At 37.4% G+C, this 238,337-nt stretch overlaps 5 protein-coding genes and 1 pseudogene across 18 annotated transcripts; 2 read left to right on the top strand and 4 right to left on the bottom strand.

The window, feature by feature from the left end:
- Positions 1-29,771: 29,771 nt before the first annotated feature.
- On the bottom strand, positions 29,772-59,504 carry LOC121318159 (nuclear respiratory factor 1). Of its 5 annotated transcripts, XM_041254548.1 has the most exons (13): positions 59,409-59,504; positions 53,395-53,665; positions 52,368-52,482; positions 52,147-52,273; positions 51,525-51,665; positions 46,705-46,863; positions 45,938-46,144; positions 45,099-45,209; positions 43,177-43,245; positions 41,610-41,767; positions 35,400-35,524; positions 31,652-31,719; positions 30,580-30,661 (listed from the first exon to the last, which is right to left on the bottom strand). In XM_041254548.1, exons 2-12 carry the CDS (start codon positions 53,615-53,617, stop codon positions 31,661-31,663), a joined length of 1,494 nt encoding a protein of 497 aa, XP_041110482.1. In that variant the 5' UTR covers positions 53,618-53,665; positions 59,409-59,504; the 3' UTR covers positions 30,580-30,661; positions 31,652-31,660. The 5 variants fall into 5 exon arrangements, with proteins under 5 accessions (XP_041110478.1, XP_041110479.1, XP_041110480.1 ...); XM_041254544.1 differs by lacking the exon at positions 31,652-31,719 and having other exon boundaries at positions 29,772-30,661; XM_041254545.1 differs by lacking the exon at positions 31,652-31,719 and having other exon boundaries at positions 29,772-30,661; positions 45,099-45,200.
- A 6,712-nt stretch (positions 59,505-66,216) lies between these two features.
- On the bottom strand, positions 66,217-89,998 carry LOC121318158 (striatin-interacting proteins 2-like). The gene is made up of 21 exons (XM_041254543.1): positions 89,878-89,998; positions 86,850-86,919; positions 85,439-85,513; positions 81,674-81,808; positions 81,398-81,518; positions 80,385-80,453; positions 79,267-79,373; positions 77,503-77,630; positions 76,878-77,057; positions 75,528-75,760; positions 73,099-73,164; positions 72,054-72,117; positions 71,273-71,344; positions 70,782-70,856; positions 70,361-70,458; positions 69,790-69,916; positions 69,236-69,336; positions 68,653-68,719; positions 68,277-68,381; positions 67,918-68,122; positions 66,217-67,757 (listed from the first exon to the last, which is right to left on the bottom strand). The coding sequence occupies exons 1-21, from the start codon at positions 89,983-89,985 to the stop codon at positions 67,507-67,509; spliced, it is 2,457 nt and encodes an 818-aa protein (XP_041110477.1). The 5' UTR covers positions 89,986-89,998; the 3' UTR covers positions 66,217-67,506.
- Positions 89,999-94,851: 4,853 nt separating this feature from the next.
- Positions 94,852-135,720, bottom strand: LOC121318156 (putative adenosylhomocysteinase 3). 6 transcript variants are annotated; one of them, XM_041254536.1, is made up of 17 exons: positions 135,344-135,720; positions 108,085-108,196; positions 106,008-106,151; positions 104,453-104,574; positions 103,585-103,687; positions 103,113-103,207; positions 102,816-102,922; positions 102,500-102,616; positions 102,001-102,064; positions 101,455-101,543; positions 100,953-101,023; positions 99,160-99,254; positions 98,876-98,974; positions 98,347-98,415; positions 98,049-98,127; positions 97,416-97,536; positions 94,852-96,805 (listed from the first exon to the last, which is right to left on the bottom strand). In XM_041254536.1, the coding sequence occupies exons 1-17, from the start codon at positions 135,677-135,679 to the stop codon at positions 96,799-96,801; spliced, it is 1,830 nt and encodes a 609-aa protein (XP_041110470.1). In that variant the 5' UTR covers positions 135,680-135,720; the 3' UTR covers positions 94,852-96,798. The 6 variants fall into 6 exon arrangements, with proteins under 6 accessions (XP_041110470.1, XP_041110472.1, XP_041110475.1 ...); XM_041254538.1 differs by having other exon boundaries at positions 104,453-104,553; XM_041254541.1 differs by lacking the exon at positions 135,344-135,720 and adding an exon at positions 116,715-116,812.
- Positions 135,721-139,459: 3,739 nt separating this feature from the next.
- On the bottom strand, positions 139,460-147,196 carry LOC121317928 (annotated as a pseudogene).
- Positions 147,197-149,588: 2,392 nt separating this feature from the next.
- LOC121319047 (carboxypeptidase A1-like) lies at positions 149,589-155,975 on the top strand. Its single transcript, XM_041256270.1, has 11 exons — positions 149,589-149,653; positions 150,243-150,324; positions 150,879-151,013; positions 151,403-151,501; positions 152,006-152,107; positions 152,396-152,497; positions 153,716-153,826; positions 154,193-154,280; positions 154,627-154,826; positions 155,102-155,186; positions 155,574-155,975. Exons 1-11 carry the CDS (start codon positions 149,589-149,591, stop codon positions 155,759-155,761), a joined length of 1,257 nt encoding a protein of 418 aa, XP_041112204.1. The 3' UTR covers positions 155,762-155,975.
- Positions 155,976-159,413: 3,438 nt separating this feature from the next.
- Positions 159,414-214,704, top strand: LOC121318155 (transcription factor EC-like). Of its 5 annotated transcripts, none has more exons than XM_041254531.1 (9): positions 159,414-159,502; positions 174,927-175,074; positions 202,613-202,855; positions 203,386-203,487; positions 206,473-206,593; positions 208,156-208,212; positions 211,441-211,516; positions 212,157-212,304; positions 213,659-214,704. In XM_041254531.1, the coding sequence occupies exons 2-9, from the start codon at positions 174,958-174,960 to the stop codon at positions 214,055-214,057; spliced, it is 1,263 nt and encodes a 420-aa protein (XP_041110465.1). In that variant the 5' UTR covers positions 159,414-159,502; positions 174,927-174,957; the 3' UTR covers positions 214,058-214,704. The 5 variants fall into 5 exon arrangements, with proteins under 5 accessions (XP_041110465.1, XP_041110467.1, XP_041110466.1 ...); XM_041254533.1 differs by having other exon boundaries at positions 206,473-206,518; positions 213,659-214,703; XM_041254532.1 differs by lacking the exons at positions 159,414-159,502; positions 174,927-175,074 and adding an exon at positions 196,820-197,098 and having other exon boundaries at positions 213,659-214,701.
- The last annotated feature ends 23,633 nt before the right edge of the window (positions 214,705-238,337 follow it).

Here is a 238,337-nt window from a genome sequence, read left to right as displayed (position 1 = left end):
ACAATAAATGCTAGTACCATAAACTGAGCCCAATATGTCCAGTAGACTGAACATATTAATTGGTTGTCAATACTGCTATAGTAGTAATATTATCAATGTATGAGATGAATATAGGATTTCTAAAGAAAGTTTATACTTTCAACAACCACACACCTAAAAACCGGCAACCCCAACGGCATCAAATCAAACAATTCCTGAAATGTAACACTCAGGGATGTTTTATCTTTGGGATGTAGCCTAATTACCATTTACACGAATGAGATTCAGACCATCTTTTACTGAAATAAAATAATTGTTTGGAACCGCACAAACAGCTGTGTTTGAAAACAACAGAAGGACGCATTTGTCCAGATATTTAGTTACGTAAAAGCAAACAGAAGTATACTGGTCCTTTATCTGTATCGTGGGTAGGCCAGGTTGCATTAGCTTAACATCTACATAGTCTCAAGAACGTAAAAAAGACTAATACCAATTGCCGGTAAATCTCTTGAATCTGGATCATTCTGGATTGCAGAGGGTATCACAACACGCTTTTCGAAAAGGATGTGGTCAGAACCCCAACATTACGCCGATACAGAATGCCTGCATTAGAGGTTATCGTCTCTTTAAATAACTGAAATTCAATAAAAGGTACAGATATGATTGTGTTTTCTAAACGTTTTCTTTTGTTTACTTTTTGTGTTTGGTGTAGGGCCTACTTTGGTATGACATAATGACAATGTGTATATTTTATTTATATGTTGGCTAGTTGTTTTTTAAACACAAATTTTAAAGTGCACTGGTGTATAAGCAACTCCGAAGCTGCTGTGTGTTTTTATTTATTTATTTATTTATGTTTGTACCACGTTAAAATAACACAACCTCTACCCGGTGACCGCTTTAGAGAAGCCAAAAACAACCCTTTTGTGCACAACCTGGAATTTTTGTTTCAATACCCGTGTGAATTTCTGTTTTATAGCCTACCAAAAGTAAGTAATAATAATAATAATAATAATAATAATAATAATAATAATAATAATAATAAACGCTAAAAATAGAGTAATTTTGTACTTTGGACAACACATATTGAAAAGAAAGCAGACATATGGAAATGAGTACACTTGTCAGATTAAAACAACTCAGGAGCCGGCCAGAGCCGATTGCCTACGCAGCACCACTGAACTGATGTGCTCAGTGCAGACCTATACACGTGTCCTTTTTTTAAATGACTGTTTTTCAAGGGCTTTTTAGCTCAATTGCTTTTCTCTGTTACTTGCCTGCTTGTTGTCAATCGCCTGCAGGGTGTGTGAAGAAAGGCAGTAATTATCTGTTCAGCTCAGATGCCTGTTTTGCTGTGGAATTCAAAATATAGTAGCCTACTGCCTGGTTTGCATTGACTAAAATACTGTTCATTAATAGCAATCACCCATTTCTGTTCAATATTCAACCTACATTACTGTACATGCACAGCACAGTGTATTAACAAACAAGTCATAAGAAAGTTGTAAATATGCACATCGCTGTGTTCTATATGTCTGTTGGAACATTTAAATTCTTAAGAGCAATTTATTTTAAGCCTTTTTATGTTCTTTTATTTCACAAAGGTATGTGGCGGTCAGTTGTATATGATTAAGCAGATTTGACTGTATGCAAAATAAATTGTGTTTCCCACCAGAACCCAAAATACCCAAAGCATGGTGCTCCCTACATATAAGGATCAACAGCTGTGTGAAAAGAGGAAACGATACCATGTTGTATCTCCAGCCCCTGGGGCAAAATCCCTCTCTTTACTCACAGCTGGTCTTACCGCGGAGATCGAAGGGTCCAATTTCAAGATGCTGGAAAAGACTAGGCTTCTGATTCAGGGAACCTTGGTCATGGGCTGGCTTTTTTTTTTTTTTTCTTAAGCATTTTTAAATATATATTTAACATTTTATAGAAATACATTACAGAATATGCACAAGCATGGATTCATCAAACAAAGGTATAACAGATCATGCAGTTAGAAAACTATACAATAAATAGATTACTCTACTTATATACTGCAGAAAGGGGTGGTTCTAAGGTCACTGGCCTCTTTGTACTGCTACTATGGAAAAACAAACATGCAAGAATGACTTGGATCTTAGCTAAGTTGTATGTATTACTGCATTCTGCAGTTTTTAAGCTGACACTGATAATTGCAGTCCTCACTTATAGGCAGTTAATTAAATTCTATGACCGGTAGCGATAGTGCTTAGCTTGTTGCTCATCTCGTGGTGGGGCTCCACTTCCAAAGTTCCATTGTTCTACAGTAAAGGGGTTTTTCCACAACACAAAGTGACCTAGCTACTTAATATGCAAGGCTATCAATTACATGGCAGGATGGGTTCAATTATCCCTGGGTCAGGCTACTTCAAATACAATACAAATCTACAGAAGAAAAAATTAAATGTCCAGTAAGTACATTTTTAAGGTATTTAAAGAATTGATTGTTTAAAGGTATGACTAATGCACTGAAGAGCAGCATTGTATATACAGTTATTAGTGTATTGGCTGCATGCCTTAATTAACTTGTTTCTGTAACCTCTGTTGATTTGGCTGTAGGCGCATTAGATCAGCCTAAAATCTCACAAAAGAACTGCCTTGATTGAACAGAAAAACAGGACTCGGACCTCTCCTCACTGTCTGATTGGACATTGATATCGTGTTTCTGTTTGCAGGTTCTGCTTTAGCCAGTCTTGCTACTGGCAACTGAAATTTCCTGTATGCATTTGAAGCAATGCCCAGGAGAACCACACTACCAAACAACAGGATCTTACGTCAGTGTCCTGGACGAGGCAGTGGCTTGTAACAGTGCAGGCAACAACGTTAAATCCTACATGGCCCGTCGATTTGGAAAACCAAATTATCAATTTTTTTTTAAAATAGATTTCAAAGGTTCATCTTAGTGCCATTTGACAGTTAAATGGAAGTGCAAGGAAAAAGATTATGACCCCCCCCCCCCCCCCCCCCCCCCACTCCACACACAACACACACACAATATTTTGAGTGGATCGATAGCCATTGTGTGCTACTTTGTTTTGCACTGCAATGTAAAGGAAGGCTTTCTAGAATTGGTTTTGAGATGAAATGGTGTGTTGATGGATTGTCTCTCTGCTTAAAATCCATCATAAGTGCAACCTCCTAATCCCTCTGCATCAATATTGCATCATCATCAGTATCTGATAGCAGCAGAAACACTGGGCTGCAATTAAATCCCCATGAAAGATACTGATATCTCTTTTCCATAAGCCTGGTGTGGGTGTAACATTGTAAGTGACAGCATCCCTAAACTGAGCAAATGGCGACCTTAATTTAATACAATATAATGTTTTACACAATATAATATTTAATACAATATAATGTTTAAGGTGCATGGCTTTTAACATGCAAACGATGCTGTTTCTACAGACTGACATATCTGGCTGCTTTTACAATTAACATCAAATCAAAATGGTTAAATAAAATTGAAACGTCTATGACAAGGAATATATAACACAGAATTGTGAAATTCGGTTAAAAGAATTATCATAATGCATTTTATATAGAATTTGATCCTTTAGTTAATTAATCCTATTTCCAGTATCTATTTAGTCGTGGGTATGCCTACTGATTTCCTGTATAGATTATAAATACCTTTTCATATGTATATACTTTACACTGTTTATTTTGGTAGTTCTTGGTTTAACAATTCATAAGTCAATTAGTGTAACCCTACTCCACTCAAATTTGGTTTCGAGTATATTTCAATAATACGTGGTGTATTACGTCGTCTCCCACCAAACATTACACGAAGAAAAAGAAAAAAAAATCGACATATGCATTTAGGCTAATAAAATATATAATAGGTAGTTATATGAATTTCCAAACGGGTTGAAATGTTTTTTAATGCAATTTGTATTTGTATTTATTATTGTGTATGTATGTATGTATTTACGTTAAACATGTTATGTACACGTTTAGTGTTTAAATACTGTTCAATATAATAACATGAGATCAAACAGTTGGGTGGTCTTAAGCTTCGAAATTCTTTGAAAACGTCCATTCCAGAGTAACAAGAATATTAATTTATGATACACTTGACCTTGATATGCATTTTCTCAGAACGCTAAATTTCAATCAACTGAAAGGATAACAATTCCTCCCATTGTTTATTTAGATAATAAACAGAAACACCCATGTGGTGCAACATGGTTAAAAACCTGTTTAATACATTTTATAATGAAGAAAGAAGTAGCCCATTGACTGCATACTTTTTCAATTGTTTTAGCGTCTTGATATGGCCTTGATATTGTTGATATGCACCAACATTTGGGCACCATTGTCTCATGATGTTAAATACTTAATATGTTATATACAAATGATACACACGGTTTAATTCGTTTTTTTCGGTAAATAGTATTTGTTAAAAAAAATCATACCATGTTGTTTATATTGTATCATTCATTTAGTCTTTTCTGCTCAACGTATTTATACAAAACTGATTTTATAACAGACTCATGTTAACAAATCTGTTCGCTGCTTTCTAAATTAAGAAAGGTTTTCTTTTCATCGACTGCAAGGGTTAATTATTTCTGCCATTCTCATTACGTTTCATGCACTCATCCGTCCTTGCTTTGTCTTGTGATGACTACAGCAGGTTTCCAGCGCGTGCTCTGGACAGAACGTTCTCCTGCTGTGACTACAGCGATTTTAAAGCATTTTCTACGATTCTCTCTCACTGGTCAGAATTTTCTTTATTGTGACATTTATTGTTTCCCACTTCCACTCGTTGTCTGAAAAATTGCTTCAGTCTGTAATTCATGCTCTATTAAGATACATGTCTTTAAGCTGATGACTTGATACATGAGATGGTAACTAAGATACTCAGACACAGTTATTCATAAATATGTACATATATTTACCTATTGTGTTGGATGTGTGTTGGTTACACTACAAATGGGCAGATGGAAGGTGTCTAAATCAATGAGTCAGTAGAGAATTTGAATTTGCAACTACGGTCTATGATAAACTTGAACATGGATAGATAATAGCGATGACAGTCATTTTTTCTCAGAAATTCAACTGACAAATGTCGGGGTTAATTGATAAATTATCAGGAATACACTTATAGTACCTTGTGAACTATACGCTATTACTAACAAAACTGACAAACAACAACAACAACAACAATAATAATAATAATAAATAATAATAATAATAATAATAATAATAATAATAAAAATTATTAATATAATATGGTATGAAGCATACTTTAATAGGTATTGTTGATTATCTCAAATCCAATTATAAGTAAGCCTTTTTTATAAAACACTTGTGCTGCGTATAGCTTTTGTCCCAACTCAAAAGGAATTTGGTTGAGCTTTTGTCCTTTAGACTACACAATTTCAACCTAAACTAGACCTTTTTTGTTGTTGTTGTTGTTGTTGTTGTTTGTTTGTTTTCAGTGAATTCAGTGAAATAGTAATTCAGCTCAACATTCAGGGTGCATTTTACGTTTTAAATATACATACAGTTTACACCATGCTATTTGAGCACAATCGTTGAAAGAGAGCAGTATAAAGCAGGCTCCTGCTCACATTTTTTAACGATATTATATCATACTTGTATAACGTATTTTGGAAAATAGCCATAGTTTCCGCACACATCTCCAATATCCCATAAGACCATTGCACTGTATGTTGCTCAGCTTGCAAAACGGTTTTCTTTAATTTTATCATACACAAATGTTCATGTGTTTCTAAACGTACCAGGTGCCCTATTAAAAACATAACATAATGCGGTCTTATAATATGCATACTTTTTAACTGATAACTGATTAAACGAAAATACATTAACGTATATGCATTTTTATTTTCATCATATTTTATAAAGCCTACATTAAAGCTGTGTTTTTTTTTTTTTTTTTTAAAAAAAAAAAAAAAAAAAAAAAAAAAAAAAAAAAAAACCACTAGTGCTGGTAACAAAGCAGGAATAAACTGATCAGAATAGCATGAACATTAGTAATCATTGTGAAATATGGATTATATCAACCAAATTCTTATAATTGAATAATGCCATTTGTTTAAGGTATTTGTTTTAGCTGCCTCTGACAATTATTGCAGCAAAGCATGTGACCTAGCCTGTTGCAAAATTCAACTGCATATCTGTACTGGCAGTACACTTTAATGTATAAGATCAATGAAAATGTATAGCAGAATGTTATTAACCGAATTCATTGCTTTCTATAAAATAACCCTACGAAACAAGTATGAGTGTCTTATTATTAATGCAAAGGATTCTACCACGTTTATTCTTCATAGCGAAGGTATCGTTTAACGACCAAACAAAAGAGATATCGTGCCACAGGTGTGCTTGTGTTACACCACAAGCTTTTCCTGACAGACGCGGGAGGCTGAAAGCGTCATTCGGACCTGGTCTGGATGGGCCGAATTTAATGAAAAAATTAAATATTCATAAGGTTTGCTCAAATCCTCGCGTCTGGCCTCATTGGCAGCTAATGTTTCAACTTCTCCAAAAGTTAATCAGCTATGAACTTCAAGGAGATAATAAAGGGGAGGGCTGAAGGCTTGTTCGAGTTGATCTCTATACTGATCAAATTTTAAAACGCACAGTGGAAACAATCAACCGTCCTGGCTGGATTTCATTTCCGATATCTCACTTGAAAAGGTGAAACTGGATCACTTCTGGAATGGAGGAGGGGGTCTCTGTCTCCTTTCTTTCGCAAAGGTGTCTGTCTAATTATCAACAGCAGGTAAATGGACACATGGAAACCAACCGAGAGGAGTATGGGTAGTTTTTACCTGTATATATTGGAAATGAAAGACCCCTAAAACACTACAGCGCGCTCTGATCTGGGTGCGTGCCAACTGTGTGCTTTTTGGTGAAGGTGCTTACCTGCAGTCTTCCTGTGGCGTTGGTTCGGTTCATCAAGGACAACGCGGAAGGTGTTCTGAGTGACGTCTACATCCACGAGCTTTCCATGGACCGCCGCAGCCTCCGTCATCAGGTAGCATAAGAGGATTAATGACGCTAAATCTATTGTCCAGTGAAAAGTGTAATAGGCTGCCTATAACTGCAGTGTTATATTGTAAAGACATTGATTAAGCCCCTAAAAAGAAAGGATTGTTATTGTATTTGAGAAGTTTTTTTTTTTTCCCTAACGAATACATTTAAGTAAGTTTTTGTGTTTGTTGTATAGCAAAACATGTAAAATCTAATGTAGGGCATATATAAAATATAACTGAATTTTGTCATGTAGGTTTTTCATGTTTTTATAATTGATATGAAATACCTTGCCACAATAGCCTGTCCCATAAAACTAAATAAAGGAAAAGGAATGATCCTATTTTATATCTGCATGTATTTAAGGCATTTGGCCTATACAAAAAAGAGAGAGACTGTAAAAACTAATTACATTCACGAGGAAACCTACATCAAAAGGAAGCCATGAAAGAGGATGAGAGATAGTTCCAACTTGTACCAAGCCCAGAAGTGGCAGATTGTCGGGTAGACAGCACAAGAAATAGTATTGTGGAGGGTGTTCTTTATAGACCATCTGGATAAGGTTATCTGATCCTACTAGATTGTTCAGCTCAGGAACTAAATTTACTCTGCAGGAAATCCAGGCGAAGGGCAGGCCTTTACAGCATTCATGGTGAGGACACACACGCATTCTATTAAACGTCATCGTTTAGTGACTGCATTTCAAATAACACACAAATGCATAATTGTAATTTGTTTAAATAAAACAAAATTTTTTTAAAAAATTGTCTGCCGATACACAATTGCAAGATAGTGCTTTTGAAAGTGAAAGATAGTGAAACGAAATGAAGAAAACAGGGGTGCTGTCTGTTGTCTCTTACTATGACGTATACTTGCCGGGAAATCCAGCTATTAATTTACAATTCTAAATTAGATTAAATTAATTATAGAAAAAATTTCAGTAGTGTAATATATAATAATTATCTATAATAATAATAGAATAATTAATAATCAACATCATCGTCATAAAACTTTGGTACCGGGTCCGGTGTGTTTCAGAGATATATACTCTGAAACAACACACCAGACCCAGTACCAAAGTTTGACGACTACAGCTATAATAATAATAATAATAATAATAATAATAATAATAATAATAATAATAATAATAATAAATAATAATAATAATAATAGAGACCTGTTTAGTAATTGACATGGTCTATTCAAAATATTTGGGACGGTGATTACTTGTATTTCAGTCGTCTTTTTAATATCCCACCAAAAAAAGTTCGTCTTCAAATTGGGTTTAGGAAAGAAAGACCACGCTTTAAATGCCGCATTTAAACGTCAATAGATCCACTGAGGGGCCAGCCGCTGCAGTGAGCAGACTGTGGGCTGGGTTTTCTGTGGGGCAGACAGGGGCTCTTTGTCTTATACCGTTTCAGGTACACCTGTCTGTGGTGCCTTGGCAGAACACAACAGGCAGGAAGGGTTTTTTTTTCAGGGCCTCAAGCTTAGAGGGAATGACACACAGTGCTGCTCAAAGTAAAGCTGAAAACATGTTTCAATTGAAGGTGATGATTTAACCCGTAGCAATGCTCCTAGCCTTGAACTCGCTCTGCTATCAATTCAGGTCCCTGGCAAATGTGTTCCAAACCTTTTTTTTTTTATGTTGGTAAAAAGACAAATTAGTGAATAAAAACATGGCTGACCCAATTACAACATCATATCAATGCCTAGTTAGATGACTATTCATGTTTGTGAAATTAAAAGAACAATCGTTCTAAAAACCATTAAAATAATTAGTCTGGAACTTGAATCATACTGATTTGCCGTGCTTGAATGAGAGATTAGGATACTTGAAAATGCTTCAAATTGTCCACGGTTTTTGTACCCCTAAGCAAATGCAAAATGAAGTACTGTGATTATTAGAGTAGAAGATTGTGAGCTTTTATCATTACATCAAATCAACCAAATACAGATCCTCTGCACTTCACAAATGGAACATACTTGCATTTGATATATGTTAAATCTACTACACAATTGAGTGAGCAGAAATATCTGTATTATTACGTTTTTTTGTTAAATTACTTGAATGATAGTAGTTTTGAATAAATATAAACACATTTTAAGCATATTAATATAAATATTTAAATATAAATATGCATAGCTAGGTAGATATATAGATGCCTCGAGATTTGCACGAGGCAATAAAGGGTGGACCAAAAGTTGCAACATGAAATCAATTTAACTGCAGAATAGCCAATCTGCTATTGCTATCTGCTTATTACCATTCAATCGGATTTATGCCTGGAGCAAGTGTTGTGTGGCCCAGCCTCTCGTCCAGCTCCACTTTAAAAGTCTGTGACATTGCAAAATGCGGGAGAGGCAGGAGGGATTGGATTATTCTTTCTCCACTGGGGTAAGATGCTTACAAACTAATTATTTTTCCATTGGCAAATCCCCGACAGAGCTGCTAATTGGGGGGGCAGGCGGGAAGAGAGAGCGCGAGAGAGAGATGGAGACTTGTCCACCCGCAACAGGAGGAGGCTCTTCCACAGAGACGCAACAGTCGTGACTCGGTTTAATTCATTCTGCAGGTAAAACGCAAAGAGCGAGTCAGAGAGGCAAAGAGAGAAAAAGCCAGTGAGCTGAAATTGTCATTTGATACCCAGGAAGTTAGCAAACCCCGATCATATTATATGGGTTCCTTTGTTCCGTTGATGGTTTTCCCTGCATGTAACTTCAAGATTCAGTCTGAGTTTTTGATTTGTAGAAAATAAGAAAAGCGGACACCCATGTAAATGTTTTGATGCAATTGTAAATTGTTTTGTTTCGGAATATTGCTACCTACTTTTTTATTCGGCGAGTTTACCTGTCTGCTCAGAAACACGTGATTGGGAGAAAAGGTAGAGGCACGCGGAACTGGAGGCCGGAGTCTCTTCTTCAAATAATTGTGGGGAGCCAAACATATACAGCACTGTTTTGTCCAGTAGGCACTTGATTTTGTTAGTATTCGCGACATACGAATCGGTCATCCTTTTAGAAGGATATAATTTATTTTCGTTTAACTAAATCATTGAACTGTTATGGCGTTGGAGCTGCAGATCCCTCCAGGCAAAAGGTACGTCTTTAATACAAAAGTAGTTTATATATTGGAAGCTATTTTGTATTGCTTTATAAGTTCTCCGATAACGGTGGAACAAATGTGAATACAATTCGATAAAAAAAAGTTTTCTTTTCAACTATAATCCTATAATACATGCATACTTTTCATAGTTTAAAATTGTAACGGCAACCACGTTTTACGAATCAATTTATGCTACCAAACACATATGTTTTGTTTCTTTACTGTTTAATTTTGTTACATATTAGATTGTAAATGAACATCGTCAATAGGCTGTCATCAAATTGTTCTCGATTTAGCATTTACAGCAGGTAAAATAATTTCGGTGACACCATTATAGCTGCAACACAATGTAACTTTTGCCACTGAAAGAAAAGGTAGTTCATGGACTATTATAGCCTAAACAACCGAACAACCTTAAAACCTGGCAAATATATAATAAAACAATACATATTCAAATTAGGAACTTGTGCCCTTTTAATACAAATCAGAGTTGCGCACTGAACTATTTTACTTTTGGAATACATTTCACAAACAAATGAGCGTGAAGTATACAAAGCGTCTACCCTTTTGTGAAATTGCAAATTTTGTGCATTGTTCTGTAGTGACGGTTTGTGGAATGTTGCTCTTTTGATAATCTCTGAAATTAAAATAACAGTTGGCATACGTCATTGTCTTCTGTTACGCCTCTGCTTTGACAGTACAGATTAAAGCAATAGAGGGTCACTGGCTGTGCTTCTATGTATCGCGTATTCCACAGTAAATCCGTATCGGGTTGCTTGCATTTTAAAGGGAATATCTGAATGAAAACGCAGTTGCATATAAAACAAACTGTAAAAAAAAAAAAAAAAAAGTATCTTTCCGAATGAAAGATTACACAACTATAATGTTCAGCAACATTTTCTAACCATATACAATGATAGACTATAGTTCTCTCAATATGTAAATAAAATAAAGTTGGACTATATTTTTTCGTACCAACGTTGCCATTTTTTGGCACTTAACAAAATATCATGGTAGGGTTTTTTTTTTTTTTTTTTTTTTTTTTTTATAAACAGAAATCTTATGAGGTTCATTGCAATTTTGTATGGAATTGTATTTTGTTAAATGAAAAATGATGCACATATACTTTAAATAGTAATAAAATATTAAACATAAAAACCAGTAAAAGAACAGCCTATGAATGTGTTATTTATTTTTTGGTCCTGTGAAATTCTGTGTAGTAACATAAGAACCCTTCCTTGCCGTCACTTGAACTCTGCGCAATGCCCTTTTCTGTGGGCCCAAATGGCAGCCTGTCCCATCCAAATCTCTCCTAAAATAACTAATCTGGAGGGCTGCAGGTTTTGTAATCGCAGTCTAATATGATTAACTGCAGGGACATTGCAACTGTCATTGAGGGGAGAGACACGTGACCAGAATTAACCCTTCGGTTACTGCTACGCGCGAGACCCCAGAAAAGTCGGATTTTAATGACCTGTTATGTGAGGAGGATTCGGGAAGTACAATAGCACTGTATAGATTTTGTAATAAAACCCCAAATTCAACAACACCAATTAACTTTATAGGTCTTCTGTACATTGCAGGTATACGGACATCATTATACACTGAAATATTTAGTTATTGGCATTAGCAAATAAAACTACTGAAACTTAAACGTCGCTGACGGATTTACTAACAGAATAAAGAGATCATTGTTCTTTTGTATTTCGTTTTTTAGTTTCAAGTATTTTGATGTGGTGAGGATACACTCAAAAGTTCATTTTGGATTTATTGCACGTTAAAGATCCATCTCACCGGTTGTTTGAATTTTTTTTTCCAAAATAGCATCTGATGAACAGTATAGCTCAATCTTTGAAATAATTGGCCTATTTAAAATAAGGACAATTCAAAATAACTATACTTCAACACGTAACCGCTTTGTATGTCGGGTTACCAACAAGCATGCTATTCAAAGGAAATTCCTGTGAAGTTTGATTATAATTATACGCATACTCTTTTTATTATTTAACGCATCTCGGCATTTGCAATTTTGGCACTACGCGTTAATATAGCAGGAATATTTGTCTGGAGATTCATGTCTGCCTGTGAAGTGATGTTCCGCTAGAGAACAGCGTTTTCTAAGTGCCGAGTATGAGGTGATCTGTCAAATTTTGTTCAAACATGCAGAAATGAAATCTGATACTTTTGAACTTTTTTATGCATTCAAAATCAGATGGCGGCGTTTAGCAGATCGTATTATTGGTTGTGCGTTTTATTTAAATGTGAACTCAGATCAAAAACATTTAAAGCACATACAATGTAGTTTAATTGTATTTCATTTCTATATGTTTGTGGTTCAGATTTGTAAATTATCTGTAACCTGTCTGTACAGGCAGATGCGACGCATAGGTCAGCCCCCCCCCCCCCCCCCAGGTTTTACACTTTACAGTACATACTGACTCGCAACATGACGGTACACTGAGTGAGACGAAGTGTGACCTGACAGCGGTAGGGGAAAGGAAAAAATAATAAAGTTGCTATTTGTTTTAGTCTAAACGGCAGAAAACTGCTGACGGCAGAACCGTCTGAAGACAACAAGCTAGCAGCTAACACCAGCAGTCCTGCGCCATTCAAACGGTAATTAAATTAGTCAGGATTTGTGGGATTAAATAAAATGATTTGCTTTGATTTGATCACAGTGTTAGTTAACAAATGAACAACCATAAGTACGAATGAAATTACACCGTGTAATAATTTTTATTTATTTATTTTATTTTTGTTCCTGGGTGGTAAGTGTTATTTCCTAATTGCTTATGCCTCAAGTATAGAAAATGGCTATTATTCCCCACAAACTTTGCTTTTGTGACCAGGACAGTGATATTTCAAAATATCACTATTTCCAATGGGAAAACGGGCAAATGTGTATCCTTTCTTTGACATAAAGTGAGAAAAAAACAACATATGAATCCAAATTAACATGTATTTATACTAAAGTAATACAAAAATTACTACAAAAGATTTAGAAGTGAGTAGTTTTTCGAGATTTACGATTATACTGTATTCACAGGTTTCGCTTCTTTATTGTGTTGTTTTTTTTTTTTTTTTTTTTTTTTTGGGGGGGGGGGGTGCTGTGCCCCACCAGCTTTAAGCCACGAGTCACCTCTGTGTAAAGAATGTTAAGTATCATTTTAGAAAGTGTGTATGTATGTGTGTGTGTGTGTGTGTGTGTGTGTGTGTGTATGTATATATATATATATATATATATATATATATATATATATATATATATATATATATATAATATATAATATATATATAGATCTATATATAATATCTATATTATATATATATATTTTATATATAAAATATATTTTAACCCTGGTAAATTGCTCTGATGCTCATTAGAAGCATTATTTCTAACAATTTTACATGCTAAACATAATACAAAGATAGATACAAAGTGATGATAGTCTTTTCCAAACGATTGCCTTTAATCTAGGATATTAGTTTTAAGCACTGAATGTTACTATCCTAATGACCTATTTATGAATGTCTGAAGGTTCGCTCTTGAGTTATAAAGGAGCGAGGGGTGACAGCCACTATAGTTTTTAGTTGATGGATTTTTGTCCCCTATATACCCAACTGCCTCAGCAGCTTTTTAGAGGTATTGATTTCTTCAGGAAATGGGAAGATGAGTGCAGCTCTGGGAGCCATTCGGGCGTCTAAAAAATCACTTAGAACATCATTTCAGAGTTCAAATCCATATTGTGCGACTCGGAGAGAAGGAGATTATAGTGCATTGTGTCTGCCGGGTTGCGGGAGGGGCTGACTGTGAAATACGGCTTTGCTGTGACTTTGGCGAGGCAGCAGCTTTAGACATAAGAAACAAACCTGAAAGGTAACGGAAAATCCCGGCTATAGTTAATTTTCCGAAATGGTACGATAACTCGTTATGTCCTAGTAGAAAATGCTCTTTAATGTTTGCTCTCTGCTGTAGCAGCCTATAAAAAATGACAATACATGCCCAATTACAACGCCTTGCTTCAAGAGATTTTAAAACGTCATTACCCTGGAGTTATGAAAGTGTTCCTCCTGCATCAAGAAATAAACAATTGGGCAAGTGGACTATCTGCTGCTAATGACACCATTGCACTGTATTGAGTAAAATCCACACGAGAGCGGGAAAGGGTAAATGGCACGAACTTAAGTGTCGAAACCCAACTATCACTCACGTGACGGTTAATTAGTTCACATTTTTGCAGAATGTTCAGATTTGGGCTACTGTTGTGCTTTTTTTTTCTTTTTTTTTTTTTTTTTTTTAAATAAAGAAATTACAGTTACAAACCAGCATTAACAGAATTGGCTTTCTAAAACATAGCACAGATTGACAGAATAAAGGCTTTTATTAGATGGATCTAGTACTTGGAAACTGACAGCTGACTCCGTAGACTGAGAGATAATTATCCTCGATTCTGATGGGGAATGTACACCCAGGCATTCAAAGCCTCTGGGTAGGCGCTGGCAGGGGTGAGAGGTAGTCCTCAGTAAGTGGCTCCTGAAGAAATTCAGACTTTGTTTATGATCCATTTCACGAATTTAAAATAAATCTTTAGGTACGCAGGGCAATCAAAACCAGAGGCAGTTCTTTGAAAACTATTAAATATGTATTACTGTTATGCAGTAAATGAATGGCTAATTGAGTTGTTTGGTTTTCCATCAGTTTTAGAGTTTACAGGCCATTGTCCTGCGTTCCCTCTTTTCAATGCTTTTACGACACCTTAACTGTTTTTAAACAGGTTTAGATTCAAAATTGTTAATTTGTTTTGTTGGGACTGTAACGCACCAGATTCTCCACCCCTCCTTATTTTACACAATTAACTAGTCCGAGTCTGTGAACCCGACACGCCTTATTGCTGGCACACGGGCCATCGATGAAGTTGATGGCACAATAGTGTATTTGATTAGAAATGAAAATGCGGTTTTGTTTTAGGAAGCTACCTGCAAAACAAACAACAACAGAGTGCAGCAACTCGATGTTAACAGTGAAAAACTGACAGTGAGGATTTTTATACTTTTTATATATAAAGTATAAGGGCTAATCTTATACGCAGATGATTTTGGGGAAACGTAATGCAGCTTGTTATTTACCTAAAACGCTATGAACTGAATATGTTACAGTTGAAAACAAAATTGAAATAAATCTTTTGGTGAAATGTAGCTTATCGTTTTGCGAAGGTAATCTCTGAAACTACAGTCATTTTGACCTGATGCACAACTTGTTTCCAGCTTGTATTATCTGGCTAGCTACAACGCATATGAAACCTATACATAGATAGTGGTAATAAGCTGTTTAATAAAGAACTGTGTAAAGCTAGAGACAGAGTAGATGTATTTATTTATATTCGGCTATATTGACTACTTAGAAATCTTCTGTAGATGCAAGTAATGAAGACGTTGGTAGCAAAGTGAATTTAAGCATTGTTTTGCTGCACAATTTAAAACAGTCTGCGCCATTTGTAAGTATTATACCGATTTTTAGCAATAAAACTGTAAGTCGACCGGTTTCACACGTTATCCCAGGTTACACTGCGAGGACTCAAGGGAGTACAGTACTGTGCTTTTTCTGTGAAAAGGCATGAGAAATGAATGTAATATAGTTGTCGTTTAGGCAACAAGTGGGTTGGAGGGGGGTGGGTGTTGAAAGAGGTGAAATTACTGAGATTAACATTAGGTACATTTAGAACATTTTTTTCGTCGCTGCCGTTTCAATACTCGCCATTTGTGTTTAGATGAATTGGTCGTGACGTCAAGCCTTATTTTCCTAAATTAACACACGCCCCCCTCCCTCCGTCCCTCCCCACAGTAGAGATGTAGAGATCGGCGGCTATGAACAATCCATATAGTAGGCTCTGTGTGACTGTTGGATCTGGAACTGTTTGGGTTGTTTGAGACTCTCTCCAGAGTGTCCTGGGGGTTGCTGGCCGCTCATGGGTATAGTATACTTGTTGGCTGGTTCTCTTTGCAAATGTGTTGGCATTCACAGACCTTGTAAACCATTGGCACGCCTGTTTTTTGTATTTTGTAGCATCTTTTTCACTTTCTTGCATATCCAAACTGTTAATATATGAATGTATAGTCAGTAAATAGGTGTGTATTAGCCAATAATTATGTATTTTTTGTTTTGTAAAGTATTTAAGCACAAAACCATTTTTTTTTTTTTTTTGTATTGAAGCTGTCCAAGGTCCTAGTTTTTCTAAATGCTATTCAGTGCATTAGATAACTTGTGTTGTGGGTCTCATTCATCCTGATATTAAGTGAAAGGTGCACTTTCTAAACGTTTTCTTTTTCTGTTTTACCTCTGAGTGGCTAGCTGGGGTGATACTGACTCCTGTTCTGTGTATGGCACTGGTAGAATTCACTGTGAAAACAAACTATCAGTGAATTACCATAGGGCCATAAACAGAGCAGAGAAATAACCACATGGGCAACACCAGTTCATATTTTTTTTTTTTTTTTTTTTTACTGATCTCGCTCTCTGTTCACATTTTGTATACAGCATATCTTTACTTGTACATCTTTCTTCTTTGCCCATTTTGGCACTAGCACATTTTTGCTTTTGTATATATGCGTTGAGCAATTATGTGTAGTGCCAATATAGGAAAAGACAGACAAGCAACAAACCCATTCTTTTATGCACACTACTCCAATATTTGCTTGCGTGCTGCCTCCCCATTGTATCTAAAGGGATGTTCCATGAGGTTGCAGTTTTGGTGTTGTCAGACACAATCTGAGCTAATAGTGTTCTCCTGCTGACTTCGTGGTTAGTGGTGGGCAGTAATTATGTGCATGTACAGTTTGGTTTGTAGCTTGTTCAGAATACTGCAGTCCTTACAAACTACAATATGGCTTAATTGGGTTGGCTGAAACTGATTTGTAAGGCCAATAAGATTCCTTTTTTTTTTCCAGAGGATGGTTGACTGCTTGAAGTGCCAAAGCTATGAATAGGGGTGCTTTTCATGTAAACCCCACTGGCATTGCCAGTCTGTGCATGTCTTGTAGATCATGAGCTGTTCTGCTGGCCTGGTGAGTGCACCATTCATGATTTGGCAACTTCATTGGTCCAAATCTAGTGAAAATCAATTTCCAAGATATCTAAGTAAAAGCCCTTACTTTGATTATTAAGAATGAATACATTTGCTGTCAATCTTCTGCAGGGTTTAATTTTTTTTTTTTTAAGAATGCATAAGATATGATGAATTGTAGAAATTACTGAGGTTTGCACCAGTGACATAACTTGCCACTTCCAAATGATAAAGACTTGCCACTCTATCCATTTGCAGATATTAGAACCAAATGTTCACTGCATTAGGTTTGAAAGAAAAAATGGTATTTGAATGTGTCAGATGGTGTACTGCTATAAATGGTATCATGCACCAGAATTGCCAAAGACAAGCACATTTCATCCCAGCCCTATTTCTGTTGTGTCCTCATGCATATTTAATTGATAACAACATTCTTGCTGTACATTTATAAATTATGATGAGAAAATGAGATCAGTTTGATACACTCTGAGGTCATTTTCTATTGTTGATCACCTGCCAGTAAAAAAGGGAGCTGCAGATTTGGGAATTGAGATTTTAGTGGATATTTGACCCTTTAAACAAGCTGACTTGAGGTTTTATTGCACTGCGCTGCTTGTGAATGGTTTCAATCACTGAACTGACTGATCTTGAATGATGGATTAAGTGGATAATTCTTCATATGTATTTTGCTGAACATTAACAGCTTGAATGCCTCTTGCTAGCACTACATAATGGGAGAGCTTCTGAGTGTAGAAACAGCTGTTTGGTAATGTCTTTTTGTTTTGTGAATATGGGTAGCAGTATACTCGGCATGCATTCAGTAGTTGGATGAAGAATAATGAAAGCAGTTTTATTTGGAAAGGAAACTTGACGTATGGAGTGACAATAAAAACTATATGCCTAAGTGTTTTAGCTATGGTGGCACCACTTGAATGGAGAATGTGGTAAAGTTTATAGACGTCAGTTTGATTAGCTATGGAGGTGACCCCCCCCACACCAGACAAGCCTAACAATAGTAAATATCATAATTCAAGATGGAGCAAATAATAAAATCCACTTAAACCAACACCATAAACTGAACCCAGACTCCAATTTAATTAGCAGTATTTCTCAGAGTTTGATGTTTACAGATTACCTAATAATACAATTATAATATTGCTGCAAAAATGTACTATTATAAAGGTATGTTACATTATTTTTATTTTTTTAACGTGCATAGCCTTTTTTTCCCCTGAAGGATTGAATGGAGGACAGTGCCCCTGGCTTTCTTGCAGTATTTGGCAATGGTAGAACTCACACTGGTGAGGTTACAGGATCCGGTGGTTCTAGACTTGCCAACTACTTCCTGAGAGCTATACACCCTGCAGTCCTGCACGCATTGCCCTTTCCATGTACGAGGAACCTGCCGCTGCGCTCTCCAGGCGTGACCTTGAGAATGTGTGCTTTCATCAGAAGTTCTTCTGAATTTAACCAGATGTGCACTGATGGAGAAATCAGTGATTTGATAGTGAATCCTTCTGAACAAAAAAGGAAAGCATCAGAGTTCATTTGAAGACTTTCCCTGTCAGTGACTTATGGGTTGTGCAGAAAGGGATGATAATCCAATGTCCCCTGCACATCTGTGGTCACAGGTGTTAAACATACTGATGGAGGATCCACTGGTCGCCGTGACGATGAGCTGCTGTATCAGTTTGTGTCTTACTGAGTTTAGGACTGTATTTCAAAGGGATACAGATAAGCATGTCTACCAGTGTAGTGTCTTTTCTCAGGCAGCCTATATCTGTCTGGCATACTGCTGTTTTGTATTTGTCCAGTATTTAGTGTGATATTTTGAAATGAATACCTCTAAAAGCCCTAAATATATGCACTGTGATAGTCTTCAAAATTGTCAAAAGAATGTGGAGTTGTTTTTATTATCAATATGTTTGCTAAGGAAATGTGTTCCACCTTGGCTTTTAATCAGCCAAAACCTTGAAGTGCTTGTCGGAGACTGATATCACTTTCAATGAAATGCTATAACCAAAGGGACATCACTGTACCATTACTAGCTTGACATCAATGGCCTGCATACTGTTGTAGCTGCTATATGTGATGCTAAGGTCATGCATTTCAGTCAGTGTGTTTGATTAAGTTATTATGCAACTCAAATGAACATTTATTTATGTTTAGTTATTTGTGTATTTAAGCACTACTCCAGTTTTCTTCTACAGGTTAAACCATTACAAGCACTTCCTGAGATTGGGTTCCAATTCAATTTGACTTCATTTAAATACATACAGATTTATTTGATAATAAATCTATGGTGGTGGATCTGTCTTTCTTTGTGATGCTCTTTTGTAATTCAAAGAAAAGGTTAAACGCTGCCCCTCCCCCAAATAAAATAATTAATAGAAATGACACAAGAGCAGCGAAAATGGAGCCGGTTCTAGTAATGTTTAAAATAACCTACTGGATTTCATATTCAAAAACGTATCCACTTCTCTCCTTCAATTTTTATTTTCAGATGTGGATATAGAGCAAGCAAAATTGTGAAAAGTTTATGAATAACTTTGTAAATTTTATTTAGTCTGTGTGGATAACATGCTTCACATGGCTAAAGATGTTAACTTGAAACTCACTTTTTTTTATTATGAATTTCAAGTAGATTCTTGTAAGCATAGATTTTCACTGTATCTGAAATTTATTTAAAGCTCAGTTACTTCCATTAAATATAGTTAAATTGTAATATCTCAAATTCTTTATATGCTGAATTCAATACATAAAAAATAAAACTTCACAAATTGCACAAGCATATTTTGTGTTCTTATGACTATATCTATTTTAAACAGGGATAGATTTGATGTTTCCTTTTTAAAATGGCATTAAACACCTCTCCACCTGCTGTATAAAGTACCTGCAGCTGAAATGACTTTCAATTGCTTTTTGGAGTGCTCGTCAGTCACTCTCCTTGGCCTCAACTCCTAATGCATGGAGGTCATTAGTGGAGGAAGATCAAATTATGAATTATTAATCAAGCATATTGGCATAACTGTATAAAAGCAGAGAGTTTAGTTTCAGGGAAGCGCTTTTTGAAGAAGCTGCAGACCTCACGCTATAGGACTACCATACACCACATTTATTGGGTCGTACAGAAAAGGGGCACAACTGGAATGAATATAACAGATTATACTATTGTAGTCTGGATTTTTTACAATATATTCTGTAGACATCACTTGATCAAAAGACCCAAATGTGAGATCAGATGCCTATTGTGCAAAATCTGATGTCTACCCTACAAAGCCCTTCATTGAAATAGTTTTATGATAAGCACACAATCAAATTACCTCACTACTAACAGATAAAACAAATAGACAATCTTTACAGCTAATGCCTTTCAGTATACATAAGGGATCTACAGTTATTGATCAGTTGTGTAATGTTTTTTACTTTACATACAGATCCCTTAAAAACTACATATGTTCCATTTGTTTAATTGGAACATATGATAAAGAACACAGAGGACATGAGAACTATGTTAATGAACTAGTGTTCTTATAGTGAGAAACGTATGTGTGTGTGTGTTTTACAGTTACCTGCTTGACCTCCTGTTAGCCAGCACAATTGTAGAGTAGTTAGTTGGTGAGTGGAGTTGGAATGGTTCATTTAACTGATCAAGTGAAGTTCATACTTAAAAACCTGGAGGTTGTGAGTCTGAGTGGAACTGGTCCTGCTGGTTTTACGGAACTCTCCTCACACAAGCGAAACACTGGAATCATTAGAGACTAGGAGGAGGTCTGAAAGCATCTGCTACAGCACTCAGGGGACTGGTTTAACATCACTTGATACCAGTGGAACAATGACCTGCTCTGCATGGAACAGTCAGGAAATTGTAAAGACTATATACAGAAGTGCTTTTTGTAGGCTTGTTTCATGAGTTGAATGGAGCTGGTTGTAGGTTTTTTTTTTCTATGGTGCTAGAATTCCTGGCTTGGAGAAGCTGGAGTCAAATGTCTTGAGAACCCCTCCCCCTTCCCCCAGAGGCACCCCAAGCAAAGTAAGAAAGAAGAAAGAAAAGTCCAGGGGATTTCAGATTTCAGTAAACACCACCTAGAATAATTATGGAGTTATTCCAAGAACTAGCTGAATTGTTGTCATGGTAACAAGCCCACATTTCAGTTATAACTTTAACACGAGATCCTGTTCAACAAAGCACCAGAAAAATGATTATATGGCGTGTATTATATTGTTGTCTATTTGGATCAAATGGATAAATATATACTTTACAGTAAGCAGTGCACTCAGTTGTAAATGCCGTTAACATTGCAATGCTTGTATCATTACATTTTTGCAATATTTCCTTAAGGAGAACAGGGGGGTTTGATGAATAGTAAACCCTGCACAGAAGTCACAAGTGATCCCACTTTCCAGACATCCTTTGCTATAAATCTATAACTGACATTTCAGTATTTCTACTTCAGTTTGGAATATGCAGATATTTGAAACACAATGTACAATGAAATAAAACTTAAAAAGTTGCTGATGCTTCCTGGTACTTTTTCACTCCATTGGTCTAGCTGTAATCAGAACATATCCCCTTCAGCAAATACCAGGACACTGGTATTCGTAGTTTATCTACAATCACATCGAAGAGAAAATATTGCATATCATGAAAAAAGTATTTGTCCCCTGTCTGTTTTTCTGTATTTTTGCACATTTTTCACATTTAATTTGGTCAGATCTTTTTGTGGGTTGTTGTAGTATATAGAGGAAGTCTGAGATAAAAAATGACACCAAAGTTTGGTGGTTCTTTCATTTGCATGGTGTGCAAGGTAATCAAACATGCAATCTTGAGGTATGAAAAAATTATCGCCCCCCTAGTTAACTCAACCCAATTAAAGGGATAATTAGGGTCAGCTGTTTGATTACTTTGGTTAACAATCAGGCCTGATTTGGGTCAGCCCTGCCCAATATAAATCTGACTAACTTTGGCCCTTCCCATCAGCGTGAAGTTGTCAGCACACAGGTTCTAGAGGCACATCATGCCACGATCAAAAAAAATTCCTGAAGACCTCTGGAAAAAAGTTGTTGATGCCTATCAGTCTGGAAAGGGTTACAGAGCCATTTCTAAGGCTCTTGGGCTCCACCAAACCACAGTCAGAGCCATATTGTCCGAATTGAGAAAGTTTGGGACAGTAGTGAATCTTCCCAGGAGTAGCCGTCCTGCCAAAATCTCTCTAAGACCAAGGTGTACGATCATCCAGGAAGTCACAAAGAACCCTAGAACAACATCCAGGGATCTGCAGGCCTCTCTCGCCTCGGCGAAGGTCAATGTTCATGACTCCACCATCAGAAAGACACTGGGCAAAAATGGGATTCATGGCAGAGTAACAAGGCAGAAACCACTGCTCCCTAAGAAAAACATGAATGCTCGTTTCAAGTTTGCCAAAAAGCACCTGGATGATCCTCAAGAGTTCTGGAACAATGTTCTATGGACGTGAGTCAAAAGTGGACATTTTTGGCCAACATGTGCCTGTTATGTCTGGTGAAAACCAAACACTGCATTCCACAGTAAGAACCTCATACCAGCAGTCAAGCATGGTGGTGCTAGTGTTATGATTTGGGGATGCTTTGCTGCATCAGGACCTGGATGACTTGCCATCATTGAAGGAAACGTGAATTCTGCTCTGTGTCAGAGAATTCTACAGTAGAATGTCAGGCCATCCGTCCGTGAGCTGAAGCTGAAGCACAGCTGGGTCATGCCGCAAGACAATGATCCGAAACACACAAGCAAAAAAATCTACATCAGAATGTTTGAAGAACAAGTCAAAGTCCAGACCTAAACCCCATTGAGATGTTGTGGCAGGTCCTGAAACGAGCAGTTTATGCTCGAAAACCCACAAATGTCATTGAGTTGAAGCAGTTCTGCATGTAGTGGTGGGCCACAATTCCTCCACAGCGCTGTGAGAGACTGATCAATAACTACAGGAAGCATTTGTTTGCAGTTATTGCTGCTAAAGGTGGTGTAACCAGTTATTGAGTCTAAGGGGGCGATTAGTTTTTCACATGGGGGTATTGGGTGTTGCATAACTTTCATTAATAAATAAATGAAATAAGTATAAACATTTTGTGTTATTTGTTCACTCAGGGTCCCTTTTATCTAATATTAGATTTTGGTTGAAGATCTAATAACATTCAGTGTCAAAAAAATATGCAAAAAATGCAGAAAATCAGACGGGGCAAATACTTTTTCACGGTATACAGGTGTGAAAAAATGCTATAAAGTAAGAATGCTTTTAAAAATAGACATGTTAATAGATTATATTTGTCAATTAACTAAATGCAAGAGTGAACAGAAGAAAAATCTACATCAAATCCATATTTGGTGTGACCACCCTTTGCTTTCAGAGCAGCATAAATTCTTCTAGGTAAACTTACACAAAGTCAGGGATTTTGTAGGCATATAGTCAGGTGTATGATTAAACAATTATACCAAACAGGCGCTAATGATCATCATTCAATATGTAGGTTGAAACACAATCATTAACTGAAACAGAAACAGCTGTGTAGGAGGAATACAACTGGATGAGGAACAGCTAAACTAACAAGGTGAGGTTGCTGAAGACAGTTTACTGTCAAAAGTCATACACCATGGCAAGACTGAGCACAGCAATAAGACACAAAGTAGTTATACTGCATCAGCAAGGTCTCTCCCAGGCAGAAATTTCAAGACAGACAGGGGTTTCCAGATGTGCTGTCCAAGCTCTTTTGAAGAAGCACAAAGAAACGGGCAACGTTGAGGACCGTAGACGCAGTGGTCGGCCACGGAAACTTACTGCAGCAGATAAAAGACACATCATGCTTACTTCCCTTCGCAATCGTAAGATGTCCAGCAATGCCATCACCTCAGAATTGGCAGAGAACAGTGGGACCCTGGTACACCCATCTACTGTCTGGAGAAGTCTGGTCAGAAGTGGCCTACACGGAAGACTTGCGGCCAAAAAGCCATACCTCCAATGTGGAAACATAGCCAATCGACTCAACTATGCACGAAAACACAGGAACTGAGGTGCAGAAAAATGGCAGCAGGTGCTCTGGACTAATGAGTCAAAATTTGAAATATTTGGCTGTAGCAGAAGGCAGTTTGTTCGCCGAAGGGCTGGAGAGCGGTACACGAATGAGTGTCTGCAGGCAACAGTGAAGCATGGTGAGGTTCCTTGCAAGTTTGGGGCTGCATTTCAGCAAATGGAGTTGGGGATTTGGTCAGATTTAATGGTCTCCTCAATGCTGAGAAGTACAGGCAGATACTTATCCATCATGCAATACCATCAGGGAGGCATCTGATTGGCCCCAAATTTATTCTGCAGCATGACAACAACCCCAAACATACAGCGAAAGTCATTAAGAACTATCTTCAGCGTAAAGAAGAACAAGGAGTCCTGGAAGTGATGGTATGGCCCCCACAGAGCCCTGATCTCAACATCATCGAGTCTGTCTGGGATTACATGAAGAGAGAGAAGCAACTGAGGCTGCCTAAATCCACAGAAGAACTGTGGTTAGTTCTCCAAGATGTTTGGGCCAACCTACCTGCCGAGTTCCTTCAAAAACTGTGTGCAAGTGTACCTAGAAGAACTGATGCTGTTTTGAAGGCAAAGGGTGGTCACACCAAATATTGATTTGATGTAGATTTTTCTTCTGTTCACTCACTTTGCATTTTGTTAATTGATAAATATAATCTATTAACATGTCTATTTTTGAAAGCATTCTTACTTTACAGCATAAAGTTGTGGACACCTGCCTACAACTTTTTTGCACATACTGTATTATATATATAATATATATTAATATATATATATAATATATATATATATATATATGTGTCATGACACGTTTTCATACTGGAAAAATTATAATGTACATAAAAAAAGGGTATAGATAATTTATATATATATATATATATATATATATATATATTATATATATATATATATATATATATATATATATATGTGTGTGTGTGTGTGTGTGTGTTTCAACTGTAAACCAGTTAAGAAAAACTTAACAGTTTAAACACTGGTATCCAGTATATAAATCCATGTATTGGTTCACCACATTTGAAATACATTATGATAAATAAATGATGGGGGGCCTTATGTGTTTAAGGTACTCTTGTTTGTTTAGGTCTCTGATTTCATATTGAGGCAGCAATTAGGATTAAACAGTATACTCCAATGAGCAGGACATAGGCCACAGCATGGAGGGACAGGCTCTCGTATTAAGAAATGATTAGCAGAGATTAAAGCCCTGCTCCTGGGTCTTCTGGGTTTGTGTCAAGAAGAAGAGCTCCCATGCTGGTGATGAGTGTTGCTGCAGATCAACACACCCTGCGCTACCAGAGGATCAACATTAGCCCCCCTTTTTATAACTGATTGATGTGTTACCATCAAAAACAGCACTGCTGAGTTCCATCTTTCAATGCAGTGTAAAAACTAAAATGGGCACTGTTTGTGGATTGGACTGGATAATACAGCAGTTGTACTGTTCATGGCTAAAATGTATGCAGTCTAATTGTCTGCAAATCATTGGAAAAGAGGCAGTATTTACAGAGTGCATTAAGATTATGTTGGGATCATTTAAAAAACCTTCCACATTTCCATGGCTCTTCACATAGTGCAGATTCCTAAAGTCTAATGCTTGAAGCTATGGCATTAGCTAATGGAGTGCTTGCAGTATATTATTCAGTGATCTGTCCCCGTTGTCAGTATAATACATTGTTTGCTAACATTGATTAAAAAACAAGAAAAAAACAAAATGAACAGAAGCAATTTTGAAAAAGCTATGAAATTGATGTCTTGTCCCCAACCCCAGGCCTGCCCGCAGATTACAAAGTGTCCACTTTATTAAAAATGTTTACGTACTGGTACTAATTGTTTTTTCTAACTTCTTAGTAAATAATTTATTTATTAATATATTCACATTTAGACAATTTAGGTTAAGTTTACTGGTCTTGTAAATTTGAAATATATTTTCCTGTTATATAGTTTATGCAAACAAAGTGGTCGACTTCAGGAAACCAGTAATGCAGCTAACCATAATTTGCTTCAGTTTTAAAGAAAAAACTGATTTGAATATGTCAGGACGCAAAATAGAAACAAACACAGTACAAAAAAGGTCATCCTGGGAATTTCAGAAACTGTTGATGTAATAAAGCTGCAGACAACACATGCAAATTGCACTGGCTAGTCTTTTTAATTCTACAGATTTTTAAAGCAATGATTTAAACTAATGTAAGGGCTGCCTTGTACCCCAGATCTCTTTTAAAATGACACTGCTTGGCTGGAAACAAGGTCATTTGAAGTTCACCCTGAAGAATACAATACATCAGGTTACTTTGCCAATTCAAGTGACGTCAGAAAGCTGACTGCAATGTCCAGAAACTTTATTGGATATGATTAATGTATTGCCGAGAACAGGAGATTATATATATATATATATATATATATATATATATATAAAAACATTGAGTGAAATAGGTTACATCACTTGATTTTCACGGTGTGGTATCCGAAGCATAATCAACAAGTACAGAGAAACATCATCTGTAATTGACAAACCCAGGACTGGAAGACACAAAAAGCTGCCTAACAAGGATGAGCAATACATGAAGATAATATCCTTAAGGAACAGAAAGAAGACAAACATTGACCTTTTTGGGTCTTCCAGTCCTGGGTTTGTCAATTACAGATGATGTTTCTCTACTTGTTGATTAGATACCACACCTTGAAAATCAAGTGATGCAAGCTATTTCACTCAATGTTTTTCCTTCTTTATGCAAGTCAAGGTTGTTATAATAGTAGAAAACACTAGTGGAGGCTTTGAGTAAATTCTTGATGCTCATAATGCAGAGTAGAAAAATGCAAAATGTCTAAGACTGTTTCACAGCAGTGTGTGTATATGTATATATGTCCCGTCTCCTTTGTTGCACTCAGAATACCCACTGTCCTGGGCTATGTTCCATTCATTGATCATCACAGATTAGGCTCTGATCTGCAGAGTGAATTATCTCACATTAAATCGTTGATTTGTTCTGGTTTGGCACACAGGGGTACACCGGAGAAGTATCCAGCAAGTATTATAACAGCTTTGGATGTACAAGGCGGCAGACTGAAAGGAAAGTAAGCACAGCCAATTTGGAGGAATGCAAATTGTATTTATGGTATCTACCACACATGTTGATGCTAAACACCTTTGATGTATCAAAGTATATAACACCTTTAAAAGTATGTATTGATAGTTTGACCTGACTTCTAATATTATGTTACTGCTATAACAGTGTAATAAAAATAGGAATAAAAACAAGTGGCTTTTGTTTTTAACCAACAAAGTAAATGAGGCATGCACATTGGATTATAAAAATATATATTTGCGAGCTTAAATCCTAGGTTTAGAAACTGGGACAGGATCTGAGCTTATGATGCAACACAGCCCCCTCCCTCACAGCAGGCTGTAGAGAAGGAAAGGGGGGGGGGGGGGGGGGGGTGATGAAATGAATTCAGGTCAGACAGGCTTCATGCGGGAGTAAGGCAGAGGCGGAGAATACACACAGCTGCCGTGCTGCTAAGCATGGAGACACACTGGCTGCCAGAGGAAGCCTCTCCCAGAAGACACTGTGCAGTTATCATTAACAAAGCTGGAGTACGCATTTTCTGGTTGTCTTTAACGTCTCCGTGCAGACTGCACCAACTCTCATTTGTAGTTTTTTTTTTTGTTTGTTTTAATACCAAGTACTAATTTATTTGAAGACTATTTATTATGTGTGAAGTCTTAAAATTATAGACTTGAATATCTGACACACTTTAACTCGAATACTCTTCCTCCTTGTTATTTCATGACATAAAACAATTTTAATCAAGGTAGGCTAGCCATAACTTATCCAAAATCATAAGGAATCACTGTATAGTAATTTATCCAAATTCACAATTTATAAAATCACCATGTACATGTACAGTACATACACAATACCATAATTCATGAATTCAGACATTTAGACAATGTTCACTACATTATATCTGGGACACTAATTAAACTGTATTTGAACACAATTATGTGTACACGCACACTTTTTTTTAAAAAACTGCTACCACAGGTCATTATACAAAGGAGGGGGTTACAGGAGGTATATCCTGTTACACATTTACAACGACAAGGATATTAGGCAAGGCTTATAAAGGCATGCTGAAATGTTAAATGGGCCATCTATTTTATACAAAGGTAGGCGAAATAAAATCTTCAGGCAGGAAGCTACATTGCAGTGAGACACACCTTCTCAGCAATGCCTTGGCTTTGAAACAAACTACTGCACCATGTAAAGCCATACATTGAAGGAAGAATTACTAGTCACAATGAGCAAGACAGCTGGTCTGACTTTGACAGAGGACTACAGCAGGCGCTGTACAGTCTGTCCAAGACTGCATAGATTGCTGGTGTTTCATGAGGAACTACAGCGACAATGTGATAAGACATGAAAAAATTGACATTTCACATACATCTTTGTCACCCTTTTAGCAATGAAGACAAGGAATTTCAGTACTATATTTATGTCCCCAATACTGGCCGGTGGTGACAAGGCATATATAAGGAAATACGTCTTTTAAAATAAAGAAGGCAATAAACCAAGATTCCCACAATTCATTTAAGCAATTTATTGTCAAATGTGTTCCTGGTGGTCTATTACATATTCTGCATGCTTTGCATCTGTGCTGTTTCAATGACTGTGTTTAAGTGTTTCAAAACAGCTTTATTTACTGTAAATACAGGAAACTTAACTCAAACTTATGCCATCAGTTATAAAAATAATAATAGTTTCCTATTGGCAAAACCTGTTATATATGTAAATACGTTTCCACAGACAGAGAAATGTATACAACAAATTTTATATATATTATATATATATATATATATATATATATATATATATATATATATATATATATATATATATATATATAAAATACTACTTTTTTTTTAACTTATCACTTAAAAAATTACATATACACAGTGTGTAGAGGGATGACTATGGCAGTCTGATGCAAAAGGTTCTGCATTTATAAAAACAAAACTTACAAAATAAAAATGCAAATGAGCAAATCCTATAAAATGTTGGTACTAGCTGTACAAAAATAAAAGACCATTACTCTTTGTCTGACTGACCTACCACAACATAAAACCAGTAGACAAATACTGAAATCAAATGACAAATGTAATGCAGTCTTTTTCAATACTTCATTATTTAAACTTTTTTATTTTATTTGGCAGCTTCTGTAATTCCTGCAGATATGGAACATTATTAGTCACAATAGAGAGCTTTCCAGGAATATAAAACAGCAGCAAGTGTGCCAACAAAGGATTAGGGAAATGACTCACTATTATTACTGCAGTGAAAGCCGATTCTAATAAATGTGCCATCCCTGAGCAAGGTGTTCAAAGACAGGTGATTGCACTCAAGTTTAAATGTTTCCTTGGGTCTCAAGGCTCATCATCACAGAGAGAAGAAAGGAGCTGAAAATTCTGCATTAACTGTTATTGAGTCATGTTGAATTTGCACGGTGTAAAATAATTAATAAACCTGTCTTGATCCTCGACGACAGTTCATTTTTAGTTCTTGTGATAGGTTAACCTTTTGATAACCCTTGTTCATTTGAAAATCGAAATAGCCACCAGAACTGTTTTAATATTAAAAAATTCTAAACAAATAAATAAGCCTTGGGCACTCTGAACTATTTTTAAAAAGAAAATCAAGCTGTTAATGTTACAAAACAGTAAGCAAGAAAGGACTCAAAGATGTACCCAAGCTGTCTGTTACTAGTTCTGTAATATAAAGTTTTATTTTTCTTTCACAAAACAGATGCAAATTGCTCTGTCGTAAAAATGTTTAAATCTAAAATCTGGCCCTTAAGTATTTCTTTTTTATAACAATTTGTTTAGCTTGGCTCCTGTTTAGTTGCCTCCATGTTTGCCCATACATAATTTTTTTTTTTGGTTAACTTTTTTGTTGTTTTGAACAAGTAGGAAATGCATACATGAAGTAATAAATATGTAACCTCCTCCACACAAACTGCCAACATTCAGCCACCAAAAACAATAAAAAACAAAACATTATTTACACAGCGAACAATATGCAATGACAATTGTGTGACCCTGCACATGGTTATTTTTTTTTAAACTTTATAAAACCCTGCAACAGGATCCCTTTAGTCCAACACCTCTGTATCCTCTATGACTGCACCACTTCACACTGGAGCTCCTAGCAAGGGAGAAAGGAAGTTACACTGCTCTGCACCAACAAGATGTCACTGTTCCAAGGTCACAACCTCCACTGCCTGTCCATCCAGAGTCATGCTGTTGTCCATCCTGGTGGTGACAGGCGCCATGGCAACCTGAACCGGCCTGTTTCCTTGGGCTAGGCTGGTGACCACAGTCTGGTACATGCTCACAGGTATCTGGACAAGACCTGAAAAGACATACGAAATAAATACATCTACAAAAGGTGTCCAACACCTCTTAAAAGCTTTTCATATCCTATCACCCACTATCCTGGGTGGTGGAACAAAGTCTTGCTGATCTTTCAATCAGAAACCCTCAGGACCCCCCCGCCCCCGGTCAACAAATAAAAAGAGGCTACTCCACAATGTTAAAATATATAACCTGAAATTAACATACCTGGACCCCTTCACACAAGAACAAGATGGATGTAAAAATCTAAGTAACATACATACATAACGCCACCCTACAGCGTCCTTTGGAAGTTTCATCACAACTGGATAAGCAGTTCTATAGTTACATGTAAAACGATAAAGTGTGACATATATGCATGGACATCGTCACTATATCTTCATTGCCAGGGACAGGAATCCCTGATGCAGGGAATAATTAACCATTTATTCATGGCAACCCCCAGCCACATTAAGAGGACTATCTTCTGGTGAACCAATTTGGTTTTCTCACACACAGTACTAAGGATATATACCATAATAAATAAATCCAAACAAATTGTATAAAGAATAGTATATTTATTCCACACTATCTCCTTTGGTCCGGATCGCTGTGTGCAGACAAAACCCACTGCTGGAACGGAATATTCTTTATTATTTGTCACTGCTAATTAGGGAAAGACATAGGTTGAAAATATATAAAAATAAAACATTTGATCAATATCCCTCCCCTAACAGTTCTCATCCCCACTACAAATCCCTCTTTGCTGATGCAGACTGTTAATCTCCTCCTCTTAGATCATTGATTAAATTGCAGATACAAGGGTGTCTCATCTGCACCTGGCCTGACAAATCCTATGATTAGGCTAATCTTTTTTGAATGTCATTAATTAATTTTATTGTATTACTATAATACTAGACATTTCAATGCAGTAATAAGCATCAATATACTAATTATTGTTATTATTATTGTTGATATTATTATTATTAACTATGTAACAGTATAATACCTCTCCCCATTATGTTTCAGTCTGTGGCTGCAGCAACAGGATTTCTCCAGATCCAATTAACCTCAAACCTACTAGAAAAAAAAGGGATGTATCTGAGCAATACAGCCCCTGCACCACAGAGATAACACCGACACAAACAAAGGAGACAGCTGCTTTTGCACCCAGCGCTCAAAGAATATCACAGATATTTGCAGAGCTTTTTGAGATGTTATAGTAATAAATATTACTTGGATCGCATTATTGAGGAGTTTGGTGATAAAACGAGTGATCCAGAGAGGATTTATCAGTATGCACGATTATAAAGATGTATGTGAAAAATACAGCGAACAAGGGGTGGGGCTTGACTGGAGATGCAGTACTGATGTCCTTTTGCCATGCAGTGCCTTTTAAACCTGTTTTACTCTGAAAAATCATTTTAAACAGCGCATGTAAAATAAACAGCATGTGAAAATAAATTTCCTAAAATAAAATCCTTACGCGCCTGACAAGCACTGAATAAATGGACTGCTAAGGGTTAATCCTTTCCTTTATTTAATGTTTTACAGTATGTTGTCAGCACACACTAGCTTACTGTACCAGCCTCCTAGGTTTTTAACTATTACTAGATGTTTAGCTTTAATAAACAACTCTCTCTCTCTCTTACTAAACAAGGACACTTGCCATGAACCATCCTCAAAAAATTTTATGAGCTACAGAGTTTTAATTTGATGAATAGAAATATTAATTAACAAGAACACGTGCAGGATAAAAGAAAGTATTTCAGGAATTTAACAGATAATGCATGCATTATTATGCAAAACAAAAAAAAGGTTGACAGGACAAATGGGTAGAAAGTTACAGGACACATATATATGGAGAGGCAGCTGCCACATGAAGCAATAACTTCTGTAATGACTTTGTAGTTTACTGGTTGTCCCGACTGGTGCAGTTTGTCTGATTGAGCCAGCAGCTTCCAGCCCAGCTGTTTACTGCTTGTGGATTACTGCAGTCACATGAGCTTCTTTAGAGCAACACAAGCTGTCGCAGGCTAAGGTTAGGTCACTGGAAGATTTTAGCAAAGAGAAAGATACAATTGCCCTCTGCAGCAGACCAAGGCCAGGGGTTATTGGAGGGGGAGGGGGAGGGAGGAAGTAACCGGTAATGTTACAATTTGCACAGATCTTCATGCTCTCCGTTTATCGAAGTGATTAAATAAATAAAGTATTTTTTACAATAAATCTAGTTGTGGTTTATGGCCAGTTCCATGTGAACATAAGTGCATCACAGACCCATCTTCAGAAATTGCATATTTTCTAGCAGTCTGGATGGTCTTCTAGGGCAGAACTGACAATGCTGCGTGAACCAGATATCACATTTGTTGAAAAATCTATCCATAACATTTATCCAGAGCCAGAAGACACTGCAATATACCTAGATTACAGCTGGTATAGGAATATCTGTATAGACATATTTTTTTGGTGGGTTGGGTAAGCAAACTACTGCACATATTGCACTAATGATACAAGGGGTCCTGATGTCCACTTCTTTAAATGTAATTTTAATGCCCGCTAATCAGCTTTAATTTTTAAATATAACCTCTGTTCCTGTTCATTCCCCTAATTCAGCACACGTGACGTGCAGACGGCCACTATAGTATCAGCAGTGACAGCTGGTAGGGTGATTAGTCTATAGACTGATATTGGAGTGGATCAATGCTGTTTAGGTTGGTTCCTGGGGAGGGTTACAAACCTCACAGGGACGATCGTAGGGGGGAATCGGCAGTATATATAAGAGAAGGACATTTAATGGGGTGTTCTAGTTCTATGGCTCTATTACAGCTAAAGATTCCAAGTCAATTTCAGTTTCAGGTGCTGTACAGTATACATTGTCCTCTGTTTCTCCATTCTTTCACTTTTGTTTGTGAGATATCAGACATTTTATAAAAATGGTTCCGAATTATCCAGCGATCTGAATAGATAATGCACATTCATTCACTGGATAGTCAGCACATTTCTATTTATCTAGCCATATTATAAGTGGACCTAGCTATCCGTGTTAGCAAAAAGCAATTAGGTGGCTAAGAATGTTCTTTATTTATGGTATTGCTGAACATTCTATGAATTCAGCCAAAATTCTAAAGTATAAAAGGAGCGTAATGTTCATCCATTCAATGCAAAAGCAGGACATGTACCTTTTTGTTGCACCATTCTGCATAGTTAAAAGAAATTATTGCAGCTCCAGTTCAATATTTTGTTTTAATAAACACAAAATGATAATCAAAATAAGATATGCTAGTAATACACACATCCCTCGCTATGGATATAATAACATATAACTGGTGGAAGTAACAAAAAACAAAAGTAGGTCACAGACTGACCAACAGCCAAAGCACGTCAACAGCATCTTATTGTGTTTATGCACAGTTTCATCAAAACTGAGCAAGTTGTTCTAAAGAGAAAGTTTTTAATAGCTCAGACAATGACTCAGGTGTCACTACCGAGAATGCGAATGGACACAGTTTGTTACAGCAACTATATTATTTCTGGCACTCTGTGTTTTAGGGTTGAGACAAAACTTTACATATGTGTCTGAATTTGAAACACCACAAACACACACAAAAAAAGTTTATGAAGATAAACCACTGTACATGTCATGGTCTGAAATAATAAAGAATCCACAAAAATCCTTGCTTTTCTATGATTTTAAAAAACAACAAATCTGTTGTTTTGTATTGCATGTAAATTTGAGAAGAGTCATCATTTCTTTAAAACCCTGCACAAATTATGTCTAAAATTAAGTCAAACTAGGTTACAGGAGCCGTGCACAAATCTGAAGGATGAAACTCCTCTGCGGATTACATTACTTTGACAAGCTGACTAAATTGGAATGCAAAGCTACATGACAAATTACTGGTAATTCTGTAGCGCATGTGCATTGCACAGATCCCTCCCATGATCCTCAGGTGTACCAATAATAGTAGACTATAACAAAATAATACACAGAGATTCTAAACTTAGAAACCATTAGCTACTGCTCTAGCAGAGCATATAGCAGAGGAGGAAAACCCTCATAAATTAGACTGTTGCCATCTGCTGTTGGCAGCAATGTCATACTGTAGCTCCACCCTCTGGTAACCCTAGTAGTAAAGAGGTATGTTTGTATGCAGGTTAAACTGATTGCATGAATTTCCATGGGCACTGTTGTCTTCTTTGTAAGCACCCATAACATGGGTAGGCTCAAACAGCATAGGACCCTGGGAGCTCCTTGTGTAGTGACTGGGTGTGGACTCATGAAGGCTGTAAAATGTCTGATTTCAATGCAGTGTGACAGTAGTTTATTGAACCACAGAAGACAGTATCCCTTAACACACACAAGGAAAAATATTTATACACAATTACTTAAGCTACCAATGCTCCCCTTCTTTGCAATATTCTCTCAAGGAGGATATACAGTAATAGGGATGAAGAGTTAGGTCTGTGATGACCCTTTGCACTGCAGCTCACAACACGTTATTAATCTTTTATTCCTAACATCTTTTTTTTATTCATGTCGGTTTCTTCCTGTTTGATGCCCTTTCCCATCTCTACCATCCTAAAGTGTGCTTACAGTGGAGTGACTGCAACACAAACACTGCTGGGTCAGGACGGGACCAATTGTAAGTCAAACTGTGGAACATCTAACAAGACCACTTTAGATTAAGTTTTTTCTTACAATCTATATCAGCTGTGTAAATTCAAAAACAAAAAAAAATATAAACATCAAAGTGTACCGTTAGCGTCAGGGACGCCTGTAAGCGCTCCAACAGCAGCTGCAGTCTCTCCTGCAAGCACAATCTGCCCCCCTCCATGTAGGGTTGCTTCAGCCAGTGTAGCTACTGCATGGGCGGCTGCTTCGCTGAAAAAAGAAAAGCACACATAAACACTTCTGGAGTTTTGGAAGCAGAGAAATTGGCCAGAAAATACAGTTTGACAAATAAACAAACTGAGCTAAATGTGTTTGAGAACCATACTTGGAAACCTGGCTGGACACCAATCATTGCACAAGGATGTTTACGTATACACCAAGCAAAGGCAGGTGAAACAGCACAGCTAATCAAGCAAAACAAAGTGCAGTCCAAAGCCTCATGACCAGGAGGAGAAAGACAAGTGGAGAAACTACTTAATCTTAAAGCATCTGAAAAAGGAACTCAAAAGTAACTTGAAAGAGGAACATTGAAACTAAACACACTAAAGTAAACGGGTATAATAAAAAGTAAAATGAGTGGCATTGACACACACACACACACAAAAAAAACAAAACAGGAGCTATCACCCTGGCACCATTAGCCCCTCGCTAGAACACACTACCCTAGTCACCTATTTCCAGGATTAAAAATGATTCAGTGCTGAAACGTATTTTTTAGCTTTATTTGTGTTCAGCAGCAGTGTATTTTTAAACACGGGAAGTTATTGCAAATTGGCAGCTGTGAACTGGAAAATGGATGCCCTCGCAGTGCGTCAAAAGCCATGACGCCCGTGTCAGGTGCTGCGAGGCCGCCTCCCATGTCAGTGCAGATTTGTTATTGGAGAAATCAGGCCTGGCATGCTTGTGGTGGACAGAGGCTTGTGCATTCCAAGGCCGATTCACACGTTTTTTTTATCCCTTTAAGCTTAGAGCTGGCAGAGAACAAATAGATCCCACCTAGACTGGGTCTGGGAATTACAAAAATGATACACAAGAGGCAGACTAACACCCTACAGCAGTGCAGTCTCACAAAACATTCAGCACCTTGTCCCTCCCCATCACAACATTTTCCTCCACCTTCATTTTTTTTTCAGCTGAAGACATAGAAGAAACCTGCATAAGATAACCTCAGTCGATTATTATTATTTATTTATTAACAGAGGCCATTATCCAGGGCGACTTACAGTTGTTATAAATCACATTGCAAAATATTACTTTAGAGATGACAGCAGTTATAAAGTACAGTACAATCAGTAGAAAATAATTAGGCCTACCATTAAGAGTGAATTCGACCAAGAGCAATTAATAGTAAAGATATTTTTAAGAGCAAATTCCATTAACAGCACGTAATAAGTACAATAAATGGTTAAGAACGATTTCAAGTAAGAGCAAATACAACAAGCGTGGTCTTACTTTAAAAGTAAAATCAACTACAAGATACAGAAAATAGTTATAACTAAGAGCAGTAGTAAAATAGGGCAAAATATAAGGTAGTTCAGTGCAAGTACAAGAAGATGCAAGTACTGGTACAATCAGGTGCCACCTGGTCCAGTATAGCAGATGAAAGTCAAAGACACAAACACCCATCACTGTCCTACACAACTACCTCAGTGGGGCAGTAATACTGTCTGCAAGGATGCCAGCACTCCACAGTACAGTAGTATCCTCCACTGTCAGTGACACCACTATGATAGTGACCGCATACATATATACAGTACCTGGATTTCTTGAATTAGCAGTCCACAAAGAATATGGTTTCTAAGACTACTCCAAAATGATGTATTAGGCCACTCAAATACCTGGGGGCTTCAACATGCTATTCAATAAAACTGTACACTATATTCAAAATTAAAAGCACAGCTCTTGAAAGAAAATGGTCCACTGAAGCATGTTATATTAGTTTCAGAGAAATCCACTAAATTCGTGACTCACCCATTTTAATGACATACCGATTATTTAGTAATGCCACCTAGTGGGAAGGAAGAATAATACCAACACAATCTGTTATTGTAACTTATTTTATATAGAAGCACAAGAAGCGTTTTATTGATAATATATTTTTTATGTATTAATGTATGTCTTCACTACATTACAGTATTTTTTAAATTTTTTTATTTAGTCTTCGCCAATGTTTTTTTAGCCCAGTTTTCTCCCCAATTTGGAATTCCCAATTATTATTTGTATCCCGGTTCACTGCTGCAACCCCCTGGCAACTCTGGAAACGGAGGTTGGAACACGCGTCCTCTGAAACAAGATCCTGCCAATGTGTCATTTTTCACACTGTGGATCTACAGCGAGGCCACCAGACCTATAGTGCCGGAAGACAACAGATCTGATGGTTCTACTGCATAACCACAGGCGACCCATCGGCCACAGGGGTCGCTGGTGCGCTTGAACCATGGATTCCCCTGCCGACCCAAGTCCTCCCTACCCAGGCGGCGCTCAGCCAACTGTGCGCCGCCCACTAGGTACCCCCAGTCACAGTCGGTAGTGACATAGCCTGGATTCGAACCTGCCATCTCCAGGCTATAGGGCAGTATTTCTGAATTTGGAACACCAATTTGACCAACGGCTTAGCAAGAGGTGTATCCTTATACATGTTTGGCGGGAAGTAATAAAGAAAAAATAAATAAAAAGTATGTATTAAACATCTCCTTACAGCACTACATACTACTATTACCACTTTAGAAATTTCAGTTAGCTTAGTCTCAAAACCAAGGGCATTTCCAGGGTAATGTGGCCATAGAATATAATAACCCTGCAGTTTATCCTTACGCTTATGTTATCCCTCATGGGACTGGCTGAAGTTAATATATGATACACACAGCAACTTGTTGCCTTTGACCAGTGGTCATCATAATATTATGTGTGGGTCACATGTGGCCCAAGCCAAAGGTGCTGTCTCCAAGTAAACTGTACACTTTAACCAATCTGCAAACCTGAAGCATTTGTGACCTACATGACTGCTGAAGGACATGCCTGAATCATTTTCAATATTTGGAGAATATAAAATATAATTATAGTATTAAAGCCACCTGTAACACTCCTTTTTTGAGAGGCCTACTGGCTGAAACTTTTCAAACACTCTTTGTAAAGCTTGTTTAAACTGTGCAGCCATTCCAGCCCTTTGAATCATTTACATTTGGGACCAAAGAGACTTATTTTTTAATGTCAGCAAGGATATGCTTTTTTTCAAAGAGTCGGAATGCAGCTGAAGACACAGGAGAAGCATGAGTAAGATAATCTTAGCAGCTGAAGGGCTAAGTCAAACAAATAAAACTCAAAACATTGTTGTCCTTCAAAACTACACTAGTGGTGCAGTGATACTGTCTACATGGGCTTGTTTTGATGGCCTATTATTCAGTCGCACAAAGCAGTCTGTTTAGAAAACAGTAAACTTACTAATACCTCTCAAAGCCAAGCTATTACTGTGGTTTTGTTTACGGAGTGATTGGTCTGTGCTAAGCTCACTTCAAAGCTGCCAGGAGTTTATTCCTTATTAACAATCCGTTCTTTTTGTCCTGCTGGTGGGTGTGGCAGGAGGAGTGCCAAACAGACTTTATACAGCAAGGCGTTTTCAGCTGTGATGAACTCACTCATTCAAATTGTAAATACACATGAATGAACCCCTCTCACATGGCCTTAAGGGCAAATCAGAACTGCAGCTTAGTAACTCTTATTTTCTTATTTTACTGAATGGCCTTTTTCGTAGCATGTGAGATAGAAAGCAACCTAAAAAGAAATCACTGTCTTTCAAATCAATAATTACAACTCTCTGCAACTGCAAACAATCTTCAGTGGTAGCAACATAAACAGCGTTGCTGGCAGATGGTGTTAGTACCTATTGGTGATATGAAAGAAAAAAGAAAGAAAAAAACAGCTCTTACTTACACTCCCTTTTGAACTTTTGAGTTTGGAGCCTACAGATTTTTCCAGCCTGTGTCTCACAGCACTGTATAAAATGGAGCACAGAGAACCAAAATGCTATGGCACAACAAGGTTAGGTATGGCACAGGTGGGGCTGATGCAGTTAGTCAAACTAGGAATCGGGGAGAGGAAACATAAAATAAAATTACAAAATCGGCTATGCTCTTCATAATGGAAATAGCAGTTTTACAAAAAGGTAAAGTAATGATACAGGAGAAGCACATCGTTCTCTGCTTGGTACTTCTCTCAGATGCTTGTTTATTCAGGCAGCAGATAGGAACTTTAAAAAAATTTACTCCAGAGCACACAATTACTTTTTATTCCCTCTCTGCCCTCACAACCCATCAGCAAACACCTGCTATTTACATGGAAAGGTCCAAACACCTGCTTGTCAATTGTGCTCTAACAATATGATCACCAGGCTTCTATAAAACTTGTTCTGTCCTGTCCTGTCGGTAAATGCTTCTGCAAATATTGATACAAAACCTAAATATTAGTCTATCCTTTACTGTGATAACAGGTGAGCATTACACACAAGTGCAGTGCACTTTCAATCCCTACTAAGGCATCTATGGAGGCAGCTCAGCAGAAGGATTTTGCCTCCGACAGGACAATGATCCACGCACATGCACATCCTGACATCCATCCACACAGAAGATGACTGCTGGATGAAGACATCTGGACTAAAATGAACTCATATGTACTTGCAAATTACAGTGACCTGAATAGTTGGGGGGGTTTAATATTGAATATAACACTGTACTGAGGTGGCCTTCAAGTGAGGTTTCACTGTATATACCAAGGGTGGCCAATCCTGGTCCTGGAGAGCTGCAGGGTCTTCTGGTTTTCGTTCCACTCAAGTTCTCAATTACTTAATTGAAACAATTATTTTCTTAATTGAACCAATTGTTTTCTTAATTGGTCAACACTAATATGTATAAATTTATTAAAGCTGTAGTCCATTTGTCATATTCTTCACTAAGTCTAAAAAAACAAGCATGAACAGATTCAAGTACAATCTATATAACAAATAGAGCTGCGTTGTCTTTTTTTTAATAACCCTTCTGACCACACATCATGCCGACTGATAAAAACAGCTAGCCAGCTGTTTTCGAAGTTAGTAACAAGCTCTCCAGGGGAAGAACGCATGTGGTGCAATCAGTGTTTACAGCAATAGGACTGTGCTGGGACTAAGCGTGTACTGTGCTGGAAAATGTGCTGACCCCATCCCCAAGCACTGTTGCATCAATCACGAAAAGCATTAATCCCATACCTGTGCTGTCTGTGGAGGATGCTGTTACCTCCATGCAATGCAGGTTCTTGGAAGGAAGTGCTAACTTGTGGATCTTGTGACAGTAAGTCATTTAGGTTCATTCACTATCCTCTCTGTTTCTTCAATTTAATTTGAAAATAAAAAACTGTTTTTATACTTTTTTTATTGAAAATGTTTATCAATGTCTAAATGACTTTATACAACAATCCCTATTTTGAATCAAGCGTAAAGACAGACTTCAGAAGGGAAATAAAAAGGAAAAAAAAATCCTCAGAACAGTTATAGGGTTGTTTGCGTGTTTTTCATTTTACAAAAAGGTAGAGATGGATTTGAAATTAATTTTAAAAAGAGATTTATTTTTCTGTCACAGAAACAACATTTTTGTTTTACATAACTAGACAGTCTAAATGCGAGCAGCCAATGTTGCAAAATTAGGTATTGTTTCTGTAATATTTTTCTGTTATATACTGCTATGCTTGTCTGTGTTAAATGCTTAAATTCAATGTTAAGGCAAGCTTGTGGAACATTACTATTAAGGACAGATTCCTTATCTGGATATGATATATGGAAGTCGCCAGTGTCTTTACTCTTCTGTTGCAAACTTTTGTAGTAATATGTCTTATTAGCAGGTGTGTGTGTGTGTGTGTGTGTGTGTGTGTGTGTGTGTGTGTCTAATGCATGAATTATGAGCATGTTTATTAGGACCAAGAGGATACCAAAGCTATAATGAACATAAATCACAAAAAGTTTTTTTAAGAATGAGAAATTGTTTAAGAATGATGTAACCACCGGTTCGGTATAAAAAGGCTTGTTTATGTATCCTTTGCTAGACCAGAGCAATGGATGCTGCACACTCTGTTGTCTCTGGAATTCAATAGTTTAGTAAAGTATTAGAACTTAACTGACTAATTGATGTATTGAGAAAATCATTTTGGGTTAATCCAGAAAATAAGACACCAGTGAGCCAATAACGCCAGCATCTCAGAAGCAGCTTGAGAGAACTGTTTTGATTAAAAAGTATGGCAATTCCCCTGAGAATGCCCTGCTCTTGCGTACCTGTTGAGCGCCATGGTTACTGTTGCTCCCTGCTGCATCTCCTGGGAAGCTGCCACTGCTGCCTCTGCTAATGATGCTACAGCTTGTGTGGCCTCAGAGGCCTGGGTCGTCTGAATTGTCATCTCCCCTCCTTGGAGCGTTGCCCAGTTCTGTTCCACCTGCGCAACAGAGAAGTAGAACACACCATTTACCTACATGCTTGCTTGAAGTGCAGCATCTGAACCCTGCACCCGCCCACCTCACAGGTATGGCTCACAACTCCTAAAGTTCATCAGTTTCCAGACAGCGGTTCCCAAGATATTAAGATTGCAAAGCAGCTAGGTTAGATCATAGGTCAGTTTTCCCTGAAGTGTTTCTATAACTCTACCAATAGGAAGTCTGTGGCTTTGAAAGTACAGGGGTGGATTTACAAAACTTTATGGGGAATGCCTAACTGCTCTAATAGCAAGGGAAATAAAAAATAAAAAAAACAAGCCAACGTCATAGAAGCAAAGTGTTTGCAGCTTTCAAAGGCAAGCACACATACTTTGAGGAAATGTTTGCAGATTAGTAGGATATGGAAGAGGTACCCCAACCACCTTAAAGCCCAGCCCTGGAATTAACTGCAAGGGCCATCTTTGTGAACTACATTCTAGTGCAAACAGAACGGAGAGTTGATTCTTAAAATGTCTAAAATCAGCATTGGGTTCAACTTGAAAGTTTTGCATCACCATAGAGATTGAATACGTTTTGCTTCATGAAGTTGAATGAAACCTGCTGAATAATGTTACGTTAACACATTGAATTACATACTGCTTTGTAGTTTTCCATATACTTTATGAAAAACTAAAAGTTTGACATTTTTAAATCTAACAGGAAATACTATATTGCAATTATGGTTTCCCGTAGACTTTTGCTGTTTCTTTGATTTCATGATGTTAAATTAAAGATCTAAATTATGTTTTTTTTATTTATTTATTTTTAAATGAATGTCTCCATCCTAAAATTCTATGTGATGCAATACTTTTGACCATAGCTGTACACTGTAATTGCAAATGGAGTTGGTAGTGTTGATATAACCTTGCGATGAAGCGTAACATAGCATTCCTTTTAAAGAACACCAGCCTCCAGAATGGCACACATTGAAACTCATTAATTTGTGGAATGAATGAATGAAACGGGTCAGCTCTAGGGACTTTATTATTTACAGGATCTTCCTACAAGTCAACTAAAAGAAAAACAATCCCAAAAGAAGCTTTCGGAGAGAAGACTTTTATTGCTCTACCACCATTAGGGTTTCGGACCATGACATGTTTGTCAAAATGTTTTTTTTTTTCATACAATAATGTCCTGATAATCTGATCAACCACATATACAATAATAAAAGTACATTCCTTCTAAACAGCAGGAGGCACGAATATTTAAAAATCAACCCATAACGGAGCAATAAAAGGCTTTTTTTTCATGAAAAGGGTCATGAACTTCGCTCCTCCTCTGGTCATCCTTTTGGGTACTATTTTTTTCTTCCAAAAAAAACAACATATAAACATTTATAACTAACTGTACAGCTTCATAAAAGTTTAACTACCTGACTTAAAGGGGATCTTTCAGTTGGAACCCCAAAGTAGCACGTCAAAGGCCGACCTTTCTGAAAAATCTGAAAAAAAAGCCTGACTGTAAAGGTGCAGTTTGCAGAGTATATTTTACCATGACCTACAACAGCCAAACAGTGGTAGTTTCATGAATGATCTCAAACAATTCTGCAAACTGTAGGCTTTACCGTAAAGCAAACTCAACAGATGAGCAGGGAAATATTTTGTGTGAATTCAGAACACAGAAATAAACATACTGTAAAATGTTATTTTTTAATTAAAGTTCTTGTGTTATGCAAAAAGTTACATTTTTGCCTCCATGATTATGTGTTGCGCCAATATTGTGTAAGTAACATAATATCCACTACAGGTTCTGACTATATTCAATGCCTCTGAACACTGATACAGCAAAGGATTATAGACTAGTGTTAAACAGCAAAGCCTCCAACTAACTTTCAATGCATTTTCAAACAAAAATCGAGAAAACACAAATCATATTTATTTTGTATAATAACTGCTTTGAAAACAAATTCTCCAAGTTAAAGATCTATAATAAATCTAATTTTCACCATTCTTCCACTGTTTAATACGTACTAGATCACAATCATGAAGACCAGAGTAAACATATAGTATAGTCCTAATCCAAATTACTTTTACATTCAGTAAAATAAATAATGTATATATATATATTTTTTTTTGTCCCTTCCCTTAGTGCTGGTGCAGTGAGATTTGACATTCACTTCACAATGTATGCTTAAGAAGTAGAGATTTTATAAAGCTTAATGCTGAACATGTATACAAATAGCAGCCAAAAAAATGAACCTCCCTCAATTTAAAATAGGTGACCAATTGCTAAAGACTTAAATGTAATAACTGCAAGTCCCTTTATTTTCACTTTTGACCATTTAAGCTACCAGTACAGTATAGACTCACTTCCTGTTCAGCAGGTATTGTGTTCTTAATACCCTTACAGGAAGTGAAACCCTGCCAATGTATTTCTATCGCTCGCTATCGGGCAGTATAATACAATTGTCTATAAAGAAGTGCAAGAATGTGGGGAGCAGACAGCGGTTAGGTGTAACGTGAACCCTTTCCTTCAGTTGTACTGCACTAACTGAAACAGATAACATTCTCAGTAGGAAGGGGCAGACAGGACCGCGGCTCTGCAGCCTTCCACACATGACTAATGTTCCTCAAACCCTTTCCGTACCTTTCGAGGAACCAGCCAACAAAAGGACTACTTGACATTGACTGCATTGGCACTTTGCTTGATGTGACAATCTTGCGAGAAGCTCCCTCAACTAGTAAGTTGCTGTAATGCGCTGTGTATAAGCATCTGTCACAATTCGTAACAGATGAATAGTAAGGTCTCTTGTCTGACCATCAGAAACTATTTATTTGATTTACATCATGCCTTAATCATACAATCGATTTCAACCCATCCAAGAAGAACTGAGCCAGGATCACACAACACAATCATTTATAGGAATATGGCGAGAATTCCTGTAAAATATTTTATATCTCTTTGCCAAGTCTTTCAGCCTTGCCTCTAATGGTTTTGAAAAGGGGTAATAACAAAGGCTTCTAAAAAAAAAAAAAAAAAAAAAATTTTCTTACCTCTCATTAGCTTACCAACATCCCCACAAGTCCCTTAAGGATCTGTTTTTTTTTCCAAAATTTTATTTTCACTTTGACTTAAATCAAGCCAATTTCTCCTGCCACAACAAAAAGTTCACATCTTTTTTACACACTAGTGTTCTATGTTGCACACAGCAATCTATGTGGGGTTCTCTAGCCTGTAGCACAGGCAGTGGTAGGGCAAGTTGGCTTCACTTCAAAGTGAAAATAAAAAGATCAACAGCAAAACAAAAGAGAGTTGTGGGAACATTATTTTTTGAAGACGTTTTTTTAGCATTACCTCTCCGTCAGTTACCGTGGAGTAGTTGACCTGTGCCACTGTCACTGTTCCTGGCAGCTCTGAGGCGTCTGCAAGAGTCGCTACTGTTGCTCCCGTACCGACCTGTGAATACAGTAAGGGGAACAAGGAAAGACTCAAATAAAACCTTTCCACTCATTAACAGCGATTCATAGTGTTTATGCTGGGACATTCTCAAAGAACTTCAGATTGAATTCCAATTATTTTTGCGGCAAAGAAATATCTAATTTAAAAGATACACCATAGACACTTACAAAGTGATAGGGGTTTGTTTATTATTACCTAATGGGATCAATTCTGCTTTCATATTGCTGGAATGTTTGCAGTTTCCGAACAGCCTATCCTCTATGTTAAAGTGGCCTTTAATACAAGTTAGACTATATAATTTACAGATTTAGCCATTCCTGCTATAGAGTAGATACAAAAAAAACCAAGGATGATCAACAACAATATATTAGGTGATGATGCAAGCAGCAAAAACAGGAAGCTGTGATGATAATTACTGGATTCTGCCGAGTCAATGCTTCGGTTTGAACAATCGCCCAACCCCAACTTTTAGCTGAAAGTCACATTTTCACCATTCATTTTAACGTTGACTCAGCAGAACCCGGTATATGAAATTCAGGTCCAAGGGCCCAATTCAATTAAACTTTAGGCAGGACGCATTCAAGTAAAACACAAATTCATGCAGTGCATATGGATCAAATTCATTATTATTCATCAGATAAACTATATTGATACACATATGCTACGAAGGTCTTGCCACCAATTTGTGTTCAATCTCAGGTCACTGCAGCTCCCTATCAATTGCAGGGACTCACTTGTATGAGAGACACAGTGCCGTCGGGGTTACTGATGGTCTGCACCACAGTCTGTGAGGGAACGAGGTGGGCAATGCTGTGCGTGGCTGCAGTCGCTATATGCTGCTGCTGCGGCTGCTGATCATCGAATGCGTAGAGCAGGTCCTCCCGGCCGTGCTGTTTGTAACAGTTCTTTACAATGGTCCTCAGAGCCTGTGTCCAAGAAACCTACAAACACACCATAACCTAAAACTTAAAACTGCAACAATAGCTAATCTAATTATATTAAAAATAATTGAGGGTGGACAGTTGAACTGTGAATCTTTGAATACTTTGTTCTATTTCACCGAAAGATGGATTCAGTAAAATTAAAAGTGGAAGGGGCTATTGTGCATACATGTCCTGTTTGCTCTAAATACATTTAAGAAATGTGCAAACAAAGAACTAAAAATGAATTTATCTCTCTATCTATCTATCTATCTATAGCAATATCACTACCCCCTTTTATTGTGTTGAAGATCTTTTGGTGCTTGTGTTTCATACTTCAGTTTGGAATATGCAGAAATTTCAAATACAGTGTTACAGATGAAAAGTTGCTTCTGCTTTCTGGAACCAATTATTTGTCTGCTGTAGTTCCATTTTTTGAAAATATTACTTAACACTCCTTTAAAAATGCAATGGGTTGAAACCAATCCATCAAACATACCAAATGGCTTTCCTCTGGTACATTTCATTATAGTTCAATAGACACCCAAAGGAGCAAACTTACTGTCCAGTCAGTGCCTCACCCTCTGTTTCTGTTCCTCTGTGCGCACATCACTGCGCACGTTAGCCCACGGGATGTCGTCCGGCCACCAGACAGGCTTACAGCTCTCCTTACCCCAGCCCGGTTTGCCTCTGCCTGTCGAATACTTTAGCATCTCTGGGATGAATGCTCGCAACTGGGCCTGAAGCAACAATCAAAAAGCATACAGGTAATGAAAAGCCTAAAAATACAGGTAGATTTCCAGAGATCTAAACACATTTCAGGAAGAGCAAAATGGTTCATGGAAAATGTAAGAATGCTAAGCTAAATGGACATCCCAAATTGCAATTTAGCAGAATAGCCATGCATTGTTCCAAGAGGAGTAAAGGATATATAGGTAAAGTATTCAAACTATATGTATGTAACTTTTGAATACTGGAATCAATAAATGGAAACTTACTAACAGATCAATTGGTATTGTGCAGACATCAAATTATTTTCTTTACAGTCACTTCTAAAGTTTGTTTTACTACAATGCTCCAAATCTAGACGAAATAGATAAATATCACATTTAGGCTATACAATATTGCATATAAAAGTATATATGCATGGATAACCAATGTGTGAAAATATATATATAATGTGTGTGTGTGTGTGTATAACAAGAGTGATTAATGTAAACCTGATGAAGGCACGTTAGGTGTTGAAACACTTTGTTTGTTTGTTATACCACCATGTTTTTAATAAATAAAGACTTTTTTTAATGAATATAAAATCAGCAGGAGTTACATATTGAATCTTTTTGAAGAAAAAAAAATGTTGAGAGTGCGACTATGAATGTCCCTACGGAAACTTTTTTGGTAAACCATTAAAACTGAATGTTTGGCTATGAGTTTTGTACTTTTGTATTGCCGTAAGGATTCTACCTTCACAAACTATAGATCTATTTGTATATATTAAAATAGATATGTATACATCTATACATCTTATCCATGTTAGTATTCATAATATGTTACTTTACACTTGCACACTAACAATGTTTACTGGAACATTTCAATAAAAACAATTTGAAACAAAAAAACTAAACCAAAGGCTGTTTAAATAAACCTCCTTAAAGACATAGGCCAGTGTGGCAGGAAATGGTGTTGAGGTTACTCAGACCAGAAGAAAGCACAACAAAAACAGAGGTACGGTGCAGTGGCGCGTGTGCCGCTTATTAAAAAAAAAACTAATAAAATATTCAAACAAAAATAAACACTTGTTCACAGAGCAAAATAAAAGGTTTGAAATGAAACAAAACTCGAACACAAAAATAAACGCTAAGGTCAGGCTAAGCAGCTGCCTTCACTGATCCTTATATTCTTTTTAACTATCTCTCTCGACTCTCGCTCTCCCGTTCTCCACTTCTGAACACCCACCCCGAGTGCAGAGAGCTGCAGGTATTTATACAGGTGACCATCTCCCAATTAGCAACGAATTAGTCACTTAACTAATTCAGGAGATGGCCACCTTCTGCACAAGTTTTATAATGTGGATGGGGCTTCCCATCCACGCTGCAAAACAATAACAAAACTAAAGTACAGCTCCGTCGTCATTTATAATAAATACATTTTTAAAACAATAACACAAAAATGCACGGCTGTGCCGTCATACAAAATAATAAACAAACAAAACACACGGCGGTTTGCCGTCATCTATAACTACAAATATAAATCAATAAAAAAATACAAATAACACAGGGGCGGAGGGGGAGACCCCGTTGTAAAATAAACACTGTACAGGGCTGCTCGCCCTGTTACACACAGTTAGAGTTGAGAACATCTTCACACTTCAGAACACTGGACATCCAGAAGGTGGTATTTACGTAAATGACAGAAGATTAGCAAATATTTATCTCAGCAGATTAGCTGTCAGGGTGCTTTATTTCAGGGTCCGATATCATGGGAAAATCCGCAGCCCATCTGTCCCAGACTAAACTTCTGAAACATCAGCACCTTTTAAATTCTCCTCAACCAAGTGCTATCCCAATCTGTTTAAGAGAAACCAATGAACTCCTAGCTACCACTATAGATATATTTTAGTCACCTATTATACAAAGCAGCGATTATATAAATCTTGGAATTCAGATAGATCCTTATAGACCCAATAGAATCAATGCACAGATAATTTAATACCTTGTGCTAACAAAACAATTCCAGTAAATGTTACCTAATCCTAATATGTATCGCTTCATAGATCTTACATTTTACTACATGAAAGATGCACACATTATGTGAATTGCATGCTTTTTAATAATATTTTTCATAGCATTTCTTAAACAAATTGGCAATTCATAAAGTTTCATTTTTTAGACAACTCTACTTTAGTATATAAAAAAGTATATTTCTCAAAAAAAATAAAACTTTATAAAAAACCAAACATTATACATTTTCTTCACTAACAGCTTCAAATATATTACCACTAAAACATCGAATTCGCCATTACCATGATATCTGCATATTTCATACGAGAAAAATGTGACATTATGACAATAAATATTTGGTAAGACTTACAACTACAGCCTATGGTAGTTTCATGAATATCATGAATTTTATTCATAAAAATAAATCTCCAAACAGCGTTCGGGAATAGGACCCTAAACTAATTTCTTGGGTAAATATTTACATAAATTCAAAATATTTATAGAAAATCTCACTTAATTCTGTGATGTAAATGGTAAAATGTTATTTGAACTCCCCACTACAGATTATTAATTATTATTTTACACAGCATGTAAACACAAACAGCAGACTTACACCTGACTGCATAGCTATCCTCCGGTATTGCATCATATACAGATTTTGGGCTGCAGTCTCAAGGTTAAATGACTACAATGGGAACTGACTGCTGCATCCTCAAAGGTTACATAATAGGCTGTTAGGGTGGAGGTTTGTTTAAATCAAACAGAGCTTGCTTTCTGGAAATGCTGTCGTTTACTGTCAGTAGCAATGGGGTTAAGCTCCACGTCCGTTATTAGTGTCTCTGATAACTCACTGGCCTGATCAGGATTATATTGCACACTGAGGCTCTGCAGAGTCTGCTGCGTGACAACACATGCTATATTTGGAATCGGTGAAACAAATCGCCTGCCATTAGCTCACTGTTCGCTTGCAAACCCCTGCTACCAACTGACCTACAGGCTCATTTATCAAGCAGACACAACTAAATGTCGGCAGCAGGCTTCCTTTTATAGAGGAATATCAGGGGTTGATAAAGATCTGAAATCATGAGAGATTCTTGTTTCAAAAACTGAGAAACGTTGAAAGAATTTGAAACATTTAAATTTCTTTGAAAGCTCTCTGGATCTAAGTGTGCCCACTTTCAAGAACCTGATGATTTAACAGAAATGATTAAAGGCTGCTTTGTGCAGAGTTTCACACTGAAGTGGTGGAGTGGAAAAAATGTCTATATACTTTTGCTCTTGCTCTTGCTCACTGGTGTTCCTTGGTGAATATAAGGGACAAATAAAACCTGAAAGTCATCCCAGGAGAAATGAATCTAAAGTGTTATTTGAAATTCTGGGGGGAATAAAAAACCACACAGTGCTGAGCTGTAATCCACCCCCCCCCACCCCCCATTTTACAAAAACACTCAAAATCAGAATGAAATTTTGAATGAATGAAAGTTTCTATGTTTTTATGTAAGCATGTAGGTATGTACAGTATGAATGTATGCATGTTTCTTTCTATGAAACCCACTATCATTTATGGGAGCACATTTGTATTGATTTGCTGTGCTAGGCAAACACCCGTGAAGCTGCTAACAGTATGTACTTACTTTAGCTCTAAAATTACACTGTTATTCAACAAACCACTTTATATTTAAATGACTAAACAACCGCCAAAAAACAGTCAGGAAGCACATCAAGCTAAATGACGAGTTTATTATCTTGTTCTACAATCCTGCCTTCCTTCTCAATCTGCGCCTCTCTTTACCAGATGGCCCAATTATAGTAGTTAAGAGTTAAGAGGTGCAGGGTTGCTGGAGGCACTTGAGAGAGTCCCTCACTAATCCGCCAGGGAGCCAATCAACAATGACAGCTCTAATACAGTGGGGCCTCGCTAATTAGCAGAACAAGGAGGCATGCGCTTCACCTGGCATGCTAGTGACAAGCCTGCACTCCCCATGTTTGTTAAGCACCAGCTACTTTAGGACGAAGGTGAATGTTGTGCTTTGCCGCACCTGGCAACACCTCAGACCTCCATAACTACCTGACAAGGTGTGTGGGACCGTGCGACTCCTGGGATGCAACTGGCACAGGACAATTAAATGGAAGACAGTAATTTGTGTTTCTTTGCTAAGAGAAAAACAACTTGTACCTGAACGCCTTGACACCTGCTTGCTGGCCCGACAATTGAGATTTTATGCCCGCTTTACCTGCCCTTGTGGCCAGTGTTTTTTATCCTATGTGTTCGTTGGCTCATAAGATCACTGCGCTATTCAAAGTGATCCCACACAACACCGTGACCTAAAAAGCACCAGCTGATATTCTTTCAATAAAGAACCCTTAAAGCATAATGGTGTTTAAAATATTTTTAAAAAGATACTAGCATTCTTTAACATATTTTTTATAAAATTATATAACATTATTTTTATAAATTTGTAAATTTATAAAGAATTTTATGAAGCCTTAATAATACTAAAATGGGCTGCTTGTTAATTTTAACAAACAAACATTTTAAAATAAACTTCATTTTGGCATCACTATAGATTTTACGATGTTTTAAGTTATGGATGAATAGTCTAATGTTCATCTATGATGTCTTGTGATTTTATGTTTTCTGCGTATGTCTGTGCACCTATATTTGCAATGAGTGATTTCACCTGCGTCATCTTATCGACGGACACCGGGATCCCATCAATGGTGAGGGGCGGCAGCTCTGAGCTGATTTCTGAGGGCGGAGGAGCATGTTCTGCCAGTGCCGTCTCCAGGTCTTCCAGAATCATGCTCTTGTACTTCCTGACCTGTGGGACAACATAATGCTCAGGTAAAATGGGCAATGGGATGGCTTGCTGGTGTCAGAGCACACTGCAAACAAGGCAGCTGCACACCCTAACCACCCCCACCTCCTGCTGCTGGGGCAATCACCTTCAAAAATGACTTCATGAACAAGCTCATGAAACTTAAAGAAAAAGGGAAGCATATTTATGAAAGAATGATGCCACAGCTGGAACTCAGAAACAACTTGTCACTATTAATCAGCCAAATTATGGAAAATGTATAAAATGCAATTAAAATAAACCAGGCCCATATTGTACTTTAGTATCTGGAAAATGTATGGTGAACACCACAATGACTTTACATCGTCTAAGATTAAGAAGAAAAAAAAAACATTTAAAAAAAGAAAAAAAAAGTTATTGCAAACCATCTTTGTTGTCAGGGCATTGCTTTTCAGATGATTTCATATCGTTGGCTATAAATATAAGAACCCTGTTTGAAACTTACCACATTCTCCAGTGGAGCTGCCCCGAACACTTTAAAAAGTGCATTGGGCTTGGAGGGAGAGATACACAGAACTATAGCCTGCTGACCCACTCTAGTCGTGTATTCGTCTAAAGTTGCTCTCAGCTTCCTAGAAAAACAAACACACTGCATTCAGTTTTTTTTGTTGTCTCAATCCACAACAACCCACTTAGGGGCTGCTGCAAACAATCAAACATTCTCACCTCAGCAATCGAGTCTGCTGCCTCTTGCGGATTGAGGGGTTTGACTCAAAGATGTGCGGTCGCTTCCGTTTCTTCCCGGTTGCCACAGCAGCAGCTGCTGCCATTCCCACTGGACCTAAAATCAAAGCCAGAAGAAAGGACATGGTGGTCAGTGTTTTCTCAAGTGGCAGCGATAAAGCAACAGACCACCCAAAAGTAAAGACCATCCACACTGTCACAATTAATAAGTCTGAATTCAGAAGACAAAACAAAACATTAAGCAGAAAACTGTCTTGAATCGTATATGCTATCACTTCTAAAGAGTGTGTACCAGGCTGAGGTAGGATTTGAAAGCAAGGTCTTTTAGATCTTCAGACCGCTCCAAAACTTTAAACCAATAGATAAGACTCCTACTCATTGAAGCATAAAATGCTTCCAAATGTAAATAAATGTGTGCTAAACTAATTTTTCTGTATTTTTGTTAATTATCTGCAAAAGCATGACATTTTATCTAATGTGATCAAAGGCGATGTTTAATTGTACACTTTGTGGTCCTATATCACCCTCTGCTGGGCAAACTGACAGCTACACAATTTAGTACCACACTGATGTAACAGACTCCAATGAAATGTCTTTCCTCAGTATATAGTAGATTAGTAACTACAGCTTTTGAAGAGTTGCTACTGTTTATTAGGTTTAACTGTAATACATGAACACTGTCTTTCAACCCGATGTGTATGTGGAAATTTAAAGAAACTTTAAAGGCATTTCCACATATGCCTGAAGAAGACTTGACATCTTGAAAGGTGTTTGTATATTACAGCTAATCTAACAAAACAGTATCAACTCTCTCATCACTATAACCTTGATTAACACAGCAGACTATCTTTTAAGGCTGTTCAGTAGTAGACCTAATATACAGCAGAATAGATTGTTGAACTCGGGAGATTGATTTTAACTGGCTTCAGCTATTTATTTTACAATGTCAGCCATTTCCCTTTAATTTATATGACAGTATGACCCAGTTCATGTTCCAGACCTACAGTACCTGCAGCAGCCAGGTGAGCGGTGACCTCATCGGTGCCTGTGGAGGTCAGAATGTCCGAGTCATCGTAAGAGGTGTCCTCAGGTGAGGAGGGAGAGTCCTCGTCTGCGCTCAGCATGTTGTGCTCTGTGTAGGTGGCCACGTGGACCTGTTGCACCTGCTGGGCCACCGCATGGGCCTCGATGGTGGCCATATGCTCAACCTGACCCACTCCGTGATCTTCCATTGGGGGATGCTAATTTAGATCACGCTGCGCACAACAGCAAAGGTAAGCCTTTAAAAAATGAAAACGTGGAAACGTCTCATTGAGTAAAGCACATAGCACCAGTCTTGAAATCATTACTGCTTTATTTTAAAATAAAATAAAAACATTTACCTTTACTTGTTAGAAATATGTCAAAGTTTTAATTACCATTCATGTATCTGCTAAAATTTCAACACCTATTACTATTTTAAAATGCCTTTAACTCATTAAAAGGTATAAGGGACATGTGTCCCACAAATAAAATGATGCTAACTTTCATATTTTTAACAATGAGGTGCATGAAACAGGGTTTAAAATGTACTGTATTGCATCAGTCTCCTTTTGATACTTGAGTCACTGTCAAATGTATTTTAAGAAACTGTTTCAACAATTCCTTGTGTACCTTAAGGTTTTCTTAGATTTCCTTGTACCTGTACATACATTAAACAAAAATATAAACGCAACATGCAACAATTTCAAAGAATTTACTGAGTTACAGTTCATATAAGGAAATCAGTCAATTGAAATAAATTCATTAGGCCCTAACCTATGGATGTCACATGACTGGGAATACAGATATGCATCTGTCGGTCACAGATACCTTAAAAAAAAGGTAGGAAAACCAGTCAGTATATGGTGTGGCCACCATTTGCCTCATGCAGCACGACACATCTCCTTCGTATAGAGTTGATCAGGCTGTTGATTGTGGCCTGTGGAATGTTGTCCCACTCCTCCAATGGCTGTGCGAAGTTGCTGAATATTGGCGGGAACTGGAACAGGCTGTCGTACACGTCGATCCAGAGCATCCCAAACATGCTCAATGGGTGACATGTCTGGCAAGTATGCAGACCAGGGAAGAACTGCGACATTTTCAGCTTCCAGGAATTGTGTACAGATCCTTGTGACATGGGGCCGTGCATTATCATGCTGAAACTTGTGATGGCGGCGGATGAATGGCACGACAATGGGCCTCAGGATCTCATCACGGTATCTCTGTGCATTCAAATTGCCATCAATAAAATGCAATTGTGTTCATTGTCTGTAGCTTATGCCTACCTATACCACAACCCCACCACCACCATGGGGTACTCTGTTCACAACGTTTACATCAGCAAACCGCTCACCCACACGACACCATACACACTGTCTGCCATCTGCCCGGTACAGTTGAAACCGGGATTCATCCGTGAAACGCACACTTCTCCAGCTTGCCAGTGGCCATCGAAGGTGAGCATTTGCCCACTGAAGTCGGTTACGACGGCGAACTGCAGTCAGGTCAAGACCCTGGTGAGGACGACAAGAACGCAGATGAGCTTCCCTGAGACGGTTTCTGACAGTTTGTGAAGAAATTCTTCGGTTGTGCAAACCCACAGTTTCATCAGCTGTCCGAGTGGCTGGTCTCAGACGATCCCGCAGGTGAAGAAGCCGGGTGTGGAGGTCCTGGGCTGGCGTGGTTACACGTGGTCTGTGGTTGTGAGGCCAGTTGGACGTACTGCCAAATTCTCTAAAACGACTTTGGAGGCGGCTTATTGTAGAAATATGAATATTCAATTCTCTGGCAACAGCTCTGGTGGACATTCCTGCAGTCAGCATGCCAGTTGTATGCTCCCTCAAAACTTGAGACATCTGTGGCATTTTGTTGTGTGACAAAACTGCACATTTTACAGTAGCCTTTTATTGTCCCCAGCACAAGGTGCACCTGTGTAATGATCATGCTGTTTAATCAGCTTCTTGATATGCCACACCTGTCAGGTGGATGGATTATATTGGCAAAGGAGAAATGCTCACTAACAGGGATGTAAACAAATTTGTGCGCAAAATTTGAGAGAAATAAGCTTTTTGTGCGTATGGAAAATTTCTGGGATCTTTTATTTCAGTTCATGAGACATGGGACCAACATTTTACATGTTGCGTTTATATTTTTGTTCAGTGTAAATTAAGTTGCAGCAGAAAAGATTGTCACTTACCCCAAAAAATAAGAGAGGCATCACAGTGAGATTTTTATCACCATCTGCTTTTTAAGATTTTTGATATATGCCAATATTTCAAAGACAATGTTATACTCTGTCAAATTGCTGCCATTTCCTAGTCTGAAAACACTTGAAAAAACTGTGCTGTAGCTCAGTTTAACCCTAATGGCAATCAGGCCCTGTAACCCACACCACATGAAGTTTGGATACCAGGAATAAACTACCAATCCAGAGCATTGTAAATTGTACTCCGATTCTGGCAGAAAGTGGCCAGTGACACAGACATGTCACATAAGACTGCTCTGCCGTGTCAGTTTAACTCACTGTCTGTCATTGTGTGTGTGTGAGCGTGGATTATCCATTAGTACAGATAAATAAACACTGGTGCAACAGATGCTTTCACACAAAAGCATTTTTTTTGTCAGACATAAGGAAATGCTACTGTGTAGTTAAGAAACTTGGACAAGTCCTGTTTTTATTTTAAAATGTTTTTCTGTATTAATGACAATTATTGTGAGGTTTTAACATTCTGGTATTTACTTTCTGTCAACTCTCTTTTTAAGGGACCAACAAAAACCACTGCTTACTACGTTCTGTCTTGTTCATTCAGAATTTTACATGCAAAGCAAGGACTTTTGAACTTTATGAACTGTTGGCAGGTCGCCCTGTGCCTTTTGAGTAAAATACCTCCAAATCTCAATCAAAAGATCTGTCTTGAAACAGACGTGTATAACATCAAGTTAACCAAGCACTTTATATAAACTTACATATATGCTTACATTTCAACTGTCTAAAATAAAATGTTGGCTGTGTTTGAAGGTTCTTTCACTAGCCAGGAGGTGGCATTCACGCAGTGGTTTATGTTAACAGAAACCGTTTGACAATGTGTGAATACTGTAAATCAAACAATAAATGTCACCGACATGTAAAAATTGGATCTTTGGATTTGTAGAATGCATATTACGTAAATAAAAGTTGTTGTATTAAAATCCACTACCAAATCATTATATGTAGCAACTATATATGGCAACGCTGCCGTGTATGGAGCAGGTTACAGTATCCAAAGCACTGGGGGGGGGGGGGTAACTATAGTGGTTGCAGTGCGTCAGTAAAAAGTAAGACAAGTGCTATGGTAGAATATGTTTGAAACAAATAAAATACACGCTAACACTAATCATTTTAATTTCGAAAAAACTGAACTCCGTCCTCCCTTCCCTCTCCAGCCCGTGTTATCCAGAGTCAAACCTTACATTTTTTCATTCTCCATCTCGACAGCAAAGTGTTGTATAGCGAAAGCTGTATTGAAAGAAATGTCTCGAAACCCTTCTGCTGTTGTTAACTGCCCAGATGACCAAAAGAACTAGTTGAATGCAAACTGTGCAAACGGCTGTTTATGTATCATGGAGGCACAACCTATCTCTGCGGCCACTTGACATGCGTAGGTTCATAATATTAATATTTTTAGAAGGCTGGGACACTGTTAAAACATGGTGTTATGAGGAAATTTGTGTAATCCTAATTTTAATGAGACATGATTGTACAATTAAACCTTGTGTGCTGATTAACAACCAATTAATATACTACAAAGTACTAAACAATGCTGAAAACACCTATGCCTAGATTTTATTCCAATTTGCACTTTTTTTTTTAAAGCTTGTATCAAATTGTTAGTACTAGCTCTCTGAGAATTTAGGGGAGGGCATGGAAAGTTAATTTTAGTTACTAAAAAAAGTATGAAAATAAAAATTGTTTAAATGGTCTCATCGTACAACAAAAATTATTTTATTTATGTACTTATTTTTTTTCCACGATTGTTGGCTTTAAGGAGATGTTATAATATTAAACTACATTACTTTTTCACAAATCTCTTAGGATTCAATTCTCTCCAAATTTACCTTAAAAAACTACTTTTTTGCTTATTGGAAAATCAGCAGAGGCTAGTCATAATTAAACCCAGCTAACAGAAACTAGGTCAGATTTCCAAGATGTATAAAAAAGAAATTGCAACTGCAGTAGCTGGTTGTGCTCTGTGCAGCAATGTGGGGTGTACAGCTCACACTGTATTACCATAATTGATCAAATACTAAACACATCCTATTTGGGGGAAATTCAAACATGATGTGTTCCACCGTAGCAGTACCTAAATTATGCAGGGTATTCTACTACCAACAGAGTAGATAGAAACTAAGGAACTTTGCGATATGCATTACCGAAAAGGTTTTACATTAGAGCTGTTAGCTGCAGATCAGTAAAATCAACAAAAATGGGTGGCAAATTAGCCAAATTTGCAAATTAGGAAACAAAACACTTTATAAAATGTATGTTTAAGCTCTAGCATATTTCAGACTGAGCACGATCCACTTGCCAAAATATATGCTACAAAATAATGTATTATAAATTTTTGCTTTATCAAAGATAAAGCTCTTTAAAAGTCAATGTGTTGCCGCCCCCTTGTGTCAATGAAGATGAACTACAATTATACCTGTTTATATGGCCTAACACTGTACTTACTGTACTGCACAAACCAACAAAGAACAAGGTCTGATGCTCATACCACCACAGGTCATGTGGAATGCTGTTTTTATCACTGAAATGTCATATTTTTGAAAGTTAAATAAAAGGCCTCTTGTAATTTATATACATATACAGACTGGATGTCTCTGCATTTAGTTCACAAAGCATTAGACAGTACTATAGGTATGCCTTGTTAACAATTTTGTAACAAACATGTCTGGTTATTAAAATATATTATATAAAGAATATATCATTACATTAATAATTAATATTATTTGACTCTAAATTAGAATTGTTTGCTTCATCAACCTGTTTACCAACAACAAATCTGTCAGATATTATATCTGAGATTTGTTATTACTCAGGTAGCAAAAACACATTTTAAGTAGGATTGCATTTTAGTCTAACAAAATGTTTTTTTGTTTGTTTGTTTTTTTACATAGAGAACATTTTGCTGGAAACTTCCTATATAGCTGATATTTTCAACACTATATGGTACCTTAGTAGCGCGCTGATATGGGATGTATGGAGTACCAAAACAAGCAAATGGACATCACCGTATTAACACTATACTAAAACACACATACAGTACTGTCGTGGTTTCTGAAAAAATCAAAATGATCAGGACTTCGGAGCGGAGGCTAACACACTTCTTTGAGAGAAAACAAGGTTTGCAAAGTTAAATAGACCCGACTCATATTATGATGACACCGCACTGTTTCTGATTTTTAGTATAATGTGCACGTCACTGTCACGTACTTAGTACAGTATATATATATATATATCATCAGTTCCCGCTTTATTGAAACGGCTCGCACACCCAAAGGAGGTATTACTTACGCCTTTAATGCATTGCCATATTGCTATGTTAGTCTTACCCGTAAACACATGACTATAAATAAATGCATACTTTCTGTTTTTGTTTAAAGTGGTTAAATTACTACCCAATATGCAACCCAGCTGTGCCGCCTATCCTCCACTCCAGCCCGAGTCACTTTAGAACCCGAAGCTGAACAAGTACCAAATCAAATCAAATCAAATCAAACCAGCAGCCCGGGGCCTAGTGCGGCCTATTGCAGCACCGGGTTTGTATTTTTATTTTAATCCCGGCTAATTGGCGGTTTAACCCGATCTATTATCGAAATGGGAGAATACTATTTTTTTCGAACCACTCATTCTCGGTTCGCACCAAGATTATTCCTGTCCCCTATCACCCCGCCGCTGCCGGGTTTGTTGGTGCGGCTGCGCCGGGGCTGAAATCGCTGGAGATTGCGCGGTAGGGCACTAACCTCAGAGCGGCTGCGCTACAGCGGGCCTGCGCCGTACAGTCTGGAACAGAGAATCCAAGCAATAATGGCGGGCAAAGAGCAAGCGAGCTCGACACAAACCAAGCGCAGCCATGGCGTCAAGGACAACCACGAAAACGTCACTGCGTAATGCGTGACAGTTACAATCGCCATTTTGGTAAGGGCGTATGAAATTCTGAGGTAGTATTTATTCACGTAAGAACAAATCCTCCGTTGTATTTTTTTTAAACTGCTTCCAGGCTCTCTTTGTAATTTTTTTTATTAGCATCTTATCATTTGTATACGCTGTGAGGCTTGGTGGCCAAGAGGTTAGAGAAATGGCTGGGGTACCAGGAGGTTCCCAGTACAAGCACTGCCTCACTGTGTCTGTCCACTTAACCTCCTTGTGCCCCATGGTTAAGGTGAGATGTAAAAACCGAGGTCCTATTGTAAGTGACTCTGCAGAAGCATAGTTCACCCCTTAGTCTATGTAAGTCGGTTTGAATAAAAACGATTTCTAAATGATTAATTCATTTAATAATAATAGCTTTTTCTTCATGATGACATGACAATTTTGGCCACACACAAACCACATTTGTTTTACAGTACTGACATCTGATTACTGACATCACTAGGAGCCTCTTATATGAATTACTAGCAGATGGTACCTGGTGATTCAAAACTACTGCACACTGATGGTCCCTGCCAAAATAATTGCATTTCCTAGCAGATTTGATATCAAGGCAAACATACCCAAGACATTTTACAGCTAGTCTGACACACCCCAGTTAGCAATAGGTTAACAGAATGTAACCTTGGGTAAGGTAGTTCAATCTCAATGCTAAATCTAGAGTTTGATTTAAAAAAAAAAAAAGTTCACATCTAGGGCAGTTTTTTTTTTTTTTTTTTTAATCAAACCATAACACAAACTTGCATGTCATCTGCATATTTATAATTGCTTTATGAGAAAGAATAATTATCAAAAGTGTAAACATAATTGCAGTGCATTGTTAAAAAAAAACAAAGGCTAGTTTAATGTTAACACACCAGCAGATGGTGAAGGAGTGCAGGGCATTTATGTTTGGTGTTCCAAGCTGGACAATTAACTGATATCTGATTTTATTTAAAATTTCTAGTGTGATTACAGTTATATAGTGCTATGCATATAAAAACACATGCTTATGTTAGATGAGTATCAGTTTTGAATTGTAAAATTATTGATGCATATGAGGGGTCTACAGAATGTGCTTATCTAAATTGTGACATGTGCAGCCACTTTGTAACTTTATGTTTAAAATGTTTGTGTTTTTCCCCAGTGGTGTTTTATTTCTACCCTGACTAGCGTCACTAAATACAATTTAAAAAAGATTAACTAGTCCCCCACGTTATCTTAACATTTAAATAAAAGAAATATCTAAAGCCTAAATAATATACACCTCAGGGTAATATAATGCACATTCTAATATAATAAAATGATAGCCACCTTTTTCTACAAAGGAATCTCTATTATCAATAAAATGAGTTTCAGTTGAAGACTAAAAATATATATCCAATTAAACAATTTGGACCCATTAAATGGCATACAATGTTTACAAATGATTTCTACAAACAGCCACAAATGTAAAACTTACTGCACTAGTATTACGTTGTCTTTAAAGAATATTATTAAATTTTTTTAAATGACTCTCACATTTAAAAATGGACACAAAGTAAACTGACCTTCAAAGGATCGAAACTGCATTTGAATTATTGAAGTTGTGGTTAAATGATATTACCAGGGTCGGGGTATATTCGATTTATTTTTCAATTCCAGTTCCTTATTAAAATTAATTCTAACTCCAAGTCCCTCCTTTGAATTGCAATTGATTAAAAATGAGTGGGAATTTGAATTGGGCACAGATGTGAAAAAGGAATTGAAATGGACTCAATGATACTAGAATATACAATCCACATGTTTCAGGTTATATTATACCATTCAAATGCAATGGATTTCCTTGGTAAAGAAATACATTTTCTGACTTGATATAAATACTTTACTCTAGATGCTTTGATTCCTAGCTGCTTGAATCACAGGAACATCACAAAATAATATGTGACTTAGTGACACATTTCTTGTAATATGCAAAGGCGGCTGAAGTATATAGTATATAGGCTAGTTCCAACTCCATCTCTCAACAGCTGCCTCTGGAACTTCCAGTTGCTTATGATCATGTGATTCGCCTATGCGTTCAAGCAGTTCTGCAACAGATAATGAGTAGCTATTGTACCAGTACCACAGAAATGTATGCCATCTCTTGCAGTTACAGGGGAAAAAAAATGATAGACGCTATTTTCAGACAGTTGTGTACAGTTCGAATACCTGATCTTTACTCTTCTATATGTTGGGCACTTTGTGATTATTTAGCAATTTTATTAGCATTAGCCTTTCTTTTCCTTCTTATTCGGTGAACCAGACCACCTAAACCCCTGAAATGCCAAGCAGTAAGCAGCATCGTGGGAGATGTAATACAGATTCTCCATGGCAACATGACCAAGGATATCCACCTGGCTTTGGAGATTTGCCACTCAAAGAGCACTTTTTGGATGGCGTTTTCCTTTTGCCTGGATTGGTGCTGTGAGATTTTTTTTTTTCCTCTTTTGGGAGGCTGAAATGACAGATACAGCTATTTATTTTCAAATTCTTCTGTCTCTGTTCACAAGCCAAAACATGTTCATGCCTCAAACACATTACTTGTATCTTTGTATACCAATAGTGTTAAAACAAATTAAAGAAGCAAGTTGTGAAACACATGCATATCTTGTGTACTTAAAAATAAAGATAGGGCATGTTCAAATTACATTTTTTTTTAACAGCATACAGTTCAAAATAGAAACATTAAGGGTTTCATAATTCTATTCCATAATTCGGTGCAGACATTCTTATCAAAAGTAAAATGTCCTTCCCATTAAACACTATTGAGTAAACATATGTTTGATGCAGCTCAAGACAGATGATTTTCTAAGTATGTTAAGTATGGCTTTATATTAACTCTTAAGTTCATTGTATTGTTAAAGCTTTAATATGCAGTACCATTGGAAATGTGTCCTGTTTCTGTTCATAAAACTAAACTGGTTGTTTTTAAGTCGTAAGGAGAGCAATCCAGCATTGGTTAAGTTGTTGAAGGCAGATTTGCTTCAGTTCACCACATACAATTGTAATGATAAAAGTTCCCTCAGATTGAGATTAATGTTTTTTAAGGGACTGCAAAGTTTGCTATCATTTCTCTTTTCATTATGCATTATATATTTGTTTTTTAAGTTTTTTTTTTTTAGCTTGTTTAATTTATTTATTTATTTAGTTTTTTTTCCAGTTATCATTTTTTTTTCCAAAATGCATATTTTAAATACACTTTACAGCTCTGGCCAAAAGTTTTTGCATCACTCTATAGTATTAATTAATTTTGCTTCGTAATGTTAAGTTAAAATATTTAATTACATACCGCTTTGTAGTTTTTAATTTTTTTTTTTTTTTTTTTTTTTTTTTTTTTTTTTTTTAACTACTTAATGAAAAACTGACAAAAATTGAAACATTTGACATTTTGAAATCTAACATGAAATACTGTACTACTTACGGCTTCCGATAGACTTTTGCGATATCATTGTGTAGTTTCTTTGATTACATGGTGTTAAATAAAATATCTGAATTGTATTCACATAGCGGTATAGGCTACATGTCAGTAAGTAACCATGTCCTTTCCTACACAATATAAATCTGATTAACTTTGGCCCTTACCATCAGAGTGAAGTTGACAACCAGATTTTCTCCTGTATCTTAAATTTACATTTTTTAAATTTAAATTTACATTTTTTGCAAAAGCTATTCTCTTTGCTAACATTTCGTGTTCTAAAATGACCATTTACTGCAGTGCAGTTCCTTTCTGTATTTGTCATACTTTGTGGCAGGCATGCATTCAGGTTACCATGTGATTCCTGTCCTAATGAACAAGTTCAGGCTTTTCCACTTGCATTGCAATGCATTCTGGTATATTTTACATCTTTTGGGTACTGTTCATAGCAGGACTACACTCCCCAGAATGTTTTGGTGTGTGAGTTGAAGAGCCTAAACTACCCCAAAACTGTTCTAGTGTATATTAAGTCATATGGTAACCCTATCTGTGAAGACCTGTCTTCAAGTTCTTCCCCACACAGTCTCCCTTATTCTGATAGCTCACTGTTGATAGGTATGCAAACCTGATTCAGCTTGTATTGCCAAACCTCCCCTGAAACCAACTGATAAGCACCCCTAATATTTATAATGTTCAACATAAATAGGGAATGGCAAATCTACGTACACACTTGAACATATTAGCCTGAGGCTAACCATATAAAAGGTGCAAATAGAACAATGGCTTGAACTCTACCAAAGAAGTTACCCCCTGAACCATGTAAAACCACATGGAAGTTGATATTCTTCAACTGAATAGAATTCTCCCTTGTGTTAAATGGGTTTGTGGCAAAGTGCCCCGCCTCTGGGCTATTTATTTGTGTTGTATGTTACGTGTAGTGTGTTAATGTTGGTGTATAGTCATTGGTACACGGGATATAAACAGGTCTGTGTAACACAAGTGTTTAAAATGTATATTTGTATTTAGGCACAAGGATTGCACAACACTTCACGTGCAGGTAAAATGTAATAATATGTGAGCACAGGGAATTGCACTTTTATTCATTCACGTGCAGTTGTACTGAGACTCCAATTGAATGACTGATTAGCAATTAAGTCTCGGTACAGCTGAATAAAAGCAGCATGTTTTTACTCACTCGGGGTTGTGCGTCTGGTGAGTGGAGAACGGGATTGGAGACGGAGGTAATAATCATAATAATAGTTAAAATATCAGCTCACCATTTTTGTCTGTGTAGTCCCTTTTGTTTTTCTTTTTAATTTGGCGTAAGGGCCGGTCTTGAGCTCCTTGGGCAACAAACTTTGAAGACCAATTACCCTGGTATAATGGAGTTAACGCGAAGACCAAGCTGTGTGGAGAAAAATAGTCGACAACTCTCTTTATACAACCAATGATTAAATTTTTTAAATAAGGAAAATATACTTTTGGACATCTTAAAATAACATGCACATACAATGTTGCAATACGTTATGTGGAAATATTTATTTAACTGATGACTCTCTAAAACGACTGCTGTGGACTTATAATATATATATATATATATATATATATATAAAACCATATTAAATTTAAACCATAGAGATGCATCTGTGTATGTATATTATGCTTTACATAGGAACTCAGAACTACACGATGCCAACCCATGAAACCAATGAGACCAAACTGGGTTGCATGTTGTGTCACGTTACACAAAGCCTCATGTGTCTGAAGGCATGCATTTTCTCCCCTGTTAAAGTTATATTGGCAATAACATATGCTTTATATTTCACACTAGTTAGTGCAATTGTTTTATTAGATAACAATAGCAGCTTTGTTTGTAGTTCAGGGTTTTACTTTTACCTTTAAAATAAACACAAGAGATTCCAGAGAACAATACATCCTTTAGTTATTTTTTGCCAACTTTATTAATTTATATTATATATTTTTTTGGTTTGTTTTATTACACATTTGACATTAAGTTATACATGTTTGCGAGCTATCTGTTAAAACAAATAAAAAAAGAAACACTGATAAATACAAAGTTATATAAATATGATACAGTAATTCCAAGTTACATAATTATATTAACACAGTAAGAAAACATGCTTCCCACAGTGTTTATCATCACATTAAATAAAAGGTACAATAAGGACTTCAATCAAGTCAAACAATGTTCATACATCTTTGAAACATTTGTATTAACACATTTGAGATTTAAAACAGAAAAATGTTTTAAAACACCCTGAACGTTTTGATAATGAAATGTGGCACTGTAAACACAAACAATATATCGCAAAGAATCTTTCTAAACAGAAATTATTCACTAAGAAACATACGTGGTGATACCCGCCATATATTTAAAAGAATATACAGAGATTTGTTGTAAGACTAGGTCTGTGTTTTGTAATAATGTTTTGTTAGCTACTGTTGGTGACTTGATCTGGTGTGCAGACCAGTTATTTAAAACATTTTTTGCTTAATACAGTGAGTTTGATGAGAATACTTCAAAACACAGTACAACTTCTCTATATTACATTATGCCATTTATCGTAGAAATTATAAAAAGCAGAACAACCTTAAATGAAAGTTCAGCATTTCTTTGACCACACACCTCTAAAAGAAAAAATAATTGTACACTGCACCAGCACACAATAGCTTCAGCAGAATAGTAAAACACTATTGGTAAAAAAAACTTAGACTTGAGGTCAAACCTGAATATTCAGACACACCAAAATTTAAATATATAGTATTTTGGTTGTTGTATTCAAGCTTGTTTAATTAACATATAAACCAATTTACTTTATTTATAAAAACACACACATAGAACATTTAAAATAGTAGAAAGGTTTGGCAGTATTTCATTAAGAGCTTGTGCATACAGTGTTAGCAATATCTTCACTATCCTCATGCAAATTATGTGATTTGGGAAAGGTTTGCATCAAGACAAAATACTACATCATGTGGTAAGGAGTTCCTGTCAAGGCATTTCACTATTTTTTTTTTTTTTTAGTATGTGCTAATCCCTGAAATCTGCTAGCAAAATAAACCATGCACTATGCAAAATAATCTGGAATACTATATTGCTTATAATGATGCTTCTCTGAAAAAAAACAGCTTGCTTTTCATAAGGATAATTTATATACTTTGCTAACAGTTGGGGGGGGGGGGGGGGGGGGGGGCACCAGTTTGTGAATCCCTGCTTGGATAAACAGTTATCAGATAATATCACCAAGACCTGTTACATGTTCAAGAGATTGCTCTCAAGATTACAGCTTGTTTATAGGCACAACCACCAGCCCTCCCAAGTGTCCACACACACACTTATTTTATTTACCGAAACTGCCATGAAAGTGTGGCTAGCAGTGGTTAAAATGGAGCACAGAGCTCTTACTTTGAGTCCAGACAGTAAGGATATGTAATACCTTACAGCCTGATATACCGAACCCAGGCACTTAATGCAGGTTCCTCATGGTAACTGAACCCTGTTGTCACTCAGTGCACCACCAATGCAAATACTGCAGCTATCAAAGGCTGATTGTGATGGCCTATCATCATTTCTGATGCTTTCTTGTGTAATGAAATAGCCTTCAGTTTTGCTAATGAGTAAGCAGTTTGATACTGGCACCAAATACAATTAAGGAAACTGCAACACTGATACTGGGAATTGAAATGAAAGACGATGTAACCACCCTTTTTTTAGACCTGTTACAGCTCTGAAACCCAGCAAGTCCCTTCCAAGGACTACAAAAGATAATTTTGTGTACCTCACATACAAACTAAAGGGAGTTCAGACTCTGTGGTCAACAAATCAGCTTTGACCTGCCAGAAGTGAAGTGAAATGATCATTGAATCACGTAATATCAATATGAAACTCTATTTAAGTGCAGTGGCGCATGTCCAACTTTGTGCCATGAAACCATTTTAAAGTCCACTCAACACCTTATTAATTATTGCAAATCTTCTTCACAGTCTTGCTGAAAAGCAGTGAGTTGTTCATTTGTCAGGTATTTACTGTGGAAACAACATCTGTTACTGCACCAACACAAATAATGATTCTCTTCTATCTGGAGAAAGCTCTCCAAAATATTCCCTTATTAATTCAATAAAGGAGCCACAGAACTCGGAGTGATTGTTAACATCATCAAAAGAGTAAGAAAAATACTTTAACTCAATATGACATGAACACTTATGGTTTCAGTTATACTAGTTCAAAACAGACCTGTTTCAAGGAACAATGGTAATATTTTTTAATATACTATAAAACTGTGTGTCAAAGGCACACCAAGGCAGACTAATTTAAAGTGAGACATGCCACTATCATGGGCTGGATTTACCCTCTTTGGGGTCCTTAAATTAGCCAAACCAGTAGCTGCTTTGGGTACCAGTTTTGTAAATTGTATAGTTCTCACAAAAAACAAAGGCATACAAAAGTTGAACTTTGGAATAAAGATCCTCCATGCTTATTCTGTATGCAGGAGCTCTTCCCATTGGATTGGCTGTGAGAAAACTTCCCTCTCCAACCACATTTCATAGCTGAAATGGAAGTCCTCCGGGAGCTCCATTCTCTGTCCCAGCACACTCTGCAAACAGTTATCGACCGGGGTGAAGTCTGTGTTCTGGTTCTTGTCGTATCTGCGGCTGTTGAACTTTTCAATGCTCTCTCTCAGCGCACACTCCTCAGCTTGGAAATCCCAGGGACGGGCATCAATATCTGCAAACAGCCAGACAGGAATATTTTAACTGGAAAAATAATTAAATTAAAAGATAACAAAAAAAAAAGACATTTGAAGCTACTACCAAAGCATTGAAACCTTGCATATTTGTAACCTATTCAAACTGTGACCGCCTTTTACCTAGAAATGCTGTCTTACCATTTCCATATGCCCAGTCATCATTGAGGCGATGGCGTACTTTCTGATAGATGGCAGACATGGTTTTCGTGTTGCTCTTTCTCCACTGACGCCCAAGGTATTTGGTCTGGATTTTCAACAGTTTCAAAACATACAGCTGCATCATCGCCTGCTTTACCTTCAGGGAACGTTTCAGGATTGGAGCGGATTTAAATACCACCAGCATCTGTGATTAAAATTAAAATAAAACCAAGGACAGAGCATTTCAGAGACTTGGTTTCCCTTGCAATCCTCCTTTGTTTTACAAGAGGGCTGTCACTTCATGCCTCCTTCCTTTGTGGTAGTCCTGCTCCACAGTGTGATATTTCTTGCACTCTTACCATTGTCCTTGAATGTTTCCATTTAGTTAGCTTGTTTAGAATCCGCAGCAGGTTGATGCAAGAGAAGAGGTTCCGCCAGCAGAACTGGTTGTTGGCTCCAGCTTCCTACCAACATAAGGAGAGATTCAGCTTCACAGTAACAGCAGTGCCTTGCGTGAAACACTAAACAGATTTATTGTTGTGCTTTATATATCATTCATATTTCATAAAAATATTGAAACTACAAAACCTGTATGGTGTGTTTTTCTTTTGTCAATTCCATACAATTTTAACAATTCAAAAAAAAAAAAAAAAAAGAATATATTGTACCATATATATATGGTTTCTGGTTTCAAGAAAACTGAAATGTAATACCTGGAGTGGTTAAGTTTCTTACCAGGCTTTCAGCAGTTAACTCAGGCAGCTCATGAACGACACAATGTGGGAAATCCAGAACACAGACACTAGAAAAAGGGTCAAATCAAATGGGGTGGAAATGTACGTCACATAACTCTTCCTGCAAAGAAGATAAGGCTGGTGTACGGTCTACATGTGGATACCATCTAGTACCTTACAGTAACAACTGCACAAGCAAAACGGTTCCCAAAGACACTTTCTAATGCATGTCCTTAACAGTACCCATCACAACTGGATGCTCAGCTCATACAAGCTTATCTACAATCACCCCAGGCACGATGGCCACTTTAACAGCAGAAACTACAACAATTCTAATTACTGCCACATGTCTGTAGAAATGACATCTCTGAGTACATTTAATAAGAAAAGAAAACAAATACACATACGGGTATAGTATGCACCAGACTGAAATATGCATGATGAGTGTGTGACTACTACACTCTTATATGTGTTCTGCTTTTCAACTACTTTGCATATTGATTTCTCTGTAGAAATCTAGATTAATGCTGATATTACTGATACTGCACTCCAAGCTATTTTAGTGCTTTGCAGTTTCACAATACCTGTTTTTGGCACTGATGTAAGACATGATGTTCTGGTTGAAAAACTTCAGTATTAAAGGTATACAGTTGGCAAACACCAAGTGCTGGGAGACATATTCAAACTGTAACAAATAAAGAAAAACAGGAACACGCTAATGAAAAGTGCAAACGTTTAAGTATCTTGCTAATAAAAATATACCACTACGACATTATGAAACAAGGTCCCCTTGAATTGTATTAAATAACGTCAGCGTCATGCCTTTTCAGTTTTCTTTTGGTTAGATAGAAGTGCCTCATCAGGCCATTTGCTAAGGGACCAGTATTGCTTCAGTAAATACAGATATTCTTTATTTTTGCCATAAAACACCCACTGGCTTTTCTTTATTGTTATCACCAATAATATGGTAATATTACAAAATACAAATTCATTTTTTGTATTCCCTTTTAATCAAATGTTTGCACTGGTCTTTGAAATTTGGCCCCATACTTTCCCATGGTGCATTGTATTTTTCCAGTACAGGATGAAAGCCAGTGAAGCAGCAATAGAGATACATAGCCAGGGCCTGGGTTCTCACCTGGTAGATATGGTTGAGTTTAAAGTGCTTTAGCAGCAGCAGGAGGAGCCCAGATATGGCCTTGACAATAATTTCCTTATGCCTGTTCACATCAATTCCCAGCTTCATGCTTTGCAGGACGGTGATGCTAGTTCCCATAGAGAAAATGACACAGTGCTCAATTGGAAAACATGATTGCCTTGACAATACATCATCTCAACAACCTTCAAATTATATATATATATATATATATATATATATATATATATATATATATATATATATATATACACAATTACATATACATATATACAAACATGGCAATTTATTTGCGAGAACTATACCAAGAGTAAGAAAACTAGCCTAGAGGAATGGTAAGCAGAGTAATCCTCCGAGACAAATTAAGAGATTCTCCCTGCAGCTGTATCACTGGAACTGATTACATAGCAATGCACTTGTATGTTGTCAGAATATGTACAATTTCATACTGGTAATTGTATTGAAAGAAATACATAAACCTAAGATTATGTTTAGAATTAATTTATATTTGAGATTTAAATGTTGTTCCCTTAAAGCAGTGCCAAACCCTTACGGCATTTCTTCAGGTAACACATCAGCCAGGATGTTGATAGAGTCTGTCTTGGCCTTTGAGGTAGGGGCTGCAGCAAGCAGAAGTTTCAACAGGGCAATCTGCAGAAATAGAAACAATGTTTTGAATATTCACACAGGCATAATAAAAGTTCACATCACGCCTCTATCTGGAGACATGGCACACTTTGCATAATGACCTACTAATCTTTGTTTTCTTTAAATTAAATCACACAGACACTAAACTCTCATCACAACTTGTTTAACTGAGCTTTACAAAAATTATATGGTGCAGATTATATTTTTAAATCACAATTGCTTTATTTCACAAACCCCAATAAGCAGTAACACTACTTCAGGTAGCATTAGGTTGTCCAAAGATGGGAGTCTGTCCCAGGCATTATCCACACTCCCATTGCACTCACCACATACTGAGACAGGTTGGATAACATTCCCTGGTAAAGAATTTCAATTGGGCTCTCTTCTACCTCTTCTTCTCCCTGTCAAATCAACATCATTGTTTACATCTATGAATCTAAGTTCTCTCCAGTACACTGGCACAGCACAGACTGCAGTAACCCAAAGCTCTTTCTAGCCTATTGCAGTATGTGGCATGGGGGTTGAGGGCATAACGGAATAATTCTAGAGCTAGTAGGCTGGTGCCATGAGAAGAGAGTCTTCTCTGCTGCTAGTGTCCTATTTTGTTGACAAGGAAAAAAAAAATGTTTTGTGGCCCTATACTATACATCTGTTATCGTTGATATATTACAAGAGTAAAACAATCTTCTGATCCCACAATGAAGAGGTTCACAATGAAGTGAAATCTCCATTCTCTAATTATTCACTCCAGACAACAGTAAATGCCAAAAACAGGAATAGATTTTAAACTTTACCCCCCATTACTGCTCATACTGACCAAGGTCATTGGACACTGCTGTAATTCATCCTCTTTCTTGATCTGGACCTCTGCAATGGAGATGTACTTGTGCTGGTAACAAGAAAAACATGAAGATTGGCTTATGTTAACATTGAGTAATCATCATTAAATCCTCTCGTTTTTCTGTTTCCTGTAAACCAGCATTACTATTCTGAGGATTAGGGCAATGGAAACCCGTTTTCAATTTCTTTACTTTAAAATTGAAACATGTTTTTTCAGAAACCTAATAAAAAGTTTCTAAACTAGAAAACTCGAGCAGATCATTAAGGGGTTTGGAAGCACTCTTAATTTGCTGTTTATTCTTATTAGAGGTGTAAAATAACTTTTAAAAAGCAGCTCAACACCAACTGACACCACATTTCTGATATTTCAGTTCCAGTATCACGACTAAAACCAAAGCAGAAAACCCGATTTTAAAAAGAACCGACGACCATAATGCAACAACAATAGTGAAGTAGCATATCCAGTATTGGTCTACAGTTCACGATCACATGTGATCCAACAGTCTTGTGCAGCTAAAGGAGTTCTTTACAGGACTGTTAAGACATTACAGAAGCACTTTGAACTTCAGCACAGCTGCTGCCAGCAAATAAACTGTACAGTTCATCATTATCATCACAGTGCAATAATGTGGACCATCACATAACCACTGCCACCAGGTCTGGAAATTCAGTGAGTCCAATGTGTTCCTGTTTGTTCAATGCCAAGTCATATTGCTTTTAGCATGGAACACATTTTAGTTCAGAGTTCTCTCACATACCTGTTTGAGCGTTTTCACACTTTCATGGATGGGTCTCGGCAACCCCACCAGGGTGTCAATATCACTGCAGGAAAAAAAACACACCCTTGTATACTCAAAACCTACTTACACATAGGTAACTGACAGTGGAAACACCACAAAGAAGGGCAGTCTCTTCACAGGCAGTCTAATCATGCATGCAGCATTAAAGTACAAGGGAATAAAAGCTTGTGTGTAACTTGCAGTAAGTGAGCAAAGACCAGACCACTATTCTTTTCTGTAAAAAAATATTGTTTGGATCAAGCGTAGAATGAATTTACTCATAGTAGATTAAAGGTAGGCTAGGCAGCAGCCTGTCCAGTGGTGGGAAAGCATGATCCTGTTCAAAGGAAACACAGGTACCAGGGTTTAGTGTCTTGTCTCAGTGCTGCAGCTACAGAGCAGACAGCCACCAGCCGCAGTGTGATCCACTGGAGCATGCTAATGTGCTGGTGCTCAGTGTGCACCAAGCAGGGGAAGTACCGACAGGCAACTTGGCAGCAAAACTTCCAAGCATGTACACGCAAGCAATGGGCTGCATTTTTGGAAAACAAAGGACATTCTCAAACAGCAGTAGATCTATGGAGAAATATGGGACGCTGCAGTATTGCACAGTACAGGGAAGCTATCAACGGACCCTGAAAGGTAGAATAAAAAAGAATGGATTTTTCTCTTTCCCACGTGTCAATCGTTTTATTTCACATTAACTAGATGCTTTTTATTTTGTATTACTACTCAGGGGCAATGCTTTAACTCAATACATACATATTCAATGGATCTCATTAACTGCACCTACAAACTCAACTAGCCCATCACAATGCAACTGCCAGCATGGAAGCTGAGAAAGTGTTGTGGATGGTGACAACAAACTGATGAAATGGCTACCGATCACAGACATAAACACTGTGACTTTATTGTGACTATTCAAAACACACCCAATGTAACTCTCAATTGCAATGGTACAATTAATCTATATAGAAAACACATTTCCTCTGGTGAAAAATAAATGCAATCCTGCAAAACTTACTTTCCCAGGGTGAAGCCAATGAATTTGTTTCTGCTTGTTTCCAAAAAGTGTTCAATATCCTTTTCTCTGTTTTAAAAAAGAGCACATATTAACAGCAGCAACCCTCATTCATATATTCATATATATTAGCTCAAACAGCCAGCTGCCCAACATTTCGATATGTTGTACATATCTTTCTCAAGGGAGCCTGTGTTTGAATCAAAACACTGGAGGTATTTTATAGGTGTTTGACGGCATGACAACTACTTCTTATCGTTTATATTCAAATTCATGATTTATTCTTACATGATGTAATGATGTTCTATATGTGACATCACTTTTACTTATATCTTTAAATCTATATTAATTCTAATTAACATTATTTTATATAAACTTATATTTATATTATCATGTAATGCTGGCTCTGAGGATATGGTCTCCCCAGCGCATCAGCATGCACAACTTTTGAATTAATTTTGTTTATTTAATTATTTTTAACTTTTATATATTTATTGGAATTAATTAGTTCATTCTTTTCTGTTGAGTCCCGCTGGCATAATTGTGTTCAGTCTATTTATCCATTTACTTTCTTTTATTCTTATATATATATATATATATATATATATATATATATATATATATATATATATATATATATATATATATATATATACATACACACACACACACACACACACACACACACACACACACACACACACACGTATATAATATATATATATATTATCATAGACGTCGAGAACAGTATATGAGAATGTTTGTAACAGTGATGATTCTTGTGTACATGAATATGAAATATTTTCTATATATTTGTTTCTTCACATCAGTGGTTGAATATGAAACAGACACATAAATCATGTTCCACAAAAATACCGTTGTAACTTACACAGGTTATTCAGCTATTTTTATATTACAGAGGAAACATACCAGTGGCTATATAAAATACAGTGTATCAAAATATACTAGTTATGTTTACAGTAAGATCATTTCGTAGCAAAAGTGACATATTGCCCTGCAAGGAAATCACATCTGGTTTAGTGTCTGGCAGCCTTAAGTACCTTCTAATTGATTCACTGACAGTATTTATAATGTTTCTAATTGCAACTACTCCAAGACAGTGTTAATGTCAGGAGCTGCTTCTGCCTGCCATCAGTATTTCCCCTGAGCTAGATCAGACTCTATAGAAGCAAGAGCCTGTGTATTATTTGAAGCTACTTGGTCTTTAATAAAATACAATTCTACTAGCACCATGTATAGCAGTACAATCATTAGCATCTATATGATAAAAGCAACACACAGTTTAGATGGTTTCAATAAGAGGAGTTATTTTAGTCCCAAACATATCTCGTTCAATTAATAAATCGGTATTTTTACAGTTATAATGACTTTCCTAGCAGTCAAAAAAAATAATTAAATGGATTAGCACAGGCAATGTTTTTTAGGTTCAACTTTCTGGCATTTTATACAAAGCTTGGGTTAAATAATTTTGCATATTGTGCAGTGACTCAAGGAAGAACCAGAATTTTTGCATGACTCCCCCTGGGGGGGGGGGGGGGGGGTTATTTATTTATATATATATATATATATATTACACACATACATACATATACACACACACACACACACACACACACACACACACACACTGCAGATAAGTCAAATGAAGTTAGCTCATTTTCATGCAAAATATATTAGAGCTTTGAGCATCTCTTTTGCACAATTTTTCTGTCTATGTATCTGTATATTTTTTTATAAACTGAAATATTAAACACAGTCAAGAGGCTGTACATTATAAAGGCTAGTTTTGTGTTTGTTTGCTTCACAGCCATATTGTTTGTGGTCAATAAAGCAAATATAAATAATTGTTTTTGTTTTCATTATAAGACCAAGTTTTTGGACAGTAGTTCAAAGTAACATTACAATTGAAACATAATGCTGTAGTTAATGCACACCCCATCAGTTAACATGACAGTATTTACAGTAATGCAGTTAATGTTTCAAAAGTCTGTTTTACCCCAACACTAATGAAGTTATTGCCAGAAGGTATTGGAGTGTGAGATGCAACATTGCGTTTCTGTGTCCTGCCTTTGAATACAGGGATTGTGTAGCCTTCAACCAGTGGGGAGCAAAATTCTATTGACCTGTATTGGAAGTATTGTATTGAAACACCCATGCTCTTTGAAAAAGGTCAATGGGATCTTTAATGTCCACAGAGTAGACAGGACCTTGGTTTAACGTCTCATTGAAAGAACTGGGTCAATGATTGGCCCAGAGAGAAGATTGATCCTTACCAATGCTGCCTTCTGCAGTATATGATTTACCATGGAGGTTCCCCATCCATTTACTCACCAGGCTAAACCAAGCTTCGCTTTTTTGACAATATCTTTCTCCATGGTGGTACAGCCTGGCTGCTGTTCTTCAACTCTTACCTGACTTTGGTTGCCCAAGGCAGCCCTCTGGGCAAGGACACTCTCTCTGAGGGAGGTCTGAGGGGAGGGGGAGGGGGAGGGGGCTGGATGATGACGTCTCTGTCCAGATGACCCACCTCACCCTCAATCCCGCTGTCTGCATCGTCGTTGTCCTCCTCATCATCCCGCGCTTCGTCGTTCTTGAATGGGTCGCGCTCATTATAGCTGTCCAGGCTGTCCTGTTTCACCAAGGGCTGCAATGTGGACATCATTAAACACCCTCTTAAATCCCAGTGGTGACAATGTATCTAATTATATGCACAACAGGATGACCTGTAAACCTCTTGTGCTCTTCTGTGTTAGGCTTATGAAAAAGATGCATAATGATTTAGACCCCAGTAAAAGGAAACTGGGCCAAGCAGACACATTTTTCACACTGCCCTCTAAAAACCACCCAGTTGAAAATAAAACAAAAAAAAAAACGGTTTGTCGACGGTGGAACTGTGATCATTTTAACAATCTCATCCCTAAATCTGCGCCTTTTAACAAAACTTAGAATGATCATCCCTAAGTTGGCGTATAAAACATTACCTTTCAATAAACATGTGAAAAGCAGCACTGGCAGCCAGTCAGATGCAAGCTTTAAAAGACTAATTAAACATGTAAAGGCGCTTTGGACATGTATTCTATACACGAAAACAAATACTGAGGATAATAAAAAAAAATAAAATCACAGAAAAACCTGTATTTAAGGTAATTTAAAGCAATCTGCTCTTTCCAGCCTGAATCCCAGAACCAACTGTTCTTTTATCAGTACAAGTCATTGCATCTTGAATAAGCAGCGGCCTGTCACAAGCTTCCACAAGTATGCATTCCTTTTTCTGACAGGCATAAGGCAAGACTGCATTGTTTCCAGTGTCTTTGTTACATTGAGGATATGCCTAATGTTTTGTATGCTCCTCTCAAGAAGGGCTCTCATTAAAACTGCTGTCGCTTGTGGTGTAATGTTCCTTGTTTAACTCCTGTTAAGCCAGACCTACAGTTATTACAGTGCAGAATTCCTGTTGAAAAGCTTGGAAGCCACACTCCACGATCAAAAATCCTTCAATTATTTTATAATACATATTCTTTTAGCTTTTAAGTTGAGTCCAAAGAAAAGTATTTGAGTCCATTTCTGATTTCTTAAAAAAAAAAAAAAAACACGTTTCTCTTAGGCCCAGTAAACATGCATTTAGCATAAAGTAAATTCTGCACTAACAAAAGGGAGATACTTATTAACAACCCGAGGAACAGTTTTACCCAAAACAAATGTGGAATAACTTGAAGAAAGCAGTCGACATTGACTCAGAATCCAGGGCACGGCTCTCTCACCCTGCGGCTGCTGCGCCCCCGTCTTTGCTGCTCGAAGAGCTCCATGGCGGAGGCCGGAGGGGAGGCTGCCCTCATGCTCCGCACTACCTTGATACTGTTCTCAGGGAGGGGAGGCAGGCACAGCGCCTCCCGGGTCTTTACCTTCTTGGCTTGCAGGTCCTCAAAGCCACCGAGAGTAAACTGAAAAAATACACAAACCACTTCAAAGCTTACACTGCCCAGTGGCTCTATGATATTGGGTCAGTTGTTGCTTTTGTTTGAGTGGTTTAGGATTTTACTTTGCTTGGCTGCATTAGACAGGAGTTCTCTCACCCCCCACCCCGCGCAACAGACATACATTTTCAAACTGCCTACCTAATAAGATACTGCGGCCTAACATGCATTTGAAAAGGACCAAGTCCATGGAGCCATTAATGCAATCCGTATTTTTATAATAGAGAGGAGACAGATGGTTAGGTTCCTCCATATATCCCTTTTTAGTTAAATAACAGTGATGTCTAGTGATCAGGCATCAACCAATATGTACCAATATGTATCAACCCATAGACACAGAGAAAGCACTGTTGGGATTGTGTTATATCAGACTGCTGGAAAATGTGAATTTTTATCAGTAAGAGTTTCTCACCAGCAATGTCTTCCAGAGGAGGAGAAGGACCTTCTTAATGGGGAAGTGAGGAGAGTTCATGCTGCAGAACTTGGTAACCATTGTAAAGAGAAGCAGAGCAAAAGGTTCTCCATTGTACACCTGGGTACCTGGGAGGGTGGAAAGAAGTTTTATTGGACCTAGCAGTACAGACCGAGAAATGTGTCACACAAGCATGGCAAAGCATTTTCAACACCATGGTTATCAATGTTATACTGCAAAATGACCATTTTATAAGGGAAGCCATTGTCTTTTAAAGTACATAGCACCACGGTAAGTGTAGTCATTTTAATTTTGAACTTGGCAAAGTTTAGGTCAAACAAATCTGTCGATGACATATGTCCCATTCCAAGGCTATACATTTATAGGTTTTCAGTAACATTAAAAAATATCACCACGGGCAGATATCTCCCCCAAGATTATGATGCACTCAATAATAAAGAAGGCCGTTATCAAGCTTGAGCAAATTGTGATAAGCTGTTCTCTAGGACACTGTTATTCAACCTTCTGCAAACAGGGACTGGCTCAGTGTTCTTGTTATACAAGAGATCCTGCTGGACCACTTTATAACAAGAACCACGGCAAAACAACCCTTATGGGGCTTTTTTTACTTTTTTTTTTTATCCCAGTACAAAATAAGCAGAAAAAAAACAAATGCTCTTTTTGAAAACCAAAAAATCCCAAGGACGCTTTCATGGACTGGTTATTGAGAAAGACTGCTCTAGGATATAGGCAAAACGATTTTAACATATGTGATAATTATGCAAATGCTACTCACATAGACTTGAAAGTCCCTGACAATTATATGAAAAGTATCTGTGGTGTTATTAATCATGATCCAGGCATATTTCCTTCTTGTTTTAAACAAGACAATTCATCTATTTCACTCTACCTGCTCACATGATCACTATTGTGTTGCCTGTGCGTGTTTTTAATCCAACACCATCTTCACTTTAAATATTTTCACTTTTTTGCATTTTAGCTATACCAACCATGTTAAGATTATAAATATAATTTTTTTGCACATGATTTTATTGTGCAACCACGAGTTATAAAACTATTCCAATTATGGGATATTTAATTATGTAGGTACAAATACATAAACACTTCCCTGTTGCTGTCTTTTGCTGCAGCTGGGCATATAAGAAACAGCCTTGATGACAACTGATAACTGTTATGACTGTTGGTTTTTCAGAAGAAGGAGCTTGTGAATGAATTTGAGAACACTCTGCAGGGCACCGAAGACCGGTTTCAATAGCTGTGTGCTGTCAATCAAATATTTGTCTTTGTCAGTCTCACAGTCTAAACCCCTTACAGAGGATATCAGATGGCTTCGAAAAGTTTTGATGGTTACAAGTCCGATCACAGTATAAACTACTGTGATCAGGCACAAATAGCAGAGCTTGTGTTTAACTTTTCTTTGAGGTAAACGTGTAATGTGATGTTTTTAGGTCTGAACAAAGCCTGCTAAGCCTTCTGCCACAAATTTGACCTTTACTTCTTGCAATTACAATAATCATCATATTCATAATCAATGGGCCATGCAGAGTGCCACCATCTTGAGACATATTGAAATTATTGTGATGAAATGCTAAGGAAGGGCAGCGTCCGGTCAGAGCGCAGTATGTAATCTGGGGCTAGGTGGAAAGTTCCAGCAAGTGTTAGAGAAATCTCACCCATCTATACATTGTTACTACTGCGTATTGCAGCGCGCGCACACACACACGCACACAGGCACGCACTCACTCAGTTCTGTTCTGAAGGTCTCTCTGACAGACTGCCACTCTGTCTTCTCATCTTCAGTCTCCAGGCGAATGGTTTCCACCATGAGGTACATGCTGCTCAAGAGGACTCTGCAATGTAAAAATCAGACATCAGTACTAGGTATTCAGAGAAACAGCAGCTCTATCTCACCATCAGTGTGTAAGAGAGGAAACATTTTGAACTCATGTCTCTAGGTCCTGGGCCTGTATTGCAATAACAAATATGTGAACGCTTTCCACACTGTATTTCTACATTTAAAAAATGAGCCCTGTTCATTTGTGGCTGTGTGTGTGTGTGTGTGTTTTTTTTTTTTAAATGGACAGTATTTAGAAATGCAATTAGAACCACAAATTCCAGTACTTAAAAGACAACTTTACACTCACATTAGTAAATGGTTTAGAAATACATAAATTAAAAGTACAGAAGCATGGGTGAAAGATTTTTTTTTTTTTTTTTTTTAAATGAGTTGGACGTAAAGTAAAACAAAAAGTTCCCAGAGAATGACATTCCACCCCCAACACCCCCACTCAGTCCCAAAAAAACCCCAGCTTGGTCCTTCTTTCCTTAATAAAGAGAGGCATACTGACAATGTGATCTTCACAATGTAATGAATCTCGCTATGAAAGTGCTAGCTGGAAAGCATTGGTATTCTTTGTTTTTAAGTGGCATTCTGTACAGTCAAGCTAGACAGTAGCCTTCTATATTACTAAAGCGTTCACATTTGTTGCCAGTTTACCTGCTAAACTCTGTTGAAGAAGAGTCTGAGGTTTTGTCAATAATTGCCTGCTAAAAGCATATAACAAAAGCAGCCAATTCAATTCACTTTTAGTTGAGAAAAAAGGGGGGGGGTTTGAAGAAAATTCATGGGATAAACAAAGTTGGATGTTTTTTTTTTTAAATTATCAATGATGATGGCCCCCCCAGCCAATATCGACAAGTTGGTGTGTGGGATCTGAACTACAGTCACATGGCTCACCCAGAACTCAAAGCGGCAGTACTTTTACAAGATGAGCCAACGGGAACCCTCTGGAAATTGTCAATACAAAAGAGATGGGTCCCTCACCTGAGCGGGTTCACCACCGTGCAGGTGCAATCCTTACCTGAGCTCTGTGCTGTCTGCTAGAGAAATAGCTGGCTTCCTCACTGCACTGCTGCAAGCCTGGTTATTACTGAAAAAACAATAATAAATAGCAGATTAGCACTACTCATTGGCACTATGTAAAAATATATTGTGTGCATTTGATGATGCCCAGAAACATCTTGTGATGTGTCATTGCTGCCTAGTAATGCTGCTGGGAAGACATGCAATTAAATCTCTTTCTTCCACATCTTTTAATTACTCAGTAGAGACAGATAGATTGAGATGCAATTTCACAGCTGAAACCAAAGTAGCACTTACAACCTTCTCATTAAAAACCTGCAGGGACCACCAAAATACTTGTTATCCAGGCTCTTTCTCAACACTATGGAAGTGCTTCAAATCAGCCCAAGCAGTGCCTAATGCACCATGCTGTAATTACAAAGTTTTTAATAATACCACACTATATGTCACTTTTGGGTGCAATAATCATTCTGGCCAATTAAAGTGATACTGCTGGAAAACTGCTGTGGCTCACTACCAAGGTAAAGGTTCTGAAACTTGAACGTGTTCTCAGTGGCACCATGTAGAACAGAAACCTGGCCTTAAGACCAAGCCCTTAAACTTTAAAGATCCAGCTGCTTACAGCAGCATGTAAAATACTGGAAATTCCTTCATATATGTAGTCCTTTTTTCAGTGCTTTTCAGTAAAATCACAAATTGAAGCGATAAATTCGAACAGCAAAGTTCCAAATTGTGTATTATACAGTGCATCACACAACTGGTTGCTTTTTGAGGAGTTATCTATTTTTTCTTTTAAGGCACCTAAACAAGAGCTTTTAAAAAATATGCAAAAGCACAATATAAATACTAGAAGTACTAAGCGAGTGCAACTTTACTACTGAAAATCTATACGGCAGTCTAAATGGTAAACATTTTACAGTAGAAACTTTATTGAGTTAAACATACAATAGATTTACAGCTGCGTTATATAAATGCATGAAAAAAGGCATGAATAAACAAACAGCCACCTACTCTATTTCCATGCTGAGCAGCTCTAAGAGGGCAGTGAAGATCCCCATTTCATAGAGAAGGAAGGTGTTCTGACGAGACCAATAGAGCACGTCCAGTTCACAATCGCACTCACCAAACACACCTGGGGGCACAGCGCACAATTCATGCTAGAGGTTCAAATATATTTGGCTTGCTTGTTGCCTGCATGTTTCGTGCAGAGAAGCTGTGGCATTGCAGTATGTGCTGGCTTTGTGACTCAACGCCAAAGGGAGCGAGTGGCGTTCTCAGCCGTTATACCTTGTACTAGATAGAGAATGGCCCTTGACACCTTCAGCCTTTTATCTCTATTAGTAACCTCCAGTGCATCCAGCAGCCTCATCACGTACGCCTTCTGATCTGGAATGTCCAGTTCTATCCATCTCTTGTCTTTTACTGTGAGAAGACAAAAGAAACAATTAGAGACAATCAAATTAACAACTTGTGTTGCAGCACAATCTCAACTGTAAAGCAATGCGCCTGTTTTAATTACTGGAACAGCAGGGGATCTAAATATTGCCACCTTCAGATCATTTCAAAATCTAATACAGCATGCTATAGTACATTTACAGTAAACCAGTAACTGTATTGTATGCTTTTCATGTTGAGAAGCTGACTCAAATATTTTATATTAAGACCTCAGATTGCTCCCTAGGTGCTATTTCTATCCTTGCCTATTAAATTAGACTGCTCTGTTGATTAGTGTAGTAATGAAGGAGGATTTTATCTGAAGTAGTATCCTTACACAATGGCAGATCAGGTCACCTGACCAATCTCCAGAGGTTCCCAGCAAATGTGTGCTGTGGACTAGCCAGCACATTACCCTTTAAATACACAATAAACACAGTACAGCTGTAGACAAAGATGATATTGATTCGGGGCCCCAACTGTTTCTAAAGTGTGTAGATTATGTGTTGGTGATTCTTACATCCGCAATATTTCCCATCATTCCAGTTCCAGTTCCTTTCCCCAGTTATAATTGGTTCATGTGCTGTACAATGGATTTGTTTGGTTGTTTAAACTGTGCGTCTTAATTTTCTCAGCACAAGAAAAATATACGGACCAACAAAGTGTGTTTAGATAGTTTAGATAAAACTGGATACTTATTTTTTATGTAGTAAACTGAAGTTGCTGCCTCCCATTTTGGACAGAAGAACGTAAAGAGCTGTATATACACTGCCATAATGTAACAGACTTGGTGCATGAATTGCAAATCACTTATTTGTATTAATATATTTGTGGCATCTAAAAAGTACATTGTGCAGTATAATTTTATCTTAACACAGTGATTGTGTAGTCTAGTATTGCCTTTCCCATTGCAGTTTCAAGAGCATATACAGGAACCATAACAACTTTGTTTTTATTATAGTTTATCTTGCAAGAGCCCTGCCTATATCCAGCACCTGACTCAGAGAGGTCCGAGAGAGCACAGGAGGGGAAGGAGATCAGAGAGTTTCCTTTCCCTTACGGCCCTTTGACTGGAAACTATCCTCAAAGCTTTTGACAAGTAGAATATATGTTATTGCCCTTCATTCTGAAACCACACCAGAACCACAAAGTCCAGTTTTAAACAACAACCTGGTATGCGAATGAACGCAGACATCTAAATATATTGCTGTTTATGATATCATAGTCTATTTCAGTCATCACATTGTAGCTCAAGAAAGACAAGTTTTGCTGAATCACAAACTGGTTCAGCAATACATGCATTTAATTTAAAAAGTATTAAAAAAAAATAAGCAGGGCAATTATGCAATGTTTTTGTTCCGTTTTTAAGGTGATATTTTTAACTACTTTCACATATTTATACTAATCAATCCATGTTTGTTGTTGGTTTCCCCTTTTCTAAGCATATTATTGTAGAACATGTTCATAAAAAATAAACTCCAAACTGTCTGAGCCTAACTTTTTCATTTTTCCTCAACAAAGTCATTCAAGAACATATTAAAAATGCCAATTGCACACATAGGAATCATTTTGGCTTATAAATATACCAACTTATCAGGATAACCATATTGTGTCTTTAAGAGAAAACTGCATCATGGCACAGAAACTTTAAAAACAGGCTTAATTTAATCCTGGTAAGAAGCACAGCTGCAAAGCAAGCCCTCGCTGGGAGGAACAACGAGGGGATACAATCTTTGCTACAGATGACTCTAGGTTGGAGGTGAGCTTGCCAAGTCCCTTGGTAAGAACAAACAGCACTGTGGCAAGTGCCCTGAAAGCCAAACCCCACTGGGGAAATGAAAACTGGAGCACACTGAAGTAACACATCCTCTTGATGGAATAAGACAGCTGCAAAGAAAATGATTCACACAAGCAGGAACTGCTTTAAAAGAACAGACCTCATCATAGACATGCCTGCAGTGGCATGAGGGCTGTATACAGTGCTTGTATTGCAATACACTGAAAACTACCATTACTTCAATATAATATCCCCGTTGCCAAGGATATGCATCCGTAACGTAAAGAGGTATGTACTGTTTGTATCGCGATACAAGACCAAAAGCACAACAGAGCTCATTGTAGTTCACTAAGTGGTTCTTGAATGAAGAATCCAAGTGTGTTTTATAGTTGACATAAATACATACTCTCCCTAACTCATTTAATGAAGTGATCATGTGATCTTACTATGCATCATACATACTGTATCGCGACTTGCATATCGTAATATGTATTGTATCGTGATATTAGTGTATTGTTACATCCCTAGTTTTGTGGTATACTTATATACAGCAAGTTGGTCAATGTAAGCTGCTTTTACACCGATACAAAAATTATGTCCTGTACTAACTAAATGTTATTGTATATTTATTTACTTTTAAATATTTGTCCAGGACATCCTTCATCCTGTTGGCACAGACTCAGGGTCATAACAGACACAAAGATGATATTGTGGCAAGGGGCATGGCGAGAGAACCTGGCTGTTGATGCCACTGATGGAGCATTCAGACTGTTCTCCAGTCCTTTAACTGCAACACTGCCAATGGATTTACAACACTCACCAAAATAGCTTCAAACAGAGACGTTTTCCTATTCATTTTGATTAGCTGATAGGACTAAAGTCTCTGATTGAGACAGGACTAAAGCAGTTGAAACTGAAAAGCCTGGTAAGCGATTAAAAGTACATTACAATAGGCAAATGGCTGGCTGTCGCTGGAAAAGATGTGTAGGAGGAAAACTATTGAACCTGCCCCTGACCACACTCTCCTCAGTCTTACAGCACACTCCAGTACCACTGACCTACATCACACAAGCACTTAAACACCAAATTTGATTAAAAAGGAAAGATTTAAGGCTTGGTCACACAAGCAATTTTTGTTGACAGCAACAACTGTCACCCATGTGTTGCCTTGTGTGATCGGCCTCGTTCACATGCGGTCAACAACAGGGCAACGTTCTGGCAATGTGTTGCCCAGAGTCGAACTAAAGGAAGCCACTCTTCAAAAGCTGGCTGACGAATTTGGGGAGCCTTTCTCTGGTAAGGATCACATTTCAATTTAATATACCTTTGTTTTCTGATTTTAATCATAGACAGCATTTATAATATTCAAGTTATACTATGTATTTTTTTATACATTTATCATTTTACAAGGTCCTGTTTTACTTTTATTACCCTGCTCCAGTTTCAATAAGATAATCGCTGTTAAACATGCAGAACTGTACTGTTCAAATGTACAGGTAAGCTGTACTCTCCTAAAGGGCAGCATTAGTGTGCTCTTAGTATAGATCACAGTTTGTTTGTTTTACTTATTGACCACCTGGGCTAGTCTTTACTTAGCTGTAGTTAGGAGATGTATTCGCAGATTGAGTGGGCAATGACTCTAAACAAGCTAACCTGTGCAACACTGGAATTACAGTTGAGAGAGCAGAACAAGCCCAGGTCTGTGTGAAGGGCAGGGGGTTTTGCAGATCTGTTAGAACAGATAAAACAAACTCCACTATTACCAGTGCTAAACAATAAACGTCACCTCTGTATGTATAAAAGACAACTGAATACAGTTAGATTTTTTAATTCGTAGCTACCTTGCGTCCTGAAATCTTCTTCAAAACAATCTCTGTTTAAGGCAAATTCAGGTTCTTCGGTGTAGCTGTAAAGTTCTGGAAAGAGTAGAGAAAAACAAGGCTATACAAAGGAGTATAAATCACTAAATGACCTACTTCTACATATGCATTAAATACTGGATCAATATTGTAAAATCACATGCTGCTTGCATTCAATATTTCATTCTGAACTTGGAGATAAAGTACCTTTATCAATACTGACATGAAAACCCAGGACCAGCATTACCTGTGACAGTTGTTTGCAAGAGTGTGAAGGCGGCTTGTATAGTCTCTCATTAGTTTTATTTTAAGTGGCAGGTTACTGTCAGAAGTGCTCAAGTTCCCTCAAAACCCCTTTTTTTGTTCCTTTGAGTGCCTCTTTATGGAAATTATTCACAATGTTGTTGCATTGCTACTGTAGCAAGAGCAGAAGTTTACATTAAGTATAGACTATTGGACACAGGGCATGTCTTGCACATATTTAGCAGCAACCTCACATGAGACAAATACACTGGGCCAATGCTGCATGAGCTGCTCATGAGAGAGGACAGTCACCACCCCTGTGACCCCGAAGTAATAGTCACCACCCCTGTGACCCTGAAGTAATCTGACCACATATTAAGACGGATCAGCATGAAGAAACCCTCTGGGAAATCAGCATCTTTCTTGGTTATTGCAACACACTCACCCTCTACATAGGATACTCAGTTTAATTTGTAGGCGTCAAATAATAAAATACAGGCCGGACATAATATATTATGGTGTCAGGGACAGCCACAAATAACAAGTTCAATGGAATACTTGCATCATAGACCCAAGCAATAGGTTTAATTCACTAACTGCAACAGTTGGTATTTCTTTGTATTTAACAGCCTAATTACATATTGTTTAAGTAATTTTATGACTGATGACCAATTGTGAGCCAGCTGTGGGGCCACTAAAAGTGATTGAGGACCACATTTGGCCCCTGGGCCTTCTGTTGAGTACCAGGGCTCTAAATATAAGTAGCCACTAAAAAGTTGTTGTTTTTTTCATCTCAAAGACATTACATAGATTAGTCTTTGGTAAAGGTCTTTTGGGAAAGCTGCTTATACTGGTCAATGTTATAACTGTTTTAATTTTCCATATAATTAGTTTAGTATTCTGACTAAATCAAGCTTCAAGGTCTGTTAATTAGCATTTTTTTTCAAAAGTCCTTTCAAAACTAAATCACATGGAATTAAATCTTGGATAAAAATAGCCTTTGGATTTGTGTAATTGGCATGAAATGCCTGAGCAGAACAGTGTTCGCTGAAAACACAGAGCACTCACACAGAGGACACAGAAAGGCTCCTTGCTTATGCCCATCAGGAATAAGCAAACCAAATAAAGCCTGGCATCTGTCTTGTCTCACCTGAAAGCTCTGCAGTGATGCTGTCAGTGTCTCCATATTCAAACTCCAGGCTTGGGGAGTCCACAGAACCCTAAAACACACAGGTTTAGTCAGTTCACATAAACAGTGTTAATATTCGCTTTTTATTTACCTTTCTATTAGCTAACATGGGATTGCACTCAAAGTTCCCCTGTGGCATCACAAAGCTCTCCCAGGGCATCAGGTACACCAAATTGTAACCATTAATCTGCTGCCCTTGCCCTTAAGATATCAAATACTCTAGATGCAAATGTGGCATTTGTTACATTCCCTACAGAGAGATACAAAGTGAAAACAAACAGCTACAATATATTAGTTTAAGATTTCATATCCATACCAACTCTCTAAATAGGTTTTCTTGATTTATAAACAAGCATGTCAGTAATATACACTCCTAACTACAGCTGTAAATGTAATGCAGTTCAACAGTATGTGACAGGATAGTATAGAATATGAATTAGAAATTCATTGCTTAGTCACAATTTGATAAGCGATTCTCCAAATATAGGTAAAACTGTAAGTGTGATGTTCGGATGGATGGGTGAACGGACAAACAGACACACCCCTATATCCCATGTATCTGATATTCTCAGTGACATACTGAAGCAGGTACAACTGCCACCACTATCTCCCCAGTGGTGGAGATTAATGGAGGTCTTGTTTGATCAGCAACGTTTAGAAGTGTGTTACAGTCACCCCATTCACTCTGAGTACGTCAAGTTGGCACAAAATTGTCCAGTGATTTGACAAAAATACTAGATGGTGTTGGAGAAAACACAATCATAATCACAAGCTTTGGCCATAAATCATCTTAGGGCCATGGAAGGACAAAAGAACAACCCCCCTCACAAAAAAAACAGAAATGACACTAATAACTCAGTTCAGTTATTTGGAAAGAAAATCAGACCAGAATGATTTTTAGAGACAGTGTATAAATAGCCTAAGTAACATACTTCCTGATTCATAAAAAAATAAATATCAATGACCTACATCAATCATGTGAAAAAAACATAAGTGTGTTATATTGCTTTATGGACTTCAGAATGGGACTTTTAGGGTTGTTGCTAATGAAATAATCCCATCAATTGAATTTATCATGCAGATTACTATGTCGATCTCTTACAGTTGAAAACAAAAACTGACATCCTATGGTCATTTTGCCTGGGCAGTGTCTGTCAGTTGAATGCATGCCATTCATTAAGGTAAGCTGCAATTACATTCTCCGGGTGCAGTTGTACTTTTTCTTTGGCTGTTGCAGCCTTGCACTCTGCGCTGGAGTGTCATCAAAGTTAATATACTGTACCAATATGAAAGCTTATTTTACAGGATGTCAAAGTCCCAAAACTGGCATGAAACCCTACTAAAACTGTCATGGTATTCAATCCACATTTGCAGTTTCTGAGAACATCAGGACATTTTAGCTGTGCCAACATGACAGACATCAGTGAAGATATTTGTAAGGACTGCCATGGCTCTGTATTCCACATGCAAAGGAATCCAAGGCTTACTGGTGACAGGAAACATTTTCACCAAATTGTGCTATAAGCAGGAGATATGTAGGCTCAAGAAAGCGATTTGCTGAAGTGAAAAAAATACTAATTACAATCTATCAGCCAATGATTCCCCACATTTCTGTGTAAAGGACAGATACACAAGCACCAAGCAGGTATGACATTTGGCCTTATTAATGAATCAATATATACCGCACAGAACAACATGAATGACTTGGTTTACACAGGGGTGTTTAAATGTTACCCGTGTTGACAGTAATAAGAGTTTTAAACAATGCATAGAGAATATTATAGAGGGTACTGTGGGCAACAAAGCGATATCCACTGAGGTCACAGGGCTACTCACAAGTGGCTTGGCCAACTTACATTCCACATTTAAATAAGAATAATACAACAGTATTGTTACTATCAATGTGACATCATTTCTGTCTGATACAAACTATGGGATACAAAGACATTTCAGATGGCTGAATCACACATCAGGGTCTAATATATTATATACATTATAGAATTTATATTTAATCATCACCTAACTGAATCCATAATTATTAAAATTCATCATCTAGTTGTCCTAACTGACTGGGAGCTGAAAAGCATACCCATGGGTGTTTACTAGTTCTTGTCATGTTTATTCTTCTGCCCCAGAAAAGTAATACCAGAGGGACAAAGTGTTCCAATTTTGACTAATTTATGCTCCACCAGAATAGGAAATGAATCTTTCAAATGTTTCCTTTTCAACAGTGCTTAAAAAAAATAAATAAATAAATAAATAAAAATTATTTCCACTCCAATAGGACGTCTCTACATTTTATCTGTCATACTTTACAGTGTAGACCGTCGTATTTAACTTCACTGTTGTGCTGCTCGTACACGAACACCAAATACATCACTGCTAAAGAAAAAGAGAAAAGTGGATTTGAACTAAATTAAGTTTAATTTAGGAATGTCAAGCCCTGTACTAACCATATGGGCCAAATAGCCTAAGCAGTAAAATAAAAGCGATTACACTCGTCTTGTGAAGATCGGTATTGGACGTATATAATATACAGTACTTATGTATAAACTTTGACGGCAGCAAAAATCAAGATGCTGGGTCTTTGAAAAGGTTTTCTGTCCTCTCTCCATGAATATGCAGAAGGAAATGACATAGTTCGTAACACATTGTAAGTCTTTTACACTTTGCATCAATATTATTAACAGCTGTTTGCGGATGGGCACATCATTAGTTTCAAATAGTCACTGGCTCTCAATTTAGTATTAACAATATACTTAGCTACTAACGACAAATCAGCTCAAGATACACAGCCGTCACATCACATTTGACGCTTCCACACGTCTCCTATATGTATTTTTAGCTGTAGTTCGAACTGTCATATATCGGCTCAGGTTAGGTATGCTTTGGAAAGAGCCAGGATAAACGAAACTCAGCGGCACCAAACCCACTGCACAGCTTTACAACACGCCGAAATAAAATCGAACGCAGAACAAATTCCTCTCACCTCGGATTCTTTCCGCTGGTTCTTGAAGAATTCTTTGACTTTAGGCAGGACTTTGTGTTTACTGCTGTTATTGTTATTGTTCGACCCTTCCATTTGGGCAGCTTGCATGTGCCCGACCTGTCACTGCTATGCATTAGGATACTTGAAACAGTCACATTGAAGCCAGCTGGGGACTTCAGTCTAGAAACACCTCCTTGTTGGCGGGATTGGTGGGACCAAGACTAATGTGGGACAGGGCTTGCAAAAGACGCGGTTGCAACTGGTCGCTTGCATTATCAATTAGGTCTAATAAAGTACTGGCGGCATTGTCTGGAGGCTTGGCTTGGGTTTCTTCTATGCACATCCCTTCAGGCAGCAGCAGTTGTGAATTGTGATAGACGTCTATAATGAAATAAGAAATAGTCTGCTTGTGTGTACCAATCCCTCTGTAGTCATCATTTGTGGATGGAGAAGCTACAGTGCACTAAATAATCTCGGTGCTGGGGGTCTATCACAAGTGGAAACAAATGCCATTAAAGCAGTCTTCTTGTAGAATATTTTATTAAACTTTTGATTGCATTTAAAGATCTCACAAGAATGTGATCCCACGAGAATGTTTCATTTCACACTAAACTGGAACCCCTTGCTGCTAAATGACTACATCCTTAGAATCTCTAGCCTGCTGAGAAGTAGAAAGCACTTACTAGCCAGTAAATGTGTGAGACTTTCATGCATTAGGTCTCCCCAGTGGGGCACCTATTGGCCATGGTAAAATGTTATGCAGGACAGTAGCAGTTTACTGAATTACTACATTACTCATAACTGGAAGACTGAACACTCAACATACTCTGTTTTCAAGTTTACACAAAGAACATGGTGTGACTTATATTGTGGTTTATTAATGAAGGTTAGCCAGTCCTTTCTATTTTTGGACTCTCTGGGTTTTCGTTTACTTATTCTACTGTAACTAAGAGTCCCGAGGCAGTCCTTTGTTGTTTGCACTGTAAACCATGACTTCCCGTACCATTGTTCAAAGATGACATACAGATGCATTGTAGCTGATATTCTACTGCAGCAGTTTCTTCTCTTCAGCTGCTGTGTGGACTATAATGGTCTCAAGGCTAACCACGCTCAAACACACACTAAACCTTTGATTTGTGGTATTGGTGCCAAACATGTCATTTCTGAATCTGTTTATGCATTGCAATGTTTGAAAATGCTTCTTTTTACCTCTAGATCTGGTCTTAACCAACACACTGCTGCTAGCCACAGCTGAGCATGCTAACTCAATAGTGCTGGATTTGCAATATGACTCAATTGATTCAATTAATTATACATTTTTGCAGTACAATATAAGAAACTTTACAAATGACAGACGTCCTAAGTGTGTCTCTGTCCTCTCACCCCCATTTACCAGTGAATTATACAATTCCAACATAACATACAACAAAAAAAAAAAAAAAAAAACAACATACCACAGAACAACAACAAACAAACAAACAAAACAAATATTTCAACAATTCAACAACATAAAATACAATATATACATTAATAAAGTTGATTAGAAAAAAACATGCATCCAAATTAAAGCTAAAAACTGTTATACTCTTACATGTATAAATAAACCCCACTAGGAATAAAACTGAATACAAATATTAATATTAATAGTAATACTACTACTACTACTACTACTACTAATAATAATAATAATAATAATAATAACTGACTCAAGCTGATTCCAAATAGGGTAGGAGACACAGAGCAGCCTGATATTTTATTCTGACACTGGAACAACTGAAAGACATAACAAATGAAGTGCTTTGTGCCTGTGTTATTCTTGCAGTCCATATTGGAGAGAGAGTTATGGTTTCATGCACGGCTGATATGTCATGTTGTCTTGAAGTGTAAGTTGCCTTCAGGGAGATAAGCATCCGATCTCTGTGTGACCTATACTCACAAATACATTCAGCCCTCACTTATGGCCATTGTCTGGAACATCTGGAAAGAACACTGGAGTCTACATGAAAAACATTAGACAAAACATGAATCCAAGGGATAGATAGGTACCCATTGTAAAAACACAATGCTCGTGCTCTCCGATGAGAAGCATTCTGTGCACTACCTTCAGAATTAATTATTGATTGGTATAACTGGAAGGACTTAAAGTGCATTGCTTTACATTGCTGATCTTTTTTTCTAAAGCACTTTACATGATAACATGACTAAAGCCTTAATATTACATACAAGCAATCCCGTATCACTTAACTCAGTAACATATTGTGAGGTATTTCCTCTGCTGTTGCAGCCCTTTTAATTTATGAGATGAACTGTTATCGCTTTAGTCAGGAGTTACAGTATATATGGATATCAATAATAATAAGCGACACTCACCTATCAGTTCTGTACAGTGGGATCCCATTTGCACCAAGTTTAGCTGCTTGGTGGCACTCAATCACAAAGACCGGAAGTGACCTGCTCAAGGCCACTCAGGGAATCTGTTATCTGAGCTGCAATTTAAACTCCAGATCAAGATCTGCTTGTTCTTAACTGTTAAACTAAGCAGCCTCCTGAAATTCAAATGCAATCTTAAGGGAGCTGGGAAACATCTATTCCGTGCAGTGCGTCGCAGAGGTCAGGTGAATGGAAGGGTCGTGGCGATTAATGGAAGCTCTTACAAGCCCACATTATTCCTGCATAATGGATGGGCTACTGGGGTCACTGCAACTGCAGTCAGGGAATTCAGAGCAATACATGGTACAGTGTTATTGGAAGATTTTTCTATCCCTTACTCTATTTAATGGATTTCAAAAATCACAACACATGCACTGGGTGAATTTGCTGCATTGCACTTGTTATCAACACAAAATATCCTATAAACACACCTATTTGGGGACTCCTCGTTCATGGGGTAACAAGAGTGTTTGATGAAAGTTCGTAACCTCTATTTCTCTCACCATATATACAGTACAGTATACTATATATGTATTATAGTATTTCTGCTGTAGTATTTTCACCAGAGTTCTGCTCACCTGTGATGATCATAAATGCATTTGCCTGAAGATTATTCTTTTATAATTGTATCAAACTCAAATACTGTAGTGCCAGAGGCTACAGTATTTTTTCCCCATTGCTACGTTATACTGTCAACACTCTAATACACAAGAGTTCTTTTAATATTATTGTCAGCTTAGTTCCAGAAAAGTGTAAAATACTGAATCAATGGGGAAAGAATATACATTGAAGATTTAGACACAAACGTGACCCCTGTGGAAATCTAACATTTCTTCCCGTTATTTAAGTTTTCAGGTAACGTCCATCCTTTGGATGAGACATAAAACTGAGGACCTATTGTAAATGACTCTGCAGCAGTTGTCAATCCATAGTTCACTCTCCATCTCTAAGTTCATTTGGATAAAAAATGTCTGCTAAATGACTAATTAATAATAATTAATAATATCAAGAAGTAAACCCTAAGAGGTAGATTTGCATTACCATTAGTTATTTCTTTGTGTCGGTTTACTCCATAAACACTCATACATTTAATAGAAGGGCCAAATGAACAAAGCATGTTTGTTTTTTGTTTGTTTGTTTTTTTCAATATTCGCCTGGCTGCTGTTTTCTGTACTGTTCAGTAAAAGTTTATAGAAAACAGTGGTATTTTTAGTGGTAATGGAATGTAAATACATTATAATCGCTTAGGCTTTCGAATATTTCCCATAGGCATTTTTCTACTATCAGTGTGAATCACAAACATCCAGAATAAGTTCATTTTTTAGAATTTACATGTGTCACTAATAATGGGAACCACTTGATTGCTTTCCTGTCATTCTTTAGATAAACAGACATGTTTAATTGTATAAGCGTGTTCATTGTTATTTAACTTTATTGCTTAGATATCTATATTGTGACTGGGGAAAAGCATTTCATTTTAGTCACATGTATTATTTTTTTTATTATTATTGAAAAGTAGCATCCTTGGTCAGGATCTTGTCAAGTATGTTATTTATACAATAAATGTTAATAACAAATCTTCCATCCTGCACACCTTTTTACAAAGATATCGATAGGTCTATTACACTGATGGCTGTATTTTGGGGAACCATGGAAAAGCTGTTTTCAGTACATTGGGTTTTCTTGTAGTGTGGCAATGCCTCTGCTGCTTCTTGAGTTCACCGCTTCGAATTTTACTCTTGTGGTCCCTTTGGAGAAAAGGTTCTAGGAATGTTGATCATTTGATACTGAAATATGAAATACGCATACTACCCTCTAAGTCAGGGGTCTGCAACCCCGGTCGCAGAGACCCTCAGATCCTCAGGTTTCGTAGGCGTCTATGTCATCAATGGCTAAAGATCTGGCACACCTGGTAATCTTGCCTAATTAAGCCAATAATTGGTATATTAAGAAACTGAGCGCTCGGTTGAAACAGAAACCAGAAGACCCTGTAGCTTTCCAGAACCAGGGTGGAGACCCCTGCTCTAAGTAATGGAGCAATTACCAATACTTGTTGGAGGGCAGTACTAGAATCACTGTGCTCTGTAAAGCCACCAACAACCTCAAGGTTTTTTTAGAAACTAGTGATAAATATAAAAACAGTACAAGTGTAGTACTGTGCAGTATACAAAAACAAGATAACATGAATAGCACAGTAATAAAAGCATAACTCATACATACATTTACAACACACCATGTGAAAAAATTACATTAATACAGTACATGCTCTAATTATTAGATTCCTGTTAACAAGAACATGGTCAGTGGTAATTTGCAAACATTCAGTCCTAATGTTGTCCTGCTATTTGACACAGCTCTGTAATAATGTATTTTTTCCCCCTATGACATGTTGTTTAAAAAACACACTGTATTTTGTTATATACTGCAACAGTCTGTACAGCAAGAAGCAAACAAAACAAACATGCAAGCCAAAGAAGAGAATGCTAATATTATGTCATCTTTGGATCTATCTTTATATATCTGCCTTCAGAGAAATACAAAGAGTTTTTTTTTTTTTTTTTTTACAATTTATTATGGTTAAAGATTACAGGTTCATTATTGCTCATCTACTACAATCACTTGAAATATTTAAAACATCATTTCAGAAAAATTAAAATGTCAAATTTATTTGTTTTTTGTAGTACAGATTTATAATGATAAATACATCAGATTTTTTTTTTCTTTAAAGTTCTTAAATCTTAACAATATGCTGGTGTTGCCCTCTCTGCTTAATGTTACATAAATGATTACCGGTCACATGCAGATTGTGATCCTGAGACAATTTCAGTAAAAAAACATAGGTGTGGAGTGAACAACGTAACCTAAAATAAGTTAAGAAAATGCTGATTTATTTTTACTTGCAAACAAATAATCTTTATCCACTTCATAAGGATGGGTTAAAATTAGCACAAGTAAATTAACTAATTATTATCATTTGTTTGATTATCATTAAATCCGAGCATTGTGAACCTAAAGACAACGTTAAAGTATCCAGGAAGGAGTTCAAAGACTCTTCCTGTTACACTAATACTGATAATAAACGTCTTCTTTGTAAAGCTTTAAAATCCATCGCTTTAGCAACAAGACTGTGTATTGATGCATATAAATTAATTTACATTAGTTTAAAACTTTATAAGTACTATATAAATACTTTAAAAGGTTGAGTGGGTCAGTACCTATACTAATGTTGTTTGTAGTAGACTAAGTTTTATATAGGACAGTACACACTTATATAATTTAATGGGAAGGTCTTTGTCCCATTCACAATGGATTTTATTGGAAACGATGATACATGTCAATGACAGGTCACACTAATTGGTGCAGTTCTTGTTTTGTCTTGGCTTGAAGGCCAGCCTCTGGTGTAAATGCAACACATAAATACTGTGTAGTGTAAATGATGTTCAATAGTAGCAGTTAGTGATGGGTTATGTCAAATGCAAATTAAGTTGCTCATCCGAGCTAGTAATTAAAAAATTACTAAAAACTAATGCTTAAGGAAGCTGCGATTCACATACAAACTACAGCTCCCTTAACTATCCACCCCCCCCCCAAAAAAAAGATACTGCATATGATTTAAGAAAAAGGTAAGATGATCACATTGAAGAAATCAAGGAAAACACTTGAGAACAATTTCCATTTAAAACACTACTCTTTAGAGAAGATAGCCACCCCTCTCTTTCGCTCTCTCTCTCTCTATAGCAAGAGCGAGATTGAGAGCGTGAGAGTTGTATCATGTTGGTTGAACACTGATGTATTAAAAATATATTTTATATTAATCTGGATATATTTTAAATGACACAGAGGACCATAGAAAGCAACAGTGAACTTTAAAAATGTAGTGCTGTCAGTAGGATACCTTTCACATTTAGTGTTGGTCTCACAGAGGGAAGGGACAACAGACAAAGAATGAATAATATCATTAGCCAATTTACTTGTGCAAACTTCTCTTAAATATATTGGAACAGAACAAAATGAGCTTTAAAACAAATCAAATCTGAATCTATTGATCTGTGGTTCAGACAGTAAGAATGCAGACCCCACCCCCTTCAAACAGAAAATAAAGATAAGACTGAAACTTGTGCATCATAAAATGTAAAAAATAATCACCTCACACTTTTTTGTTTGTTTCCAATATCTCTCTTTAGGGTTACAATAACACTTCTAATGGATTACTTACAACTGATAAGATACATAAGAGAAAATTAATCCATGTAACCTCCTCAAGCCACTCTAGGAGTGACCCAGCAGCCAGGGCTACCTGCAGGTTAGGTTACAATATTCCAGTTTAAATAAATAAAGCTCAATGTGCTGTGTGTGTCTGCTTCGCTGTCAAGTCCAGCTTTTTAAAATCACGAGCTTCTTAAATCCTGTACAGTTGCTTTGAAAGACTTCTTTTCTTGTTCTAGTCTCTACTGTTCTTCTGGTCTGTTTTTTTTTTATTTTTACAGAAGGCTAATACCTTAAATAAAAAGAAGAAAAAAAAAAAAAAAACACATGTTAAAAATGAAGCCACTGTGCAATCCTTGCTGTGCACAGATACAATAAAGTGACTATAAAATCATTGGTTATCCAATAAAACAGTATTTAATACTAAAATTGACAATACTATATTAACTACATTCAAGCTTGGAGCAGTGAAGTGCAGCTGCTCAGAAAAAACAAGTCACCAGGGACTTGGCACAGCTTCTGTATGAACCTTTAACCACACACCAGCAGGGTTCTCAGTGTGTACTGTACGTTGTAGACTGGGCTGTTCTTGTTTGTGAAGCTCTATGAAAGGTTTCTTAGAAAGCATTGCTAAATGAATTCAATCGTATCATACTGGATTTAGGATACAACTGATAAAACCCATGTGCTGCTGTACTGGCAGCTGAAGGCTGTCTATATTATCCTACAAGTACAACAAACACAAATCTGTATTGACATTATTACTGTTGAAGTCAAAACAATGGTAAATTCTTGACCACCGCAAGGTCATTGAAAAAAATATATATGAATGCGATTGTAAAACAATTGTTTGTATAGATATTACAGCGCAGGCCTGTTCTGATCAGCAAATGTATTCTTACCTATAGTAATTTGGCTTAAAGGGTCCGTTTTTATTTAAGCCCAGGTACTTTGCTTGCTCATCTGTCAGTTCAGTTAGATGTGCGTCGAATGTTGGAAGATGAAGGCTCGCCACGTACTCATCTATAGAAAAAACATTTTCAGATACCCTTTCCCTCACCACCGTTGACTAAAAGTCTCCCTTCAGTTTATTAATAATTTACTAGACACGCCAATGCGGGCATGCAGCTGCCTGCTTGTCTGTATAGGTCCAGCCAAAAATATCTGTGAGTGTGTATATCCGAGTGTGTGTGACTGTTGGATTGCATGTGCTACAGGAATTGCTTCTCATTATATTAAAAAAAAAAAAAAAGGTGAAAACAAAGAACAAAAACAAACAAAAATAACTACTTCCATTTACCTCTGTGTATTGTAAAAAGCAGATTCCACATAAATACTCTGCTGTGGGGGGATTGGACCCTGAGGGTTGTGCAATAATAATATACCCTATTGTCTACTTTGTTTGACTAACGTACCTCTCATTACAAAGTATTCCTATACAAAATAAATTAACTTCTACTTTCTGTTTAAATAAAAATGTCAAAACAGTCAAACACTACTATATTATTAAAGCAGGTCTCAAGGCACTTTCTTACCCATTTTCTTTGGCAGCAAGTAGACATCCTGCTTGTAACGGCCCTCTGGAGCATTGTAAAGCTCTATTAAAGCCAGTGCCTGGGGAATAAAGAGATCTTGAGAAAAAAGCAGCGACACAGACCTGCGTTCTGGGGCTGCATGGTAGCACCACCACCAAGCTCAGGTGCTGAAACAGTGGCCAATGTCTACACCTCAGTCACCTTAGCTTGACGGTCATATTCTACACTTCTGGGGAACATTATGATGTGCAGGATTAATAATGTGTGCATTTTTGTATCCAGGTTGAAAAGTCCATACCTGGGTGGTTGCAGTGATGGAGAGCACAAAGGTAGGAACTGTAGAGCAGCTCAGATTCAGAAGACGACCCTGCAAACAGACATAGAGGTTGACTGCTCATGCTATTCAATAAAGATATAGGCAAACTAGTAAATGCAAGTCTTGTGTACAGTACAGAATATTTGCCAAATTTTTTAATTTCATAGAGAATGAGTTTACGTTTTTTACGTTACGTTACGTTTTTAAACAAGGTCTAGAGAGCAGCCCTCAAAGCTTGACTAGGATGACCCTACTCTCTGGTCACTTCAATAGACACCTTTTTGTTTTAGCAGTTTCTACTGGAGAAGCCAGCTGTCTTCAATACCATTATAACCTGTAACTAAATGAAACCTGTTCTTACATATTAGCCTTTTACCGTCCCATATCTGTAATGCCAATTCCTGTGGATTTACTTTTTAATAGCAACACTGTTTATATCTGACACAAGCGTTTTCCCCCCCATCCTTCTCGTCAGGATGTTCTGCACATTCAGCTAAATGCAAGCAATTACCTCGGCCAGCAGCACTATTCTCTTGCCGTCAGGCCAGATCACATGGTCCACCTGTGACCTCACACGTTCCCAGGTCAGCTCAGGAGTGCGCAGACTGGCCTGAAAACAGAGTGAAGATGAATAAGCCAGAGCACACCACACACACACCAGGTTTAACTGTGTTCAACATTAAATTCAGAATTAAACACTGTTACTCCTACCCAGGTGTGAAAATAATCTTTATATAACCTTAAAACCTAGGACAGACAAAATCGATTTTCAAGCAGCCAGCTGCCAGTGCTTACCACGTCAATTTCAGTGTTGGAATGTCCCATGTTGCAGACAATGCAACCATTCTTCATACGGTCTAAGTATTCCCTTACCACAACGTTTTTATTGCCTAAATAAAAAATAAATAAATAAAAAAAAATGTAATTAGTTAATTACCGCCGGTGCTATGTTCGGGTACCTCCAACTGATAAGAAATGGCTAACTTCATCATTACAATCAACTCTTCTCAGTTTGTCATTTTGTTTCCTTCTAGGTTAAGTCCGGTGAGGTTATACAAGGGCTGTTAAATAAAACTGTTCAGTGAAGCACAAAATGCAAGGGGTGAATGTTATATTGTACAATTGCAGTACAAAATACTGTTTGGACTGTATTTGGAGGCAGAGGAAACATCATTTCAAATCAGAATTTACAGATTAATCAATTCTAAAAGAAATCATACATATTATGCTGTAAAGAACAGTCTTTCTCCTAGTCTGATTGGGTACCTGGTTTATTTTAATACAGTAAAGGTTTAAATTGTAAACTAACACAACAAATCCAAAGTGGCATAATATTTCTCAATTTCCTGTTGTACTGCTTTTCAAATTTTTCAAAAAGGTTTAAAATCACTTACTGTATTACATTTCAGAAACTGACTTAAGTAAACAAAGTGCTCTGTAATATATCAGCCTTCAGCGCTCCTCCTCGACGAAGTAACAAGGATTTCTTATTGGCCCAGTGTTGATGGCCTGAAGTGTAATGCTGGCTCCAGGGATCATTCTATTTGCACAGTTCGTGGCGCAGCAGCATACACAACGTGCGCGGCGATGCTGGCTCCAAGGATTAACCAATGTGCAGCATTCCTTGCGTCTCTGCAGGGCAACCATCTGGAATGGGCTGGGTGGGGCTCTTCCTGTCTTTGGGGTTTCACTGGAATGGGCTGGGTGGAGCTCTTCCTGGCTTTGGGGTTTCACTGGAATGGGCCGGGTGGGGCTCTTCCTGGCTTTGGGGTTTCGTCAACAAGCTCACAACACCTCGGGAAGGCTCGACGGTGATGCTGGCGTCCCAACACCACTCCCCTCCCCCACCCAACCCAACCCAGCTCAGTTTACTTACCTTAGCCCTCCATTCCTGTTCATTGATGTTAATTTTCTCCATCACTTTTTGAGGTCCCCAATCAGCCTCTTTCCTCCTCAACCAGAGCCAGTTGTTACTTCACTATAGGCTACAACACCTGTCCACTAAATCCAGTATCTCTGAGGAGCCGGGTCATGGACAGCACAACGAATCCCTGACAACCCACCTCTACTAGATAAACTCAGAATATTGACATTCAATTTCATTTTTAATGAAATCTATTTAAATAAATGTGTTTCATGATCTAGGGCTTGCTGTCAATCTGCTTTGTTGTACAGTACTCTTTGGGGGTGAACAGCTGGGGAACCCTCAGTTAAAAATAGGCTTTTTCAATCAACCATGCTAACTGACTATTTCTCTGTTCATCTCCAATGCTGTTCTGTGATTAAACTGTTCTGTTAACTAATTAAGGATCAACTGTGATAAGCAAATCTGTGTAGATTACTTCAGCAGAAGCTGTATTAAAGTACAATTTAACTATGCATTTTACATTGGTTTCATTTCCCTACCAAACATGGCAGGAAAACCTCCCAAACAAAAACAACTGATTCTTTCTTAATCATGTATCCTTACTCTATTTGACTGGGCTACTTCAGTGATTCACAGTATACCGTAACATCACTTTCACATACTTTAATCCAGAAATATTTGAAATGTGTGGCGCTCTATTGATAACTTATATTCACTTTACCTGTACAAGTGATAACTATGTCCACCTGTCTGATGACTTCATTCAGCTTCACCAGTCTGAAACCATCCATGCTGAAAGAAAACAAATCAAGGAATGGAACACAAAAATGAGGAAAGAGCTTTCTTTATATATAAAAAAAGACAAAGCTACCTTTTAGTATATTTATTTCTATGTATGTAGGCTGTGAAAGGAATGTAGGTCGATTTCAAAGCCAATATAAAAATACTGAGAATGCCCACGCATTTGCCCATCATATCTCTCTGGACTGCTTGTTCCCACATCATTAAGACCAACATAGAGAAGGATCCTTCAGCTATCCGGAGACACTAGTGTGCAATTAGTTATCCTGCAGCACAGAAAGACAACTAGTCTTGGATATTAACTCAAAACCTCTTGTAATGCGGTTTCATTCTTGGAAAAGCCTCAAACATACACCTGTGATCTTGCCTGTTCCCTCTGGGATTATTTCCTGGCTTGTTTGCTATTGCAATAAAATACCTACCAGGCTTGCAGTGCACAGATGGGGTCTATCTCAGTGACGTACACAATGGAGCCCATGGCTTTCAGGGCAGCACTGCAACCCTTTCCAACCTGCAGGGACATGAAAAGACCACAAGGAAACTGTAAAGCATAAAGCATCTACCCTAATGCATCAAATTTCTTTCTTCAAATCTGAATGCCAATGGCAGGGCAGATTCTAACGGGTTCCTTTTACAAAATGCACAAGCTAAAGTGTCCATGCCTTATTATACACTGCCATCTAGAGACCAAAAGCAAGATGCGCTACCTTTTTCCAGTTAGTGCAAAGTGACCTTAACAAATAGCCAACCATGACGATTATTGCTTATTTTATCAAGTGGTATTATCAAAATTTGTAACCAGTACGCTCTTTTCCACAGTAATCTCAAAATATACAAAAGCTAAAAACAGTCAAGGCCAACAGACAGAAAAGGGATCAAAAGCTGGTTGTTCAATCCCAGCCATAATCAGTGGACCATGTTGCTAGCTTATGTATGTGTTGAGTTCTTTAAAACCGCAATGTAGTTACCTCTCCATATCCACACACTACCACCTGCTTTCCTCCAAACATCACATCTGTCGTTCTTTTAAGACTGGGAAAACAAAACAGAGACATTACTGTGTTTGGAAATGTTGATTTTCTTTGTGGGGTCTGACCAATTCCCTCATCCATAGCAACACCTCACGTCAACTTCCTGCAAACAGATTCATGCTTGAAAATCCATCAAGTTGACGTAAAAAGTATCAAACTTAAAAAAAAAACAAAAAGAAAATGAACTTCAAGTGCAGACCAAAAAAAAAAAACAAAAAAAAAAAAACACTTTGGCATTCTGAACAGTTAACCTACCCGCTGTGCATGATTAATGATGTAGACTTAACCTTGAAATGTAGCCAAGAAACATTATGCTCGCCATCCAAGTCAACACTACCTCTCAGCTCAGTGAGAAACACACACATGCTGACCGCAGTATGCCTGTTCCTATCAAAGCCAGCTCTGAAACGTTTGATGCTCAGAGTAGTGTACCTACCCATCCAGGATGGACTCCCTACAGCAGTAAAGATTATCAAACTTTTGTTTGGTTACAGAGTCATTCACGTTCATGGCTGGAACACACAGCTTCCCAGCTTTAGACAACTGGTACAACCTAAAGAGAAAATACAAATAAACACCACAAAAAAATAAGCATTTTCATGAATGCATATAAAAACTGTGACATAAGTACTTAAACACAACTTATAAAAGCAGCAGGGTGTATTATTACAAATGTATTTGAGAAACACTATCCAATGAAAAGAGCTGGCTCCACAGCAAAGGCACTGCTGTTTGAGTTTGCTCTGACCCACCTGTGCACTCCAGTGACACTCTCCTCCACAATGCCCTTGATTTTCTTAAACATGTTGGGGTACTTCTTATAGATCCAGTGAGTGAGGTCACCTCCATCATCCAGAATCTGAACATTGAGGGGATAAAAAATGAAACGCGTTTCCTCTGACACTAACAATAGAAAGCATTACAGTGCAGCTACAATAACACTCACAACAAAAGCTTCCCCACCAAAAGGCAACAACAAAACAAGTAAATATCAGAATTACTGTCCTGGGGGTGCTTGGGTAAAAACAGCATCCTCCGAAGGCACATACCATGTTGGGCTGCCACCCCTCCACATTGACACAGCGGTCGATACACCACCAGAAGTCGTCTTCTGATTCACCTTTCCACGCAAACACAGCAAATCCTACCATACAGAAATTGCAAAGTGGGTGATGACCAACAGGAACGTAGCACAACAGATGAGACATGATGCGGTACCCAGAGGCAGTGTTGCACCCTGGTGTCGTGTTCATTTTACACCATGAGAATATTCCTCATGGCCCCCGCATAACCGGTAAAAACAGAAACAGCTTTGTACGCAGGTTCTCACAGCTAAAACAAACTAAATACAAAATCGCCATGGGTAAAAAAAAATAAACTAATAAGAATAAGTGTTCAGGCCAGAGTTCATATTCAACCTTAGCCCTAACTAATGCGTCAGCTTCAGGACCATTGCCACCACTCTCAGTTCTAGCCTGACGAGAGTCGGTGGACAGCAAGTGAAAGCAAAGGGAAACTTACCACCTTCAGCAAGGGCAGCTGCAACTTCATTCTGTGTGGAGTAAATGTTACAGGCAGCCCATCTGCATTGAGCACCCAGGGCAGCCAGTGTCTCCATCAGGACCTGCAGGGAGGGAAGGAAGGCGCGCACACACACAATATGTCATTGGATATAGAACACTGAACGCTTTTTGAGAGTTAATGTGAATCAAATCACCAGGACCCAGTTTTACCAATGGGATCCACTCCAGAATAAAGAATTAGTGAATTGGCCAAAAGCCTTTAAATTGTTCCAGGGAAAACACTGCCGCCTGCTGGACAAAAAAATAATACACAAGTAGTACATTTGGTTATATTAAGCCCCATTCACAAAGCTTAACACCACAGGTATTCTGAGACGGTTTACTCAAAGCCTGGGCAAAATCATGACATTTGATTATACTTACAGCTTAAATACATCAGAAGTTAAAGCTTTCTGAATAATGTCCCTCTTGGGGTAGACAACACCACAGTAAACTGTCCCATGCTAATGTTATAGCGTGCACATTCCCCTTCTGGGAAGGGCTGTAACAAATACTACACACATCCTTATTTCAGTTCCTTTTTAGCTCTGAGGCAAGCGATACATTCAGTACAGTGGGACATTTAGTGCATTTGTGTTTATTTCTGCTGTAGCTGCTCTAGGCTTTACACCAATATGCTCATTAACTGGTCCCTTAATACAATTTCACTAGATGAAGAAAAAAGAAATTCAATATGACGAGAGTGGACTAATGGGTAACAAATGTAATTTAGATTCTGTAATTTATATTCTTTTTAACTGGAAAAATCAGGCTTGTACTTGTAAAAACAGACAAAGCTGGTTAATAAGGGGATCTATTGTACTTACAGCGGTCTGTGCAGTAATGTGAGTGCAGCCCACGATCTTTGCTCCAGCCAGTGGCTTCTCTCCCTGAGCTCGCTTCCTCAAAGCCATCAGGGCAGGCATCTCTGCACAGGCAGGACGGGCAGCTGTTAATCAACAAGGCCTCAGCACTGGGGTCTCACCGCAGCCCCAATACAGGCTTGATACAGAAACGACCAGGCAACAGCCACCACCCCCACCACCACCTATACAGTTTCTGTATCATCCTGCATCCTTTACCATGCACTTTAAATGGATGCACTGACACGTATTACACAACTGTTACATAACCGTGCACATATGGGAAAGTGGACACTAGGATTGGCTGCCAACACTGTAGAATGGCTCAAGTCATCAATAATGATCTTGAATTTCACAATATCCATTTTTGATTACCATTGTTGTTTCTACACTGTACTGCCAGCCAGTACGTTTCATAAACCTGAAGCACAGTGGACTTTGTGATATGAAACAGGTCAGCAGGGCTGGCCACTATCAATATTCTGACACTGGGGCCAGCATGCAGTATAATGAGCTGGGGGTTAAAAGGTGAAGACAGTTTTGTTAGTTCATGACTTTGGGTGGGGGGAATCCTAATGAAGGAATCTGGTTTGACTTCCAGCTTGGGCTCATACCAGACAGTCAGGCTCTCTTTACAGGACTCCTTTCCTCTTGGGTAAGTGTTCTAGCCAGCCTGTATACTGGATATGTACAGTATGCTGTTCATTTCTGATTTAATATTGATATTTTCTTCAGTGTTCAGACTGGTGTGATCTCCAAGGGGATCTCTATTACATCCCTGCAATCAGCCCTCTCCTTAGACACAATAAACCTGCTACAGGAAACAAGGGAACTAACTTAATATGTTACAGTTTAAAATAAATTTGATGGTTTAAAAAAAAAAAAAAAATCCAATAAAGAAAAGTAGAACCAGGAAAAAACAAATCCTTAATTTAAAAGCTTGAATACTGCAAAATAGTATTTTCAGTAATCTTACAAAAAATTTTTTTTTACCATTTGATTTACAATTACATTATGGCAATGCTTTTTAGTATTGCACAATACTAATAAAAACAAATATCTAAACATAATTAGACATCTAATTATGCACTTTGGTATATTGTAATTTCCAATAAATAAGGGTAAAGAACCATTAACAGGAGATACTGGGGGAGAATGCTTTTATAAACATACAAATCCCTTCAGGAACTGCATTTAAGTCACTGGGAGAAGTTTACAGTGAAGGAGGATTTCACAATAAACATCCTTTTTTTAAACAATTTAAACTATATTTAAAACCAGCATCTCAGAATTTGACATATTTCTGCAAGCCCAGTATACTTTTTTTTTTTAAATTATATTAAGGTTTTTATCATACTGATCAACTACAATCTGTTATTTTTACTGTGCAGATAAAACTTTTCTAAAAGATTAAATATGTACATGGCTTTTTTTTTTTTTTTTTTTTTTACTGCATGCCTGAACAGACTTGAGTAAATGTGTAGTTAGGGTGTGGCAGTTCTCAGCCCTCTCCTTGTACCTTGCTCAGCGATCTCGATCTCCCTCCGCCCGAAGTCTGCCTGCTTGATGTTTTTGATGCAGAAGTCACTATTTCCCTTGGAGTTCTTCTGCTGCTTGTCTCTCGGAGAGGTCTCATCATCCGAGCTGTCTGTGTAGGAGGCAGCTGAAACGGGAAAACACCACCAAATCACATGCCAACTTCCAGCTTTAGAAATTATTCACAATGTTATCTCTGTTTTTCCTATAAATCGGTTGGTTCAATATTTGCTTTACATTCATGGCATAAAAAAGGGTTTGTTAATATTTAGGAACCGAAGTGGTTTGTCAGGTTACAGTTTGGTGTTTTCTCCCCCATTCTTGCAGTGATTTAGAACAGATTCCCTTGCTCCATGTTGGTTGAGTGCACTCTGACCAAGTCATCAGGGCCAGCATCTCAGCATAAGCAGCTGATAAAATCAACAAGGCCTCAGCACTGGGGTCCCACTGCAGCCCCAACACAGTTCTGATACAGAAACGACCAGGCAACAGCCAAACCCCCCCCCCCCACCCCCCACAAAAAATACCACAAAAAACATGCATAACTTAATAGTTTTTCCACCAAAAGCTATTCACTCAATAGGATCCTGACCTTATTAAAAGCAATCTGCTTTTGGTCATTCGGTTTAGTCAAGTGTGAAGACATAATACAGCCAATAAAGGCTTATAAAAGCAGGAGCTCATTACATACCTTGTTGCCTCCCTTATTCTGATCTAAAACAGTTTAATGCTGAAAGTGTAAAACCACAGAAAAGGTAAACCACACAGCGGTTAAGATTTTTTGAGCACCAGCGTCTTTGAAAAAGCAGATTAAAACCTGAGAAACTAATGAAAAACTGAACTTCAATGAAATTCTAAATCAACCTATTGCAGCTTTGTGTTACAGAACACCCTGCAGTGTTTCCAAGAAAGAACACTGCAGAGTAAAGGTTGAGAACCATATTAACTAGCTGAATTAAGACCCCTGATGTGTGATTAACTGAAAAATACACAGTATTGCTATTATTTTAACAGTGCAGGGGGCTCTGGAACACTGGAAGGTAGTTTAATTCAATAAGCTTTACATTTTTTTATTTTTACTTTTTATTATTTAAAAGTTCAAACCAAAACTGTTTAAGGAACATTTTAAAATTAAGGCACTGGTATTAAGGTTTCTAGGTCGAATATTTTTATGGCTGAATCCAGATATTAGAGTTAGACATCTGAAAAATAGCAGGTTGGTTGTGAGACAAACAAAAAATTTACAAACACCCCTTACTTAAATCCATGTGTCTTATAAAACTTGAAATTTTAGTTTCTTTGGCCAATAAAATGTGACATGCATTAATATGCATTAATTATTTAAAGCTGCTAATATTTACTATTTATTAAAGTAAGCTGCCTGCACACTGATTAGTGTTAAGCTCTCCACAATGGCTCATTGGAAATTCATAACTATACTGTTAACTATGCTGCTTTATTAAAAATCTGACGATTACCCGCTTAACTGCTAAGAAACTTTCAGTTGAACGTTTGTGCATGTCGTCTGTATATGAAAATCTTACAAATAAACTGAAGGTAAGAGCTTCTCATGCAGAGAGTTCTCATTTCTAAAGACCTTAGAGTAAATAGCTTTCATTTATTTTTAAATGTTCCTTCAGAAAATTAAACAAATATATAAAATTCCAAGCGTCAAGCACTTTAATTCATGTTGATTTCCGAAATGACATATGTCCACTCTGTTCTAAACATAGAACTTAGGAGTAGGAAGACTGGGCCTACACTAAAGTAGTAAGTGTTTCTGCTGTATATATATAATAGTCATCTAAAATCAACCACTTCCATATTTCGAAAGAAATAAAACCAAGATGCAATAATAAAGCCTTAAATGCCACAGGATATGGTTAACATTGAATATGTCTTTGTCATCCAGAGGTTCTAAAGTCCTTCAGTTCTAAAGGGCTCCTTTGTCATTTGACCTACCGTAGATGTCAGTTATCATATTTGTGATACAGGTAATCCAGCTGGATAGAGTATGCCCAGCCCAAGCCCCTGCAGGAGGAGCAGCTGAAGGGTCCTACCTGAGCTGTAGCTGTCTGTGGAGGACTGGGAGATGGAGCGGGACAGGGAGCGACGGCCAATCTTGGTGGTGCGCTTGTTAAACTCCTGCTTCTGGTCAGCAAACTGGATTTGCTGTGGAGAGCAAAAGAAAACAAAGTTCTGTTTAGTTTATACACTGAGGCAAGCAATTGGTTGTTACCCAACTTCCTTTCTAACCTTTTGGTTACCGAAGTACCAAAGAGGGCTTACAAGTTGTTAACGGCCAAATGATTGTAATCTAATTTAGTAACACGTAAAACTTGTCAAATACTCCAAAAACACACCTGGAAAGTATAAAAAGTGATTATGTACTACATCTGTTCAAGGACAAACAACAGGATTCAAATACTTTACTGTATTACAAAGATTGGCAATTTATACCTATCCCAATACATGGGACATAATTAATATAAATTCCCAAATGGATTTTAGAAATGCACCACCTTCACACAGTGACACATGCAGGGAGTCATGGTACACCCATGCAACTTGGGCAGCCAGTACCAAAAGCTAGTGCAGATTCAAGACAACAACACGAAATGCCTGGACATCACAATGGTAACACCATACAAGCAGCCAGCAAAATGTAAATTCTATCAGTGTGACTTGGTCTCAGGTAAGGGTGCAGGTAGCTGTCAAACCTATACTTGTTTTTGCACATATAAATCTATACAGAACATATGCCATTTAAAAAGACACAACCAAGTTGCATGCAACTGCATAGCTGTTCTGCAGCCACACTGCTTCACCTCTGCTTGCTGAATCAGTTCAATATCTATGTGAGAATAAGGAAGACGAATGTTTGAAGAGCTAACTGAAGTAACCTGACACTACCTATTTTCATTTGGCACGACTTGATCAACAGCTAACGTTTCTGTTTCCAGACCTGTACTGCTACCATACTGGGCTCTGCACATGAGTGACGCAAGCTGCTGGTCTCCGTTTACAAAGGAAGACAAAAGAAGCAGCTCTGAGGAGGCTCATTAGAGGATGCCTGTTATGTCTGGAAACAGAAACCTAACAATTAACCAAACACCAGCCAGAAAATCTGGGAACACATATTTGACTCTTTGTGTCCTCCTGTCCAGAACAAGAGACTAACTGGGGCATAAAGCCAGCAGGTTCACTGAACGTCAAGGCCTAATTGGCAAGTGTTCAAATTAACTTTTACTGACTTAGTAAACAGATCTATTTCAGCAGGTGTTCGAATCGTTTTCACCATTTGCTGACCATTTAATTCCTCCTCACCCTCACCATTAAATTTCCAGCACATTATGACTATGAATTATAATTCCCTGAACAAGTAAAACACTCAATGGGATGTGAATATCTCATTTGAATAGGTGTAGAGACTTGCACATGGCTAGTGATATTTAAATACGGTACACTATCACCTACAAAAGTTAATGTGAGGTTACAGGAAAACCTATTCGTGACAATTACTAATTACATGGAGCAAACATGCAAATGAAGCTGGCAATTACAAATTTCACCTTCTAGCATTTGCTCATGGTGCTCCAGATCGGCCTGTTTGCTAATGCAGAACAGGTTTACTGTGACTAATTTGTGACATATTAAATGGGCAATTCAAACATTGGTGAAAAGGTGTGGGTGAAGACAGAAGCTTTGTAACAAAAAAAGTACATATTTATTGGAGGATACCTATTATAAGTCTTATCATCTGGATACATAACTATCGCAAGACCACAATATGCCTACAAGGAGTTTCCAGAGAGCAATTTGCTAAATCTTCCAGTCAAGTCTAGGATTTCCTCCTCTCCTGAAGGAAACGGGGTGTAAATCTATGTATCTACATAAAGTGAGAAACAGATACAGAAGGGCACTGTCTAGAATCCATGTACAAAATGTTTTAGCATTTCTCCTGCACTCAGCAAAATTATAATAGTGTTCAGAGGATTAGCATTACATTTAGGAAAATACATCAGGCACTTTGATCCAAAATGCAACTTGCACAATTCTAAAGTAATTACATCTCAAAAGAGCGCTGTGTTTTGTTACAAAATGACCAGCACTTATTTAATCAGCTGCTAGAGAGTGATACACAGCAGGGAAGTGAAACAGCTTCTAAAACAGGTTTTAATGTAGAGGAGTGTTTAGTACTGGGAATATGGTTCTGTGGTACAGGAAAGGGAGTGTGGAACAGAATTAAAAAAGAATACATCTTTGTCTCCTAACCTCTTCACAACCTTTAGCAAGTCACCATTCTACTGCAGAGGTACTCAACTCTGCCCTTGAGATCTAGTCCAGGTTTTTACTCCAGGAATGTTCTTGTGTAGTTAACTGAAGCTGATGAGAGGCAATTAACAAATTTAGGACCTGCTTGAAATAAAGATCAGAACTGGAATGCATCTTGAGGGACAGAGCCGAGTACTACTGTCTAGTGCCAAAGTTGAGAATTCATAACAAACACATTGTACAAAAAGGTTGAGACTGTGCAACCCAATTTAAAAAAACAAAACAAAACAAAAAAAACACCACTGGCTCTTTGTGACTACGTGGGGTCTTGCTTTGATCTTGTTGGAAAGTTTTAATCCTGTGATATTCATAGTCAATCCAGTTAAATGGAGGTTTAACAGAGAGGGAACGCAATGCTTCTGTCAGTTTCTTTCAGGAGTCTGCATCAGAAAACACTGATGCCAACAATTGGAACCCCTTCAAAATGTGTACGCTGCAGTTTAGAAGCCTTTCTTACACTATCTTTTTTAAAATGTTTTTTTTTTTTTTTTTTTTTTTTTTTTTTTTTTACAGACAGTACCTCTTTGAACCGACTGTGATTTGACAGGACCTTTTCTGAAACTGAAGATACAACACAGACAAGTTATGACAACTGCTTCAAGCGCTTCCAAAACCCTGTCCGATACCTATTGCACTAATCACTGTACACCAATAATTTAATAGTGCAGACATGTTAGTATAAGATTTTAACAGAAGTATATAATAGAAATGCCACCTGTACCATGGCACAGAAGGAGCAGCAACCTGGCAGTGAAAGAGTTAACAGGGTGTGAAAGCCTATTGCCTGTCCAGCCAGTCACATTACACAGGATTACAGAAAACTAATTTTGTGCAAAAAGGTCTTAACTTCGAAACCATTATTCAAACTATGATTGGAAATGTATTTTTAAAAAACATGACAAAGTAAAACAAATGCAGTGCTCCATCATTGTTTTGATAATGCACGGTTAAACTATGTGAACAGAAAATAGTACTACACTGTAGAAATGTCACCGTTTTATTTCTTGTATTCTTATTTCTCACTGTATTTCACTGACAGATTTATGGAGAAATTTTGTACTGCCAAGTTAAGGTGGTATTTTATATTACTGCAGATGTCACTGTTAAATGGCTTAAATATAGTACATAAGCAACACCGCATAACCATATAAACAAACTATGACATTGACATACACTAGACCCCCCCGCCATGGCTGTAAAATTAGAGCCATAAGTAACACGTATAAACTAGATCACTATGACTTACTGTGCCCACTGCAAGAACAAGTACATTTGTCACGTGGAAGGATACCTCCATCTACTTGCGGATTCTGACACACTCAATAACTATGTACCAAATGGTCTTAGCAAGTTTAATCACAACTGGACAACCGCTTCTCTAGACAGCCCTATATTTATAACATACGGACAGAGGGCAGTCTCCACAAATAAGCTCTGCACTTCTCTCCAATTAAACTATTTATATTAAGAATTGCATTTACTAATAAATACAACAAATGTCAGACCAATTCCCAATGTATAAGAGTTTATACTACTGTAGTCGTTAACTGTTGCCAATGACTGCTCGATCAGCTGTTCATGCTCTACTTGTCAGCTATAAAAACTGCCAAAACACTTAACATTCTAATAAAATGCCACTTTTAAACAAAGAATGATGGTACGTGGAACATATATTACCTCGTCATTTTAAGGTGTTTATTTACTGCTGTACCAGTACCCGTTAGCATAGTTAACAATGGATAGTTGGTTGTGAATACAAAAATTATGTTATACTACATTTACGTCGAAGTACAACCAGAACTGAAGAGTCACAGCCAACCTAGGCTACAAACTGCAATTTGCTTAGGTCTGCTCTCTTGCCGCAACAATGCTATGTGGCTTTTTGTTTGCCCAACATCAGTTCTACATTTACATTGTTTATAAAATCTCTACACTGTGGAGTCTACAGCTTACTCTGCTGGGACATTGGCATGTCTGCAGATATCCCAGAAGTGAGGAGGCCCAATGCAGGTTTAAAATGACAGCCACCAAAATGTCTTAAATTGTCCGGTGGTACTGTAGCAGTGACAAGGACTTCGATCCAAACTGTGAAACTCACCACCCATTGAGGTAACTGAAAGGCAGCACTGGTTCTGCTGCAGGCCCAGTCCTCAAATGCTGCCTCCATTGCTGCTCCTTCCTCTCTTTCAAGAGACGACTGTGCGCCGAGCCCTTCTTTACACAAACTCCCCACTTTAACAAGTCCCATTCTGTCACCCCCACTTCCCAGCCCTTTCTCCTCATTACAATCCCTGTTCATAAAGTCTCCACTCTCACACACTGTAATCCCATTAAGTCAGCCATTAAAACCATAGCTGACAAGTCTTAAGAGGATTGCCATGGCTGAAGGACCTCAGCAAACAGCATTAAACATAAAAAAACACATTTATTAGACGGGAATGGCTAGACCTCAGCTTCACCCATGGGGGAACCCAGCAATGGCTTTCAGCTAATGGAAGAACGCTCTGCAGCTCTTGTTGTACTATACATTTTTATGATGCTCTCACAATGCACCTTATATTGGGGCACTCACAGAAAGGACTGGAGACTAAAAGCAGTAATATTTAATAATGGTTCTGCACTCTATTCCTAGCAGTTAAACACATAATCCCACACCAATACCCAATTAACATTCCTTAACAAAAGCCTAGGTCAGGCATACATACAATCTGGTCATTGCATTTCACTAGGGTGAAGGATAGTGGGTTTGAAGTGTCAATGTTCTATCCAGTGCAAAAGTACATCAAATTCAATACAAGCGTAGTCAAACCCAGAAAGTTATGAGTTTGTAAGGGGTTTAACACACAATCTAACTATCTTAAGCTCACCTTTAAAAGGTACCCTTGCACATGACAAAAACAGCATAATACAATTTGTTTTTACTGCTCTTATTTTAGTTTACAGTTTAACTGTTTTATATTTGTGTGCAAGAGTTACTGTACTACAGGAAATTAAGAGTTCAGGAGACAATACAAAATGTTATCTCAATACTTGGTGTTGCAGTACTGTATCGGTACAACCAGACCCAGTAGTGGCTTTGTTAACCATTTGTACAGTACAACAATGATCAACTCTCAAGCATTGCTAAATATAATACTGTACATACATACAGTACATTACAAAAATACAGCACCACTATTTTCAGTGCAATTATTTTTTTGACAAGGATTTGTTTCCTTTCTTACAGGCAACTGACTATACTCCAGAGACACTTTTTGGTCACAGTTACAGTCATTGCAAAGGCATCCAAAGTATGTTCTGTGCTTTTCATTGTTAAGTTACCTCCCTAAAGCATATTAAGAAAATAATAGTTATTTTAAAAGAATAAAATGCAGTTTAACAAAAGATGAAAGACTGAAAGGACCAAAGGCAATATTTGTATTCAGGAGGAGCAGACTTCATACTCGGGTAGAAATAATTGTAGTGTCCTGTTGAAAAAGAATAAACAAATGTACTTTAACTGCATTAACGGCATGTTTACCCACTGCTCCCAGCTCAACTTGTAAATGTGGAAAACAACTTGTGTGTGGTGACATGGCATCACAGCACCCGTGGTATGCGAAATCGGCTGGACACTTTCCAAAGAAAAGCATTACCAAGGAGTGACAAAATGAATTGAATGAAAAGATTTGCACTAAACTCAGATAGATTTCACATTTGCAACAGCTGTTTGTAGCAGAGTGAGTTGCTTCAGATTCTCAGTCATACACTGTAATAAGGTTCACTATGTCAATTATACAGTAATTACCAGGTTAAATAAAATATAAATCATACATTTACACTGTACATTGCAATGAAGCAAATCAGTGGAAGCCGTCCTCTTAAATTCCAGCAAGAGATACCAAAGCTTTGGACACTATATGCCCGTTAGGCGCCATGTTGTTGCACCTCTTCTGTCTTTGCACATTCAAATTAACACCATAGCTGTAAGTATTTCTCAGGAGACATGCCAGACAGGCAAGTCATTCTGTGATTCACAACTTTAGGACACTAGAGGGCAGTGCAATGTAAACTTTAACTGTGGACACATTCAGGTTATAAAACAAATAAACAGTTTTCTTACACATACTAAAAAACATTTTGGGAGGGAGAAAGGTTTTAACAAACACCAAGCACCATTTAGTCCCCCCCCCCCCCCCCCTGTACAGTATGTCAAACTATCTTGTATTATTATTTGTAGCCCCCCAACCACTTCTTGAATCCTGCATGTGGGAGTCAAAGTTGTCCTGAAGATTACACTCTGCAATAATTACCATCTACATGACTAATAGGTCTTATCTTCTAAACTTTGGAGTCCTAATAGTAGAGCTTGTTACTTTAAGGAGATACAGCTTCAAACTCAATCCATCGCTCCGGGTTAATGAACTGGAATCAATACGATCAGGAGATAAGGGAGGCCTATTGCTGCCAGGCACAAAACTAAAATACACCAACTGTGTGATGCCATGCTAAGGAATTACTTGAGAATGAATTTAATTAAGACAGTAATAGAGAAGAGTCTTATCCTAGCATAGCATACTACTGTAACTTGCAGTCTCTCATCTCACTCACAAAACCTAAGCATTTGAAAGGTAATGTACTCTTCATGGCACAGCACACTTTAGAATACCTAGCCCTTTACACAACAAATATCAAAAGTACCAGTGAACCATGCAGTAGATGTGACAGAAGTTAGAGATGGTGTGAATATGCTTGGTTCAGAGAAGACAGAAATTGATGCATACTGTAATTAACAGAACACATTTAACAAGGAGAGAATATTAAAGTGGATCCAGTGTTGCATTACACTTGAAACAGCATTTAGTTTTTAAGTACTCTTATTCTTAATCAGGTGCAGTAGCACAAACATTCTCCCTGTTGCCTTGGTAAAAGAAAATCTGAACAATACAACAGTGCCGCAGAAGTGATGCATGTGTTCTGAAAGACCTTTTATATATAAAAAAAAAAAATGGTATAAAAGGAATAATGTGCGCAGAATAGAATTAGGGTAACTGAATATCACACTTGGCCTTTGCCAAATCTCTTCCCATAAGCAACAAAGACAGTACTCTTTTTCGAATTACTGTTTGTGGGCTGAAAGTAGGCTATAGTGAATACTACTGTACGTTTCCATGGCCTTGCTAATTCAGAGGCACCATCTCATCATGTGACCCAAGTGTGGAATAATTTATACTCTCTTAAAAAGGGGAGCAGGGGAGGAGAAGGAAACCACTTCTTCAAATCAAAACCAGGAGGATGAGCCACAGACTCTTCAGTTTAAAATTATGCAGCGCTTGCCTGCTTCATGGTTTTAAAATATGAATCCTACCCTGTTACACAGGACATGATAAAGGGGGTAGAGACAGAAAGCATTGAAAAGATCATACATACATATATACATACATATATATATATATATATATATATATATATATATATATATATATATATATATATATATATATATATATATATATATATATATATATATACACACACACACACACACACACACACACACATACATATATATACACACACACACACACACACATACATATACACCTTCACATACACACTAAAATAACTTCGGTTTTTAACAATTGAAAAGATTATGCATGCGTCCGCATCAGATGTGTTTTCTTTAATATTGCCATATAATCTAAACACAACATACTCTGAAATAAAATTTGTAGATTTAATTTTGCCATTCTTTTGAAATGATTATGCATAACATAAAAGGTATATGCTGTGTTCTTATCACTTTTTTGTGCAAAAAAAATGCAGAGACTCACCAGTGAAGCAGCTCAACTAATTTTACACGGGGTATATCCAACGCAAAAGTACAGGCCTAAAGTGTGTATCCTAGCAACGTGCCGACATTGTTTATCTACTATGATAGTACTAAAAGAAGCACACTCAAGGTTTTAATGCAAACCGGCAACAGGAGACTTCAAACTACGTTCTAATTTGATGGAGTGATTCACCAATATGTAATCGAATCTCGAGGAAATTTAAGCACAGATGATCAATAAAAATTGATGCATCGATCAATTGTTGTGCTACTAGTTATCGCGTATGGTTGTTATCTGCTGCAATTAAAAAACAAAACAAAAAAACAAAACAAAAAACACAATCTACATTTTCAACAGTGAAATGCCAACAATGGAAAACATTCTACTTTTTGCAAGCAAATTATTCTATGTGAAGCCAGTTTAAATTGATATTAGGGGTTACTCTAGTAAAACCAATTTTGTACCACCTGGTGTTAAAACAAAACCACACACAGCATTTACGTACCGAGACAAATACATTGAAACAGACTGCTCAAACATACCTTGATCTGTACAGTCTCCACGGCATCTGTTTTCCTATGTTTGATCGGGCTCGCTAAGCTAAAGACCTTCTTCATGGTGTCCTGACAAGGAACTGGCAAAACACAAGCAATGCTGACGTGTTTGTGAACTGTACGGGATCCCCCTGTATTATACTGAACAACATCTAGAACAGTATAAATAGAACTGCCAATAAAAGAAATGAAACACAAGGAGAATAAATTAGCTTTAGTAGGGACTAGCAAATTACTGGTTCCCAATATCAAAGAATGAGGCGTTTAAGAAAGTTTGCTGTAATACTATTCTTCTTCTTTGTAGTTCCCTGAGAAATTAGATGCGATACTAAGATAAAAAAAGGGGATCAGATAAAGGTCAGGTTCTCTCAGTTTTTTCATTTTTCCGGTACTCATATTCAGGCTATCTGGGTTGAGAAATCATCAAGACACACCCTTAGCTGTGTTTTTTTTTTTTTTTTTTTTAACTTTATAGATGTGAACAAAGTACAGAATAAAATATGTATTCATATACACAGTTCAACTATTTTCCTTAATAGATATATCCTTAACAGAGCTATGCTTTTAACTGTATAAACTTGTCTATAAACATTTAATATTTCATTATATGATAGGTGTACTTATATAAGCTGATAATCATAAGTGACTTGCATTCAAAAATTAAATTTAAAAGAAAATGTAACTCTTGTCAATTTCAATGAAATGGTCACCCAAAGCAATGGGATTTCAGTCTGAAGCCCAAGTCAGTTAAAAGTCTGAAATGCATATAACACTGTGTTGGAATACTGGCCTAAGTATAAAAGTGTCTTTATTAGATGTTCTCTGAGTTAACTAGCATGTTACCTAATTAACCTTTTGTCACCAATTATTGTTAACAGGTGAGGGTCCATGATTACTATAAATATAAGTAGCATAGGCACAAGTTTGTCATTCCTGAATGTAAGGGAGCAGAAAATGGCAAAATACGCTCAGTTAAGCAAAGAAAAAAGTAATTACTTTAAGAAATGAAGGTCAATCTTTAAGACAAATCGCAAGAACTTTGCAAGTGTCTGTAACTGCTGTGGCCAAGACCATCAAACGATTTGAAGAAACTGGCACTCATGAGGACCGAACAAGGGTGCCAAGGGTGACCTCAGAATCAGAGAACAAGTTCATTCGAGTCACAAGTCTGTGAAACCAGCGATTAACTGCCCAAAGAAACCATTGTTAAGAGTGCAGAATAAGAGGAAGAGACTTGCCTGGGCCAAAAAACACAGAAACTGGACATCTGAGGAGTGGAAGTTGGTCTTATGGACCGATGAGTCAAAATTTGAAATATCTGGGTCCAACCGCCGAGTATTTGTAATATGCAGAGAGGGTGAGCGCATGAGTTCTGCATGTGTGGTTCCCACTGTCAAGCATGGAGGAGGCAGTGTCATGGTCTGGGGTTGCTTTGCTGGTGACAGAGTTGGTGATCTTTACCAAGTCCATGGCAAGCTCAACCAGCATGGCTATCATAGCATACTTCAGAGGCATGCCATTCCATCAGGATTATGGCTAGTTGGGCAGTCCTTCATTCTTCAGCAAGATAATGACCCGAAACACACCTCAAGGTTGTGCAAGAACTATCTGGCGAAGAAGGAAAGTGAAAGACAACTCAATCAAATGACCTGGCCTGCTCAGTCTCCAGACCTCAATCCCATAGAACTTGTATGGGACGAACTGGACAGAAGAGTCAAAGCAAAGGTACCCACAAGTGCCCTACATCTCTGCGAATTGTTGCAGAAGAGCTGGGAAGGCATGTCGGGTGATTTCCTACTGAAACTTGTTAACCGAATGCCTCGTGTTTGTGAGGCTGTTATTAAGGCAAAGGGTGGCTATTTTGAGGAATCCAAGATTTAAAAAACTTGGAAAAAACTTGCCAAAGAGCCCTGTTCTAACTAAGGCAGCTCTATCTGTCCAGGGTATACGAGAAACACATGCAAGCAGTTTTACAGCAAGTACAGCATAAACCAGTCTGCGTTGTTGCAGATGAAAACCACAGATGGGAGAGAAGTGTCATGAACATTGTATTTTATGAAAATTGTATATTTTTGTAATAATATCCCTTGTTTGACTACTCTGTATATTGTAATGCCAGCAATAAACTTTTTTTCAAAACACCTTTATTTATTGACTGACCTACAGTACATTGTTACTAGTGGACTGCTTTAAGAAAGATTTTTCCAGGAAACTACAGTATCTCAGGGACTTGAAACAAATTCAACAATTTTTTTTTATGTAAAAGTGTTATTCGTGTTCAAATTACGTTGTTAATTCTTTATAAAATTAGTAAAAAATGAAAAAACGGAATTGGTCATTTTTGAAAAATGGAATTTGTCATTCCCAGAATGGAAAATCAGGAGCACTAATTATTCCTGACACACACTTGTTGTTTGAACAAAACTAGGCACTGTCAAGACAGTTAAAATAAACACTAAAAATGTTCAAGAAATATAATCCCCAAAATGTTGCTGCTGCTGTCCCTTCCTCTTCAGGAAATGATAATCCTGAGAAGAAACAGACAAATAAAAGGTGTTCCTAGTGGAAGTAGAATTATACCTACGGCCGAATTGAGGAAACAGTACCTCAAATATGTTTTGTAAAGATTTGATGGTAGTATATATTTGAACCACAAGTAGTGTCGCATTCAATTTAGCCAAAGGTGAGAGGGATATATTTAACCTACACCAATTTCAAAAAGAATGTTCCTGAAATAGGACAGAGGAAGGGCATATTTAGATTCCCTAGAAGGCCTTTGTCTGAGCTTATATTGGTAAGCACTTAAAGGAGGCGTACTGAAATGTGAATCCGGTCACTGCGTCACAGTTTACTTTTGTCGCTCTCCTTGATGTGGTACAATAAATTTGGTTTAACCTTTTAGTGAATCAAATTAGAACTGTTACTATTAGGGCTGCTATGTTTAAATCGAAAATCGCTTTTTCGATTGATTCAATTCCTCATTACATACATCGAAATAAATGCTGGATAATCGATTAAATAGTTACATTTTTGTAACGTGCACAGTTAATAACATTATTTAAGTTTATCAATGAAACTGCATCGAATGCTCTGCCTTGCTATTTACAGTATTTTTGCCAAAGACAATCAATGTTCGTGCTCTTCTTTTCCTGCTGGAGTTAACAAGCATCCGATTTGCTGGTCCCATTCATGCTACCAGCGAATCAGTTTTGAAAATGCTTTGTAAGTACACGCCCTCTGTGTACTCTGTTTAAACAAAAAGCGTGCCATGGATTCAGAGCAGGACGACAGGCTTGTGTTCCTGGCAAACAGCCTATAAATAAACAGAGCACATTGAAGAAAACTGACTGAATATAGTTTGCGCTTCTTTGGGGTTTCAAAATGAACTGTTAAACCTGGGAATAATACGGTTTACGTTTTTACTGTTATGGTGTATTTTTCAAACCGGGCTACATGCTCCGTCTGGGTTTCCCGATTGGTGACCACATCTAGGTCGACGCAAGTAAAAATCAGTGCATTGTGCAAAGCTATATTACAGGTAATTACCCCTCACATTCCATTGCTGTTCACAAGCTTTTACTAAACAGCAATGATATTCATTTCTGTGGGTGGTACAATCATTGATATTTTTGTGAACGATTTTATATATACATTACACACACACAGAGTCTATATTGATTCATACACCAGCACACGTATGAATGATGTGCTGGCAGTCTTAAACAAGTACATTTTTCAAAGCCTTCGGGAAAAATAGTTGAGCCACAAGGGAAAACGTTTTGCTTGTGGAGACGTGGCGAGCGGCTAGTGGGAACGCAGCATAACAAGCTGGGCCAAATAAATAAATCGTTGCGACGAAGAACAGTAATGTGTACTCCAAAACAGTTTTAAGATATGCAATCTTTTTTTCAAGGTCTTTAGAAAAAAAAAAAAAAGTCAAAAGTTCTACAATTTTACAATAATCCTTTTGTATGATTTCAGTTTCCCATAGACAGATTTTATCACAGTAAAGATTTTACAGATTTTATTACTGGTCACAGTAAAGGTTATTAGAATATTTAAAATGTGAGATAATGCACGTTATTAGTATAGCTTTTATTAGTAATCAATAAGTAGCCTATATTATCTTAACTACAAATACAATACAACCCACATGCAGAAACTACTACTGTGCAGAAGGCTACGATTGAAAAACAAAAACGACAGTTGTGAATTAAAAAAAAAGTTTAGAAAATCTAATATTTGTTACTTTTGAAAGAATAAAAACACCACTAATTCTATCCACATAATCGCAGGCCACTGATGTTTTGAAAGGTAAAAACAGGTTTCTCAGTCAGACAGAAATGATAACACTATGGCAAAAATCTAGTTTCCCCTCCGTGGAATCGTCCATGCGTTGTTAGGCAGTACGTCATCCTATGACGCAGATACTGAGTCTACCTACTGACAACCGTAGATACACAGCATTATATATGCTGACAACTATTTCCACAAAGCTTAAGCATGCATGACTTGTCCTGGCTCGCCTGCAGGGGGTTGCGAGGATCTCAGTCTCTCCCCCCCCCCCTCCTCCTCCCAGCACCATACGGTGCAAAATTCCTGGTGAGAACCCTGTAATCGATTGCTATTTGGAGGTTTAGCCAACAGCCCTAGTTACTGTACACACTGATTTAATAGATGCCTGTGAACAACATAGACAGAGAAAGAAATCTGAGAAGGTACACACTGTGTAACAGTGAATAATGACTGTGTGAAAATGCCAAGCAGAGGCTCAAATCCCAAAGAAGCTGTCCAGGAAGCTTACTGATTAACACAAAGCGAGGAACTGAACAGCCTGTTTCAGCAATAAAACAACAACGACCCACACGATAAAAATGCAACATGCATTTGGCCAAGGATAAGTACTAAACCTCTGTATAAAAGGTTATTTAAAGGAATCTATGTCTGATGCCAATGTCTGCTCTTTAAAACAGGCTGAAATTCCATTCACAAATAGACTACCAATTTAAAACCTACATTCCAGTGTTATGAATGTGGGCTTTTCAATTTAGCAGTAGTCTACACAATTTGATAAAGAAAACTATGCCTTTTTGTTTTAGCAGTTTTTAATAGACAAGAGTGAAAACTAAAAAAAATAGACCACAACAGATACATTTAGCCTTGGACATTTTAGGATGATTTCAAATGTAGTGCCTTATGGTATTCAACTGTGATAAAACATGTACAATACGCCCCTCCACCCACATGAACTGTACATTCTGCAATGCTTTGCAGGGGTGAATCATGTAAATGTGACTGTATAGTTGGCTATATTCCAACTATAAAAAAGCAAAAGTTCAGACTTTTAGTGCTTGATCACCAAGTCTAGTGTATAAAATGGAAAACGTAATCTCAAATTATCTGACTACTTAACTAATTGCTTTATAGCTCAAGGTAGTCAAACATTCTCAGATAAAGTGTTCTTTTTCTTCTTAGTAAAGGCAGAGGAATTATGTTTTCTTATGAAACTAGAGCTGTTGAAAGCTAATATTTAATTTGGGAAAGTCAACCTGCCTGACATTTCAGATTTCTCCAAATGCTACTCAGCTTCTGCAATGAGGAGACAGATGGACCTCTTCCAAGAAACAGGTTTAAGCTGGGTCATTCCAAGATGGTGGCACAACAGCTGCATAGCACATGATAACTTACATTTTGCTCATATATAGCCTACTCTGCAAGAGGGGGTTGACTCTCTGTTAAACCCCCTGAAATATCTGAACTATTTGACAGACTTAGATATGTGTAAATGCCACTCCACACATTTTCTTTTATACAGCACATTGGCATGCAACAAGACTTGTGCAATCAAACACAGGGACATAAATAAGAGTGATATTGTACACATGGGTGAAAATGGCCAAATAATCATTTTGACAGAAACCTCTGGGGCAAAAACCAATCTTTTCACCTAGGCCTAGCCAGAAGCTCTGGGGTTGTACAAGCTCTCAGATGCATTCAGAGCCATTTTGGACCACTTTCACAAGCAAATTTAAACTTGACTTTGTAGAAAAAGAAATTCAGAAATGACTTCACATACAACTTGTCATTTTACCAGATGGATCAACTTGATAAATGCAGTGCTTACTCCAGGATGACCTTTACTGTTAATATGTAAAGTAACATCATTAGAAAATTAAACAAATAGTACATTTGTCAATGGGGAAGAAAAAAAAAAAAAAAAAAAAAAAAAAAAACCTGCTGAAAAAAAAATAAAACAAACTACCTTTCACAGTGCAGTGGGACAATGTCCCCCCTTCCTGACTTGTCAGGGATTTGTTCTGATTACTTTAAGCCTACTTTATTATACAGCATATAGGCAACAAGCTCAGGCGTCCAGCCAGTCTACAGTGGAATAGCCTGGACCGAACCGGCAACGTTTAGGTTATAGGGCGCATCCTGCACTCCACGCAGAATGCCTTTACCGGATGCGCCACTCTGGAGCGTTTTAGGCTTTTCTGAGCTCATTGTTTTGTCTGGCAGATTGAATTGAGGGGGTCGCTGAAGCACAATAAGATAAAATAAGCCCAGTTGATTTTAAATCTCAATTTCTAGGAGTGCAAAGTCTAATGCAGCACTCCCTATGGGCCCTAAGCCAAGATCGGCAACTCTGCACAACCATGATTTAAACCAGTGAGCTTCTGATCGTTGGACTCGCCCTGCACTCACAAGTTAGTGACTTTACTAGAGGTGCCGCTGGGGACACCTCTGATGAATTGAAATGGTGTAATAAACATAAAAACAGGGAAGCAACCAACTGGGTGAATGCCTCCAAGAGAAAGTTGAGACCTTTTTCTAATTTTACCCCCTCCTATCTTTTACTGTATAGTAGAAATCTTGTAAAGAGATTCACTTCTAGTCCCCATTTACCCCAATCACAGTTGTACATGTTACCAGAGACACTGATATGAGCAGATGTGGTAAATCCTGATCCCTTTAACCAGGGATTCCTAAGCATGTAAGCACTTGCATCTCGAGAGATTAACAATGAAAATGCTGTGCAGGTGTTTCTAAAAGATCAAATTTAATGGCTGCAAAACAGCAAACTCAATGAAAAAGAGGTCAGAATCATAAGATTTCATACTAGCTACAGCTGTCAGGATGTACAGTTGTTGGTGGTGTTTTTAGCTCAGTATGAACCCTGTATCCTGCAAACAGCTAATATTTATAATGAAAAACACTACCTGGCAGGGGATTTCTTAATGGCTTGGTTACTACTGGATGTGGCTCTTAGGGAATAACAGTTGTACACTCAAATGTCATGTTTTTCCAGATACTTGCAAGTACGATTTTAAAGTCGTAAAACTCATTTCATCCACATCAAACATCCTCTGCTGGGATTGGAATTCAAGGCTCTGGAGTGCACGTTTGTACCCTTTACGGCAAGGGAAGGCAATTTCTGTTCCAACTGTACCCAAAATTTACTTAGTTCGATAAATTAAGTGCTTTCTTAGCTTAATTGGTCAGTTGGAACAAACACCAAGAGGGGCACCAGCCCCCCCAGAACCGGAATTGCCCACCACTGCTTTACGGCACACACAAGTGTAAAGGCACAGATGTTTTTCCATCACTGTACTGTTAGTGAATGTTTTCTACTATAAAGCAGTAATACAACAAACTCATGAGAAAGAATGATCCCAGTGGAGTGCTGTATGAAGTGTGATACCAATGTTTGACAATAAGAGCAGTCTCTTTATTCTTGGGTGCATGGCTGGGGGCAATTCTCCGTTTTCAATTACATTTCCTTGTCAAAATCAATAAACCAATTCCAATTCCCTTTTAATCAATTCCAACACATCATTGATCAAATACACAATTAGCAATACTCTATGGAAATTATGTTCTCACAGTGGCAACAAATTACTTAAATTGGAGTCAATGTTAATCAATTAAATTGGCTTCAAATGAAAGCAGCTGAACAATCACATCAATTATTATGTCCCTAAAACATCAATATATTTTAAAATGGAATTGAAATTGAACAGAAATTGACCCCAACCCTTACTGAATGTATTAAAAAAGCACAATTTTTAATACAAGTTGAAAAATGTTTTTACTAGATACCAGCTAAATAAAAGGATTGCAGATTTCTAAATTATTGGTGATTTGTTATTTGGCAGAAGGGTATCAGCTCAAGCTTTTTTCTGCTTTGTAAACAGATGCCTGTAGTTTGAGAGCCTAAAGGCCACTGCTCACCAGATCGGTTTCTTTATCTAACATGTTTATTTAATATTCGTCCTCCAGAATGAATACATATACATATACATTATATATATATATATATATATATATATATATATACACACACACACACACTGGAACAGGTTAGTGATAAGGCGGTACACTAACACTAGTATTCTCAGGATGAGGCGGAACACAAACGGCACGGTCTCTTAACTATGGCTCCCAACTACAGCGTTATGGGAGCACTGTATTACTGTTACACATATCTTGTGTCTTGATCAATATCACTGTATCTGGGTTAGACCTTTTAGAAAATGCAGGAACCACACAGAGTCTGTTAGAAATGTACAAGAATGCATTTCACAGAAGAAAGGACACCGGGGGAGAGGGTCTTTAAAGAACTGCACGTCCGAGCCCTCAAATCTGTTTTAAATGTATTAATTGCATTTAGGTATTCCTTCCTTCTTTAAAAGTGCGCTATCATTTTATATGTAAAGTAAAGGAAAACATGAGCAAAGCATTACAGCACAAGTTACTATATATATATAAAAAAAAAAAATAAAAAAAAAAAAATTAGGAAATGTTCCTAAAAACACATACAACTCCAATACAAGCTAATACTGTTCGGAGAGGCTCTTCTCAGCACTAGTCAGCTTCAAACATGCCTCCAACCACTCCTGGTAGACCACGTGTAGCTTGCAATACTTAAGAGTGGGACTCGTGTTACTGCAGGCACTTAGAAAACAAGCGTGGGGTAAACACATACTGCACTGATAATGAAAACGGGTGAATTATTCATGATTGACTATTCGTAACTCTGGAGTGCTTTTGGTTACACAACAGTGCTTTGTAATAGGATATATCATGTTAAGGCAGCGTCACTACTCACAGATAAATCATGACGAGTCATTACACCACTAGCAATCCACTCATACAGACAACCATCTATAAACAAATGCATGTACTGTACATGCACACACTCTCAATCAGCTCTGCCACATAGGGACTGGGATTTTAAAGAGAGGAAAAATATGTAATGCTTCTGTAGAGTAACCCTTGCTTACAGAATTCCAATATGTTTGCTAGTTTGACATAATAGCCAATAGTGTATGTTGTGTACCAACAAATCCCTAAGACGTCAGGCTTTTGTCTCATCTTTACCACCACCCCATCATAGCCTGAAGTAGCGTGCAGTGTGGCAACAACATCATTATCAGCCAGGGCGCCCAGGGACTGCATTAGCGGTTACTATAGATTTCCTTGATGGTGTTAATTCAACAGCATTGCTGCCAGCAGATATGTCACAGACAAGCTGCTTTAACAACAGGAGAGGTTAATTTAAAACTGCACCTACCGTACTGTGCCAAATTCACACTGGGACTTTAGTTGAATGTGGGAACTGAGAATTGTGCTCCATTACTGCAACAGATATTTGTTAGAAACAAGTCAACATGTTTTCACATTACAGTAAAGACAACAAGAAGCCAAGAAAAAAAAAAGACCACAAGTAGAGAGGTAATAAGGAGGTTATCAAAGGCATGGTACAGCACAGTCATGCAGCACAATCTTTAGTTTGGATGGCTGCAAGATAAATTTGCTTGTGCTTTCGATATCCACTAGCTCTTTATGAAAATCCATGCTGACCGCCCAGTGTTATTGTTAGGGACCAGTGGAGTGTAGAATGGCTGAGGGTAACCCTAACAGCCAGTTACTGCAGACAGGGCAGAAAAATGATCGTTAAATCCCTATAGAGATACAGTAACCCCCTGACCAGCATTATTAAAACCTGAGTCTGGACATGAAGGGCCTCTTCTCAGCACCAAACAGCACTAACACAGTAGCAGGGGTTTAATGAGTGAACACAATAAAAAGCCACTGTACTGTTAAAACACAACTAGTTCAATTTGGTGAAAAATTACATCCTGCAAACAGTAGACTTTGTACTGAGACACAGCACTGTAAAAGGTTAGTGCGCATTATTAAGACCCATTATCAGGATGGCTGTATATTCGTACCTCTTGCCCAACATGTACTGTAGATATGCAAAGGAAACTGTTTGTAATGAATGGAGGGATAATCTTAAAGATGTGTTCTCCCCCACTAGTTATGAAGAAAAGCAACACATACAATAGTGCATGCGCTTATATATATTTGGGGGTTAATAGCCTCAGGATTTGCCAGGTTCTGTTCCGTTTTCTACTCTCCATGATTATTTGGAGAGACAATTACTTAACCATGGAGCAATGCACACAATGACATTAAAAGATCTACTAAAACAGTGCCAGCTGTTCAAATGCTTTAGCTTACATATTTAGGAATCACCACATATATAGTGTCTGGGTAATCCCCTAGAAAGTGCTATAATGCTGAATAATCACATAAAATGTCTGCAACTCAGACAGTTGAAGCTTGTCAGGGACGCAGGGATTGGTTCATAAAAGGGCACGTCAGCAGGCTCTGTGTCTGTAGCACATACTGTGCGCCAATGATTCTTTGTTGGGGAGAATGCTGGTTGCTGCAGGTTTCATTTTTTTCTCAAACACTTTGCTCCTTTAAAATCAAACAAAATAATACAGGCACAAGTTAAGATATAGCTACAGTATATCAACGCTATCACAAATGTTTGTTCAAACATTGACTGTTGAAGTCTAAGGTTGAAAACTGACATGAATCTGAAAAAAGCGATAAGCTGTGTGGGGAATTGCTGCGCTGAGAGAAACACATTATAACTGGGCATTCTAACTGAGCACAGAAGCAGGGGTAACATAATTCTTTCCAAACCGCAACATGAAGACATATATGGCAAATCAGGTGAGAAATTACTTTCTAAGCAACCACTATAATTTACAGCAAACACCTTCAGACGGAGACCTTGGTTCCATGGTCTCCCATGATGCCAAGCTGTAGTTTGCTGTTTTTACTTGATATACTGTACCACAACTTTTAAACAAATCCTCTCCTTGTGTCTTCAAGTGCCTAAAATGACCTGACATGTAGCAAGTACTGTAGCTTGCAAATCTGCAGGCTTGTTTGTTGGCAGTCAAGAAAATGCAGGCCCCCAAAATATTATTTGCTGCTGTGCTGTGTCAATCCCCTGTCTTAGTTGTGGGGGGGGGGGATAAGAACCTGGCAAATCAGGCGAAACTTACAAAAACAGGCAAAACTGGTTGCAGAAAGGAACAAAAAAGTATTACACAGTGTCAAGAACAAAAGGTTCAAGCACATTAAACCTCTTGAGGCACAACCTCAAGGGAAACAAAGAAAAACAAGGACAGCGTTGTTTAAAAAAGAAGTTCAGATTATAAATTTGCTATAGTATAACAGAAGAGAGAGAAAAAAAGGTGTTCCATTCAATGAACAGCATCATTAAATGTCTGGTTGTTTAAGAGGTATGGGTAGGAATGGAGCACTGCTGTTTTGTGGTTGAAACTTTAACCATGCATGATCTCTGGAAGACACTCTCAAAAGTGGAAAAAATTTAAAACGGTAAACACCACATTAAAAAGTACATGTTTCACATGTATACTACTGAGCAAAAATATACTGTTTTACTAAAACCCAACCTCACAGCACTGAAACCCCCCCCCTTTCCTCCCTGCTGACAAGCCGTTTCGGTTTTACATCACCTTTGAGACCACAGCTCTGCTGCAGCTTCATTGTTTTTAAAACAAAACGTTTATATTCTATCTTGTACTCAGTCTCTCGGATAACTATTGTAGCTACTGAATTGCATCCGGTCACAGTGCCCTGCTGTTCACACAATTAATAAGAAGTTGTAAGAGTATTTTTTTTTCTTCATTTCCTGTTCTCCATGCTGAACTGTGTGTGTAGCATTTCAAAACTGTACCTTCACTTAACCTGCTGTACTGGACCACTCTTTTCAAATGTACCCTGGTAGCCAGAAATTAACAATGCGCTCATACGTTACTTTAAACATTAACAACTTATGAAATCCCACACAGGAATTATTTTTATCGTTGTTTTAAAAACAATAAACACATAAATAAATAAATAAAAATAATAAAACACCATGTCCCTTTTCCCATGTATAGTGCTCAACTGTTCTCTACGTTAATATAAAAAAGAGCTACAAGAGAGCTGATCCTTTAATAACCTGCTGCTTGCCCGTCAGTAAAAGTCACCTGCTCCTTGCAAGTCCATATCTATTTTCCCTCAAGGGCACTGAACAAAAAGATTCCCTGTTGTAGACCTGAATGCAATAAAGCAGTGCAGAAAAAATAGTAACTTATTAAATCTCATAGTGACTGACACAGCAAATTCCAAGAAATTAAGTATACAAAGCGGGTTAATCAGCTCTCAGGATTTTAAGCTAAAGCTCAGATTGTGTCTGGGTGGAAAAAAAATCCACAGTGGAAAACTGGCAATAAACCTAGAGAAATGCCTGAAGCATTCAACTTGTATGCGAGCCTGCACATCTCATTAACCACACACATTTCAGAAAGATGAAGCTTTATTTTTTTTTTACGTGGCACAGTAAACATGTGCTGTTCTTTTACAAATAGATAGAGATCTTTCTATACTACTGCCAGTGCTGTTAACCTCAGTGTGCCATCACGCACTTGCAACCCCTTGATCTCTAAAGTTTCAGGGCACCCTTCCATGTTGCAAAGGGGTCTTAGACTTTTGTCTTGTCGTAATTTGACTGGGCTATAAATCAAGCAAAACAAATGGAGTATAATTCACTAAAAAAGCATTAAAATGTGCCAATATCAAGTTGCACAAGTGTCTCATGTAGATCCACAGTAAAAATTGGAATGGAACTCAATGGAAGCATGTTTTTGGTAGGGTGTGTTATTTATGAATTAGGTCTGATTTGTCACACCTCAGTGGGGTCCGAGTCTATACCAGACAGGTTAGTTTAGGAATATGTGACTTATTAATCTTGAGTTAAGACATCATCAGCAAGTCAATAATGATAGCGGCGAGCCACCAGTGCATTTACTGGTTAGCCCAGAGAACCGGATCATTCCTGGAGGCATAATCTAAGGAATTTTAAATAAAATGGTTCGTCAACATGATATAAATATGTGAAAAAGAGCTGCATCCATGTTATGTCAAGGTGAAAAAAAAAAAAAAATTATTCTCAAAGTGCTTCTCTGTATCATTAACATGGCCAACACATTTAGCAATCAGGATTTACATAACCCTGCCAATATGAAGTCGCAACCTGAAATGGCGTCTGAGATAAGAGGCACTGGTGCTGTAGTGGCAGAATCCACGTAAAGTAACTACGTCCTGTGAGAACCCAGTGCATCAACAGGCCTGTCACTCACTGGCTTTGAGAGACAACAGGGCAAGTGCTTCTTCCTGACCTGCCTAATACATTATTAAGCAATTATCTGTTCATCTGGGTTGAAGTTACTTTAATCTTCCTTTGATCTAATTAAAGCCCAACATCATAGATGAGATGCAGGGATTCAGACCCCCATCACTCCCCCTACTTGTATGGCAGATGCTTCTAAATAGGATATTGGACCATAGCAGTATCTAACTTTCTAACATAGTTCAGGTCTTTCAGTGAAAATGTACTTAAATTATTGAGCTAATATTTTTTGTGACAGCTTTTGTGATGTAACTAATTTTAAACAGACCATAATAAAACCTGCTATTGCTTCCTCATACCTGAAGTACCCCCCCCCCCCCCCCCTTTTTTTTTTTTTTTTTTTTTTTTTAAAATCGACAGTGTTGTATTTCATAGCAGACCTTTTGGAAAAAAAAAAAAAACACCAAAAAAACAGTGGGGCAGTGCTAATGTTTCAACATTCTACCTGCATACAATTTCAGTTTTAAACCATGTTTTTTTACGAACGTCAGGATTTTGGTCTCTGTCACGCAGCACCTTATTCGCATAACTCCACCACAATTAAAAAAAGATTAAACAATAGTGATGACTCAGAACTCTGGTCACCCGATCAGTCCCAATTTATTCCCATAATTCTTACAAGCTCTGTGCATTTTCTAGCGCCACAACCACTGAAATAATTATGTGTGGAAATATTTCTGAACATGTACTTTCTAGCAGATAATTCAGCACTTGTTTGTAGCCAATGGCAAGAGGTGAGTCACCCTGCCTTGAGACAGAAATAACTTCATATTATGAAAAACGCGATTGTCTTAAACCCAGATGAAAATGTACTGTTATTAGACAGTGATGCTGAAAAGATGCAGTGAGAGAAACTACGCCAGTTCCAGCAGATGTTTTTGGTACCGTGACCCAAAACAACCTACTGTATACAGTACTACTTCAGACAGGACCAGCTAGCTACATAAAGCCTACTGGCTCCTTCACCGTTTGAAAATACTATCCTTAGCCAATTCAATATTATTCACGGACGTTAGGAAGGCTGAGGTCAGAACGGCTGTAAACATTGCACAGTGCTACCTTTTAAATGTGCAAATCAATGGCACTTCTAACACTCTGTAACTACAGTTAATGTTTAAACACTTGTAAGTAACGAATAAAACACGAACTAGCCTCTGCCACAGTTCAATCCTGTTGCATGAAAGCCAGCGTAAAGGTATTATATAACATACTTCCCTTGGGACATTTACTATTTAAATAATCACACTTGCTAAGACTGAAGACAGTCACATCCTGCAGATAAGCACCCAAGCGTACTACATGCATCAGCTGAACCAGAAAATGTGGTAAATGTAGTAGAGATGCATCTCTTGAGCACTCACATTGAAATGCGGATTTGAAAACACAACATAAATAAAAGTACATCCCTCTCTTGCCTTACGCCAAGGTCTCAATCCACAGCAGCAGGAACTACTTACTAATCTTGTTTCCAGGAGTTTACATTCTATTAGCATCCATATGGCATAGGAAGGTCAGGATCACTGAAGCATCCAAAGCTAGTACCTGCTGTCTGCTCATTCAACAAGCTGATTAAATGTGACTTTAGTTTGCTGGGGGAGAGTCAGAGATTAAACATAGGGAAGGAACACAATACAGTGTGTGTGCATTCATATATATATAGCTCAAAGAGCCAGCTGCCCAACATTTCGATATGTTGTACATATCTTTCTCAAGGGAGCCTGTGTTTGAATCAGAACATTAGATATATAGAGTTTTAGTTTCCAATTCCTATTGACAGCTTTGGAATTGGAAGTTAAAAGGTGACCACTGAATATGTATAGTTGCAGATAGAAAGGTAAAGAAAGTATACAGTAAACAAACCCTGTGATTTTTGTTCTTTCTACATATTTTTGTTTTGTTGAACTGTTGCTTGCAAGATATATATATCCTTTGAAGGGTCCCTTTTTTTAAATAACCAAGCTTTAATAGCATGATTCATAAACAAATATGGTATCAATAATGCACTGTACATTAAAAATGTAACTCCTTCCTTCCTCCCTCCACCAACATTCCATTTCAATTCAAGTTGAAGGGAAATATACATTTCCTTAATGTAAAATATTATTCTTTACCTTTCTGATGTTAATGGTTTTGGCAGCACAAAGACTGGTGTAGTGCTATTTTCAGATACATGGATAAAAAGTGGTACGCAGCGAACCGCGCTTGCTCGCGCATGCCTAAACAACTTCCGCTTAGAAAACAAGGAAGTGCCCATTGAAATCCGGTACGTTGCTGTTTTTGGTCTTTATCATATATAACTGAATTCATCATATTAAGAAAATACTTTGCAAATATTTATCATATGCAATACACAGGGTCTTACACATTGTTGTTTATTTATTTTTTACTTCTGCAACTTTGTGGTGGACTTTTCATTTTGTCTTGTTCGTCTTTAATTGTTTTTTTCCTAAAGAAATGAATTGTCCGTTTCCAGTTAAGTTAATGGTAAATGTACCTTTGTTTGATAATAGGAAAACACACCACATCGTAATTGATTGCACCCGTACCAAAATCTCACAGCAGGGTTCTCGCCAGCGCTGTTGAGCGTAACGGGCAACTACGTGTGTTTTCAGTTTGTGTAACGGCCAAAAAATAATAATAATCCTGTGAATCACTGTTCGAGTTGGTTGTATTTCCATTGCATTTGTACTGAAAGCCAGCTTGCCGCTTTCCTGGAATCAACGACTTAAATACTTTTTGCCTTTCTGTCTTTCAGCCGTGTCCCGCTTGCGTGGTAGGCCACTCTCTATCTGTCTGTGGTATGTGAGCGACTGCCTGTGCTGTCACCCGCAAATGATTGTCTATACTTCCTGAGAGTACACGTGTTCTCCTGTAGGCCTTGCCGTACCCCAGCTGTTGAATGTTCTTTCACCTGTGACTACTGACAGTAAAATATTGCACTGATTCTGACATTAAAACTCAAATCATAGTGAGAATAATCCTTTTTAAAATAATGTGTTTATTATTTTATTAAATTATTCCTCCTTTGAATCCACTTTGTTACTATTTCCAAAATATATTTCAATACATTTTAAAGAGACAGAAAACAATTGGGGGGGTACGGGGACTTAGCTGTGATCTTAAAGTTACGTGTTTCTGGCCTGCGGTCTGTGAAAATGTTCTTTCGTGGCCAGAGGATATGTTTGAAACCATGACTGCTTCACCTCCCTGTGACTAGTAGCACAGTCATATTTCAGTTGTGTGCATAGGTGACTGGTGTTCCTTGGGTTGCATCTTTTGGTACGTGATTCTGGTAATTGGTCTGTACAATTTGTTTTATATAAATATTTTTTGTTCTTGTTTGGATCACGTTTTTTTTTGTTTGTTTTTTTACAAGCAGCGGTGTCCGACGATTGTTTTTAATAGAGCCTCTGCCCTCCCGTTTGGGGCATGCATATGTTACGTGATCAAGATAAAGAGCTTTCATTTGGAAAAATGAAATCAAACTAAATGGTATGTGTTGACTCATCTACCAGCACACATTGAATGTGCTGGCAGTCTTACACAAGTACATTTTTCAAAGCCTTCGCCACCGTGGCGAACTTCGGGAAAAATAGTTGAGCCACAAGGGAAAACGTTTTGCTTGTGGCGAGCGGCTAGCGGCAACCTAGGAACTCGCATGCAGAAACTACCACTCACTATGCAGTAGGCTACAACTGAAAAAAAAAAAAAAAGTTTAGAAAACTTAATATTTGTGCTATTTTTGAAAGAAATAAAAACAGCACTAATTAGATCCGCATAATTGCAGGCCATTTTAATGTTTTGAAAGGTAAAAACAGGTTTCTCAGTCAGACACTGGCAAAAATCTAGTTTCCCCTCAGTGGAATGACAAACATGCTAGGGAGTAAGTATGTCAGCCTATGATTCAGACTCCGCATCTATAGACTTTCAACCAGAATTTCATATATGCTGACAACTACTTCCACAAAGCCTAAGCATGCATGACTTGTCCTGGCTCGCCTGCAGGGGGTTGTGGGGATCTCCGTTTCTTTCCCCACCCAGCCCCATTTAATTAAATTTGATACAAACAAATACAATTCTAGAGAGAAAAGGGCAACGCCTTGGCAACATTAGCATGTGTGTGAGAATAGTGGTTAATTTTTTGAGTGCAGGATGTCAGTAAATGTCTTCTTATGAACTAACTACATAATTTAACAAGAGTCATACATTGAACATAAGCCTTGGGAAGCGGGCATGTTTTAAGCAACATGTTGAACTATACCACTGACGTGAGAAAATGTGCGGATTGAGATTCATCGTTAGCTTTAATGCAACAGGTTATGGATTAAACTGTGGCAGAGGCCAGTCAATTTGCCTTACTGGTTGATAATCATTTATTTATATTTTGTTGGTTGCACTATATTCAAACCAGCCTTTTGTCAAAATGTCAATAAAGCCACTTTGTTTATCCCAAACGTGGACAAATTAAGATGTATTTTCACACCTACTTATTTTCAAGGTGCATCTGTAATGCCCCTGTCATCACGTGTTGAGATTAATTGTGTATTCAGAAACTATTTCAGAACTTTAGAAGAGTTCTAAACTCAGGACTCACTTCACCTGTATCGATTTCTTAATTCTGGAAATGGAGAGGTCGCGTTTCTTAACACTTAGCACCACAGTGTATAAAGAAGAGCTAGAATAAATTTACAGCGCCACAACAGCGCAGTGCGGTCAAAACGCGGTGAATACCTCATCGCTACATCTTTGCACGCATCGCCATCTCCTTATTTCTGAGATTCCAATTCTTACTTTAACGAGTTTCACTGTAATCTATATTGATATATAACGCAGTTAATAGCCTATCGCTACTAAATGTGATGTTGCAAGATTCAGGTTAGTGTAGCCAAGTACTATCTTTTTTATTTTTATTATTATTATTATTATTATTATTTTATTGATTAGCTACTGTAATACAAGCAGCGTCACACAATACACAACATAGCATGCATGTAGCCATAGCCCTCCCCACCCCCAAAATCAATGACACTTAATAGTATCTCCAATCCCTAACCTTTTTCACAGTCTTCGGGGCCTCAGTAACTGTCCCATCGGGATTGATGAACGCCTCTCCGCCGTTGTGCTGTTGTTCAGTCCGCTTCAACACAGATGCCTGAGGCATCTTCATGAGGTTCAGACTCGGGTTTGGAAGGGTAGGATCTTCGGGTGCTGCAGCCACCTTAACTGCAGCCGAAACAGCAGGACTGGTGGAAGGGACAGCGGGCTGACTTTTAATCGCCGACTTTTCTTCCTGCTTTTGTGGCACTGGCATCGCAGCAGGCAGACTTTTGCTATTAATATCTTTTAGCTCGACCTCGGCCATTTTCGCAGCCACAACCTGGACGGACATCTCTGCAATTTCAGTCCTCTTTTCAACACACACAATATACATACAGCGGATATGAGTCGTGGAGGGAAGTTGAGCAGTAGGTTATAGGAACTGTAGTCCATTATTGACGACCTATGTACGAAAAAAAAGGTTTCATTAATCGCTCCGTTAATCTTGCTATCGTATTTATTTATTTATTAGATTACACGTTATCTTAAAAAGGTTCAAATATTTAACGGTGATATTGGCACTAGAGAATGGTCTTATCGGAATTGTACAGAAAACTACATATCCCTGGTAATTGTGCACATTCCACTGAATGGTTTCTCCTCCCCCCAAGGATTTCTGGGAGATGAAGTCTTAATGTCATACAACCCACTACGCATTTTGACGTAAAACAAAGGGAGGGCCGTTAGTTGATCTTGAACCAGATTCAAGTAGAATGGCATTACAAGCAATTCATATATTTAGGTACGGTAAATGTATTTTTTAATTTTATTTTCGAACGTGACAATAGGTCTTATTTAAAAAGCAGTGACCATTGTAGTAACACCTGTTTTTTTTTTTTTTTTTTTTTGGCTAAAAAAAACTTAGGCTAATTTAGTAGCGCCTACATGCACCTTAGTTGTTTCTTTTAACGCAATTAGTTAGATTTTATCTTCTCAAAAAGTAATGTAAACTTAGCAGTGGTAAAATTGCTTTGTGAATATGACCAAATTCATTTTCTCATTTGAAAATGTCTTAATCAACATGTCATGACTGGATTGCTGAACCAATTAAAAGAAGCCTATATCAGCAGTCAACTAATCATAAGGTGGCCATATCGCTCTGTGTTCAGCGGAATAGTTCAGGCATTTCAACTCACAACTCAATGCATTCTGATCCGTTTTTCCTGTCTCAGGTACCATTCTTTCCTTTAAGAGAAGCAGGACTATGCTTCACAGAATGCATTGGGTGGTGAGTTGAAAAAACCTCAACATGGAGCCATATGGTCACCTTAAATCATCAGCCAGTAAATAACTAATTTGTATTCTCTTCCATACAATTCAATGACAGAGGCACTGTTAGGTTACTGTTCTAGGATGTTATTCAGCAGACAACATATGAATGACATTAACAACCTTCCCTCATTTAATACATCTTGGCTACCAGTACTGAGTCAAAAATACTGTTCATTGAATGATTGGGACTTATTTTCAGCTTTTCTGTTGCTATTCCATTAATCCTAACCAAATCTCCAACTGAACTGGTTAAAGAGCATATATTGTTAATAAAGGGACATCCACTCACATATAACTGCTGTACATGGTCATGGTAGACTGTGAATGCACCATTGACCTTGTTTAAGGAGTTTGCTCAATACAAGAGATGAGAAAAATATATTGTTTGGATTTATCTGGATTATGGAGAAACAATTAAGAAAAATACATTTGTTCATCTTTGTGTAAAGGTTTTTGACTCATGAGCATGGATTTAGTGGCAGACACAGGTGTGACAGAAACAGAAAGCAATTGAATAACTGAAGTAGGCAAATAATACCCAGGGATCCAGAGGAAGCTGAAGGGTTTTAGCACAACAAAACAGTGTATTCTTAAACGTTTCGACAAAGAACTAAGGCAGCATTCTATTACTGTGCCTCAGTCGTTGAGTGAAGATTACTAACTGAGATACAGGAGGAATTTATGGATACACTGACTTTGTCAAAACATCCATTTACAGACCTAGTTTATTTTAGTATAACATAATATTTTATGCACTGCACTCCAGTACACTCAAATGAAGGGCACAGAGCCACAGCTCACCAGATGAAAAACAGTGTCATATTACTTCTCTCTCTCTCTCTCTGTCAAGGGTGAGACTGAATTAAAGTAGTTTTCCCCTTGCTCAATAAAATTGCATGGAACATTTGTTAAAATTATTCAGTGAGCTGTATTGTACATCTTTGAGCTTCTTTAAGCACTGGAAAAAAAAAAAAAAAAAAAAAAAAAACACCTTTAAATTTAGAATTATACCACTAGACCACTCAAAGTAAACATATGTTGGCCTTTTAAACCAAAGCTCACTTGCCAAATGCTAGCAATATCTAATGTCAGGACTTCTTGTATATTTAGCAAGTAGTAAAAATGTCAGTGACGACCACGTGGACAAACACTACAGAAGAATATATTAGTTGGTAAGAAGTGTTTTTCTGTAGTACATCGACACCCAGTGGCAGTACTCAGTAAAGGTACATTAACTGAGCTGAATAAGGCTGACAGTACATACACCACCACATTCCACAGCATAAACTTGTACACAAGTACCTGGAATTCTTATTTGCACTAAGCCCATAGGTCTTGGGTGATGAAAAAACTGTGAAAAGGCACCACATGGATGTTCACTCATGTTTAATGAACAAACATCTAGTTTGCAATTTTATCATTACAAGACACAATACTGTTTAAACTTTTTTTTTTTAAAGAAATTCCCAAGAATAGAAAAAAATAGGTTTGATGCAGGTATGTTTATTTCAGTTTCAATTTTGTTAAAAAAGAAAGCAAAGTTCACACAGAGATTAAAACAACTTCATGACAGTATCTGAAATTATTTCAAATGAACTGAACCAGAAACCTCCACAAACAGAAGAGGACCCGAGCAAAGCAGTAAACAGGTTTTGAAGCATTCCCCATCCCCACCAGACACTGAACTTTGATTTCCAAAGGTTTACTTTTTTTTTTGCAATATATTTGATACTAACCCAGCAAACAAACCCATCCCATGTATTGTAGTTGGTGTGATCAGACTTGTATGTTTTATGTTGAAGCAGATAAAACTTCAAAAGAAAACAAACTGCAACCAACAGCTCAAGTTCAATAATACTTGAGTTTGTTAAAGTACCATGTTTCCATGAAGAAAACAAAAAATAAAAAAACTGATTGTTCTGTAGAAAAGTCTGCTTCCGTCAGTGATAAATGTATGAAGCTTTCCTTAAAATACTAAGGAAAAATAAAACAGACGTTTGTTAAAAATAAGTATTTACATCACCCACTTTTAAATGTTCTTAACTCAGATCCGACTGACAGTTTTGACCTGTGGTTATCTTCAAATCAAGTTTAGTTACATTTCTCTTCATTCCTTAAAGGAAAATGGGTGTACTTGAACTATACAATAAATATGCTAAATACCAGTAGTGTGTAAAAGTTACATTCATATATACAAATACTGAACTACCGAAAAGCAATAATTCATCGAAATCTTGGCTCAAAGTGACATTTAAAATGTCAAGAAAACCTTTCATTTATGTCTTTACATGTGGAAGTAACCTATCTTAGAGCAATTAACCAATAACACTCAACACTTTCTTTCTGAAAGGAAAAATATAACATTGCAAATACTTACAAGCGCCTGAAGCAAGTTGTTTATTTCTTGTTTGCAAAATGTATTGTGCGTTTTTCCTTTGTGAAAAATGTGATTAGGTGTAAATAGCTTTGTGAATCTAGCCCAGTCAGTAGGATGTAGCATATTATACATTGGTAAAAATCCTGTTATACAGCAATAATATTGTACTATGGTCCTACCATTAACTTCAGACCTAGTTAGTACTTTCCAAATGTATGCTTGAGGTCAGTTTTTAAATTCATCAGAAAATCTTGAAAATCTCCAGTGTTCTTTAACTTAAAACTGACCACAGATATGATTTCTACTTATCAGCATTCTTTATGCTTTATGATCTCAAGAACAAACTCATATGATGAATCCAGACTATAATCCACCTATTATAGGCAAGTAATAACACAAACTCAGGATCAGCAGCACAGAGTACTAGTCACCAAATATCCACAGGATGTTTACACCAGATAGGCCAAGATTTGCACTTCTGTAAAAAGGAAGAAAAAAATCCATAAGAAACCTGACAAATATATATATACAATAGAGTACAAAAATGAGGTAAATATTAATTTCAGTATTTGCAGATTGTTAACAGATCGACCAACACTTTACTGTATAGGTAAGCAGCCTTTTGGTTGTCCTGGGAAGTGTGTTATTGTACATTAGATGTCTTTACCAGTGTTATTTTAAAATATGCTTATACTTTAGTTGCTTGTAAGGGTGACGTATGGACAGCATGTGCATCCATCCCCAATTCCAAAACAAATTCATGCTAAAGAATATGGTAAAGTTATTACAATTAGATGTGTGGTTCACTAGACACAAATAAAAACGTAACACTGGCATCCTGTTTTATCCTTACAGCAGCAAGTACAAGTTATTCCATGAATAAGAGCAGCAGAAGGGATCAAATGGGTTGTTTATGGCTATCCTTATAGGGAAAGGGAAATAACCACAGAATGGCCTGTGCTGCAGATATACATCCAAAATAAAACTGTAATGTTAAACTTAACTAATTGAGTCAGATATTGCCCATCATTATAACCATTACAAGTTACACTGAAGTTGTATTTCCATGCTTACCCTAACATTCCAGATTCCTTGGTCTTTATAACAAACAAGAACATAAGGACTGTATGGAACAGATTGTTTCTACCCTCTAAAATAAATTAGATAGAACTAGTAGTGTCTTTTGAATAGGTGCTTAAGGGTCCTTTGTCTCCACCTCTTTGGCCTCCTTTTGCAGTTAACAATTGCAATGCTGCCACAATTGTTCATTTTAATTAAGCTTGCTACACACAGGGACTTTATAAATCGAGAATGGAAAATCAGGAGCCCGAACATATGTCTCTTGTATCTTAAAAGGTTAACAAACCAGGAAATATAGAAGTTCAACCATGAAGATGGAGGCATGTAGATAAGTTACTGCTATACAATTAATTCACTAACACCACAAAGTTATAGGACAAAACTCTACTAAAAATGTATTGGTTGCTGTGTAACTAAGTGAAAAGCATTTACCTTTGGAAGATTGTAGATGTGTCCCTGATAGATGAGTTGGTAGTGTGGAGGGTTAATACTACTTTGATGAATGCAAAACGGGTTCTCATTTGACATATCTAAAAATAAATACAAATAAACACACACAATTAGTACTATGACAGACCTTGTGTTTCAGTCATATTTAACTTCTTTCTTCACATTATTTACCTGGTTTGTCAGGCGTTTGTATGAAATGCTGGGATGCAAATGTTTTTCCATCAAGGTATTTGGGATGAGGAGGAAGTCTCGAGTCGAGATAAGTACACAACACCTGCATAATTATCTGAAACACAAAATCAGAGATACCCTATTTCTGACTTGGTGCTAACTAGTTATCTGGATATCTATAAAAAGCCAATTAAAATACATTCATATACTGTACATTCAGTGCAGTTGGTTCCAGGATATCATAACCAAACAGGAACAGTTCAAAAAAATGCAGCCCTCACTCAGGTGAATTGCTTTAACATGTCAGTAGTATTCACCAAGACTTACTGCAGTATCTGTAGGCAGGTCAGTGTCCCATTTCCTTGCCTTCAAATGACCGCCTCCATTCCATCGAAAAGAGCTCATACACCCACCATGCGCCAAGTCTGGAAGGGAAGGGAAAGAACAAATAAACATAGGACTCCGCATGCATTGTAAACTGTGTCGGCCTACTGTATTGCCAGTTTGGGCCAAAATCTTACTAACCATTTGTTAGCGGCAAAGGGTGCAAAGGCACCCCATCTGGTTTATGAACATATCTCACAACTCTCTAAAGATTACAGGATATCCTGATACCAACAACATCCTTGTCTAACCCGGGAAACAGAAGTAATCCCTCTTTAACCCTTTGCTGTCCATTTATTCAGCGCCTGTCAGGCTCATCAGGTACAATTTATTTTCACTCGCATTGTTTATTTTACATGCACTGTTTAAATATTTTTTCAGAGTAAAACAGGTTTAAAAGGCACTGCATGGCAAAATGACATCAGTACTGCATCTCCAGCCAAGCCCCACCCCTTGTTTGCTGTATTTTTCACATACCTCTATTGACGTGCATACTGATAAATCCTTTCCTGATCACTCGTTTTATCACCAAACCCCTCATTAATGCGATCCAAGTCATTATTTTATTACTATAACATCTCAATTAGCTCTGTAAATGTCCGTGATATTCTTTGAGTGTTTTTTCTTTGTTTGTGTTGGTGTTATCTCTGTGGTGCAGGGGCTATGTTTATTGCTCAGATATGTCCCTGTTTAATTTATTTTTTTGACTTCGTCCCCTTTTTTCGGCTTCATTCGGCTCCTATCAGTCTCACTGTGCCATTAAAAGGTTTTCTCAGCCTTCTCCAGAGAAAAACGACTAGAGACCTGTGCTTTATATTTTTTAGATGATGTCGGACAAGGTCCGACATCGGACTGTAAAGGGAAAATTGTAATGTCGGACCTGGTCCGACATAGGACCGCAAAGAGTTAAAGTGTACCGAGTCATTTTGAGGTGCATTTGCACCCCTTTCCACCTTCCAAGAGTTCCAAAAAACATTTACTTACTGGCAGAATAGACTGCAGGGGAGCGGACGGAGATGTTGAAACAGGATATTGCTTCTAAAATTATTGATTTATCCCTAAATATCTGTTTAGCTAATAGTCATTTTAATTAAGCTGTACATTTGTTTTCAGCACTGTATTAGATAACTGCATTCTTTACAGTATCCTGTTTATTACCTGATACAGTACAGAAAATATGATCCCCCCACCGTCTTCAGGGAACAAAAGGCATGTCTTTTATACTGTATAGGCTACCGTGCGCAGCTCCTGTTTACTTGCAAAATACGAGGTCCGAGGTTTGCAGGGGAGGTGGGAGAGATTTGGTAAAGATGTACCACTTCTAAAATTATTGACCTACAGATTCATTTTTTTAGCCCCATGTAATCAATTTCTATGTGCGTATAATGCATACGTTTCCAGAACTGTGTTTAAATACAGCATTTACACTACCCTGCTTATTAACTCCTATAGTACATTATTGAACAACTGCTGTGCGAGTTGCAAAACAGACATGTTTCATTTATTAGGCTACCACTAATGTGCATCCTCTCCTGACTTATAGAATTGATGCCTGATAAGAGCACTATCTGAATTGTTATTTTTTTAATCTTGTTAAGTATGCAAATTCCCTGTGCACTTTTTTTTTACACAACCACTGAAGCTGTTTATGCACAAAGCGACTTTATACTGAAACACAAGTATGTGTTTCCAACTACCATATTATATTAAACTACAAAAAATCTACATTTTTTAAAAAAAGCTTAGCTCTTCACATAGTTTATTCAATACAGAGCATTTCAAATAACAATATAAACCTGTTTTGTGTTGTTCTTTTATTTGAATTATAAACATGGGGTGCATTTGCACCCCTTCCCACTGTCCGTGTGAGCTCAGTTATTGATGCTGACGAAGGGTTAACTTGAATATCTAAGGGACCAAAAGATTAAACTTGGACAGCACATTGCTCGACAGTAAAACTTTCACATGTCGGTGTGTGTTTTTCTAGGACAATCAAGGTCAAACAAGCACAGGTGTGACATTGTTTGAAAGGGCTTCAAAATATACTAAATAAACAAAAAACAAAACAATGTCCAAGGATGAATTTATGGCTAAAAACTCAGACATCAAGGGCCTTTTTCTGTGGCCGACATGTTCACCCCCCACCACCCATATTTATTTCCCACTGAAGGTAGAAACCCCTTACCTTTGATTCGTTCCACCAGATATCCCTGATTAGATGTGATGTCTAGATACTGTACAATAGCATTCAATGTTGGAATCAAGGATGCTTTGACAAGGGCTGCTTGTTTAAGACTGCTGATACTGGCCTCTACAAAGATGAATGCAGACGATTAAACAAGTATAGACAAGTTGCAAAATAGTTTAATGAAATAAAACATGCAGTCAGTATATTTCAATCACCTCCTCAATTGATCATACCCCTAGAGACAACTTAGCAAATGCAAAGCCCAATACAGTAGTCTGTATAAGGAATTATTTTACTACCCTGCTAGTTCTCAACAAGCTCTGTATTGCGAGGGAAACAAGGATCAATTACACTTTAACAAGCTGAGAACTGAAAACCCAATTACACCAAGCTAGTCATTACCTCCAGTCTGCAGTTCAGGGCACCCCATTCTCCGCAGCAGAGTATTCACAGAATCAATCTCTTTCACCAGAGGAACAAGAATAGTCTCATTAATCCACTGCAAAAGAAAACAGTACACTAAAGATCAATAACAATCTTATACCCTTTATGTTCTGATGATGTGCTTTTTTTATATTCAGTGTTGTATAGGGATGTTCCTATTTTTGTTAGAATTATTATCGGAGATGCCAACTTCTAAAAGGAGAAACTATAAGCACATGCGAAACACGGCAGAATTAATTAATTAATTTTTTAAGGCCAGTGGCTGCTAGCACCTAGAAATTAAGGTGGAACACAGCGTGAATACTGTGCAAGCCAATGACCTAATTTTGCTAATAGTAAACACACTGCATTTAGAAATTAAAAAAAACAAAAAACTTCAACACTTTTTTTTTGTGGAATTCTATTTATTCTGGATGTAAATATTAGTAATGAAGTGTTTTAGGGTCTCTTAAGTGCTATCAAACCCGAGCTGAAATATTCAACCTCTCAACTTTATAAAAGATCTCTTTCAGGTGTTCATTCATTCAATGTCAGGACACCACAACACAGCCCTGAGCTGCTCGCAGGAAGCTCCTAAATAGAGATCCCCCCTCCCAAGCCCTATTGGCTCACACACACAAGGGCTCATTTACATACACACTGACCAATCGCTCAGACCCTCGGTCTCGCGCAAGCAGCTAACCGGCGGAATCGAACACAAATCACAATGCAGCAAACACAGACCCCATCTACATACAGCTGCATTTCTCACGTGACACATGCAACAGTTTACAAAGGACCCCTAAACTGGTTACCAAGCAACCCGCTCAGAGCTTTTAGTATGTCAGTATTAAGAACAATTAATTAATTACAAAAATTAACAGAAAAACATGCCCTTGGTACTGAAATTATATTTCATAAACATTCAGTAATAATAAAAACCATAGTATTATACCCCTTCGCTGTAGTAGAACCTCCAAAATAATAGCTGCTATGGCCTAATCGCAGCAGTTGGTATCTCTGAATTATGTTACCTACATTTCTGAGCCTGGCAGTCCAGGAATCAATGCGATCCAGCAGCTGACGATTCACTGTAACCCTGGCCCAGACCTTTAAAATAATTTTAAAAAAACAAAAACATTTATATGCAAAGGTTTTTTTACAATAGTCCAAGTATAAACAAAATGTAATTATTTAAAAGTTTTAATTCATGAATTAGCTAAATCTGATCTGCTAAGGAAACTGTGAAGTTTCTCCTGATATTAACGCTGGAGTCAAATAACCTGGAAAGCCAACAATATTAATTGGATATTGCATCACACACTATTCTCTTTTTATTAATAAATATTTGCTTTGCAACAAATCATCATTTACATGCCCAAGTAGCCTGGTTGAGATTGATTGTATTGCACTGCAAGGAAATGTTTTTAGTTTAGTCATGTCCCCCAAAACCCCCTCCTTTTTTTGTTTTCTTCTCCACATCTCTCAAAACCTACCTCTTCAGCAGCATGTTTGGACCCAAGGTCAGTCTCACCTTTGCTGCCTGCAGGCTAGCTGGTACTGAAACTTCCTCAGGGTCTGAGCATAGTCTCCCACAGAGCGATTGTAATTCCAGAATGTTGGACTGTTTGAAGGGGAAACCGCCTCTGGACTTCCTGAAGATTAAAAAAAAAAGTTTTTAACATGCAGTGATGCAAACAGGCAATCGTGTTTTCAGCACTGCATTAAAGTATAGTGTTGATTTAATATTACATATTCAATTTACAAATCTATGAATTATAGCATTCAAAATTAAAGAGCACTTCCTAAACCTTTTTTGCAATTGAGGAATGTTTTTAAACAAAACGTTATGAAATAAAAATATTTTCTGACTGAGCTGGCTGCGATATCTTTTCTCTTCTTCAGAATGTAACAACATCTCCATTGATTTGAGGTCTGCCATGTAATCCTCTTTCCCACGAGGAGAGTTGAACACAGTGGGCGAAGTACGACAGCGAGACCGAAGATTACAGCTTTCTGCTGGTCCAATACTGCTGGGATATGGAGGAGAACCTGGAGGTGGGCTATAGCTCACCACCTAGAAGGAAAGGACAGCTATATGGTTATAAGTGCATTTTTTATTTTAGAAGTGGATTTTTTTTTTATAGAAGTATAAAAGGCCCCAAAATGTAGTCTGAAGAAAATCAAAACCCTCCTGAGCAACACAGCAGTCTTCCTGTGCAAAATACTAACATACATCATAATCCTGTTAACTGTGATTGTTCCCAACAGTCTAGGTCTCTAATCAGGCACACTTCTTTAGCGAGCTCTACTTCAAAGTATGATCCATCCAATAATACAATTATTTAGGGTTTAGCACTTTACAGAGAGAATTTTAATACCATAGTTATTCTACCTAAAGCTACGTCTCATGACATGTACCTTGCTAAAGCTGTTGCTTGCTGAAAAGGCCACAGACAAGGAGTATGTGCCACTGCCTGTGGGGGAAGGGCTTTGCAAAGGAGGGCTGTATCCTGCTATACAACCTGGGGCGAACTTGGGACTTGCGCTGGGTGGCCGGGAAGGCCTTGACTCAGCACGCTCTGGCCTTGAACGGGGGAGGACTGTGTAGGAGGTGGTTTCTCTTGGTTTTATGGCTTCTGAAGAGGAGATACCTGTATGCCTATGGGAAAATTAAACCAAAAATAAATACAAGCATAAATACTTCCACACAATTACAACTTTACTAAAATGTATTCAAAATTGAATTAGAGATATTTCCAATCTAGTTTCAATGTGATAACACCCAGAGAGACCAAGTAGTCTGTGCTGTTCAGAACTCACAACAAAGCTGGAATTCACTGTGTATTTGAAGTATCTCCAGGAATCAAACGAGGCATTAAGGCTGTACAAAGAGGCAAGGGCAAGCTCTGTTGAATTGAAATATAATAATAATAATAATAATAAATAATAATAATAATAACCAAGGAAAGTAATTCTTCTGGTACACAGTTGTTTAAATATAAATATAAAATAACACAATAAAAATGCAGCTTACCAATATACCAAAGAGGCCAGTAGGAGATGTTACTGTATTTGCTCAACATTTTTCCAGTCCTGTAAAGAAAGAAAACATGTTTTGTTTGGAATGGGAGTTTAACACTTCATTGTAAATGATTAAGGAGATTCCACAAGCACTTTCCATATCATAGGGCTTTTTTTTATGTAGTCAAAAAGCTATGACCTGTTTCAAACAGCAACACTTGCATTGTACATTGATCTACATACAGCTATACCTCAAAAAAAACTATGTATTATGTATTAATTTATGGGAAATTAACTTACATTTCAGTGTAAATCATTCCCACCAGGGAGACATTGAGAACACCCCAGGCCAAGACCACCTTCCTTGCTTGCTCCTCCCTTCTCATTCTTATTGTCCTGTCAATTATGTCTGGTCCTGACCCATCTTTTACCGGTGTCATCTCTGGTGAAAACGGTACAATACATTGCTAAGATATGCGCAGTTATAAACACAGAAGCTTAACCTGTACTTAACCTTTACCAACAGAGGAGAGAGAAGTGGTTCTATTGTAAAGTCATCTGGGAATACACAACTTGTCAGGGCTCAGAAATGCACGAATACGTTGTTTGGTATATTAAATCTAAAGATTGAAAGATTTTCTTAGTTACAATACACACAACTTGTAGAGAGATATAAAGTAGAAAAGAGAAAAGCCCATGCAGATTATTAAACATAACATTTTGTTTGTTTGTTTGCAATTACAAAAACAAAAACAACGTACTACAGAAAAGTACAAATCAGTACAAATTTCCTGCAGGTAAAAGCTCAGATCTACAAAAATATCCGCAATGCCCATACACATTTTTGTACAATAACTTGAGTGTCCGAACATAATATAATTGTATAACAGAATAACAGTTGTGAAAATAGCAGGTAAAATTATTTTACTTAAAAAGGTACTAATTGAAAATTATACTGTTAGGAATGTGGTGATGAGAATGGTACCTTTACTAATATTCAACGTGTTAAGAACATTTATATAAATTACTAAATGCAAATACTAACTGTGGATTTGTTTAAAATGCTAAATAAACCACACATAGCATTTAATATTTAAACAGCATACTTATCCCACTCTCTTCCCAGTTTCGATCAAGGACATGAATTGTTTTAAAAGCAGAGAGAAGCTGATGTTTTCATGTGAGCTTTTGACTTCAGAGAAATGAATTCTTCTGATAAAGAGAGTTATTGCAGGTGATTATTACTGTATGGATGGTGGCCGCTTTAACACGACAGATCATGATTCTTTATGAAAGCCAGCTGTCACATTGCGAGTTGGAGGCGAAACAAACCTTTTGAACAAAGATAACAGTAACATTTAAAAACAAAATGTAGTAATCTTGTGATTACCGATATAAAATCACAGAAAACCCACATTACACGTTTAAATTAATTGTTTGTTATTGAAAAAAGAGCAATGGATTGCAGGAACATTCTCATAAACGTGCCTGCAGCAGGAAGATGCAGTCTGCGCGCGCGCACACACACACACACACACACACACACACACACACACACACACACACACACACACACACACACACACACACACACACACAGAGGCAACGTCTGAATTACCTTCACCCAGCACACACACTGATAAAACGTTCAGTGACAAGACCTACATCCCCCTTTAAAAGACTTATAACCAATGTTTCCAATTCATAGTGTATATCTGCTTCACAACAGCATGGCTTGTGAATTAGGGGAGGAAGCTTCTGTTAATTTAAACTGAAACTGAAATTGTTATCTAACATAAAAAGAAAAGATTTATAGGTCACAGTATATTCACAGAAATACTCAATACTCAACTTATAATACAATAGCATACATCATGTTAACAAATTTCATATACAGCTATGGAAAAAATTAAGAGACCACTGCAAAATTATCAGTTTCTCTGGTTTTACTATTTATGGGTAAAATGAACATTTTTGTTTTATTCTATAAACTACTGACAACATTTCTCCCAAATTCCAAATAAAAATATTGTCATTTAGAGCATTTATTTGCAGAAAATGACAACTGGTCAAAATAACAAAAAAGATGCAGTGTTGTCAGACCTCGAATAATGCAAAGAAAATAAGTTCAGATTCATTTTTAAACAACACAATACTAATGTTTTAACTTAGGAAGAGTTCAGAAATCAATATTTGGTGGAATAACCCTGATTTTCAAGCACAGCTTTCATGCGTCTTGGCATGCTCTCCACCAGTCTTTCACACTGATGTTGGGTAACTTTATGCCACTCCTGGCGCAAAAATTCAAGCAGCTCGACTTTGTTTGATGGCTAGTGACCATCCATCTTCCTCTTGAACACATTCCAGAGGTTTTCAATGGGGTTCAGGTCTGGAGATTGGGCTGGCCATGACAGGGTCTTGATCTGGGGGTCCTCCATCCACACCTTGATTGACCTGGCTGTGTGGCATGGAGCATTGTCCTGCTGGAAAAAACAATCCTCAGAGTTGGGGAACATTGTCAGAGCAGAAGGAAGCAAGTTTTCTTCCAGGACAACCTTGTACTTTTTTTAAGAAAGGACAAATAGATATATATTTCCAGGTTGTGTTAACAAAGTTCAGATAACTTTAAACAAGCGCACCTTTAAAATTGGGGTTCCAAAACCTTGTCTAAAAATGGATTAAAGAGTAACAGAATGGAAAAACTCACGCGATTATATTGCAAAACCATCTTGGGAATTCCACACATGTTGTGTGGGCTCTGAGTATATAAGTCCAGTGTCATCCCATAATATTGTACTTCCTGGGAGCCTGCTGCCTCTGCATCTGTGCATCATGAAGGGGCTTGTGTTTCTAAGTGTCTTCCTTGTGGCAGTCTATAGCCAGAAACTGTTCATTGGGTAAGTATATGATTTACATTGAACATTGGGGGGGGGGGGGGGGGGGGGGTTATTAACAACAAATACAACTGTTAAACAAAAGTTGCTCAACACAGGCACACAAAACAATGAAAAGGACTATGAGCACAAGCCTATGCACTCAAATGATCTGAGGAGTCTGCTTTGATAGTTTTGATATCCATAAATCTTAGTTTCTTATAACGACATGGGAAGGTTTTTTTTTTTTTCACTTAAAAAACAACATTATTTAACTCAGGATTTATGAATATTCAGTAGGCTGTGCAGCATTTTAGTTTTTTTTTTTAAACTTATTTAGATTAACAAAATAAATACATGTTTTGAAAAATATTTGTATAAAACTTTTGTGACATTTATTATAAAGTGTATTAGAATGTACAGTATACTGACATTAACAGATCAGTTACATATTTTAAATATTAATCTTTATTTTAACCCATATTCTAAATGCACCACATCTGGAATAAAACATAATTGTAGTTATAATAAGAGAGTGATCTAAACAGATCCAAAGTGGTTTGTTTTTAATAGGTACATATGATTGTATATAAATCACGCCTCTATTATTCAGAGACCAAGTACTCAGGATCAAAGCAGAAAATGATGAACAGATTAGCATTCTGCAATCCTTGGAAACACAAGAACATCTGCAGGTAGGGATACGCTCTCTTGTGTGTGTGTGTGACAGATTGCTACTATTGCATAACTACCAGGGTCTGGGAAAACAAATGGTAACATCCTTATTTTTAAAGGAAATCTAACATCACACAATGGCATGTGCTCAAATCACGCTATGAAGCAATGAACGTAAACAGAAATAGATGTTATCAAAACAATGGGTGTTCAAGCATCTCTTTCAATATGGTGTCTGAATTCTATTGTGCAATTAACAGGTTTCTTTGTATTTTATTTACAAATCCTGTTTGACTCAAAATGTATTGATTACACCTTAAAGGGGAGTAGAATTTCAATACCGGGCTCACTTAAGAAATGTTTAGCTAATGTGCTGATTACATTTTATTTGAAGTCTTTTTTTGTTATTTATGAAATTCTTCTGCTAAAGAAACCAAGCCTAGAACAGTCTAATTAATACATTTTCTCATATTTGTGTGTGTGTGTGTGTGTGTGTGTGTGTTGTGTGTGTGTGTGTGTTCTGCACAACCCAGAGGTGTGGATGTTAAAATTGTCTTTCACTGTCTCCTGTTAGCTGGATTTCTGGCTTCACCCTGCAAACCCAGAGTTTCCAGTAGATATTCGGATTCCTTTTTCCAATGTGCAAGCTGTCAAAGTCTTGTTGGAGTCCAACAATATCCAATATTCTGTCTTGATTGATGATGTGCAGGTAAAACAACTCTAGGTTATTATCCTCCATAGTGGTAATCTATATGTATAACAGGGCAAAGGCTGGGTGCCAACAGGCACAAACGAGCATCTTAACACTATACAAAAAAGCTGAGCTCCTGTGGCGGTGTGGTGATGGAACTTTTAACACCATCGCACCAGCAGGAGTCAGGACTCGTAACTGTAGTGTAACACGCAACACTGATTTTAAATTGCTCTCTGCATTTTGTTCAAGGGCCCCTTTCAGATTACCTGTCCAGACTTACAGGTGTCTACATCGTAGATTTACTAAAAGTAAAAAAAACAAAACAAAACAAAACAGTATTTAGGGTATTTTCTAAATGTGCACAAAAGTTTTCTTTTAATCCAGACTATGACATGTGTTTTCAGGCGGTATTAGATGAAGAGCAACATGAGCTGGAAGTTAACCAAAAAAGGGAACGCCTCACAAAGAGCTTTAACTTTGGAGCCTATCACAAGCTGGAGACGGTATGTTTGAAAAGCTTACTGCAGTTACTTTGTTTCGCAAGTTCCCTGTTGTATTCCTCTTCCATGGGTTAACTTTAATGATCTAAACAGTGGAGGATCTAAATTCTGTTGCCCACACATGTAAAAACCAGTTTTTTTGCAGGCCTTTATTGTACGTAGTAATGTTAATCAATGGGTCAATAGCCTGAGGAAGAACTCGATTCGAACAGTTAAAGAGATCCATAAAATAGACGCCACATTATTGCTATATTTATAAGTTCAGTTTCTTATAATCTCAATAAGGTGCAAAAAACAAAACCAAATCAAGAACAAAAAATTATATATGTTTCCTATATTTTAAAACTATTATTTATTATTTATTTTCATAATTATGCCCAACATTTCAGTAAGTATTTGGGAGTTCTGACCTGTTTGTACAAATTAAACCAATCCACTTACTGGTACACCTTAATAACCCGGAAAAATTGAGGATCTCAAGTAACCGGAGCACTGTCTTTATCACAGATCTATGGATGGATGGATACCCTTGTCACTCAATATCCTAACCTTGTCTCCAAAATCAATATTGGATCAACATATGAAGGTCGCCCTATGTATGTTCTTAAGGTATGAAAATGTGCTGACTTGCAAGAACATGCTATTCTCATCTTTTTTTTTGATACATAATTTAAAACTGAGCTGCCTAAATGCCAAAAAATGTAATCCTCCAACAAGGAGAGTACTTTTGTTTTGCTACAGGTTACTCTCCAACATTTCAAAATATAGATAATGCTGCTTAACAATGTTTACTCAAAAATGTATATAGAAGTTAATATTGAAATTAAGGACATGTTTTTTTATCTAATCCCAAGCTGACATGATGTGGCCATCATTATTATTTTTTATTTTTTTTAGTTTAGCACTGGAGGAAATAAACGCCCAGGCATTTGGATTGATACTGGTATTCACTCACGTGAATGGGTGACTCAGGCTACTGGAGTCTGGACAGCAAATAAGGTAAACAAACATTTACAGTTAGTTCAATTTCATTATAGTATTCCTGGTAAAAAGTAATGTAGTGTACTGTTTCTACTAATATTCTTGTACCTGCCAAAAACAGCTCCAGATCATTTTGCACTGCCCAGTGTCTTTCTGTGGGACCCAGAAGAAATATTTAACATTCAAGGGTTTCAGTAAACCAAGATGAGACAGGAAGTACTATGGAGTTCTAAATGGAAAGGGACTCCGGCAGACATAACACTTACTAGGGCCAGACAAAGAATATTATTTCCCTGAGTCTGGAATTCATTGTTTTGCTGCTTGGCAACATCATAGGAAGAGTGCAAAGAAGAGTGACTAGAATTATTCCTAGTTGAAAAGGCATGTCATATGCAGACAGGCTTAAATAATTTAATTTATTCAATTTTGAACAAAGAAGACTACAAGGCGATTTGATTCAAGCATTCAGAATTCTAAAAGGTATTGACAGTGTCGACCCAAGGGACTGTTTTGACCTGAAAAAAGAAACAAGTACCAGTGGTCACACGTGGAGATTAGATAAAGGGGCATTCAGAACAGAAAAGAGGTGTATGGTTAGGGTTAGGGTTAGGTTTTTTTATACAGAATTGTGAAGGTCTGGAACCAACTCCCCTGTAATGATGTGGAAGCTGACACCCTGGGATCCTTCAAGAAGCTGCTTGATGAGATTCTGGGATCAATAAGCTACTAACAACCAAACGAGCAAGATGGGCTGAATGGCCTCCTCTCGTTTGTAAACTTTATGTTCTTATAATTGGAAGAAGTCAGGTGAACCAGTGACTGATTTTCCGCCAAGTAATCTCATGATGGTGTATGCCCCAGTCGATTTAAATATTATTTTTATTTTGGACAGCATCTTTAACATTGCAAAGTGTTCAAAACAAACACTGTCAAATATACTGACATTGGCCAGATGTGAGGATGCTGCTGCAAATAAAAATGTCCCAGTGTTTGATGGTAGTCCTTCCACTGCAAGGTTTTGGATATGAATCCCATGCAAGGAACAATTAAGAAGAAAATAGGAACTTTATATATATATATATATATATATATATATATATATATATATATTTTTTTTTTAAGTCTTTCTCTCCCAATATTTGCATGGAGAAAATGACATGTTCAGCTGAAATAACCCCTGCCATTCTTTTAGTGACCAGTATTACACATCAATTAACAGTCTTTTTTTTAATTTAGATAGCTACTGACTATGGGAGGGATTCCTCCATCACAACTCTTCTGAATAGCATGGATGTTTTCTTACTGATTTTGGCCAACCCAGATGGTTATGCATTCACTCACTCCAATGTAAGTACAACAGGTGCAGTAAAGTCTGTTCTCCTAAACATAATAACGTTATTACTTTGATGGCTGTTCCTCTTGAAACATAATTCATCTGTGCACTCTTGGATACAGAAGTTGCTAACCAAGCACTTACTGGCAGCCTACTATCAGAGTCTGTTGAATCTGAGGACCTGATGAAACTGTAATTAGGACAGGCAGCTTTTATAACATACATGCACAGATCCCACTATCATAACAGATGAATCAATCGTATGGGGAGCAGTAAACAGTTACACATTGCAGCTGTCCTGTGTTCTACCTGTTATATTGGCATGTGTAGTTCAATTCCATTTGAAAGGTTTACAAAACAGAATCCTATTCCCATTGCAGAACCGTATGTGGCGTAAAACACGTTCCAAGACTTCCGGAAGCTGCATTGGAGTCGATCCAAACAGAAACTGGAATGCTGGTTTTTCTGGTATTTTATTTCTGGATTAAAAAAAAAAAAAAAAAGTATCAACTGTGCAAATTTACTGGGGTAAACTTTCATTAGGGGAAACAGTTCAAATGCGGGTAGGACTTCTACAATGTTTCTACTAGCAGCTGCGTGGCATGCAGGTGTGCGAGGTGGTTCAAGCTTTTTTCATACCACATGCTGTTAAGCTTCCACACTGGTCAGCATTAGCACCGCTGTATTGCTGACCCATGACAGTGCCCATTCATTCTTTCAATAATGTGTTCTGTGGATCTAAGAACTGGTCCCAGACACCACGTCATCTTGTGTATCCTCTACTCACCGTTCTTCATCTAATTCTTGTGTAAAGGTCCTGGAGCCAGTAACAACCCCTGCTCTGATTCCTACCATGGCCCCTATGCTCAGTCTGAAGTTGAGGTGAACAACATTGTGACTTTCATCCAGCAGCATGGCCAGATCAAGTCTTTCATCAGTGTCCACAGCTACTCTCAACTCCTCATGGTCCCCTATGGATACACATGCGACAAACCTGCTGACTACCAAGAACTGGTACATTCTTTAAACGTTTTTCTATTCAGCAGAGGCATATCTGTCTTGTGCAAATTCCTTCAGTGCCATATTTAGTAATAGGTATGAAAAGAAAGAAATCTATATTAATGATTTAGAATTAACTTATTTTCAGCTAGGAACAGCTAAATTACTGGTCTGAGCAATTCCTTGATAGTTTCATACTGTTCAAATTGTCTTGTTAAGATTTAACAATTGTACACGTAGTTCTCCAAATGATAAAGCTAACTACCTCCATCTTTTTTTTTTTTTTTTAGGAGAACGTTGGAAAATCAGCAGCAAGTGCCTTGAAATCTCTGTATGGAACCAGCTACCAGGTTGGAAACATCTGTGACGTTATCTGTAAGTTTAAAAGTACCAGAAAGGGAGAGCCAGAGGCATCCTACAGATTCATTTAACCAAGTGAACCCAAAGAAGTATCAGACTATCCACTTATTGAGAATACATGGAATCTGTACAGATCACAGGAGTGATCAGCCCCAAGTAAAGCTGTGAGATTTCTCTAGTTAGTTGAGAAACCCAAACACAGGCCACCATGTAAGACTCAGTATAACTTGTTAGCGCTAATTCTAAACTTTCCACTCTGTGTTAGTGTCTGTGGTTCAGATATCGTGTATTTTTGCAGGTGATGCTGGAAGCATGACTTCCAGTTTCCCCACACTATTTCTTCATGATATTTTTTTGGAAACCTTACCTAATGAAGTTGCATTTCGTTGCTTTGTTTTACAGATCCAGCGAGTGGAGGCAGCATTGACTGGTCTTACGACTATGGCATCAAGTACTCGTTTGCTTTTGAGCTGCGTGACACGGGCCGATACGGTTTCATCCTGCCAGCCAATCAAATCATTCCTACAGCTCAGGAAACCTGGCTCGGCCTTATGCATATCATGCAATATGTACAGGCTCACCCATATTAAGAACTCCGATTCAGGCATGAAAACTAAACTTTTCCATTACCTTCAAACTGTATACTAAAGCAATGTGTCTTTTCTGTTGGGGTGATATTGTAATTTACACAAGATTTAGAATTTGGTGGGCCCCAGAGTTATAGTACAAATGAATTAAATAAAAATGAACAAATAAGTCATTGAGGTTGGTCTCGTGTTGGTTCACATATTTTCCACAATGACTTGTGATGATCCTTTTGTTAGTAAATGTTGTAGAATTATAGTTCTAGCGCTTTTGAATTCTTAATAAAACTTTTCCCTTGCTTATATCTTGAAGCTGCTTGATGAGATTCTGGGAACCATAAGCTACTGACAACCAAACGACTTTGATTTACTTAAAATGTGTTTCACTAAAGCTCTAGCAGACATTTTATAGAGTACGCCCTACACAGGTTTAGTCATTTTTGTGGTTTTAACTTAAATTTTTTAGTAAGCCAAACCACAATGAACACCAATTCTGTATGGTACAACACTCCATGGTGTAATACAGTAGTGGTATGTTCTACTATACGATAACTCATGTCACTAAAAGCTAGACATTAAATTGTAAGTCCATTGCCCTTTGTATTGATGAACCTCTGTCACAAGGCTGGCTGAATGGTGACGTCATACTCGGAACAGTAACACGCAGCCAGAACAGACAGTGACGTGAAGTTTGGTGAAGCTGAGCGCTTGGTTGCGCTCAGCATTTAATAAACAATATAAAAGATTTAAACAAAAAAAAAAAAAAAAAAACACAGCACACCAAACCAGGACATGGCACTTGCGGCCAAAATAAATTGGCAAACAAAACTTACTAACAGACAAAACAAGTGGACGAACATTAAACAAATAAATGCCGTGCTGGAGGGCACTTAACAATTGTTCTTTCTTACCTTTTTTATTTTAACTCTCCTCTCCACAGTCGTTCTCCACTCACGAACACACAACCCCGAGTGAGTGAAAACATGTTGCTTTTATGCAGCTGTACTGAGACTCGATTGCTAATCAATCATTCAGTTGGAGTCTCGGTACAACTGCACGTGAATTAATCTAGTTCAATTTTTCGTGCTCACATACATTTTATCTGCACGTGAAGTGCTGTGCAATCCTCGTGCCTAAATACAAATATACATTTTAAATCACTCATGTTACACAGACCCATTTATATCCCATGTAGCAATGAATATACATATACCAACATTAACACACTACATACAACATAAAACACAAATAAATAGCCCAGGGGCGGGGCACTTTGCCAAAACCTCATTTTAGATATATGGATTTTAATAAACCTTTAAATAAATGTTTTCAGTTTTAACCTAAAAAAAATAACAATACTAGTTTATATAACCATTTTGAAGGAGAAAAAGCTGAGCATTTGTTTAAAAAATATATACCCATAACGTTACTTTTGGTTCTGTATTTCTCTTTGCATTGTTTTGTCATTAGAAATTCCAGCAATTGATAATGTACTGTAAACATGACATACTCTGGATATTTTGAGCTAGCTATATAAATATATATTATATTTAAAAAGAGAGCAGGGTTACAGTAAAGTACTGATGTATGACATCAAGGGCAATAGCATTTTTTTTTAATTGACTACTAGTGTGACTATTCACTGGTTTTGTGGGTAAAAACAATTTGTGGTCATCTGATGCTATTTTAGTCAATTGTGTTTTGAATTGCAATCTAGGGGTTTGAACAATATGTTATATTTTATTGGTACGTAGCAGGGCATATGCTGCTTTAAGGTTCAGTTTGAATGAAGATGCCTATTATATCAAAGTTAGCAATCAACTGGGAATCAACAGAATACCAAGAGATTTGTCTGCTGACAAACAGATTTTTTAACAAGGTGATGATTCATAACAACAGAAATATATTTATATACTTTCTCATTTTTGTGCCGGTAGATTTACAGGAGACTGCAGCTTTAAAACCCTTGACTTTTTCTCCAACCACTTTGTCCCCAATGTTTCAGTCTTCCTCTACCTGAAATATATTTAATGTAGCTCTTCTAACATAACTAGTGATGAAAACTGTTTTCAGAGCATTAAATACCTCTATTACAAATACTGTATCCACAAAAAATGACTACATAAGTCAATAACATATTGAGTTACAATACTTTAAGAAACTAAATAAGACTATTGCCTTCATCAAGAATTAGACAAACTGTATTTACTTGACGACTCTTTATTTTTTGCCTTATTATAACTGATTTATTTCATGTTTCTTTCATGTTTCTCTAACAATACACTATTACAGTCATATGTATAGTGCTGTCAGATGATTTGATGACTCATCAAAACCAATGTTTTTATTGTAAAACCACGAATGCTAACTTGCCAGTCTCTCTGTGTATTGATTCCAAACTAATCCTTTGTTTCCATATTTATTTTTTATATCGGTAAATTGTACAATATAAAATGTAATGAAATGTTTGTTGTTTTAGAAACAACAAACAGCTACTACTAAAAATAAAACAAGTTGCTTAGAATTGTATTCAAGTCTTAATTTACATATACAAAAGAACACATGCTGCTTGTTAAGTTGACATTCTGAATCCTTACAGTAGGGTGGGCAATGCTGAACTGATACTATTTAATAGTGCATTTTAATCCAGTGGCATTTTAATAGAAAAACCAAACTCATAGCTACTCAGCAAGGAAATCCCCATTTCCAATAGCAGTGCTGGCGGGGATGACTGTGTGCTGTGTGGAGGTATGGTGTCAAGCCTTCAAAGAAATTTCCTTCTGGAAACAACAAAATATACAAACACACCGGCTGTTCAAAATTGAAATGAAACAAGTGTAATAAAGTTAACCTTTGAATGGGCTGTTGTGCCTTGTCTCTGACATCAGCATGGGTAAGCTGTCGATGTATCTCTATACGTTTGTATTACCCTAATAGCAATCAATTGAATGAATTCAGACATAACTGGTACTAGTGTAACACCACCATCTGCTCCATTATGGAAATTTCCTACTAGGAGAAGTTTTAAAAAAAAGCTTCCTTATATAAATTCTATATAAAAAGTATAATGTCCCTTTGTTTTGCTTCCTTCCAAATGCTCACTGAAGAGGCAATAAACTCCATGCGCTTGTATTATTAGACGCCCCTCTTGGTAAATCACAAATAATGATAATATACTATATTAATATTCCTGTCATCTCAGTCTATCTAATCACATCTAGAATGAATTAAGTGGTGAGTTCAAGTTCAAGAAAATGTATTTAACGATCACTATGGAATGCTGGGTCTCAAGGTAGCATTGTCTGTATTAAGAAGCATTTCTTCATGTAAAGCAAATTTCGATTTTGACATCAGTATGCCTAATTGTAATCATAAAACCATCTGAAACAAACATACAATTACCGAATAACAAAAAAAAAAAAAAAGAAACATAGAAAGGCTCCAACATTAAGAATTCCTCAAGTATTAACACAATTTGAAATATGTGCAAGCAGTTCTCAAGCTCTGTTCTCATTACCAGAGTTTGATGATGTAATGACTTCCTGTTTGCACCCAGAACCTTAAGTACTAAAAAAAAACAGATTGGAACCAATAAGAGAAAACAAGTTTTGCTTTATGTATAAATTTACATCAGCCCTTTCACTTCAAAATGCTGACATCCAAGTGCAGAGGGGCATACCGCTATGTAGACTACCTAGAAGTTTCACAATGTGTGTCTTCCCTCAGCCCTAAGACACGTGATTTGAGGTAACCCTATTACTTATTAATTACATTGTAGGAATACTTATTGTTACCGTACTGTGTCTATCTATCTATCTATTTTTTATTATTATTATAAAATAACAAAATTAAAGAGTTAACACGTTATATTTAATAATATGATTTCCAGTTCGACTACAAAAGTAGCTTATGTTTTTCTTTGGGTCTTTGGTTCCAGTCCATGTTGAACTTCACAATTAATGTCATCACCTGGTTCTTTAAATTTAAATATATATTATATAACGACCACATTCTTGTTTTACTAACAAAATTGATAGTATGAAGAGATCATACTTCTCTAAATTGCAAAATCATAATCACTATTTATTTATTTTGGGGGGGGGGGGGGGGGTGTGGGGGGGTGTGGGGGGGGGGGGGGGGTGGGGGTGGTGGGGGGGGGGGGTGTATTAGTCGCATTTATTTAGGGTGGGGGGGGGGGGGGGGGGGGGGGGGGGGGGGGGGGGGGGATTTGTTTAGCAATTACAATAACACAATTCGGGACATTTAAGCCCTGTAACAATTGCATTGTTAATACAATTCACACCTGTACCAATGTCACAGGCTGTCCTATATATTGTGCTCTTTATAATAGAAAGCACACTGTTTTATATAAATGCAATTCTGCATACTATAAAGGGGCTGTATTATATATGTTTTAAGGTGCATGGTTTACTTGGTGTGTAGTATACTACAGTAAAGAAGAACTTGTCTTCACTGCACTGATACACAACAAGCTGAACAGGATAGAGAATCCTAATGAACTTACAGCAAGGCCACTGGACTGAACAAAAAAGCTGCCACAATATTTTCATGTTTTTTTATAATAATAATATTTCTTATAGTTCTTAAAATTTATGGACACGTTAATAAATATTTTGCATTAGTTACTGTATTATAAATGTTATAACAAAATTAACTTCTCTATCATTCTTTTATGGTCTTTTCCATGTATTGCTAGATTTGCTTTGTAATACAGTCATAATACAAAGGGACCAAGTTTATAACATGCTCAGTCAAGCATGTTATAAACTGGGTGTCAATTACGGGAACACAGGAATAAAGTTTTGAACATTAAAAATTCATATTACCAAAACCAAATAGCCAAGTCTATATATCTATATACCCACAAATGTGTACTTATATATTGATCTATATCATATATATATATATATAATATATATATATAATATTAAAAATATGTACAAAAAACCATACCACCACAAGCATTTTAACTGTTAGCAAAGCTTTCACATATTGGTTATTATAACTCATTATTTAAATCCTTACATTTCAAAGTCTTTGATATATATTTCTTTTGGTATGTTGCATGGTTTACTGATAGAGTTGCATAGCAAGTAATTGATAAGCACCAAAGTTTATATTTAAAACTCTATTAAAACAGATTGATGTCATTATATTTTTTTACATTAATTGATAGCTCATTTGAAGATTTTAAGTTACAGATAAAATACGTAAAATAGATTACATTGTTTAAATATCCAAATGCTGTACCATTTTTAAAAATAGTTAACTCAAAACAAGATTTTACCCTATCTGTGGGGTTTTTCAGGTGGATGTTTTTGTTGTGCTGTGAAAACTTTTAAAAACCACAGGATGACAAAGCAGGAATACCCCCGCAAAGCTTTTGTTTAGATCAGCTTCCTCTTTTTTTTAATATCACAGTATTTCTTGGTATTATTATTTTGCATTGTAATAACCACATATCCAGAGGTGGTATATAGCATTAAACATTTTACATGCTGTCACATAAACACATTTTAAACACCTCCAATCTGTCATATCATAGGTAGAATATTGTACTGTGCAAGCCATTACCAGGCTAATACATGCTTCATTTGGCAACATTTTCAGGCTTTTAAAGATGGTTTGTGATGGGGTGTCAAGAGACACGTGACCGCATGACTCACGCTCACATTACTTTTCCTCAACAACAAGGGGTGGTTATGGTCTCCCTTGTAGAACAGTTGTAACTTTGTTGTTCACATGCTTGCAGCTGGGCAAGGTTGGGGGGGGGGGGGGGGGGGGGGGGTGATGTGATCACATTTTTTACATCTGGTAAGGATCCTGACAGCCACATTCTGAACTAGCTGCAATCAATTTATAGTGTGTGCTGGGAGACCACCATATAGAGAGTTGCAGTAGTCGAGTCGAGAGGAGACAAATGCATAACAGAGTATCTCTGCATCTGGGAGGGAAAGTGTGGCAGAGCAAAGCTCTGCTTTTTAAATTGGCAGGGATGGGGTTTATTTCCCCTACCTGCCTGGGTTTATTATGTTCAGGTGGCTGGGGTTGATTAGTTGATTAGGTTGACTAACGATCAGTCAGCGCCCAGCCACCTGACATAAAAAGAGGCCTCTGCTTCTCATTTAGGAGAGGGAGCTGAGGAAGCAGGTTGTTTTTTTTTTGGTTGTTTGGAAAGTTTGAATCCATCCCTTTTGTAAGTTTTGCTTTTTGTCTTTCTTTGTGTTTAAATTGCTTTGTTTTGGCCCTTGTGCCCTTTCATTTTTGTGTTTATTTATAATAAAATAGTTATTTTTTTGAACTGCAGTCTGTCTCTGGGCCTCTTTCCACTCGCCAGCCTGCCACATTTGGTGTCAGAGTGGGATAGCGCCACCTAGAGGATCAGAGCAGTATTTTTATTTATTTTTTTGGGAATTTTTGGGATCTTTTTTTTTTTAACATGGGAATGAAGAGCAGACAGTGACAAAGGCAGGACAAGCAGCAGCTGAAGAAATGTAAGCTGCTGCAGCCACCGTCGGAGGACCCGGCCAGCCTCTTCCCCTGGTGTTCCTGGTGCGGGAAGAAGGACCATTGTTGGCGGTCCTGCCCAGATGTGCCACCGGCAAACTGGTGTGGCTGGTGTGAGGAGGACGGCCACAACTGGGCAGGATGCCCCTACAACCAGGCCCAGGAGGAGGTACAGTGTTCACCCCGGGCATTAGGGGCCACCCCACTACCTCCAGCACCACCACCTTCACCACCGTCCCAGGAGATCTGGTTGATGCACCCTGAGGCAGACCTCGTCCACGATCTCCCCATAGTTATCAACACACTGTGGCATTGAGATGGGGAGAGGTGGGAACAATGGAAGGAACAACACCACCTGGCGTCCTTCCCAGAGGTTGCCCTCATGGTGGTTAATTACCTGGCGGTAGACATGGGAGATGCCCCGGTCACTCCAATAAAGAGGGGTGAGCCGTCGCTCCCAGAGTCAGAGAGGGGTGAGGAGCTGCCGTCGCTCCCAGAGCCAGAGAGTATGGAGGAGCTGCCTTCCCCAGAGCCAGAGAGGGGTGAGGAGCTGCCGTCGCTCCCAGAGCCAGAGAGGGGTGAGGAGCTGCTGTCGCTCCCAGAGCCAGAGAGGGGTGAGGAGCTGCCGTCGCTCCCAGAGCCAGAGAGGGGTGAGGAGCTGCCGTCGCTCCCAGAGCCAGAGAGGGGTGAGGAGCTGCCGTCGCTCCCAGAGCCAGAGAGTATGGAGGAGCTGCCGTCGCTCCCAGAGCCAGAGAGGGGTGAGGAGCTGCCGTCGCTCCCAGAGCCAGAGAGGGGTGAGGAGCTGCCGTCGCTCCCAGAGCCAGAGAGGGGTGAGGAGCTGCCGTCGCTCCCAGAGCCCGAGAGGGAGGAGCCGCCGCCGCTCCCAGAGCCAGAGAGGGGGGAGGAGCCGCCACCGCTCTCAGAGCCCAGAGGGGAGGAGCTATGGCCCAAGGATGCCTGCCTTGCACTGTCCAGGGATGCCACGCCCGCTCCGCTCAGGGATGGCACATTTGGATTGCCTGGGGTTGCCTGCTGCTTCGCATCGCCTGGGGTTGCCTGCTGCTCCGCATCACTTGGGACTGCTGGTGTCTCCTTTTTGTTTTCTAGGGTTGCTGAGGGTCCGCCGCCGTCGCCGGCTCCGCCACCAGAGGGAGCCGGGCCGCCGTCGCTGTACTACCGGGGACCCCTCAACCAAAGAAGACTTGGAGGCTCCGACATCAACCCCGCCCACCACCACCCACCATAACAGCCCACCCAAGGGACATAATTGGACTCTTGGGGGGAGGGGGGTGGGGAGGGTGGGGGGAAGGGGGGAGTTGGCCGATTGCGGCCGGTGTATGTTGTACATGGGGGGAGGTGTGTGGCAGAGAAAAGCTCTGCCCTTTAAATTGGCAGGGATGGGGTTAATTTTCCCTACCTGCCTAGGTTTATTATGTTCAGGTGGCTGGGGTTGATTCGTTGATTAGGTTGATTAACAATCAATAAGCGCCCAGTCACCTGACATAAAAGGAGGCCTCTGCTTCTCATTTGGGAGAGGGAGCTGAGGAAGCAGGTTGGTGTTTTTGGTTGTTTGGAAAGTTTGAATTCAGTGAAGGCATTGCCCAGCCTGGAAATTGTTATTTTTGTAAGTTTTGCTTTTTGTCTTTCTTTGTGTTTAAATTGCTTTGTTTTGGCCCTTGTGTCCTTTCATTTTTGTGTTTATTTATAATAAAATAGTTATTTTTTTGAACTGCAGTCTGTCTCTGGGCCTCTTTCCACTCGCCAGCCTGCCACAGAAAGGTAGGGACGGACTTTGGAGATGTTTGGAAGATGGTAGAAGGAAGATTTGACCACGGAGGAGATGTGGGCATCAAAGGACAGGTTGCTGTTGAGAAGTACACCAAGGCTTTGTACTGTGGGGGAAGGCATTATCAGACAGTTTCCGAGGTTCAAGGCAGCTATATTGAGATTCCTAAGTTGAGTTTTAGATCCTAGTAGAAGGAGTTCAGGTTTGCTAGTGTTCAGCTGAAGAAAATTGGCAGACATCCAGGCCTCGATGTCTTGAATGGAAGCTGAGAGCCGGACCATGGCAGAGGGGCTACCAGGGTCAAGTTTTAAGTAGAGCTGGGTGTCGTCAGCAAAGGAGTGAAACATGAGGCTGTGTTGGTGGATGAGGTGACCCAAGGGAAGCATATTGAAGAGAAAGGGCCCAAGAACAGATCCTTGGGACACCACTGGGTGACTGGATTTGCAGCGCCACTGCATCCAGCATAGAAAACAGACTGCATTCGTCCAGATAGTTAAGAGGACATCCAGGAGAGACAGGTTCCAGATATTCTAGTATACTTCTGATAAGTGTTACACAGATCTGCAGAAAGACAAATACAAGGAACCTACTGTGACTGACAGGATAACAAGGCAGTAAAATGCACTTTTTCAAAGCTGTTTATTAGATAATAGTTGATTTGGATATGTGGAAGTATGTGTCAGCTGCCCTGATATATATATATATATATGTGTGTGTGTGTGAAGACTCCACCATGACTGTGCATAAAAAATATATTGGGTATTTTCATCAATTTTTGGCAGGGAATAAACCAGGAATATACAAAAGATTTGTTTAAATAAATATATTTAAGTCGTAATATAGATGAATTTGTCTCCTACAATAAAATACACTATTTTTTTTTTTTTTTGAAAAACCATAATTTTCAGGAAAACATAGAGGAAATAAAAATAATTCAGTTTTCATTGGGATATGTAGATATATTTAGCATTAATTATTTCAGTTTGTATTCAATGATTAGCGAGTTAATGCTGCCCCGTAGTGGATGTAGCTTCCAACTTGAAAATCTTTAATTCTATTGATTTTTTTTTGTCAGTACTGTACTAACCAGTTGTAGTAAAAATAAGCTTAGTTTGACAATAATTGTAACACGGCTGACACTGCCAAGCCCGTTCCTTTTTAGCACTAGTGTGCATCTTTTGATTGAGTTTATGAAGTTAAGATACACTGTTTCAGTACTGTTTTGTTTATCACTATAAGAAACTATGTCCTAGCATATACACAAAACAATAGAACCATTGCCCAAGTAACAAATTATTAATATCAATTCTGTATTTTGTATTTTCCATGTTGATATATTGCCCACCAGAAAAATCTAGTGTGCAGAATGTCATGGTGTTAGAGGGACATCTGGTGTTTACATTTGAAATGGCAAGCAGTACACATCTTAGAAACAGGAACACAGAGATATGGAAAAGTTTCAGTTTGCCATTATTATCTCTAAATGTCCAGTTTGTTAAAGGCTAGGTGTATAGCGCATGCATTTTTACATTTTATTTTCTAAAACAAATGAACATGCAAAAAGAAAGCATATGGACAAATAAATAAATAACCAATGTTTAGTCAGAAGAAACACAGACCCTGCTTGATCTAACCAGTAGTTTTACTGCGTCAAACAATAAATATGCATGCATCAAAATACCTATTACATTCTTGCTCAGCACTTTTAAGATGTGTGAACAGTAATTCTAAAGGAATTGGGTATTGGCAGACTCTGTGAAGCTTGTGAAACAGAATATAAGAACATAAGAAAGTTTACAAATGAGGGAGGAGGCCATTTGGCCAATCTTGCTCATTTGGTTGTTAGCAGCTTATTGATCCTAGAATCTCATCAAGCACCATATTGAAGGATCCCAGGATGTCAGCTTCAACAACATTACAGGGGAGTTGGTTCCAGACCCTCACAATTTTCTGTGTAAAAAAGTACCTCCTATTTTCTGAATGCCCCTTTATCTAATCGCCATTTGTGACCCCTGGTCCTTGGTTCTTTTTTCAGGTCGAAATATCTTTTAAAATTTTGAATGCTTGAATCAGATCGCTGCGTAGTCTTCTTTGTTCAAGACTGAATAGATTAAATTATTTTAGCCTGTCTGCATATGACATGCCTTTTAAAGCAGGAATAATTCTGTTTGCATGCATTCTTTCTAGACCAGCAATATCATTTTTGTAGCGAGGTGACCAGAGCTGAACACAATATTCTAGATGCGGTTTTACTAATGCATTATAAAGTTTTAACATTACTTCCATTGATTTAAATTCAACACTTTACCATATATCCAAGCATTTTGTTGGCCTTTTTTTTATAGCTTCCCCACATTGTCTAGATGAAGACATTTCTGAGTCAATATAAACTCAAAGAACTTTTTCATAGATTCCTTCTTCAATTTCAGTTTCTCCCATATGGTATTTATAATGCACATTTTTATTGCCTGCATGCAGTACCTTACACTTTTCTATATTAAATGTCATTTATTTTTGTGATGTATGCAAATTTAACAAGTTTGTTACTATACCAGATCTAAGTTAATCATTAATGTAGATTAGGAAGAGCAGATGACCTAATACTAATCCCTGTGGTTCCATTTTGAGGTTTCTCCTCTAATCAATACTTTCTGTTTTCATCATGTTAACCACTCCCTAATCCATGTGCATGCATTTCCTTGATTCCCTACTGTGTTCAGTTTGAGAATGAATGACTCTGGCTCGGTTCCTACTGCCCTTAATCTTGCCTGAGTTACGCCGGTACTCATAAAACCCTCCCTCGACCCTGCTGACATATCTAATTTCTATCCCATCTCCAATCTCCCTTTTCTCTCAAAAACTCTCTAGTTATGTCAGCTAATGAAACATCTAATGGATAACAATCTGCTTGAATCTATAGTCCTGTTTCTGGCCGCATCACAGCACTGAAACTGCTCCGCTCTGGATTGTGAATGAGCTCCTGCTCAATGCTGATGCTGGTGCTCCCACTGTACTTGTACACTTGAAACTGACTGTGTGGAGGGATCATGTACATGTTGTCATTTTATTGGGAGCTAAATGCTCTTTAAAGTCACTATCAGGTTGAACCAGCTTGTTCAAGTAAAACAAAAGCATTTTTGTCCCCCTGCAATATACAGTGGCTTGCAAAAGTATTGACCCCCCTTGGCATTTTTCCTATTTTGTTGCCTTACAACCTGGAATTAAAATGGATTTTTATTTGGATTTCATGTAATGGATATACACAAAATAGTCCAAATTGGTGAAATGAAATGAAAAAAATAACTTGTTTAAAAAAATTCTAAAAAAGAAATAACGGAAAAGTGGTGCGTGCATGTGTATTCACCCAATTTGCTATTAAGCCTCTAAATAAGATCTGGTGCAACCAATTACCTTCAGAAGTCACATAATTAGTTAAATAAAGTCCACCTGTGTGCAATCTAAGTATCACATGATCTGTCACATGATCTCAGTATATATACACCTGTTCTGAAAGGCCCCAGAGTCTGCAACACCACTAAGCAAGGGGCACCACCAAGCAAGCGGCACCATGAAGACCAAGGAGCTCTCCAAACAGGTCAGGGACAAAGTTGTGGAGAAGTACAGAACAGGGTTGGGTTATAAAAAAATATCCGAAACTTTGAACATCCCATGGAGCACCATTAAAGCCATTATTAAAAAAAGGAAAGAATATGGCACCACAACAAACCTGGCAAGAGAGGGCCGTCCACCAAAACTCACAGACCAGGTAAGGAGGGCATTAATCAGAGAGGCAACAAAGAGACCAAAGACAACCCTGAAGGAGCTGCAAAGCTCCACAGCAGAGATTGGAGTATCTGTCCATAGGACCACTTTAAGCCGTACACTCCACAGAGCTGGGCTTTACGGAAGAGTGGCCAGAAAAAAGCCATTGCTTAAAGAAAAAAATAAGCAAACACGTTTGGTGTTCGCCAAAAGGCATGTGGGAGACTCCCCAAACATATGGAAGAAGGTACTCTGGTCAGATGAGACTAAAATTGAGCTTTTTAGCCATCAAGAAAAACGCTATGTCTGGCGCAAACCCAACACCTCTCATCACCCCGAGAACACCATCCCCACAGTGAAGCATGGTGGTGGCAGCATCATGCTGTGGGGATGTTTTTCATCGGCAGGGACTGGGAAACTGGTCAGAATTGAAGGAATGATGGATGGCGCTAAATACAGGGAAATTCTTGAGGGAAACCTGTTTTAGTCTTCCAGAGATTTGATACTGGGACGGAGGTTCACCTTCCAGCAGGACAATGTCCCTAAGCATATTGCTAAAGCAACACTTGAGTGGTTTAAGGGGAAACATTTAAATGTCTTGGAATGGCCTAGTTAAAGCCCAGACCTCAATCCAATTGAGAATCTGTGGTATGACTTAAAGATTGCTGTACACCAGCAGAACCCATCCAACTTGAAGTTGCTGGAGCAGTTTTGCCTTGAAGAATGGGCAAAAATCCCAGTGGCTAGATGTGCCAAGTTTATAGATACATACCCCAAGAGACTTGCAGCTGTAATTGCTGCAAAAGGTGGCTCTACAAAGTATTGACTTTGGGGGGGTAAATAGTTATGCACGCTCAAGTTTTCTGTTTTTTTGTCTTATTTCTTGTTTGTTTCACAATAAAAAATATTTTGCATCTTCAAAGTGGTAGGCATGTTGTGTAAATCAAATGATACAAACCCCACCAAAAAAATCTATTTTAATTCCAGGTTGTAAGGCAACAAAATAGAAAAAATGCCAAGGGGGGTCAATACTTTTGCAAGCCACTGTACATAACATTAGAATAGGATGATTCTTAAAAACATTTTTTTATGAGAGTAAGTATTATTGTGATGGCAACTGAAAGGAACTGGGCTGAGACCACCAAACATTATTCCACTTATGTTCCCAATCTGATGTGGACTGCAATTGGATGAGGACCCACCAGAGAGAGGATCTATCCTACTATCAATCTTTTGAGCTACCCAGCCTCTCCAAAGTATGTTGTTTCAGTTGAATGACTGATTTTTAATTGCAAATGACAAAACATATTTAAAAGGGAAAGGAAAAACAGATGCCATTTAAACTTTTGCCAGTATATGGAGTTTATAACTGATTTATAGCTTGTCTCCGGATTCTATCCTTTCTATCTCAGTCATGCTATTATCGCTGCTCACTGATTCAGGTCTTTAGCTGTGAAAGGTTTTGCTGAAGAGCTTGACTGCTAGCTTTGCAGGAGGCACAGAGGACAAAGAGATAGTGGTGAAAAGAACAAATAAATAGATGCTTTTAGTTGAAAGGCAAGTAACAAAGCCTGACAAGCCGCTGAAAGACATCTGTGGGTTGAAAGAGGAAAATATTGTTTGGTCTTTTCAGCAGTGTATGATCAAAACAAGAGCTCCAAATGAGTTCATGGCTGCTGGAGCTACATGGCACCATGCAGAGAGCTGTCTCTGGGAATGTTTTAATGAGAACAGGTCACCAGACGGGAACACTTCTTTCAAAAGTTCCTCAAGAACAACGCAAACTTCCTGTTCCTAAAGTGGAAAAAAAGAAGAAAACTGTCCTCTCAGTTGAAGTGCAACTTCTGAAACATGTTCCAGGGGAGAATAATGCTCATTGTGTTGTCCTCTTAGAACTCTGTTCACAGATACCCAGTGCCTGTGAAGTTGAAAAACCAAATAAAAGCGACTGAATTTCTTCCATGATTCAAGAGTCCTTATAACGTACAGTTTTTCAAGGAACGTTAGCTAGGATGCTTTGAGGGATTGTAACTGGTTGACTTTCAACAACATCTCGAGATAAAAAATGTCTCAAGACATAGTTGCTATATATATATATATATATATATATATATATATATATATATATATATATATATATATATATATGTGTGTGTATGTGAAGACTCCACCATGACTGTGCATAAAAAATATACTGGGTATTTTCATCAATTTTTGGCAGGGAATAAACCAGGAATATACACAAGATTTGTTTAAATAAATATATTTAAGTCGTAATATAGATGAATTTGTCTCCTACAATAAAATACACTATTTTTTTTTTTTTTGAAAAACCATAATTTTCATGAAAACATAGCGGAAATAAAAATAATTCAGTTTTCATTGGGATATGTAGATATATTTAGCATTAATTATTTCAGTTTGTATTCAATGATTAGCGAGTTAATGTTGCCTGGTAGTGGATGTAGCTTCCAACTTGAAAATCTTTAATTCTATTGATTTTTTTTTGTCAGTACTGTACTAACCAGTTGTAGTAAAAATAAGCTTAATTTGACAACAGTTGTAACATGACGTTCCACATTGGCAGGAAAGTCATTCTAAAGAAGATAGTTAATAGGAGCTAGTACCAGCAACACATTATTTTTTAGGTTGTAGGCTTTCTCAAATCTCCTTTTAACATTTTTGCTTGTTCTGTTCCATGCATTATTTTTATTTTTGACTGGGAATTTTGCTTCATAGTGTTCCTGTGGACCACTTTTTAAAATTTTTAAACATTTTTGTAATTTTTTTTATCATAGTTGGTTTCAAATATATTGAAGTTTTTCTTTTCTTCAGCTACTCAGACTTTGTGAGGTCATTTGTTTTATGCCTGAAGATCAAACAGCTTTAGAAAATGCTTTAATAGTTTTTACTATTCAGAATCGTTATATACATTATCTTACTCTTTTTAATGCACATTTCTCATTTTTGTGTTAAGTCTCAATTAAACACATATTTAATCTTAGTGTAAGGACTATACATTTCTAGAATCAATTATTACAGGTAGAAGAATTGGTTATTCTTCTAAATAAACGTTATATGAATGGCGACGATCCACAATATGGTGTGAAGCCTGTGTTTATACTGTGGATCATGGGCCTGTACAGTCATGCCTACCCTTGCACCTCCATCCACAGACACACCATACACTCCAAACACAATCATTCCATAAATCACTTATACATATCATTTGCTATATGTAAGTATAAATGCATATATATATATACTATATATATATATATATATATAGATATATATATATATATATATATATATATATATGCAAAGAAACACATATTATAGCAAGCATGTGTTTTTCTTTTACAAACTTGATTTCTGATAGTATACAAAGGTTAAATAATGTTTGCATGTGCTTGCTTGCAGGTAGGCTAACATAACGGAGTGACATTGTCCCCACTTCAACACCTTCTTTCTTGTCATTAACCAATCAGCTGTTTCTCCAATAGACTAACGTGCTTTGCATCCATTTCACCCAGAAGACACTGCCGAGGTGGAATGACCAAGGAAGTGAAACAGTAACAGACTTCCTCAAAGTAAGGACAGCAAACTGAGAATTGTCTATAAACTAGTGTAGCAACAGATATGTTTTTAAAAGATAAATGTTTTCTTTCAAATTTGCTCATTGTAGGCCTGTGTCCTGTAGACAGTGGAAATGCACAACAGGTTACGGTGTAGTATTTTGTTAGCCACTTTAAGATAACAGTACACAATGGAAATGTTTTGGTTCCTTTCACAACCAAAATAAGTCTAAAGCATCTTCTGCTGCATTTTTTGCTCAGACAGTGGAAACTGGTGCATAGAGCTTTATTTGTTTAGAAAATCTACCAGTGGCTTGTAGGGCAATTAAGCAGAAACTGCAGTCTGCACCCAGCACACTATTAAACAATGCTTCCACTGCAGAGAGAAAGGAATTAAAGAGACAGAGTACACAAGGCTTGCCAATTACCTTGCATCTAAGGTTGAACTCACAGTTGCTGCCCAGTATCTGTGCTGCCCCACAACCTTGTTAAGAGACTGTTCGTGTATTTGGTCTGTTTGTTTTTCAAAGTAATGTTTTTACAAAGCCGAAATCTCCCTTTTTGTTCTACTTATAATGCTGAATACTGATGAGCCATGACAATTGATATTTCAAGCAAATCCATATAGACTGAAAGAGTAGGCTGAAGTTAACAGTTCCCACAAAGACTAGCCATGTTTGTTGATTATCCTGTGGAAAAGTCTAATCCATTTTTCTATGGCTTGATGGTCTGTGTCTTAATAGCAGATTTAGACAGACAATAAGCAGGGCCTGGGAGTTTGGCCTAATCTGCTAAGTTTTATGTCTCCCTCTGTATTGTCATTCTCATATTCAACCCCCACCCCCTATCCTCTTGTCTAAGAAGGGCCATGTATATCATTCATTAAACTCAGAAAAGACCTATCTGTGATAGCCAATTAGCTACAGGAAGTGCCTTTCCAAACCAATGTGACATCAGCCTTTGTCATTTATACACAGCTGCACGTCCAAAGTGAAGTTTACGACACGGAAGGGAGGATATGTATAGGATTCCCATTTTAGGATTACTAACCTGTTTTTCATTTAACTGACTTTTCTGGGGGTCTACAATAATGGCTAGCGGGACTCCTGAAAACATACCTAAAAATGAAGCAAGCACACCACTGCCGCAGTGGAATAACTGTGATGTGGAAACACTGAAACACATGTATTAGTGAGTACGCTTCCGAATTCTATTGAACAAGCATTTCAGAACTTTGTATCAACATTTATGACTTCAATAGATATTAATGCTTGCCAGTAACTGATGTTGGACTGGTGATATTCAATAACAATATGATGAACGCTCTTATTTTGTATTTTTATTTTTCTATCCCTATGATATCCACAGCAACGTACTGTTGTAAAATTATAAATCAAATGTATACTGAAAAATATTGTAGCTTGAATGACCAATGTATTGTAACCATTTTCTATAATCAAATTGTTTCAGTATATTATTCATACTTTCAATTTTAACTATGAATGACGTTTTAATTAATTAACAGAATAATCAAACCACTCTTGTCTAAGTATGGCAAATGCATAGTTCAGCACAAAATGGACACAACGGGTTTTTGAAATGTAAAAAAAAAGCAAAAAAAACATGCGCATCAAACATTGCTGTTTTTTTAATGCCCAATCTGAACATCACCTAATTTCTGCAACCCGCTTTCCGAACATTCGTTCCCACAGTAAAGCAATTCGCTTTTTTTCACCCGATGAACTAAAGCAATGGAAGTGACTGAAGCACGGACGTAAAGGCTTAGCCTGGGATATCTAGGCCTGACCACAGGGGTCATTAAATTATGATCAGTTGAACTTGGAAAAGACCATTGCAGCCCAGCTCCCCAGCAGAGTGTCCCTGCAGACCCCTCTCCAGCTCCTCAACAGTGTCTCTGCAGACCCTTCTCCAGCTCCTCAACAGAGTATCCCTGCAGACCCCTCTCCAGCTCCCCAACAGAGTGTCTCTGCAGACCCCTCTCCAGCTCCTCAACAGTGTCGCTGCAGACCCTTCTCCAGCTCCTCAACAGAGTGTCCCTGCAGACCCTTCTCCAGCTCCCCAACAGAGTGTCCCTGCAGACCCCTCTCCAGCTCCTCAACAGAGTGTCCCTGCAGACCCCTCTCCAGCTCCTCAACAGAGTGTCCCTGCAGACCCCTCTCCAGCTCCTCAACAGAGTGTCCCTGCAGACCCCTCTCCAGCTCCTCAACAGATTGTCCCTGCAGATCCTTCTCCAGCTCCCCGTAGCGGTGCCTTTACTGGATGAACCACTGGGAACCCTGCTGTTTTTTTTCTGCTGTTTTTCTTTTGCCTTTTTTATAATTGTATTTTGCGTCCTGTTAAGTTAATGATTGATTATTTACAATTTAATGTGATACAAACATGTAGTTGTCATCAAGTGCTTTCTTTAAATAACTTTAAGATGTCAAAGTAGTGTTTATTATGAAATTTCAGCTACTGTTCTTACTCTTCAATACCGTATTGAAGACCACTCATAGAGGGTTTAGGTTTCTGTTTATACATTGGTGGTTGATTTTCTTTTCTAGACTGCACATTATACTGGTATTATACTTCCTTAAGCAGCTGTAAGCTGGTTTGACTGTATACTGTACACAGGACATGTTGTGTCTTAATTGTAAAGTGCCTTGGGATATTTGGTATGAAAGGCGCTATATAAATAACATTTTGTTGTTGTTGTTGTTGTTGTTGTTGTTGTAATTGGTTTTAGGTGTTGGTGTTTTTGCCTGTTTAAAGGTGCACAGTAGGACCCTGTAACCGTGGATTCATTTGGAGATTTCCAAAATATGGAGTAGGAAGCCGCATGTTGCTTTCAAAAATCATTACTAAGGAAATGATTACACTAGCATCCCAAATGGTTCTACTTTAATAACTAATACAATGTTCTTTTAAAAGTCTGAGTCATGGAAACCTAGTTGCTGTCTTGCAATCACCTCCAAATTAATCTTTATTGCCTTAACACATGGAAATGCAATATTTAAGGCATGCAGCTTTCACTCCACTGGGGGGGTGGGGGGCTTTAACCTAAACATCATCTTTGAAGCTGTATACATTGAAAAGTGTGTCTTCTGAAGTCTGAACACACACACTAAGAACTTATACCAAACTACTTAAGACGAAATACCTATTGTCTACTAATATCAGTATCAGAAACTATTTAAAGTTTAGCAAAGCCCTTTCTTAATACCATGCTGTTCATAGAATGAGCACTGCATATACAGTGGGTTCAGACTTTGAAGAAAATGGCTGCAACTCAAGTCTTTTTTTAAATTGTATTTTTAAAAAGGTGGTGCAGAAGTTTCACACACTCTGTACCTAAGACCCACTGCAAGTGAACCATTATGCCTGAAAACAAACAACACCTGTCAGTTTAACAATTATGTTTAAGACGCTGTACGAACATTTAAAACTAATTACATTAACCCCCACAGAGTGGAAATCTCATATATTTAATTTTTATTCTGTTTTTGGCTGATTTCAGTTCAACGGACAGTGGACCGACAGGAAAGGCGATGTTCCCCTCACGACCAGGGCTCACACCTCAGCTGCCCTGCCTGCCACACCCCTTCACCAGCTCCTTCCACGAGGAACCACAGACTGCCAGACACATGCCAAACAATACCCACAGGGTAAAGGAACCATAAACTTTCTCCTTTGTATTAACAGTTTTCAAAGTGCAATATGTTGTGTCTGGTTACTCCACTTCAAAACAAATGGTCCTGTTCACAAAACTTTAACTACCCTGTGACATTCATGGAACTTATACACTGTAGAGAAAGCCTTTATAATTAACTTTGAAACTTTGACTTGAAATTTATATATATAAAGGAAATTCAATATGCTTTATATAGCAGGTTTATATGTTTTGACTGATTCTACCTCCAGAATCTAATAGAATGTTCCAGAACACAAATGACCCACACAACACTAATTCAGATTACTGGGGACAATTCTATCAAACATATATATTTTTTTTGTTACTAAATAGGGGATGATTCAAACCCGTTCCTCATAAAATTATTACCCAGGCGATGTAACAACAACGCCCTGTCCTCCTATAGGGTCTGATGGAGCTCAATTAGGTTAATTTTAGGAGCTTTGTGATGTATATCACAGGATTCTGCCTAGATGCTGTAATCTTTGCATCTATCAGTATAAACCGATCTTTAGTCACAGTGGTCTGGACAGCTTTCAATAAACAGAGCATCAAGGCTTCTAATTAACCCACTGGCCTGTCAATCCTCTAAGGAGGCACACTTTAAAGTGCAGAAGAGCCTGTGAAAAGCTTTAAATAGATTTGCTCATTTAACAAGTGCGCAAATTATTCAAGATCAAGAATCCTGGTTTCAGATCGATTTTTCATACTTGCTGCTTTGTTGACTAACATTTATTAATTGTAATGTAGCTGTCTCTCTAAAAAAAACTGTCAAGTCAAAAGTGATAAAGATACAGATTATATTCTATAACACCAAAATAACTTTCAGGGATGCCTTTGATGTTGGGGGAAAAAAAAAGTGTGAAGAAATTTGTTTATCCATTTCACAAGAGTCCATAAATAATGCTGATGCTATATATCTATTCTTGGCTAATGAGACTAAAAACAGAAGAACACATATTGGCAGCTGCCAGTTGATTTATTTTACAAAGGTTGTTAAACAGTTTGCATTCATCATACAGAATACATTCCACACATTAACAAACGTAACAACCCGGGGATAATGTATGTTAATTTGTGATGAATGACTTTAATGGGAGCAAAACAAACTGTCATCTGGATGCTTTGCAATTTGAATTGTTTGTATCCACACAACACCAGAAGCCAAGCTGTAAATACCTTCAACTAACTAAGCTTATCTACGAGGTATGGGTTATATGTATTGCAAGTGTTTCCACATTAGCTGTGGCTAAATTAATTGTCGATAGCTTGGACGGTAATTGTTTTATTGACATTAATTATTGATTGATCAAAGATGTCTTAATACTGGCAGACGCCGTTTATTTTCTATACATTTAAACATTATTTAAATTGACGGTTATCCATAGTAAAAATGTGTGCCGACTCAGTTAGAGTGAGGGTTATCAAACTGTAATCCCCGCCTCAAAGCAACTGAAACAGCATCATTTCAGATCTTGTTTCCGCTATTTTTTTTTTTTTTTTTTTTTTTTAATAGAGCACCCAAGGTAGGGCGAGCCATCGGGCATGCGTTACATTTTGTTCTGAAAACGCAATTGTTCTGGATTTCTACATGGTCAAACAACTTCTTATAGAAAAATAGATCAAAGTGCATCTTTACTATGGACAACCAGCAGTGGCTAAGACTATCCTTTTTTCTGTGATCTGGTAATCAGATCCATCCTTAACCCTGATGTGTGATTATGGAACACATGGTGATGCATTAAAAGGCGCTATGCTTTGTGCCTTTTAATGCATCTGCGCTATGCTTTGGACTGATACTTCTTCTATGCTTTTAAAGAAAAGAGGTCTTGGGCTTCTCTTTTGAACTCACTGGATTTAGGAGATATACATTTCATTGCTTTTAAACTGCAGTGTAACCAGACTCTACGGCTCTGTTATTCACCCCAATGACATGTTCATTCATAAAGGAACTATTTTATACCTTGCTTTGGTTCATCACAAAGTAAAAGTGGAGCTTTCTTTGTGACATATGGTTTAAACCTGGAAAGCTGCTATGTTTCCGATATGATGTAACCACTTTCACAGGTTTTACTTGGATTAAGAGAGCTCCTCTTTTAAGGATCAAGTATTTAGAACAGATTTCGTGTTTTTTTCTATCCTAAAAAAGAAAACTCCAAACTAAGGATTTAAGCGACACATTTTTGGCAATAATGTTCTTAATTCTTAGTATTAACCACCCTCATTGAAAAGCCCTGTTTCATGAAGTTACTTTCAGAAACGCCATTCTTTTTTTTTCTCTGTCAAAAACAAAGAACAAACTGTAATAACCCGAACAGCTTTAAACTTAAATTGGGATATTTGCTTTGAAGTCCTCCAGAACGACCAATCATATTTAGTTTAGACTAGAGAGCCAAAACCATAACAAAAATACAAAATTCTATATGGAGATTTTTTTTTTATATTATGCGTGAGCCCCCCTAAAAAGTGTTTGTCCACAGCATTTTTTCTTTTGTGTTTTTTTAAATAAAATAAAGAAATAGCTGTAACAGCTGCGGATAGTACTGGAAAGACAATTCAACTGTCGCTGTCAGAATTCGTCAAAGCCATGGTTATCGATCTAACCATGGACAGCAGAGCAAAAAAATGAATAGCAGTTCTTCCTTCATTTGATTACTTGTGGTTGCAACACAGTGCATTTAATGACAAGTATATGTCTAGATGCATGGCAGATTAGGACAGGTGCCAAGGGTGCCTGGAAACAGGAACCAATGCAATCTGAGGAGCCCATCACTTATCATCACTATATTTATCTCGAGTGCCAAGAACCAATAGCATCCGGTTCAAAAAGCAAGCATTTCAAGGTGTATAATGAGGCACACATAAGCATTGTGGAGTTGTCTAAGCTGCTGATCCAGTCATTGTTTTTTTACGCTGCCTTTAAGTATCAGTAATAGCAGAAGAAACTAAGTTTAGGGAAACAAAAGTTTCTGTGAACCCTCAAATACAGTGTCTCCTTCTTTAAGTCACAGATGTTTCTAACTTAGGCTTTCTTGGCAGCTGCATCTATTAGTAGTACAGAAGAGTCTTATTTTGCATTTCAAATACATGTCCATTCAACAAGGCTACATGCCAGACCTTATAAGATTCATTTAGTGCTTTTAGCTGGTGTCTGCCAAAATTCCTTGCTATTTAAACCTCCAATTCCATACCAACGTTTAATCCTGTTACGGCTCATTGAGAGAAGTCTGCAGTCTTTTTCAGTTAGACAGAGTTCAAGTTGTAATAGGATTCAAAAGAAAGGTATGATAAAAGTAATAAACATTGATGTTTAGCTCTTGTCATTGGTTTAACTCCACAGCAGTTTTAAGTCATCTGTTGCGTGGATGCTATTTGAAGATAGCAGTGGTGAAATGTGGAGGCTATAGATGTCTACCTATTTCATAGACTGTAAACATGTATATAGGCAGAGCTTTGTATGCAGTGTTTATCTAACATTATACTTCAGCTTGATCAATACAAATACAGTTTCAGCCATTGCAATTAGGTAATTATGAACACAACAGTCACATGTGTAAGGGGCTCTTTTTATTTAAATGGGATGACATTTATTTTCAGGACAAGGCTTTTTTTTTGCTTCTCCCCTGGAGATTAATAAAGCCATTTAGCTTATTGTTCATATTAGGTTAACTAAATGAACAGACTGACTATTAAAGTCTATTTGCTGGTATGCCCTTCACAAGCTCGTTGAAGGAGGCTATATTTTCATGGAACTGCCTTACCATTTCTTAGGATATGCTAATCATATGCATGATGTGAATGTAGGTCATGATGAGCTACTATTTAATACATTTTGGAATGCATAGCCATTGCAGAGGATACTGTATGTTTTATTACTGTCTCCTAAAAATTAGACATAAATTAGAAAATTAGACATTATATAGGGACCTTAAAGAAACGTCCAATCCAGTTTGAGCATCTAAGCTACAGACATAACCCACAGTAATGCAATACGTATCTATAAATAAAATATCGGCCAGTAAATCCATCCCTCACCCTTTGGGAGCAGCAGCAACAAAAAAAAAAAAAATTGATTGATGTTGTAAAACAACACTGTAACTGAAGCTGTTTGCTATGTTATTAAATGTTGTCAATAGTATTTCTTAGCAGTTAGCTGTGTGAAAGGCATTATTGCATATTCCATATTTACACCCCTTCCCACCAAAACAGAGCATAACCTGGTGTGGCTGTAGGGTGACGTCAGGCCATAAAGGAGTACGCAGAGACAGGCAGCACTGAGATGGAAACTGAGACGCTGCGGCGCTCAGTGAGTTTATTGAGTGCAACAAATAAAATATTTAAACAAAAAACAGGACACGGCACTTGAGGCCAAAATAAACAGACAAACAAAATGGATTAATACTAAACAAACAACGGACGAACAGACAAACAAACACAGCGAGTCCAAACAAACACACAAGTATCGTGCTGGTCCTTCCAGCATGAAATAGCAATTATATGCTTGAATTTACTTTACTTTTTACTTTCTCCTTCTCCACACCCATTCTCCACTCACCGAACGCACAACCCCGAGTGAGTGAAAACATGCTGCTTTTATGCAGCTGTACCAAGACTCGATTGCTAATCAATCATTCAATTGGAGTCTTGGTACAACTGCACGTGAATTAATTAAGTGCAATTTCCCATGCTCATATATTATTACATTTTACCTGCACGTGAAGTGCTGTGCAATCCTCATGCCTAAATACAAATATACATTTTAAATACTTGTGTGCATAACCCATATTATATCCTGTGTACCAACTACAATATACTAACATTAACACACCACACGCAACATACAACACAGAAATACACACAGGGGCAGGGCAACATTGCCACACCTGGATAAAGAGCTTCTGCACAGACTACACTGGCGCCACACATCTTTGTTTATGAATTGGATAGTAGCACAGTTAGTAATTTATATAGTAACGTGTCACCGATGGCCTATGACAATGTAAATATACTGATTTCAAAATAGTAGTAAATATTATGGCTTTTCTAGACTTCAAAATACAAAAAGTAACATATTTTCCAAACATAATGGAAAAAAAAAATCTGTCAATCCCCCAATTTTGAAAATCGCTGGGTTAAGGATCAAGAGACATCAAAAATAAATAGTGAGGACTGGGAGAGGAGGGATACATTTGGTATACATACAGAGAGAGAGAGAGAGAGAGAGAGAGAGAGAGAGAGAGAGAGAGAAAATGTAAATGCTTTACTGAGATCTAAAAACACTGTGTACTGTTTATTTCAAACAAGAATATTACATTTTACTAATTGCTAATTACTATCAGTGTGCATGTAACTTATATACCTGATAATGGACATTGATAGTGAACTGTCTGTCTAGGTTTGTTTGTACTTCAGTGGGTCCTGTAGTTTAATGGCGAATGACAGTAGATAGCACCAAACACAGGCATTGCTGTTATAAAAGGGCTGTTTTGTTACCTAACTCAAGCTTTGTTACAAGACTTGATAATTACCCAGGCCCTTTCAAGATGTTATCTAACTAACCTCTGTAACCTTTGAACTAGAATGAGCTTCATTTCTTTGTAGGAGAATGGAGAGCCAAAGAAGAAGGCTGTTTACATTGGACCTTTTTAGACTTTTTAAGTGTAACATCATTAGCCTTCTGCCTGTGGATTCCTCGTTTTAAACATTGCTACACCTATTGCACACTGGCGGCAACTGTTCACACTGTGTTGTAATAAAGCCTTTGTAAGGATCTCATGTTTGTGACAGGAAGGTGGAATTTTCTTGTAAGGAGATGCTATCTTACATTCAAGACAAGACTTTTAGAGGATCTAAAGAATCATCCACAACTTTCCCTACCCTGTGTCAGGACTGTGCTGAAAAATAGAACTTTCCAAAAAAAATACAAAAAAACCCCAAACCTTTTAACGTCTAAATTGTCAATGCGACTATGAGTGGATTCCCCCCCCCCCCATGCCTTTTTTTTTTTTTTTTACACATTTGCCACTAACAGGTATTTTTTGTTTTCTCTTTTTAGTAAACATGGTGCTAATGAGACTTTGTAGTGAAAACCTTTGTTAATTTCCCTCAAATGCATCCATGGAATCCCATTAATGAGCAGTTACAGCATTAGGAGCTCACAATGTTTCTAATGCCAGTCGTATGAGGAACTTATCCCTTAAGCCTTGTTTTAATTCATGTGAACAGTGAATAGTATTTCTGAGAGGATAAACTAAAGGGAGAATTAAAGGATTTTTTAAAAAAGATTTTAGTTCCCCTGAACTACATTAAATAAGCTAACAAAAAATGAAAGGAGAAATGAATGAGAATTATCTGGCTCAGTAAAAGGGGCCAATAACTCTATTTGGGTGGATCGGAATTCCACTTATTAACATCACTTTACTAAATACAATGAGTTGTGTGGTACCTGTATTAAGATTATTAAAATCAAAGTGTGTTGAACAGAAATTGAGATTCTTTTCCCCTTTTTTGTAAGCTCCCCCCTCATAATTAAAAAAAAATATATATAATTGAAAACCTCACACCAAAGAGGTATCAAAGACTATGCAAGGTTGAGGTCTTCCAGGGGATGTAGATACTCAGTCGTGATGCAAAGAGAACATAAGGCAAATAAATGTGGGGCATTAGTTGTTTGTGAAGGCCTGCTGTTTTCACAATGAAATTACATTTGAATGAAAAATATTATGTAAAATGACTCTTTTGTAATGGTCTTCATTTGTTATCTAAAAATGTTTGAGTAATTTATTTATTTGTGTTATACAAATCAGTGACATAATTAATTGCATGTTTCTAATCTTATTTGACACAGATTACACAGGCTAATGTCTGCAGGCAATTAATGCAAGTCAAATCAATAATGTGTGGCTGTTTATGGATAGTACAAACCATTGAAGTAATAATTTCATTACTGAAGTTATATTACATTAGTCATTATCCCACACACCCTATTTTGGTAGCATTATTCATTTCCATCGATCTTGAAATAGCATCCTTGCAACATATAAAGCATACAGCACTGTTCCTGCATGTATTACAGTGGGTTACAATGTCCTGGGATGACTTGAAAAACAAACAAATAAAAACCAAGAGCTACAACAGCTGTGTAATGGGCATGCTGAGTGGATTTCAAGTCAAAGCTGATCCAGCTCCATTGACATTAATCTCCAGCCGTTTTAGAAAGAGCAAAGAGTTAGCAGAGGAGTCGTAAGAAAATGTGATTAAAGTTGGCTCTGATGGCAATAAGATTTTCCTGTTCTTAACCATGTCAGAAACTAAATCAATCCCAAAACTAGCCTGTGGAATCTATTTCCAGACAAGTCCTAAAGCATCTCACTATCATCTCCGTGTCTCAACACAATAATCAGTTGCTCTTTATCCAACTATTATTGTATTATGAAATCTATTTTAGAAAATGTTTTTTTTCATGATAAAATTCATCACTGTCTGTAATCACATGTTGGATGAGTGTGCGTAACAAAGAGCGATATTGTCCACATTAGCAAGTGGGATTTAAACCACTCTTGTGGAGTTTATTCAATAAGCAGGCACACATAGAACAGATTGTCAGTAATTAAAAATAAGATTCTCTTAGGCAGTAGGGGTGTAACCATTCACTGGGTACCGATACAAGACCAAAAGCACAACTTAGCTCATTGTAGTTCACCAAATGCTTCTTGAATGAATAATAACAATGTTTTATTGTCTTAAGAAAAAAGTCCATACTTAAATGGATAATATTAAGATTCCCATCTCAACCAAACAAAATGTTGTGACCCGTACTTTCTGGCAAATTAGCCAAAGACTTTAGAGCGAAGGATATTGCATGGTGGTACACATGTTCTGTTACATAACAATGGGGCATGCAACTGAAGTTTGAACTGTAAAAGAAAGCGGAGCAGTTATGTATTGCTGATGTTTTATTGATATGCATAAAGTGGAAAGCTGTGCTGGGATGAGCACAGACATAAAGATCCCCTGGTGGAGGTCCTGTAAAATCTATATAGAGGTTTATCAACCCACCTCTGACTAGCAACAACCACAGGCATCCAGTGGGGAGGAATAATACCTTAGAAAAAAAAGGAAAAATCTGCCAGTCCTTCTAAATCCTTTGTCCAGTGTGGTAAGGGTCCGATGAAAACTTCAGAGCAGGAGATTATGAAAAATAAAGAGAGGCTGTAAAAAAAAAAAAAAAAGAAGCCAAGAATTGTATTAATTGGTATAAAACAAGGTTGCTGGGCACAGCTGGGGGAAGTGTTGGGAGAATCCCCACCAAGTGAGACAGTCTGCGCAAATTAGCTATCTGAACTCTAACCCTGCCAGAATAATTAATGAATAACATAAGGGATCAAGACAAAGGCACAGAGTGATTTGGTGAGTGCTAGCAAGTAATACATCAAAGAATGCTGGTAATTGGCCCTGTGGCTTTCATTCTTTGCCCTATTTCTTTCAATTCATTGACTCAAAATAATGGATTCAGGTTCATTATCAACAGGTCTAAGCACTAAAAGTGCAACACTTCAACAAAGCTCCAATTGTGGCCATGCTGGTGGCCAAGTACAAGTTGTAGACCTGCGTAGAGGTAAACAGGGAAAGTAGCTCAACGTTTTGTAACGGTATTGTATTAACACGGCGGGCAGTAAACTTTAACGAGCAATTTCAGAATTTACAAACACCACGCTTCTTCATCCTCACAATGCTGGAATACAGTTGGTACGGGCAGGTATGTAGAACTTAACTTGAAATTACTAAAACCAGCGAGGGTAAACATAGCTTTTAATAGGAAATGCCTGACAAGATTTTTAGTGTGTGCACATTTTAAATGCTTCCCATTGTCTGTTATTATTAAAATCCAAGTATGGTCTATTTAAAAAAATATTTAAGCTAAATTGTGCTTTTGTTATTATGCAGGGCAGAGAAGTTAGTTTTACATGTGGGTGGCAAAGCAGGGGGACAGCTGTTGTTTTTAATTATCATGAAAATGTAGTTAAGAAAGAAGCAGTTTGTATTTGTTGAACTTTTTTTTTTTTTTTAGAAAACCCATAAACATTGAAAATAATTAAAGATAACAATGCACTAACATAACCGAATACATCATAAAGAAATATCACCAAAAATAAGAAAGATGCCTGAATTGGAAATTCATGGTCTGATAATAGATTATACTTCATAGCTTTAAAAGCATATAAGTATCTCAAATTTGCACATTAAAAACTAAATTTTGAGACTTTGACTCATGTTTTGTAAAGTTACTTATTGCTTAGTGTGTTAATGATTAAGGAATTGAAGTCTAATCTTGTTCATATATTGAATTACTGTATATATAATATATATATATATATATATATATATATATATATATATATATATATATATATATATATATATATATATATATATATATATATATATATATATATATATATATATATTTTTTTAATCACAAGATTGAATATGTTTGTATTTGGGAGTTTGATATGCAATCCATGGCTATTGAAACATTACAACTTATATTTTCAACATCACTTTTGCTAATCAGGCTAGTGTAGATTGAATGTGGTCAAATTCAGAGTCAACCCAAAGTGATATAATGTTTTAATTTCTCCTGGTTTTGAAATGATATGTGATTACTGCCGCCATGGATCGTTTAATCAGCCTGTGGTCAGCTGTGGTCAGTCTGGATCAGAGAGGTTCAAATCTGTAAAGCAGGGCCGATCAATTACTGTTAATAGTTCAAGCTATAAAGGTCAAGCTTAATTGCAGCATTTGAACTTGCACTATCAGTTTTTGTTGATAGATGGCATGCCTGTGTTTGAATCAGCTGTTATTTAACCAATTGTAATAGCAAACTACAATATTCGAACACTATTTTCTCCCACAATCAAGCATGGGGGTTCCTGATACCTTTATCTTACCATTGATTGAATTTATTAATCATTGGCACATTATAGGGTATGCTAGTCTGAATCTTGTTGAATTAAAGTTAACAGTATTAACACAGATAAAGGCATTAGCTCAAACATTTGCCTTCCTGCATTTGTTTAACTGAATTAACACAGCAAACTTCTTTCCAAAGTGCATACTTTATCACTGGGGGTAGCCATTTGCCCTGTTCGGGATGTGTGCAGCTGTTAAAAATGTAGAGTCAGAGAAGACTTTAAATCTATTTAACTTTTCATCTAATTTAAATGGTCTTACTATATTTACAACAGATTGCTACACACAGTGACAAAATTAAGCAATAAGAAAATTAGATCATTTATAATTCCATCCGTGCAAATGTCGCAATTGAATTCAGCCAAAAGCTGCAAATGGGTAAGCCCTGAAAAAGGCTCTGTGTGTCTACTGTTGCTCCATTGTAGGATGCATATACAGTATAAGGGTTTAAGGCAAATTACAGTCAGGAATGGACAAAGGTAGATCATTCCTTGACATTTTGGTTTGCAAAATAAAACAAAAAAACATACACTGTGTCATTTTATTGAAAAGAGTATTTCATTCAAATAATGTTTACTGTTACTGTAAGCAGCATGAACATCATTGCTTTGCTTTGTTAGACTGGTTCCAAACTTCAAATAAACCCAGAGTGTTGGTTAGAGGGTTCCCATACCTGACTATGCCATTTCAAGCAATTAATACCTTTAGTATTAAGTTCTTCTTCTGGACTAAATTGTTGCCTGCTGTGATGAAAGAAGATTTGTCACCTCACATTAACTTCGCATGTTTTTCTTAAAAGCTTAGATCACTATGATGTTGTAGCTGCTTGAAAAGTTTACAATTCAAAACATTTCAACAATGCACAGTTCTTCACTTTAACAAACACACAAATAACTTGGGTAATTTTCATGACACCTCTCCAGTGAAGCTTTACAGTTTGAGGGTTAAATAATTAATGATGTATGTTTCATTTACTTCTGTTAAAGATGCATTTAATGTTTTATTCAAGTGACTGCATATTGTAACTTGGCAATAAACAACCCACATTTCAATCAGTTGTCACGTATACTACACCAAGGTTAGAACAAAGAGACCTTTTATAAAACTGGTGTGCATCATTTTATCCATGACTAAGAACTATTGCCCTTAAGAATCAAATGTTACAGAGGAAGACATTGCTGATATAACTAATAAAAGCCGGTCAATATATGACTTAATTTTACAGCCGTGTTTCTGCTTTTTCCAAATGTAATGGCATTTTAAAAGGTTGTTTAAAAATAATTTTAGGAAGTAAATCATGAGTTTTAAGTTAAATAGAGAAGCAAAGCAGAATCACATATATTTACCTTTATTGCCTATCTGATGTGCTCTGGACCTGTGCTGGAAAACATATTTGGTTGCCCCTTTTTTTATAAATCTCCCCACCATGCCCTGTCCCATTTTACCCAGTGACTATATCTTGTTTGATATCTTGAAGAACCACCTATATGAAATGTTTGACTTCATTGGAACCTGTAAGAATTCTGTACTGGGACAAACCAAAATCTGTTTTCCAGTGAGCCATCAGAGAATCTCATAGGCTTAAAAGGATAACTTTGCTATATGTCAGGTTTGTTATTTCTTATATCCAGTAGGGGCAGGGTGTTGCAGGAGGACAGGTTGATGGTTACACTCTGGTGTACCTGATGCTCAGGCATGATCATGAGTGCTATGCTGAGACTACAGAGGTGCTTCAAACTTCTGAGTTATAAGTCACCAGGATTGGCTGAAATAATCTTGATCACTGTATATACCGGATATACCATTAGCTTTCTTAGAGTAATGCAGTTACTGCAGGAATGAGGATAGCCAAATAGCCCATGAACACTGAAGGGTTCTATGAACATTCATGGAGTATCCTGTTTATATAACAAGTACAATATGATGTTTGTAAAGAAGCACCGCATCTGCTTAGAAACGCTGAGTAATTTTAAACGGTGCAATTCGCTTCATTGGATTTGAATGAAAGTTATATTACAAATTGAGATCTTGAACTGTATTATGTGGCAAAAATTATGTATTTGCTCCTATTACAGGAATATATAAATTATTGTATAAAAAATATAACATCAAACCGGAACTAATTTATAAATGATGTGAAATAAATAACATAATTTCTTTTAACAGGAAAAATTGATGGGGCTTATTTTACTTTTGTTTTCCAGCTAAATCAAAAAAAAAAAAAAGTTTACATTTTGAAAGAATATTTGACCTTGAAAAACACATGCTTGTTCCAGCACATTGTTTGCAACACTTACTGTGATTTTTGAGTTGATGCCTCAAGAAAGCTGGACAGTGCCCCACAATCTTAACTACCTTACACAATTCAATGAAACTGGAAGGCTTAAATGCTCAATTCTGGGCCTGACTGAAACAAATGTGCCCAAGTTGGTCAACCCAAGCCTGGTCTGTGTTTGAGAGCTTTGCAGTGGAACTTGGTTTTAATGTTTGGCAGCTTTTAGAGTTCAATATAGGTCATTGAAACCCTTTTAGATTTTTTAAATTGTATAACCTGAAGAACACATTGTTCTTTCACTTGTAAATATATTAAGATGTATATTGTCACTGTTCAAGTAGATAATAAGTCACACAACATCCACATTCAAGTTGCAATGTTGAAAAGTCATGTATGACAAACAGCCCTTTGTATATTTACTGACTTAGTCCTCTACATTTGATTAGCGCAACTAAGGTCAAAGCTGATCTAATTTTCTGCTTAGTTCTCATTAAACAGCTATTACATCATTGAATTTTCTAAAATCCAATTATGTTTATTACTAATAGTATATCTCCACAGAAAAAAGGTTTTGTGAATTTAGCCACCAAATGAATTCTATATGAAAAAAAAAGTGAAATATATTCCACAAAGAATTTTACAAAGACAAAGCTTAAGGGGCATTTATACCGGACGCGGCGCGCCAGTGCCGCGCAGCAAAAGCACCACAGAGCGACTCAAAGGAGATAAGATATTTTCAACTTCTGGAGTGGGAAACTAATAAGCTCCTTTGTGAGGAAGAAATAAAAAATGATGAAAAAATAAAACAAAAGAAAAGCTCCTTCATCAAATCAAACTGTATCAGCCGATGATATTCGCCGTACCTCTTTCTTTTCTTGGCGATGTCATGTTCCCACAGTGATCTTACATTTTCTTTCTTTTTCTGGTAGAGCAGGGCGAACGCAATTCTCTTTTTTTGTTTGCTGTTCATTGTTCCAGGTATTGTCAGATGCACAGTACCACTGATTGCTGCCGCTTTTACAGTATCCCCCCCCAGAAGTTTGATATGATGGGATAGCAGTAGTTACATTTTTTAATTATGTGTATATGATAATGCTCCATAATATCTTTGTATAATGATGCCTTAAAGAGCCCCCTTAAAGAATAAGTAGTGGGGTTCTGAAAAATACAACGTTACACGTCCCCTCATGTTAAGTTTAAATAACGTATCTGTAATTGTTCTTTTCATTGTTAATACCCTGACAACTTTTTACACCTATAACTTTAAAGTCTATTTCAAAGCTATCTTCACAGTGCACACTCTAGTGCACTGATAGCTTAAGGATTATTGTCCACATTGTCAAAAAGGTAACACAGCAATAACGATCCAAGATGTGGTACGGAACAGAAAAGCCAGAATACTTGTCATGGGTTTTTTAAAAAAAAAATGTAATCGCTCTTCAGAAGAATCAACTACAAGTGGATTATATCATTAAATAGGGTTGCATTTGTTTAATGGTAATTTTAAATTTAAATACACAGTTAATAAAAATAATGTCATCATCATCACAATTACAGAATTGTAAATTAAAAATGAGACATTTTTTTGTTGTTGTTGTCCTTGAAATTCATTTTGTCAAGAGCTGACTGCATACTATAATTGCCATTAGAGTAAATACCTTTTTATTCAGATAATTCAATATCGTATTGCTGGTCATGATTGCCATTCTCACGTTCGTTCCTTTTTTTAAGAAATGCAACTTTAAACCTCTGTCTGTTTATTAATAATACCGGAAGAACAACTACTCCCTATAAAGGAAGATATTGGTCAAAACGACATTGTGTCACTGTACTAGACATAATTAATTTCCCCTTTGCTTACCATAAATGTTTTTTCAAAGCCAACAAGATATGTTTACTTTTAAAGTATTTGTTACATCATATAAATGAAGCATTTTCTTTGTTTGTCCTAGTGTTATTGGTTACTACTTCAAAATATACTATTGTGAATAAAAGTGATACAGTTATGCCATAGTAATTATCTTAAGTATCATTATTCAGTCCGTATTTATCGATTCTCTTCTCTTTTCACTGTTTATGATTTAAAAGGTATAATAAGCAAATCAAGTGGTTTTTGTATTCCCTCCTCTGAAGTTTAATCTTTTGAATAACATCAAGTTTTATTTAATATTTAAACATTTATGTTGTCTATGGCTTCGTATTCTACTGTTATCTTATTTTGGTGGTCAGTTTTTGACAGGCTAATTATAGTTGTAGCACCCAGCAGGCCAGCTTAATGAGTAAACGATTCAAACAGGAGCTTTGCTTTCTCAATCTTTTATTTTCGTTGATGATATCACTTCCTATTTGATTGCATTTGTCCTTTTAATCAAAAGCCCTTTAATATATGCATATCTTCAACAGAACTTCAAAGCGAAGGGCTCTGTTTCTCATTGTTGTACTCCACAGTCAACCAAAACCCTCAAATAAAAAGAAATATACAATCTATCCGCATTAGCTAAAGTGCAGGAACAGCAAGAAACACATTCCTCACAGTATATAAAATATCAATCAGCCTCTGGCTGACAAAAAGCTCTTTAAAAGTAATTGCAACTGCGATCTCAAAAAGAGGATTGTATGTTTTACATGTCCACTGGCTATACAGTGAAAATGTATTTTGCATTTCAGATGCGATTACAAAAACGTAACAGATATTTGGCCCACCCCAGGTGATAAAAATGGCACTTTCTTAAAAATACTGGTAGTGGATTATTGGAATGCCATATCATGATAGTCATTTGCAGCCTAAAAAGAACTAGAGTATTATGTTTAACCTGATTTACATCACTAATATTCAAAGGGGATAAATTAAAATGTGTTTTTTTTTTAATTAATAAAAAACAGAAGTATAGGAATGAAATAAAATGTTTAACAGTCCAGGAGTTGATGGTAGATTTGCTTTAAACACGTTTGTACTTAAACAACAGATATATACAGTGTCGTGAAAAAGTATTTGCCCCCTGTCTGATTTTCTGCATTGTTGCATATTTCTGACACTGAATGTTGTCAGATCTTCAGCCAACCGAATATTAGATAAAAGGGACCCTGAGTGAATAACACAAAATGTTTATACTTATTTCATTTATTTATTCATTCTTATGCAACACCCAGTGCCCCCGTGTGAAAAAGTAATCACCCCCTTAGACTCAATAACTGGTTATGCCACCTTTAGCAGCAATAACTGCAACCAAACACTTCCTGTAGTTATTGATCAGTCTCTCACAGCACTGTGGAGGAATTTTGGCCCACTCCTTCATGCAGAACTGCTTCAACTCATTGACATTTGTGGGTTTTCAAGCATAAACTGCTCATTTCAGGTCCTGCCACAACATCTCAATGGGGTTTAGGTCTGGACTTTGACTAGGCCAATCAAAAACTTTAAATTTCTTGTTCTTCAACCATTCTGATGTAGACCTGCTTGTTTTTTTTTTGATCATTGTCTTGCTGCATGACCAAGCAGAGCTTCAGCTTCAGCTCATGGATGGATGGCCTGACATTCTCCTGTAGAATTCTCTGATACAGAGCAGAATTCATGGTTCCTTCAATGATGGCAAGTCATCCATGTCCTGATGCAGCAAAGCATCCCCAAATCATGACATTATCACCACCATGCTTGACTGCTGGTACGAGGTTCTTACTGTGGAATGCAGTGTTTGGTTTTCACCAGACATAACAGGGCCCATGTTGGCCAAAAAGTTCCACTTTTGACGCATTTGTCCATATAGCATTGTTCCAGAATTCTTGAGGATCATCCAGGTGCTTTTTGGCAAACTTGAGACGAGCATGCATGTTCTTCTTAGTGAACAGTGGTTTCCGCCTTGCTACTCTGCCATGAATCCCATTTTTGCCCAGTGTCTTTCTGATGGTGGAGTCATGAACACTGACCTTAGCCGAGGTGAGAGAGGCCTGCAGATCCCTGGATGTTGTTCTAGGGTTCTTTGTGACTTTGTGGACGATTTTACGCCTTGGAGAGATTTTGGCAGGATGTCCATTCCCAGGAAGATTCACTACTGTCCAAAGCATTCTCCATTTAGACAACATGGCTCTGACTGTGGTTTGGTGGAGCCCCAGAGCCTTAGAAACCCTTTGTAACCCTTTCTAGACTGACAGGCATCAACAACTTCGGGAATTTCTTTTGATCATGGCATCATGTGCCTCTAGAACCTGTATGCTGACAACTTCACTCTGATGGTAAGGGCCAAAGTCAGATTTATATTGGGCAGGGCTGACCTGAGTTCCTGGGTTTATAAGAGGAAGCTATCTCGGTTGTGGGATAGGAGGATGCCCACTGAACCTTCAATTCTCCTGAGCTGTGTGGGGAATCACTGCGGTGAGGAGAAACATTTTTGGACATTCAAAATCGCAGAGAAAATTGAAGGTAAAATAATTGAGCACAATAAATACTTTTTTTTTTTTTTTAACATATGAGCACTATAATTCAGTGGTTGGATGCTGTAGAGATAAATCCATTTAAAACTCTCAAATGGCATCTTTGTCATGTCTGTCAGGAAATTCATAATTCATTTTAAAGGGAAAATTATATTACTGAATTTCTTTTAATTGTATAATCTCTTGCAACTGGATGAACATGCTTTATTTATATCTTGGCATAATATCCTGCAACGAGTATCCACACTCAGGATTTGTTCACCAAAAAACTTTTGTCTGTGCAGCATCAAGGTTGAAAAGTGAACAAGTCAAATCAACATTTCGGTACCAAGCACCTTCATCAGGATTTACAAAACACAGAAGTTAGTAATTCCCTCTAAGATGTAAGAAATCATTTGTATAACCCTGTAGCAGTGGAAGATCTGTGCTGACTCTGCTGGTGTGTTCGTAGTGCTGCAGAAAGAGGGCAGCAGTCGTCCAATACCCAGCTGTGAGTCATGGCAGTGACACGGGGAGGTGGGAAAGGGGGTGTGTGGACTTTTCCCTCTCTCTGGAGGTGGGTCTTGGGGAGATTGTTAGCCCTATAAGATAACGCTCCACTGTTTCCTCAGGTCTGCCCTTTTAGACGTTCCAGGATTAAGAACGGCCGGGAGAAAACAACCCGGGAGGAATAAAAAAGGAACAAAACTAAACCACAGAGAGACATAATGGTAGCAGGGAAACCTTGGGAAGAACCCCGAAGTATTGTGTCTAGTAGGCTGAGGGAGCGGGGAGTGTAGGTCGGTGACCCGGGTCATGCGGGTAGCGATGACCGGGGTAAAGCTGCCAAGTGCAGCACATTTTATTTGTAGTTTTATTACCGTGTTTTATTTTCCCTTTTTCTTTCGCCTTTTGTTTTCATTATTATTTGAGCACCTGCGAGTGCGCCTGCAGTTGATACCTGTACCAGTATTGGTATTTCCGTGGTCCTGTCTTCGGTGATAGTCAGGCCACGGACAACAGCACCCCCTACGGGCTAAAGAGTCGGTGATAATAAAACTGGGTACCTGTGTGGTGTTGTCAAGTATACCTATCTGTCTGCTGTGTCAGTGAATTATCCACCACCCTTCCACAAATCCTTTTGCCAGTTTCACTTCCACTGCTTATGTAAGCATTTTTTTTTTTTTTTTTTTTTAGAAGAGGTGGGGGTTGACTTAGCATAAAGTGATTGTTTGCTATTTTGTTCTTGCTAGTTCATAACTGACTGGGATAGAACATTTTGTTTCCTGAGTCACTAAGAAGCTTACAATCTGAGATTCGTTGTCTAATTTCAAACGTTACAGTTGTAGACATTTCCTTGCCTAAACCAAGATACTTATTTGCTGTAAAAATAAGAATTAAAACCTCAAGAAAACATGTTACACTATTAATGTATTACAGTAGTTATTTATACAACTAAAACATTACAACCCCCCCCCCCCCCCCCCCCCCTTACAATGAAGCACATTGCCAGGTGCTTCCCTTTCTCAGGTACCACATAATTAACCAGTGAAATGTGCCTGAAAGATTTTAATTTAGATAGCTTCACTATAGCGGTGATATTTTTTTTTAAATATATTTAAGCAGGGTGACCCTAAGGTACTGTTTTTTTCTTTGCCCAAATCATATTTTAGGCTGTTGCCTAACAACTGATGCATTTTCCTATCTCTCTTGTGTTTTGCTGGCTATTAGTTAAGTGCCTAGGGAGTTAGTTAACATACATCTTTTACTATCAGCCTATGACATGTACACATATGACATCCAACAAACTGTTCTCAAGTTATAGAATAAGAATCACAAAAGAAAAACAAGGCTTCAATCATAGAAAAATCCCAAATTGCAAAAAGCTATAAACATAATATATTTTTTTAACAGTACTGTTGTATGTGTATATGTATGTTTGTATGTATGCATGAATGTATTTGTGTATATACAGTATGTATGTTGTATATATGTATGCAAGAATGTATGTCTGTATTTTTGTATTATTAATAATGTATCAAATATTTTGTTATGCTATACTAGTTTTAATCTACAACAGGTCTACATGTCTTATATACTTAAGTGAACAAACTCAAATGTGAAGTGTACAAGTCACAGCATGCTCACAGGGATCTTATAATCCTAAAAATGCTATCAGCTTTAATTGATATACAAATCATTTTAGTACAGTACTTATTATGCATTTCTTTTCTACTTGGATAAAACAGTCCTTAGATGTTGATAGCAACACTTTGAAGTTTCTGAAGGAACTGAACTCTTAGAGAAGGTTCTTCATAAATGTTATACATAGTGTATGCTGGAGCAACATGTTAGGTTACACTGTGGCAAAAATGCTCAACATGGACCCTCATAGAGAAGAAATGTGGAAATTCACCAGAGGGCAGCATTAGTGTATAATCCGCTGCACACCAGGGACAGCAGTGATGGGAACAAACCTTATTAAAAAGCAAAGGGATATAAAGTAACCCAACAGAAGGGCTTGGATCTGGAAAAAACCTGCATTCCTTTGTATATCTGGATAGCTTTGCTGATGTGTGAGAAAGCTTAGGGATGGAGTCTTCTCTCATTCTTATGTTATGTTTACCTGAAGTGCGTACATAAATATCACTTACTGGGGTTCCCGAGTGGCACATCCAGTAAAGGCGCTCTGTGTGAGTGCAGGATGTGCCCTATAGCCTGGACGTTGCCGGTTCGAGTCTGGGCTATTCCACAGCCAACCGTGGATGGGAGTTCCCAGGAGGCAGCGTTCAATTGGCTGAGCATCGCCGGGGGATGGGAGGGGTCTAGGTCAGAAAGGGTGTTTTTGGCTCACCGCGCACCAGCGACCCCTGTAGTCTGGCCGGGCGCCTGTGGGCTTGGCTGTTAGCTGCCCGGGAGCTGCGTTGTCCTCCTATGCTGTAGCTCCTGGGCGGCTGCATGGTGAATCCACAGTGTGTAAAGAAGCAGTCAGCTGATGGCACACACTTCGGAGGAGAGCGTGTGTTAGTCTTTGCCGTTCCCGAGTCAGCGCAGGGGTGGTAGTGGTGAGCCGAGCCTAAATAAATAAATAATAATTGGCAATTTCAAATTGTGAGAAAATAAAAATAATTGGTAACAACTAAATAAAAAAAAAAAAAAAAATCGCTCACCTACTGCAGTATATGATACAACTTACCACAAACATACTGTACAGAATCTATATTCTGTCTATATCGATATCTAACAAAATGTAACTTTTTTGGAAGCAATAAATCAGTACGTTGATCATTATAAAATGTTTATCCAAAACTTTTAAACTCTCATAAAATATATAAGGACATTGACAAAGACTTCTCTCTAAGATCTGAAAGCATGGGTGCCCTGGGGACTGAGAAAACAGTCATTATTCAATGAGAGTGTGATGCCCCTGACTGAAGAGAAAACCCTCTGGTGCTTTAACAAGCATATACTGTATGCTGCTTTATTTTTGAGTGTTAATGAAACTCCACTCGTGAAGCAGGTTACTGTTCATCCAGTCAATCAGCTGTTATTAATATGTCTCTGCTCAGCCTGCATTGATAAACACAGTGTTTGTTCTGCACAACATGACTGCAATTATTCATGGCTTTTTTCTCACCTAAACAGAATTGCACTACATTACCAAAGCCTTCCAACCCTCATAAACCCCATTAGTTGGTAAGATTGTAAAAATCACCTCTATGGGGATAACACAGAGTACCACGCATGGCCACTTAATACCAATGTGATTGTGGTCACACCATCTTATATAACATTTCACATACCAGGATAATCTTAAAGATGCCATGTTTGTTTCAGATTCAATTTTTGAACTGCCTCATTTATAACCGAAATAATATGAAAACTGCAACCCACTGTAGCATTACTGATTTGTCGTATTCCACAAGCTTTTATTACAGCTGGTAAGAGACCTGCCTTCTGTTAAAGAGTCTGTCAGCCCCACCTGACAGCTTTCCTAACAGAAGAACAGTCCCTGATAGTACAATCTGGGACTAGTGTTCTGTTAGGAAAGCGGTCTATTCTGCTGTCTATTCTGTTGAGTTTTCACAGCTGATTCCCGCAACATAAAATCAATTTAAATGATGGCAAACACACTCCAGCAGCTGAGACCCAAAGAATCCCTTTTTACTAGCATGTTATTCTTTGCTAGCATTCATATGTTCCTGCCTTTTTAAAACCTCCTCTGTCACCAGGATCAGCAGTTTGGATTTAATATAGCAAAGAACATTGACCCAGATGTATCGGGGTCTCTACAGCGACATGCAGTTTTGAAAGTAGAAGTGTTACTGTTACATAACTAGCAACAAACAACTGAAGCAGAACTTTGATTCCTTGAATTAACCTCACAGGTAGTGTGTTACTTGTCATGTGAATTACATGCTCAGCGCACATGTTGCGATTGTACGTTTTCTTGTTTGCGTGTTTCTGTCCAAGCTCTTGTGGCTTCTAACTTCTGAACTCCTTACTGAATTGATCTGAAAAAGAAAATCTATACAGCTTTATAAAAAACAAACAGTTTTAGATTTTATAAATAAGTAAATAAGTAAATACATAAAACTTTACGTGCATCATTTATTTGTAAAGACATCACTGTTTATTGTGTTAGGAAGAAAACACACACACACACACATATATATATATATATATATATATATATATATATATATATATATATATATATATATATATATATATTATTCTCTATTTGACTCATACAAAAGACTGAGGAACTGCTTTGAACTCAATGCCTCACAAGAACACAAGAATGCTGAATGTGCACACTGCATTTTTGTCTACCAGTTATTTTTTGTGTGTGTGTGTGTGTACAACATGCAGGAAGCAAGTGCAGAGGTAGATAAGCTGAGAGTACCAGGAAGGAGGATATATGATTATATAAACTTTCTGCACTGGAGTTGGAAAACAGAGTCAATAGGGCAGCAACACTGTCAGCCTGCCTTCTGTCTCCCAGGCCCTCTGCCTAATTCTTGCTTTGCCTGCTCCATCACAAAACAAAAGAAAGGAAGCTTCTTTCCTTGAAAGCTGCTGTGTCATTTCTCCCTCTAGAACTGAATTACCAGCAAGAGTTCAGGAAGTGCACTCCAACTACCGCTTCTCGTTTATTCGCCCCTCTCACGGTCACTCGCTGCAGATCAGTGCTAAACCAAATCAATGTGAAATTCATTCTGAAACCGCCATCTGCTGAAGCTCCTTTTTAGCCACTGCTTTTGTTGCTGTTGCATCAGGAACTATGAGTCGATGCTGTGTTGTCAAAGTGATAACACTGACAGAAATCCAATTAGTGCCGGTAGGTAAAACTGCTAGTTTGTTTCCACCACCTCACTAAACAGATGTCTCTTACAATCGATAACTGCTTTATCTCGAGTTTGAAACTTAATTACAGGTTAACCGTCGGTGCTGTCTGTGTGTGCGTGTGTGTGTGTGTGTGCGTGTGTGTGTGTGTGTGTGTGGGGGGGGGGGTATGTGCCATAAGTGACTGGTAGAAACCTGTTTGAAAGATTCAATTAAAAAAACGATATAGATATGCAATGTAGTTTAAACATTACAGTATTTTTTGCATTTAATTTAGGTATCCTTTAGATTTTGGTGAAACCTGCATTATGTAATACTTATGATCACATATGCACTAGTTGCCTGACTAAAAAAAAAAAAAAAGTTTCAAATATTGATCGTGATGATATTTTTGAACATTATCATTTTTATCACATTTTGCAAACATAAACAGGAAAGGTCTTTTAAATGTACTTGTAACTGCCTGTATTTATAAGCAAGTTCAATGATGAAATTACAACAGTTTGTTCATATATTTCATATATACTGCTATTTACTGTAAGACACAGGGAGGCTTTTGGTTGAAATTGTTTAACTGGACAGTTAAGAAACTGCTACAGAAATGTGTCACTGTAGACACCCTCTCACCTGTTGAGATCTGCAATGTCAATGACATCACTAACTGATTGTGCAGCCTCTGGAGGTCTACATATCTTAATTGGTGAGAGCAAGGCAATGTTGTTTGTGACAGTAACAATAATTGCACCAGTATCATTTTCTGAAAACAAAAGAATAACTTGTTGGTGCGTTTAAAGGCCATTTAGGGAATCAATGTATGCATTGGTTTTCAGGATTAATATTATTTGTACTTAAACAAACAAAAAAAACCCAACAATTATTCAATAACAGTACTGGTTTATTGCACACAGTCCATTTGATAATCAAATCATATAACAATCTAACGTTTCATTCACAACACTGAAACTGCACTTACATTTGATTTATATTGACCTATTGAGATTTTACATATTTTCTGCTTAAAATTCTATATTTGTTTTACCATTTAGTGTACAGATATACAGTATATACTTTTCTATTAGATATCAATTTAAAACATTTCAAAACCAACCATCCCATTGTTTCATAACACAATTTTTTTTTTTTTTTGGAAGTGAAACTAGGTCTGAAGTAATTCTGAAACACGATTAAGCAATGGGTTTCTGGAATCGCTTATATGTAATACGCTTTCCTATATTTTATGTTACACTGTGTGCTGTTCAATGAGACTAAACACAAAGGTGATGAGAAGAGCTGGCTACACAGAAAGGACCATTCCAAAGACGCCTTGAGACAGTATTTTATCCTCAGGTATATTCATTTTAGATATATGCTAAGCATTCCTTTAAAACTTCACTGCAATCAGTGTGGTTACTTCATATTGTTGAACTGAAAGTATTGAGACAGTACAGGAAACTGGACAATATGCATGCATTGATAACACGTATTCAGTTCAAATTGTGAAACAATTACTGTATCTTACATTTAGCAACTTGTAAAAGACCCTGTAAAATGAGTTATACAAACACTGATTGAGTAACAGTGAAGCAAAGTTGAAGATTTTAATCTATAGTAAATTCTGATTTATTGTTCGCTGACAGTTTAGTAGGATTGTGAATGTACAGGAAAGAGAGTAAACTGCCACTGAAAGAATGTACAGCACAGTAATCTTTTATGAAGAGTACAGTATGGCTATGTTGTTTGTCAGTGTAACTTTCACTGAATTGTTTACATTTGCACATTTTGAATTCAGCATTATTTCATAAAATTCATAGTAAGTCTAAATGCCTACAAAATTCAGGCAATTATCACATTTACATGAATACATTACTAGAGTTAGATTTCTAGTGCAGAACTGAAACTGCAAGGCATTTCCATTTTTGAATTACATATACATATACATACATATACATACCAGTACCTCTCTTTTAATATTACAGGACATCGCTTGCACAAGAAACTTGTCTGCAATTAAAAAATAATATCATATCAGTACAGTGCTATAAACCACTACAATGACAAGGAGGTATAAAGCAGCATTTCAACAGAGAGGTTTAGCAGACTATATTTTCAGATATACAAGCTTGATCATGTGTTAAAGGGCTTACAGCTGATGAAATAACTGCAGAAAGCTGTTGTGCACAGCCATTCGCTTTGCAACTCAGTTTGCATGCCTTATTTAATCAGATTGTCTATAAGTTTAACTACTGTAAATCGTTTCACCTCAGCAGTCTTCAGGGTGAAAGCGTGTTACCAGTAGCTGCAAAGCGTGCTATTCATTAGGGGAAACAACAAGTTGACAGGAAAGGAGGCATAAACTTGGGAGTGCAAGAGTACCTGATAGTAAAGCATGAAGAGAGAGCTGGTACGCTACCAGATAAACACAATTTAAATACATGTGTGCTGTCGGGCGTTGTTCTTTCACAACTGCACGTGGGAGTCCTTCATAGTGAAGGGAAGTGTATGACATGTAAGATTTATACAGTTACTGTACTAGCTGTAACCCCTTTAAGTGTACTGTATGCATGATTGCATTTATTTACAATCCAGCACTGAGTTTTGATATGTTGGATATTTTAAAAGTTTTATTTTATAGAGGAATAGCAGTCGTTGAAAAACAATAGGAAAATAAATTATGCATTGAAAATCAGATATAATCATACAGTATACATTCTTGTAGTAAGATAAATTAAAAGTATGTGTGTATATATATATATATATATATATATAATGTTAAAAAATATATATATATAATTATATATAAATATATATATTATTTTTAATTTAATTTAATTATATGAAAAATGTACTGGCTTTAATCATGACCTCAAATTGGAAATAAATAACTATGAAATTAAAATAAAATAAATAAAAGGCAATAATGTATCATGGCCCTCGTCAACTAAGTTTTTTTTTTAAATCTTAAGAGTGTCTATTTATGTGCTACGGTATTTGAAAAATAGTACATTTTCATAGGGCAGGTGGGACTCGACCACTGTGAAATACTGCTTTTGTGGTCTCGTAACCTTTGAAAGAACATTGCCGTGTTTGTGAGGGATACAGAGTCAGAAGGTTAAGTTTGATGAAAAATGACGGTTTTAAATTGAATAGAATTTTTGTTGAAATCTTGAAGCCGTCTCTTTAAATATAACCCCCGCTGTGAAAATAGAAATGTGAGCTTCAGACAGCTGGCTGCTTTCACTTTACATTGGCTTGTTTAAGTCTTCTAAAGCATTTGGTTGTGAGGTCAGTCAGACTAGCTGACCAACAGCAATTTGTTTGTTTCATACAAATAATTGTAGAAAAGAGGGCTGTATTCATTCAGAAACACCAAATAAATTTGAATGAATTTTCAGTATATCCTGTTTTTTTTTTTTAAAGTAATTGGTCTTTTGCTTTAGTCTGCAAACACAGCAAGAGTTTCAAATGATCAAGCCTGTTACCTTTATAGCTTCATGGCTGGTCTCATGATAAGCACTAGTAATCTTGGACTACCTAATGTCTTAATACTGCATCCATCTCTCCTACAGTACATTCATGTGAAAGTGTTGTGTGAAGTACTACAGTACCATTACAGCATCTAACACTGCAGGCGAAACAAGGTTAAAGCTAATACATAACTGTTTGATGGGCACTGTGCAGTACTGTAGTCAGTACCATTGTCCATCACTTTTTGTGAAAAAGAAAACGATGGCTGTGGATATCTCACTTCATCGCCGTTAATCTGGTAGACATGGATCTCATTCTGTTTGCTATGTAGCATTGAAAATATAAGAAAGTCATTACTTTCTCTGTAAGACAGCATGCTAGGCAACATGGTATTAGGTCTAATCCTGAGCGCTATGCCACCTCACTCGGGTGAGAGACTTGACCAATGATTGTTTGGCAAAGCATTACTAGCTATGAAAACACTGAGAGACTGATTTGAGAAGCTGCATCCCAATAAGCAGATAATAGACACTGTACAGTGGTGCTGTATATTAAAATGTAGGTAGAACAGTACCAGTTCTTTTCAGGACGTATCTTTGTTACAGTATTTCACTGTTGATAATTCACAAATTCTGCTAATTCACAGAAAGACCAAGTCAATGTTACAGCTAGTGCACTTTACTCTATAAGGTCCCTTGACTTATTTACTGTCCTCAGTATTTCATGAGGTTGTAATGTGCAAGTCACATAGTGAAAAAAACAAGCCATGCATGTGTCAGTCCATATGTTGTGGAATACATACAGTTTATATAAATGATTGTGAAATATATCACAACTTTATGATGTCTTCCTTGCAATTCAAGCGATATTTTAAAAGTTACCATTCATTTTTCATTGTACATCTATAAATACTTTATGCTGCTGACAATTAACTTGCCATTAACCAACAGCTAAAACTATAAATACTTTCAACAGTATCATGAAAATAGACTGTATCAAATCTATTGATGAAATGGAGAATGTATTATGTATAGACTCGGGTCATATTTTGGAGAAGTCCACAAATAGATTAGAGCTGTTAAAAAGGCAAAGTTCATGTCAGTTTTTCTTTGGGATCAGACAGACAATGAGCTACAGAAATCAGTGATAAAAATGGCAGCAGAGTTATTTAAAAACCCACAAGAACAAGTAGTATTTATGTTTAGCCCCCTCAAGGAAAATTCAGTGAAACACAAGTCTGCCATTGGTTGTCCGTAACAACGGAATAGGGCAGTCCTGTTGAATTGATAATATATGCAAAGTGCAGATATCCTATTGTGATCAAACCAAAGTAATGTGACATTTTTCTGTTTGAAGTATTTATCAGTCTATGCAATCAAGGTCTGGGCTGGCTTTAACCAATTAGGTCTTTAAGCATGCCCTGTTAGTTTATAAAGTCACCACTGAGGATCAGATTCGGCAGACCTTTAGTACAGGCTGAAGAAGATTTGTCTTCCCATTGGATCGTACTAAAGTCCCTATTAAGACCTGGAGTGAAGTATCTGTCTGCTTTAAGAATGCCACATTTAACAGACTGTAGCTACTACAAGGTGAGGGGCCGGAATAGAACGTTTTAACGTTTTCTGTATCAGATGATTTAATTTTATTATTATTATTTTTTATTCAAGGTGGCTTAACTAACAACATGTCATAACTTTAAAATTACATTTTTAAATACGATTTAAACTTAAAATACCAATATTGATTTGGGGAAATTTAAATCTAGGTCCCAAATCTAATTAAACTAATTTAAAAAGTCTGAAACTAATAAGCCATACAAATGTGGCTATCGATACAAGAACAATATATTTTGTTCAGAACTTGTTATATATTTTTTTTTTTTTTACTCACTTTTTGGTGAACATTCAGTGAAAGGACCTGCTAAAGGTTGAATGAAACAACAGCAGAAGTAGAGCACAGGAAGTTTTAAGACTGGTACAGCAGTGTCATTTGATAATGAAATGTAACAACAACAACAAAAAAAAAACATTTCTGTTTCTTACAGGTCCAGACCCACTTGGAAAACTCAACAAAGTACCACATACAACAAGCCCAGAGACCGAAGCAGTACCTAACTCTAGGTACCAAGCTAGCCAATCAGGGACACTCAGTCTCTCACCTCCATCCTGTACAGTCGCTGGGTACAGGGCAGGTTATAAAGAATGGACATCTGCCCTCTGTAAACGACAACAGTACCCAAGACAGTCCAGTGACACTACTGACACTTGCAGCCAACCATGACAATGAGGTAAATCAAAGGGAAACAGACTTGTTGTTCTGTATTGACTATCACTATTGTGTAATATTTGTGTAATAACGCACTTTTTTTCTGGCATCCCAAAACATGTGGTATCCCACTTGCAGCTTGTTCAGAATACCGCTGCTAGAATTCTGACTAAAATCAGAAAAAGTGAACATATTACCCCTGTTTTGGCATCTTTACACTAAAAACACACTTTTATAAAATGTTTTTCTTATCTTAGTGGGTTTTAATTTAATTTTAAAATTGTTGCTTTTGTATTATTAAGTGTATAATATTATTTAAATTATTAAATGTTATTTATTTGTCCGATTATGGCAGTTGTATGTGGGACATGTTATACAAATGTATTGTGGTTTGTTCTTTAAAATGATCCGGGAATGAAAGCAATTGCAGTGAACATAGTAAAACCTAACTGTATATTATAAAAGCATGCAGTTTAGAATCACATTTAAGAAATTATGAAATGTACACCTTCAATTTTATTTTTTAAAGTATTTTTAATTTTTTTTACTTAGTTCCAAATGGATGAAGTTATTGACGACTTAATGAGCCTTGAATCTGGCTTCAATGGTCATGCTTTGGGATGTATGGAGCCAAATGTTATCATGCCTAACACTGTAAGTTGTGCAATATTTTTCATTCGACACTGTTTGTCATCATATTCGTTAGATATTATTTTTCATTGATTCTAATGTTTGTCATCAAAATGCATTTAAATTTGGTAATTGTTGAAAGCAATGAGTTATAGATACAATCTCACTTTGCAATTAGCAACATATGGCATTCTGCCTGTACATGCAGTCCATCACCAGGACCAGGAATGTACTTCAGCTTGAAGCAAACATCCTGTCTCATTATCTGTCATTATCTGAAAGAAAGCAAGTCTCCTCCTAGTGTATTTAAAATATGGGTTTGGATTCTAACACAGATTAGGATACAGACCTGTGAGATGGCAGTTTCTATACAAGAACATTTTGTGATGAGGCTAAAAGAATTTGCATAACTGCACTGTGAAGTACAATTAGTTGTAATACTTTAAGATGCATTAACTGAGCTTTGCTTTTTAGGAAATCGCAGTATTAAATATTACATAGATTACATTTTCTAACAGATACTGTAAACTAATTAATTAACCATTATTATTATTATTATTATTATTATTATTATTATTATTATTATTATTATTATTATTATTATTATTATTATTAACAACAACAATAATAGTAACATTTGAAATGCCTCAAAATTCCTAATATATTCTTAAGAATTGAGTTTAACAGAAGAATAAACAACTTTTAAAAAAGACAATAGGGATATAAAGGGGCTATAGTCTGCTGAATAATGTTATAAGGGTATTTAGTTAATGTAATTGTTTGGAAAAAGCACATCATTAATTGAAATGTTTCTGTTTGTCGCATGTTGCATCCCTAGAGGTATTGTTACCACGCAGAAGAAACATCCATTGTAGTAAAGAAAAAGCAAATAGAGTCTAATACCATAGATGAGCATGCATCAAAATGTTTCAAGAGTCATGAGAACAGACCTTCATTTGGTGTCATGCAGTTTTGTAACTAATGAAAGGGTTCTGAGGAGGAGGTTCGGTAAACATTAACAAGCACACTTGCTACTTTTGACACAGGGAGAATGCTTTTGTGAATTACACTCTAGATCAGATTAGGCTTAAAGTCCAAGAGGGAGTCAAAGTTCATCTCCTTACATGAGCTAAAGCTAAGCACATTTTCACTTGATTAATGCTTGCAAGTCAGCTTTGAGCAGGGAAGGCGAAATGAAGGAGAAAAGCAAAACGATTGCTATTGTGGAGATTATAGACTCTCAGAAAATAAAGCTGGTAAGAAAAATTGTAATTCTTTCTGAATACTTCTGATGATCAGTTATCAGATTTACAATGTAGCAGCTAATATCAAAGATGGCTATAATCAGTAAGATAGTGGTTATCTGTTTGGTTTGGATTTATCTTTAAAACTTTCTGCAAAATGTGCATTGACATGGTAATTGAAAGAAGCTGTAAATATGAGGGCTGTGGAAATAATTAATCCTTATCAGAAATTACATTCATACAGTTGGAGTGTATATCTTTGTGTTACTTATTGTTACACAACAGATGTATATGACCAAACTGTATTTCTAAAAGTCAAATTCTAATATCCCTGGGTTAATAGGCTGCTTGTTAATTATAAGAAAACTGTAATTAATTAATTCTCTGAACACATGACATAACACTTTAGTGAGAAAAGGTGTTTCTGTGTGGTTGAGTCTGTGATGTATGCTGTTGTTTTTGCAAGACAGTGATCTATAATAACTTAGATTATACACCTTTGATGATAGCTCAGTGCTTTTCTTTTCAATGTATTTGAAAGTAACAATGCTTGCAGCATCATGGTTAGAGTTTGAACAAAGTGAATTCTTCAAATGGAATTTGCTTAACATATCTTAATCCATGTACCAGGTTCCTTACATTCTTTAACAAGAGCTAATTCCTTTGGAGGTGTGACATTTGTAAGCAGATTTTGTTAACTGCAGCTGGTGTAGCGTCAGAAAAGTACAAGGATGAATGGCTCAGTCAAGCTGTGTAAGGTCTAGTAAAATGTTCCCTTCAGGGTTTAATGAAATTATATGATGTTCATATGGATCAATCAATTTTAATTAGACATAGAATGCATCACATCATTTTGCTATGTCAACATATCTTATATATACATATGGGAATACATATGGAATTGTACTTGACTTAAGTGATTGCAAAAAAATAAATAACATTTTTAAAAAGTACGTACTAGGGAACAGTTTTCATGCTCCTGCTTGGAAAATGAGTATTAGATCAGAAGGTAGCATTTAGTGAAGCTCATACTATTGTGCTTATAGTCAGAGATTAGCCTAATCGTGCTATACAGTTAGCTTGGTTCATACTCTTAAGACATTGTTTTGTACTAAAGATGAAGTGGTCTAGTTTGCAGGATCTTAACAACAGCAGCCTACAATTCATAAACCAGCTTATTAGCATTCCAGTGTACTTCTTATTGTATTTAGTTGTGTTAATATAGGATCCCCTGGGGGGAAAACATTAGGGGCATTAAAATAGAGTTCAACAATGGAGGTATTTAGGTTTTCAGCTGTTAAGATTATTACAATATAGAATATTGTCTGCATTGCAATGACTCATATGGCTAGTCTTTCCTCAGTTCTAGTCTGGACTTCAGGCAGAGTTTCAGGGGATGAAAGAGCAACAAAACCCACAGTGAAACCCTGAGCCTAAATGAATATGGTCTGATTGTGTCAGGTTAAACTATCTGTCAATAAAGTACTGCTAGGTTAATAAAAAGCAATATATAAATAATTATGATAAGGACATGCTTTCATGTGCCAAATGTGAAATATACATACACTTCTAAAACAATGGCATGTTTATGTATTTATCCTATTATTATTATTATTATTATTATTATTATTATTAGGCAGACACCTTTGTAAACTGTAATCCAATTGTACACAGAAGCATGTTTTTCATGATAGTTTTTTTTTTTTTTCTCAGACATGTGCTGGGCAGATCCTAATAGTCCTCTTTTTTATTTTTTTATGACAAGCTGCCGCTGACCTGCAGTATTTTGGATGCGTACGGCGGTGACCAAGGTATGACAGCTACTAACTGTGGACTGACATCTGATTCATGTCCCACAAACATCACTGACAAAAGGGAAGCCGCAGGTACGAAACACAACACAAGTTATTTAAACCGAAAACAAGCTGAAGTTATTGTGGGATGTATTCACAAAGCTTTAACTCACGAGTTGCTGTACTTACAGAATGTTTTTATTTATTTATTTATTTTTATGAATAAAATACTGTTTAATATGACTGACCTCATTAACAAACCATTTAAAAAGAGTTTCATGAATATCAAACTAATTTGATATTCATAAAAAAAAAAAACTTAGGAGTTAACTATGTGTATCTCAAAGAGAGGTTAAGAATGATTACCACACAGAGACTTACTTAACTAGTACACTCCAAGCAAATTTGAAAACATTTTTACAGAAATATTATTGGCTGCTTTGCTAAGTAGAAATCATACATTTACAGTAAACCACACAGAAACAGCACCCCACATTTTCTGTCATATTTTTACTTCAGCTGCAAAAAAGCGTGGCATTACCCATTGAATGTTACTGAGGATTGAAAGTTTTTTAGCACACACAGAAATGAGTCGGTGTATTAGTCCTAGTTTGTGAAATAAAATAAAAACTATCAAGGAACCTAAATCCGGTGCTGTTGGAGTACAGTGTGCATGCTGTGTCTTCTTAAAAGAGCTCATAGTGTACTGTACTGCATGTTGGCATTATAAACACTGAGCAGTGCTACAAAAGCAACACAAGTTTGCTTTCAGTTCTGCTACTGCAGCTGTGTGGATAGCCAGCAGTTATCCAATAATACATTGTGCACAGAGTCCATTACGTATTCAACAGATGTGCACTGATATTACAATAAAAAAAAGATAGAAAACAACACATTTCCCTGTGAGACCATAATGAACAAAATGTAAAACCAGTCAAGTACACTGAATGACATTATGTAGGGAGGCCAAAGAACATTGATGTATCTCTTCAGCTAAGTATTGTTTAAAACCAAGGAACGTTTGGGTTTCAAAATGTATTAGCAGCATTACCAATTATCAATGGTTCAGTACACATTAGCTGGATGCCTGTATTCCCAGTCTGGCAACACAGACACGAAGCACACTGTGACTTTTTATGAATGTCATGCATCAAGTAAACCTAATTGATTTAGGAAATAGAAACCGTGTCTCCAGATTTTTTCCCTTCAACAAATATATAAGTAAATTAGTATCTTTTCATATAACTGAGCAGTAGAACATTGGGCCATTATAGTAAGTTCAAGTGACCTTATTAAAATCAACAAAAACTAATTGATTAATTCAATCAAAAATACAATTATATAATTTTAGAAATAAATTGAAATAAAATGTACAGTTTATTTGTGTCAGCAAGCAAACTTGGAACTGCGAGTTAGTTTCTGACAAACTGATCTGATTGTGAACAAATGTTAATGCATTTGGTATCAGAGGGCACACGGCTTGAAAGAAATATCAAAGAGGGTCATGCATGGCTGCTGAGTTACTGGGCATGCCCTGGGGAGGAAGAATCCAAGTTAATCTGAATAAACTGCTGAAGCAGTAACCCAGTCATAAACCCATTTATACAATGTACTGAAACTTCATGCCACAATTTTTGTTTTTTTGTGTTTTTCAGATTTTGACACACGTACTCTAGTCAAAGAGCGACAGAAAAAAGACAATCACAATTTAAGTAAGATCATTTTACAGTATATCTATGTTTTAGATCTGCATCTATCTACAGTACCATGAAAAAGTATTTGCCCCTGTCTGATTTTCTGCATTTTTGACCCGCAACCAAAAAGTCCCATCTTTTTTCATCCACACAAAACACAAACACATACACAGTTCCTACAGTGCGTGAATTAAGTGCTCGTGGTGCAAAGACAGTTCCGAAGTGAAAAGTGAGTGCGAGTACTCTTTGAGAACAAACAACACAAACAAACGTTACAAGACAGACTAACACTCACAGTTTATTTACAAATTACGGGCTCCTTCTAGGTTGTTGCTAACCATCTACAAAAGGAACAGTTCACTGAATCTACACTCCCCTATTTATACCCTTGCCCATGACCCCTAGGTTAACAAGCGCATCTGCTCCTCCAATCCTTGGATGCCACGCTGTCTATCATCAGGGTCAGTGAGCTTGGGTGCCATAGCCCCACCCCTTCCTAAATGGCCGACTTCCACTTACCCAACAGAATAAATTGTCTTGCCATTTGCTTAAGGTTACTCTGTTCCTTCTTTCTAGTGCCCTCACAGGTCGGGAAGGAGATCTAACACCAAGCGTCATTCTATCTCTGTCACAAACACCCAATGCCCCGTGTGAAAAAGTAATCGCTCCCTTAAACTCAATAACTGGTTAAGCCACCTTTAGCAGCAATAGCTGCAACCAAACACTTCCTGTAGTTATTGATCAGTCTCTCACAGCACTGTGGAGGAATTTTGGCCCACTCCTTCATGCAGAACTGCTTCATCTCAGTGACATTTGTGGGTTTTCGAGCATAAACTGCTTGTTTCAGGTCATGCCACAACATCTCAAGGTTTGGATTTTGACTAGGCCATTCCAAAACTTTAAATTTCTTGTTCTTCAACCATTCTGATGTAGACTTGTTTGCGTGTTTCGGATCATTGTCTTGCTGCATGACCCAGCTGCACTTCAGCTTCAGCTCACGGACAGATGGCCTGACATTCTCTTGTAGAATTCTCTGATACAGAGCAGAATTCATGGTTCCTTCAATGATGGCAAGTCGTCCAGGTACTGATGCAGCAAAGCATCCCCAAATCATGACACTACCACCACCATGCTTAACCGTTGGTATGAGGTTCTTACTGTGGAATGCAGTGTTTGGTTTTTGCCAGATATAATGGGGCCCATGTTGGCCAAAAAGTTCCACTTTTGAATCATCTGTCCATAGAACATTGTTCCAGAACTCTTGAGGATCATCAAGGTGCTTTTTGGCAAACTTGAGACGAGCATTCATGTTCTTCTTAGTGAGCAGTGGTTTCTGCCTTGCTACTCTGCCATGAATCCCATTTTTTCCCATTGTTTTTCTGATGGTGGAGTCATGAACACTGACCTTAGCTGAGGCAAGAGAGGTCTGCAGATCTCTGGATGTTGTTCTAGGCTTCTATGTGACTTCCTGGATGATTTTATGGCTTGCTCTTGGATAGATTTTTGCAGGATTTCCACTCCTGGGAAGATTCACTACTGTCCCAAACTTTCTCCATTTGAGTGTGGTTTGTTGGAGCCCCAGAGCATTAGAAATGGCTTTGTAACCCTTTCCAGACTGATAGGCATCAACAACTTTTTTCTGGAGGTCTTCAGGAATTTCTTTTGATCTTGGCATGATGTGCCTCTAGAACCCCTGTTCTGACAACTTCATTCTGAATGTAAGGGTCAAAGTTAGTCAGATTTATATTGGGCAGGGCTGGCTCAAATCAGGCCTGATTGTTAACCAAAGTATTCAAACAGCTGACCCTAATTATCCCTTTAATTGTGTTGAGTTAACTAGGAGGGCAATAACTTTTTCACACCTGAAGATTGCATGTTTGATTATTTTTCACACCAAACAAATGAAAGAAGCACCAAACTTTGGTGTCATTGTTTCTGTCAGACTCCCTCTATATACTACTACAACCCACAAAAAGATCTGAACAAATTCAATGTGAAAAATGTGCAAAAATGCATAAATTAGACAGGGGGCAAATACTTTTTCACGGCACTGTATATGCCTATTGTACATATTTACTTCCTTCCCACACACTTCACATGTTTAATTATGATTAACTATACAGAGGATGTGACTAGGACTTTGGCATTAGTGTTGCAGGCATTAGCCAATTTAATATTGTTATTTGATATTGTTATTTGTTTAAAGTGTTAGCGTCATACAGTAGGTTGAATTTACTAAGTGCCACAAACACAATATATTAAAGAAATCCTTTACATTTTATAGATTTTCTACATGTTTTTCTTGAAGCTGCAGTATTGTAGAATCAGGTCCTTAGTTCTTGGCAATAGAGGAAACAGTACATTGTAAGACTAGACAAAGCTTTAAGTTATTTTAAAGATTTTTTTTTTTTTTATGAAAGTCTGTTTTTTTATGACTACGACATAGTTCTAGTCTGTTTATTTTATTCATAATTTATTTTGAACAACAGTAGAAAACTCTTTGAAAAATGCAATAGCATCAGAGTTTAGGTATGGTATTTTTGACACAAGGTGCTTGATCTGGGGGCCTTTGTCCACAAGGGGGTAATGTTGTCTTATAGACAGTGTGTGAAGAAGTACAAACTCAGTTTTAGCATTTATGTCTGTCTCAATAGCCAAGAGAGTTCTTTATTATCACCAGGCAGCTTGAGTCAAAACCAGTGGCATTTATGTATTACTACTGTATAGAAATCTCAGACTTTGAGTTTAATAAACCTGCGGTCACTAACACGTTAGCCTTGCTATACTACAACCGAAATGCTCAAATTAAGGGATATTAATGCCACATCAATGCAAACAAAAGATAATTACCAAACGAGTAAGAGCCTTTACAGTACCTGTATGGGAAAGTGCCTTGAAGAAACATTCACAAGCAAAGCTGTAGCAATTTCTTTGTAAAACAAGTCTTACGGCTGCCCCTATGTTCCCTAAAGTCTGTTACTTTCCTGATGCACATTTGAATGCCTAGTTGAAAGTTGCTAGGCTTTACTGTAATGTAATGTAATGGCATGTTCATTGCTGCTCAGACTGATCTGCTCTCTTCCCATGAAGTTTATTATCCCTCTAGTAGCATTGACCAGGCAGTGTGTTGTGAAATGTTTGGTAGCTACCTATGCAGTACCTTCTCTATGAAAATGTTTGTACTGTACAAAGTATTCATTTTAAAGAAAGCCCACAAAATAACCCTGCAGTGTTTTTTGTTAACAGTTGAAAGAAGACGAAGATACAATATCAATTACAGAATCAAGGAACTTGGCACACTAATTCCAAAGTCAAATGACCCGTAAGTATAAATAGAAGCAAAATATGTGTAGGCACGCTGAATTATATGCACCATATATTGTATGAGTCCAAACTATCACATGCATATATCAGACGCCAAGCAAATAAGCAAGTACTTGTGTAAAAGTCTGTACACAAAGCGTCTGCCAGTGTACTTCCTATCTACTATAGAAACCAGGCAGCGCGGAAATGCAATTTAACTTGTGCTAAAAATTTAAGTGAAGGTTACAGTTTCTGCCATGCTATTAGCACATGATAAAAGAGATTATTAGCTAAGATCAGACAAACGTCTTATTCTGAAGAAAAGGATAATTTTACAGCCACTCATTTCTTAAAGGAGTAATGACATCAAGAATGTGCTGTATATAGCTTCCCTCCCAAAGCCCCATTTTTATTTTTTATTTCTGACACCAATTTTAATTCTGGGATTAATTTTTTACCATATAAGGGCTCCGGAATTGACTTTCTGCAGAAATACTTAACTATTCTATTAAAATTCCCTATTCAGAAGCAATAATGTCCAAGAGTGAATAATGGTCATGTAAATCATCATTTCTTATTAATATAAAAAGCCTTTGTAAGTTTTTTAAAAATTCTGCTGATGTGCACATTTGTGAAAAGGTTATCTTTACATCCTGCAGTGATATGCGATGGAACAAAGGAACGATTCTAAAAGCATCGGTGGAGTATATCAAATGGCTCCAGAAAGAGCAGCAGCGAGTGAGAGAGCTTGAGAACAGGCAAAAGAAACTGGAACATGTCAACAGGAGGCTTCTCCTGCAAATTCAGGTCTGTAGAGGCTGCAGCAATGCCAACAGTTTAAAACAACTAAAAAAGCAAGTGGGGTTCTCATTTGCATACAAGTTTCCCTATGCCTTTAACTGCACCAGGTAGCAGTAATTACCTGATTAATACATACACACAGCTGTGTCAGGAGGAAAGAAATTAGCTGTGGATTTGATTCGCCTAATCTATTGAAGACAAATGTAGCTTACCTCTTTTTAAAATTATTCATTAAAATGAAGTGGTTTATATTGACCTATTTATAGAGGATGCAGCAGAAGCATTACAGAACTCATCACCTCCTGATGCATCCCAATTATTTACAAAATGAATTACTCTGTATCACGATAAGACATGCAATTCCCCCCCTTCAAACTGAAGTTATCAGAAAAAATGCAATTGTATACTAATTGTTACTGTAATTTTTCCTTGGTGGAACAGACACAGAGCAGGCTGACACAATCAGGTTACAATATTTGTGTAATTATGTATTTTTAAATGCTGCCACACATCCAATGATACCTCATTAGAGAAACAATATGAAGCAGCTATGGTTGGTACACACCAGGACCTTAACAACATTTAGAACCAAGTTTATAAGTAGCTTCTATATTTTAGTAGTTTACTGCTTGTTTAGTGCCTGTTTGTAATTGCCATATTACAAAGAACCTGTGTGTAGTTTATATTTAAAGTTAATTGGGTGTGTTAACTACATTTTAACAATTACTGTGGTGTACAACAGGTAATGTCATAGTCAAGCTACAAATGTAACCCTTTGTCCCTGACTCTGGAAGGTGTTACATTTAGTATTGTTCTAATATTTTGATTATTTATTTTTTTTTTTTTCTCTAATGATAATATATTTGTACACAATTGTCCCATTGTTATACTACAGCAATGATGTTTAAATAAAACAGCTGGATCCAGTGTAAGTCCAGTCCAGGACATGGACTTTTACATCCTCCAAGGTGCTTCAGAAATCAATGAAGGCAGGTTTGGACTACAAGTGGTGTGTGACCGAAAGTCCTTTTTACGAAAGATGAACAAGCATAGGTTTAACATTCCTGGGCAATAACTTTTTAAGGAGCAGATGTCACCTGATCTGGAATACTCTGAGAGAAATAATAACAATTTCCTAAGATTATTGTGCCATGATACACCCTTCTGGGCACGGTTCACTTGAACGACCCTCATAAGATATAGAAGGTATACTGGAAAGCTCTATAGGGTTTATACAACCTCCTAGGCTGGGTTCATTTAAACAACTTTTGTAAGATATAGAGGAATGTACTTTCAAGTGGTTCATTAAGGCACACAGAAAAAAAGATGTTTTCATTGATGCATTTTTTCATTGATGCAGGAGCTGGAAATGCAGGCCCGTGCACATGGACTCCCTACCGTGACCTCTTCATTAGCGACTGTGGACCTCACCTCCCATCTCATGAAGCAGCAGCAGCAACAGCAGCAGCCTTACCAGGAGGACATGAATGGAGAGTACATGCAGCAGGCGGCAATGTCTCAGATATCAGGCGCTGACCTCAAACATGGCTCAACGACCTTCTCCGATCCACTGTCACACTTCACAGACTTCTCCTTCAGCGCCACACTAAAAGAAGAACACCGGCTGGATGAGATTCTGATGGGTGACAACGTGTCTCCATTTGGGACTGATCCTCTCTTGTCTGCCACATCACCCGTCGCGTCCAAAGGGAGCAGCAGGAGGAGCAGCTTTAGCACTGATGATGGGGATGACTTATGATAGCTGATAGCAGTGCAGCTTTTTACTGACTTTTACATTTCTTCACAAATCTTCCAGTTGACAGACTCTATCCTGGCCCGTCCTGCCGAGCACCAGTCCCATCATTTCCTTTTGATCAAACTTCTTTATGACGAATGTATTCAAACAAGTCAAGGAGACTAATTTCAGCACTGATGACTTGGACAGTAGCAAACTTCAGCATATCTAGTATATAAATATAGTAAAGGGAGACATCGGCTGTAAGGATTCAAAAAACTTTAGCACAAAGTTCTGGGAGATCATACTGTTACCACCTGCCCGATAATGTTAAGCAGGGTGGCTGTAATTATTGCATTTGTTTAAAGGTTATTAACTGTCAGATTGATGCACAGACATATTTTAGCCACAGTCAAGAAAAGATTTTCTCTGATAGCGCCACAAAAACTTAGAGGCCTTCAGAATTGTGTCTTTTATATATATGTATATTTTAATATCTGTGTATATTTATACATGTTTTAATCTAATCACTTCAAATAATGTTACATTGGTGATTCATTATGTTATCTAACCTGTAACACATTTGTTTCTATTTTTGGTGAAAAGAAAAATAAATGCATTTTTGATACACCTATGACTGTATGCATTATATGCACGCACAGTATTAGTAATGATTTATTCCTATAAGTAGCATACACCACTCCACTTGAAGAATTTTACATAATATAAACAGGTATTAATAAGTCTTCTTACACTTTAATGCAGTTGAAATTTTACTTAGTCTAAGCTAATGTAGGTGTTAGATGGCATAGCAGGTTCATACACTAGCCTTTTACCACCGAGCATCCAGGTTAAAATTAAATGAGTTTGTTAATCTCAAAGTAATCCTAGTGAACAATGGGTCCACATCACAAAACCACCACCACGTCGTACAGCTGACAGTGAGAAAGTAATCAAAAAGACAGCAAATATTGGAGGTCACAGTAAAAGACCTGTTCAGTTACCAAACAAGATTGTGGTTAAGATGAGAGTTTGGGACAGTTTGGATTTTAACTCAATTGACACGACACATGAACCAAAAGCTCAGCACAATAAAAAAAGGGTGTGGAACTCAGGTAGGGTCATAATAGGAGGCTGTGTGGTCCAGTGGTTAAAGAACCAGGCTTGTAACTAGGAGGTCCCTGGTTCAAATCTCACCTCAGCCACTGGCTCACTGTGAGATCTTGAGAAAATAATTAGACCTCCTTGTGCCCGGTCTTACAGATGAGACATTGCTGGAAGTGACTCTACAGCTGATGTGTGGTTCACACACCCTAGTCTCTGTAAGTTACCTTGGATGGAGGAGTCTGGTAAATAATATTGATATTGTATGTTAAAGTACATTTGCATTTTTCAATGTCTACAGTATATTATACATTATTATATAAAAATGTTATTTAAAAGAAAAATTGTACAGTAACTGTTTCTCAGTACAGAAACTTTTTTTTGTGTGTTTTTTGTTGCATTCTCAAAAAAAAATAAAAAAAAATGGTGCAAAAGCTTCTTAAAAAACATTCAACAAAAAAGAGAGTAAGGAATAAAAACTACTTTGACAGCAAGTAAAAAACAAACAAAAAAACCCCAAGGTGTAGTCCAATTTTCACCAGTAAATATGATTACTAGTAAAGAACTGTTTTATTCAGCCAAATACATAGATGGCCCAAAGCTAAAATCAGTGAACCTTAATCAGATGAATTAAAAGAACAACTCAGTGATTAGTTGGTTTTTCCAAGCAGGTAATAACTTAACTTTTGTCTAAACATTTCAAGGCAGTCTCAAGTGAACTGCCCATCTATGGACACATTCTTGAAATCTGCAATGCTATCTTTGAAGCACATCCAACATAATAAGGTGATGCTACAAAAGGCAACCTATTCACAAGACCCAGAGCAGATATAACTTGAATGCAATACTAAACCACCCTTAAGATCTTGCAATACAGAGGTAATCTACTACAGCCCTACATGTAATAATGCAGTTGGAAATGGAGTCTCCTGCCATCTGTTTTTTTTTTTTTTAATAGTCATTATCAGTATGATTTATTGCAAATATTCAGAAAATTTTGAAAAACTGCAGTCAAGTGGAATCATGGTAGCAACATCACAAAGTACCTTGGGCAACAGCTTCTCTCTCTCTTTCTCTCTCTCTCTCTCTGGCTTCTTAATTACTGAACTATGCGTATATATAAAGAAACAGCAACAGGCGGAAACCAAGAAAAAATGAATTCAGTACAAAATAATTCTCTCTTACTGTAAAGCAAAAAAAAAAAAAAAAACCTCCAGATTTGCACAGTTGGTTTTAATCATCAATCTACTAAACGTTTTGAAGAGGTTTTAGCAATGTTTGTTTTATTTAGTGAAATATATATGTGCACTGCCTTGTTATGGCACTTTGATAAGTTATGGAATATAATTACCGAAATGGAATTTATGTTACCATACATGGTTCCAAATCTACAGAATCTATTACACACACACACACACACATATATATATATATATATATATATATATATATATATATATATATATATATATATATATATATATATATATATAACATTACCAATAACATGCACCTTTTGGAAAATTCTTTTGGACAAAAGAAAAAAAGGTGCTTATACTCAGTTATACTCTGCGTATATACTTTTACACCCTCAGATTTTTTTCTGCAATGAAAATCCTTACTTATAATACTAAAATATAATGCTGGTTGTAACCCATATTCTACAAAATTACATTGGTTTAAAACAAAAGGCAGCCTATAATTTTGAAAATACTGACATAGAAAAACTTGAGTGTGGACTACAGAGTGTCTGTCTCGCAGAAACAGACATGGAGCACATCTAGCTTAGTTCAGAGGATCCTGCAGGATTTAAGGATTTTTTTTTACTTGTTGACTCGAGTAAATCCGATCATTACAAGACAATGCTGCTGCTAAGCGTCTGGCAATAACTCTACATGTGTGAAAAAGTCCAGTACTTCAAAATACTGCCATTGTACTTTTGGAAAATCAACTGTTGCACTTTCTGATTTCTTTTCAGATATTTTCCTTCCCCCAGCAATATGCTTGATTATACATTTAGAAAAGGAAATATGGGGCGTGACTGCACAGTAAGATTTACATCGGTTTAGACAAACAAGACCTACAAATCATGCAGGGTTCCATAATTGGCAGGTTTCGGATTGTACAGGATATCACACCATTATTTTCAATAGAGATTTGATCGGAACCCCAAAATTATGCTGATACGTAATGTTGGTATGTAAAGGGCTAAGTTAGACAGGTTTTACTGTGTATTTGATTACACTCTCTTTAAATAGTAAAAACACAATACAAAGTAAAACAAAACAAACAAAAAAATCTATGGATTTTCTTAGTAGTTAGTTTGTGTAATTTACACTCGAATAGTCCATACTTGTGCTTGGTGTACTTTAGTATGATATAATGCCCATTTCATATATCATTTATATGTTGTGTTAGTGTTTTTTAAATGTGAATCGTTAAGCAGGCTGTAGAAGAGCAACTTTGAAGCTGTCTATTAAAACGACCTGTGTTACCTAAGGCAGGCTTTACAATCCTTAAATGAATGTGTTTTTATACCAAGTTAAAATGACACACCTCCAAACGAGGTGTGATTCTGTGCAGCACCTTCAATTTTATCTTGTATACCAAGCAATTGGGAGGCATTGGAAAGTTTCATTTTTATCCCCGCCTTATCAGACATGAGGCACAATCTGCCCTCAGGTAGTGGTTCACTTAATTGACAATCTGTTAAATAGACTTTTGGATACTAGACAGTATTTCATCGCAATTCTCTCAAAACAATAATTTGCTACAATATGCTCTGATAATCTACAATCAGTTTGTGTTAATAGAATAGCTCTACAAAGTAGGTGCAGTATAACAGTCAGCTACTACAGGCTTGCAAACAAATCACATTTAAAAATGCACAGATAGGTAGCATATAATAAGTGCATCATGAATAAAACTTGAGGATGTCTTTAAGGGAGCAGAGAGCACCCTTGGCCCAAAGACTGACAATAAGGATATGTTCTTTATCCTCCATGGGATTTTATACTGATCCTATTATAGCCTATGTACTTTTGCCTGAGGGATGCCTAATGGATAGGTTATTATAACACTGGTCATTGATAGGTGTCTGGAGAGATATAGGACTGTAGGCTTGACAGTTAATAGATTTTGTTCTGGAAGTACTTTTCTGATCTGTGAGGCCAAAGGTCCAATCTCTTTCTTAATATTTAAGGGGGTATATTTTAAATGAAGCCGAAAAGAGTGCCCATCCACTGTCTACTTTTGTTTAATTTACTAGTGTCTCTAAAAACTATGCTAATCTTTTCACCTGCCAGAAATGTGAGGGTAACCTTTCGTAAATCATCTGACCTTGGAAAGACAGCTGTAAAGCTCAAATTGATTTGTAGTGCAGAATGGGACTGACAGGTCTGCTGCACTGAGCCCTGGGACTCAATACCCTAAACACTTGAGGATGTAGACAAATACAAACTTTAATGTGATGGCTGTGGAACCCATTCTAATTTTGATCTCTTCAGTTAACTGAACTTTTTAATGTAAATGCCAGATTTTGGATCATTACTACTACCTAAACATGCTAGAGTATAAAGCTGCAGTCCTAACCTTGCCATTTGAGACCTCATATGCATCATTTTTCATTATTAATTTAGTCTCCACCTAACAAACCTTTTGAGACTGACTCATTTATAATTAATGTGTAATTGTTTATTAAATGCACAGCCCTGACCCTATTAAGCTAAACCCTCACTTGAATATGCATGCAATTAAAAGCAAGTCTGTGTTAATGGCAAAGTTCTCAAGCACACATACATTAAATCAGTCATAATTGCATTTATATATCTTATAATTTCTATTATGTATTGAGATGGCACTTTAAGGTCATTAAAATAACCAAACCTACATGAAAGAAAAATATAACCCAACCATAATACATATAAATGTGAATTTATATTCATATATTCAATTTTTGGGGGGCTTTTACAGCACAAAAGACACACTGAATTTATCAATGTCTTTTCTCTGAAGGGAAAGCAAAATACAACTGTTTCCGGTAATGTGGAAAAATTAGTAACAAGTAACAAGATTAATTTAATTGGTCAAAACCAGTACATAAAGTGAACCACTAGAGGTCTCTCTCGTTACAGTTTTATATCAAAGGTTATGTACGACCTTAACTGTAGAAGTCAAACTCATAATTACTGAAATTTAGAATTAAACAGTCAAAATACACTCAGGGACTTGTGAATGAATTTCAAATCTTCTTTCAAATGAGTATGCAGTTTAATAAATCTTTTCAAAAAGTATGATATGAATATAACAAAAACATCTTTATCTATTAGCTGGTTTTAATGTAAATTAGCTTATACAATAGTTTCTTTCTGCTCAAAATTTTTTAAAAAAAGTAAAAACAGTGAATGTGACTATGTGATTTAAAAATGACATATTTTACTGTATGAAACTGTGGTATTCCACACACAATTTGAAGGACATTCTTTGTGCAAATTAAGCCACAGTTTCAAAATTAGAGTTAAGGAGCATTTGTCTTTACAGTTGTGCACTGTGATATTGGAGATGACTTAAATTGAAATTAATTCATGTTTTGACATGCTTAGTTATCCCTGTACTGCACATGTTTATTATCTTGCCTTAAAGCATTTTTAAGCAACAAAAGGCATGCATAATATAATGTAGAGTCTTTAAAATGCAATAACTGCACTGGGATATTATTCAGCGAGAACAATTGTGCATCCTATTTAAAATAAAACATTTCAATGGTTGATTTCTTGCAAATCTTGTAAATATATATATCTTATGTTTTATGTTGAAATACAAGGAATGTAATTACATCCGATCAAAGCTTTACAGAAATATTCAGTGTTGTTTAATTCATGCTTAAGAAGGTATTTATGTGACAGAACCTCACAGCTTGATTTTTGTCTTGAAGTGCTTCTTGACCTGAGAAACTTGGCCAGCCTTGGAGTGGCCCCTTTTTTCATACTTGTACATCTGGAGGGTTAGTTATTTAAACACAATGTGCATATTAATTAATTTCCTGTTAGGAACATCATCATGAAAAACAATATAAGACTGATATGTCTGAGGATCTGTAAGATGTAAGTGCAGTGCAAATAATTGCAGATGCAAAATTCAAATTGCATTTATTTTGCACTGCGCCCTATGTAAGCTTAAGAGCAATACACATTACTAAACACGCATGCAGTTCTGATACTGAGGGTCTCAATGAGCACATCAGTCTATTTAGTGCCAGGACCTACAGTCCAGAGGTCACGAAGTTAAGAGTACAGACAGCAGTAGGCTCTGTATGACATTTGCAGAGCACGAAAATACAAACAAAAAAATATGTCAGAGGAAGGGCAGCAAAAGAAAAGTTTTCTGAGGAGGAGCTGAGAGTCCTTACGGCTGAGGTCACTCAGCATGAAATGAGTTGTTTGAAAAATCCTCAGCCAACATCAGTTATGCTGGTATCCTGAGGAAATGATATGTGTTGGCCTGGCCTTTTCAGCATGACATCCAGAAATTTGCCTATCACTCTGGAAAAGGTGGATTGGGCTATCCTTCCAGACATTCCAACTGTGGTCTGAAAGAAAACAGAGGCTAAGCAGTGCAGAGAACACAGCCCTTTCACATGGGCAGGGATAGCGGTCCCTAGATTGACGCTGGGGTCTAGCTCACCCCTCAATTCAGCTATTAAGTCTAGGATGACCTGCGGAGCGAGATGAGAACGCTTTAGCACCGCATCCTCCAGCATCCCAAACAAAGTGACCCTGGGATTGAATATGCAGGGTCTTCCTTGTCTTGCCCTTCTCCTAATGTGTTCCTGCCTCTCCTCAACAAGAGCCAAGTGCCACCGCATCGGGAAGTGCACCACAGAAGCCATCCTGAACCCAGTGACAGGTCTCTGCAGCTCTTACTTACTCACTCCTACAATGGTTTGCAACTTGTAAGAAGAGGTGTAAAGTTTTTGGAGGGTCAGTAATTGCCTAAGTGCAAGAAAAAATCCTTACATCACATTATAATGTTTGCACCCGCTTAGTATCCAGATCCCTCCAGATTCCATGCTCTTGTCTTCATTTGAAAGCATTTCAATATAATTTTAATGGATTCATGATGGCTAAGTGCTAATTTGATAGTGGGTGCAGAACGCCAGGTGAACACCATTCTTTACATACACCGTGTTTTTAGTGGCTGCTAAAATCAGACTTTAAGGCTGCTAAACATGATTTACGGCAACATTATGGGGGTTTTGCACCCACAGATCACTTTTTGGGTATCTTTACATCTACCCCAAAATGTCAAAACAAACATTAGTGTGCAGTGTGTTTTTATTGAAGGGCTTGAGTGTTTAAGATATATTTTATTACTGTCTGGTAATCCTACCAGTCTTTGAATGTTGCAGCAATGAACTGGGGTATGTTAGTTACAGTAACAAGAATATCATTTGACCTGTTAACTGCAAACAAACAAAAAGTTATCTGTAAACAAAAATGCTAGTAAATGACTTAGGCCCACAATCGGAATCCGACCATGGTGAATTACATGAGGGTATGTCCCATGCCTCATACGAAAACGTTCTGTAGTTTCCCTATTTACAAAATATGTATTGCTTCACAACAGCCAGATTTCCATATGGGGATAGTATTGTATGTCTTTCTTTGGAATTGTGATATGCAATCTGTACCTCTATAGCTATTACAAATATTTTAGTATTACATGTGTATTTGATGATTTATAGTCTCTTCTGTTTGTGCAGTATACAGGCATATTAAAAAAAAAAAGCTTTATTTAGCTGATAACAAAATGATATTCCTTATCTGAGCACCAACTCATTTGCATTTGTCTTCATACAACATTTCAGCCTCTAACATCCGAGACACACTAAAAAGGGCAAGAGCAACTCAGGGCCAATCAAAAATATCAATTTCTGTCAGCTGTAGTATTTTGTTTTCTAAGTGGTTTTATTTAATAAATGTCAGCCTGTTCGTACAACCAAACTTGGAAAGCGCTTTTAATAGCGTTCAGTAAATAAACAAGCAATCTGAACAAGCTTATCCCTTGCCTTACCAGCTAGTGCAGTAAATAATACTCCAGCTGTCATCATGAGTTGAAACATGTCCACATATTTAATAGCATATGCAATCCTATAATAACCAGAATATCCTTACCAAGACAAAACTGTTTACAGGATGCTTTTTAGCTATCGGAATTATAACAAATAAAATATAATTAAGGATTAAGTCAACACAAACAGAAATTATTCTGCTGAATGTTACTTGAAGCATATTCTAATACCCTGGTAGTAAAGTACTTAAGCATTAAGGCAGTGGTAAAAAAAAAACAAAAAAAAACAAGAAAAAAAAACCTTTTGTTGTATGTTACTTGCAACGATTTATAAATCCTTTTTTTATATATTGTAACATGTGTCACATTAAGTTGCAGCTGTCATATTTAAAGCTGTGCAGGCTAATGTGTGTAATCTGCTTTGCAACACATCAATTATGATTGATATTCCTCGAGCGTGAGGTTTTATTGCAGTTTTCATGGTAATCAGTCTTCTCTTGTTAGAAGACCTGTTTAGTAAATAATGAGGGTTTTTAGCGGATGCTGGCTGTAGAAAAGTTATTCAGAAATACAAACAGCTAGACACCCGGTGGATTCCAAATACTTATTTCTTAATTAAATCCATGACCTCAGACTTTATGATTTTCTTCTGCTCCTTTTTAGAAAAGACACTGTCCGTTTTGACCATTGGCAGGAAAGAGGAGAAAATGTAACATACTGTAGATCTAATTGTTAGTTAATAATTTCCTTCAGAGCAATTCAATTTGTGTTTCACATTTGTTTTCTTGACTCTACAGTTCTGAGTGGTCTGTGGAAAGGTTTATTGATGTGCATGTAGTAGCTGTACCAACACATCTTTATATTGCTACTGTAGAAAGATGCACTGCCCCAGGATATAAGAGGGATTAAGCACTCCTCCGAGCCCCCAAAGGGTACAGAGTTAATAGGTCTGAATACATTATAAGGTGGGTGTCACCAATCAGAGAGAATGGGCTGTTCAGACTTCCAACTGTGCACTTGCTTTCATTATTTTAATTGTTTGGGTTAATCTTGCTTGTCAATGAATGTAAAAAGAAAAGTTTCTGCAATTTTTTTTTATTATGGCAACTATTTTGAAACACACTGTGCTATGGTAACAGTCAATCCCCTCTATTAGCACCACTCTATTTTATAATTAGATTGTACATTGGCATTAACTATGAAAAAGCCAAGCTCCACTACTACTGCTCTGCCAAGGCAGCCACAGAAAAACTCCCTTTGGAGTACACTAATAACACTCTCAGATCTAAAGTCATTGCTACATTTTTAGTTCTGTACCTAAGGTGTCTACAATTTACGACATTAGACATTAGTTTTTCAAGCTTTCAGATTTGTTTAAATTCAGTCAGTAACTATGCATTTTTAATGAAGAATATATACAGATATATTTGAGCATCCACTCTGGGTTTAATGTAAGCAGCGCACTATTTCACACCAGCACTCCATAAGCTGGAGTTTCCTGGCAAAGGGCTTTCAATGAAAACATGTTAATATTGTTAATTTCAATCATGATCTTCTTCAGTTCAAGAAGATAGATGTTCTATTTCAGGTGTGAAGTTTGGAATAGCCTGCAGCCGCTAAATCAAGGAGCAGTGGGTCAGTGGACTTGCGATTCTCCTGCCTTACCAGCAGGTGTCCCTGTTGCCATTTGACAATTGCTCACCTAATTAGGATATGTGTAGCAGAAATTAATGTTGAGTTGAATTCAAATAAATTAACTGGCATTTAAAACATATCTGAATTTGTACATGAACTGTCTCATAATTAAAAATTACCTTTTCAAATTATTATAACTAAGCCAGGGAGTTATTGATTTGGATATTAAGAAAAATCATCTTAGAAGTGTCTCAACAACAGTCCTTTTATTATGAGATAATAAACAACTAAGGACTAGAGCCAGGGCTACAATAGTTCCTCCCAGGCTGCATTGTGTAGAATATAACAGACCTGATACAGCCTGCATACTCCACATCTCTCTAAATGCTAGCCTAAGCTCTCTCCCCTTGACTGCTTTCACTGGTCCAGTACCCTTCAGTGACTCATCTCAACCCACATGTGCTCCACTAACGAGTTACCCAAAACAACCAAAAATATGATCAGGAGCCACCGTTAACCTCTGTCCGAGCAAGTGTAACTCTGTGAACAGACAAATATTAATACACAAGAGACAGGGACTTGGGCAGCCAATTGCTGCTTAATATTAGCTGCATGTTTCTAATGGGCTTATTCCAGTTGGCTCTCTACTGAAATGAAATAACATCTCAGCCCACTGAATTGAATGGGAAGGCAACGGCCTGACAAACCATACATTTCAAAGACGAACGACTTACCATCAAGAACAAGCTCTGTAGTCAAGTGGCAAGTATGGGTCTTACGCTAGTGTCAGTATTATTAACTCATTAGCTGCTCAAAGTTTCATTACACTACATTATTTTGTTGTTGTGTTTTTTTTTTTTTACCATTTTCTTCCAGCCGCATGTATCAGAACTGATAATATAGCTGAACCATGCATAATTCCAAGAGTTCTCTTCCTTTAGTAACACAGATGGAATCACAACAGGAGTGATAGTTTCCTCTCTGTGCTGAATATTTAGCTGTGGAGGCAGGACTTCCTTGTTTTTGGTTTTATAAAGTTGTCTTCTGTAAAGATTACAGACACTGTAGAATACAACAGAACATATTTCTGGTAACTTCCAACTGCACATCAAATACAATATAACTAAAAAGAAACTTAGTAATACAATGTTGTATTTCAAAATGATAAAAAATAAAGATAGTCTACCAGGTATTATCTATTGTGTTATATAGATCTAATTACAATATTTAACATACATATCAATATTTCTTTGTTGCCAAAGTTAAGCATTCATTTTTTAAGCTTTTATGCATAAGTCACATGTGCACATCTTGTTTTGCCAGGTGGAGACTACAGTGTACAGAGCCTTGATAAAAGCCAGCTGCAACTGCCTGATACCGGTTTAGTCTGAAAAATCAGACTGTGCAAACAAATATGTCTTGGCCTTAGATATTGCCACATCTGCCAACAATTACTTATATATCACAAAGTAGAAAAGAGGGGCACAGAATAAATATGATCCTGTTTCAGAACAAGCACATAAACAATGGTCTCAGCATCATTAGTCATCAAGACCATATATGCTTCCATTTAGACATAAGTCTGGGAACATTTTAAATAAACCCTAAAAACAGAGTTGCATTACTGCAGTCCAGTTCTCTTATTTATGAGAAACAAGACAAATGTATGAACAATACACACATTTGTTCAAATTTAATAATACTGCCTGCCATGTAAAATAATAATAAAGAAAAACAAACAGAAAAAAACTTTACAAATAAATAGAATAGAGCATTTAAAATGTTTTAACAATTGGTTTAAGACGTATCACATACTGTAATCTCCTAGGAATATTAAATTGTTTCAAGCAAGAGAAAGCTTTTGCACAGATGGTAAAAACTAAAAGCTGTACACACTACGAACAAGACTTCTGCCAGAGAATTGGTTTTCTGCTTGACGACGCTTTACATGCCAATTGGAAAAGAACTGTGCTGGTTTCTCCGGAAATCAGAGAAACCAGAGTTTGTATGTTTACATTCTAAAGCTTCTAATTGCATTATCTATATTAAAAAAAAAAAAGCCAAAGTTGAAGTCACTGTCATTAATAATTCCAGTCAAGACAGTACATTAGCAAACACTTGACATTTTACCAAGGACACGCATCACATGAGTGTGTTTTATGTCTGTTGTCATAATTACATAGGCATTCACTTCCATTGTGTGGTTAATACCAATGTTAAATTCTGTCAAAATGAAACCATACACAGAAAAACACACGTACTATAATAAGTGATTTTAGCCCGGTACACATTGCCCGATGCGATCAATTGCGATGTGATTTTTCAGTGTGTTATACGATTTCAGTTGGCTTGCAAACTTTAAGAATGTTTAATATTTTGCGTTGCGATTCCCTCACATTGGCTCAATGATCACCAGGGGCAGTGTGTACCGAGCTTTAACCATGTGCTTGATTAGACAGCATTAGATTTTGGTACATCCCTACTGCACCAGTCTAATGGCTTAACAAGATAGTGTATGCTTTTATGGCCAAATCCAAATCTAAAGTTTACTGCAGTATACCATGGTAAAAGAATAGCAAATGGTAGTAAAGCATAATAAAACCATTGTGAATTATGATACGTTATGGAACCTTGAAAACCAGTTTAATAGTTTCACAGATATTGAAACAAGTGAACTGTTTGGTTCTTTTTGGTAATCGGTAAATATTTCAGTTGTCTTTTTCCAATTTGACAAGCCTTCCATATGAAACGTTTCCTCAGCACCTACTGCTACTAAGTGATTACTGCTACCCCTTTTCTCTCCAAAACGCTCAAAAGGGCTTTAACCAGCCAGCTGATGAAACATCTCACAGAGAACAATCTGCTTGAATCTCTGCAGTTTTTCTTCTGGCCACATCACAGTATTGAAACTGTTCTGCTCCTTATTCTAAATGATCTTCTGCTTAATGCTGATGCTGATGCTCCCTCTGTGCTTCTTCTCCTTGTCCTAACTGCTGCTTTTGACATCATAGATCATATCATTCTTCTTGACCACCTTCAGAAGTATGCTGGGATCTCTGGAACCTGGGCGTGACTAATTGTACAGAAGGGGATGTAGAGAGGTGATCTGTTCTTTTATTATGGTTAAGCTGAACCAGAAGAAGTACTGTGGAATTATCATTAGTGTTTTGTTTGTTTTGTCATGTCTAAAAATCTACTTGTTATTATTAGACACCTAACGCTACAGACCAGCACTAAACCCGAACAATACTGCTCCTTTGTTCACGAATAAATTTTACTCCACCAAGAGCACAATAACTATCACTCTGGACTTGTGAACATTTGTCTTTGTGTGTGCTCTACTGTGTTTATTATTTACAAACTGTGTCTTATTATTTCGGGACTGAAATCCGTTGTTTTGGAACAGTGCAATACACATTGCTGTGTATTGCCTGGGATTATTCTTTGTGGTCACCAGACCAGGATTATAAAAATAAATCCGGTTTGGATCATGAACTTTGTTGTCTGTCTTCTGTTTCACAATCATTACTACACATGCACATTGCAAACCACTATGCTATACGTAGTGTCAGAGTGGGATGGATTACGCTACACTGGATAGCAGACAGGAGGCCGAGCAGAGAAGGAGAGAGGAGAGATACACGGCTCTAATTGAGAGGGTTGGTATCTCAATGTTGCCCAGTGCACCAACGGGACGTCTGACAACAGTGGTTGGCTACCACCACGTCACGGTCAAAGGAGTTCTGGTCTAGCGAGTTAGGGCCCTGCCTGATCAGGGAGGCCCAGGCAGCCTACCAGGCCATGCTGGACGCCGAGGCCTCCCAGGTGAAGCAAGCCATTCTCTGCCGGTCAACAGAGACACGCCCCAGGGTGGTCGCCCAACAATTGTGTGACCACATGGTACACAGGCTCAGCCCCGCTCAGAAGACGGGGTCATAGATGGGTGAAGCGATCGTAACCGAGCAGTATTGCCATGTGGTCGGCACCGAAACCCAGGCTTGGATGCGAGGCCACAATCCCTGGAAGAGGCAGTGAAACTGGCAGAAGATTTTGAGGTTTCACTGGTCTTCACCAAGACTGGCCTACTCACCGCTTCATCCCGACGGAGCAGCCGAGCACAACCGTTCAGCTTCACAACCACCGGGACCAGGACAGAGATCTCGTAGACTACTGACCCCATTGGACAATCTTACCTCCCCTTCATGTGAGCAGACCTGAATTCGGACAGCTCTCTTGTGTCGTGTCAGCCACGGCGGCATAACCCATACTAAAAGTATACTTATCGATGACTGATAAAACATCACCTATTAGTAGGAGTGATGAAAAGACTACCACACCCAATAATTCTGGGCCGAGACTAGCCAAACTATAAGGAATTGATGAAATTAATGGCAGTCTCAGCCACACACACAAAAAGGGAAGGGAGATGATTGGTGATATTTTTCCCTTACAAGCTGAAATATTTTCCCTATTTTGTATCCTAGATCTAAAAAAGAGAGATGGATTGAAAAATGGGAGGGAGCATCAATGAGATGAGGCTGGTATCTGATGAGGGAATGCTCTGATGGTAACAAAAGCCAATCAAAGGGAGTTGGTACACAGTGTGACCGAGAGGGTGAGGTTGCTAGGCCATCCATGGGCTACTCCAGCCCCTCTCAATATACCAGACATGTGGGCCTGTGACGGAGAGCGAATGAATCCAAATCAAAAATCTCCCTCTCGACCAGTGAGGGCACTGTACAACAGGAGCTGCTGGCTTCCTACTGAATGGTTGGGCAGTTCATCCTGGGGACAGTCGGGAGCCGGCCATTCAGGAAGAGGGCGGCGTTACGGTACCTGGAGTTATCGCCCTAGTACGGTGAGCGAAGTTTCAGTCATGAATTGGAGGAGACGTGATTGAACTAGCTATCGGAGGGGCCGGGGCTTAGGGTACTTTAGGGGGACGTGACGCCGTAATCGGCTCCTTTGTTGTGGTTAATGGGAGGAGACAAGGACGGAATCTTGAATGAAGTGTGGGTTCATTGAGGAGTATTGTGTTTGTTTTGCCAGACGGCTGATACGAAGCTGGAGCTGCAGCAAGAAGCCCGGACCTGAACGCACATGAGCACCAGCACTCAGAGCACCGCACCTGCACCAGAGCACCCAGTTTGGAGACGTGTTTTTGTGTTTATTATTTCTGGACTGCAACCCCTTTGTTTTGTAGCTGGTAATACCCATTGCTGGGTAGAACCAGCTTTATTATTTTGGGTCCAGTTTTCACTGGCAATACCCATTGCTGGGTAGAGCCAGCTTTATTATTTGAAACACGGGTTTAAAAAGGACATTAAAAGAAACCTGACCGGTAGACTTTGTGTTTGTCCTTTGTTGGAGCACCTCAACTCACCTATACACCGGAGCACTACAAACCACTTTGCCACAGGGCCTCAAACATGGACCTAGCGTGAGGCCAAAGCAACAACCCCACACTGGTGCACGCTTGGGAACAGGTCTGGTCTATTGAAGATAAGGATGTTGACAACACTGGGTATATAAAGTATAGCCACACTTCATTGTAAAGGGGCAATTATTATATAGAATAAACCTTGCCAGGACAGCCTGTAACACTATTGATTGTTCCCCTGTCTTGTCGGCTCAAGGTCATTAGGCTGGCTCATGATACCCCTTGGTGCTGATAAAACAAGGGAATGCATGTTGGCTTGATTTCATTGTGTAGGGCTTCATAATGAAGTGATAAAATATGTAAATACATACCCAGACTGCCAGCGAGTAGCACTTGGTCGAGTGCGCCCTACCCCTTTGGTCCCACTATCAATTATTTCCACTCCCTTTGAGCACATTGCAATAGACATAGTGGGCCCTTTGCTACCTTCTGATTCCGGGTAGATTCATTTACTAGTGGTGGTAGGTTATGCAACGCGATACCCAGAAGCTGTTCCATTGAGGTCCACTAGTGCAGTTGCAATAGCTAAGGAACTAGTACAAATTATATCGAGAGTAGGGATCCACAATGAGATATTGAGTGATCATGGAACTAACTTCCTGTCTAATAAGTTACAACAAGTATAAAAATATTAAAAATACGTCCCATCAATACATCTGTTTCTCATCCACAGACAGATGGTTTGATGGAGCGATTTAATCAGACCTTAAAGCAGATGCTGAGACGGTTTGTGAGCCAAGGGCAAAAACATTGGGTAACACTTCTTTCCTACCTCCTTTTTGCAGTGAGAGAGGTGCCGCAGAGTTCGACAGAGTTCTCCCCTTTCAAGCTCTTGTATGGCCGACAGCCTCGCGGCATCCTCGATCTGTTGAGAGAAGGGTGGGAAGAGCACAAAGGCTTGTCCAAAAATGTAGTGCAACATGTGGTTCTACTTAGAGATCGCCTGGATTTGGTCAGTCGTTTGGCCCAGAACAATCTCAAATCGACTCAGCAACAGCAACAGCAGCATTACAATAAGGTAAATTATGAGATTAAACAGCCTGATCACCGTAATAAATGATAAATTTATCATATGAATTTGTTAAAGCCCTAGCAGGCAAGGGAGGCCTTATTCATAGCCCGGTGATTTAGGCCCCTGTCTAGAGAACCCTAGCACCAGAAATATTGGGGAACAGTTACTTACTGATCAGCAAAGAGAGCTGAGTAAGTTAATTGAGGAGTTCAATGATGTTTTTTTCTGACTTGCCCAGTAGAACTAACCTTGTTGAATATGTTATTATCACTCCCCCAAGTGTCATAGTGTGAGAAAGACTTTACCAGATCCCAGAAAGTCGACAAGGTGCCGTTAGCAAAGAGGTGTGGTCGATGCTCGAACTAGGGTTGAATGAAGGACAACAGCAGCTGCTTCTCCGTTGATTTCCGTAAGGTAAACACTATTGCCAAGTTCAATGCCTACCCCATGCCTTGGGTTGACAAGCTTCTGGACAGATTGAGATGGCTAGGTTCATCTCCACTTTGTACCTGTCAAAACTACTGGCAGATCCCCTTAAGCTGCAGCTCTAGAGTGAAAAATGTATTTTCAACTACTGATTGTCTGTTCCGTTTTATAACCATGCCATTTGAGCTACATAGTGTGCCCGCTGCCTTTCAGAGACAGATGGACCAGATCTTACACCCATATTGTGAGTATGCGGCGAGAGCATGTGGCTAGGATTACGGCTGTCCTTCAGTCTCTAAGGGTAGCCCGGCTAACAGCCAACTCGAGAAAATGTACGTTTGCCAAAACAGATACTCAATGTTTGGGATTTATGATGGGAAATGGCCAGGTTAAAACCCATTGCCACCAAAGTCCAGGCTTTGATGGTGTGGAAATCCCCAAAACCAAGGCTCAGGTGAGGTCTCTACTGAGGTTGGCTGTTTATTACCGAAGATTCATCTCCGAGTATGCCACAGTAGTCAATCCCTTGGTTGACCTCACTAAAAACAGCACTCCAGATTTGATTAAGTGGTCAGGAGAATGTCAGGGGGCATTTAATACTATCAAGCAAAGACTTTGCCAGGCCCCCATTCTCATCACACCAGATTTTACCAAGAGATTCAAAATCTTTACAACTGCCTTAAATTTTAAGTCAAAGTTCAACCACAAAAAGTGCTCACTGTATCAATCAAATTCTGGAGTATTAGGGTTTTTTTTTTTTTTTTTTTTTAAATCAGGGAAATTGAACAAACACTAAGCCACCACAAATAATACTAGAACACATAGTCAAAGTAGCAAGACTCATTATTTATTAAAAGAAAAATATTAGCAATACAGGAATGAGTAGTTACATTGATACTGCATCTTTACCCCTCAAACGCATGTTGTAAATAGTGGGAGGGCAACTGCCCCCCTCTAACCCTGCCTGTGAGTTAGCCATGTGCAGAATAGCTTTTTATTAGTATCTATTTGGTTTATGTTTGTATTGTCCTTTGCTAATGTTTGGGCCTGTGATTTATAACAGTAGGTTTGTGTTCAATATGAACAGCACAGCGCTCTGAGGTGTCTTTGACACAAAGCCAAAATCTGTTGTTGCTGCTGATATATTGCATTATATGGTTTATATAGGTACATTAAATACGATGAAGTATTAATGCAATTTTAAAAATACGTGTTTGTTTTCAACATGAGTAATAAGTTCCAGTCCCAATCAAATGTGTTCCAGTGCAATCAAATCTAGGTTTTGCTCATTAAATTATTTATTTTGTACATTTTAACATTTTAATTCAACTCTATTGGCTGTAACCTTGCTGCACTGGATCCAATATAAATGTTTCATATCCAGTGTAAATATATTCACGTTAGTACAAACTAGCACTGGCTCAAACAAAAGTATATTGGTTCCCAAATAAACATGTTGATTAATGAATCAATTTGGAACAAGAACATCAATGGGATTTCTGAATAGACCCCTTAAGAGCTTTCCATTGTGAATAACCTTTTGCATGGCACTTCTGGTTTTGAAAATATTCTGGAAAGGAATTGTCTCCAGGTTCAGTGATCCAGTAGTCTCTCAAACACAATCCATTAGTTTTACTTTGATTCTATCCACTGTACCACTTCACCATTCAGCTAATCAGTCTTAATTTTGAAATCCCACCAGAATGAATTACACAGGATTTGCATACACTGCAGCTGTCTAACAAAAAGCTATAAAGCAACATTATGAACCACGCTTAATCAGCCTTTTGCCACTTTCGCCAAAGGAGAGCCTACACATATCATACAGTATTTCTTAAAACAAGAAAGATATTACACATTGACCAGTTGGAGAATTCCAATTTTGGTATCTTATTCTACTTTTTTTTTTTTTATTACGTGACAGATTTGTCCACATGCTTCACCATGACTTGTTACCATAGAAATCAATTCCACACTACAATGCACATCACTACACTATATTTTATTCCATTATTTCAGCAGTGAAAAAAACACAAAACAAAAATGGTACTTTGTGCTTTATATATGTGAAACGGTTGAATGGCTGTAATTAATCATATGTAGCTAAGGGGTATTACAACTCGGCAACACCATAATTTGTTCCAAACTAGGATACACAAAACGTCAAGGGCCCAGTTTTCCTTGGGCAAGTGCAAATCCATATATTGTACATTGACACACTTGTGGGCAAACTCCCAAGTTTGTTTTGGTTGCAAACCTGCTGACTTCCATTCTTTTTCGATCTGTGCAAAGACAAGTTGCCACATACTGCTTTCAAATCAGATATCGGGGTTTGAAACTTAGATGATGATGTTCTCATGAAACATTTTAATATAGAAGAGACTATTGCACATAAACTTTGGTTCTTGGACAGGAGTGCATACACTGAAATGTACTCTCCTCCATGACAAGTCCTTGGTCTGTGGCAAAAGTGAATCATTTAAAAAAAAAAAGGATTTTCAGAAGCAGAGCTCCTTTTGATTTTTTTAATTTTTTTTCGGAAACATTTAAAGTTCATTTCTATTTAATGTGTTATTTCTTGCCTTTATTGTGAGGCATTTTGTTTTTTGTGTGACCGTTACGACAAGGACAAGATTCGCAGAACTATTTACTCCAATGTGTTTTTCAATAGCTTAACCTTAATACCATTTTACCACTTTTGTTTTTCTAAAGCCTGTATTAAAACAGGTACATTCTGTATCAAATTTGTTTTGTTACTTGATAACAATGAGATAGGTGTTGAATGTTGCATATCACAGGCTACGCATCTTTTTAGCCCCCACTATGTAGGGAAGATTCATTGTGGGCATTTTATATAAAAAATTGAGCCCCATTTAAGGGCAAATTTATTAAGGGCAAATGTTGCCAAGTGCAGTTTTTGACCATGGGCACACACAATATCCTTTGTACAGGTTTAGGAGACCCATCATACAAGTAAGTGATCTACAGTACATCCCCTTGTAAAAAATGTTTGATATACAGTAGCTAGATACATACAACTAGACATATGCCTCCATATACCACCATATTGTGATGCTGTCAATAACATGTGATTTTCTAATATATATATATATATAACATGTAAGTGTGTCATACATACTGTATGTACAGGCAATTTGACAAACAGTCATCCAGATATACAGTACGAACAAATGATAGTGTGAGAGAGACAGTCTGACACATCCCCAGTGGGGTTTGAATGAAAACCCTATTTGTTTTCCACCTGCCCGCTAACAAACAAACCCATCTCCTCAGTATCATTGTGTTTACATGCTATATTTCCACTTGCCATTAATGTACAGGGTGATTAAAAAGTAAGGTTACCACATTCATGCACCATATCATTGATGTGGTAAACTTACTTACTAATCACCCTGTACATTCTAAGTATAGGCATTGATTGGAAATGAACTTGTAGATGTTCCCATTCAACACTAACTGTTTAATTGGAAAAACCTTTGTCAAAGAGTTCAATTTCTGTGTCACTTATTTTGATAGCTGTAAAATTCACAAAATTGTTTTAGTCTGGCTTCATAGTGCCAACTGCAGTGTGAAAGATTCAATTAGGAAGTCTATACTTGATGCTGTGTCATGCTAAATACTATATACACACTGGTGCTTAAGAGATTAGTTATGAACTCTAAAATGTGCCTGTGTTTTATATAAAGCTACACACAGACATACACAATGCCAATTTGTAGGTTTCAAATGTTTAAATTTTTGTGTTTTTGTTTGTGTTTACGCATTTGTCAACAAAAATGTCAAAACAAACAGTGTTTGCAATATTGAGAATAGTTAAATAGAGATATTAAGAAAACACCTGTCTGTCCAAACACAGAGTCTGTATTTAGTTAGTTTAGATTAATCCATGCCAAACCCAACATGCAGAAGCAAGAACCTGGTTTTAATATAGTTCTGGATGGATGCATGCATGCTGTTGAAACAATTGTATAGGGACCAACTGGAAACTCTTGAGACTGACTTCACAGGAATGCAATGCACACTTAGCATTATTAAAGAATGCATTACTGTAACAGGGGGATTGTGTTACTGTGTGGGTATCCGTTGAGAGACGAGAGAGACATAGAGGGTTCAGACGTCCAGGTTTTATTAATACAGGCTGTTGCAGTGGCTGGTTGACGCCACTAGGGTACTAGTAATAGTAACACATAGAAGGACATATACACAAGCTTATGCATTTACAAAAAGGCAAAACAAAACATTGTAGAAAAACAACTAAGAAACAAAAAGTGGCCAAGCTACACAGGGAGATCCCACACCAGGAACATTCTTCCAAACATAAACTTTGTTAGGATTAAAATCCCCTAAATGAATCCCAAAAATGTTGTAGTTATCCCAGATTATAATCTGCAAACAACCCGTTAAACACGCAGTGGTCGTATCTTTGGTTCACACACCCTTGTTCTATGAGGTTTTCAGTTTGTAGACACAGCACAAATCCAAAAAAAACCAAGAACAAAAGGCTGACTTTCCAGCTCCTTTTTAAAGGCAGGTGACCAGTATTTATTGATCATCAATTATGCAATTGCCACCTGGCCACCTGCTGCACATTCCATTTCAGTTAGGCAGGAAGGGAAGTCTAACCTTCCAGCCCTGGCATATCCATTTATTTCTAAATCAAAAAACACGTTTTATTTACAAACTACCACCAATAATACATTCATTTACAGGGGCAGGTCTCAGTTCTGCCACAATTACATACTATGTTTTTTATACTAACATGTTAAAGAGACCTTTTAAACAAGGATCATGAATAATAGTATACAGTATACAAATAATATAATTATAAAAACAGAAGGTCAGTTGCATATTTGAGGATGTGGGGATATCAGTTTTTTTCTTCCAGAATAGATAAATTAGATGGATCATTGACATACACTGGCAAGGGTGCCTCTAGCTTACACCGGTAAAGGCTTGTAGCAAAGTGGTTGATAGTGTGCAGGTGATTAAAGAACAGACAGACAAATGAAATCCAGGTGAAAAGGTTTATTTTATTTATTTTTAAGTCCAGTGCCTGACAGCAAAATAAACAGTAAATAATAATGGAGGTAAGTAATACAGCATGTGTATTACTTAATTTATAATAAATGTGCTGCCCTGCAAATAATAGTCCTGTTTTCATTATCCACCCACACAAAACACAAAACACATACACAAGTCCGTTAGTGTGTGAATTAGTGCTAGTGGTGCAAATACAGTTTATTGTGATACAGTGCAGTGCTGTTCCGGGTTTGTTCTGGCCTCTGGCGACAGCTCCGGAACGCGTTAGCTGTCTAGTGATAATGCGTAACAAATAGACAGAACAAAACAAACACTCACAATTATCCAACAACAGTACAGGTCCTTCCGGGTCACATGATAACAACAAAAACTAAGGAACAGATTATGATTCACCATCCCATTTTATGCTGTCACACCTGACCCCTTGGTAAACGAGTGCAACCGCCTCTCCAATCTGCCATGTCATTTCCCTTCCGAGTCAGACTGGTTGACTTCCCGACCCTGGAAAAGAACTGTCAGACCAGCCCTCCCAAAGAAATCTGTTCTTGCTGCTTTGTGCTCTCACGAGTTGGGAGGGAGATTTACAACCAACAATCATTGTTTTTCTGTCACAAGGCATTACTCTTATTGTTTGTCTATTTGTTTATAGTTTTAATTTGGACCATTATCAGCTAGGGAATGAACTGCTCATGCAAAAAACCTATTACCATACTTTTGAAACCTAATATATAGCATTATAAAGCGGCAGATTGAATTATATAAAAAAGCATTATACATTATACAAGGACTCATGTTATGAAAGAGGTGTGTATTTATTCCAAGGATGGTCAATGGAAATGCTCAAGGTAAGTGTCTCTATGTTGTATTTACACTGTAGAAACACAATAATTGCACAAATGATTGTGTAGTTGCAAATGCAACAACATAATTACTAATGTGTATTTAAAATGTAATTATGTAACAAAACATGCATGTACATGTAGTGTAGGAACAAATAATGTAAAGTGTTGAACAATATTCAAGTCCCTTAATGTGTGGTACAATGCTATGAGTTTAAAATCCAATTTCTATAAGCTTTAGTAACACACTTAACACAATACTTGTGTAGCTGTATGGAAATTAGTATCAGTAATTACGCTCATAAACATTAAAAAAGAGTTGCTTTCAAATTAAATGTGCATGAAATCAAAATACCAGTGACAGTTCTTAAGGGAGATATGTCTACTTGTGAAAATGGCTCCCGTGATAAGCAACAAACATCTTGGCCTCAAGCCTTTTAGTTTATTGAGCGTGCAGGATCTGTTTATTGACTCATAAACTCAACTCCCTGAAGAAATGTCACTTGATAAAATTAAATAGAAACTGCTATAGAAATGTATTAAATTGCATTCTACTTTCAACTTAACCCTTTAAGAGTAAGTTGCAAGTTTAAATTTAATGGCATGACAAACACAGATTAAAAATCCGCGAAATTAATGTGCCGTGAAATATATTATTCATACATGTGCCATACATTAAAAGAAAAAGAAGCGCAGACATTTATAACAGCAAAAATGAACCTTGAAGGCCATTAGAGAAATTAAGTTGCCCGCAAAAAATCCTGTTTTACAATAGTTAAAAATATAAAACTTTAAAGCTCAAGAAGGTTAATATTTTTATTATTTAAATGCCATTGTTTAGATCAACAAAAGAAGATATACCAGGTAGAGCATATTGAGCTCATCACAAAGTTAGTGAGAATGTTGCCAAGTGAAGAGCTGGACAAATCCCTATAAGATCTGCTGGACCTTGCTGTGCTGGACCAATTGAAATAACTTTCAGTATTTTTTCAGCATGATGATCTGATCTATCACAAAGCTTGGTAGTATTGTTTACAGTTTTGGCTTCAGTGCCAGACAGTATCTTTTGTATTTTGTTTTGCCTATATTTATCCTTTTATATTTGACCAAGGTCAGGACTGTGGGTCACCTCTTAATAAATAAGTTGCAAATGTTTATAACAAACATGATTCTAAGGACTTTTCCATTACAAGTCATTTTAGAAAACAGCTAAACCGAGTGTCACTCTAGAAAGACAAATTATTTCTATTGCGATGACCAGCTAAATCTTGATTCCTGCAGTTGTTTGAAAACAAGCGCTATTTCAAGTAGTGATTTGATTTCCAGGATCTAAATCATAAATCCAGGTAGCCCAGTAGGAGGTGGGTTTCTCTGAAATTGGAAAATATGAGAAACACAGCATGAAAACTTTTTCAGGTAAGGTACAATTATTTATAAATGAAAAATAATGCATGTACAATACTGTCAAATTAAATTTTATTATTCAAGTTACATCTGTTGTTAACCTTTGTGTCTTGGTTAGATCCTATGCTAACTCTTCCAAACCCTAACTGGAGAGTGGGATATCCCTGTGAACCAGAAGTATCATGTCAGTTGATCAATCCAGCATAAATATCTTAAAATAATGTACAACAAATCTATTTTTTACAAGGCATTCAGGAAGAGACATTCAATACAATGCACATACTTCGAAATGGGGGGGCATTATTGTACTGTACA

This window comes from Polyodon spathula, chromosome 7, assembly GCF_017654505.1.
Source record: "Polyodon spathula isolate WHYD16114869_AA chromosome 7, ASM1765450v1, whole genome shotgun sequence".
Lineage (NCBI taxonomy): Eukaryota > Metazoa > Chordata > Actinopteri > Acipenseriformes > Polyodontidae > Polyodon > Polyodon spathula.
The sequence above is the reverse complement of the archived record's forward strand: the minus strand, read 5'-3'. Positions and strand labels throughout refer to the sequence as shown.

What these genes read in the sequence shown, in the direction of transcription:
- LOC121318159 (XM_041254544.1), bottom strand. Translation starts at nt 53,617, where the DNA reads ATGGAAGATCACGGAGTGGGTCAGGTTGAGCATATGGCCACCATCGAG. An exon ending in CAGAGGAACAGAAACAGAGG is followed by an intron (nt 46,145 to 46,704) that starts GTGAGGCACTGA and finishes GTGTGTTTGTAG; the next exon opens with GTTTCTTGGACACAGGCTCT. An exon ending in GCACTGTGTCTCTCATACAA is followed by an intron (nt 45,210 to 45,937) that starts GTGAGTCCCTGC and finishes TTCCCCTTACTG; the next exon opens with TATTCACAGGTCGGTACGGG.
- LOC121318158 (XM_041254543.1), bottom strand. Translation starts at nt 89,985, where the DNA reads ATGCAAGCTGCCCAAATGGAAGGGTCGAACAATAACAATAACAGCAGT. An exon ending in CATCACTGCAGAGCTTTCAG is followed by an intron (nt 85,514 to 86,849) that starts GTGAGACAAGAC and finishes TACTCTTTCCAG; the next exon opens with AACTTTACAGCTACACCGAA. An exon ending in AGCAGTGTCCAATGACCTTG is followed by an intron (nt 70,857 to 71,272) that starts GTCAGTATGAGC and finishes TTGATTTGACAG; the next exon opens with GGAGAAGAAGAGGTAGAAGA.
- LOC121318156 (XM_041254536.1), bottom strand. Translation starts at nt 135,679, where the DNA reads ATGTCCGTCCAGGTTGTGGCTGCGAAAATGGCCGAGGTCGAGCTAAAA. An exon ending in ACATTACTGCACAGACCGCT is followed by an intron (nt 103,688 to 104,452) that starts GTAAGTACAATA and finishes CCCTCCCTGCAG; the next exon opens with GTCCTGATGGAGACACTGGC. An exon ending in AGGGGTGGCAGCCCAACATG is followed by an intron (nt 102,923 to 103,112) that starts GTATGTGCCTTC and finishes CTCAATGTTCAG; the next exon opens with ATTCTGGATGATGGAGGTGA.
- LOC121319047 (XM_041256270.1), top strand. Translation starts at nt 149,589, where the DNA reads ATGAAGGGGCTTGTGTTTCTAAGTGTCTTCCTTGTGGCAGTCTATAGC. An exon ending in CCTATCACAAGCTGGAGACG is followed by an intron (nt 151,502 to 152,005) that starts GTATGTTTGAAA and finishes TCTTTATCACAG; the next exon opens with ATCTATGGATGGATGGATAC. An exon ending in GCCCTATGTATGTTCTTAAG is followed by an intron (nt 152,108 to 152,395) that starts GTATGAAAATGT and finishes TATTTTTTTTAG; the next exon opens with TTTAGCACTGGAGGAAATAA.
- LOC121318155 (XM_041254531.1), top strand. Translation starts at nt 174,958, where the DNA reads ATGTTCCCCTCACGACCAGGGCTCACACCTCAGCTGCCCTGCCTGCCA. An exon ending in CAGCCAACCATGACAATGAG is followed by an intron (nt 202,856 to 203,385) that starts GTAAATCAAAGG and finishes TTTTTTACTTAG; the next exon opens with TTCCAAATGGATGAAGTTAT. An exon ending in ATGTTATCATGCCTAACACT is followed by an intron (nt 203,488 to 206,472) that starts GTAAGTTGTGCA and finishes TTTTATGACAAG; the next exon opens with CTGCCGCTGACCTGCAGTAT.